Below are 284,402 nucleotides of genomic sequence, written 5' to 3' on the forward strand. Positions count from 1 at the left end.
CATCGTGCATATAAGCAAGTGCATGTGCAGAATTTACAAGAAAATAAATGGGGAAATACGACACAGTTTAGGGTCCCATACCCATAACCTTATTTGTTTGTAATAATATATATTTGTGTATATATAAATATACATACGTATACATATACATCTATAGATACACGTCCATTTACACATGCACATATTTAAAAGAAGAAAATTGCAAAGCTTGAGCGCAGACTTATTTTATCATATTTTGCTTTGCTTCCTTTTTTTTTTTTTTACTTTAATTTTATTTTTTTGTCAAAAAGAAAACTTTTCCGAAAAGTGTACCAAGCGCACGCATCAAAAACTTCAAAAACTTCAAAAACTTCAAAAACTTCAAAAACTTCAAACACTTCAAAAACTTCAAACACTTCAAACACTTCAAAAACTTCAAACACTTCAAACACTTCAAAAACTTCAAACACTTCAAACACTTCAAACACTTCAAACACTTCAAACACTTCAAACACTTCAAAAACTTGAAAATTTTTAACGAATATATTTTTATTATTTTTTTTTTTATGTAGCTATTTTTTCGCATGTAGGATGGGTCATGTACGTGCAAATTAGCTTTACTACAAAAGAATGACGAAACGGATTAAACTTGGGAAAAAAAGAAAAAAAAAAAAAAAAGGCAAAACGAAAGAAAAAGAAAGTACCATCCCATCTGAAAAAGGCTTGACAAAAATTGCCAACGTCAACACACGTGATAAGCCAACTTTTTAGATATCCATTTTTTTTCCTTTGTGTAATTTGTTTGGACTTACATATACATATTACGACATCCCACACACCAGGGACATGTCTATATCCGAAGGCTTGTAACATTCTTGTGTAAATGTGTGTATAAGCATATATATGTACATATGCCATAGACACACACACACGCACATGTTCGTATGAATATAAAGTTGTAAAAAGAGACGAGTGCTTGTAGTGAAAATTGGAACCTCCCCCCCTTAGATATGTACGCTGTAAGGTATTTGAAATGTACAGAAATTGGGAGAGTCAAACGGAAGAAATACTTCTTGCTAGAAATATTCTTAACCATTTTGACACGTGACACATTTTTTTTTTTTTTTTTATACCTCCAAGTGAGGGGGTTTCGAAAATCTACCGGTGAAGGTGGTAATGCAAATGAAACAGGAAAAAAAAAAAAAAAAAAAAAAAAAAAAGGAAAAGAAAAGAAATACCATTTATATGGAACAATAATAACCATTCATATGGAACAATAATAACCATTCATATGGTCGAGGTGGGGGGGTTAGGGAAACGACGTTCATTCATGGAGCTTACGTGTATACATCTCATGAAAAAAGTTGATCTGAAATATTTCTACTATCGTACACTCAACACATGTAAATATGTACATATGTGAATCGAAGGAGTGTGAAAAAAAAAAAGACATATTTTTTATGTACTTTATGAAAGAAGCGAAACTGCCTAATGACAACTTGTGGATATAACTGTCTAGACAATTCAACATGGAGTTAACGATAACCTTCACGGGTTCATCTCTGACACGTGTGTGTTCCTGCATTTTGTATATGTTAAGTTTGCTTCATAATGCTCTTTCTTTTTTTTTTTTTTTTTACGCTTCTGCGTGTGTGCATACATAAAGAGATAGACACGTACATAGGTACACAGATAGACACGTACATAGGTACACAGATAGACACGTACATAGGTACACAGATAGACACGTACATAGGTACACAGATAGACACGTACATAGGTACACAGATAGACACGTACATAGGTACACAGATAGACACGTACATAGGTACACAGATAGACACGTACATAGGTACACAGATAGACACGTACATAGGTACACAGATAGACACGTACATAGGTACACAGATAGACACATACATAGGTTGATACTTTTTCTTTTTTTGAATACTCATCACATGCTCATCCCCCTCATATATGTGCACACCTTCACTTTATTCACTTTACTCCCATTCGAATGTTTAATAAATGAAAATACCCTTAGAAATTGGAACGAATGCGTGAATACATTTCTCTGACAAGCAGACAGATCCATATGTGGTGCATACATTTGGTTCGTCTGCTGACGAGGTCTGCTCCTGCTCATGAAAAGGAGGCAAGGTGGTATCGCGAATGAACAAGCCGTTGCGTGGGGAAGATACACAGTATATAAATATATATATATATATATATATATATATATATATATATATATATATATGGAAAAAAAAAAAAAAAATTTTAAATTAGATAATTGGACAGTTGGATCACTGCAAAATTGCCCTACTTCAAAACTGTCCCACTTCAAAACTGCCCAACTGCAAAATTAAAAAATTTCATTTAAGTACTCAATCCTGAAAGTGACAACCCCATGCGTATACACCCCAAAATTTGCAAAGGTTATTAGATTCACATTGAGATTCAGTTTATTTATGCGTAAGTTTTATACATGCACATGTAGTTCTTTCTCAAATGAGTGTGCCCTATGTTGTCATAACGGTTTACACATATATTCAGGCTGCTGGTGGTGCATAAAAAATAGGAACAGTTATTTAAATATGTTTAATTACAATTTCACTTGTTCTATATTCTCTTTGTGTGTAATCGAACAGATATATTGTGTTATGGATACGTGGATTTCGTGTGTAATGCTTTCTCTCAGGAGGTGCATGTGAACGTCCGAATAAATCCCACCTTGTTCATTCATATGTAATATAATATAATCATGTATGACGAGCTGAATCGTGAATCAATTCCTCCCACCTTGCATACACCCCAAAATAAATAGCCCCTTGTATATTTGTACAATTATGGAAAACTAAAAGGAGAACAACCAATTTTATATGGGCCATTTGTTTGAAACTCTATATGGAAGCCCCACAGGTGGATTTAATTTCTAATGCAAAAATTAATGAAGAAACATTCCAGATATATGCTCTAAGTTGTGTGTGTAGAAGATGATACACAGCGCGTGTGTGTATTCCTTCACAAGTAATATCCCTTTGCATATATATATATATATATATATATATATATATTTTTTTTTTTTTTTTTTTTTTTGATGCGTGGAAGTGACGAGTTATAGTTTCATTTGCATACATTGCTTAACCCATTTTTGGTTTCATAAACCGAGGAAAGCAAATGTTGGCAATACATGCCAGAGGGGTAATTGAAAAAAAAAAAAAAAAAAAAAATCACAGTAGAGCTTGATTGCATTGAATGCGTAGATAAATAAATAGTGAGTGTGTATTGGCACTGGTGGCACTGTTATTCACTTTTCCGGAGTTTTTTTTTTTTTTTTTTTTTTTTTTTTTCTCCCTTGTATCATTTCCCACTTTCCCTAATTTTTAGTAGATGGGGAAAAAATATCTAAGGAGAAGAAAACTTCAAAAGTTAACATTTTCAACCGCAAGTTGGTAAAAAAAAAAAAAAAAAATAGAAGCATGGAAGTGCAATATATGTACTCAAGAGAAAATGCCTGAACGGATGCACAAAAAAGAGGAATATGCATAAAGAGCAACGAACATGCATAAAGAGGAACAAACATACATGAAGAGGAACAAACATGCATGAAGAGGAACCAACATACATGAAGAGGAACAAACATGTATGAAGAGGAACCAACATACATGAAGAGGAACAAACATGTATGAAGAGGAACCAACATGCATGAAGAGGAACAAACATGTATGAAGAGGAAAAAACATGTATGAAGAGGAAACAACATGTATGAAGAGGAAACAACATGTATGAAGAGGAAACAACATGTATGAAGATATGTAAATGTGTCAAGAAAGGGTCTGTCAGCAAGCAACCTTAGGATAAGCACTTCTGAGGGTAAACACTCCTACGATATATTTTTTTTGTGGAGAAAAACGTCGAAACGAAAAAAAAAGAAGCCATAACCAAAGAGGGAGGTCTGGCACTGTCCCTCAAAAAAAAAAAAAAAAAAAAAAACGAAAAGGAGAAAATTCAAAACATCACCATCTGTTAACTAGGAAGTCTCTTCTAGTCCACAAACATTCTATCAAATAGTCTGCTAAACAAATTTAACTGTACGCATCAAAGGTCATTAAAATTCCCCTAACTTGAGTGCACAGACTATAGGAAAGGGTGGGGGAGGAAGAGATCATAAAGAATTGGACATCCCAGGAAAATAGTCTGCAGCACATATAGAAGCACACCTTCCTGGTTTATTCATTCCAACCATGAGCAGCATCATCATAAGACTGAGGTGCCAAATCGGTGTGTATCGCATCGAAATTGATAAGAACAAAAAGTTGGAGGATTTGAAAAAGAAAATCCAAGAGCTATTAAATGTCCCTATAGAAAAGCAAGACCTTTTTTTGCAAGACGAAGCGTGTATACCCCTACTGGAAAATTCAGCATCTTTAGAGAAATGCAAAATTAATCATGGATCTATGCTTCATTTGAAGAGTGAAGTGAAACCATCGACCTGTGGGAGGAAACAAACAGATGGAGGAAAACAAATGGAGAGTGGAGACCTAACAAACGGAAGCAACAAAAGAAACGATAAGGTCGGGAGAGATGGTTTCCTTAACGCAATAGATATTGACAAAAATAAAGGGTTAGGAAAGGGAGAGGAAAGTAAATACAATGATAATGGTCTGAAGAAGAATGAGTTTTTATGTTCTGAAAAAGATAAAGAAATAGAAAAGAAAGGAAAGAATGAGGTAAAAAATGAATCAAATTTTAAATCGTTCGATTATTTTTTAAAAATGAGAGAATACAATACAACAGATCTTCCCATGAATATGGAATACAAATCAATATTTTTAACAAAAGGAAAATTTATTAAGATTCCTCTTAGTATCACATTGAAACATCAGGAATATAGACATGTAGATCATCTAGAATTAATGAATGTAGAAGAAGTAAAAAATTTTGTACAATATTGGTATACGAATGGTAGTATGTATGAACAGAGAGTTGGTTGGATGTATGGTTATTATAAAGAGGATTGTCATTACAACTTAGGAATAAGAGCTGTATGTGAATGTATTTATGAACCCCCTCAGATAAATGAAAAAGATAATGTTAAACTTCTCCCCGATAATTTTTTAGATACTGTTGATTTAATTGCAAACAGATTAGGTCTCGAAAGAATTGGTTGGATATTTACACATTTACCTAGAAAAGAATATTTGACATCAAATGAAGTTGTACAAATAGCTAGACTTCAGCTTGATAATTTAAAAAAAAACATACACTATACAAATTATAGCATATCAAATTTTATTACCTGTACCATTTCACCTGACCCTATGTTGAGTAACGAACCTGTAACGAATGCTTTTATGATATCCGATTTGGGTATGGCATTAATAAAAGCTAATTTAATAGAACCCATTCAAACGGATTCATCACATATACATTTAAGAAAACCTCTTCAAAATGAATTACTTCCACTCATTTTAGAAGGAGGAAAGGAAACAAACAAATTTGATGCTGATTGGTTTATTGTTCGTGTTAATGAATCGGCTCCAAAAGTTGTACGATCCATTTTTAAAAATTTCCATTTCCCAAGAGAAAATAGATATCATTCACCAACTGCATATGATGTAAAGGAATATTTTGCAAGTACCAAATTGGAAAGGGGTACTAATGGAATCTACAGATGCTCTGATTTTCACTTGATTCTCTTCGTTTCCAGGGTCCTTGACATCGAAACTGCACTGGCATTGTGTGATGCCACGTTGAATAAAAAGGAAATAGACCCCATAATGGAGGAAATTCTCACGTCAGTTAAGATCTAGCCTGGGGCCCCTCGTTCATGCGATTAGCGTCCACAACTCGCTGCCATATTTTGCAGTTTTTGCTTTGCTTCCACGGTTCGTAGTTGTGCTTTACTTCCAAGGTTCGTAGTTGTGCTTTACTTCCACGGTTCGTAGTTGTGCTTTACTTCCAAGGTTCGTAGTTGTGCTTTACTTCCACGGTTCGTAGTTGTGCTTTACTTCCATGGTTCGTAGTTGTGCTTTACTTCCATGGTTCGTAGTTATTCCTTGCTGCCATGTTTTGTAATTGTACTTTTCTGCCATGATTCTCTCTCGTGCATCACTGCTATACTTTGTAACCACACATAGGTAGCCGTTTTTTTTTCTTTTCTCTTTTTCCCCTCTGTATCGTGCACTTTAATGAGCAGAGATGTGACTGTGGGTACACCATCTGTTTATTTTATTTTATTTTTTTTTTTTTTTCAAACATTTTCTTATTTTTCTTATTACTTTTTATTTTTTTTTTTTTATGGGAGTTTTTCCGTCTACTCACCCCGAAACATTTGCACATTTGGCCCCAACAACATTTCAACATCTTGTAGAATAATAATCTAATAGAGCTTCATTTTTGATTATTTTGTTATCCTATGTTATGCTATGTTTTGTTCTGTTCTGCTCTATTTTATTAATTTCTCTTTTTTTTTTTTTTTTTGAATGCGTGGGAGACATAAAATAGGGGTTAAAATTTAAAAAAAAAAAAAAAAAGGAGCATAAAGGAAAACAGATCAAGGTTCATATCAATTATGTATTCTATTCTATTTTGGATGTTCCCGATTTATATATTCTATATGGGGTAAAAAGGGGACCAAATTGGAAACGATAAAAAGGTGTTAAAAAAAAAAGAAGTAAAAAAATAGATAAAAAAAAATAGGTAAAAAAAAAAAGGTAAAAAAGAAAAGGTAAAAAAAAAAAGGTAAAAAAAAAAAAAAAAAAAAAAAAAATAAAAAAAAAAAAGTAAAAAAAAAAAGGTAAAAAAAAAAAGGTAAAAAAAAAAAAAAAAGGTAAATAAGAATAAGGTAACATATAGGGAAATATATAGACGGACATTCCACGTAAGACGAAACAATGAAAACGAAAAAATTAAAAGTGATTAAAAAAAAAAAAAAAAAAAAAAGGAGAAAAAATAATAACGTGTAGGAGGTCTCTTTTGCATGCACGCACATATATCCATGGTCAAAAAAAAAAAAAAAAAAAAAAAAAAAAATATATATATATATATATATATATATATATATATATATATTATCTCTCTTTCCTTTCAAAGATTTTTCCCTTCCATTTGAAGAAGGGAATTTTTCCTTAAGACCACTAGGTTTTTCATTTGACTCTCTCTCTCGATATATATGTATGTATATCTGCTTCTTTCGTGTGTTCTAGGTAATATTGGACATTCACTTGTTATTCTCACTTGTCCCATTATTTGCAGCATTTACAGCATTTACAGCATTTACAGCATTTGCATCATTTGCATCATTTACAGCATTTGCATCATTTGCATCATTTACAGCACTTCCATCATTTACAGCACTTCCATCATTTGCAGCACTTACAACATTAGGGACCACCACCCCTCGCCCCTTAATATTTGAACCACCGTTCCCGCTACTGATATTATTTCTCGGGGTCATATTGGTCTCTCTCTTGGGAGTACTACTGCTAGTTCCATTCGGCATAGTCTTTACACTGCTACCTTTGCTGTTCATCTTGTTAGAATTATTATTACCATTTGGGTTGTTGGTCATATTGTTCATATTTATTTTATTCTTAAATGAGTTTCCACTACTGCTGCTGCTGTTGGCTTGGTGACCACTACCAATTTGGTTACCAGCAGAGTTCTCACTCGCGGAGGCATTCATCCCTGCATGGCCAGTTTTGGGAGGAGCTCCATTGTACATGTTTTGTCTAATGTTATTGAATCCACCTGCAATGCTAGCACCACTATTGGCATTTCCAATGTTACTAGATGCATATGATCCAACGCTAGGGGTTGCAGTAGTATGCATAACATCTTCAGAATTAATATTGTATAAAAGTTGCAAGAGCCATTTTTTTGTATATGGATCCTCCTTTAGACAAGGGATAAATGCTTTATGAACATTCCTCAAAGATTCTGGTAAACATTCTCTAAGTGCTTTTAAAGCTTTTGGATTTTCAGATAATCTTAAATAGCATCTAACAATATGTTTTAACAATCTTGAAGATGGATTTTCTACAAGTGCATTAACCATATTCGACAGTACTGTGGACACTGCATAAAATCTTACAGGAGTGGCACAGATATAATTTAACCCTAATTCATCAATTAGAATTTTCTGCACAATAAATGTTGCAACTGTTTTGGATAGCTCACTACCAGTTTCCATTATTCGCAAACATAAAGGAATAATTTCTGTTTGTAATAAAAAATTAATTACATCTGGGTTGTCGACCTTAACTAATGCACCAATTACACCCAAAGATGTTAACCTTAAATATTCAAATGGTCTATTTTTAGATTCTGCATTTAAAAATGGATATAAAAATAATGGAATATGAGCATTCAAAAAGTGCTGTTTCGTTTCTGGATGGGATGCAACACATTGTAGAAGTGCTAATGAATTACAAACTCGATTGGAAGATGATGTTGTTAATAATGGAGGAGATAACTGGGGATATATGGAGACAATTTCTTGTAGTAATGTTGTTATGGTTCCAAATGAATTCCATAAAACTGGTGCAATATCATGATATGTTTCTCTTTTTCGAGACAACTCAAGTAATGCACTTTCTCTCTTTTCTGAATAACATAGGTCAAATAACAGTTGATAAACTTTTCTTTTCTCCTCATCATCCGTTTGTGGAATATTCCTTCCACTAATGGAATTACGTGTGTTGTTATTATTATTACTATTCGTTATGTTAGCATTCCCTCCAATAGTATCATTTGACATATGTTCATTGTGATGTTGCATATTTCTATTACTCCCCATGCTCATGTTCACGTTAACATTCATGTTGCTGTTCTTCATACCAATATTTAATGTGCTGTTGTTTATATTAACTCCTCCAACCATGCTATGCGTGTTGGCCCCTTGTTTTTGTTGGGAATTCTGACATCCGTTTATGCTATTATTACTTGCACTACTTTGTGAATTTCCATGCGATAGCATGTTCGATGCAATTCCTACTCCACTAATATGAGGGGTTCCTCCTCCATTACTGTTTTCACTACTTTGATTTGTCATGCTCATATTTGGGTTCTTCTGATTTTGGTTGTTTCGACTTACGTTGATTTTATTCGCACAGGATCGATTACCACTAGTCTCAATTGTTCTATGTTGATATGCAGTACTTATTCCCGCTGGATTATTTCCATTTTCTATACTTCCACCACCGTTGCTTACTGCGCTTGAAGAAGCGACAGCAGTGGTAGACGCTGTAGAAGTGACAGAATTGGTGACCTCGGAGGGAGTGACTAAAGTGGTGGGTTCAGTAGGAGTGGTAGAAGTGGTGGGTTCAGTAGGTGTCAGAGAAGTAGTAGCGATGGTAGACGGGCCAACAATAGCAGTGGTGGTGGTGGTAATGACAGAATTTATGCTGCTAACATTGTTCATCTTGTATCCATTAGGGAAACCATCATTATTCATCATGTTTTTAAAAACTCGAATTCTCTATTCTGGATGTGGAATACAAGCAAGAGATGGTGAGCTTGCCACGCGGGAAAAAGCAGTAGGGCCAAATGGGTACAAAATAAGAGGAAAATAGGGAGAAAATATGGGGAAAATAAGGGGAAAATAGGGGGAATATATGGAGAAAATACGGAGAAAATGAGGACAAAATGAGGACAAAATGAGGCGAAAATAACCTTAATAGTAATAATAGTGATAAACCCAGTGGATCGTTCAACAACAACTTATTAGCCTTGAAGCTAATGCAAAAAAACAAAAAAACATTTCCCCAGGATTCGGGGATTCCATATGGGAGAAAGTGAATGTGTTTTATTATTTTATTTTTTTTTTTTTTCTTTACATTATTATTACTTTTTTTTTCATTACTTTGTTATTACTTTTTTTTTTTTTTTTTTCATTACTTTGTTATTACTTTTTTTTTTCCATTACATTATTATTACTTTTTTTTTTTTTTTCATTACATTGTTATTACTTTTTATTTGTTTTACTTTTTTGTTTTACATTTTTTGCTTTGCATTTTTTGCTTTGCATTTTTTGCTTTGCATTCTTTTTTTTTTTTTTATATATATATTTTTTTTTTTCATACGCGGCTCTTTGAATGTGAGTTCTTTTTACAGGAACGCTTGGAGGGGTGGAGGAGCAGCTGGATGATGGGGAACCTATAAGAACAGATTATAAGGGCAGCATTTTGACGAATAATGTAAAAGGTAACATTATTTGCAAGCATTGTTATAGATGGAGCTAGGGATGTTTGGTTCATTCCCCCATGTTGTCACATTTCATATGCATATATTTTTTTTTTTTTTTTTTTTTTTTTTTTTTTTTTTTTTTTTCTTTGGTGAGAGAACATATATATTTCCCTATTTCTTGAAATCATAAGAAAAAAAATTTTTATGCCGTTGTCACTTCACCTCTGGGGGCATTTTCTATGCCTCTACCGTCATACCCCTGAGCATTATATATATATATATATATATATATATATATATATATATTGTGCTGCATATATATGTTGTACATATATATATTTGTATCTATAAATAGATATAAGTATTCTATCTGTATGTATTCACCTGCCGATGTACCCATTTGTATATTGTGTTTTTCTTCCATTCCATTTTCTTTTGTATTTTACTCCTTTAATTTTAATTTTTCCTTTTTTTTTTTTTCACCCGCGCGTTTGCACTTTTCCTTTTCCCGTCCACTTTATCTTTCTCTTTGACTCCCCCACGTCGACTTTTCCCAAGTGCTGAAAAAGTCTTAATTATGAAAAAGAGTTAAAGTGCTCCAGGCCTTTTTATTTATATCCCTTGCTGAATTATATGATAATATATACCGTTTATACATACCATGAACTTATATATATATTTGTAAATATATGTAAATATATAACACATTAGAGCGGTGAAAGAACTAACAGAGTGGCAGGGAGACGAATTCAATTTCAGTCCTATATGAACTTTCTTGTACAAAAAAAATGCTACACATGAGTTTTATATATATTCTCCTCTCTCCCCACTTCTTTGGGTACCCCATTTGAGGAAAAAAAAAAAAAAAAAAAAAAATAGGTTGAATTAAATTTACAACATTCTTATGTGACATACATTTGTTATATATTACGCCGATTTTCGTGTTAAAAAATTTTATTCAATCCAAATATTTGTTCAAACATAGAAATGAACTTATTTCTCCAGAAATGGAATGAAATAAAATAACAAAAAAAAAAGAAGGAATCCCTATATTCCTACTATTTTTGAAAATAATCACATATTAATGACAAGGACATTTCTTTTTATATGTTTTTTCCCGTCTTTTGTGTCTCCTCGAAAATTTCACATTTCATACCCATTCATTAATTTTCCATACGCAACCCCACCACCTCTCTACCTCTACAGTGTATACCACACAGTGAATAATAAACAATAAAGAAAAGAAGAAAATAAAAAAGAATGTTGTTTCTTCACACGCCCTTTTTTTTTTTTTTTTGTCTTCCTTTTTTTTTTTTTTTTTTTTTTTTTTTGCAATGTGGAAAAATGCTGATCACCACCCGATGTGTCGCTCGAGCATGCATTGCATTTGTTCATATACATGTACAGGTAAAAATATGTACAGGTAAAAATTTGTACAGGAAAGTAACTATTTTCATTTCTGCGTGATCTGGTCTGTTGAAAGGGCTATGAAAAGGCCGAAAGTTAATTTTTTTTTTTTTTTTTTTTTTGACACACACAGTGTCAATCCCTAAGAGGAAAATCAAAGCTGCCACAAAAATATAATTCCTCTTTATCTATCCACATTAGAGGAACCAAATAATATTATACAATATTAACGAAAAGGAAATAGAATTAATAGTATTATTCACTCATTTTTCAATTTTCTTTTCCATTTGGTTAAAAAGAGAAAGGCCATAATTTCAATGGAGTACAGCTTTTGGGTCACCCCAGTTTTGTTTTCTTTTTTTCCCAAATTTTTATAAACGAAAATATGTTCCCTCCCATATTGGGGTGCAACTTAAAAGTGTGCAAAAACTGTTCTGTTCATATTTTCACCTGTTCGAAATTTTTTTCTAATTTTGTTTTCACCTTTTCGATTTTTTTTCTAATTTTGTTTTCACCTTTTCGATTTTTTTTCTAATTTTGTTTTCACCTATTTGACAATTTTTTCACGCCTTTTTTACACATAATTTCGGAGATCCCTTTGTTGCTTCATTCAAAATTGCAATGTCGCAACCTTGGCAATGAACATAAACAGGAGACAACACCAAAGATAAATACATAAACAGACAAAAATGGGGAAAACATTATAGCACCATCGTTCTTATACTAAATTTTTTTTTTTTTTTTTTTTTTTTGCTAACATTAGGATTTTAAATTGGCACTCTATACTATGTGAACAAAGAAAAAAAAAAAAAGAAAGAAAAATGAAAAATGAAAAATGAAAAATGAAAAAGAGGGTGGTTTATGTGGAGAATAAAATAACGTTACTCGCTTCCTTCACACGCGCTGCTGTTACATTTTATCACTTAGGAAGTTTTAGTTAGCGTGTTACACTTTTAAAATTCTTAATCCCCTTTCAATGAAATGATTTTTCATTCGGGAAAAATTGTGAAACATGGAAAGGAGTTCATTTAAAATTAAAACATGTCTTAATATTTGAAAAGTACACCGAAAAGGAGAAACGTTCACTCAAGCAATTTACTTATTATTTTTTTTTTTTTAAAAGGTTACGATTTTTTTAAAGGTTACGATTTTTTAAAGGTTACGATTTTTTTAAAGGTTACGATTTTTTTAAAGGTTACGATTTTTTTTTTTTTTGCTACTTGGTGAGAAAGTTTTCTTGCAGTGCAATTTGCCTCCCTGCTTACACATTACATAACGGAGAGACAAAACAATTTTTTTACGAAATTTGAGCGAACCGAAATGAAAAAAGGGAGAGGTTCAAAAATGCGTAAAATTTTGTGAGTGAATTTCCTATTTTCCTTTTGCGTTAAAAAATGTTGAAATTGGTAAAAAAAAAAAAAATTCTCCGTTTTTTTTTTTTTTGTGGAAAATTGCACCTCCACTGTGACACACGCTTTATATTTTGTGCAAAATAAATTAAATCTCCTTAAAATGGAAAAGTGGAATTAGGAAATTTTCAGAGGAGAAAAAAAAAAAAAAAAAATCCCAAAAGTGCATGCGCTTGCCAGCTTTGCTCATTTCATTAGAATGTAAATCGTCGACGCTAGGGCTCCAGTACCAAATTATGGACGTTAAACTGTCTTATGCAACCTCTTTTTTTTTTTTTTTTTTTTCAGAAATTGTTATTTTATGTGGTGTCTAGATATTTATGCACAAGCTAAAATGCACTCATCTTTTAAGAAGCAATTTTGAGAATTAAAAAAAAAAAAAAAAAAAAAAAAATAGATGCAATGTTCTATGCGTTAATAAGATGTGTAATAAAATGAAAAGTGTCTAAACTTTTAAAATTTTGTTTATGGAAAATTATTTTAATAACTGTTTCAAATTTTGGTAAATCAACATCTAATTTGATTGAAAAAGAAAAAAAAAAAAACTATTTTCTGTTTAATTAATTTATTTTTATTTAATTTATTTTTATTTAATTTATTTTTAATTAATTTATTTTTAATTAATTTATTTTTACTTAATTTATTTTCAATTAATTTATTTTCAATTAATTTATTTTCAATTAATTTATTTTCAATTAATTTATTTTCAATTAATTTATTTTTAATTAACTTCTTTTCGATTAATTTCTTTAAATTTGATTTCTTTTCATTTGATTTCATTTTATTGAATTAATTTTTAATAACTTCTAACTACTGCCAAACCATTTAGAGTGACTCAAAAATCAATTGTTCACACATAAACCAACTTAGACATAACCTTTTTCCAGATAAAGAAAAAAGAAACGAAAAAAAAAAAAAAAAAAAAGTCTTATAGATGCATATACATTTCAACCATAATTGGCATTGATCTTTACCTACTGTTTAATAGAACTTAATTTTTAATAGGACACTCATTTTTAATAGAAATATATATTCTTTTAAAAAGAAGAAAAAAAAAAAAAAAAAAAACTTAGAAGTTACGAAACTGAAGAACCGTAAAACATCAAAAATTCTTGTCTTTTTTTCTTTCTACTTTTTTTTTTTTATTTATTTTCGATGATTCTACTCTAAACACAAAATTAGAGGTGAGAATTTAAGCACACGATGTATTTCGTGTCAATTTATCTACACATTAGTCTCGTTTATTTGTTTATCCTTACACACATATAAGAGAAGAGGTTCTACACATAGCAACTTTATATTTTTCACACGTTGGGTTAGATATTCCTCTTGATAAATATTTGCATGTTTGTTTATATAATAAGTGGAATACTTCTTACCCCCACACACCCACCAAAAAGACTCAAAGCATGTAAAATTTTTTCGATTCCCATTTTTTAGTGCATACATGTTCATTTCTGATCCGTTTTGTTTATCCTATATATGATTTTAACCACGTTTGGTCCACTTGGCCACTCCCATATGTTTTTTCGTGTGTTTTTATGTCATTTTTTCTGTGTGCATTTATCCATTTAACACCTTTTTTTAAATTTTCAATAAAAAAACAAATCAAACTGAAGAAAAGCTAAGTGCAAAGCTGAACAAAGCAAGGAAAAAAGAAACTTCCATTTTTTAGTAATAATTATGCATTTTTGAAGGCCCACTTCCCGAATTCATAAATCGTGGGAATTACTGCTCGTACCTTGTGTGTAGAACGAAGTGTATTTACACTCATTTCTGCCTCGCTTTGCGTCGTGTCATTTTGTTCAGCACAATTTTTCATTCATTCTTTCATTCTTTCTTTTAATAAATTACCTTCATTGAAGTTTTTTTTTTATTTTTTACTTTTTGGACCACTTAATACAATTTAGCTTTGAATAAAGAGGCTTCACTAACTGGGTTTTTTCCCCCATTTGAACAAATATTAACTTTTTGCCTGAACGTTCATAACATTTTTGTACCGAAATCAAGGAAAGACATTAGAATAATCTTGCTTGTTCATATTTTTTTTTTTTTTTTTTTTTTTTTTTTTTTCCCCCCCTTCACACGTATACATTTACGAAATGATTCTATCATCTGGAGCGAAACTGTTTTTGTACCACTGCATTATCCAGTTTCTGCTGAAAGGAACTTCCGGAAATGACAATTTGTTAAATGGGGAGAAAAACCCACAAGATGATGTACACAAAATTATAAACGAATTGCGGTTCCTAGAAAAGGTAGAGACAATTTTAGAAAATACAAACATTGGTGTTTCAGATATAGATGCAGATGCTAATGCATATAACCCTGATAAAGATGCCCCTAAAGAAGAACTAGATAAACTTATGGACCAAAATGAAGAAAAGGAAAAAGTAAATCCGAATTTAAGAAAACATGGTCACCTAGTAGAAGAAAAAGAATTAACAAAGAACAAGAAAAAATCTCTGCGTTTATTAGTTAGCGAGAATCATAAAACAAGTCCTTCATTTTTTGAAGAATCTTTACTTCAAGAAGATGTACTAAGTTTTATCCAAAGCAAAGGAACATTGTCTAATTTGAAAAATATAAAATCGGTAATAATCGAATTAAATACTGATACGACAGATGAGGAATTAGAGGAATACATTAAGACGCTGGAAAATAAAGGGGCTCTAATAGAATCTGATAAATTGGTGGGAGCTGACGATATCAGCGTCTCAGCTATCAGAGATGCAGTGAAAAGAGGTGCGAACAGCATAGATTTGAAAGAACTTCACAATAATATGCTGGAAATGAAGGAAATGAAGGAAAACCAGTATGAACAAGATTATACTGAGAAAGATAGCGATGAGGACTATGACGATGTATCTCCAGATTCTTCTGCACAAATGGGTTCATACCTTAGTAGAAAAAATAAGTCTTCAAATTACAAATTTAACGACGAATATAGAAATTTGCAATGGGGACTAGACTTGGCCAGATTAGATGAAACACAAGATTTAATAAACCTGAACAGAGTTAGTGAAACAAAAATCTGTGTAATTGATAGTGGAATAGATTACAATCATCCAGATTTAAAAAATAACATAGATGTAAATTTAAAAGAATTACATGGTAGAGATGGTGTAGATGATGACAATAATGGAATCATTGATGATATATATGGAGCAAATTTTGTAAATAATAGTGGTGATCCCATGGATGACAATTATCATGGTACACATGTATCTGGAATCATTTCAGCCATAGGAAATAATGATATAGGTATAGTTGGGGTAGATACAAATTCTAAATTAATCATATGTAAAGCTTTAGATCAACATAAATTAGGAAGATTAGGAGATATGTTTAAATGTATTGATTATTGTATAAGCAGAAAAGCACATATGATTAATGGTAGTTTTTCATTTGATGAATATAGTAGTATTTTTAATGCATCTGTTGAATATTTAAGATCCTTAGGAATTTTATTTTTCGCTTCAGCTAGTAATTGTTCTCATAGTAAATATGCGAAACCTGATATTACCAAATGTGATCTATCCGTTAATTCCAGATATCCTCCAATGTTATCTAAAACACACGATAATGTTATAGCTGTTGCAAATTTAAAAAAAGACGTGGGTAACAATTATTCCTTATCTATTAATTCTTTTTATAGTAATATTTATTGTCAGATTGCCGCACCTGGTACTAATATATATTCTACCACACCTTTGAACAGTTATAGAAAATTGAACGGTACTTCTATGGCATCTCCTCATGTAGCTGCAATTGCTTCTATCATTCGTTCAATCAACCCGAATCTTACTTATAAGCAAATCATAGAAATATTAAAAAAAGCCATAGTCAAGCTTTCATCTGTTACTACAAAAGTTGCATGGGGAGGTTACGTTGACATAATGAAGGCAGTTAAGCTAGCTATCGATTCTAAGTCTTCTCCCTACATCAAGAAACAATCGTGGTTCAGGTGGAAGCACACGAGATGAGAGGGAAAAATACTAAATTATGCGAATTGCCAATTCGAGAATATGAATACAAATTTTGATTCTTTTTACCCATTGACACGAATAGTTATAACGGGTTATACTTATCATGACTTTCAATTAGGTATGAAGTAAACATTTTGCAAAGTTTGACGAATAAAAAAAAAAAAAAAAAAAAAAAAAAAAAAAAATCAGGCCAAATGGGGATGAAAACATATGTTTTACAGTGTTTCTCTCTCTCTCCCCTTCGTTAAATTCAGACATTTGTGTATTTTTTCAGGCTTCGATGAAGTAATCATACAAGTGTACAAGTCTTGTGTGCATCTGCATCTTCGTCTATGCTTATGTATGTCTATGTCTATATCTATGCGTGTGCTTTTTTTTTTTTTTTTTTTTTTCTTCTCTTTAAAAGATTTTGTGCACATTCGTCTAATCTACCTTATGCAATATTTTTCTCAAGGTGCACAATTTTGCGTAAATGTTGTATACGGACAGGGTAATCTATAATTAATGGCGATTTTTTGGTCTTTACTCGCTGGCCTGTTATTAACTTTTTTACCCTTTTACTTTTTCACTCTTTTGCCTTTTCACTCTTTTGCTTTTTCACTCTTTTGCTTTTCCACTCTTTTGCTTTTTCACTCTTTTGCATTTTTCCTTTTTTCCTTTTTTTTTTTCTTTTTTCCTGAAACAAGTTCATGGAAAAACTGATAAGGTTTGTTAACTAATTTCTGAAAAAAGTGATATTTTCGGAATGTAGGATAAGCACGCGTCACGTATCACAAACACATGTGTGCATATGTGCATGTGTGCATATATACATATGTACAAGTGCTACTTTTCTCAAACGCTACTCTCCCATTGTCCTCATGAATGAGAGATCATTCCAACACATTCAGCGTTTTACATCTTTCTCAAGAAATTCGAGAGTGTGTACTTATATTTCACAACTTTTTGCCATTTTACTTTTGTGATCTTATTATTCGTGGTAAGATCGTGATCTTAACGAATGTCCAACACTGTCTGTCATGAAAAAAATTCTTTAGAAAAAATATTAATTTCTGTTCTCTCAGTGAGGTACATCACTTTAAATCATATAAATTTCTGTATGTGTAAAAAGGGGAATATGAAAGTGGATAGACTTGCATTTTTTTTTTTTTTTTTTTTTTTTTTTTTTGAAGCAGAAAAAAATTGTAAAATGTCAGTGCATAAATGAAAAGTACAGCTTTGATTGAATTGAGAATTTTTTCTTTTGTGTACATTTTTAAAATTAATGGGAAAGTCCATAAGTGAAACGTGTATGGTGACAAACTATAATGACGTGCTCCCTTTTGTCATGGGGGCAATTTTTAGTAGCGTCGTGAGTATGCAGTATGAACACAAGTGCAAATATAAAAGTAAATTAAGCGCAAATATAGAGGTAAATTAAGCGCAAATATAGAGGTAAATTAAGCGCAAATATAGAGGTAAATTAAGCGCAAATGTAAATGCACATATATACAAATGTATACATGTGTAAATTCCCATGTGCACTTTTTTTTTTTTTTTTTTTTTCTTTTTTTTCTTTTCTTTTTTTTTTTTTTTTTTTTTTTTTTTTTTTTTTTTTTTTTTTTTTTTTTTTTTTTTTTTTTTTTTTTTTTTTTTTTTTTTTTTTTTTTTTTTTTTTTTTTTTTTTTTTTTTTTTTTTTTTTCTTTTTTTTTTTTTTTTTAACCAAATGTGCATTCAGCAAAAGCGCTATAACATAATCACCATCCCTGAAGAAAAGACATCCGTGCGATAACTTTGCCAACTGTGACATAAACCAAATTAGGATAAAACGTTTTGCAAAAATTACAAAAAGGAAAAATAAAGATACAAAAAAAAAAAAAAAAAAACGATCGAAAAAAACGGGAAGAAAGACGATAGAAAAAACGATCGAAAAAGAGATCAAAAATCGATCGAAAAAACTGCCGCAAAAACGACCGAAAAAACTGCCGAAAAAATTACCGAAAAAACTACCGCAAGAACGAGCAGACAATAAAACAATTTCAAAGGATAAATGTAGGTACACACTTCTTACTTTCCCACCCCTTCGCATCAATTGCAAACACACAGTAGCCGACCTCTTACCTTTAGCATGAACACCCTCCTCTGCAACATTTTTGTAATATTGGCATCCTTTCTTTTCATGACTCTTCAAGGATTTAATTTAACCACAACAAATTTACTTCCCAATGGACAGATTAAATTGGAAAGGGGAGAAAAAAATCACAACGGATGCAATAACCAACTGTTGTTGAAAATAATTAAAAATGAGATGAGTCATGAGAAACTGCCTTCACATAGTCTACTCATGACTTCAAAGATCTATGACATAAAAGAACTGTTTCAAAATTTTTTTGAAGATAAGGAACTATCTAAAATTGTTAAAGAATGTGGAGAGTACACTTATTTGAAGCATCTAAAAATGGTTATCTTCACAATTAATGAAAATGTGAATATTCAACATTTGCAAAGGTTTTTTGGAATCCTTATAAATAATGACATATGTGTTGAGTTCAACCAGAGTGCAGGGATACAGTAGAAGCGATAGTAGATGGTGGTCGTAGGGAGGAGGGGGATAGCAAAAAGTAAGATGTTAACACACAACCGCATGAATATGCACGATATTTATTTGTTTGTTTGTTTGTTTGATTGATTGTTTGATTGATTGTTTGATTGATTGTTTGATTGATTGTTTGATTGATTGTTTGATTGATTGTTTGATTGATTGTTTGATTGATTGTTTTTGTGCATGTAAGCGTTTCCAAGGGATGGAAAAACATTACATAGATGACATAAACAACCAGTTCCTGTAACATTTAAAGTTTATACCCGAGAAAGCATAATCTGAATGAGTAACACCAAATGAACACAGCCACAAAGAGGAAATATTTGATCGAATGAGACTCACTTATTCAACTGTAGAATATACATGTCAATTCCATGGTACGAATATTTTTGTTCCGTTCTTCCAGAACCTTCTAGAAGCACAAGGAGCACACACATATGTGCATAAGGATAGGTGGATTCTTACTTGTACACGTCTGTGATGCAGTCGTCCATGATGCACTCACTCATGTTTATCTAATCATCTTCTTCAAAACGGTACTTTACAGTTATGACGTTTTATATGTATGCTTGTGCTTATTCGTGCGTGTATCCGTGTCTACCTCTTTAAGTTTCTCAAAAGGAGGGACATTATTTATTACACCCCTCCCCCTCTTCAATTTATTTCCACAAAATAAATCGTAATTGATCAATTTTTTATTCCTTTTTTTTTTTTTTTTTTTTTTTTTTTAAAATGAAACATATCTTCATTCATATAAGCATAAAAATTTGCGCACATTTTTATTTCTCTGTGGGAGAACTGTATGTAGAATAATCGTTACAATGATTATCCATGCCAGTTTAACAAACTTGAGTCTTTTTTTATGTCCTTTATTTTTTAGTGAATTTTTGGAGTAGCAATGGGGTGAAATTTCTTCTTCGTAAGAGTGCTGCTAATGCTGCTAATGCTTCTAATGCTTCTAATGCTGCACATATATGAATATATACTCCTGCATATCTATATTTATCTTTACATTTGCTTATTTATTTTTACACATTTTAGCTGTATTTACGAAAATAACAGTGATCTATAAATCAATAATATATGCACACCATCAAAAGGGCCAAATGGGATACACAACCAAACTGCTGAATTTATTTTCCCCTTAAAGTTAGCATAATTAGCTGTTCATTTGCATGAAAATTTGCGAAATTTTTTAGATTCATATATATATGCTCAAATATAAAAAAAAAAAAAAAAAAAAAAAAAAAAAACAGACCTAAAGACAACACCACTGTTGTTCATCTGATTATGTGTAACACGTTAAAAAATATGATGAGTCCGCAAATTTGTTACCTTCAACATGCTTATTCACCCTTTTACCTATAAAGCATACACCTTTGATAAAAATATTATAACAGATGAATGATATAATTAAACAATTGAATGGACTAATATGTTTATGTTGGAGTAGAGCTGATAAGTGGGCTTCTCCTCGGAATAGGAAAATTAATGATGTATGCATCGTTTTTGCGCTCTTCTGATTACTTACTAATCTTTGATTAGTTGACGATTCATTGATAATTCGTTAGTAACTGGCTAGCTATTGGCTAGCTGTTGAGTTTTTTTTTTTTTTTTTTCAGCATTTTTCTGGACATATAAAAAAAAAAAAAAAAGCTAGCCAGAATAGTGCATATGTCCCACGAGGGAGAACAATAACTCTGTTGTAATGTCATATCTTGAGTTGTAAAATGTAACATCAGAAATTCTGTCAGTAAAGATTGTTTCTATAACTAAAAAATGCTTGTAAATTATTTCAACACTGACATTACATAGGTATATTAAAAAAAAAAAAAAAAAAAAAGTCTCAAAAATATACAACAGACAGGATTGTTCGTCTATTTGTTTTTATTTTTTTACCTGCACAGTCATATATATATATATTGAAGTGAATTTTTTTTTTTTTTGACGCCTGCCGTGCTAATACAGTGGCAAGAATTTGCTTTGATGGTGTTGCCATTTTGAAAAAATAAAAATAAAAGAAAACCTAATAAAAAGCACATATCTCATAATGTTTTTTTCAAAGGAAAGACATCAGTGTGTGTTGTTTGCAACAATTTTTTTTATTATCATTTCATTATTACAATTTTGTGATGATGTGGTAGTGCATTGGGAGGGAAGTAAATGTGTTTCGCGAAATGTTAACGGAAGAATCCTATATGAGGGTAAAAGTAGCACGCTAGCAAAGGAAATACCCAATTACAGTAGTAGAAGTTTTAATATTCCAAGTTTCGCTGAAATAAAAGTGAAAGACCATCAGGATAAGATTGAAGAAGATGAGGATCATGAGGCAAAATGGGGTAGTAGGGTATTTTCAAGTGGGGATGACTATTACCAGAATTGTGATGAAACGGGTAAGAACACAAATTTTTTTAAAAAATTATATAGGTCGATGAAAAATCTTTTAGGATTTGTTTCATATGACACGAATTGGTGTTTAGAATTTGAAGAATTAAAAAAATTCTATGGAGATTTGGCCTACATGATGCAAAACAATATGTCAGTTGACAAAACACAGGTTTGTCTGATTGACACGGGGATTGATGTAAAGGATAAGTTGATAAGACACTTTTTGAAAGCATACAATGTAGGTTATGAGGGAAGTGATGAACCTGCAAATCCAGATGAACTTATTGAGAATAGCGAGTGGAACAGATACATTCATGTGCAGGATATCTTGTCATCGTCATTTAGAAACGGAAAGGACATTCAGTACGACGCAATTAGCACAGAGATGTGTAACTCAAGGAATTATTCCAACTGTGAATCTAAGGATGTGGATGATATAGATAACCATGGAACTTTTTTAGCCAATACAGTAATTAGGGGCGATTTATTAAGAGAGAAGAAAGTGTATAGAAAAACTACAGAACTTTTTATATGCAAAGCGTTTGGAGATAAGAAAAAATTGAATTCACATTTGGTTCCACTCGTCAAATGTTTAGAATATTGTAGAGATAGAAATGTAAAAATAATTCACGTCAGTTACAATGTGCAGGTGAAAAGTGAAAAATTGATACAAGTGATGGAGGACTTAAGGAGGGCTAACATTATCGTGGTCTCTCCGTCTCAGCAGGTTTATGACACCCCCTCGATGAGACGTACAATGGGGGAGTCAGAAGTAGCGGAAAGTGGGAAATCAAACGTAGCGAAAAGTGGAAAATCAGACGTAGGGGAAAGTTCAAAATCAGACGTAGGGGAAAGTTCAAAATCAGACGTAGGGGAAAGTTCAAAATCAAACGTAGGGGAAAGTTCAAAATCAGACGTAGGGGAAAGTTCAAAATCAGACGTAGGGGAAAGTTCAAAATCAGACGTAGGGGAAAGTTCAAAATCAGACGTAGAGGAACACAGAGAAGAATTTGATGCAGGGAAATTGTACCCATCCTCGTTCGCTGGCAATTTTGAAAACGTCTTTTCCGTTGGAGCTTTAAAAAATCCTCCCAGGGGGGAAGGGCCAGTGGTAGAGATAAATACAAATTCGTTTGATAACCAGACAGAGCGAAAAATTAGTCGAACGACAGGAAATATAACACAGGTACAATCGTATAACAAAGAAAATACCACTTTGTTTAATTTTGGATATAATAAGAGAAGCATATTTCAGAAATATAGCTCACCGATGAGAAAGGACGAACGAGGCTATGCATCGGCTAACTTTGTTAACACCCTTGTGGTTATGCTTAATATAAATCCAAAATTATCTATGAGAGGAATAAGGAAAATTTTAAAAAAGTCCCTAGTTCAAAGAAGTGAACTAAAGGGATTATCTGCATGGGGTGGTTATGTTAATCTCTTCAAAGTAATTGAGGATACATTAAGAGAGAGGAAGAAAATTTATGAAACTTTTTTCCAAGAATTGAATACCGATGATGATGAAAACGGCAGTGATGAAGAAGAAGTAAAGACAAGTCATATAAAAGGAAGCGCACAGAAATCTGCGCTTCAGAGATTAGAGGATGTGGAAGTACATCTAGAGGACAGAACTGAAAGACAGCACATTCAAGAGGAACGCAGTTATGATAACCTCATAACGGAGAAGGTTATTCTAAATTTTGATGAGGAGTTTAATAAGGGGAAAAAAGAGACAGACGAAGAAGAGAAGGAGAGAATATTAGCTAGCACTTTGGAGGAACAAAAGTTCTTCACACCACTGGATGATGAAAAGGAAAAAATTCATACCGATTCTGGAAATAAACTGTTAAATTTTTCGTATGCAAACGAAGAGACAATAGAATTTGAAGGGGAAGAAGAACTGATGAACTATGACATGGATTCATTTTTTAAAGATGAGGAAGAAGTTGTTTTCCCTAAGGAGGATGACTATCCCAATGATATCACACATTATAGTGATTACAATGATGGAGAATATATTTATAACCTAGATCAGTTAAAAAAATATATTTATAAAGATGAGAGGGAAGGGATTATACAAGATGAGTGGTCTAGACATCGTCTTACTACCCCTTTGAGCTTCATCTCCCTTTTGGATACATCACATAATGATGAAACAAATTTAACATTTTCTATGAATGAAAATGAAAAAAGTAATAGGTTTGACGAGCATTTCCCCCACCCTAAGCGTAGAATCTATGAGAAAAGTAGGTTTACAGAAGCACAGGAACAACAAGATGTAAGAAAACTGAATGGAGAAACCAGTGATGATAGTGACTATGATCATACTGATGTAGTTACTACCCATAGGGAACATGACAACGAGAATGGAAAGGAAGATTATTACAAGAATGGTACTTTATACAACACTGATAGGTTATATCGGAATTTGTCAGAGGATGTTCCATCAGTGAATTTGTTACACACGTACGAAGATTTCCCACCTGCAGTGCTGCCCAGGTGGGAAAAAAGAGGTGAAGAATCCCCTTGGGGAAGTGAGGAAGGAATGCATGATTTTTTTACAACACTTGATTCTGACAGGAGGGGTAACTACCGTGCTAACAGAAAGGAAGACCGACCAAGAAGGCAGGAGGGAGGACATGAAATGCAAGGGAGACCGCGTCGATATGAAACGCGAAGGAGACCACGTAGAGATGTAATAGGGAGAAGACCACATGGTGATGTAATAGGGAAAAGACCACATGGTGATGTAATAGGGAAAAGACCACATGGTGATGTAATAGGGAAAAGACCACATAGTGATGTAATAGGGAGAAGACCACGTAGAGATGAACCCAAGAAGAAACAAGGACTAGATAAGCAAAGTGTAGAAATGCGAAAGAAATCCACATTGCCAAGTTCGAGGAGATTAGTGAGGAGAGAAAGTGAGAGAAGTCAAAACAATAGGGAAAATGAAAATTATCGGCTTAATAATATCATAAAAGGGGAGAGAAACAAAAGACATAGAAATATATCCACAAGTGGGAGACCCGTGAGAACTGTTATGCCAAGGATTCCAAGAAGAATCATAGGAAAAAAGACTTAAGGTACGAAACTTCATCTAGTAAAAGAAAAAAACGAAAAAAAAAAAATGTTTCCGCTTTTTCTTCTCTCCTAACGTGCAAAAAACATACCCCTGAGAATGAGAACGTGCCAAGTGGAATTTAAGTTATAAATAAACGATGGATTAGGGTGAATTATTTTGTCCATTCGTCTAAATATATATATATATATATATATATATATATATATTCATGAACTAATTGTGCTTATAACTTCACCCCTTATATACCTTTGATCATTTATTCGTGTATTTTCTGTTTTCATCTTTACATATTCATTAACTTTTGCGTTAACATAATATGTTTTGTTTTATTAACTTTTTTTTTTTTTTTTTTTTTTTGTCCTGTGCGAATTCATACAAACAATATTGTTTTGAAAATGCGAAATTTTTATGTCCTATACGTTTCTGTTTCATGGTAGTTGGAGAGTGTATAGAGTGTTCTGTTTTGGTCTGTTTTGCACGGTGTTTTGTTTTGATCTGTTTAGGTCTGTTCTGATATGTAGTGACATGTGCTGTGCCGCGCTATATTCTTTGCTCCTGTTTTTTTTCTTTCTTTTATTCCTTTTTCCAATGTCCTGCGAGCTCAATAAGCTCTTGAAATTAATTCTTCTTTTTCATTCCAAATTAGGGAAAAAAAAAAAAAAAAAAAAAAAAAAAAAATTGTTGCCTTCGTCTGAAGGAGGAAAAACGTTCTTTCCTTCATAAGAACATAAAATGATATAATGATGAGAAAAAATAAATAAGTTATTTTATTATTTTATTATTTTATTTTTTATTTTTTATTTTTTATTTTATTTTTTTATTTTTTATTTTTTATTTTATTTTTTTTATTTTTTATTTTTTATTTTTTTTTTTGTTTTTTTTTGTTTTTCTTTTTTTTTCAGTTATACTGTTCAAACGTATGCATATACACATAGTGTGACAATTTTGTATGCTTTGAGTTTTCACATTTTTTTCTCTCTTTATTGTAATGTAAGGTGGTCATTGGGAAGATGAGATGTGCTAGGTTTGTTTATGAATGACGAAGTGTTTGTGTGTGTGCATGTGACGAGATCAATAGAATTTCGGAGAATTATCCGACATGCACACTTATTTTTTTTTTCAAGATGGGGAATACTGAGTAATATTTGGACATACATGTTCTCTGGTTTATTTAGGTTGGGACGTTTTATATAATAGTTGTATTAGAACATTTTGTGAGATGCATTCAGATCAAGCGAGAAAGTTGTGTCTTCCCTTATTATTATTTCATTTTTCTCATTTCAACTTTTTTCAGGATGAAGCAAGATCCTAATTTGCGTTCGAAGGTTCGCGTGTATTAGGGTTATATTTTTCGAAATTATTGATTTTTGGTCTTATTGTTTTGGGGTTTTTTCGTTTTATTATTTTTTTGTTTTACTGTTTTTTTGTTTTTTCGTTTTATTGTTTTATTGTTTTGGGGTTTTTTCGTTTTATTGTTTTATTGTTTTATTGTTTTATTGTTTTATTATTTTTTTGTTTTACTGTTTTATTGTTTTACTGTTTTATTGTTTTACTGTTTTATTGTTTTACTGTTTTATTGTTTTACTGTTTTTATTTTTTTTTTTGTTTTTTTTTACAGTTTAGATTTTTCACTACTTTTAACTTCATGTGAAATGATATGGAGAGACTAAAAATGTGTTTCGTCCAGAATGGTGTGAAAGTTTGCAAATAATATTTTTTTTTTTTTTTTTTTTTAATTCACAAGAAAAGGAAAGAGAAAATAAAATTCCTTTATCAACGGTTGTTTTAGTAAAATTCTGACCGACGTACATTTTAGCAACTTGCTCAAGTTGGAAGTAAATCTGTGCCTCAGTTGTTGTGGTTACTTCTATTATTTCGATGATTGATATGGTTGCAATGGTTTGTGGCCACCTATACTGTGGCAACAGCTGCAATGTTGTAGGAGTTGGGAAGGATAAAATGTCAGCATAACCACGTGATCACAGTAGTTGTATTGGAACTTTACAGTATATTCTTCTTTTTTTTTTCTCTTTTTTTTTTCCTCTTTTTTTTTTTTCTCCCTTTTTTTTCTCCTTTTTTTTTCTCCCTTTTTTTTCTTCTTTTTTTTTTTTCTCTTTTCTTATTCTTCTTCTTTTTTTTTCTTGTGAAACCTGCATTTTCCACATACACGATGTGTGAAAGTGAAGCGACTACGTACAGAATGAAGCCTATGTGTATGCACCTGTATGTTTCCAAGGTTCCTTTCAAATGCATATTACACACGTAAACTCATACGCATGTGTGTGTGAGTTTATGTATGTCTATCTGTGTATGTATGCATGTATGTATGCCTGTGCGTGTGCTTTTCTCCTTCTGTGCCTTTCACAAGTCTCCCAAAATAAGAATGCGTGCATCCCCTTGATTATGAACACACACCTCTGTGATCAAAATGACGATTACACAATATTATTATTACACCATTGCTTGCTTTCTGATATGTAGAATTATACAGAAAGTGGAGAATAAGTATGGAACAAGCAACAGCGAGTGGGATGACTTAACTAAGAGAAAATATAAAACAATGGATCGGAAATTTAAAGAAGTACAAATTGGTGGAGTGTATTACAACAGTAGGATTTTACTTAGTGCTTCTTCTAATGTGACATTTAAAGGGAAATTATTTGCCAAAGGTGATGACTCTTCTTCTTATACTTGCTCGCATGAAGAAGGAAATACATCTGGGGTGCAGAATAAAGATAATGATAACTTCATAGAGGATTCAGAAGGAATATTATCTAAATTGAAAAAGAATAAATTAATTATACGTTTTAAAAAAGAGGAAAATATGTTAACTTCCACTTTTAGACATAATTTTGTGAATGTACTTGTCCATTGCGGGCGTGTGAAGAAATTAAGTTATATAAATTTTTATCTATTTGATATTTTTCCAAATGTAGATGACACTCTTCTAAAAATTTGTCTTCTGTCATTATTTAATAGTAAGAATGTGTTGGTCGAGTTGGATTTTCAAATTCTTCCGATTGAGAAGAAATCCATTAAAATGAAATTTAAGGAAGATCATCATATCGATATCAGTAATCAAAACAAAAGTAGGAAATCCAACTGTTGCAATAGAAACATGTTTCACCTGCACAGCAAGGTGGCTTTTAGAAAATTTCTACACAGACTTCAAAATAATTCCAAGGGAACGAATATTTTCAACGGATATGACAAAACAAAGATGAAGGAAGGAACCGAAATTTCAGCAGAATACGAGGTGCATGATGTAAATGTTTGTATTGTTGATACTGGAATTGATTACAATCACAGAGATTTGAAGGAAAATATTATTCATATAAGAAATAAAAGGAGGGAGGGGGAGGTGGAGGAGGATTCTGATAGAAATCAAAATGGAAATACAGATATGGAATGGAAAGTAAAAGAACGTAAGGGAAAGTACGAAGATGTGGAAGGATTTATGGATAATCATGGGCATGGAACATTCATAGCTGGAATCATTGCGGGTAATTCAGGAAAAAACAATCAAGGGATTAGAGGTATAAGTAAGAAGGCAAAATTGATAATCTGTAAAGCTTTGAACAGTAAAAATGCTGGATATATAAGTGATATATTAAAATGTTTTAATTTTTGTGCAGAAAAGAAAGCAAAGATAATTAACGCTAGTTTTGCAAGTTCAAAGAATTATCCTTCTTTGTTTGCAGCGTTAAAAGAATTAGAAGAAAAAAAAATTTTAGTAGTTTCATCATCTGGGAACTGTTGCCCGAATATGGATTTTTCTAACAATACATTTAATGAATGTGACTTAGATGTAACGAAAGTGTACCCAACTGCTTATTCGCTACATCTAACTAATCTCATTACAGTTTCGAATATGATTCAAGAATCAAATGGGAATATAATTTTATCCCCAGATTCATGTTACAGTAAAAATTATGTTCACTTAGCTGCACCTGGGAATGATATCATTTCTACCTTTCCTCAAAATAAATATGCAATAAGTAGCGGTTCCTCATTTTCTGCTGCTGTCATTACTGGCCTCGCTTCTCTAGTACTTTCCATAAATGACAAGTTGACATATGAAGACGTCATTCATCTCTTCCAACAATCCATTGTCCAAACCAAATCCCTTCAGGGTAGGGTGAAATGGGGAGGATTCCTCAATGTGCATCAGCTGATCAAGTCTACCATTGAGAATTAACACTCTGGTTAATGATTCAACTTGGCTCCAGCTTCATATCCCTTTTTTTCGTTTTCATTTTCGCACTCAATTCCGTTTTTCTTTCCTTTTTTTTTCTTTTCTTTCCTTTTCTTTTTTTAAGTTGTGTGTCTCTCTCGTACTGCCCCGTTTGTTTCCTCTCACTTCCAATCTCTTCCCCTCTCATTTCACCCCTTTTTTTCAAAATTCACACGGATATATTTCATCTCCTCCATGCGTGCACATGACAATGGGAATTCTCTAAATTTCCCTCGCTGCCATTTCGTTAGAACTTTCCACCATTAGGGTTTTTATATTTGCCATTTTGCATTGTTCATTTTATTCATTTTTTATATAGTGTCTGTTTTTTCATGTTTGAAATGAAAAAAAAAAAAAAAAAAAAATTAGCTAATGGTAATTTGCATAATTAAGTGTCCATTTTTTAAGTGTCATGCATTTTTGCTTTGATTGGCAAAGACGAGAATAAAAACAGACACTTAATTATGCAAATTCCCATTAGCTAATTTTTTTTTTTTTTTTTTCTTTTTTAAACGAAAATTTTTATAAAATTGTTTTGAAATAAATTAAAAATAGCAATTGATGTGTAAAATAAGTTTTCTTAACATAGAATTCCAACCCCTGTGGATTTTTGCAAACTCTGAAATTTCTTTATCATTTCCACTTAATTTTTTTTTTTTTTTTTTTTTTATATTGTGTGTTTTTCAAAAAAAAAATTGAGAGGTAAAAAAAAAAATTAACTTTTTTTTTTTAATTCATTTCTTACAGCTGATATTAGAACTTATTAACAAATACCATCTCCCTAAAGACACAAACACTCTATTTTTCTTTTCCCAATTTTGTGCATTTTTCTTTTTCTTCATAGAAAACAAAAAAAAAAAAATTGGAACATTCTAAAAATTTGAAACGCTTTTCAAATAGTTATAAATATCTGTTGTAAAATCTACACATAGGTATTTCATTTTTATCATTTAATTACTTTCCTGTTTTGTTACTTTGCTAATTCATTTTATTTTTTTGAGAATTGTTTGTAACAGGGTTCAGGGTTTAAGGTTTAGGTTTTAGGGGTAATATATATTTTGCACTAGTGGCAGAACTGCGAAAAAACTTGCACTTTTTCTTCTAATTAAATCAAAAAAGGGTTAAAGAAGAAAAAAAAAAAAATTTACTGGTACTTATGTTACATATATAAAATGAGCATATCAAGGTGAGAGAAATTGCATATACATATATATATATATATATATATATATATGTATATATGTATATATGTATATATGTATATACCTATGTTCATATCATATATAGCTATTATAGCAGAAGGGAATGAAAAAGCAAGGATGCGAAAGTTTATTAACGGAGTGAAATTACAATGCAAAGCACTGCCACTACACTGTGGAATCGTATAAAATAATTTTCTTCCCCTTCCTTTTTTTCTCGTTGTTTAACCTGAGTGCTTAAAAAGAATGTAAAAAAAAAGAAAGGAAAAATTTCAGCAAGTTGAATTCATCCCCCTAAGGAACTAAAAAATGCCACACATATGTGATATATGTATATCATATATATGCATACATATATATATACATATATGTGGTGCTTTTATTTTTTATGTCTGCACAGCACAAGGGCGAAAACAATAGGTGCGATAATAAAAAAAAAAAAAAGAAGCTTAAATTAAAAATAAAAAAACTTGGATGCTAAATTCCTCACATACTTGCTTTGTTACCCGTTACCGTTATAGTCGTGTGTTCAAGTTGAAGGATTCATAAGTTACAGAAAAAGGAAAATCACAAAAAAAGAGTACCCAAGGGAGGCGTAGAAGTACATGCATATATATATATATATATATATATATGATATAATATGTATACAATACATACGTATGTGATATATATGTATGCATAATATTCATATGCACCTATCTATGTAGTATGGTACATATATTGTAAATCTCCCACGCATCGCTGCGCGTGATTCTCTTTTTTTTCCCCATTCACCTTTATCACGTTGAGGAAGCACAAAGTGAGGAAAGGAAATAAATAAAAAAAATATTCCGAAGAAGGGGGAAAAAAAGAATAAAAAAAATGAGGGAATCGCTTAAACTCATAAAAAATACCATAGATTATACATACTATACTACATAATAAATGTTACATATTACGGATTAGTTAAATTTTTATTTTCATTTTGTTTCGTTTATTTTCTTTTCTTTTATTCTCTTTTCCTTTTTTTTTTTTTTTTTTTTTTTTTTTTTTTATTTTATAAAAAAAATAAAAATAATAAAAAATTTATTTTTCTTTTTTTTTTTTTTTTTTTTTTTTTTTTTTTTTTTTTTTTTTTTTTTTTTTTTTTTTTTTTTTTTTTTTTTAATTTATAAAAGAATACAAATAATAAAACATTAGTTTTCCTTTTTTTTTTTTTTTTTTACTTCCTTGTGTAGTAAATGATTAATACTGACACTTTCGTCAAATCTTGAAAAAACCAGGATTGAATTTCCTAGCTTTACTGATTATAACACGTGTTCCCCTTTTTAGAAACACCAAAAACAAAAAAAAAAAAAAACAAAAAAAAAAACCTTTTAGGCCCTGCGAGGTAAAAATCATAAATATGAACATGAACATGAATAATGAATTTTGGCCAAGTGCTGCTGCCATTCCATGAGCGTACTGTACCAAAAGTGAAAAAAAAAAAAAAAGAGGAAAGGGCTTTCCCTTACATAATAACGTATTTTAGCGTATGCTTACATGTATATGTATATATATATATATGTATACATATATGCTGGACTGGCACGTGTTTTTCCGTTGATTGTTTGGGTGTGAATAACCATTTATGCATACGCATTATGGTTCTCCCAACTGCTTTCCTCCAATAACGGAGCTGAAATGTGTGGTTATATATTTTTGTACATTTCCATTTCTCTTTGCAAATTCGTGAAATATCCATAGTGCAGTGTAAACAATATCCATATACGTGTGTTTATTTATATGTGATACACATGCCTGTGACTCACCTCCACATTATGAAACATGTACTAGGAATTATTTTTTAAACTTTAGCACAAGTTATTTACATTTGCTGTGCATATACGTTTATTATGATTGCCTCTATACATTCAGCATTTACGTTTGTGCTGTCCTAGAAGCAAACAACACTCTTGTATAATATACGCTTTTTTTTTTCTTTTTTATTTTTATGTAACATGTAAATGATATTGCGATTTCAGGGAAGAAAAAAAAAAATAAAAAAAGCAGAAAAGAAAAGGAACGAAACAGACCCGAGCAATTTCCATCCTGTGTTTTATTTGACGTGACATGCTTTTTTTTTTTCTTTTTTTTTTTTTTATATTGTTTATATATGTTGAGTGAATCGTTGTGATAGGGAGGTTTTTTCAGCCACCACTATATATACGTTCTTTCCCAGGCGAATTATTTTATTTTTTTATTTTATTTTTTTATTTTATTTCTTTTTTGTGTTGTTCAGAAAGGTTTACTCTATTGAGAGTGACATGTTCATATTTTTCTGACTTGTTAAGCACGTTTTTCTCGTCTTGTCATGTCACCACTTCACAGTGACACCACTTCACAGCGACACCACTTCACAGCGACACCACTTCACCACTTCCATAGGCTTTTCACCCCACGTGAAATCACAAAATGGCGACCGTTAGACCCGTTGCGAATGTATACAGTACGAGCGGAAAGCAAGTAGTTGGGGAGGTGGAAATTCCAGTTGTGTTTCAAACCCCAATTAGAAACGATTTAATACAGGATGTATTTAAGAATATGTCTAAGAATAGAAGACATCCATATGCTGTGAAATTAGGAGCAGGATATGAAACATCAGCTGAATCATGGGGAACAGGAAGAGCTGTTGCAAGAATTCCAAGAGTACCGGGTGGAGGTACACATAGAGCTGGTCAAGGTGCATTTGGTAATATGTGTAGAGGTGGTGGAATGTTCAACCCTACGAAGATATGGAGAAGATGGGGAAGGAAAGTGAACTTAAAGGAAAAAAGATATGCAGTTTGTTCATCCATTGCTGCTAGTGGTGTAACATCCTTAGTTTTGGCTAGAGGACATCGTATTTCTAATATTAAAGAAGTTCCACTAGTGGTTAGTAATGATATTGAATCAATTGGGAAAACAAAAGATGCTCTAAAATTTTTAATTACATTAGGGTTGAAGGAAGAAGTAAATCGATTAATTAAATCTAAAAAAATAAGAGCAGGAAAGGGAAAAATGAGAAATAGAAAGTATCGTATGAGAAATGGCCCCCTCATTATATATGACAAAGACGCTGGTGTGAAGAAAGCATTTAGAAATATTCCAGGAGTTGATTTATGCAAAGTTACCAAGTTGAACTTATTAAAATTAGCACCTGGTGGATCTATAGGTAGATTATGCATATGGAGTGAAAGTGCTTTTAAAAAATTGGATGTTATATATGGAAAGATATATAAGAAAAAAATTACCAAGAAGAATTATATATTACCCAAATCGATTATGACAAATCCAGATATTTATAGAATTATTAGCAGCGAACAGGTACAAGCAACATTACTATCCAAAAAAAGACCATGCAAGAAGAGAGTACAAAACAAGAACGCACTCACTAACTTTGCAGTTAGATGTAGACTTAACCCTGCATATAAATTACTTAGATCATTGGCCATTAGAAGAATCAAAAAGAGTATGGAAGCCAAGAAGAAAAATAAAAAAGAAATGAGAATTAAAAAGAAAATTCAGAAAAAAGAATTGCAAAAAGTAAACCATGCTTACTACAATGGAATAGCCAAATCTGTTAAGAAGAAGAAAAAGAAAGAAGAAAAAAAAGCAAAGACTAAGAAGGATGAAAATAAAGCTCTCCTTGGAACTGCTGCGGATGAATAATGTATTCGTTGTATATAAATGGAAAAAAAAAAAAAAAAAAAAAAAAAAAAAAAATGTGGAGACCGGGGAGAGGAAAACAACACAAAATAGGCATATTGCACAACAAACATATTTGAAAAAAAAAAAAAAAAATATATATATATATAAAATATATAAAATAAAATAATAAATTACTACTATGAACAAGCTCTTCTTATAGAAAGCATTGAATAGAAGAGAAAGGAAAAAGTCCATACCCTTTAAAAATAATAGAAAGTGTGTGTAACCACAGTTCTTCCAGCTGCATTACCCGATAGCCATGTTTAAGTTTAACACCACCATCCCCCGTCCTCTCCACATTTCACCCCATGCAGCTTGCATAAAAAAGTATACATACATATATATACGCATGTATATATTATTTTGCACACATGTACAAATACGTAATATGTGTTTTTGTATATATATATATATTCCCCCATTTTATCTCTTCACTTTGCACGTATTTTATACATATATATATACGTTCACCTTTTTATATGTTGAATTTTTTTTTTTTTTTTTTTTTTTCCTTTTTCACATAATGTTGTACACCTTTTTAAAAATTTTAATAAACTGAAAAATGAAATTTTATCAGATAGAATGAAATTGCTTATAATTCATAAAGCATTACGACTATTTTGATCATCTGGTCTTATGGCAATAATTAATAATGGGAGGTGTATATAAAACACTATGCCTTACCCCCTTTCCTATACACACATAATAATTCTTTTTCGGTTGTAAAAGGGGAGGGGAAAGATGGTGTGATTTTGTACATACATGTTTTGGTAAGCATAATCGGATATGCAGTAAATGTTTCAAATGGGTGGTGGTGGTGGGGGAATACAAAGGAATTTGTTAATTTTATCATTATTCCTTGAGAAAAAATCAATTCAATTAACACGTTTGGAGAGTATCGAAAGTGTGTACCTTTTATATGAACATGGTATGTACAATTTTTTCTTTTTAATAAATTTGAAGGGAGTTTCTCTGTAGACATGTTAACTGTTGTTGTTGAGATGACTGTGTTAATGGCTCATTCCTGTGTGCCAAAATGGGAGAACGAATAAGGAAAAGAGAGAAAGAGAAAGAGAAAAAGGTACGTGGGTAGGAGGATAGTTAAACGGATAGATAACGAAGGAGAGAAAAAAAAAAAAAAAAAAAAAAAAAAAAGATTCGTATTTCTTTCATAAACGTTTAATATTAAGAGAACTAGTTCAAGGATTGATTTTTTTTTTTTTTTTTTTTTTTTTTTTTTACAGACATAAAAAATAGCACGAAACATATATTTTTGTATGAACATTCATGTCAATTGATTATTTACAACGTACACAGCATTGAAAAAGTAACTAACAGTTTCTACAAATTATTCAACATAACCCTATCCTCTTATCCACGATATTATCTTTCCTTTTTCATTATTTTATGATATAAAATAGGTTAAAACGTAGCTTTATGTGATCTTACAGGTTTCACCCCCACGTCCCTGTATTATATTACGTTCATTAAAAAAAAAAAAGAGGGGAGGGGGAGAATTCCGTGGAAAAAAAATAAAATAAAAATTAAAAACGTAAAAACGTAAAAACGTAAAAACGTAAAAAAATAAGAAAATTATAAAATTATAATATAAGAAAATATTAATAATAGCCCCCTAACTGTTCGTTACCAACTTTTGAAATGTGTGCAAAAAAAAAAAAAGGTGTAACAACAAAGAGAGAGAAGGTTGTGTGTTTTTCTGTGTACATGACATATCCTAAAGGCTGTAAAACCTCATCTTTTATATCTTCAAATTTGCATGTATGCATTACATTCGTTATTTAAATAAGTGTGTAAAATGACCTTGCGGTTTATGTGTTACCAACTGTTTTAGCCGGTTCACCAGAAAAATGAGTATTAACAGAATAAATAAAATTTTATTCTCTTCAAAAATTGAGCTCATGTCTATACAAAAAATGGAGTTTTATGCAAGCACGTCTAACGCAGTTGTAAAGTAATATAATGCATGTAATTTTTCTTTGCTATGAAAATTCTAACACTCTAGTCATAATATAATATGCAAACGTGACGAGTTTTTCTTTGCACGTTCATGTATATGTACCTGTGCTTACGTGTAGAAATACACCATTACGAGAAAAAGTAGCATCATTAACACATATGTATGGAATGGTGCAACCGCTCAATAGCTCAATCGTGTGAATTATTACGTCGTTGCCTCCCTTTACCCCTTCTCAGAGACTTCTGCACCTTCTTTTTGCCCGTTTTAAAATACAACAATTTCAATGTTGAATATATGTTCCATCAAATAGATGGAAAAGAGGAGAAGGTGATCTTGTGGCCAAGTAAAAAAAACTGCATAAATTTGAGTGAATTCGTGAGCACGCCTATCTAGCGATAAGTGATATTTTTGATATGACACACCATATACGTCTGTCCATCTTGACCTATCTGGGTAGACACATTCAACAAGAATAATATGCATTGAAGAAGATAGTATGCGCGCTGCATTTTTTTTTTTTTTTTTTTTTTTCCAGGGAATAAAGACACACACATTATCAACTTGGGGTTATACAAATATAGTCAACAGTTATATGACAGAATAATATTTCTAGACAGGAAATTTTCAGAGTACCATCGTTAAAAATGTTCGTCCAATGAATACAAATGTGTTTAAATTATGTATGTTTATACATCCGCTCACACACATCGACATATATTTATCCCAGTTTGTTATATATACAACATAACTATAAAACATGATGTAACTCTCCACAAATAAGAGGCCAAATAAATTGCCTGTTTCTTTTTTTTTTTTTTTTTTTTTTTTTTCAGACCACTTATGAACATAGTTAATCTACGTGTGCATACGTTTTGTTTTATGATTTTATAAGGACATGCAAAAAATGAAGAATTATTGATAAATGTGTATCAGTGGATAGCACCAGAAGGAGTTACATTTGCCAGAATATGTACATTATGATATATTTACATTTTACTCCACTCTGTATTCATCACATGTGCCGTGTTATGTGTCAATTTGGTACATTAGCAGGGTAATATATATATATATATATATATATGTACATAATTATGCATTATGAAATGGAAAATGTTTTACCCTTTTGAAATCTGTTCACATGGGATAAGGAATAACATCCCATACGGTCTTCCTTGAGAAAATGAAGCCACAAGGAAAGTTGCGTATGTAAACGTGCAATTTGTAGTTGTCACGTTTGTGAGAACATGCGTTAACCTTAACTTCCCTCAATATGCAACAGTTTTTTTTCGACCAGGGGAAAGAAATAAGAAAGAAGGGAAAATATATTACGCGTTATTTTATTTGTTCTCTTTTTTGTTCTCTTTTTTGTTCTCTTTTTTGTTCTCTTTTTATTGTTCTCTTTTTTGTTCTCTTTTTTTTTTTTTCTTTTTTGTTAAAAAACCAAACCTTTAAATTCCCCACACACACCTGTTCTCAAATTACACTAACAATTTCCTACCTGACATAAGGGGGTGTACATATACCTATGGTGCACAATTTGCGAAGGGTAAAACACACAAAAAAAAGAACAGAGAAGGAACAGGGGAAAAGCAAAGGAAGAAAAGAGGAAGAACAGAAGAAGAAGAACAGAGCAAGAAAAGAGGAAGAATAGAAGAACAGAGGAAGAAAAAATATTGCGCACATTCTCGTATTCATTGTTTTCCTAATGAGCTTGTATTTTCAAGTATGCAAATATTTCGCAATATAACACATGCACATTTAAGCAATTAACATTCATTGATGCCTATTTATCCAATATTGTCTTTTATTTATTATCACTTGTTTGTTTTTTTGTTTTTTTTTTCTTCTTCTTTTTAACTGTTTTTTTTTTTTTTTTTTTCCTCTTCTTTTTAATTGTTTTTTTTTTTTTTTTTTTTTTACATTTTCCCCGTTCACTGTATATAAATTTGTGTGTACTACATTTTATGAATACCCACCCCATCAAACTATTTTGCATATAGTAATTTTTTTTTTGACACAAAATTCAGATTTGTATAATTAATTTTTGTATGTCCATGTCATAAGCATATAAGTATTTATATGCGTGTAACCCATGTGAATATTTGCTATGAGTTTTAGTTTTTTTTTTTTTTTTTTTTTTTTTTTTCATTGTTTTTCCAAAATTTTTGCTAACTTATTAATTTTTCTATTTCAACCTAATTATAAAATAGTTACATTTGCGTATCAAACCGTTTTGATAAAATAAATATCAATGGCGTCTCACAAAATATATAGTCTTAACAAGTAACTGATTTATTATATGCACAGGGGGAGAATATTCGGATGTGGCAAAATGGTTGAAACGTTAATACGTTTTTTTTCTTTTTTTGTGTCTACATATTAGGAAATTTTGGTCTTTTTTTTTGTGTCCTTTTTTGTGCCACTCTTTTGTGCCACTTTTTTGTTTCTTTTTTTTGTGTTATTTTTTTTTTTCCCTCCCACCAAGCTCGAGCTGTCCATAATTATTTACCCACGTCCCGAACTCTCTTTGCAATATACTTGCTGCAAATAGTGCGAGAGCTAATCGTGAAGCAAATATTTTTTAGTACCCATTTTGTTTTTCCGTTTTGTGTTGACATTTACATGGTGCTTCTTTGCATAATGGCCTGTGTAGGTAACATTGCGCTTCATGCATATTTGTAAATATTAACACCACTGTGGTAGAATATAGTCGACTAGTTCTTATAACTGTGGAGACACATAGAGAATATACAAGGGCACGCAGAGAATACATATATAGACATGGTAACACAAGAAGGAACCACCTCCCCCAAGCAGGTGGGAGACATCAAAGTAAATAATATGAAAAATGAAGAGAGTGCTAAAAATGACTTGGTTACAAATAAAAAAGATGTTTTGCCAAACAAGAGGGGAGTTGCCCAAATGAATAATCTCAAAAATGAAGAGAATGGGAAGAGTAACTTAGTTACAAATAAAAACGCCGTTTTACCTTACAAGATGAGAATGGTCAAAATGAATAATCACAAAAATGAAGAGACAGGCAAAAGTGATGCGGTCAATCAATTTGTAGCCCCAGTGAAAAAAAACGGGGATATATCTCCCAAGAAAGACGAATTAAAAAAAGCAGAACCAAAAGTAAACCTTCTAGGTAATTTTAAAAATAGAAATAAATTGTTCATTTCGAAAGAGAAATTAGCGAAAATTTCTGATTCGTCAGATGGAGAGAACGCAAGAAGTGAAGAGCACTATGGAAGGGATAATGAAAAAGATAATGAAAGCAATAATGAAAAAGATAATGAAAGTGCTAATGAGAGAGATAAAAAGGGTTACATAGTAGGCTATGAAAGCAGCGACAGAAGCAGCTACCAAAAGGGTTTCCAAAAGAATGAGCAAAACAGCGATGCTACAAGTGGAGGAAAAAGAGACTGTAAGAAAAATAGAAAGAAAAATGGAGATGATATAAAAATATTAGTAACAAGTGAGGAACCTTTGCACACACTGCCATCGGGAGCCGTAGGAAGAAGAGCACCACTAAATCCATTTTCTTCTCCAATCCTTGGAAAGTATAGAAGAAAAAATAAGAATGCAAAGGTAAAAGTAAAAGATCCACGACTGAATAATAATCCATTGATAGGAAGATTAGTTGTATGTATATCAACAACTTCTATTCTGTTTTGGGTATTTTTTGCAGAAATGATATTCAACTATAACACATTTAATGGGAGGTGTATATCCAAAGTGTTATATCCGATATATACCGAATCTGTAGTAGAGAAAAGAGAACCATTTTATGTGTTTCTTGGATATGGTGCTTGTGAATATAATTTAGAAGAAACAGCAGCTGGTAGATATTTTATTGGAAGCAAAGCATCGGATAAAGGTTGGCCTTCAAATAAAGTTGAACATAACTCAGATGCAAGAGGAGAATCTAGTTGGGATAGTGTAAACTCACGTGTATACAACCAATTAGGAGGATTAAACACAAATTATATTAGAAATTATGGAGAATTGTATCGATTATTTTGGTCTATCTATTTACATGGTGGATTTATGCATATTATATTTAATGTCATATGTCAAATTCAAATTCTTTGGATGATAGAACCAGATTGGGGATTCATTAGAACTTTATTATTATTTTTCATATCTGGAGTAACTGGTAACTTACTCTCAGCTGTTTGTGATCCATGTGGTGTAACAATTGGTTCTTCTGGTTCTTTATATGGATTAATAGGTGCATTATTTACCTATTATATAGAATATTGGAAAACAATTCCTAGGCCTTGTTGTGTTTTAATTTTCATGATTCTAGTTATAATATTTGGTATATTTGTTGGCATGTTTGGATATACCGATAATTATGCACATATGGGTGGTTGCCTTGGTGGTATATTATATGGTTTTGCTACTATTACAACTGTATCTGCTGCAGACAAATGCACGCTGGGAGAGCGTATGTTGACATCTCCTCCCTTTTCTTGGTTCCTTTCAAATGAAACAAAAGAATTAATTCATGCCAAAGCAAAGGAGAAGAAAATAAAAGGAGAAATTTATCGTAAGAAACAGATAGCAAATAAAGTGCACAAACAAAATGCTTTTCATACTATTATGTCTCTAATGAAAAATCGAATTAATGAAGAAGGGAGACCACCATGTAGAATGAAACTACGAGAGTGGATCGTCCGAATTACTGCTGCTTCTGCTTTAATTATTCTTTGGATTGTATTGTTTATATATCTACTGAATGAAAGTGCATACAAATCATATAAACCTATGGGGCAGATCAAATTTTCAGGTGTTCACACCTGTTTCTGCTGTGAGGTCAACAAGCAAAGATTCCCCTTCATAAGTACGGGTAGTTTTTATTGGTGTTTCACGAATGAGGCCGCGTCCGATTATTACTGCAAGCCGTGATTGCGCATGGGGGTCCGAAAAGGTGCGAAATGATTCGAAAAAATTGGAAAAAATGGGAAGACAATCCGAGGAAGTGCGAAATAATTCGAAAAAATGGGAAGACAATCCGAAAAGGTGCGAAATATTCGAAAAAATGGGAAGACAATCGGAGGGAGTGCGAAATAAAATGTATAGACCAAATATAGGTAGGCGAAGCTTCATCATTAAGCATATCTTTTTACCCTCTATGCAAAAATCGAAACGTAGAAAAAGGGCATGTGTATATGTATGCGTGGGAAAAGTGGTGATAAAATAAATGAGTCATCGGGACGATGACCCCTCTTTTTTGAGGGAATGGCATCTTAAGAATAGAAGTGAGATGGAGAGAAATGAAGGACACAAATGGGGAACAACCTTTCTCCTTTTTCTGTGTGCATCCTTTTCATGATTTCATAAATGTTTTTTGTACATGTAATCTTTGGTCATCGGTGCAGCCTAATTCAGTCGCTCTCTATCTCGATCACTATCCCTATTCCTATCTCTTTTGTTTGTGTTTGTTTTTTTCCTCTCTTTTATGTTTCCTTTTTCATCTCTTATATGTTTTTTTTTTTTTTTTTTTTTTTTTTTTTTTTTTTCCCTCATTTTGTCACGTGTTGTACACCCGTAGGTGACGTTGTAATATTCATGTAAATGAAAAAGTTAATCAGTTGTATATGTCCCCTCCCCTCACCCCCTCTCATGATGACACTCTTCTACTTCTCTACATATTATAACTTGGCACGAATTGTTTTTATAGCCTCTTATTACCTCCCCTCCACCCCAAACAAATAACCCATATCTCACTCTCTCTCCATCTTTCCTCCTATCTCTGTCCATACCTATAGTCAACAGTATTATTGCAAAGTACATTGCAAAATAAAATGGCAGGTATAATCATGCAAAAGCATGCAGATATATGTTTTTACTTAGCATATACCTGCTTGTATGTGTACATACAGACTTGTGCATATTATACAAACACATGTGTGTGGATATGAAGCTACGCATGTAAAAATTAGAATTCTTATTGAAAATTTTTATTGAAAATTATTATTGAAAATTACTATTGAAAATTTTTATTGAAAACTACTATTGAAAATTTTTATTGAAAATTACTATTGAAAATTTTTATTGCAAATTAAAAAGACGTCTGGTTTCGCTGATAACATTTCTTAAAAGTGTTGAAAAGTAGACAGGCCTTGAATGCGTGCCTGCATTGAGGAAAATGGAATTAAATAAATCCATGTGAAAGAAAACACGTTGGGATAATTATGGATTGGCTTGAAAAATGAATATGAACACAAAAAAACGTAACATAACGTATAAAGAAGTAAAAGACGTGAAAGACGTGAAAGACGTAAAAGACGTGAAAAACGTAAAAGACGTGAAAGACGTAAAAGACGTAAAAGAAAATAAATAAAAATATGTGAAGTGCAGTGGGGGCACCAAGTGAAGCGCATATCTTATTACGCAATGCGGAAAGGAACAAAATAAAACAAATTTTCCTCACATGCGCATATGTTTCACTCGAGCATGTCGTAACAGAATTCACGAAAAAGAAACGTTACAAAGGTGGGACGAAAAAAGAATGGGGAAAAAAAAAAAAAAAAAAAAAAAAACACATTTTCATATTTGCACGTTTGCAAATTCGCACATTTTCACATCATTCATTTTGATAACCATAGTAGTCTACTTGATACCACGGGAGTAAACTTTGGAAAAATGTTATAATCAAGTTGCTGTTCAAAGACACATAATAATTCGAGGTCACATTGGGTATGTTGGGTGAGTATGTTCTGTTCTTTTCCATCATGAAATCTGGTAAGAGATAATTATTTGACTTGAATTCTCCAACACGCACGTCTTTGTATTTGTTTATGTCCAAAACAGGTGTCTTTCTGCTCCAGTGGAATCGCACGTTTTCCAAAGCTTCTGCCACTGGTTGAGGAGGTGAAGTAGTACATAAAGTGAAGCAGTAAACGAAGTTATGCAGCACACGTGGTGATGTATCACACTAGATAAAATTGAGTGATAAAGTTGAGATGAGCGGTAAAATGTTCATGTGCATATGTAAAGAAGACAAGGTCGTAGTAAAATGAGGAAGATAATAAAAGAGGGAGATTTCATTTAATTGCCTTCAGGCATCCTGTGACACTTACCCAATTGGTCTTTGTACATTTCGTGCAGAAAAGCACTACACACGTGAAACCACGTGATAATTTTCTCAGACTTGTAATATATATTGTTCTTTTCCAAATAGCAAGAAATTAGTTTTTGTACCGTTTCATTATCTTTCTTATCAAAGAAACTAGTTGTGGAGAATGGGGGAGAGGACAATATGTCTTTGAAGGAAATTTCGTAAATGGTTTTTTTCACTACTTTCGTTGTTTTGAAGTTATTATAATTTAAAAATGTAGATAAGAAGTTGGGAAAACATAACAATGCTCTTAATAATGTCAGGTGTGCAGTAAAAGAGAGAGATGGGTTCTTTTTCTTTTCTTCAAGATTTCCACTGTAGCTGCATTTTTCATTTTCAATCCGCTCATCATCCGTTGTAGTAGGGCTACTTTTGCCATTTTTCCCCTTTCCCTCAGTGTAACAATCAAAATGAATAGCAAAATGAGGTATCAAAAATTTACATTCTTCATAAGAAAAGGCACTTATTATGTCTTCCACAGTAATTGCCCTTATTTCATTGTAATCAATCGAGTTATTATTCTTCAGGTACATACACAATGGTATGGAAAAGGCAAAGTTGGGGAGAATAAAATGCAATCTGATTTCGAAATTATCAAACAGTTGATTTTTTTCTATGCAATTCGCTTGACCATGTACACTGGCTTTATATTGCATGTCATCATGGTATCCAACTGATTGTTCTGATTCTATGAAAGAAGTGGAATTTTGCTGATTCGACGTTTCCTCTATATGTTCCCGTTTTTCATTTCGGGACGCATTTTTATCTCCATCATTTGAGGATGCCACATTCGTGCGGTTAATTTGCATGCTATTCTTTTCGGTTAGATCATGCTCGGTTGGATCCTCATCTTTTAGGTTCTCGCCCGTTCGTGCCTCATCTGCTAGGTTCTCTCCGGTTATCCCCATTTCGCTATCCCTTTTTGCAGGAAATGAGGTGACACCATGACTGCTTGAGGGACCAACACAACTGTTTGGATTATTGTCCAAATTGGAAATTTGTGCTGCATGTTTTTGCTTTAAATCTTCACCTCCCATTAGATGATGAGTTGTTGAATGTCTCCCCTCGGATGGGATAAAGTTGGAGAGAATTTCATCCATTCGAGATTGAGGTAAGACATACTGCACATTTTGAATAACAAAATTGAAGGAAAAGTATAGCAGAAAATCAAAAAAATTACATTTTAAAATTAAACTATCAATTCGAAGTAGAATGCTGCATAAATCATTTTGCAAATCCATCTTGCATAACAATTTTGAAATTTCTAATGCAGTGATTGTGCAGGCTTCATTTTCTAACGACAACATATGCATGTATAACGATTTATATAATGCCTTGTTATCATATAAATAAGGATTAACAAAAATGTTTCTGTTTTTATTTAAATAATTGGGATGAAAATCTATGTGGAAAATATTTTGTAAAAGAAGAAGAGACAATTTTATAAATTTATTTGCCATTTCATAATTATTGGATTCGTTATAATACTCTGACAAGACTAGTAATGTGTCAATATGAAATGGAAACTTTCTTAATAAATTATGCATTGCTTCTATATCATAACTATCTAATAACAGATAAAATAAATTCTCTGCCTCCAAATATAATTTATATTTTTCTATTCTAAACTCATTTTCATATCTTTTCATTCCTAGAGGTGGTTGTACAGTTTTAGTTGTATAATCTTGTATTAGCCAATTTTTTAAATATTTTATTTTACTTTTCTGTATAAACTTTTTTTCTTTTACAAAATCTTTTCCAAATATTCTTTTCAGTTCAACATTTACATCGAAATTACTTTTTTCTAACTTTAAGCAGTAGTTATATTTATCATGTGTGCACGCAGACAATTGTAAAAGTTCTAATGAACCATTATTCTTCTCCTCTTCTCCCCGGTCCCCTGTTTCGTTGGTTCCTCTTCCTTCTTTTTTTCCATCTTTTTTTTCCACATCCTGTGCATTTATTGAGTGTAATATATTGTCAATTTCTTCGTCAATATCCTTTTTCTTTTTGCGCTTCATCTTAGCCTGTGCACGATTTGAAAGTCCTTGATTCTGTTTCTTATCATGCACAATTGTGTTCTGTGACTCTTTCATTTTACCCTTTCTTTTTGTCTCTTCTCTCTTTCCTTGCACATTTTTTTGGGGACTCTCAGCAGGATCTCCATCATCATCATGATGACGATCATTACTATGATTATTGGTTAGATTGTCCTCACTGTCATCGGTTTCATCTCTATTCTTACTATCTTCAGAATCTTCCAAAAGTACAAAAACACTTTTCTTCTTATGCTTAAATGCTACAGTTTTCTCCTCCACAGTTTTACTTATTTTATTTATCTCATCCCGGCTTTTCTCTTTCAAGAACTTTTTTAATAATCGACTAGACATGCTTTTTTTTTTTTCTTTTTTTTTTTTTTTTTTTTATTTCGACAGTATTCAGAAATGAAACGCAAAGTGGGAGGCGAGGTCGACACACACACACACCCCTGATAGGTAATGAAAACGATATGGGGAAGAGGATAAAAAAAAAAAAAAAAAAAAAAAAAAAACTAAGCTGAGAAATTCCACACCATGAAAGCATAGGAAACAAAGTTGATTATAAAATATGTTCCATAAGTTTTTTATGAACAGTTATAGGGTGGAGGAGGGGAGGAGGATAGATGTATACTTGTTTTCACTTTTCCGTTCAGCTGATAAAATTGTCTTCCAATTAAGCAATCAGTAATGAGTAAATTAATATGAGCTTAAGGCTTACACGTTGCAGTGATGATAAATGCGTTTTACTACTCCATTGTACTGATGAAAATTTTAATGGCAAATGTTTCAAAAGTCATTTGCCCACTTTTTGAGGGGCTCCTTTTTTTTTTTTTTTTTTTCCCTATTTTTTTACTTTATTTATTTATTTTTTTTTTTTTTTTCTTGATTCAACCTGAAAAGTGATAATCATATTTAGCTAGTTCTCTTGCAAGGACACTCGCTTTGTATGTGATCAGTGCAGCATAGAAAAAAAAAAAAATAAAAAAAATAAATACCATTAAAGAAGTACTCAATATGTAACAAAATAAAATAGTTAATGCATCAAAAATGTATAACTAGAACAGGTTCGCAACAAATAAGGTGAAAAAAAAAAAAAAAAAAAAAAAAACCTAGCAAAATTTCTACGTGTTGCACAATGCCAAATTTGTTTCGCACGAGAGGGTACTTAAAAATCACGAATTTATTTTTATACTACTCGTAAAGAGGTATGTGTACGAGAGAATAAAATGGTATGCTCCAGTGTGGGAGAGAGGGAATAATTAAAATAGTCGTCCAAATTTTACGTAAAAAATTAAGTGCAATTTAATAAAATTTATGGAGAACTTTGGTAAAATTTAATAAAATTTATGGAGAACTTTGGTAAAATTTAATAAAATTTATGGAGAACGTTGGTAAAATTTAATAAAATTTATGGACAACTTTGGTAAAATTTAATAAAATTTATTTTAAGAATATATCAAAAAGGTATTAAAAATATGTTAGATATTATAAAAAAAAAGAAAAAATTGCGGGAAATACATACAAAGAATGAGCGTCTTATAATATACACATATGCAAAGTCCATCATGTAGGAGTGTTACCATGTGGTGTCACGTGAGAGAAACAAAATAACAACGTACGAAGTACGTGTGTATATATTTGCTATGAAAATAGCTGAAAAAAAAAAAAAAAAAAAAAAAAAAAAAACAGACACAGACACAGACACACAAACAAGCGTACACATGCAAACATTTAACATGAATATTTGTATACGCCACCTCCATCACCCTGGTATACAAACACACATAAAGAGCGTGCTAATATGGAAGAAGAAAAAACATATATATGTGAGAGTAAACTACCAGAATGGCCCCTTCGATTCTACCATAAGAAAATGAACACGTGGCGAAGGTGTGCTTCCAGGAATAGACGTGAGTGTATCTTACCATCTCAAAAGTGTCTCCCACACCCCTTCTCGGCATGGTACGCTATTCATTTGAATGCTTTTGTAAGATTGAAGGCGTAGTAAATATTCTTATTTGCATGCATATCCAAGTCTTCCTCTGCGTCATCATTAGGATCAGTATAAACATCTTGCCTTGTACTTTCAGTACCACGTAAAATATTATCTCTCTCGTTTGTTTTTCCATCATTAATGATACACTCTCCAGGATTATACTTGCTTCGATCGGTTATCCCACATAACATGGTTCTGTTTATGTCGAGAGAGAGGCATTGACTTTCCATAGTAACAGCATTAGAGTAGCTAGGATTGAAGAAGAAGTTAGAACAGTTCATAGAGCGTCTTCCACGTTGAGTGGATGCCTGAGTGCCATTCTGAGCATCATTCTGAGTGTAAATATCCATTTTGTGAATCCTAGCATTTCTTCTTCTGTCGAAACCATCGGTAAGCATTCCAATGAAACGACGCATCAGATTGTTTATCTGTGGATCATTCTGCTGGTCAATTGATTCTGGTCGATGTGAAGAATACACCCTTCTACCATTTTCTTCACGCAAAACAAGGGAACATCTGATGTGGTTCCCATGAAGGGTGTCTTTTTTTACAAGAATTTCAAAATTGTTACGACTTTTTTTAAGTAGAATAATTTGTCTTAGTATCCTGTTAGTAACTTTAAATTTTTTCAAATATGTAAAAAAATTATTTTCTTCAAAAAGATAATTGGTAAAGGAAGATTTTGTCATAGATTTGAGAAATGTTAAAGCTTGATCGTATGACAAGGTGAGTATTTTTTTTTGAAAATGATGTAAAAAAATCAAACTTAATTTAATTAAAATTTTTAAGCCAAATAGAAAAAAAATATCCCACAATTTCTGTGTGTGTTCAAAAGTTAAATCTTGTGAAAATAATGTCATGAACCAATTTATGCAAAAGAAATCGATTTTAATTTTTTTTTTTTTGAAATAGGAAAATAATTTCGGAATATATGCTTTTATTAATATATTCAATTGATAAATAATTTTTTTTAATTGAGGAAAGTTATATATGTATATTCCTTTTAAATTAAAATTTTTTAACAATGCTATAAAACATCTGATTGTGTCTAACTTATTTTTAAAAACTAAGAAAAATATAGCAGCAACGTAATTCATACCTTGACAATAGCCTACATTTTTAAAATAGAGCGAGCATATTTTTAGTACTTCAAATAATTCTTCCTGCATTTTTCTATTTTCACATCCATTTTGCAAAAAAAAACGATTTGGAAATGTTCTTGGTACATCCTTTTCAATTATTTTTTCGTAAGTACTATTTCTTTTTTTTAATTCATAAAATAAACTATCACTCATGTAGGTATTTTCTGCAAGTAGAATCATCTTCCAGATCATGCTCCTTTTTTCACTTCGAATAAATTTATTCTTATATATATTTTTTAAATTACTTAAGGAATATATTTCAAAAAACAGTAGTTTACATGTCATAGAACAGTTGTGCCTTTCCTTTTCATTTAAAAAAGAAATTACCTTGGTCCCTATGCACGCTTTCAAACTAGGGTTGTTAACCACGGCATTTTTCAGCAAACTTCTTAAATACCCGTCTTCACAGTATGTTGAATATTTTTCCATTTCGGTCTTATCGGGTGTGTGTTCTCCTGTGGGAACATTTTCATCACCATGAGGATAAGCATGAGCACTAGCATGAGCACCAGCATGGGCACCATCATGCGGATAAGCAGGAAGATGATCATCATTGTTATAATCTTTACGAGTTATCATTCCGTTTCTAGTTTGTCCCATCCACCCATTTATTTCTTTTCCCTGATTTGCACAATCCTCTTCTAACTCTTTTACAAATTCATCTTGTGTAACTATCCCAATCGTATCTCTCTCTGCGTCTCTCTTAAGATTAAAAAATTCACCCTCTTCATTTGAGTGATGGCGATTATTTCTATTGTGCAAATTATGAGTTGGCATTATTCCTCGAAGAATTATATTTTTTCTATCTTCTCCCCATTGATTTTGTGAAATACCTTTTATACCGTGTAATATAAATTTTTTTTTCTTTTCATTATTATTCATTTCGTGGAAGCAGAAGAAGGGAACAGAAAAAAGCAGAAATGTACCGTAGTTGCCTTTTTTTTTTTTTTTTTTATTTTATTTTTTTTGGCTTAAACTGAGCGCTGATATTTTCTTTTCGTGCTGATTCATTTTGGGGTGCACACAACGATAATTGTATAATATATATTTATATATATATACATATATATATATGTGTTCTTAGTGTACATAATGATTATTTTTAATTAAACCATGGAAACTACTGAGAATATATTTTTTTTTTTTTTCCTCCAAATTGGCCACTGGGAAGCTATTTTGAAAATGGAGATTCGTACATGTACGAATTCGGAAAAAAAAAAAAACGTCGGTGTTTATGTTAAATTTGGTAAAGGAGAGAAAAAAAAAAATCGCATATGAAAAAATGACTCAATCGTGTACAAAAGGAACAATCTGATAACGCAGAATAAAAAAAAGGTAAGAAAAATGGTAAAAATAAATACTTATATCTATCGAAATTTTTATAAAGGAAAAGGAAAAACATAAACGGTCATATACACATTTGGCATTATCCCCACCCCATCCACCAAAAGGTAGAGAGAAACATGAAATATATTAAAAAATCCTTTCTTGCGTGTTCTATTTTCCCGTTTATCCCTCTTATCCTTGGATCAGTGTGAAACCACCTTTTTTTTTTCTTTCATTTCAACCTTTTTCTTCTTCTACACCTTTGGTAATACACAAAAATTGTACGAATAGTAAATGTCCAATTTGGGAACAAGAACAAAAAAGAAAGAATGAAATAAAATAGAATGAAATAAAATAGAATGAAATAAAATAGAATGAAATAAAATAGAATGAAATAAAATAGAATGAAATAAAATGAAATGAAAAAAAACGACACACTAGACGAAAAATTTTATCCCTTTTTTTTTTTTTTTTTTTTTTTCCTTCTTTTCTACGATATTATACAAAAATCACTCCTTAAATGAATATATACAAAAAGAAAGATCAAAAGATGAGACATTCCTTATGTATGATTAAAATACATTTGTAAAAAAGATAGAAAAATCAAAACTTCAGAAAAATGAAGCAATCATCCACTACACACACAAGAAAAATATTTATGTGAATTCCTCACTGTAATTATTTTCTCTCCTTCAAGTTGTCTTCCAAAAGTGAAACTGTAAAAAAAAAAAAAAAAAAAAAATGTTATGTTATTTTACTTAATTTTATTTTACCTAATTTTTCTCTGTTTTGCTTAATTTTTTTACAACATTTAAAATAATCATTTTGCCATTTTTGAATCAATTAAGTATGTTCCGTTGGGAGTATAACAGGGAATGTGACGCATATATACCAGCCCCTACAATTTTGAAGCACAAGAAAATGCTGTACTATTATATTTACCTTCTCATATCACTTTGAATAAATCTTCTTCATGTTTCATTGGTTTCAAAATCATTCGAAAATATATTTTACTCATCCACCCCCACGTGATTTTGTCCCCATTTGGGGTTTGATCTATCGAACGGGTATTAATTTACTGACTTGAAGGGTACTAAAAAATGATGAAATTAAATGAGAAAAAAATTTTTTTTTTTTTTTTTTTCTTCAACTTTTAGTATATAAGGACACGTTGTTATGTGTGACTCGAAATATAGCACTCTTACTACTATGGTACATGCAATCGTTAATTTCCTTCTATTCATTCCAATTCTCATTCGTACACTATATAAATGTAAACATTTCCTACATGAAAACAATTCACCCATAGTGTTAGACCCTCTACGCTACTCAAGATGTATGTGGAAAAAGGGATACGAAAAAATGATCAAAGGGAGGGGAACACCTGTGTGTGCATTGTCATACCTTGGGATGCAAAAGGGGAAAAACTGTGTGATAAAAAAAAATTATGTACATAAAATGGAATTTTACAAAAATAAAACCGAATTGTCTAAAAATAAAACCGAATTGTCTAAAAATAAAACCGAATTGTCTAAAAATAAAACCGAATTGTCTAAAAATAAAACCGGATTGCCTAAAAATAAAACCGGATTGCCTAAAAATAAAACCGGATTGCCTAAAAATAAAACCGAATTGCCTAAAAATAAAACCGGATTGTCTAAAAATAAAATCGGATTTCCTAAAAATAAAACCGAATTGCCTAAAAAAAAAATCGAATTGCTCATTGATAAATTCGTACATGAGTGTGACAAAAATCGCACAAATTTGTCTGAAAAAACATTTGTGAAAAATCATGACATCCTTGTAAATTTTGAACGTATACAGAATGAAGTAAATAAAATGTCGCAATTAGCCCTTTTGCGTAAGGAAAAATTAGGCAATCTGCAAACAAGACAGAAGAAATATTCCATCCTTTCCCAAAATCCTCCGTATGTATTTCACCCCATATATTCAAGTGTGTCTATGAAGGATAAACACCATCGATTTAAAATAAAAAAATATGAAAATATATTTACTCAACTGAATGAGAAAGGGATTTACAATTCGGATTACTTTATCCCAACTTGTGACATCAACGATATGATTATTCCTTTGTTTAAAGTGCATGATGAAAAGTTTATTAGTGAAATGCTAGCAATAGTAGTAAATAATGAACAAATCGAAAAATTTGAGTTAGCCCTATGTCCAGATTTGTTGTGTAGGTTTCTAATCGAAATTAATGGCACTATTTTAAGCTCCTTATTGGCGCTAAAATATTTTATGTGCATGCACATAGGAGGGGGAAATCATCATTCGAAAAAAAGTGGAGGAAACGGATTTTGCATTTTTAATGATGTTGCCATAGCAGTTCATTTTTTATTGTCAAATGGACTCATTGATAAGGCAATTATTCTGGATGTTGATGTCCATCAAGGTGATGGAACAGCTGAAATATTTCGAAATTATACCAATGTGAAAACGATCAGTTTGCACTGTAAAGAGAACTTCCCTCCAGTAAAAGAAAATTCAACAGTAGATGTCGAATTTGATTCCTTTATAAAGGATGATGCTTATTTAGAAGCATATAAAAATGTTTTGGACAATATACAAAGTGAACAAAACTGTATTATTTTTTACCTGTCTGGTGTTGATATCAGCGAGGATGATAACCTTGGCTTGCTTTCAATATCTGACAATGGAATATACAAAAGGGACCATATGACATACGAGATGACCATTCAGAAGAAAATTCCCGTTGTAACGGTTCTTTCAGGTGGGTACAATGAGTGTGAAAGGACTCTAGCAAGTAAGCATCTTTTAACTTTTAGGTAAGGACAGTTCCAACTGAGATTCCACCATTCCATGTACTTCATGTGTGAGTACCTTAACACGTGCCTGCAAAGTTGTTCTTATCATTGCTACTGCTGATGCTGGTACTACTGCTACTCCTATTGTTATATTATATTTTTTATTTTTTTACAGGGCTGCAAAAGAATCTTGGATTTCCCGCAAAAAATGAACAAGAAAAGGATGAGCCCCCCCCCCGTTCCTACTATTTTCCATTCTACATTGTAATTTTTTTTTTTTTTAAAAAAAAGAAAAACCCTTTCAGCACACACATATTATGATGTGAGATGTATTTGAATTAACAACTCGTGAAAAAATAAGGAAAAAAGTGTATGACACAAAAAAAAAAAAAAAAAAAAAAAAAAAAAAAAAAATATAAATATAATGGCTAGCTCATAATGCGAACATGTTTAAAACATAAAACAATGTCGCTTGTCATTACAAAAAGAAAAATAAGGATGAAATAAAACTCATGATATAGTATTATGGAAATGTATAATACCATTAGGTACGAATAAAAAAAAAAAAAAAAAAGAGGGACAAACGGCTACTAACTATATGAAACACGATAATCCTTCAAGATGGGGAAGAACACTAGCACATGGGAAGACATACATCGACAGACACAAATCGGCAGACATACGTCCACAGACACACATGGACAGACATGCAAACAAGAGATGCACCCCCACCCCCACCCCCTACTGTGCCAATTTGTTTCTGTTCTTTATCCTGGCACTCTGCCTACAACTGAACTGGAGAGATGGTATTTTTTCCTTTTTCTTATGTCTGATTACTTTCTTCAAAATATGTGTTCCCTTTTCAGGGCTCATATTTAAAGTCAAATTTTTCGGTGGGATATACACATTTTCATACTTTTTCAGATCGAAAAAAGACGTGGATTCTTTTTTTTGGTCTTTTATTGCACATATTTTTATTTTCCTCTTATATTTTGATATGATTCGTTTGTGAATATTTTCCGTTTCATTTATCACACGCTTACCATTTTTTTTATTCATAGGAATGAATATATTTTCTTTGCTATTTTCGATTCTGTTTTCAAGCAATATTTCATTAAGTGGCTGTTCCTTAATTTGAAGGCTTTCTTCGTATAGGAGACAAGGAAATGGAACTGATTGCTGCTCATTCTTCTCGGTGGGAGTGTTATCAATACTAAATAAGGACGATAAAAGTTCATTCAGACTATCAATTCGAGATGGGTTATCTATTTTAATATTTTCATTTATGTTCTTGCGTTCATGATTTGTTGATACTAGATAAAATTCTGCTTCAGAATGTTTACTTAATTCGTCTTGATTTTTCATATTTGCAAATTCAACATGATTACTTGGAGTTCCCTCCATTTGGCTATGAATTTGTACTACTACCTTTTCATCATTTCTCAGTTCCTCTCCATAATTTCTAAACGATGGTACGATATTTTCTTCATGTATATGATCATGGGCCCAGTTCTTATATTCGATATTTTTTTCTGTACATGTATTCGAGTTATCACTACTTTTTTCTGCTCCTTTATCATTTGATAATATTACATGGTCTAGATCGGGGGGAATAATGCCTTTACTATAATCTCCATTTATATTATTCTGACTTAAGGAATATTTACCTTTTTGTTCTTCCTCTTCTTCTTCTTCTTCTTCTTCTTCTTCCTGTTTTTTGTTTTTTCTTCTTTCGGATATTTTCCATTCCACATTATTTATTAGTAGTCTCTTTAAATCGTCTTCCTTTTGCTTTTCCATTTCTGCAATCAAAATAATGTCTTCCTTACTGTCATTACCATGATGATGTCCTTCTACTAAGTGTATATGTGTGATGCCATTTTCCAGGCATTCATCTTCTTTCATAGGAAGAATTTCATTTGTATACCCTTTATTCCAAAAGCATTTTTCTTTGATTTGATTCTGTGTTTTTTCATTACCTGATGGAACTTTCTCCTTACTGGTCGTGACTTTATTATTTGTATTTTCCTCTAAACGCGATGCAATTCTTGTTATCATTTTGCTTTCACTTAACATGCCATTTTTGCTGTTCTTCTCAGCTTCATCAAGTACTACTTCTGCGGGTTCATTTCTTGCCACTTCTGCGGGTTCTTCCTCCTTTTCCTCCGTAAATACAGGACCAATACTAGCGCCAAATTTCTCAATTCTTGACAACTCAATGTCGTACTCCCTCACCTGAATTTCATCACAAAATATTACCTTACTCGTTCTTCTATGCTTTGCCTTTTTATTCTTTTCATTATTATGATTGCTGCTTTTTTGCAATCCCACAGATTCGGTAGCACTCACGGGAAGGTGCAAAGGGGATCTGTGACATGTAGAATCTCCATTGATGTTGCCTGCTGAATCTGCATCTATGTGACATTTATTTTCCGATATTATGTTAATATTTTGTTCTGACCCGAATTTCTTCAATGCACAATAGTAATCATTGCTATTTGTAAAAGGCGTATGAACAACATCTGATGGAAGTGTTCTTTTTGGATCTGCAGCGGAAGATTTATGTAATTTGATGCAGTGTTCAGTTAGTAAAGTATATTCAGGAAAGTGAATATTTATGCATATGGGACAGTGATAATGTGGATCTATAAAAAGTTTTTTTTTCTTTTTTTTTTTTTTTTGCATTTTTTTGCTAATTCTTGAATACTCATTGTTTGTTTCTTCTCCTTCAACACCGTTATGAATTAATTTGCATGGGAATATAATATATCCACCTAAAATTTTTCTATTTTTCCAATGCTCATTTAGATAATGTTTGTAATTTTTTATGTAGCTATTTGGTGGATAATACATTTTATCACACAATGGGCATAAAAATTTTTGCCATTCTGGTCTTCCATACATTAATCTTTGATCTTCTAAAGAATGAAAAGCTTCAATTCGTAATGGCATAACTGGAGATCTGTGCATTTCTTTATATATATTAGTAATATATGGTATATCCCTATTAAGTTTTTCTGCCTCTACACGATGATTTGCATAAACAGACAATCTATCATTTTCATCTTTTTCTTTAATTGATATGTCATTTTTTGTAATAGCATTTCCTTTTCTATTCTTGTCTTTCTCATTTTTTACAATTACTATTGTTATTTTTTCATCTTTCATTGGATTATCTTTGTTATCATTTTCTTCCCATTTCTCCTCCTTCTCTAGTGTGGCATCTTCTAATATCCAGTTACAACTTAATTCCTCGTCATCTAGTTTATTATCCTGTCTAATATCTTCAGCATTTGAAGACCTTTGTTTACTTTTTCTTACCTCTCCTCCCGACCCGAGCTTAGCACTTAGAGCAGGTGCAGTAAAAGATTCATTCCCTTTTGTCTCTTCACTTTTACTCCTATTAGTTGAAGTATCATCCTTCTGGTGCCCTTCCATCACACGGTTTTGGCTGCATTTGTTACTTCTGCTTGTTGAAGATGTAGTACTACATATGTAATCTCCCCCTCCAACACCAATGACATTATCCCCACCATTATCATCATCACCACCATTATCATCATCACCACCATTATCATCATCACCACCATTATCATCATCACCACCATTATCATCATCACCACCATTATCATCATCACCACCATTATCATCATCACCACATCTACTTCTGCTTTCATCTAACGCTTCATGTACAGATAATATTTCACAATATTCTCCATGCGCTCCAGGCCAGTTCAGAACATATCCTTTGGTATTGTTTTCTTTTACAACCTTTTGACCAATTGAGGTAAATTTGCTAAATTCTGAAAATGCAGTTCCTCCTTTTACCCTTCCTGTGGGGTTCTTTCCTCTTCCTGTTAAATAATTTGCAGAAAAATTTGAGTTATCCCTCTTATCTCCTTTTTCATTTTCTAAAATTATTTCTTCTCTTTGATTGTAATCCCCGTTCTCATACTCACCATTTTGTCGCTTATCTTCCGGGACACTTGTTATTGCTTCATTCATTTGTTGGATGGAGGATACTGAATCTTTTTGATTATCATCCTTTGTGCTATCATTCTGTGTAACAAAAACTTGCACATTACACATATGAGTTGATTTATCCTCTTCTATAATATTATCCAACTTATCAGAATCCATTTTTTCATTCATTCCTAAAATGCTTTCATTTGATATATCATGACTAATAAAATCGAATAAACTTCCATTCGGGAATACATCAGGCTGATTGTCTAAAAGGAGAAATTCTGATTCAACCTTCTGCTCACGAATCTGGGATGGGAGATTTGCCATTTCGGTTCTTCCATCAGTGGTGCTAATACTGCTGCTTCGGTTTGTTATTCTATCTTGTGAATCTGAAAACAAAAAAAAAAAAAAAAAAAAAAAAAAAAAAAATCACATCAAAATTAGCATAAAAATGGTAATTTTACAAATATGACATAGTCTACGCGTATCAGTAAAAGTGCACATATGGACAAATGAGGGGGTAAGAATCTATTTTATATTTTCTCCTGTCCCCTTTTCACACACCCCTTATTGCTAAATGGGAACACATATCCTGTGTTATTTTTTTTTTTTGTCTTTGCTATGGATTTCTCGCTTAAATATATTAGACAAGTTGACCAAAGCGATAACCAATGTAATGCCAATCGTTTTTTTTTTTTTTTTTTTTTTTTTTTTTTTGAATTACCATCAGAGTGTGGAAAAGAAGCACATACGGATAATCCATTTTCCGGAATGGTTAGATCATTCCCTTGACACATTTTTTCTACACCAATTTTTTTATCTTCATTTTTCAAATTCTTTTCATCTCCCTTTTTTTCAGTAAAAACAGATACACATGATTCCTTGTGATTGTTCTTGTCTATTGGGTCTATACTCTCCTCCAAGTTAGTCCCTGCGTTTTTTGTATGAATCATCTGAACTTGATTCCTTGAGGCTTCTAAATCCTTTAGCAATTGAGAAATTGTGGTGTTCATAAATGCAATGTCCAAATTTTGCTTCTTTGAGATGTGTCTTGTGTCTGAATTTACATGATCCTTGAATGTTTTATTGTTGCCAAGCAATAGTCCCTTTCGAGTAGGACTTTGCAAAGAAGTGGAAGGAATATCTGTCACAGTGACATGATTATCGGTGTTCATCTCTGAGTCAAGCATACTTCTATCATGTCTACATGTATGGATTTGTTTATCTTCCATTTTGTTAATAAAACATTCATCTAAATTATTATTCTGTTCAACGCTGTGTAAGCCATTTTGCTCATCACACAGTTGACCATTTTGAAGAAGATTTTCTTTTTTTCTATAAGACATGGAACTATCGTTAATTGTTGGAATTATCTCTATATTTTCCACGTGTTTGTGCGGATGAGTGTTAAGAGCTACTCTGTCATTACATGATGAAGATTTTTTATCTGTATGGTTACTCGTTATACACTGTATGTTGCAATTATATATGTCGCGAATGCAACCGTTGCATACTTTTGGATTTTTTTTATTTCCCTGGTATGAAACATCTATCTGTTCATAAATTTTAGGACCATTAATTTGATTGTCATATGTTTTTTTTACTAATTCGTTATCATTAACTAATGGTGAATCTATTGCAACATTTAATTTATTCCTAATGACATATTCCATGTATCTGTTTTTTATGTTTTCTTCAATACAAAATATACTTTCATGAGGGTTGTCTATCAAATGGTTATTTCTTCTATTCGCATTTGTGTAATCACTTGATGCACATCCAAGAATGCGGTACTCATTAGCATAGTGGGAGGAGATGTCACTATGAATGTGGTTTGTACCCAAATTGATAAAATAGTTCCGTTCATAATGTTTGTGATTACTTTGATTTCCTTCATTTCTGTATTCACATAATTTATTATTAGGAGAAGCAACCACATCATCTTGGTCAGCTTGGTCAGCTTGGTCAGCTTGGCTAGCTTGATCATCAATATTATCAATAATATCAAGATTATCTTCATCTGTTTTACACTTTTCCTTTTCGTTTTCCTCTCCTCTATGATAATCTTCAATTTTGGAATTCAACAATTTCATTATATTTTCCTTAGAATTGTATAGATTCGATTGGAAATTATTTTTATATTTTTCCAATTCGCTATAAATATGTGTATCCTTGTAACTTTGGCTTACATCATATCTTGGGTCGTTCAAAAGAAGAGATTCTGTACGTATTTCCACGTTTCGTGTACTTTGAACCTCGTTCCCTCCCATGATTAAGACGTCTTTGGTTCTTCCATCTGATACTATTGGATTATTTATCTCCTCCTCTTGTCTATTATTGTAGTGGAGGAGGTCTTTTTCAAAAAAATTCATTTTATTCTGCCCATGAAATCCTTTGCATCCATTTACTGCTACCTGGTCTCCCTTCTCAAATAAGTCGTTGTTATTCAATGAAAAGGAAATTTCGCCACTCAAATTTAGTAGCTGATTATTATTTCCATTTTCGTCGTAATTCTTTTTATCGTCTTGGTAAATTATATTTGAATTGTAGCAAAGAGGTAAGTTGTATGTTGTACCCGTTTCCCCCTTTAGATTATTATCCTGCATTAAATTTCTATCTGATGAAAGGGAGATTAAAAAGGAACTCCTTTTAACTGCTTCTTCTGCTCTTTCAGCATCAGCATCAGCGTCATCTTCTTCCTCCCCTACTTCTTGTCCTTCCCCTTGTTCCTTTTCTTCTTCCTGCCTGTTTTTAATATTTCCCAAGTATTCCCTTTTTTGTGCATTTTTTTTTTTTTTTTTTTCCTCTACATTACACGATTTTTCAACTGATAAAATGAATTTTTTTATTTCTTCTTTGTTTGGCAAGATGCGTCCAGACGTGCTTCTTACCAATGGTCCATGAATATCAAGCATGTCTGTTTCCATGTTGCTCGAATTTCTGTTTTGTTTATTTTTTTCTTCCAGATTTTTTTTTTTAACTGTTGAAAAAGTATTTATTATTTGTTCCGGATTTTGGGTATCCATATTTTGAGGCGGACAAATGTCTCCAAATAAGGAATTTCCTCCATACGAAGAACACTTTTCCTTACAGATTTCCCTACTTGAAGAATCACTGGTTGTAACAAGTACCTTCTGTGTGGGAAATTCATCCAATATTTTTCTTTTTTTGTAAGACGACGATTCTACCATTGTATTTTTTTCCGATTTTTGTAAATTTTCTTTCTTATCATTAGATTTTGGATTTAACAATGTAGTTTCATTTTTTTTGTGAATGTTATTATTTTTGCTTTGCTTATATGCATAATTTTCAATATCATCAACGCCTTCCTCATGCATGGCATATTTTTCTATATTTTTTTCGTTTATATTTTTATTTTTTTTATCGATTTGGTACTCCTCCTTAAGATCTTTTTTTTTTGGTCTCGAAAAATTCTTTCCTCGAAGTGTTATAGTGTCATTAATCAAATTGTGTATAGATTTTCCACGTGAATTTTTTTCTTCTATTTTATCACATTGTTGGTTGGAATTTGTAAAAATGCTACATTTTATTTCATCCTCATTTGTATTTGTTTTACAAGGATGAAATGATGAAATATTATTGTTTTTTTTTTTTTTTACAATATTACGACGAATGCATGCAGACGAATTATTATCAGAGAATTTAAATAAATTTTCGTTTGTTTCATTTATGCTCTTCAGCTCTTCCATAACGTTTTCATTTTCATTCCCTTTTTTTTCTGAAAGGGAAAAATAATTTTTGCCTTCGGGTGCATCATGGGATTTCTTTTTTCCGCAACAATCACTGTTCTGTGTTTTTTGTGGTTCCCCAAAATGTTCAATTTTTTTTTCGTCCACTTTGTCCGATTTGGGGATTTTTTTTGCGTCCACTTCGTCCGATTTGAGGACTTTTTTTTCGTTTTCCCTTTCCTGTCCATCTTTTTTTTTTAATTGTGCACTTGACACATTTTTCTCATTTACACCTACTGACGTGGTGTCTATTTGTCTCCTACCCTTCATTCCTGTAAAAGGATTCTTTCTAATTTTGTCTTGACACAGATCACCTTTTTTACACTTTTCATTGCGCACTTTCTCCTTGTTAATTAGAATGTTTGCCCTTGCACGTCCATGTTCATGCACAATTGCGTCTTTATGAACTGTCTGCGCTATGTTCATATGTTCATCTGTATTATTTGTCTGTGTTATACTTCCAGGTCTATCTTTATTATCTGTTTTCTTCCTGTCACAAGAGCTGGTAAGATTTTTTTTATAATCCATTTGCACGATACTGTCTATCACTTGGTCGCAATCATTATGAGGTGGAAAACATTTATTTTCTTCTTTCGTATCATCCGGTTGGTTATTTTTCTTTGTGAATTTATTAAAACCTTCTTCTACATTCTTTGCGTAGTCAATTTTCTGTGCACATGGAGCATATTCCTCTTCACGCAATGTACCCTTTGATGTAATACATTCTTCGTTCATCTCTTTATCTGTCCTTCCAAGATTTGTTAATGAGCTCATGATAACTTCCTTACTTAATAATGCATGTGACATATCATGGTCTGATTGATTCTTTTCCTTATGTACTTCCTCATGCATGGTTATTTCATTTGCACTACTCACACAGTTAGCCTTGCTATTACTGTAAACTTTATCAGCAGCACCCATGTGTGTTATGTCATGTTTACCACTAAATTCATTTGAAGTTCCACCATTCTGGTTCCTGGAAATAAATGCACCTTCCCTTTTTGTTTCCATCAACTGTTTTGTCATTTTACAGTTGTGTTCCTGTATTGGATATGTTTTCATAAACGTTTCTTTCTCAACATTTTCTTCTTTATCCGTGGCTCTTTTAATAGGGGTGGTTCTGTTTACCGCAAACGTGTCATTGCATTGATTGGATGCGTATGCAAAGGTGGCTGTACAAGGGGGAAAAAAAAAAGTTGAATGGCTAGCTATGTCAGGTGAAATGCACAAAGCAAATAAAAAAAAAAAAAAAAAAAAAAAAAAAGTTGAATGGCTAGCTATGTCAGGTGAAATGCACAAAGCAAATAAAAAAAAAAAAAAAAAAAAAAAAAAGTTGAATGGCTAGCTAAGTCATGTTTAACATATGCAAAGAATGAAAAAGAAAAAGAAACAACACTTGTGACTATAGTAATGTATGCATGAATTACCCTCCATTATGCCACCTCGTGATATGTCTTTCTCTTCTTTCTTCTCATTTGACAACACACTTAACTCTAGATTGTCGCGACGTGTTCCACTTTTTTCTTCTTCGAGAAAAGATCCATTTATAACACCGTCGTATATTTTCCCCCTAGGTGGAGCATCGTCTATGGACATTTGACAGATTTCTGGCATATATGTATTAATACTGCGTATATTAGAAGTTGTGCTACCAATATATGTGCCCTTTTTGGAGGCATTATTTCTTATATTATTTTTATCATTCATTTGTGGCTCATTAGAATTGGTACTACCGGGCTTAGGGTTCAGGGTTTTATGGCCTTCTTCTATGGGCATATGGCTCAGTTCATTTGTTGATTTTTCTTTGTTGAATTTTTCGTCATAAGTGCCATTTTGATTTTTCTCGGGGGTAATTGTATTGTTCATCCCAATTTCTTTGCGCTTCATGACCTTAGTTAATGCAGCACTGTTGTGGAAGGGGATTCTATCGGTCCTTCCGCTTTTTTCTTCGTATTTACTATTTCCAATGGCATTAAATTTTTTGTTAAAATTTTTAATTAGTGTGGGTGCTATCGCGAAGTTTTTTTTCAAAACAGGAGGGGCACACTTTTGAAAATTGCCTGAACAAATATTCATTGCATTTTTATTGTTAAAATAATTTTTTTTTTTTGAAAATCTGTTAATGTAATTTTCTTTCTTATTTTCCCCACTATATAAAATATTTTCTTTTATCAATTTTGGAATATAACATATGTTTTTTTTTTCATTACTCTTACTTGTGAATTGCATTGAATTCCTTTTTTCCTGCCCTGCATGAATAGTACACATTGGATTATGGTTTCTGTTTTGTTCAGAACAACATTTGTGGTAATTCATATGAGTATCATCACTTCTCAGATTCATTCTTTTCTGTTCTATCGTGCTATTAGGGGGAATAACGCTTTTTTTATTCTTTACATCATTATCCTCATTTAGTTTTCTCTTTTTGAATAATAAATTTCTTTCTAATGATTCATTTGATTGGGTTATGCTTTGCCGAGGGTTCTTTTTATTTTTCTCAACTTTTTCTTGAATAGAACAATTAGAAAAATTCTGTGAATCGTTCTTTGAATCCTTTAAATTGAAATTCGTGAGTTCACTTATTTGAAGGGTTTCGAAACTTTTTCTCCTCATTGCGTCGAACGTTAGACCCTTTCTTACTTTTTCACGTGTGACGTGAAGTATATTCTTGTTCTTTTGGCATCCAGTTGAAAGACTATTATTCCAATTTGAGGAATTCACCATATTGGCCATATTTGATGCGAGAACTAAGTTAGTAGCTATTGCATCATTTGCAGCGTTGGATACAATGGTTTCGAAGGAATTATCAATGTCCCCCCCTACATAAGACGTGTCAATGGTAATGGACATTTCTCCTTTGTGATTTCCAATTCTTGCAAAGTTGTTATCTATATTAAGTGGATGTTCCTTCTTCCTGTCACTGGTGGGTGTTTTGAAGTCTCTCTTGATTTTTTCAGAACTAAAGGGACATTCCTCATGGTCATGCATATGAAGCATGTTATGTTCATTACATTTTGTATGCCTCTTCTCGTGAACAAGTTCATGTGATAGGTGTGCATATATATGTTTGACACTCTTACGTGCGTTCTTATTTCTGTTTCTTAAGTTAAAATTAGGGTTATTGTTTTCCACTCTTGAGGGAACTTTATCTTTGTGCTTGTTAAATTCATCTTCTATTACTGAAGATGGACGAGGTGGGCGTGAAGGATGAGATGGGTCCAATGTATAAGATTGATGTGATGGATGAGATGGGTGTGATGGATGAATTTTGAGAGATTCATACGTGGTGTTGCTAGTCTTAGAGCTACTGAAACGATTTGATGAGTCAAAAAGGTCCTTATGGTGCACATTTTTTAACGATATATAGCTTTTAGTTTGAGTAATTTTATGTGGGTCTTTCAAAGAGAAAATAGAAAGTGCTGCATTGGGCATTAAATGAGAGTTCTGAAATAAGAGGATTCTTTCCGGATTAAGACCATAAGTAACATTGGCACTAATAGAACAGTTCGAATCACTTGAATCGATAGAACCGTTTGTTGTTATATCGGATGATATGCCCATTCTAAGTTTTCTCCCAGTTTTATTCCTATATAAATGTTCAAAATGGTTTATTTTTTTTCCATTTATTGAGGGATGTGTTTTGTTCATGTCCCGTGGGTTCCTAGATATACTACGCAAAGACCGATGGTGATTATTAATGCCAATTATTCTGTTTGTGCATTCCTCCGAAAGGGTATTGCTATTGTTTATTATACTTTTCCTGTCATATATTCTATTGAGACTTTTCGCATTTATGTCTTTTCTATCAGATAGGTTCAATTTACCCCTTTGATGATGATGTCCCTGTATAATATTCCTGTAACTCAAATATTGACATTGCTTTTGTTCATAATTGTTTACACTTTTGGAAAATTCCAAATGTTTTGATATGCCCCTACTTTTCATGCCTGCAACATGAATTTGATTTTCTACCATTTTATTTATATATTGTTCGTCTAAAGGGGTGCTGTGTTTGTCTCTTTTTCTCGTCTCCATCTTCGTCTCCGTGTTGATAAAGTTTTGTATTTTTTTATTTTGTTCCCCAAATTTTTCTGCTCTCATACAGTCATTAGTAGAACCACTATGACTACGCGAAGATTTGCAGTTCCTTGTATCAAATGTTAAAATGGGGTTTTGACAGATATTATCTTCTTCATTATGAAACACCTTGTTTGATATGGTCTTTTTTTTAACACTTTCCTGAAAGGAGATCCTATCATTTGAATGATTCTGTGACGGATTTAAGAGTTTTCCTTCTGACATTTTTAACAAATCGATTAGAATTTTCTCTCTATGCATAATCTCATTATGCTTTCTAGGAATGATATTTTTGGTGATTTCGCTTTTTTTATAGTGCCTGAAGTTACTTACTTTACTTTGGTAAGTGCCTGGATGCGCACAGATGTGTGTCATTTCATGCTTTATTTGATTTGTTTTTAAATGTGCTATCTGTTTTGTGTTATGCAAGTTGTTTATCCGGGTTTTGCATGGCCCGATTTTGCATGGCCCGATTTTGCATGGCCCCATTTTGCATAACCCCATTTTGCTTGGCCCCATTTTGCATGACCCCATTTTGCTTGATCCACTTTTGACCTCTCTACTGAAGTTTTCCCCTTCGGTTGATCCCCTTTCCATCATACTAAACATTTCTTCATTCATTCCATTATTGTTATGTTGATTCTCTAATTTTTTTTTCGAATTAGTTGAAGGGTTACAATTGAGAGGGTAAGATGACTTACTTTTGAATGTTTCATTATCTTGGATTTTTGAACGTGCCCACTTTTCCGTTGATTTATTTCTCAAGCTGTATTTATTCTCCTTAGCTTCGACAACTTGATGTTTGTTGTCTCCCTCTGTTTTCATCTGGTTGTAATTACTAGTTCGTCTGTTCATTTGTTTGCCTTAAGATTTTTGTTTTTCGTCCTTATTTAGACTCTCTACCGTCCTTATTTCGACGCTTTATCACCCTTAGTTTCCCACCTTTTCCTCTGGAGTCGTTTTCACTTTGGTTACTCCACGAATAGGAGTCGAAAATTGGATCAAAAAAAAAAAAAAAAAAAAAAAAAAAAAAGGATAAAAAAATTGGACAAGAGTAGTCAAAACATGTGTAGAATATATGCAGCAAATTTATGGTCAAACAAAGAGACCTGTCTCTCTCCACCTCCCCCCCCTTTAACTACACTATGTTTCGATACCAAGGACACAATGGTATTTTCATTATCTCATTGAAAATATTAGTAAAAGCGCCATTTACATACTTTGGGCACCTTTATTTGAAAATAAAAAGAGAAAAGAGTTGATAGACAGGGGTTCTTATCAGATTCACCATGTTCGATTTGACAAAATCTTAAATACACATAATGTTTTAGAAAATCCAATATATTAAAAAATTTCGATAATAAAATTTGATAATCAAATTTTGGATAATAAGATATTTTCCAAAAAATTTTCAATAAGATAATATTCTTAAAATTTTCGAAAATGAGAATAAGGTGTGTAAGAATGATCCCCTACTTTCTCAACCTTTTTTCTTGCAATTTGCATACACTGGTACAATGTAAACAAAGGCAGGAAAAAAAAAAAAAAAAAAAAAAAAAAAAAAGAGAGTTTTGCTATCAAGGGATAGAAAATCTTAATAAGCCTATATACATATGCGAAAAGGTTAATGCAAAAATTTATAGTGTAGAGTGTATTTTCTCAATGTAGAAAACTCGTTTTAGTGGTTTTACATTTATTTATTTATTATTATTATTATATTTTTTTTTTTTTTATTTTCCTTTTTATTTGCTGGATAAATATGTGTGCACGTGGTTCACTTTGCGGTGAAAATGAGAAATTTTTGCTCCAATTTTTTTGCGATAATTTTTTTTTTTTTTTTTTTTTTTTTTTTTTTTTTTTTCCCCCCTTTACACTTTTATAGAAGTTCCCTTCGTATCGTTGTTTTTCGTTGCATCAATTTTCAAGAAAAAGAAAGAAAAAACAAAAAAGAAATTTTGTGGAATAGTACCATAAGATGGACAGAGTGATGGAGAAAAAGAAGTGATACACCGTGGAATCGCAAGATGGTTGCGCTAAGTATGGTCGAAATATTGGCATAAAGTATTTCCACAAATGCTGCCACAGATGCTGCCACAGATGCTGCCACAAATGCTGCCACGAATGCTGCCAAAGATGCTACTAAAATATTAGGCCACAAAATGAAAGAGATAGACCCCTCGACACCTTCCTATCCAGATCAAAATCAAAGCTCTAGATTTAGCGAAATTGAAAAAAAAAATTCCTTTAACAAAATACACATTTTCTCATGTGGACTTCTTTCTATTTGACCTTATTCAAGTACATCAGAAAAAAAAAAAAAAAAAAAGTCAAAGCAAAGCAAGGCAAGGAAAAGCAAATAAAACCAAAGAACAAAACAAAATAATCCCCCTTTGCAAAGCAGGAAGTGAGAATGCATTTTCCTTCATAGCGGTGTAAATACAGATGACATGCATCCATTTTCTTTTGAAATGCATTTGTATGTGTGAAAAAGTGTAAACATGAATCGAAATTCCTAAATGTGCACAAACATTATGTGGAACTAAATGGTCTCATTGTTTTTATCTTTTTCTGAACATTTTTTTCCATTTTACGCCCCCTACAGTTCCAACGTCGTTGCACCTTAGATTTTTTTTTTTTTTTTTTTTTTCCTTTTCTTTCTCCCCCCCCACCCCCTCTTGTTCATATAGATTAAATTTTTTTTTTGTGTCACTTATTCTTTGCATAATTTTTCATTCTCATGTGGATTATTTATTAATTCGTCAAATTCCGTGTGCACGTGTGCATATATATATATATACCGCGTTTTTGTAATCAATAGTGTTGAGTGAGAATCGCAGCAATTTCAAGGATCCACACATTTTGAGTTTTATTTGCATTTCCCCTTGAGCTGTGCTTTGTTTTGTTTTTCCTGGTTTTTTTTTTTTTTTTTTTTTTTTTCCTTTTCTTTCTCCCCCTTTTTTGCCACCCCCCCAATCCCACACACACTCAGTTTCGAAACGATTGAAAATCCAATCATCAAAATGTGCATGTTTAAGTATTTTTTCGCATTCTTTGTTCTTTTGCTTTCCCTGATGAAGCGGTATAGGTCAATCAAATATATCCGGGGAATGGTTCCAAAGGAGAGGCCTTTTGTTTTTCTTGAATCCAAGGTGTAAAATGAAAAATAAAAAATAAAAAAGGGGCAAGGAATGGCTTAGCTAGTCAACCGTTGGTACATAGAACAAAACGAAAAAAAAAAAAAAAAAATCTCCAAAAAAAAAAGTCCCAAAAAAAGAAAACTTCTGCGTATCCCTTTAAGATGCACTAAAAGAGGAAATCCCTTTCAATTCACCTATCGACTAATCCTCATTTTCATAAATATGTGATGCACTTGAAATAATTTCCTAGACATTTCTTCCATAGGCACGTTTCATCATCCGTTTATCCTCTCTTTTTACTATTATTTTATTTTTTTTTTTTTATTATTATTTGATCCCCTTGCAGCTGGCCGAATTGGAAATCACTGACCCCCCTTACACAGTTTTCAATTTCGCTACAGAGGCTGCAAACACCGTTGATGTCATAGAGGGTTAATCTGAAAAATGCATAAACCTTGTGAATGCGTAAAAACGAACTGTCAAAAAAAGAGCAAAAATGGAAAGATGGAAAGATGCAAAAAATATCAAAAGCAATGTATACTGTTGGGTGATACAAAATGAGTGTTATCAGTATGTACCCCACACCTAGTCCCCTTCCCGTGCATGCCCTTATCATTCCATTCGATATGAGCGAAAGTTGTATAAACGTATGATGAATGTGTGAAAATATATTCCCTCTTTAATGAGATTCATGCCGTTTCATCAAATACCCTATCCAGCCCTCATAAGATTTTCCCTTCTACATTCCCACCTTATCACTTATATAGATGAATTGAAAAAGAAGGATGTAAGCAGATCGAAAATGTTATTTTTATTTTATTTTTTTTTTTTATGTCTTTCCATTGTCAAACATTTGCGAAAAATATATATATGCACATCGGACATTGAAACAGTGTGCACATATATATAATAGATGACTTATTCGTTGGTGCAATACTCAAAAAAAAAAAAAAAAAAAAATGAACGGATGAACGGATGAACGGATGAACGAACGAGAAGTTCATGAGGGAAATACAATTGAGGGACATGTGAATAACTCCGTTATGTACATAGAGCTTCCTTTATAAGATTTTACGTATTCCCAACCCACAAATTTTCGCGACAATTTTGCATCACAATTTGTCACTATACCCTTTTACCATAAATTTGCTTCCACATGAATGCATTCTGCTTGCCCTCTCCCACCCCCATTCACCTCAGAACAAAGCCATGCGAAGATTCAAACACGACTTAGTATGGAAAAAAAATTATTAAATGAGAAAGCTTGTGGCAAAAGAGAGGGATATCACAACTCCACCCCATGTTCTACATTTTTTTTTTTTTTTTTTTTTTTTTTTTTTTTTTTGCTTTACCTTGTTTTGCCTTTCATTATTTTACATTAATTTTTTTTTTTGCATTTACTTTTTTTCCTTTTCCCAATTCGCTGTCCGCCCCTTCCTCCTCCTCTCAGAGCGAAAAGAAGGAGAGGACCGCAGACATTCTAGTCACACTTTTAAAAGACGCTTTACAGTTTTTCGATTATGAAAGAAGTTGATACATTGATGAACATATGGCATGGTTAAAAGGATAAACTAATTAGCACCTTGAGAGACTTTTCTGCTCTTTGTTTTTTCTGTTTTATTACCTGGTTCCATACTGATGTTACCTCCTTTCTTGCTAGCATTATCCCTTTTTTTTTTTTTTTTTTTTTTTTGTTTTTTCTCTGAATAATTACCAACTGATTGAACAGTCCCCACTTTTCTGTATTTTAAAAATACTTCCACGCAAAGCACAAATTCAGTCAAGTGAAAACTTCATCCAAAGTTGTTACACAACTCGCATGGATCAACATGCACACATTATAACGAAGAGAAAAAAAATGAACAGCTGTACAAATACTGTGTATATACGAGAGTTTGTTGGGTCTCCTCTTGTAATGAGAAGAACTTTTGCAAGGAAAGTAGAAGAGAGGATGAAACCCTCGGATATAAGAATAAAAAGTGACAAACCTAACTTTAACGATATAATTGTTAAGTACTTTCCAAATGCCAAACTAAAAAAAAAGAATGGGGGGGCGCTACATGGTGATAGCCAAACTTGTCGTAGTACTGATGAGGTAAAATATTACTTATCTTCAAAAATGAAAAGAAAAATGGAATTATTGAGCACTGAGACAAAAAAACATCATGGGTTAGAAGAATCCAGAAGAAGAAATTGTTTACCAATAAACAGTGTGAATAATAATAAGACAAGTCCTGAAAATATTTCGAAAAATATACCTGTAGCTAATGGAGAAAGTGATGTTTTATCACCATGTATGAATAATGAAAGCGATGGAGAAATACTTGAAATATCGAAAGAGGATTATGAAATTCAAAAGTATAAAAACAAATTGCACAAAAGAATATGGATTACACTTAAACGAAATAATGAAAAAGATTTTGAAAAGCTTTATGAAGAATTGAAAATGTACCATTTAAAAGATGAAGTGTCATATAGTATTTTATTACATGGGAAATTGATAATTTCGAAAGGGGACAAAATAAAAGATTGTTTTCAATTGATTGATGAAATGAAATTAAAAAAAGTTCATCACTCATTAATACGATTTAATGAAAGGTTACTTTACAGTTATTATGAATTATCAAAATTAAATGCAAGACCAAGTACAAAACAATGGGTAAAAATTTTAAGGACAGTTTGGTTCACCTCTGCATTGATCAAAGCTAGGAGACAAAAATTTATTTTACGTAATTTGAGTAAAATTAAAAAAATAAAAGGCGACAATAACTCTACTTCTCTCGCTAATTTCAACAACATTTTTAACATTCACAATTTGCACGCTCTTTATGCACAGCATAGGGATCCCTTGCTTGGGGGAGGTGCAAGACACATGTTCTTTTAGCGGTCTGGTTCGCCCGTGCATATGCCAAATTTTCAAATTAATCCATATTGTGGCCCTCTTTCATTCACACAAAAAAAAAAAAAAAGAGGCAAAAAAAGGACAAAAAAAGGAAAAAAGTTTAAAAAAAAAAAAAAAATATAGTGTAAAACACTGTAAAGTAAAACAAATGGGAGAAGAGGTCGAGTGAAATTTCAAATATTTAATGATAATAATGACCCCCACAAGAGCGGTACCTCCCCTATAAATATATGTACGTATGTATATACATATATATATATATATATATATATATATATATATATATATATATATGTATACAATAGGGGGAAAGGCAAATGTCTGTGGAACATAAAAAGAGTTACATTTATTTTCATATGCAGAAGAAACGGAAATTATATTATCTTTTGCAGGGGAGCTAGAAATGAGAAATCAACTTCTGTACTGATAGAGGACGTTGTAAATGTCCTGAAAAACTGTGTAGAGTTTCTGAACTGATTTACAACCAGTGATGATAATTTTCCCTGAGACGAAAATCAAAATGACAGATTTCAACTTAGATGTAGGTTTATACCTGTACACCAAGCCAGCAAATAACTCAGGTTCATAATTGCAATATTCCTTATGATCATGTGCCAGCATTTCTAGTCGTATTGGCATGTTACAATCAGCGCTAGCAATAATGTTTTCAATTTTGAATCCTTCCAATTTTACATATTCATTTGTTACAATTTTAATTATTTTTCCAATTTTTTTGCATCCATGTATCGCTTCACCTTTTGTCTTTGTTCCTGTCAACATGATTCTGCCATTTTTAAAAATTAAAGCTGTACATTTTGGTTTGTTCAATCGAACAATCAGTGTATTTATTTTACTTGGGTTATATTCTGCATTTCGTATAGAAATAGCTATTAGCCTTAAATCAACTTCTGTACACACGTTGGCTGATGCTATTATGTTATGTATGTTTAATGTTATATTTTTATGCACTAGTTTATTCTTTGATTGCTTTTCTGATGCAACTTCATCTATTTCTAAATTTGCGCCTTTCTCACACCCCAGATTGTACCTTTCTAATATGTCATTCCCCTGACAGTGCCCTTCGAATATGTCATTCTCATCTAAAAATTCCTTCATACTCTTTTCACTCACCTCGTCATCCCGGAGAAGTGTACTTGGATCACCCAAATCACAACTGATGTTGATGTTCATTTGGTCTGGATCAGTCATTTCAAAGTGGAGATCAAATGGGAGTCATCAGGAAAAAAGTAAAAAAAAAAAAAAAAAAAAAAAAAAAACAACAACAATGTAATAAGTTATTCTTGTCGCTATGGTTATTCTCAACACCCTGATTATTTTTGTCACGCAGGTTACTCTCGTTTTAGGACGATCCAAGGGGATTTTCTTTGAACATGATTCAAAAAAAGAAATATATCAAATGGCCCGTCCCTGCTTTGAATATACATCCAGATGGCTTGATAAAATTCTGTTGGTTGATTTACTACTTGAGCAAAGTTTTATAGGGGTGCTTTCCCGTTCTTCGAATTTTTAAAGGGATTTGGACTAACAAGTGTAGGTAGGTTAGGGAGAAGGATATTTACTATATATTTTTTGATGGCTTATCCAATATTCACATTTTTACAAAATGCATAAACTTAAAGCAAATTTCTGCACATTTTTTTACTTCTTTTGGATGCAGAAATGATAAGATATCACTCCTCGAATAAAGGTGTGTTTTTAAAGGTCACAAATGGTCATTTTATAGTAAAGAGATATTGTTTTCTTTTCTCAACCTTTGACAAAAATTGCTTCAAATTGCTTCATATTGCTTCAGTTGCAAACGCTGGACATAAAAAATATAGAGCAAAACGGGGAAAAAATTGGCCACAAAAATAGAGAGCAAAATTGAGAAAAAAAAAAAAAAAAAAACTAAAAGCAGCGTTCATACATTACATATACCTAAAAAAAAAAAAAATAAAATAAAATAATTTTAATTTTCCTGACTTGTTCACTTAATTTATTCTCTATCCAAATTGTATTTGTAGTTTCCAAAGTTGCGCAGCTTTTTTTTTTTTTTTTTTTTTTTTTTTTTTTTTTTTTTTTTTCACTAAAAAACACAAAGGGAGAAGCATTTTAAGGATTTAAAAAAAAAAAAAAAAAAAAAAAAATAGTGATAATAATAAATTAAAAATAAAATAAATTAAAAAAAATAACGACACATAGGCGGTATTCACGGTTACGTGAACAAAGAAGAATTTCAGTACTCATTGGTACATAGTTAAATGGAAAAGAAAAGAAAAGAAAACATAACCATTTAAGTTAACACAAAGGGACGATCAAAATCAATCATTGAACAGCTATAGGGCAGGTGACCAACAGAGTAATGAGCCCAGGTTGTGTCCAAGATTTGATCACAGAATGATTAAAAAATAAAATAAATAAATAAATGAAAAAATAAACATTAAAAATTAAAAAAAAAAAAAAACTCAAGAGTGAAATTACTAAAACGACCTTGCCAATGGATATTATGTATCTATAACAATTAACGATGACCCTTGTAGTAATCGTACTCTACACGAATTACTCCCTAGATAAGAAGCAGGAGCAACCTGAACTTAAACAGTGCTTGTTGTATAACTGATGACTGACCAACCCATTTTAGAGAAACTCCTTGTTTTTCACATCTATAAAAATACTCTTTGAAAATCCGTTAATGGCCAATAACTTTCCTAGACTATCAGAATAATTTTTTTTTTTTTTTTTTTTTTTAATAGTTTAATTTTTCTTTATTTCCAGACCTCAGAATGAGAATAGAGAAATGTTGGTACTGCTCGGGAAACATTTACCCAGGTAATAAAAAATGAGATAACCTTTTTCATGCACGAACTTTTTTCAATATTGTGTGTATACAGAGTTCAACCATATAAATGAGGGAAAGATGATTTCCATATCATGTCCACACCACTACTACAACAGTATCGATACTTATATTTTTTTTTTTTTTTTTTTTTTTTTTTCACCCCAGGGCACGGCATATTCTTCATACGAAACGATGCAAACATCTTCCGCTTTTGTCGCAGCAAGTGCCACAAGCATTTCAAGGCTAAACATAATCCACGTAAAGTGAAGTGGACAAAAGTATACAGAAAAGAAAGAAATAAGGAACTAATTGCTGACAAAACATTTGAATTTGAAAAGATTAGAAGCGAACCAGTAAAATATGATCGAAATTTATATATTAAAACAATTAATGCTATAAAAAAAATTGATGAAATTAAAGAAAAAAGAAAAATGAGATTTTATAAAAATAGAATAAAACAAGTCTCAGAAAAAAAAATCAACTTATCTTTGAATTATATTAAAAAAAATCCAGCTCTTTTAAAAAATACGCAATATGAAAATGTGCTTAACGAACTTATTTCTGAACACAAAAATAAGAATATCGATTTTAGTTTAGTCAAGGATACATTTGAACAAGCAAATCTCATTGTTAATGATATAGAGCAGACCGGTCATAAATTTTCTGCGGATATCAACTCTATTAGGGATTCACAAGTAAGGCCAACAAGAGGGGAAAAAAAAAAAAAAAAAAAAAAAAAAAAAAAAAGTTCTATGCATAATTCTTGTATATTGTGCATATATATATATGCACATTGAGAGTATACAAAATTATTTGATTCATTCTATTTCATCACCGGTGTTCTGCAATTCCTAAGTTAACACATTCGTAATTGCACCGAATGTAGTGTGGCCAAATTTTCAGTATTCACATATATATATGTATGTATCTATATACACATTTTACTGCTCATATATTTACGAATATGTTGTACTCATATTTGTTCGATACACTTTTTTTTTCCACAATTGCAGAGATCCGAATACCACAAAGAAAACAGAAATTTGGAATTAGCCACCATCATGTGACTTTTATCAACAAATTAGATCAAAATTTTATGTATGTTGTTTATTATTTTTATTCCCCTTCTGTGGGGAGAAGTTTAGGGGATTCAAGTGCATGTGTGTGTTTTTTTTTTTTTTTTTTTAAGGGGAGTTAAATTCACCAAAAAAAAAAAAAAAATCAAAAAATCAGAAAGTTTACCAAAGTGTGCAAATAGACGAATGAGGAAGGAACTGAGTAAGAAATCACAAACGATCCCCACAAAAATGTGCATATATATATGTGTACTCCCTTCTTATTGGCCATTTTTGTTTAATTAATTTTTTTTTTTTTTTTACCAACATACCATATATACATATGTGTATAACTTGTATATATATGCCCAAACTAGGGGAACTCTAAAAATAATTATACTGTTTTCATCTTAACTTCTGATTTGATAAACAAATTGGAAACGTTCTGCTTGAGCGTGAGAAAAACCACGTGCGCTGTGTTGTATCCATACAATAAATTAATCAGGTTATTCGCCCAAGGTTCTACAGATAGGAAATCAATAAAAAAAAAAAAAAAAAAAAAAAAAAGGGGAGTGAGGGAAGTGGGGAAGCATGATTTATTGATGAATAAATGATTATTATGTAACAATGGTAAAACGTTTTTCCTCCACTTGATGCATCATTGGAGATTATTAGAATTCGCTTCTTTTTTTTCATCTTCTTCTTCTTCTTCTTCTTCTTCTTCTTCTTCTCCTCCTTTTTTCCCCCCCATCTCCATGGGATGATGCCAAAACATGAATTGGAAAAAAAAACAAAAAAAAAAAGTGTGATTTACCTGTGGAAATTATCTTAAAATGTTTCCCAAACCATATGTCCATTTCGGTTGACACGTGAGACAATTTTGCGTTTTGACAGGAGAGGTATTTCAGGTACAGGAACAGAAAGGTTACCTGAAAAAAAATAAGTAAATAAAATAAAAAAAATATATAAACTTAAAAAAATAAATAAATGGAATAATATAGGATATACTCATGAAAAAAAGTTTGTAGCGTGTTAACGTGTTTATTAAGCTCTTTTGTCATATGTCCATATATATGTAACGGTCAATGAACATAGACAACACAAAAGTTTGTAGCAACGGAAATATTTTCCCTCGCTTTCCTCCAATGGAATGAATTACCAACTTGTTCATAATAAATATGTTGAGTGCACGAGATACAAAAGTGTGTTTACTCTCTCTACTGGAACACTCCCTCTTTCTCCTTATGGGAATGTTCCCTCTCAATGTATCACACCAGTATAGCACTTGTTGTGTTGCATTTAATGCATCGAACTCATGGCATGTCATACGGTTATTTGGGTGCGAAGGACGTTAGCAAGCACACTGTTCGAGGTCACCAAAGATGAAAGAATATCACAAGCGTGGAATAAATAATCTCCCTGATTTTCCTGTTCAAGTAAGTTATTCAAATCGTTTAAATTTTTTTCTTCCTTTAAAAGCTTCCTGGTAAACTTCCCATTTAATATTAACAAATCATATTCATTCATATGCTTGTTCGATTTTTTATTTTCTTCTATAAGTTTAGTGTATTTTTTTATTTTTTTCTTTAAATGTTCTATTTTGTTACTAATATCTTGATACTCACTCGATTTCGTGTACTGGCAGTAGGTCTTTTTAATTTTTTTCTGGTATTTGAAAAAGTAAGTTTGAATTACTTTATTATTGTAAAGAATGTGAAAAATGTATTGACTTATCTGAACAGCTGCGTATAGAAGGAAGTATAGAGTGGAGTTATGCAAAACATACATAACATCATTGGGTTGAAAATCGTTCATCCTGTCGATATGTTAGAGGTGAAGAAGCTGCTAATTAGCAGAGAGATGGGGGCCGTTGGGTACTGGCTCAAAAGCGAAGCGCAGAGGGAAAATCTATTCAAACTTCCAAATGTTACTTCCAAAGGTCAATTCCAAATGTCAATTCCAAATGTCACTTCCAATGGTCAATTCCAAATGTCACTTCCAATGGTCAATTCCAAATGTCAATTCCAAATGTCACTTCCAATGGTCAATTCCAAATGTCAATTCCAAATGTCACTTCCAATGGTCAATTCCAAATGTCAATTCCAAATGTCACATCCAGGTATCAATCCCAAATGTCACTTCCAATGGCCAATTAACAAATTCTACGTAAAAGGAGGCTCAAGTTTGGAAATACAAATATACTCGTGCATTTGGTATCATCTTGTCAGGAATTAGGTAAATTATGATACACCCTGAAAAGGCGTTGTGAAAAGCGAATGAACTATCGAATGCACGGGAAAAAAACAAAAAAAAAAATAAAATAAAATAATAAAATAAAATAAACAAATTATATTTTACTTTTTCATCGTTTACTTTTTTTTTTTTTTTTTTTTTTTTTTCGTTGCATAACAATCAAGGGAGGAATGAAAAAATTCACTTTACATCCTAAAATAATGCCCCATTAAGTACACAAAAATAAGTCTCAAATTAGGAACTTCTTTTTTTCCCAATTTTTCCCTCTCTTTTTTTTTTTTTTTTTTTTTTTAAAACGATAAAATGGCATCAATGAGTGAAAATCACCTGAATTTGCTAAAACGGGTAGGTGGAAAAAGTATACATAAAAAAAAGGAGGGAACCTTGAACATACATACATATATATGTATGCCCACATGTGTGTAAGCAACCCTTGTGGAAAGATACCACCTGTGTATTTATATGCGGCCTATTATTACACCTTTTTTTTTTTTTTTTTTTTGCTCGTTCTAATGTGAATACTTCAACATTTTATCATTCACACAAATCCCCATCCCCTTTCACCTCATATTTTGTCTCTTCTCCCAAGTTAAAAGAAATATCCAAGCTGATTGAAATTACTTTGCAACAGAACAATAGATTGAAGGCCATCTTAGGTAGTGAACAGTATTTTAGGAAAAAATGCGAAGCGGCTATAGAAACGGTGAGGCAAATAGATATACAACCCTTGTGCACTTAGTTGTGCATACACAGAACTGGATGTACAAAATCGAAAACGCACAATTGGATGTCTATTACACTCATAAATTTGTCGCTACAAAGAATTTCCCTTTCCCCTTTTATCCCCTCCCCCTCCCTTCTCACCATTCCGCTTGAAAGATTGAAAACACCACAGATCAGCAGGAGTGCTTCAGAAAGGTGTCCAAAATGTAAGTTGAGGGAAATGGAGAAAAAATTCAGTATGAATTTATTTCATTAATGGATGAAGAGAATTATATATGGCTTCTCTTTCTGTTGTGTTGTAACCACCGTCATGTTGTTATATAGGTATGTAGTTATACTGTTGTATATGTTTATTGGGGAAAATTCCCCGCGACCCCTTTTTTGCAGCTTTATCAAAAAACCACGAGAAGACCTGAGAAACGAACTTAAAGAGGAAATGGCCCAATACGACAAGCATACCCCGCATTTAGTGGTAAAATTTATGGGAAAAAAAAAAAAAAAAAAAAAAAAGGGGGGATGAACGAAAATGGAATACCTATGTTCATACTATTCTTGTGAAAATATTAGAGAATGAAACAATTATGTATGTATACACAGACATTCTCATATGTATTAATTCAAAGGCCTCTTTATTTTTCTTAATTAGGAACTCCGAAAAAAGCTAATAGACAAGTTGTCCAACTTGAAGGATCAATATATGCAGACCCATGAAAGTGTAACATTTTTTTTTATTTTTTTTTTTATAAATATGTTTTTCTTAGCGATACAAACAATGATATGCATTTGTTTTTCTTAGCTGTCCAAACACTGACGTGCATTTGTTTTTCTTAGCTGTCCAAACACTGACGTGCATTTGTTTTTCTTAGCTGTCCAAACACTGACGTGCATTTGTTTTTCTTAGCTGTCCAAACACTGACGTGCATTTGTTTTTCCACATACCCTTTCCCCTTTTTTATTTTTTTCTTACAGATTGAGAGAGAAGCAAACCAAACTGCTTAAAAGGATTACGTGGCTTAAGCCGTTATGAATCTGCAGTGCGCAGTTGGAGTAGTTCGCCGTCTCTAATGATCATGTGGATATATTCCTAGGGGTTCATATATATGTGCATATATAACAATCTGTACATGTCAAATATGGGTAAAAACGTGTTGTTGTTTTTGTGTGTATTTATTTGTTCATGTTTGTATTTGTGTGATTTTGGTAGATGAGTATGATGATATTTTCCTAAAAAAAAAAGTTACACTATTTATTGAAGGCACACAAATGTGTAAACGTACATATGACAATTTCGAAGAAAAGAATACCGTCCCAAGGGAATTGAAACTAAATTAAATAGCAATCTAGTTATGTTAGAAATTAAATACATAAAATATTCCTAGTGTACTATTATTTATTCCATTTATTTTATTTTTTTTTTTTTTTGCCCCTCCATAATTATAATAATACAATACTAAGTTCACCAATATGGTGTGTTTCTGTGTGTAGCTATAAATGCGACTAGTTGTGAATGCTTGGCACAAACAGGACAGAGGAGTTGACGGTTCCTCGTTAAGTCTGGTGTATCACCTTTTTGTATTTTCACGTATGGTGCCATTTCGTTTGCGTTCTGTCAGTATTAGGTCAGCATTAGGTCAGTATTAGGTCAGTATTATATCAGTATTAGGTTAGTATTATATCGATATTATTTCTGGGTTCTTGTTTCCCCTCATACATTATACTTGGCGCAAATTCATTTTGGTATATGTGCAGAAACGGCCAAAAATAAAAGATAAGAAAAAAGGAATGACACGCACACACACAATACCTCTGAATGAACTGTTGAAGAGGTGAAACGTATCAAAAGGAGGGAAACTTTTCTACGTACTGAAAAATTGTTATGGGTACACAATCCTACAGGTCACCTTATTAACTCTTTTTCCAATTTCCTTTCCTCACACTATTTTGAATATTCAGAGTGAAAAAAAGAAGGAATTACTTTTTCTCGTTTGACGAAGAAGATTTATAAGAAAAAACGGTTAAAACGCAAAGAAAGAAAATAAAAAAAAAAAGGAACTTATGCGAAGGTGATAAGATTGTGTGTAGTACAACAATGTGCTGGTATTCTCATTTATGACAATGAGGAATGAGAAAAATATAATTCGAACTGGCGTTGAGGGTATAGGTACACGTGTGGTGACTTGTGGGAATATATATATATATTTTTTTGTTTCCTTTCCTTTTTTTTTTCTTTTCTTTTTTTTTTTTTACCTTGGCAAGCGTTTTAGCTGGAAATAAAATGGAAATAATTCATTGACATGTACATATCTTTACATATATATATATGTGTTTTTCTTCTTTTCTGTTTTGCTGTTTTCTTTCCTCCCTCCCCGTTTTTTTGTATTTTGTTTTTTGTTTTTTTTTGCTTTTCCTTTTTTCTTTTCCCATTTATCATATCCCACATTCTGTTTTCCCCCAAGCACTTGCACATACATTGGCAAAATTTCGCATTAATCGCTTTTTCAACTTTATATTTTTTTATATTTTTGCTTTCGTCTCGTGTGTTTTTAATATATTTTTCCTTTCCACTTAAATTCCATGTACTCCACCCTCAACATTTGGTTTTCCTCCCCATCCTTTCCTGCACTAACTTCCACTGTCACTTTATATTCCAAAATTAAAGACTTTTTATTATTTTTTTTCTTTTTATCATTTTACTGTGCATTCCTTAATTCCCAAACGTTTGTTCAAGATTTTTTTTATTTTAATGGAATTATGAATAAAAAATAAATTATTACATACCGAAGCTTTTCTTCTTTTCTTCTTTTTTTTTCTCCTTTTTTTCGTGTTTCTGAAATTTGTATATAACCATTTTAAGCCAAAAAAAAAGAAAAAAAAAAAAAAAAAAAAAAAAAAAAAAGAAAAAATATTTAAAAATATTAGAAAAGATGGCAGACGAACCCTCAGCAGCAAACAATGCCAGTGGAACAGCCAACAACCAAGGAGAACACATTCAGGTTAAAGTACGATCACCTGATGGAGCTGAAGTATTTTTTAAAATAAAAAGAAAAACCAAATTAGAGAAACTGATGGAGGTTTATTGCAATCGCCTTGGGCAATCCATGGAAGCAGGTGAGTAAAAAAACATTCATGATTGTGAACTTATGTATATATGTCAGCACATTTGTATGGATAATTATAAGCCTTTATATATGCACAGTATCGCATGTCAATTTTGCATCCTTAATATCCTTCTGTATACACTTTTATGAATCCTTGCTGTGCCAACTCACACACACACACAGTGTGGCATATTTTTCACGCATGTTACATAATAACCACTTGTTTCCTTTCCGTAGTTCGATTTTTATATGACGGAGACAGGATTCATGGGGAAAATACACCAGATCAATTGGGTATTGAAGATGGAGATGTCATTGACGCGATGGTGCAACAAACAGGAGGATATTTTTAATTTTTTTATTTTTTTTCACATATTTGGAATGTATATATATATATATATATACAAATTGGAAAATAGAAGATAAAGCCGCACGTAGAGCTCCATACGGAAAGAACATTGTTGAGATAATATTATTTATCACCTTTTGATAACCTTGTAACAACTTTCTAAAAATTGTAAAATATAAAAGAACATCCTCACCGTTAAGTCTCATACTGTGTTGTGCATTGAGAGAAGAAATCATTTTTCATTTGTGACACAATAATATGTTTTGTAGACAGTTAACAAGGAAAAAAAAAAAAAAAAAAAAAAAAAAAATGTGTACAAAAATGAGAAATAATGAAATATGCACTAAATAAACATTAGTTACATAAAGGAGAAATACATATATACACACATATATGTGCACCACTAGTGAAACATACAAAAAATCCCTTTTCTTTTTTTTTTTTTTCTTTTTTTTTTTCCTTCTCTATTTTTCCATCAACTATTCCCATATTCTTCATATTTTAAATCTAATATTATATTGTTATATATATCGCTTCATACACCGCCACTTACAGTTGCTGCATAATTTTAAAAACCTTTTCAATTTTTATAAGTTATATTATTCCTCTTTGGAGTATATTTCCTTTCCTTTTTTTATTTTTTTTAATTTTAATTTGATTTCAACAATATCGCACATGCTTTTTACTATTACTACTATGATAAAATATGTATACAATATATGTATGTATATATATATATATATATATATATATATATGGTAAAAGCTATGTGTAGATCCAATCGATTGAGACACTTGAACCAAGTCAATGTAGGTGTGTAAAGCTGAAAAAGAATAGCATTTTGTAACTGCATTCGAATGAGCAACATTTAAATCTTCTTCTGCTTATATTATTGACCTACCCGACATTTGAAATGTAAAAAACGGGCTTACAAAATTGTCACGAATAACGCCTGGTTGATGTTGTTGCTTTGTTAAATTTTATCGCATCCGATTTAATTCCACCTAGTTTTATTTATCTTATTTTTGCATTATTTTTACCATATTTTTACTTCATTTTTTCCCTGTTTTATTTTTTTGTGTGTGTGTTTGAAAAGCGAGAGATTTGCTCATTTGTCCAAACTCCCGTAGCGTTCATTGTTGCATGTGAACGAATTGCAGTTTTTCTTTTTCTTCTCCAATGCACGGCTTCATTTTGTCAGAACATAAATGGTCTGTCTAATGATTTACTACTACGACATTCATTAATCGTACATGTAATTATGTCCCAATGGTAGTAATGGAAAAAGGGAATTCCTTCACCATGTGCTTATATAATTAAGCGTTGCGCTATTTTCCTCATTTAAGAAGAATAGAAGTTTTCATTTTATTTTATTCTATTTGGTTTTATTTTTTAACTTACGGGGAATAGCTTGTTAAAATATAATGTACACGGGAAATTGTCTACACCCCGAACCACACTTTCCCTATATATATACACACACACACACACCATTCTACACTCACACAGATAAACAAACTCCCAACACACATTTTTTCTCATCTATAAGAAATAATTATTCTGGTAGGAAGTTGTCGAACTGGAAAAATAAAAAGGAAAATATGACCAACCCAATGTGTCTATATATATAACTATCCATATGTTTACTTGTACATATCTCCATTTGGGCACATACACACACTATATGAAATCTTTTTTTTTTTTTTTTTTTTTTTTTTTTTTGAACCCCCTCCATCACGTTACACTCCTTGACTTCAGTTGTTAATTTATTCCATTTTGATATTCTTTTTCAATTGGGAATCATGGCAGGGAAATAGAAAATGGTAAAATAACTTATCAAACGTGAAAAAAAAAAAAAAAAAAAAAAAGTTCTTTCTCCTTGTCCCATTACCATAAAAAAAAAAAAAATAAATAAGTTGAAAATGTAAAGAAAAATTTCGAACGTTCTTACCTTGTGCTTACATGAAAATTTCCCCCTTTATAAGTATAATGTATATATTACTTATCTTAAGTGGGACGAGAATATAAAGTATATATATATATTTTTTTTTTTTCCCCCCCTTGCAATCCTATATATGGTTCCTCATTTACAGACATGTATACAAAATCTACATGTGTATTTTCCTAAGACTTTTCAAGTATTCATTTGTGTATCTTATCTACACACTCTTACTTATGCACGAATGCGCATGTATACAAGCCAGAGGGAAAAAAAAAAAAAAAAAAAAAAAAAAAAAAAAAACAGTAAGAACAATAAGAACTTTTTTTTTGTCTATCTCACGCAATCGAGCTTATTGTACATAGTAAATTTATAATTACCACCACCTGTCAAGGAAGTATATATACATGTGGAAATAATGTTCCTTCCTTTTGAGAACCTAATTTTTCCTTTTCTCGTTTTGTAGACTATGTGAAGATGCGAATGAAACACACATACGCATAGGCAAACAAAAGAAGGAAAAAAAAAAAAAAAAAAAAAAAAAAAGGGGAAAGAAAAGTGAAGAAAAAATAAAATAAGAAACAGGGAAAAAAAAAAAAAAAAAAAAATATTATATATACGTACATTTACACTTAGGGTGATATACACATGCGCAGACGGAGGGTTGTTGCCACATGGTGTCTAAGGGACAGCAAAATTGCAAAGAATTTTTTGGTGGAGCGTTTTGCATGAGTCCTTGCAGAAAAGAAAAAATCGAAGGATTTAGAGCAGAAAAAAAGGGGAAATTGGGGGAAAAAGCAAAAATAGGGAAAATAAGGATAAGAAAAAAAAAGAAACAATAGCAAATTATTCAAAATAGCGAATTATCCAAAATAGCGAATTATCCAAAATAGCAAATTATCCAAAGCATCGAATTATCCAAATTAACCAAATTGGGGAAAAGGAAAAAATAAACAACCCAAACAAACCAATCCAATCGAACATAACGGACTTAACGAAAAGGCACAAAGAGCAAACTTCGCGCATACAAAAGCCAACCACTTAAGCTTGACTATACGATAAAAAAAAAAAAAAAAAAAAAAAAAAAAATCGAGCAAAAGGTTCGAAAAAGTTGCAAGCTTATTGCAATATAGTAAGAGCTACAGAGGTAGATATTAACATAATTTAAAATGAAATTATGTGCTTTTTTTTTTTTCCTTTTCGTAACATGTGCCTCTGATTTATTCACGTATCCTGCGGAGGGAAGTGAAGACATCACTGATGTTGGAGTGGTGGAGAGTAACAGAAGTTTTCCAGGGGGAGAGATCACAAATGAAGAGACTACAAGTGAAGAGACTACAAGTGAAGAGACCACAAATGAAGAGACAACAAGTGAAGAGACTACAAGTGAAGAGACCACAAATGAAGAGACAACAAGTGAAGAGACCACAAATGAAGAGACAACAAGTGAAGAGACCACAAATGAGGACAAACAACACGAACAACTGAATAATATTCATAGACTGATTAGGGAACAGGAAGAGACTCTGCATAGAGAAAATAAAGAGACGGAAGGAGGGGAAGTGAAGTTAGGTGGTTATGCGGAAAGAAAAAGAAAGGAGGAATCAAAAAGTTGGAATGAATTAGTAAAGAAATGTGAAGACGAAAAAAAAATTATTCTTGAGGAATTCCAAGTTGCTCAGAAAAATCTAGAGAAATGCACTGAGAACAATGGAAAAAATCTAAGTGAATGCAAAGAACAATTGAAGGAGATCCAAAAACACTTGAATGTGTGCAGGGAAAATGAAGATAAATGCTATGGACGGATAGAAGACATAAATATGCAATGTCATGAAAACATAAGTAAGAAGGGAAAAGAAGGAGAAGAGTTAAGGGAAAAAATTCTTACACTAGAAAAAAAAATAGAAGAGGCAGAATTAAAATTAAAGAATTATGCAAAAAGTAGAAGGAACTCCAACAAGGAGGATAAAGATGATAAAGATGGTAAAGTTGATAAAGATAATAATGATTATTTAATCTCTTATAGTATGGTTAAAAGTTATTTTATAAAAATTTTCAAAATATACAAAACGCTTTATATAATCATATTTGAAAAAACGTTTCTGTCTAATATGCTCATCCAGATTTGTTACCTCAAAGATGTCATAATGAAATATATTAAGCTGTATGCAATTATTACCATGGAAAGGTTGCAATTGTATGTGAAAATAGTTTATGAAAGCAGTTCTATAGCAAAACTTTTGGACTTTTATGAACATTCTTTACTTAAGCAGTATATAATGTTGCTCAAAAATAAAACTCCAAATTTTATCTCAAGGGCGGAGAAATTGTATTACAAAATGATGCACACAATGAGATATGACATTTTTTTCAAAATGTTTGAATCATTAAACAATAAATATAGGAACATCAACTTGGACAATTTCGTGCATAAATTACACAAAAATTCGAAATTTTTAATGAATAAAATTAATTCCATAAATCCAGAATTGAATGGGATAATCCCACCAAAATTGGAAGATCAGCTCATTCTACTAATATTTTTCACGGCAGTCAATACTATCCATTTGTATATATTTTTTTATTTATTATTTCTATTTTTCAAGCTGATAAAAAAAATATCCTCTTGTTTATTTATGTGCATCCTTATCTCCATTGTGTTCATATATAGATGCACAATTTTTATACTTACAATCCCTATTAGACCGTTTATGAAGAAGAAATGCAACAGAAGCAGAAAAGTGTATAGAAGACATAATGAAACAGTATGCACGAACCCCGAGCGTACCTCCTATCAGCACCAGGAGTTTAAAAAAATGCACAAGGGCCAAAATGTTCACCACAGGAAGGGATGAAGTGGGGAGAGGAATGAGGAAAGAACTGGGAGTACAGGATCAGAATTGTGAAGCCAATTGTGAAGCCAATTTTGAAGCCAATTTTGAAGCCAATTGTGAAGGCAATTTTGAAGGCAATTGTGAAGGCAATTGTGAAGGCAATTTTGAAGCCAATTGTGAAGCCAATTTTGAAGGCAATTGTGAAGGCAATTGTGAAGACAATTGTGAGGTGAATCTATTTTGAACTCTACCTCTTTTTTTGCTAATTGTGCATATACAGACTAGTACATTAAACAGCTCTAACCATGAATGAAAAAATAAAAAAAAGGAAATGATGAAACATGGAACTCGATTATTCCCACACCTCCCACCCCCTCGACAATTGAATTTTGGCTAGGTGAATACTGGCAAAGTGAATTTTTTTTTTTTTCTTTTTTTTTTTCTTTTTTGAATATAACCCCAGGGAAGAGGGTACGGCATAAATAGAACTAACTGCAGGCACCCATATTGAGTCCAACCACACCTCTTATATTGTTGATGTTCATTTCTCTGTTGTTCAATTTAGTGTGATCCAATGAATATAAATTATCTATTCTTATAAATTTGTAATAAGTCTCGCATATACACAAAGCAGTCTATTTTGTTTATAATATTGAAGAGAGATGGGGTGAGAAGAAGTAATCAATCCCTTCGTTTATTTTATACGCCTCATGCGTGCGTCCATATATATATATATATATATATATATATATATACATACATACACATACACATACATATGTATATGTCCTCACCACACACTTGTTATCAACCATAAGTAACATTTTTCGCGTTTTATATATATTTACTATTTTTTACTTTTTTGTTTTTAAGTTTAAACGGGTTATATCAGAATTAAGCCTCCCCCGAGATATACTTGTATGGAAATACAGCAAAAAAGGTTAGAAAAAAAAAATTAATGGGTTCCCTTTGCTTAATTTATTACAACATTGTCCACAGTTCTGTCAGAATAGTAGCTTCTTTACCCCGATTTACGAGGATCAATGTGCACTTCACCTTGCAAATTATGAATAATTTTTATTTTAATCTGTTTATTTTGATCTGTTTATTTTTCCTTCTTTTGTATAAATTGTCCTTTCCAATTTTGTTTCCTTATAAAACTGAACGAATGGGGGAGTAGGGGGTGGGCTAAAAGTGTATATCGAATTGTTCAGTGAATATGAATTTCCGAGAAATTTCAAAATGTTCACATTTGATCATGGGTAATTATGGTCCCTATAAGTCTCAAAAGACAAAACTAAATTTAGGTGCAGACCCTCTGCAGATAGTTCCTACGATGGAAGTTAAGAAAAAACGGAAACAAAAATAAACGGTGGCAATATGGGGAAAAAAAAAAGAAGACGTAAAACAAAGCAAACATGGATCTAATGTTTCGTGGGTAAGCCCTGTTTCACAATACCCTATTGTTAAATTATGACAATGCGCGCTTGTATTTTCATCAAATGAGAATGTGGACGGCTGGGGGAAAAAAAAGGACCACGATGTGGGAATTCACAAGGAAGTTCTTCATTCCCAATTTCACAAAAAAAAAAGTGAAAAAACATGAAAAAAAAGAGAAAAAAAAGAGAAAAAAAAGAGAAAAAAACGTGAAAAAAAAGAGAAAAAAACGTGAAAAAAAAGAGAAAAAAAGGAGAAAAAAACGTGAAAAAAACGTGAAAAAAACGTGAAAAAAACGTGAAAAAAACGTGAAACAAATGAACAACAAAACACACGCTGCATCAGCGTGAACACTGTAGAAACGCTTGCACGGAATGCTGTCGAAGCAATTTCAACTTTGCTGTCTTCTGGTCATCTGTTAGGAGGTATTCTTTTTAATTTTATTTTCGTACAATTTCCGTTCTACATTTTCGCTAAAAAATTTATTTTCCAAATAATTTTGATTTGCCTTTAGCTTTTCATCATCTATCGAATTCGCCATTTTGTAATAAGCCCAATCTTCCGTTGATTTGTCGACAGTATTGATTTGTTTATTTTCTTGTATATTTTGAACAAGTTGATCAATATTTGCAAAATTGCCACCTATGTTCATTTTGTCCTTCATCTTGAGGTAACGCTTGTAAGAGGAAGAAGTTTTGTCGATTTTTTTTTTGACAGTGTAGATTTTCCCTGCATACATATATTTCTTTTCTATATGTACTGAATTATTTTCATAAAAGCTTTCCAAAGCTGTCTTTACAACATTTGAAATATCGTTAGAATTATTCTCGTTTCGACATTTCTGCTTAAATGTTTTGATGCTCATCTCAGTTTCATTTTTATCTTCCACTGTGTGCGAATGAGGTGATACTTGCATGGCTGAGTATTTATTCAAATGATTATACAATTTTTCTATCGTGTTGTAATTTTTCTCTTCTTGTGGATATTTTTTATGAAATTGGAGAAGGAAATCTTCATCACTAACTGATTTTTCATGTGTATATAATTGTTCATATTCTTTGTTAATTTCGTTGAATGTTTTTTCTATTTTTTCTTTAATAATGGAGTTCTTTATGGCATTTTTTATCTTTCTTGGAGTTCCTTCATTTCTCCTTTTATTTCTTTTGCCCTTTCCGAATTCCTCCCTGAGTAGTTTTGCTTCACCCTCTAACTCTTCCTTCAAATCATCTGATAGGTCATCTCCACATAACTCCTTTTTCAGGCTTTCTTCGACATCATAATTTTCGTCATCCTCATCGGACGATGGGAATTCCATATTCAGGATCGTTGCCATCTTCCCTACTTGGTGGAGCGTCCTGGATGTTCATCAGTTTGGTGATTTGTTTTTCCCCTTTTGGCCTTATCTACATCTATATAAGATGCACGTATATATATATATATATATATATATATGTATCGGTTAAGAGAAATGCCATTCCTTGGTTTTAATCTTTTGTAGAAAAATGAAAAGATGTAACAACACGGGGACTAATAATGGACATTAGAGATGTTGGTGAGATGTGCATATACAAGGATGTTGTTATCATTCCAGGAGTATAAAATATGCACATTCTTTTTCATAAAATAAGTATAAACACATGTGAAAAAAAAAAAAAAAAAAAAAAAAAAAAAAAAAAAACGAATGGCTTCTTCAAACCCGTTTGTTGCTAACACTAATTTGATTAATGACCTACGAATACAGAATTGGAGAAGAATTAAGCAAAAGAAATTTACTTTCCCTATATTTATAAAAATAAACATGAGAAATTTATATTTTCAACAGAAGGGTACAGTAATGATAATTGTGTTTTGTAGCATTCACGAACGAACAACGTGAAGGAGAGAGTGTATCATCCACACGTGAGAGAAGAAAATGTTTTAAAAAGAAGTAGATGAATATATATATATATATATATATATATATATATATATACATATCCTTAATTCGTTTAACCCCCATGTACTATTTGTGCGAATTCTTTTTTTCCTTTTTTTTTTTGTGGAACCCCTTGTATATTTGAAAAAAATAAAATGCTACTTATTTTACTGATATTTCTCACCACTTTTGGGGGGGGTTACTAAAGTTTCTACAAATATGTATATATTATATAGAAGCATATTATATATATAGGTATATGTATAAATGTACTACAGTTCAGTTGAGGAAAATAAGGAGAGGCATGATATGTTTTTTCTCCAACCCCAGGTTTCCCATGAATGTTTCTCTTTTGTTAGATGTTTATCTGTGTGGGTTTACGGGTGTGTAATATGGCACAATAAATATGCGAAGTTTATCATTTTTTTTTTCCTTTTTTTTTTTTTTCCTTTTTTTTTTTTTTTCCTTTTTTTTTTTTTTTTCCTATTTTTTTTTCCCCTATCTTTTTTTTCTCTATTTTTTTTTTCTCTATTTTTTTTTCTTGTTTGTTATCACAACGCATGATTCGAGGCGGAAAAATACAAAATGGGAAGAATGGGAACAATCGATTTGCCTATGAAAAAAAAAAAAAAAAAAACACACAATTTTACTTTTCCATCTCCTTTTTCTCGAATTCTTTTAAACAAGTCATTTGTTGAACTTAAGTCTAGAAAAAAGATGTCACACATAAAAAAAAAAAAAAAAAAAAAAAAAAATGGGGAATATATGAACATATATTAATGTGAAGTCAACAAATTTTGAATTTGTATAATTAAACCAGATTGATATTGTAAGGATTATGAAGGAAAAAAAAAAATATAAAGAGTGAAAAAATGAAAGAGCGATGTTTTATGTATACACTCTCCCCCCCACTCCCAAAGGATGGTAATCGTGACAGTGGTTAAATTAATAATTAAAATAAAATTGTAGATTTAATTGGATTTATTTCCATTATTATATAATATACATTTGGTTTCATGTGGAGACTTTTTTATTGTTTTTTTTATTTTTTCCTTATTTTTAGCATTTTTGAACAGTTCCCCTTTTAATGAATTTTAAACCGTTATGAATTTCACAACACATTCCAACATGGGTTTTCTCTCTTTTGAGTCACCCTTTGGAAGAATACTTACTGTGCACGCATGTGTACATTTGTGTATGTGCACAAATTTGAACATTTAAAATGTTTTAGGCGGAATGAAATTACTGCGCACTCTTCATCTTCGCACGTTAAACATTTAAGAAGAAAGTCCAAGGGAAAACTACCCAAGAGCTGTTGGTAACAAAAGTCTCAAAGGACTCATTTGGATATTAAATATATGTGTACATATGTATTGCATGTATATATATATATATATATATACATATAATATATTTTTTTTATACCTTAAGAACACCGAATTTATCAACCTCAAAAATAAATTACATAACTAGAGAATTCATCATCCGGAATTAAGCATTGTCACATGATAACACATGGAAATTTAACTCCTCTCACATTTGTTGGTATATTTAAAAAGAGCAGAAAAGTATTCTAGTAGCTCACATACCTCTTTAACAAGTTAGCATAAGTGTATATATAACAAGCCGAGGCAAGGAATACATTTATGTTTATACTTTATTCGTGAAGGGAAAAAAAAAAAAAAAAAAAAAAAAAAAAAAACGAAAGAATTATTTTTACATGGCTATAAATAAGCACTATATGTGTTTACGAGTGTAATCACATGGTTTACTGCTAGACACGTTGATTTGCACACTCCCCCCCTTACCCCTTCAAAAAAAAAAAAAAAATATAAATAAAAAAGTTCACACTTGTACATATATATACACATACTACACATAGTACATATATATATATATATAAGCTCCAATGAGAGGAAACAAACTTGCTCAAAATAAGGACTCCCCATGAGTACACGATGAATGTAATGACCATATTATTTGTCAAACTCTTTTAAATAATTAGCTATTAACTTTATGATCATTTGAATATACGTGTGTATACTATGTGTTATAGAGAAATGTAATTATCTCAATTAGGGAACACATTGGCATTTTATAAACAATAATGACATTTTTTTTTTTTTTTCTCCTTTTTAATGCAAGAGTGATTAAAATTGCTTGATTAATTCGCCGATTAATTGATTGATTAATTCGCTGATTAATTGATTGATGAGGTTTTTTCCCATTTTCAATTTGAAAGCTTTTTTGGCTCTTTACACCTCATCCTATATCTGTACTTCGCGAGGATTAGGTAGAGAAATATTCTATTTACTTTTACTCAAGTATTTCCTGAGTGAGCAGGTGTGTACCTCTCCATATGTGATGCGCGTACACTTTATTTTGTGTGTAGAGTAATTTATATACTTGCTAGAAGTGACCAGATAGCTTAATGTGCAATCCTTTACTGTTGGTGAGAATAGAGATTGAAATGGAGAAACCCTTTTTTAAATATTTAATCATCGAAAAATTTAACAATCCAATTCAAATGTCTTCATTTTTTTTTTTTTTTTAACCCCTTCCAGACCAAGTCATATATACAGCTCATTAAGTATCAGAAATATACAGAAAGAAAAGAGAATCATTACAACCATTTGGTCACGCAAATAGAAGCACGTAGAATCAACAAATTGTCGTTCTCTCCTTCTCTCTCTTTCTCCATATTTTACTCTCTTTTTTTTTTTTTTTTTTTTTTTTTTTTGTTGAATCACATATGGCCGATTTCAGCAAATCCAACTCCTCGGGAGCGTCGAATAAAAAACAGGCATCTATTTTAAGCTTCTTTAAAACGCAAGATGTTAAGATAAAGAGAACAAACAGTTCAGGAGATACAAATGGGAATAAATTGCAAGGGATGACAGATCTGAAAAAAACGGGAGAGAAGAAGATGGGGGAGGAAGGCGAAAGCAGTTTGGTAGTTAATCGTGACAGTGCTGAGACAAGTGTAGTGATGAAGATGATGAATAGTTATGCAGCTAATAAAAAAGAGGAAAATAAAGATAACATGTGTGAAAAAGGAGGAGGAATGGGAGGAGTGGGATATCTAAATGTAAAAAATGATTCAACGATGATGAAAAATGAAAATGAAGATATTGATGCAGGCTTCGCAACAACTGCACACGTAAATTTATTCTCTGATGACAGTCAAGATGCAAATAGTAAGCTTATTAAAAATTCTTTGGAGAAAACAGTAAATCATATGAAAGAAAATTATGATAAGGATGACTCAGACAATGCAGAATTGAGTACAGATGAAGGAATAATTGTTAGGAAAAAGAGAAAGGTTATAATAGATTCATCCAGTGAAGATGTACACGATGATGGAATTAATGATAAAGGAAGAGGAAATGAAAAGAACTCCAAGAGGAATGTAATAATAAATCGTGAAGGATTGGGTGTAGATGGTAAGTTAAACAATTTGGTTTATGAACCAAGTAAAAATAACACAACAGAAGAAACATTATTCACAAATGATAACAGTAATAAAGAAATTATGAAGATTCACAAACGAAAGGGAGAAGACAGTAAGAAATCGCAAGAATTAGATACGTTAAGAAATAAATTTTTAAGTATTCCCATAAGCTTAACAAATGATAAATTTCGATTATACATAGAACAATATTTCCTTTATTGCAACACATTTGAATTTCCCAAATGGGTTCAACCACAATATATTCGGGATCTAAATTTGAGGACCCCTGAAGATGCAGATTATGACAGTTCGACTATATGGACACCTCCACCAGATCACCCATGGGCAATTGAATACAAACAAGCTCATTATACGCCAGGAATGCAACAATTTTGGAAAATAAAATCTAAAAATTTTGATAAAATAATATTTTTTAAAATGGGAAGATTTTATGAAATATTTTACATAGATGCATGTTTAATGCATACGATTTGTGGATTAAATTGGATGGGCGGAGAACACAAACCTCATTTGGGTTTTCCTGAACAGTCATTACATTTTTATGCAAAAAAAGTTATTAACAGTGGTCATAAAGTGGTTGTAATAGAACAGATGGAAACACCAAAAGAGTTAGAACAACGAAATAAGGAATCATCAGGACCTAAAGATAAAGCCATAAAGAGAGAAATTAATGAAATATATACAAAAGGTACCATACTGCATGATAATATGCTAAGTTCTGAGACCAAATATTTAGTCTGTTTTCACTTTGATGACATAGAAGATTTTGATCCTACAGGCGCTGATATTAACAATGGTAATTCAGGTGGTTCTACTGATTGTGCTTCATCTACCGAACGAACAATAAAAAGCAAATGTAACTTTGGATTTGTTGTTAGTGACATAGCTACATCTTACATTGCAGTTGGGTATTGCAATGACGATGAATCTAGAATCGAATTAAGGACAATTCTAGCACAGTTATGTCCAGCAGAAATTTTATATGCATCTAAGAATATAAACAAAGAGGTTCTATCTATTTTTAAAAATATTCCAGCAGAACCTGAATTAACAGCTGTGAGTACATTTCCAAACATAATTGCATCCCTAGATGAGATAAGAAAATATTTTGAGAACATTCCTCCAAGTTTAGAAATGTATAAAGAACAGAATAGTGTCATTTGTGCATTTGGTGGGTTCATTGTTTATCTTCGATCCCTTTTATTAGATAAAAAAATTTTTCGATTCTGCAAAATTGAGCATTATGATTTGTTTAAGAAGGAAAATTATATGGTATTAGATGCAACAGCGTTGAAGCATTTAGAAATATTAGAAACCCAATCTGGAGAAACGAAAAATTCTTTATACGATTATGTAAACAAAACATGTACAAATTTCGGAGCAAGAAATATGAGAAGATGGATTTGTAGTCCCCTACTTGATTGTAACAAAATTAATGAACGATTAAATGTTGTCGAATTTTTAAAAAAAAATGAACATATCTTATCTCTAATCAGGCTAAAATTGAAAAAATTACCTGACATTGAAAGATTGCTAAACAAAATATGTATTCAAGCCTCACAAAGTGAAAGAGGAGCTGTTTTTTTTGATAATATTGTAAATACAAAATTGAAGGAATTTATGACCTTTCTAAATGCCTTTAAAGAAATTGGGAGTATGTTAATCGAAATAAATAGTATAGAAAAAGATGAAGAGGAATTACCAAAACGATTATTTGAAATTAGCAATACTTCTGATAGGAAAAGTTTAGTTAGTAATATACAAGGAAGTTATCCACATATTGAACAAATTACAAATGAATTTTTGAAAAAAATAGACTTCGATGGAGATAAGGAATACAAACCTGCTGAAGGTTGTGATGAAACCATTGATTTGATTAATAAAAAAGAAAGGGAGGTAGAAAATGAACTGAATTGCATTTTAACAAATATGAAAAAAAATTTGAAAATTTCAAGTCTTAAATATGTTCATGCAAAGTATAAGTATGAAATCGAGTGTCCAGATAATGTACCCAAATCTTTTTTAAAGCATGTTGAAATAACATCAGCTAAGAAAGGCTTTATCCGATTTCATAATGAAGAAATAAAAAATTGTGTCGACATGTTAGAAGATATTGAGCAAGAAAAGAAGGATGCAATTTACCCTTTTTTTAAAAAAATGTTTCACTTGTTTTATGTCCATTATGAGAAGTACATCTCTGCATGCAGACTTATGTCCGAACTGGACTGTTTGCAAGCCTTTGCCTTCGTTGCTTTGAACACCTCCTTTACCTTAACACGTCCGATTTTGCATCCTATAAGGAGAGGCCCCTCAGAAGAAGCACAAGAAGCAGAAGAAGGAGAAGCGGAGCAGGAACCGAACCCCCAGGCCGGAGCTGCATCTATTGCTACCGCTGCCTCATCTGCCACATCTGCTACATCTGCTACATCTACTACTGTTTCCACTGCTGGATGGGGCATGCATGGAAGAACCCAAGCTCCAAGCGATGCACGAGAACCGCTGCTAATACTAGAAAATAACATTCACCCAGTTGTAGCAACTCTGATGCCAAACTTCATATCGAACAATATATACATGGGGTGCCAGCAGGAGAATCAAACCACCTTACTTTTAACGGGGCCAAATATGGGAGGAAAAAGCACACTACTACGTCAGATAGCCATATCTGTTATTCTAGCACAGATAGGAGCATTTGTTCCATGCTCTTATTGTGAATTGACTGTAGTTGACAAAATATTTACAAGACTAGGTTCCAGTGATAATTTATTTGAAGGCAAAAGTACGTTTCTTGTAGAATTGGAAGATATTTCAAACATGTTGAAGCAGAGTACAAAATATAGTTTAACAATTTTGGATGAATTGGGTAGAGGAACATCATCCTTTGACGGTACAGCTATCGCCTTGTCAACACTTGAACAGATATCAGATGTTGTAAAATGTAGATGTATATTTTCAACACATTACCATTTATTAGTTGAAGAAGTTAAATATAATAAAAATATATCGAACTATCATATGAGCTTAAGTATAGATGATCATCAAGAAAAAATTATCTTTTTATATAAATTCATAAAAGGAGTTTGTCCTAAATCCTTTGGTATCCATGTTGCTAAATTGGCTGGACTTCCAAAAGAAATTATTGATTTGGCACGAGAAAAATCGACTCTATTTGAAAATGTAACTGATGAATTCTGCAAAATTATCAAGTACAAAAGTATTATTCGCTCCTTGTTGAATGCATATGATGATCAGAGTTTGGGTTCTCTCTTCTGCAAGTATCGACAAGAATTCTCTTCCTGAGATAAGTTAGTTTAAGAGAGAAGACCACCCACTTAGACTATTTAAATTGGTTAGGCCACTTAGCCTTTTTTTTTTTTTTTTCAAATTTGTTCAACGTCCAATTTGTTTAGATCTGCTTAAATTGATTATACGACCACAGATGTGATAAAGGGGGGATGGGGCCCCCCCCCCCTCCCCCCTTCCAATATCACCAAAGAGGAGACGATGGTTTTGTCGTTAGTAGTGGTTTTCCTCTCCCTACAATGGCATATTAGGAAGTACTAAAAGGATGTTGTACACATAAATGCATAATAGATGCATACATATGTGCATAATCCATGAGTACATACGCACATGCACATACACATGCACATACACATGCACACACACATACACGCATGCACCTCTTTGTCAAAAAGGAATTATTTTTCATTCTACTAAATGCTAGCGTTTTTTCTCCCATAACATTTTTCGCATTACTGGGGTGTGACCTTGATGGAATATTTTATATTCTTTCACTCCTAAATTTTAAAAGCTTTAATAATTTTTTTTTTTTTTTTTTTAAATAAAAATGCAACAGCGCATATAACATTTTTTGAAGAATTTGCGCTTTTTTAAAAATAAAATGTGACAGAACGTTTTACATTTTTGAAGGATATGTTTTTTTTTTTTTTTTTTTTTTTTTTAAACCTCTTTGCCATAAAGCCATTTTAGAACTATATTTAAGAGTTTATATTTAAACAAGAAATGAAAGATTTCAATTCTGCCTCTTTTCTTTTAGTATAGAACCGAGATTGAGTGTAATAATTGTCATGATACATAACGCGTTCACATAATATGGCCCTAATCTTGTTTTAGAAGGTTTTCTTTTTTTTATATAAGGAGGTTTAAATGTATACTTGAAGAGAGAAAGTCAAACAATGATGTGTATTCTGCTCGCGAAGAACCACAATGAAGTTAAGATTTTTTTTTTTTTTTTTTTTTGCATAAGATTATAACTTGAGATATTTCATTTATGTTTTTTTCGTGCTTTTTTTTTTTTTTTTTTTTTTTTTTTTTTTTGTTTCTCCCCGTTGAATGATCTGAAATTTTCCGCCCCTACAGATGACCAACGGGATGATCAAATTTGTCACAAAATCGAGTGAGCAGCATAATCGGGTAAACTGCATCCCCTAGTGAGCATCCATACCCGAGTGAACTTCATAACCATATTAAATTTGCCCACATTTGAACAAAATCACAAACACACTAGGAGCAGTCGATTTGGGGAAGGGGGCGGGAGAGTAACATTTCATATTTTCTTAATGGGATGAAAAAAGGTAAATAAAAGGAATGTTTATAGAAAAAGATCCCACATATGAAATCCAAAAAAAATGTGAATATCATATTGAATCGAATAACATTGTATATATGTAGTAATCTTGCACAGGTGTGCAATCCCTATGAAGCGACGGAGAAAAAAAAAAAAAAAAAAAAAAAAAAAATTCTGGTCACTGAGAAGGAGATTAAAGTAATATATAGCAGAAAATACACATCTATTCACATGGACCATTCTGTGAAACCGCGACCTGCACTCCAATTATTTATGAAATCCACTTATTACCTCATGGTCCCAGAGTGAAGAGAATATGAAACGCTGAAAGAAAAAAATATATCTTTGGAACATATTGCTCTCCTCAATAGGTGTACATATATGTGCATACACATATATATATATATATATATATATATATATATATATATATATATATATAAAGAGATAAAGAGAGGGAGAAGGAAAAACGCTCACTCCGGATGAGCATATGCAACTATGTTCATCTGTTTATGTATACAGCGTCTTTTTGACAAGACGCGCTGGGGAGGAAATTGCTTAGACGTGTAGATGCGTTCCTATGCAAAAACCTTTGCTGGATTTAGTTATTCTCGTTTGTGGCACTCAAAAATAGGGACTCCTGTGTGATAGAACTAGAAAGGAACAGATAAAACTCGACAGAACCAGAGAGAACCACGCAGAACCTCACGTAATCATAGTATGAAAAGTGGTAGAGTGTTTTTCCTGCTGCTGTGCTGTATGTACGAAGTTTGGCTAGCGCACAAATTTGTTAATGGAAAATACATATCGTCAAAAGGAAATAAATTAAAGATGGAGAAAATTTTCAAAAGGGGTTCTCATTCACCATTCCTTATTGACAAGACCCAAGAAGGGTTCATCAAACACTCTGTGTTTCAAAATAGGAATAAAAAAAATATTCCCAACACATTATTACACTTTACTGATGGGACAAATATTACCACGCTTTGTAAGATATCCATTTTACTTAACAAAGAACAAAATGGATTAACTCCGTTTTCTATTTTGCTTTATAAACAGGAAAGTACTAAATCAAAGGAATTTTTAAAAAAAGACAATAATATAAATAAAAGAAATAGAAAAAAAACATTTTTTAAACTGTGTGCAAAAATGCCAGTTGTTACTATTAACAAGAAGTTATATCCGAAGGAATATAGCACAGATTATGAAAATGTGTTGAGGAAATTCGATGTTACATATATCAATTACAAAACGAGATTGAGAAGCAAAAAAGAGATTGACATAAAATCAATTGATGACTTGTATGGGCAAATTTACGACAGAGATATATTGAAAAAGCAATTTTATTTTTTCCTATACCATGATGATATTAACACATGTTACAGAGTTTTAAATGAAAATAGAAATGTATTAACTAGGGAAGAATCTTTTAAAATATTAAATAGCTTACCTTACATTTTTGTTAATCATTTGAATTATGTCTATCCAACCAAAGAAAATGTCGACATAGTTCTAAGCAAATTGTTAAAAACGTACATTTTCCAATATGCGAATGATAAAAACATTGACTTTTTGAACTTCAAGTATAAGTACAATGAGTTAAATGAATACTGTCAGCAATTGGAGCGAGATTTCCAGAAAGAACAGACACAGGTTCATGATAAAGAGGAACTCTCGAAGGAAAATATGTTAAATCCAAATGAGAAAAATCAAAAGGGCATTGATCGAACCGATGAACGCGCCATATATGACGATGGAAGTAACACAAACTATGAGCAGAAATATCAGCACATGTCATATGATTACAGAATTATCGAATCTACAAACAAGTACAAGGAACTAATGGAAAGATTTAGAAAGTATCCAGAGAACATAAAACTGCAAAAGGTGCAATTGCTATACACAAAGATATTAAGCATGAAGGGTAATAAAATATTCGAAGCGTTTAGAAAACATGAAAGTGTAAAAAAAAACGAGGCGAGAAAAATTTACAGGAATGCCAAATTGTCTATTGATGTAAATAAACTTACTCCATATGTAAATGAACCAATAAAATATGATAAAGAGGAAAAAAAAAAAATCAATGAATTATTTCACAAATATGTAGAAGAAAAAGATTTAATAAATGCAGCTCTAATAATAAGAAAATATACAAACTTAATTGACACAAGGGATGAAAAAAGCCAAGAAATTATGAAAAAATTTTTACGATTACATGAATATATATACAAATGTAACAAGTATAATGAAAAGGAATTGGCTCATTTGAGAATGATTTATTATTCTACTGTTCAAAAATCTAGAGTCATACGGAAAATTTGTGAAGTAGGTATGTGGCAACAAGGAGAAAATGTTACACATAAAGAAGTTTATGAAAAACAATTAAATAGATATCTACAGCAAAGAGAAGCATTACGTGATGAAAGAATGGAACAAAAAAATATTGACATGGATGAAATAAGAGATTTTAGTTCTGCATATCCAATGGAATGGCTACCTGTCCTTTACAAAGATTTATTTGAGCAAATCGAAAAAGAAAAAACTTTAAAAGATTCTGAAAAAAAAAATACCCTCAGTAGGAAAAGAGATTCTATTAAAAAACTATTTTCCACCTCTATTGCTGAGAAGGGTACTAATAACGACACGTCTTCTGATTTTCCACTAAACGAAAAAGGTAACAATAAAGGAATTCCACATGACCTTTTAAATGTAAAAAATGAACTTAAAATTGGTAAGAATATTTTAAATTATAAAAAAAAAAAATTAGGAAAAAATAGACGAAAGAAGGAGGGAGGAAAGGCCTCCAAGAGGAGCCAAGAAGCAAAATCTTCCAACAGCTCTGATGACACAAAGGAAGAGGATGCATAATATTGACAAAAATGGACTCTTCTGAATGTAACATTTTAGGTTAATCAAGCAAAAGCATAGATGCATTCTGCGGGATGCAGTATATACCCGCACGTGTATATATATATATATATATATTATATGATTCTTTTTCTTTTTCTTTTTCTTTTTCTTTTTCTTTTTCTTTTTTTTTTTTTTTTTTTTTTTTTTCTGTGTCTGTGTGTACATAATTGTGAAAAAAAAAGTCACACACATATTTTCTCAATAAAATTTCTGCAAATTTTTCCGCATTTTTCCATGTATCAAAATATGGAGAAATGGAGGTAGAGAACTATTACTTCCCTTGAGAAACATCTTTCCGTATTATTCTACCTTACGTTTTTGCTCTTCCTCATTCTTGTCTTTAACAAAAAAGAGAGAAAAAATTAAAATGTTTAATTCATAAGTTAATTAAAAATATACGTAAAAAATGTAAATTATCCTACGGGCATGAGCAGAAGTCACATATATTAACTGGAGCCATATACATTTTAGTAAAAAAAAAAAGGGAAAAAAGGAAAAAAAAAAATTTGGAGATGCACACATAAGAGGGGAAAGTGGAATGTTAGGGGTCTCGATTCAGATGTATTTCCAAATGCGTGTATTTGTGACGTGTGTCATGCTAGAGGAGGTGAGTCCAGGGTTTAGGAATCATACACACAGGTGAGTACATATACATATGAACATGCTCACGTATGAACATGCTCACGTATGAACATGCTCACGTATGAACATGCTCATGTATGAACGTGTTCATGCATGCAGGTTATCGTGAGGAGGTAGGGCAACAAATTACAGGCGCCCCTTGAAGTAAAAATACAAAGCAAACGAGACAAATACAAGCGAAATGAAATAATTAAAGGTAAAATCAAAATCCCTGAAATAAATGGAAGATATGTATATATTAAACAACAAACTAATGGGGGTAACAAAAAAGCGAGAGAAACTTCCTACATGCTTTATAAAAATAGGAGTTATAATTCCGCCAAAGGTGTTGAGGATAACTAACAGCAATATGTATAGGAACTCATTAAAAGAGTTGAAATATTTTGAAAAAAAAAAAAAAAAGTTCACTTTATATAGTAGAGGCTGTGGATCTAGGTGTTTCTGTTTCCACTTTTGTTGCACTGAACATTTCTGATGATCCCGTTGTTCGTGCTGCACAAACTCTATTTCATGATTTTCCTTTTTGGAAATGTTTTTAAAAATCGCTGATATGTTCAAATTATTTGTGCATAGACTTAAAATAATGGTAAAGAATGCCAAGCACATATTTTGAAACCAAATGGAGAATCTATAATTGATGTAGAGATATTCTAAAAAAACGCTTGAAAATCCACTAGTTAAGGTAGCTAATAATGTTGTTAGAACACCTATTATTATGTTATTATTCCATGAATTATTCTTTAAGATGACAAAATTAGTAGAGTTATCATCATGTTTGTTTTTCTCAATCACATTATTCTCTTGAATCCTATGTAAATAATTATCCCAAGTTGGTGTTCTAACCTTTGAAGCTTCAACATTGTCTGTGATATTTCTAATGGAGCAATAATCTATTATTGTTCCATAATAATAATAGTAATGATTCCTTTCTGAATTTTGTAAGATATGCACACAATTAATATTGTTAAGTATATTTGAAAGAACATTTCTTTTATTTATTTTTTTCGACAAACGAGAAAAAACAAATAGAGTACTAGTCAATGATTTCCCTTTCATATTATACAATGAAGTATTGTTATTATTCATCATTTTAACATTTCCAATATGAATATCCCTATTTTCCATTACATCTGTTATGTCGACACTTGGAGAATTATAATTCATGTTGTAATCCTTTAGACATATCAATGAAAAGAGTAGAAATATGATAGAAATTAACTGCGTTTTTTTTATTTTCCTTTTTAAAATTATAAAGGTAAATATTACCACTATTAATATTCTGAACTGATACAATAACTGGAATAACGGAGTGGGGATATTTGACATGGAAATGTAAAAAAAGATATTTTGAAAATAATATAAAACGCTAGGCACAATTAGAGATAATACATATACCCTTTTTTCCTTTATAATATCACTCATATATTCTCGTACTAATTTTAAATCAAATTTATTTTCATTCAAATAGAAAACTGTAGAAATCAAAAATTTCATTATTTCTGAAATGAATATGATATTTTCTTCCTTCAGTTTGTGATTTATATTTTTAATTTTCTTAATTCTTATAGTCAATTGAATCAGCAGTGTGTGTGTTATGAGTACCATGAACAAGATTATTCTAACGAGGGTGTCACTCCTCTGTTTTTTCTTTGCCTCTTCTGAGGTTTGGTCATGCTTTGTCTCTGCTGAGGTTCGATCTTTCTTTGTGTCTACTGAAGTCCTACCTTGCTTTGTCTCTGCTAAGTTTCGGTCTTGCTTTTTGTCTACTGAAGTCCTACCTTGCTTTGTATCTGCTGAAGTCCAATCTGGCTCCTTCCCTTCTCTCAAACATTCGGGCAAAGATGAGTCCCTAATTTTCTCCATTTCAATTTACATATCTACATTGGGTTCTACTCTTCACTTCTCATTTCATGTCATCCATTTGCGTTCCTTTTTATATGGAAAAATGAGTACAAATAGAAGTTTATATATTTATAATTTTTCATTGAGTTCAGTCTTATTTTATTATTATTTATTTATTTTTTTTTTTTTTTCGTGTGTGTCTACTTTAGTGCTTCCAGTGTTCTTCCTTTGATCCCTGTTTTAGAAAGGGATTTGGTGATTAAATGCCTTTTTTAAGTGCTCATTTGCTTTCTCGAAAAAAAAAAAAAAAAAAAAAATATATTTACATGTGAGAGACAACAGTGGAAAGACTTATAAATTTTATTTAATATACTCCTTGGTCATGTCCTCGATTCGTCACTTGATTGCACTATCAAATGTTTACTTCCTTTTTATATACATCTATATACTCATGTGCTGGTGGTGCCTTAGACACATTTACAAAAAAATAGGAACCACAAAGGGCCCAAGTGAATGAATCGCGAAATATCAAAATTCTCAAGTGGCGTACAAATCTAGCTCCTTCTGCTCTTTCTTATTTCTAATACTGTGTTGGGTATACGAATGAGCAATCAAACATACAGCATAATAAAATACTATGGTTTAAAAAGAGAAAAAAAGCATCTATCAAAAAAGTGTGTTGCCTGCTTTATCGCATGACACACGGACTTGCAATATAAGAAAGAGTACGTTGGAATGTATATTAAAAATGGTTCATCTTGCAACATGAGAGTAGAATCAAATGTAGATTATTTTCTTTCATCCAACTTGTTAAAAAAGTAAAAACATGAAAATAAATAAATAAATAAATAAATAAAATAAAATAAAATAAAATAAAATAAAATAAAATAAAATAAAATAAAAGTAATATTACTGTGATATATACTTATACGTTCAGCAGAAAAAAAAAAAAAAAAAAAAAAAAAAAAAACATAAAAAAAAAAAAAAAAAAAAAAAAAAAAAAAAAAAAAAAAAAAAAAAAAAAAAAATTACTGTGATATATACTTATACGTTCAGCAAAAAAAAAAAAAAAAAAAAAAAAAAAAAAATCCGTTAAATCGGGAAATCTTTGCTTTGGAAATTCTTATATTTATTATAAGCAATCTCTTCGTTTCGACAGAAAAACATACGACAAAAGAAGATTACATGAACGACCCCTTTTTTTTAAAGAATATTTAAAGATGTAAAGAAACAAAACTTTGTAATTTTCACATATGAGTCTTTCTTCCCACAATCTCCAAGGGCCCATACATGGTGTTGTATTTATCTATATAATTTGCTTCTCTCTCTTTGCATCTCTTCAGACATTTGTGCACAAGCATGCACATATTATTATGTGTATACATGATCCATTTGGGAATTTTTACTAATGTTCCATTTTTCACGAACACTTAAGTACATGCGTATTTTAACTTGTTCGTGTGTTTATTTTTTTTTGCTTCACTGTGTATTTTTCCTCATTTTTTGTTTCACCATATGTTTTCTCTCATTTTTTGCCACAATATATTTTCCCTTATTTTTGTCACCATATTGTCTTCATTTTAAAAAAATGCATAAAAAATATATTCATTAGAAAATTCACTAACTGGTGAAAAGAAAAAAGAGATAGTTCAAAATTGAAGACAGAAAAAGGATGTAATAATGTAATCGTGAAAAAATGAAGTGCGGGTATTTATTATTTTTATTGTGGAAAGGAAAGAGAAAATAAAAAAAATAAAATACCACCCAAGTGAAAAATGTACATGTATATGGGCTTTATATTTTGCTGCTGTATGTATTTTGCGTTGGCAAATGCCGATTGGAACATGTAATAAATACATATATCACGAGAAAAAAGTTTCGTTCCCATAAATAGATTCTTGTATATGTATATGTTAGAATCTGTGTACATATGTATTTTCCTGCGTAAGTATTATCCCTAAACACATGTTTAATTTATTATATTTTTGTAATATTTTCAGCTGTTTGAGCTTTACGTATGAACGAATATTCCGCCCTCTGCATCAACAGTCACAAAAAAAAGAGCATAAATGTGTATGTATATATATATATATATATAACGAATAAAAATGGAATATGAAAAAAAGAAAAAAAAGGGAGATATCAACAAAGATGGAACCACAACAAAGGACGTCATAAAAAATGGTTGTTTAAAAAATGGTTGCTTAAAAAATGGTTGCTTAAAAAGTGACTGCTTACAAATGGCGTCAAAACAAATTTCATTTTATCAAATTTTTAACAAACTGCTTTGTAACAAGATGCACATCTCCACTTAAACATACATCACTAATTAGAAAAACGTATAAAATGTTAAACGAAAAAAAAAAAAAAAAAAACACATAACATATACATAACATATACATAATATATACATAACATATACATAATATATACATAATACATACATATATATGTGTATATTTTCTACATACATTATTCTTATTTTTCACACACATGTGTGCAGCGAAAGCCTTGCCGAAAAAGATGAGTATGCAGCAATTCATGTATACTACATGTACTACACAACTACTTTGTGCTTAAGGCTGATGACATGCGGAAACATACACACACCTTAACATTTTCGGGTGACTATGTCTAAGCCAAATTCTTCATACTCCCGTCGAGTAACAAAAAATGAATTGAAATTTTTAAAGGATGATAGGATACTACCTCCTTTCCAGGAAGAATACTGTTTATCATATTTCCCATTACTTAACACTTGAAAATTTTGAAAATTGGAGTTATGAATCATGTCTAATTGATTAAATTCTTTTATAAATCTCTGATCGAAATTCTCAAATAGGGTTGAAGAGCCTGTCAAAATAACATTGTTTAACAACTCTTCTTTATGTTTCACTGATTTCATATTATTTAGCATATTAAATAATGTAGCATGAACGCCTTCAAATTTATCTTCTTTAATAAATAAACTATTTATATGATAATTTAGTTTTGTATTACTTAACAAAGAAGGAGTAAAAAATATTTCACAAGCAATATTATTAAATTTAGAGATATTTATATTTTGCCCATCTGGCAAAATGTATATATCCATACTTTCATTAAAATTCATATTTTTGGCATCATGAATTTTATTTTCGCTGTTAGCTACTTCACATAAATAACTTTTTAAATCTTTCAGAGGAAAATATTTGGCTTTATTGTAATAATCTTTATGAACTTTTTCTTTATTATAACTTGAAAATTTCCCATTTTTTTTATAAAATTCATAATATGGAACACAATATTCTTTATTATATTTTTCCAACAATTCTTCGAGAAAGAAATCCACAGTTGAACCACCTATATTATAAATTTTATAATTTTTATCATCAATTATTCCATCATTGCAAAGAGAAAAGTCTGTGTAACATGACCCTATATCAACCACGGAACACACATTTTTGTTATATGCAAATCCGGTTAGAACTGATTTGGAATTAAAATATAAGGCTGGTACTTTATATTTTTCAAATAATAACTCTGATATTTTTTCTTTTATTTGTTTATTCCTTTTGTTTGGTAATGAAAATAAATAGGGAATATTTCCCATTTTTTCATTTAAACCGCAACTAATATCGTTGTGCTTATTTATCATATTCTTTATCCCATTAACATCAATAAGTTTATTATCAATTAGATTTATATCAAAATAATTATTCTCTGCTGCCCATTCTTGGAGGGGGGTTATTTTGTTCGATTGGACTGATTCGTTTTTTTCTTTTTCATCGCCAAAATCTTTTTCATCACCAAAATTTTTTTCATCACTAAAATCCTTTTCATCATTAAAATCTTTTTCATCTAATTCACCTTCTTTTGCTTCGTTTAGAGGGGGTTGCGAATCGTTGTTTGATTTGTTTTCCCCATTCTTTTGAACACTTTCTATGGCACCGTTCGTATCTCTGTCCATTGCATCCGCATCAGTATCAACAAACTCGACTGATAAATCGGTCTGCTTATGTAGTTTATTCCCTATAAATTCTTTTACCCTTCCTTCCAATAATTTGTATACAGATCTCCCCCCATTTACATTCATAAAGAGAATTTTTTCCAAAACATCTTCGTTTATATTAAAATGGTTTTTACTGTCCAGGTATAAACACGGTTTAATTTTGATATCTTCCAGGGCCTCCAAATAGCTTAGAGGGTATATCAGGTTGAACTGATAAAATTCTCCTTTTGTGCACAAGCATTTTTTATAAATTTCATTTTTTATATTTATCTCCAAATCGAGGGGTACGCCAACATTCGAGTTGAAGATGCTTATTGGATTTTCATCCCCTGCATATCCAATTTTTGTATTTTCAAATCCCAAATCAACTACTATGCTTAAAATATCGTTGTATGTATCCATTTATGTGCATGTATGCGCGTGTACAACTGTGTGTATAAATGCAGGAGTGCATCAGTATACTCGCATATGTGTAAGTGAAACGAAGGAAAAAAAATGAAAATATCGGAAATAAAGAAAAGAAAGAAAAGGAAGGAAATAAGGAAAAGGAAAAGAAAACAAGCAAAAAATCTAATAAGCTATTAAGCTTATTCATCAATTTACACTTAAAAAAAATTGGAAGAAATGGAAAATAGCAGAAAACGAATTGTCAATAAAGTGTGCGTGCTAACATGATCAGTACCACGAATAGTGCATATAAATATATGTAATATGTATTAAAAATGTTTCAAAAGCATTAAGCTTGTACTACACACACAAAAAAAAAACAAAAAAAAACACAAAAAAAAAAAAAAAAGCATAAAAAATATAGCTAAGTGTATGAATTGTTCATAAAAAAAAACTACAATAAAGCTTATATGAAAAAAATGTACTGCGGAAAAGGTGGAAAAAAATTAAAATATGAACTGTTCATAAAAAAAAAAAAAAAAAAAAACTCACTATTTTTATCTCCGCGCTGCAAACCCGTTTTTAATCGCTTTTCCTTAAAGTAGGAATAAAGTAATTAAAAAGGGGTACATATATCACACAAAATAAACATGTATAGAATATGTACATATCATAAACACTCATGTGAATATACATGTAAACATATACATATTCACACATTTGATTATATGAATATATTTGTATATACTTGTGTGCTTTTTTTTTTTTTTTTTTTTTTCCTATCAGTCCTTGTTAAATAGAAAAATTCTTTCGACACATAACACAGTTTGATACTTAATTACACGGGAAGTAGGAATATGTAACATTTAAGCATCTATATGTATGCCTAATTAATCATGTACTCACTTCAAATGGGATATCTATAAGGGATACATTATATATGCATATACCAGTTGCAATCCGCTCATATGTTGCAAATCACTTGATGCAGGACATATGCATGAGGAATATGGCTTATCCCATGTGTGTAGTAATGTGAAATATATGTCTCTTTTCAATTAAAAACCTGAAACTTTAAAAATTCTCTCATTAAAAGGCAAAATGAAACAAATGCGTTTTCGCACACAAAAACATGAATATTTTTATATGCACACTCGCATTTTCATAACTCACGAGGGCATAATAAAATGGTTTCAACTACCTTGTGTAAATAAGAATTCTGTTTAATAATGTGAAATTAGACGTGGGAAAGGGTAATAGAAAAAAAAAAATAAATAAGTAAAAAAAATAAAGCAAATAAAAAATGAGTAAATAAATAAATAAATAAAAAATGAATAAATAAAATAATCAGCCCCCAGTTAAAGAAGCCAAAGTCCAGTATAAAGCACGGGAAAGAATAACACTTTAAAAAAAAAAAAAAAAAAAAAAAAGAACTTTCACAGTTCTGTTACGACAATTTCGATGTTTTCATGGATGAACCTGCACGATTAACTGGTTAAGTGGTTTTACTATGAACATTTGATTATGCATTTCGAAAATGATGTGGAATTTATTTATGTTGTAAATTCCCTCCCTCGTAAAGAGAATATTAAAATATAATTTTATGCTTTTACGTTTTTTTAATTTTTTTACATATTTTTGAACAATTCCCATGTAGAGAAAACCGCTTAACAAAACGGCCCCTTCCGTAGCTTTGCTTTTTTTACTACTTGCAGATAGAAAGTTATTTAGAGGAGTACATATGTTGGAATCACTGCTGTTGTTGTAGTGGACATAAGTGTTATCCCTAACAATTTGATGAAACTTTTTTGTCTCTTTGTTAATAGGAAGAATTACTTTTTCCATCGAACTAAATGATTCCAAATTTTCTTTCACATCGTTCATCTTTTCGTCTACTCTTTCGCCCGCTTTTTGGATATCATCAGGGATATGATTGGGATAATCAAATAAATTCTTTGACATGGTTACTTGGAAATTTTTATCACACTGATAACTTGCACTTATAGGATTATAATGAGATAAATTAATCTTCTGTGTCAGATTATTTTGCGAAATATTAATTTCATCGTTAAGCTCGGACAGGTAAGAAAAATGTGAGATATTCATTATCATCTCCTTTTCTTCTGCAGTCTTTCCACATTTGCAGAATTTTCCACATTTCGAGCAATCCCCATCACATATGAAGTTGTCGTGTGTCAACATCTGAACCGTTTGATCAGTATCTAACGGATTTTTGGTATTATTTGATATTTCCATATCGTATCCAGGATAAGCATTCATTTCTGCGTTTCTTATCACATGATGTTTGTCTTCCCCTGTTGGAATATAATTCTTCTGTAAAAATTCTCCCTGTTCAAGCACTTTTTCAACATGAAAAATTGCATCTTCTTCTCTTTTATCCTTGTCGAACTCAGTAACTTTGAAGCCATTCTGTTGAACCTCATTTATGTTATAATCAATAGAGAATGAGGAATTCATAGCATCCATTTCTTTGACTTGTACATAAAAATTTTTAAGATCCTCGTCTGAATTGTTCTGAATGTTGATTCCAATTTTTAAATATTTTTCCTTTTCGTTATTCAAATAAATGTCCTTGCTGATTTCGTCAACTGATAGGACTATTATGTCGTTCAAGATATTGACTTGTTTTTTTATGTATCCCTTTCGGGTTTGTAGTTCTCCCTTTACCTCCCAATTCATATGAACACAGATGTTTGAAAAGTTTTTAGGTGAAATCAGGGAATCCTTTTGCCATACCTCCCTCTTTGCGTAGAGAAGTGAAGTCAACTTTTCATTTTTCCTTAGATATATACAATCGGATGAGTATACATTATACAATTTAACGAAACACGGATTGGATGGTATTTCTCCTCTTTTTCTTTTGTGACATTTTTCATTTTGCAAAATCTGAGGCCACTTTTTTTTATTATGCTCAAGAAGTATATTACGCAAATAAATATCATTCCTACACATGTTTTTAAAGAAAAAATACATGAATGTGTCTGTACCATTGTAGGTACTGAGGGGATATGTTCTTAGCTTAATCAAAGGGATGACGTGCATTAACCTTAGAAATAAAAAGCATTTTTCCTTTTTTTCTGTAAACATTTCAGGATATTTGACACAATTTTCTTTTTTTTTTTGCTTTTCCCCGTTTGATTTTATTGAATCATCTTTGTGTTTACACAAAGCTGTTATAAGACATTTATGCAAACCTGTGCAATTGGAGTTTACCTTAATGTTCAGGTAAAAAGTATCATTTTTGTAAATATCTCCACTGATTTTTATATGCTGAATTTGTTTGTACTTAAACTTTTGTTTAAACACATTGGTTTCTTTACCTAATGATTCCTCATTGTAAAGATCACTAACTATGCTGAATTTTTTTTTTTGCGATTTGCATTCATTTGGTGGATGCTTCCCTCCTTCTCCTGCTCCTTCTTCTTTAGCTCCTGCTTGTTTATTTCTATCATTAAAAAAATCGCCACAAAGGTAGTTAACATTTCTCTCATGAGAACTGGTCTTAACATATTCATTTGGTGATTCGTGTAATATGTATTCTTCCTCATTATGCACTAACTTATAGCAATTAAAAAAAGCGGTAGGAGTTATACATAGACTCAAATAATTAAGTGGGATGGATGAGTGATTAACTATTTTTAGGATCATTTCGAATTGTTCACCTTCTAATAATTCAATAAAATCTATTTCATAATTACTTACACTTTTTACTCCTCCTGATTTGATATTTTCAAATTCGAAGGAAAGTAAATATGTGTTATCATAAACATACAATACTAATCTGTTGTCTACATCATAATCTTTGATTCTTTCAAAAATTTTCTCCTCTGGTACTCCTATATTGCTAGACCATGTATATGAATTCATTTCTTTGTTTAATTTTTTCATATTTTCTTTTTTACCCATTTGGTCATCACAGTTGTATATGTCATCATATTTGATGGTGTGTATCCTGTCGAACTTTTTGCTCAGCTTTTTCATTCCATGTGTGAAGAAGTTCTGGTAAACCTTTACTAGTCCGAAGAGGTGCCACGTGATTCCTGCGACGGGGTGAAGTGAGTTCATGTGGGTGGGTGCACACAATTGTGAATGCAGCTGTGCATGTAACTTAGCATGCAACTGTGCATGTAACTTTGTATACAACTGTGCGTTATACTTTGCATATGACTTTGCACATGACCCTGCATGAGTGCGAGTGTGTTATTATTATCGGGTTGCATTGTAAGGAAGCCATTCCCCTCCCCCACCACCCAGTTGGTGTTTTCACATCACTTGTAACAAGTTTGTTTACCTGCTATGAATAACAAGCCTTTTTTATAAGGACGAATGAACAGAGTGAATATTTTGGTCTCCCTAGACTCCAAAATAATAATCCTTTTTTCGACCTCAATATGATTATTCATGTCTTCATTAAGATAGTATGCACATATGTGTGTTCCCTGACATTCAACCTTCGTATGAATGGGATTGACTAATTTAAATGTGATAAATATATATTCTCCTTTGGAAGCATACTGAATGAATTTGGTATTTATATTTGTTTCTTCCTCTGCCGTGTGCTTTTGATAAATGTTCTTAACTTGTGTGTTGTTGATGAATGTAAGACAACTGGTGAATTTTTTTTTGAATTCTTGAACATACGCGAGAAAGCATCTCTTGCTACTCGGGTTTACGAATGGTGACGTGCTGATAGATTTTATGGGAGAGTCTAGTTGGAGAAACGTGGGCTTTCCGTTCTCTAGCCTTTTAACATCTCCCCCTGCATCTGCCTCAATCGTGGCCTCAGCATATTTAGCAACCTCAGCATATTTAGCAGCCTCTGCATATTTAGCAGCCTCTGCATATTTAGCAGCCTCTGCAGATTTAGCAACCTCTGCAGATTTATCAACCTGAGCAAGAATCGACGTGTCGGCCTGCGCCCCCTCGGTGTCTTCACTATTGAGAACATCGAGCGCCTCTTGAAAATGAGGCAAATCTACTGAATGGTAAAAAAAGCAATCGTTACACATACAATTTATGAATTTCTTGCATGCAACATAGATATAATTCAACTCGTGAAGATTGGTTTGAGATAAATTTTTGAAATCCTTCGTCATAATGGTGTATAAGTCGTGTATGGTTGTGTCATATTTGGAGATTTTAAACAAACTATCATTTAAAATGTTAAAATAATTAGTTTCAACTCTGTTTTCATATGTATATATATTCGTTTTACACACATAAACAGAGTTCATAAAATGTCCTTCATCATTTCTTATGTGAACCATAGGAATTCTTAGGCTAAGAGGTTTTATGATATTCTCTTTGTTGTCCTCATTGAAATATAACATTCGATTTATTTTTTCATTCATCTTGTTTGGTCTTTCCTTCTCGTTATTTCTTTCCCCGCTCGTTTTATTATTTATGCATGTCTGTTCCTTATTATGGCAGGCTTGGTCTTCACCAATATTTTCCTTACCTTCTGCAGAAACGGCTCCTTTTTGTGCTGACACAATATCTTCTTTTTCGCCTTTTCCAACAGACCTTTGCACACTTTTGAAGAATTTGTTTAAAACCTTGTCGACATAAATTTTATACACATAGGCAAACTCCCTAATGAAATTTATTTCCTTGTCGGGAGAGGCGCAATAGATATCAACATTTTTATTCAGAACGTATGACTGTTCATAATTTTTTGAGATTGAATTTAAAATACAAATGTAATGATTGAGTGCTTCATAATATAAATTAATACTAAAAGCTTGACGAGCCATCATAAAGTGGAGATGCTCATAAATATGCTTCATTTTTATTTTTTCATATTTTCTTAACACTTTTGAATAGCAAAATAAAGCTAACCTCTTGAAACCACATTTGTTGAATGTGTGTCCCGCTAATGTCATTTCGAACAAATATTTTCTGCATTTATAGTCATTCTTTTTTAGCATATTTTGATCCTCTAGTTCGTCTTGTGTGAAATCGTTATATGTGATGTGGTTACTTCTAGTTATGTGTTTGTATTTCTCTTCTTCTTGTTTGGATATTCCAAATGTTTTATTCTTGTCTACTTGTTGGTTGAAGTTGCCATGTTGATCCTCCTGGTTTGTGTTCATATGGATAGGCATCCCATTGTCATGGTTATATATGTTCGTTTCTTCAAGAGATGGTGAAGGAGAAGATTGCTTATCCTTTGAAGTGGTGATCCTACTTAGGGAAGAATATCCAACATGCATATCATTCCCCATTTGTACATTTTGACAAGGACTTTTATTAATGCTAGATAAATGTGGAAGTACATGTTCATCTTGCCTGTTCAGGTGATTTTCTTCCATCATTGCTTTGTTAAATTCATTATTATAATTTTTGGATGTTTTCGTCGTAGTACCCTCCTGTTTAGAATTTTTGAAAATTACATTTTCATTTTGATGAAAAGAATTTGTGACGGAAGTATTTCCTACCATGATATTGTCAAACATGGGGAGTGGAGAATCATTTTTTTTTTTTTTTTTTTTTTTTTTTTTATAACTATAAGTTATCTGTTCTAATAGGAGTGCTGATCTTAAGTTGTTAATTTGGAATGATAATTTATTGGGTACGTTGTTATCTTCTATGGGTCTGTTTTCCCCAATGTGTTTTTCTTCCATGTAAGTAAAGTCCATATTTGCATTTATTAATATATTGACAGATGCCTCATTTTGTTCTTCATATAGAAGAGACAAATAGTAGTTGAGAATTGAACAAATAAACATATAATTCAAGTACTGGCATTTTGAATACATTTGATAACTTAGATCTAGATAATATAAGGAATCTTTTTTGTTCACTTGAGTATCCATATTGAAAATGCAAAGACTTATAAGTTCATATATATTCCCTAAATAGAAATATATCTTTTCATGCTTAAATTCATTAATGCATATTTTTAAAATGTTATATGACAGCTCATACTCTCCAAGGATGAAGTAAACATCACTAAGGGTTTTGTACAAGCGTTCTAGTGGTTCCTTGCTGTAGTTCTTCATATCAATAGGAAGGAATGGATTATTCACACCGGTTGTGATGGTCAGATTGGCTCCATTAGCAGCGTTGACCTTAGAGAGGGTTTCTGAATCTGTAGCGTCACCTATGCCCGTTCTGGCCATACGAGTTGAGTCGTTACTTGCATTTCTTTGCACATTCAAACTCTCACCAGATTCATTTGGAAGCATTTCTGTTCTATGATTCACCCAAGAGGAAGCTTTTTCTTCTTGTTGAATGTCTTTATTAGTAAGAATACTGTTCATACTTGATGAGTCATTGTTTGGTGCTAAAATATTTTGTGCAACATTAAGAAAAACATTGCTTGTATGTTCAGTAACAAAAAAAGCTGCATCTGAGGAGGTAAAATTTAATTTTGTTTTTTTCCACATAAATTTTAATTGATTCCTTAAGCTTTTTTTATTGTTCAAAATTAAATTGTTAATATCATGGGTAATAGTAGTAATGTAAGGAATAACACACGTTCTAACAAAATTGTGGATGAACATTTTGAGCGATATAATATCTACATAATCTAAACAACAACAAAAATAGGTTTCATCAATATATAATGGATCTTTTTTACTAATATAAATTATCTCGTCTGACATAATGTATTCATAAATTAAATTCATTTCTCTTGATAAATTATTTTTTATTCTTTTTGTTTCTTCAATGTCATTTATGCTTGTGGCTGTTTTTATACTATCTCTGGAAAGGTCACTAAAATGGATACTAAGATTATTAGCATACAGTTTCTGTATGCTGTTCAGTTTCAAACTGTAGTAGTTATTCCTTTGTGTAGCGTATTTTTTTTTATTTTCCTTCATGCAATTAATTTCTGTATATGATAATAACTGTTCATCGCTCAGTAAGCCTTCTTTACAATGCACTTGTTTATAAGATGAATTATTAGTTGAATTCTTTTCGTCTTCTTCAAATGTATGAATGTTTGATTGAAACAAATTTTTTTTTCCCTTTTCCTCTGTTTTATCTTGTGAATCATTTTCTTTGCTTGTCTTTTCATCATCTGAATGGTACAATTCCATAGGGGTGCTAACAGAATCATTCATTCGTTTATCCTGCCATTTTTTTTCATCACCTTCTGGATTATTCACCCCGTTAGACTGTCGCTTCTTCTGATGATTATTAGAATCGTCACATTTTTGTTTTACGTCACAATTGTTAAAAAATTGATGTGCTTTAATAATAAGCAAATGACATTTGAAGCTTAAAAATGTGGATTGAATTTTCACAAACAATTTCTGTACATCTGTTTCTATATCTTCATCATGGTTATTTGAAATGTGAAGTAGTATGATACATTTTGGAATATGTGGACTTAGGTTAAAATTAATTTTTCTTAAATCATTCTGCATCATGTTTTTATATATATCAATTACATTTTCATCTCTTGTACTACAAATGTAAATGATTCCTAGTGGTGTACATGAGCTGTCATTAAACATGTGTGTGTATTTCCATGCTGTTGTAAAGTATGTTCTAAACCAAGGTAGGAAAAATGCATTATATTTATTCACATTTTTTAAGTGTTCTTTTCGTTCTGCATTACTTTTAGGATCTTCCTTATGCCTTCCTGTGTAATTGCAGTAGTGACTGTCTGTCCATTGTCCATAACTGGGGATATGATAAACCTGATTTTCTCCCTTTTCATATATACCATTTGGAGTGAAATCTGAGTAAGAATTTCCTACTCGAGTGCTTTCTATGTGTGCACTTTTCTCTGATTCGTTTTCATTATAAAGACTATGAGAAGGAACGTAATTTTCTTTTTTTTTGAAAATACTTTTTTTTATATCTGTTGCCAATGCATTTGAATTGGCACATATGTAGTTAAAATATTCTTTGCTTTTCAGAAAACTGTCTTGATTGTTTTTTTCAAAATATGTATTTAAATTTCGATCATTGTATATATCGCTATATTCAGGTTCATTATGTGAAATGGTATCTATTAGTATCCTATCTATAGAATCCAATTTCACATCTATGTATTCTTCTAGATTGACAAAACGTAATTTAAATTTTTGGTTATGTATTGTCTTTTCACAAATTGTATTGTTTTTATTTAAGTAATTTATACTGACATTTCCACTTAATGTTAAGTCGATATTTTCATTTTTCTCATTCACTAAATGATCACCTAAGCCAAACGGTTGGAATAAGTCATTTATGCTGATTCCTATGAATACTGATACTTCTCTTTTCACAATTCTGCTGCTACTGATTAGGATTGTGGACACGTAGATGTCGTCTATTATGTTTTTTATTTCTTCCTCAATGCGTTTGGCCATGCTTACATGTCGAGGAGAAAGTCACATTTGAAGCCCTTCCGGAGAAGAAATAGATATGGAAGATCCAATATGGAAGACGTGGGAAGACTCGATGTGGAATAATCTTTTTGCAGGGTTTACGACCAGCTTACATATCTCGGATTGGTTTTTTTTTTTTTTCCGTTTCTCAAAAAAAAATACATTTACAGTCTATCAGCAGACACTAGTGGCAAGTTCATGGAAAAAAAACTTATTCCTTCGATAAGGTACACATGCATCTAGCATGGAATATGAAAGAGGTTCATGGATTTTACTACCAAAGATCTCTTCAGAAGAATCGCTGTACCTAAGTGGGTGAATGTTTCGAATAAGTTAAAAAAAAAAAAAAAAAAAAATAAGAAAAAGTGGTGAAATCAAAAGTGAAAAGCATGTAAAAGAAGGAAGATAAAATAGTCTTCTACGTACCATGTAAAGTTTGGAATAAACGGAGCTCTTTAGATACATAAGAGAGAGAAAAAAAAAAAAAAAAAAAAAAAAAAAAAAAGTCTCAATTTTGTACCCTACATTTGGATATACACAATATTTAATACATTGGGTGGTAGTTTTGAACGATGAGGAAAAACAACCATGGGGTCTCTATGCATAAGGAGATTGTTATTCGGGGTGATCCTCTTTAAATTGGAGAAAATTGGACTACTTTGGATTGGGTGAATGGACGAGTAGACGATTGGACTAGTGGATTACTAAATGATCAGATGCTTGAATGAATGCTATGGGGAAAGTAGCATGGAACATGTGCTAGGAGTTTAAAAAAAAAAAAAAAAAAAGAGAGAGAGAGAACTCTATTTTTTGTAATACCTTTTTTGCTATCATTAGAGACAAAAAAACACTTCCAAAAAGAGTAATTACAAAAAAACGAGGTAGATATATTTATTCAGTGCAGAAAAACAGGTTACACAGAATGATGAATATGGAATTGTGGGCGGAAAAATACATTTGAAGCATAGTTATATAATCTAGGAAAGAAGTCCAAGAACAATGAATAAATATAAATAAGAAATAAAAAAAAAAAAAAAAAAAAAAAAAAAACCGAGAGGAGAAGAGCCTCTTTTTCCCTCTTTGTGCAATTTTTAATTTGCATACTCTTCATAGAAATTTTTTAAGGGAAGGAAATTGTACCTTCTTAATTTTTAACTAATTATATGACGTTGGTTAGCATCGTATAATATATAATACACATATATGAGTATTTTGTTGATGTATATATGGGTAACCATGACAAATCTCACTTGGTAGTTGAATAGGGGTGAAGAGAAAAAAAAAAAAAATTGGTCTACCGCTAAACACAGGTGACAAATTTGAAATAGAGTTACATTCATTTTCTAGTTTTGTATTTTACATGGGGTAAGCTCATCCATCCCCATGACCTAACATTTTCTTCACATTTGTGCAGTTTTTCACGGGCTTTACATAAATATTTTATATACTTATATATATATATATATATATATTGCATGTATGTGTATATGTATTGTATGTGCACTTGTGGTGAAAACAGATTTTTCTCTTCCTCTCAGAAATGTAAAACACGACCTCATTTTTGCCCCAGTCACCACACAAAAAAAAAAAAAAAAAAAAAAAAAGGTAATATAGAAATAGATATAGAGATAGAGATAAAGAGAGAGTCAGAAAGAATAGCACAGAGAATGGATATAATACATGTGAAATATGTGTCCAAGTAAATTTTGTTACTTTATTTACAACCCTTTTTTCAATCGTTAATTTAAAAAATTTCCTTTTTTTTTTGATCACTCTACATGTCGTTAACCCATCTGTATTGTTATTGTATATATCCATATGTGGGAGAACATTGAGATAGGAAAAAGGTAACAGAATCTTTAAACACTTCTCTACCAGTGAAATTTTTCAAATTCTGAAACAAATGAAACATTTTTAGTAGTTTTATAGAGAGAAGAAACAACAATTCAGCATTTTCCTTTTTTATTAAGAACTCACAAAAAGTGCTTTTGTCCCATTTCTGCTCCGTGTATATGGATATATACACCTAAGAGGAGTAATTAAACGTTATTTTTGCTAGATAGAGGGGATCCATTGCATATGCGTGTGCACATGTGTATGATTATATAAATACATATATACATAGTGTTCTTTTAATGGCACCTTTGTTTACGTGTCATGTATATGTAGCCTGTTGCTATCCAACTTTTAACTACATCCGTGACATCATTTAAATTTTCCTCTTATCGCAGAAAAGAGTCCCTTTTTTTGTGAGGCTTGAAAATGGAAGAAAGAAATAGAATGTTGGAAACACTCATAGAGGAGTACATTTCTCCTGAACAAGTAATGTTTCGCTATGGCAGAGAGAAGAAGGTGGAACTGATGTACGAAAAAAACAAGGGAAAGGAAGAAAACAGAATTCGGAGAGAAATAGTGAAGAAGTTGGTTTGTTTCGTTCAGTCTGAGGGAGGAAACGCAGAAAATAGTGAGAAATCACAAACGAGTGAGAAATCACAAACGAGTGAGAAATCACAAATGAGTGAGAAATCACAAATGAGTGAGAAATCACAAATGAGTGAGATATCACAAACGAGTGAGAAATCACAAACAAGTGAGAAACCACAAACAAGTGAGAAATCACAAAAGAGGGTGAAATCTGCAAGGAGAGGGAAGTCTGGGGAAACATCTAGGAACAAACATGAGGGAATAGTACAAATAATAAGAATTCTAAAGAAGTATCTATTTTGCAACGAAAATATGAAAAGAGGATCAGCAGTAGATCTAATCGCAAATATGTTTGAAGAAATAAATATGGTAGAACTAGATAATGAATACTTCAGATGTGTCATACATTTTTTTATTACAAAAATTGAAGATTGGCACTGTGTCAGTGGTGTAACAAGATTTATGTTAATTATGTTCGACAGATATCGAGACTTATTAAGAGAAATGAAATATTCTTCTGATGAGACAAAAATGTATAAGAAATTATTTGTTTGGAATACATCGAAAGGAAAGAAACACAGAAGAGGATTCTACACCTCTCACGAAGATGTAATTGGTGCAAGTGAACAAGGCAACAATAAAAATGAATTAATAGGATCAAATGAAGATGAAGAATCCGTGAATGAACATATTGAAGGGTACCACTATAACCAAATGGATAGTAGCGATGACGGAAGTGAGTATGATGGATATGATAATTTTAAAAGAGAAGAAAAATATTATTATAAAAACTTCTCTAAGGATGAAGCATATGATTATAATGATGCTGATGAAGATGATGCAGATGAGTCTGAGGAAGAAATAGAGAAAGAAAAAAATGCATGCATTGTGTATAAAATAATGAAGAACTTATTTAAACATGTACACGCGCCAAGTTATTTGCAAAACATAAGACTAAATTGCTACCGAATTATTTTGATCTGTTTGAGAGAGTTCAAAAATGAGATGGTAGCTATTCCCAATTTTATAGATAAGATTCAGGTGCAGCTGGAAAATGAATCAGACCCCAGAAATATTTTGGTTCTCTTCGACATCATACACATGATTTGCAGCGGGTACATAACGCATGAGGGGGAGAAGGTGGAGAAGCTGGAAAAGAATGCTAGATCAGACTCTGAAACGCAATCTAGAACTACTCCAGTGGAAGCCAATTTTCCTGAAGGAAATTCAGATGAAAGGGTGAACGAGAAGCAGCACAGATCCCTGTTTACACATGATAGAGAAATGGAGTATCTAAAATCAGTTATCGACATTGCATTTTACTACTTCCCTATAGAATTCATCAATAGTGAATGTAGGTATGATGGAATAACTGAAGAAAGTCTACAGCTAGCTTTTTACAAATGTCTGAAGTCAAATAAAAGGTTAGGTAATTATGTGATAACAAATATTTTAGACGAACTTTACAACGCCCAAGATGATGAAGTAAATGAACATAATTTGAAAAATATAAAAAATACATTAGAAGTATGTGTTCCATATTATGGTAGTATCTGTTGTTCAGATTTTATCCCAACTATTATTGGACTCACTGAATTGGAGTGCATTGAAAATGATATATCTGACAAAATGGTGAACTATTTTGTTGAAATTCTTTTAATTTTTTTCCAAAATTTAAATAAAGAAGAGGATGAAAAGTTGAAACATTCCCTATTTAGCATGCACCTCTCGGGCATGTTCAGAAAATTTCAAAAGCATCTTATTCTGCACAAACGCTTGTGTGATTCGTCACTGCTGTTGGATGATTCTGATGTGCCAGCATCAACCAGTGATAGCTGTTTTCAGCAGCTTCCTCAGTCAAGCGATGTAACCAAGAGGGAAGATAAAAGCAGGTTGTCTCAGTTGAGAAACGTGGGAGAAGTGGGAGAAGCTGGAGAAGTGGGCGAAGTGGGAAAAGTGGGAAAAGTGAGAGAAGTGGGAGAAGCGGGAGAAGCGACAGACGTGGGAGAAGCGGGAGAAGCGACAGACGTGGGAGAAGTGAGGGAAGAGATGTTGGACAAAGGAACAAGAAAGTCGATCAAGATGGGTGGTTCCAATTTGAGACAACTGTTCAACTTGGAGGGCATCGAAAATTTGTCTGAACCCCCACTGTCGCAAAGTGCATCACAGGGTGAAGTGAATGAAACGGATGAAAGTGTAAGAAGTGATGGAAGCAATCGACAGGATCAAAGTGAACGTGGGAGTGAACTTGGGAGTGAAAGTGATAGAAACATTCTGACCATTATAAGGGAAAAGAAGCACATTGAAAAAATGAAGGAAAAGAAAGAGAGGAAAAAAAAACATAACAAAATAAAACTAAGCAAATTTCCAGTTATTGAAAAAATACTTATATGCATATCGAAAGGAAGCACGCATATGTTCTTGTATATAATCGAAACTATAATTAAGCCAATGCTTAGTGAGTGTTACTATTTTGTAAATTCATTGACGAGAGAAACGGGAAAATGGAGTGAGGATATGATCCCTCAGGGAAATGCCAACGAACCAGATGAAAACCAAGAAGGTGATACACAACATGTACGAGATGAGAAGGTTAAAAGAAAATGGAATATTGTAACAACCTACATAAGATTTATAAACAATGTATTGAATAAAAGTGCAAACGTTGATGAAATAGTACAGAGAGGAATTAATTTTTTGAAAGAAATTTACATAATCGAAAGGATAATGATGATGAAAGGACGGGAGGAATTTTTTTACACCTACCACGAATCAGGTTTACACCTTTTTAACATTCTGGCTAATTTTTTATGTATGCATGTGGATGTTTCTGCAGGGGATAGAGGCACTCAAATGGACACTCAGAACGACACTCAGAACGACACTCAGAACGGCACTCAGAACGACACTCAGAACGGCACTCAGAACGGCACTCAGAAGGACACTCATAACGACACTCAGAACGACACTCATAACAACACGCAGGACTGTCGAACAAACCGAAGCAGCTTGTTCCATGAAACAATAATTTTATTTTTCTACATGATAGGATTGCACCCTGGGAAAAACATAAAGCTTCGTATGTTAAGCGGAGGTGGACCCAACAGTGTTATAAAATTAGAAGAGAATAACTTAATTTTTGTGGATGCATGGAGAAAGAGCATCCTCGAGAATCAAGATAAATTTTTAAGAGATCTAAAAGTGAACAATGAAAATGTTATGCGTGAAAGTAAGGAATATAAAGAGAACGACACTTTTTTTTTTCTTGGGTTAGTAAATAAAATCATAAAATACAAATATGAACATGTTCAGAATTATTTAAACATTCTTTTAATTAATATGTGCTTCTTAGTCTTGAAACTATATTTTTGTCCGAGTAAAGATTTTCATCTGTATGTATCGTTATTAACTAATATTTATCGAATGCATTTACCTTACCTTGTCTTTATATCAACCAATGTGGCATCATTTGTTTTGAAACATTTTTATTACAATAACGTTGAAAAGTTCAAAGATAATTTTCTCTCACTGGAGAAGGAGGAGGTAGATATAACATGCGCAATGTATGAGAAGATTGGAAATATCTATAACCATGAAAGAAAAAGATTAGACAAATATCCAGCGTTATCACAACAGTGCACGCATCCTCACTTAGGTAAGTCAAACACTGGTACCACCATCTGTGAACTTCTGAGCTTTGTTGAAGAAACAAACCCGATAAGAGGAAATTCAAATGAGGAGGAGATTCTAAAATGGAGGCACACTCAGGTAGAAAGTTTTTTTTACCATTACATGGATGAGAATCTGACAAAGAGGTTGTATGTAACGGAATGTGATTCAATACGCGATGATAAGAAGGCAGAAGGAAGAAGCAAAGACGAGGAAAAAGAGCAAGAGGTCAAACGTCAGGGGAAAAATAAAACGTGTGAATTTGACATTAGTGCACAGACAAATAGAGAAGATATCATATCGTTTTACCTCTCCTTTATCGTAAGTATGGCCTACGTACATATTTACCACGCATGTGAGAGGACAATGCTGAACTTGGGAAATGAACCAAATTTAGCACAACAAAATGCTCGTCGTGAACGAGACCCATCAGGGTTATACTTCTTGAAGAAGCAGAATGAAACAAGGAGTGCACTATACGAACCATACATACTAGTAAACAACATGGAAGTGTTGGAATTGTGCATAAATTATATCTATGAAGAAGCAATCATGAAAAATTTTCTCGCATGTGAAGTTGATTCCTTTCCGAATTCGATGGTTGGAGGGGAAACGATAAATGTAATTATAAAAATAGACAACTTAAAATGCATAAAAATAATAAACAGTAATGAAGAGTTAGGCTATTATGGTAGCTATTTGAATAGACTCGGTGGGTTCATTAAGATGAATGAAATAAAAAAATTACGCAGAAGTGGGCAGTGTACCGAAAGGTTAGAAGCAGATCCAAATGGCCATTTGGCAAGCAATTTGGAGAGAAATTTGGCCAGCAATTTGGAAAGCAATTTGGAGAGCAATTTGAAGACATATCTTATCAGTAGAAACATATTCACAAATGTGGAGATATTCGAAATAGACAGATTGATACACATTTTAAAAACATTCATAAGAGTTCATGTTATTTATGAAAGTATTGAGCAAAAAGCATGTCAAAATAGAGAGAAGGAAAAATGGATCAAATTTGAGTATCTACATAAGAAATTGAAAAAGAACATAAATCATATTTTTATTTCCATGAATAAAATAAAAAAAAAGAATTTTCTTGAAAGGATGATTGATTGCTGTTTATGTAGTAACCTTCCATGTGTGCATTTACCTGATAAGAATGAAACATTTTATAACATCACTGAAGAGAGTTCTCAATCTGTCTACCCAAATAGCTCAATGTTTGTGTCACATAGAATGAACATTCTTCTCTTGTTATTCATGCCTTCCCTTATGTCTATTCACTTACAAATAGGGATCGAACATGTTCATAAACTGCTAAAATTGTGCATGTATATATATATATATATTTTTAACTTGCATCTCTTGAGGAATGTTCCAAAAGATGAAATTTGTTTAAATGGCATCATTTGCACTTGTGAGGAGGACCCTAGCACATCCATATGGAGGAACGAAGACGGTACTTTTATGAGTGGCGAAAGTATCTACACGTCATATAAATCCGTTTTTAAGTTTTTAAATGAAAAAAGTAAAGTATACTTGAAAAATAATGGTGATACATTTGAACATGGGGAAGTAGTAATACAAGATTGCTTTAGTCATGTGAATGCCATGACTTTGAAAAATGTTTTTAAATGTATTCTTCAGATAATTGCAATTATAACTCACAATTGGGATGGCATACAAGAAATGGTAAATTTCATTTTTACTCCATTCGATTTGGTTAGTCAAGTTAGAATAACAGTAAGCAGTGCCTTATTGTTTAAGATTATTATGAAACTCTTTACTGTGGTGTATGAAGCATTTATACGCAGGAAGGAGAAATGGTCTCGTGGAGAGAAATGTAAATTTGAAAGTAGTGAAATAAATATGTTTTCATTATCCAACCTTGTCAGGACCTTTATTGAAATCCCTTTTGGTAATGAAGCAAATAAATTTTTTTTTTTCCTGGATTATATATATTTTTGTGAAGACGACCCGGAGTTTTCTCCAATTATGCACGGGAGCAACAGAAATGTAATTCACTCGAAGGGTGAGCGAAGCAAGAGTCGAATGGACGTACTGATACTGGATAAAAGGTACTTGAAAGGAAGGCCCTGGGGAAAGCACATGGAGCCTTGTACAGCGGATTATACAGCGGATTGTACAGCAGATTGTGCATCAGATTATGCAGCAGATTATATCTCAAGGGAGACAAAGAGGGTGGCATTTTTCCCTGACACCGAAGGTATAATAAATTTGGTAAACCCGAAAAGTATAATATGTATAGATAGGAAATATATGCTTGAAGGTGTGAAAAAGGACGACAATGGAGATGAGTGTGATTCTTTTCTTTATTGCTATTTTTTTCATTTCTTGCTTCAGTGTTTCTCAATTAACTATGATTTAACTTTTGAAATGTTGAAGAATGCAAGTAATGAAGTAGTAGAGGAAAATTTGGAGTTTGTATTTGACTCTATAAAGGACCCATCAAATGAAGAGATGTTTAGGAACGTTCTAATTGATTACTATTATATGTATATGTCTAAGATATATAGCTACATATATTCAGTTATACACAACATAGATACCAAGTTCTTTTTCGATAAAGAGAATCATAATAATATTACTTTTGAATCAGGTACAGAATTTCTAATTTCATGTAAAAACATTTTGATGAATTTTCTTTATACAATGTGGAACTATGTGTACTTTATCGACGTGGCTAATAAGTTCATTTCGATGTCAGAGTTTGTTTTGCTTATGAAAAGAGAGAAGTTTATCTCCCAGTATTCACTACCCTTTGACATTATAAGAAAAAATAAAAAGACGTTACAGTTTTTGGACAAGTGTTTACATAATCCTTTGTGCACATATGGGAATGACAGAGAAGGCAGTATGAATTCTTCCTCATCCTCTTCTTCTGTCAAAGCAGGAGAAAAATATCTCCCCTCAATAACTAATGAAGAGACTAACCATAATGTGGAAAAGGACAAAAAAGACATATGCAAAGGAGAAATAAATTCTAATTGTGTTATGTTAGAAAAAATCGTGAACATGGATGAAAATTTTCAAAAGGAAGTAAAAAATGCAGACATGCAAAGAGATGATTATTTGGAAAATAAAAATGAAAGGGAAAATGAGATACTAGATTGCATTAATTTTCTCTCATTTTTAAAAAAACGAAAGGAAAAAGTTACTAATAAATACAACTGCAGATATTTGTGGTTAATCCATCTGATGTCTATTATTCTGCTAAGCATGCCAATTAGGGATATCTTAAATGAACATTATAAAGTTATGGAAATATGTATACTCAAGGGGCTTAATAAAGTTTCGAATTTTTTCATAAGCAAATATGAATATAAACATAACAACAAGAAGTATATCAACAATTTGTTGAAAAATAACACGATGAAAGTTCAGTGTATTTTTTCAGATAATGAGAAATTCCCAAATGATCAAGTGAAAGATTGGAAACTTAGGGATAAAAAAATCGTGGTGAGAGAAGTTATATCGCTTCGTTTGCTGTTATGTTTACGTCTTCTATACCTCATAATTAATCTTTTGAATTTTGTCGTAGAACATGATGGGGAATTTTCTTATGGGATCATAGCAAATAAACACATGGAACCTTATACCACGTTGAAAGCAGATCCTTCTAATTTTTCCATTAAAAAAGACATTAATTTTTTATTATCATATAAATGTAGACTTGTAAAAAGTCTGCTCAAGGTAATTGTATCGGTTCCATTTCCATTGGCTAGATATGTATGTGCATGTATTTTTTACTTGATTTCCTTTTTGGATTATCAGTCCTTTCTTCCCTACGACGTGGTTCAAGATGTAAGTTTTTTTTTTTTTCTATCCACCTCCGTCTTCTCCACATGGCATGAGAAGCAGTTCTCAGCACAACTGTGTGTCTGTGTGTGTGCATATTCTATGATATGTCCAATCAGACAACATCCCACTCATAACACAACTCCTTTTCCACTTCATAGATTAAATGGTACCTGTCTATAGCATCCGTTGACCCCCACAAAAAAGTTAGGAAAATTGTTGTACTTTGCAGATCCAGATGGATGTAATTTGGTTTTGAAAATTTTTTTTTTTTTTTTTTTTTTTTTTTTGTCAATCAATCAATTAATCAATCAATCAATTATTGGAACATGATATATTGGAACTTAAAAAAAGATATTTAATTTTAAAATAGTTGGATCCGGTGTTATCTTAAATATTTTGTGGCATCCACTATTGTTTATTCCTCGTTTTCGTCTTATTCGCTGCTTTCACCTTTTTCTCATCTGCTCATGCATGCATACTCCTTTTCCTTGTGGAAAACAATTAAAAACAAAAAGGAAACGTTTGCAGAGGTGCTCGTTAACCATTGCATACCCATGCAAATAAAAGAAAAATAAATGAAATAATAGTTGCAGTAGTGACCATAGTGGTAATAATAATAATAATAATATCTCATAAGTTGCAAACAGACCGACAAAAGTGTGTCGTTACAAATATGTAAATATAGGAAAGGGGGCGAGGGTGAAGAGTAGCACGCATGTAAATTACATAATAAAACAAAGAATGAAATAAAAGCTGAAATGTGAATTCAAAGTCAGGTAACACCAAACAGACTAGTGGGAAATGATGTAAAATCAGTTTTCTCCAATTTTTGCATTACACTATTGTGTATGAATCTTGTACGCATGAATCTCGTATGTATGAATGGCATCTACGTATGCGCGGAACCAAGGTGCTTTGATGTACTTAGCTGGTGTGAGAAACTTAAGGAGATGCCTTCTCTTCCCCTTTACTGTGCTTCGTTACAAATATGTTAAGATCGTGAGGTAAGTATATAAGAATATGCACATGTGCATATGTGCATGGGGGTTTGGGTGGGCACAATCCATACATGTGTGTACGATTGTAAAATGGATAGCTTCTTCTGTTCACGTGTACGAGGCGTATGACTGTAAAGGTGTAAAACCATTTTCTTATTTTTTCTTTTTTTCTTCCACTTTTTGTTCCTTTACTTTCTTTTCTTTATTTCCGTTTTTTTTCTTCCACTTTTTCTTCCTTTTCTTTCTTTTCCTTATTGTCTAATTTTATCTGGCTCATATGAGCTAAAATGTTGTTGCGAGGAAGACAAGGAGAAAAAGGATAAACAGAAAGGGTGCATATAATACGAAAACGTATTTCCACCTGAACATGTGCATTTGAAAATGGGGAAAAATTGTGTACGCGCAATTATGAGGTATGTGGGGAAGTGAATAACAAAAATGGGAAAGGAAAAGAGAGCAAAAATTGGGTTCTCATTCTTGGAGTCCCCTTTAGTGACGTTTCGACTAAACTTCAATTGATCGATTTGAAAACTTACGAAACAAAATGGCCATAGATCATCAGATTTAAAAACACCTTGAATGGGGTCCTACAAAGTGGGAAGGGAACATTATGCAGATATGAAATGTTTTAATCATATGAACCATAAGTGGAGAGATGAAATTCCCTGGAGGAGGAACAGATGTAAGTAGATGGAAGGGTAATCCCTCGTAATGTCACTCGAGGTGGTGGTGGTGGAGCAATCCCTCTATCATCTATTGTATGTACTTAACCATGTATATATGCATATGTATTGTATATAGACATTTATGTAATTGTAGAATTTAAAAATAAATGAGCTTCTAATCATTTGTGCAACCTACCAATCGGATTTCCCCTTATATTTTATTTTATTTAGGACCATAGCAACGTGGTGATGGCAGTTATTTCTGCAAAGGAAAGGAAGTTCATTTTTCAAAAAAAAGCAAATTTTTTTTTTTTTTTTTTTTTTGTTTCTTAACAATGCTAGATATTTTTATAAGTTATATGAAAAGATTGTATTTTTATTTTATTATTTTATTTTTTTTTATTTTCTTTATCTTACGTGAATAGGTTATGCTGCGTTTGAAAAGTATAAAAGAAATAAATTGTGTGCATTGAATGATAGGGATTTTTATGAATACAAGAATGGAGACAAGAACGAAAGCTCATGTTGTAGCACATTAAAAAAAAAAAAAAAAAATTCATGGAACTCCTAATGAAGGAGAAAGTGTTCATATCATTTATACCCTTCTTTTAGAAAATGTATCGTCTGATTGGTAAATGGCATCATCATAAAACTGTGATGAGACAAGAGGTGAGAGATAAAATATTGGACAATCCTTTGATAAGAGATGAGATAATAATAACCTCGATTACAAAAGTGGAATGGAATACAAGTATGAAATGCCTCAAAAAAAAAAAAAAAAGATGCATAAATTTTAGGAAAGCGTCATTCCCCATATATGCATTTCTTTTAACTTTATCTGTTATAGACAATGGGAGTTTGTTCTTGTCTAATTTCCAGTATTTCATAGGATCACTAAATTCCATGTTATCTGATGTTGGAAAAATGTGCAGTTTGTGTAGTGAATGAAATGTCTTTCTCCATGACCTGATGTGTTCAAGTATCCACATGGTAAAATAAAATATACAGCAAAAAGGAACAAAAAAAAAAAAAAAAAAAAAAAAAATTAAAAAAAGTTTGACTTTATATGTGTACACATAGGTGTAAAAATGTTACCAACTGAAATGTTGTAGGATCCTGAGAAGTCATGGATTACTCCAGAGGATGTTCCGATTCCTAAAAGGGAGGAGCGATGGAAAATATAACAAAATAGTAGTAATAAAATAGTAATAGTAATCATAATAGAAAAATTCCAACTTACCAACATGCCCGATCACTGGGATGAATGTTGATATACATGGTAGATAAGCAAATACAACGCAATAAGGAAACTGTGATGAGGGAAAAAAGAGACAAGCAGACTGTCGGTGCAAATTCTCCTAGGTGCATATATGTGAGCGGCTGTATGTGCACAAAAGGGAGAGAAATCGAGAGGGAGAATTACTTTTTGAATTCGCGTTTGAAACCCTGCACTCATTCTCATCCTCATACGCATACTCATACATTCCATTTGTTTGTTACACCAATATGAGTGTTTACCTTGTTGTCTTTTATACTGATATCCGTATTTTTCATAAAGTCATTTGGCATGTTGGTGTATGAAACGCGGAATGAGCAAAAGGAGGGGAAAGAAAATTCTTCAAGTGGAGACCATAAAAAAATAGGTAAGAGCCTTATATCTGCGTGGTTGAGTAGCTGCTTAAAGGATGGTTCGTGACCAGGTAATCGAACAAGAAGGAAAAAAAATAAAAAATAAAATGAAATAAAAATAGAGATAAGAACAAAGCGCTTCACGCATTAAAACGCTTGTATTAATATTTAAGCAAAAAAAAAAAAAAAAAAAAAAAAAAAAAAAAACATATACATTTGCATATACATATATATGTGCATGTACCTATGAATGTGTGTGATTATATTAGCCCTTTTTTGAAATGATATTTTAATTCTCTCACTGTGGTGAAATGTTCGGTGTAATTGTGCACGCGAAAGGTTTATGTGCGGGCACATGTATTGTTAATGTATTTATTCGTTTCACGTTATTCTGATTTGATTTTTTTCTTTTTACACGTCTATGCACAAAGTGTTTCATCCTTTCAAAATATGTTTTTGATAACAGGAAAAAGGGAGGAAAAAAAAAGAAAAAATTTCATACCACATGGCAAGTGTAAGCTTATGTACACGTGGCTTGGAAGAAACGGCTTTTTTATACTTTTTTTTTTTTTTTTTTTCCTTTTTAATTTCACGATTAGTAAACATGAATAAATGAAAAAACTTACACAAATGATTTCATTTCTTTTTTTTGTGCATTTTTTTGTGTTCTTATTTGTGCCCTTTTTTGTGCCTTTTTTGTGCCTTTTTTGTGCACCTGAGTTTTTCAAGTTTATCTCTCATAATGAAACAATAGACTTTTTTTTTTTTTTTTTTTTTTTTTTTCCCTTCTTTCTCCCCCTTTGCATGAGCATACAAGTGCGATGGGAAAACATAAGGAAATAAGAGACCTTATCAAAGAACGAATTAACGTGCAGGTGCAAACATGTACAACCTGTAAACCAAGACTTACATATACCTTTTTTTTTTTTTTTTTTTTTTTTTTTCTCTCTCTTTTTTAACAACACATTGATACATGATAATAGCAAACTTTTTAAACAAATTTTCATCCTATATTATTTCACTTATTTTGTTATTCTCATGGAAATTATGATATATATTTTCCATTTCCTTTCTTTTTTTGTTCGATCATTGTTGTAAAAGGTTGGTATACCAGTTTGCCCTGTCGCTATATACCCATTTTCGAAACATTTTTTTTTTTTTTTTATTTTCCATCCACCTTAAAGTATTTTCCTGTTTGTTTCTTCACTTTTTGCGTTTCTATATAAAATTATATCTGAAGAACTTGTCTTTTTTTTTTTTTTTTTTTTTTTTTTCTTTTTCTGATAACGTCCATTTGATAAGAAAGATATTTGTGCTATATGTATTCGGAGAGTTTGTTGAAACCTTGTCTATTCGTTACACAACCACTTAACTGTGTAATTTTATATTATATTTATTACCATTTTTAGTACCATTTTTAGCACCATTTTTAGTACCATTTTTAGCACCATTTTTAGCACCATTTTTAGCACCATTTTTAGCACCATTTTTAGCACCATTTTTAGCACCATTTTTAGCACCATTTTTAGTACCATTTTTATTATTATATTTTTTTTTTTTGTTATTGATTTACTTTTTATTCGTCAGAAAGGAAGTTTAGGAGGTAAGCACTCGCCTCTCTTTGGCTTCACACATGCGTGTGCACCGCTGAACTAATAGAGACAATAACTTTTCTCAAATCAAATGAATGATAAACAATGTGAAAGTGTGGGTTCATCCATCGATAGTACCCTGTTCAATGTCCTGGCCATAGGTAGGGATAAAAGTAAACAGACATTAGAAGAGATAAAGGAGCTGCAAGAAAAAAATAAAGAACTTATGCAAAATGAATTGAAAGAGTACGAAATTATTAATCAGTTAATTAGTGACAATCCGGGAATCCTCCCGGAATTAGTAAGCAGTTTTAGTGATTCTGCAAGGGGTGGATTTATAGATGCTCATGTGGGTGGTTCATCTGTACAAGATGGAGGATTCCAAGGTGATGAGTCTTCCAGGTTAAGCGACTTACTCAGGCGGGAAGGAGCAGAGACAGGTGAATCTATGTATGATGACCATGGCATAATGACCCGAAGAAATCATATCAAACCGAGCGAAAGTGGTAGACAAAAGGGAGAAATGAATCCATGCCATGCCAGTACCAATACCCATTTGGAAGAGAACCAAGTGAATGCAAAAAAAAAAGTTAATAAGGAAAGGTTCCAACATTTAAGCATAAATAAACAGATAAAGAAAGAAGCAAAAGTTTCAGAAACAGTAGCAGAGAAAGAAAATAGAAAAATGTGTAAACATGAAGAGATTATTCCACTTGAAATTGTTTATGATAAATGGCCCCATCGGATGAATATATTACATCTAAAAAAGAAAATAGAAAAACAGAGAATGGCTTTATCAGATCCAAAGGAATATCGCACAAATTCTATTTTACTTAACGAGATGAAGAAAATAAGAGAGTTATCTTTAAGTGATGGAATCATTTTGAAAAATAAGAAAATGAGTTTATTACATGAACGAAGGAGCCAAGTAGAAAAACAAAACTGTGATGTGAAAAATGTTGAAAAAAAGGGAACAACAATTCTCTCCTTACCGTTTGAAGAAATTAAAAATAAATGTAACAAAGAAGGAGGAATTACTGAAAATGTTTTGATGAGTAATAAGTTCCACAGTTCATTCAGTTCTAAAGATGAGGACGAGTATATATTGGGAGATTCATTCATTACAGCGTTGAGGAATGAATATAATAACGATAAATCAAAGAAAAGAAACAGTAACCATTGTAAGGTTAACATAGGAATGGAAGAAATGGAAAATGAGAAAGAGAAAGAATGGAAAATATTTTCCATTTTAGCAGATAGGAGAAATGCAAATAATGATAGTAAAATGCAAATGAGTTATGAAGCGAGCTATGAAATGAAAGAACATGAATGTGTAAATGGTTTAAAAAGTGATCATTACGTAGATCGTTCAATTGGTGATAAAGAGATTTCATCCAGTGATGAAGACATCGTTAGTGATAATGCACGAATAGGTACTCATGGAGGATCATGTATAGATTCCTGTGAAGACAGAATTCTAAATAGAATAGATGCACACTACTTCATAGAGGAGGGGGAGGAAGATAATAGTAATCGGAGGAACGATTCATTTTTTCTGAACAGAATAGACACAGAAATGTCTAAGGAGGATGAATTCTTAGATACACGATACACAATTGCAAAAAGGTATTCAAGTGATACTGGAAAAGAGAAAGATTGGACAGAAGTTATAATACATTTTTCAAGATTAAAGGTAGAGGAATTTTTTAAAGAGAAATTGGAAAATTATGAAGATTTCTACCTATCTATTTGTGTGCCAATTTCTTATAAAAGTGAGTCTAATCGAATGGGTACAGAAAAACGTGGAAGATGCAAAAGTGAAAACGATTTAAATAGATACAAGTTAAGAACAAAGGGTGAAGAATTTGTTTTGTTTAATATGGGAAGAGAACAAGAAAGAAAAGAAGTGAACGAAGAAGGAGCAAAAAAACAAAAAGGTAGAAGAAAAAATAACAACAGTAGTTTTGTTCAAATTGGAAAGGGGGAGGTAGTAGTGCATGACGAAAAGATGCTCGAGAATAATAATTCCATAATCTATGATAAATTTCTTTTAAAAAGTAAACACGTGAGTGAAAATTACATCGAGATTTGTGAAGATTTACATTATAAGGTGGATAGACAAATTTTTTATAACATGGAAAAGTTACCCCTTTTGTTATGCGCCACTGTAAATGAAAAAGAAGAAAAGGAAAAAAAAAAAAAAAAAAAAAAAAGTTCATCAAATATGAACATATTAGAAGAAAAAAATAGGAATATTGTTAAGATGCTTAATCATCCATTCATTATTCCTTATTGTTGTGAAATTCTTGGATATGCAGAAATTCCATTTATGTCACAAATTAGTGTGGAAATACCATTAAAGCAGATATACCTCCAGGAAAAATGCTTAACCAGTTTCGTCAAGCGATCAAGTATCATCACTTTTTTACACATTGTCATTCAGATAATATTAAACAAGGAAGAAAAATTATTTTATAAGAGTGAAAAGAAATCAAAGGGACGTTCCTTAACGGAACCTGTAATAAGTGGAAAAGTTTGTCATTTGTCAGAACAGATGTTCCGTTTGAATGGGATACCTTTCTTCTCACCTGAGGATGACATTCATCAGGGTTGTAAGATGAGTAAGTCCAATCAGTGTGTACCTGGGATAAGAAATGAAAGCAGAACCCGAATGAGTGATGAAGAGAAGTGGGAATCATTGAATAAATGGCCCCAAATGAAATTCGCTGCACAGAAAGAACATGTAGATGAGAGAAAAGCAGACGAAGTCATGTCAGCACAGAGGGGTGAAGCAGAAATTGGAGATGCACATGATTACAAAGCAGAAAAAGACGATGCAGAAGAAGATGTAATAGCATTTTCTGAAGCGAACGAAATTTCAGCAGAAAAAACTTGCAGTGCAGAGGATGTGCTCTACATCTATATACACAAAATGATGAATCTGTCAAAGAGGAACTTTGAGAAATTATCTATATGCTTGAGGTTTCACAAAGATGAAAAGTATGAATACAAAAGTTTCAGTTTGGTGGATGAGAAAATATTCAACATCTTGCTGTGTTCCAAAAGGAAGTTAATTGAGCTAAGGGAGGTGATACTGGAGGTTTGGAGGAATGATCCCCAAGACAGAAAATCAGGAGATTTTGAAAGATCTGGAGATTTTGAAAGATCTGGAGAGTTTGAAAAATCTGGAGAAAGCAACCATGACAAGCTTAACCTCGTTAAGGATGCGAGTGAAAATTTGTACTCTAGCGAAAATCAGAAAGATTGCATTGGAATTATAAAAATTCCAATCAAAGAGATTAACCATAATACAGACATCATGTGTCTTGAAAAATATTTCGAAATGAGTTTTCGCTTCTACGAAGATATCAATTTTATGTTTCGAATTATTTTGATGAGAGGGAAAAAAAGCACACACAAAAAAATTCATCAATTTTGTGAAAAGTATATTGAAAATTATGATAATGAAACGACGAGATATTCCTTGTTATATGAAGATAATCATATGAAAGAATCTGCAATCAGTTCTGCTTTAATACAACGGGATGATGATGAGTTAGGTGTAGAAAAGTCCTCTACTTCTACTGATGATCCTGTGGATGATGTGAGATCCTCTCTTTCCATTAATGAGCAATATTTTATTTATGATTCTGATAGTTTGAACAATAATGAATATTATATGTATGAAATTCAAAGAGAAATTTTACACAGAGACGCTAATAGTACTAATGTAATTGCTAGTGTGATTAGGAAAAGTAAAACAGCACGTGGAGTAAACAATGTATTGGAAATGCCAAATTATTTGGTTAAAAAGACCAATAGTGAAGACATATCAGCCGCTTGTAGATACATCCTTGAAAGTGATGAAAATGAGAAAGAAGAAATGTACTTATCAGATAAATTTAAAAAAGACAGCAGATATATAGAAGGAATGAAAGATGAAAATTCAGAAATTTATCTAGAAATAGAACTAATCAAGGATGAGCTGCTGTTAAGAGGAATAAAAGAATATACAGTTGATCATATGATAGCAGATTTGAAAAAAAAATCAATTGTAAATAATGATAAATACATTTTGAAAACACAATTGGAAGAATACATCGATAAAATATTTAACAAGTGGGAAAAGTTAACAGGTAAATTATTCATTCGAAATAAGAAGAAAATGTTCCTAAATGATGTGTGTGAATATTTAGATAATTTATATATTGATGATGATAGATATATAAGCAAGGAAGAATTTTTTATATTCTTTCAAGATGTAGGAATTGTATTCGTAGACTCAACTGTGTTTGATGAATTATGTTTATTATTTTATGACAAACAGAGGGGTGAAATTTATTTTTCTGCATTTTCTTCTTTAATTATAAAAAAGGGTGTTGAAGAACTGAAAAATATGGTTTATGGCTACGATATTTTATTGAAATTATTCTCTTATTTTTACATGCACAAGGTAACTCTGGAATCGTTAGAAAATGAGTTAGTAAAAATTAGTTTACAAACGAAGAATTATTATTCAATGAAAATTAAAAAATACTTCTCCTCTGAGAAGTTAACAAGTTCTACTATTCACCATGAAGGAAGAAGTAGAAGAAGAGGAAGAAGAAGAAGAAGAACTCCGTCCCCCACCAATAATGAAAATTTAGAATTTTTTTTAAAAAACGACCAAAATCTCTGTTCATGCACATCTCTACTATTTTTACATTCCATCAAATTTATGCTCTCTAGATATAGCAATAATGATTTTACAACATACGACTTGTTCTTTCTTGTTAAATATATATTGCAAACACAATGCAAATATTCAGGGGAGGATACTCAAATCCTCGTGAGTGTTATCAAAGGTATCGAATCTGTTAATTTGACGTTCTTCCTAACCCTTTACCATATGTATGTGTGCCAGCACAAGGTTGATGAAAATGAACCTGATAATAGAACCCATAAACAAATGAAGCATGATCAACGGGATCAAATGGAAGAGATCACGCACCCAAGTATACCAAACTTCACAGATGATGAACAAGAACAAAAGGAACATATCCCACTAAGAAAAGAAAATCAAAATAGTTATAATAAAAAAAAAGAGACACAGATTTGTGAAAGTGTTCTCATATCATCTTGTAATGAAAGCAGCGTTTCTTGGTGTCACACAGGTAATATGAATGAAAAGATACTGGTAGAAAGTAATATGCATGAATATAAAATTGAAACAAAAAACCAAACAGAGGGTGAAGTAAAATCAAAGAGTAGCGATGTAGATATACAAATGGACAAAAGTGAAAAAAGAATTATGACTTTTTTTACGCTGAAAAATAATGGTAAGGAAGATATATCTCCACTGAAAGTGAATCCAGAAAAATTCATTGCAAACACATTTCAAAGGAACTGCTCCTTAGAAGAGAAGAAAAATGGAATGGTTAATCTGGATTTGACAAATGAAGATTTTCAAAACGAATTATTGAAAAGATCTCTTATCTGTATGGAAGAGACAAATAGTAATTACAACCGACTTGACAATTCTAACGATTCAGAAAAGAAAAATGAAAAAATTTTTCACATCCATGCTAAAAGTCTAGCTGATTATGATACACCTTTGAATGTACATGGGAAGAAACACTTGTATGTAATGAACACGAGAAAATGGTGTAATAATAATACAGTTGAGAGGAAAAATATAAATATGCATGGAGGAGGTATAAAGAAAGCTTATAAAAATGGACTCATTATTTTGTATTGTAGAATTGTAAGCGGATTTATAACAGTGGAATATATATCCCAGTGTTTATTTCACTATTTTGGAAAAAGAAATGATGATAGGAAAAGACAGAATGATAAAGTTTCCATACTGAAACTATTCGATCAGATGGGTATTTACACATCATACGACATTGCTACGTGTATGTTGAATTGGTATGTACGTGAGGTAATTCTGAATATGGAAGATGATAAGGAGTGTACATCTGGTAGATGTTATGTTGGAGGGGCTAAGGACGTAATGGAAGCGAACAGATGGGAGACGAAAGAATTTGAACCACATCTGTGTGGAGTGAATCGTCTGCAAAATGGGGATTCCTCGAATCGGCTGAAAAATCTAACTGCAATCAACCACGCACACAACATAAAGAGAATCATCGAAAGACACATACTAAAAGAAGAAGTAGGAGGAAATATGTTTTCAGGTAGCACACTGGAAGATTTTTTTTCCCTACTAAAAGAAAGAAACATAGGCATAGATATATTTTCGAAAAAGAACATTTTCACTTATAGCGATTTTTATGAAGAAATTGAAAAACTGAATTTAAACTTTTCAAAAAGTTACATACGTTTGTTATTTTCAAATTTATTAACATATGATTTGACTTCTTTTACTAGCGTAAATAACAAGTTAATTTTTTACGATTGTATAGAGGCATATTGGTTAAACTGGAATAAAATTAATTTTGAGTTTTATTCTGCACAGACAGATGTAAAGGAGGATTCTAAAATGATTCTAAATAGTGTTAAACAGAGGAGAAAAGAGTTAGACATTTTTAAGAAGACACATCATGTAAGAAGTGGTAACAGAGTCAGCAATATTTCCTCTAAATGTAGATTAATTTGTGTTAGTGGAAATACTTCCATTTCGAAAGAGAAAAGTTTGGGCGAAAGTGGAGAAATACAAAAATTTTCTTCTCTACCATTGTATAGCTTATTCTTTTATTTTTCCAAGAAAGGTATACTGAAAGGTGGGCAACTTGTGAAGTATTTTTTTTTTGTCGACATTTTGAAGCACGAAATTAACACTTTGAATATGGATGATTACATGAACAATACTTATAGCTTTTATGATTTTTGCCAATTTTGCAAGACTAAGGATTTGTATCAGTATGAACATAACGATGACTATTCCTTTAGGGAAGATTTCTTAAGGTTGATAATTATCATAAATGGATCGTTCTTGAATAAAAATGTGTCCAAATTGAAGTATAAAAATGAAGATCCTGAGGAAAGGGCTCGTTCACTGCAAACAGATGCAGACTGTAAGGAGAAGAAGATTTTGACACTGAAGCGTTTTCTGCAGGAAAAGGCACATTTGTTTTCTAAAAATTTCAAAAATAATTTGTGCATCATTAGAAGTGAAGTAGCAAATATAAGGAAGATCATTTTGCGTGGTTCCGATTTTCCCTTCGTCAGAAGTTGCAGCGCGAGAAGTTACAGTTTGAGAAATTCCAACATGAGAAGTTACAGCTTGAGAAATTCCAACATGAGAAATTCCAACATGAGAAATTCCAGCATGAGAAGTTACAGCTTGAGAAGTTACAATTTAAATGGCAATTGCAACCGAAGAGGGGTCTGCTCAGCAGGCCAAAGTAGAGAAAGTACAGAAAATGAACAGAAGGAAGAAGAATCACTTGTCGAATTTTTCAAAAGAATCAAATATGTTGTAACATACATCAGAGAATATTTTTATCTGTTTGTTTTCTGTTGTAAGGTAGCAAAGAATGAATTGACTGACGTGTGTTTTCACGAAAGGGAGTGGATATTCTACAGGAAAAAGCTGAAGGAGCATTATTTAGAGAAGATGGAAAAAAACGAAAAACACCGTGAGTTGAAAAAATCGAGAAAGAAGAATTCACAAGCGAATGTGCATGCGAATATACATGCGAACGTTCGCATGAATTTGAGTGATGATGGAGATAAGAAGGACCAAGGCAAGGGGTATGGTTTCCCATTTGTGTATAAAGAAGTGTGTATATCATATGAAGTTACAAAATTTACAAATAAGGAATGCAAAGATATGGTGTACCCATATCTACTTCTTCTGTGTGATTTTTTAAAAAAGGTAGTGCATATTTATAAAGATGAATATATTCATTATGTAAAAAATGTATTTCCATTTGATTATAAAAAGAATAATGCAAGAACGATTTTTTTGCATCATGTAGAGAATATTATGACCAGGTCAGGTAGTTTTGACTCGAAGGAGTGGAACAAAATATATACCATATTTGAAACATTGGACATAAGAGTAAATGATTTTTTTTTAAATTTATGGAATTTTTTAGAGGGAAATAATTATATCATAAGGAAAAAAAATGGGGTTATTATTTTTAATGATTATCATAATAGGATATGGGACCTGATGAATCCGAAAAAGATTCATCACGCAGATGTAGTAGGGGCTCAACTGAGTGCATGTAAAAAGAGAAAAAATTCACCAGAAAAAAAGAATGTACCCTTGGATAGGAATATTCCTCTTTGTAAAAAAGAAAACTTGGATAATCAAGAATGGAATGAACTTTATGTAAAAACTGTTAAATATATCATGGCATTTAACAAAATGGTGTTATCTGATGTGAGTGGATTTAATCATAAGTTTATAGAATGTCATATTGTAAAGGATAAAATATTTACAAAGTTCATGTGTAATATGTACACAAGAATATTATTCAATGAATGTATTTTAACAGGACTTAATGTTAATCGATTGTTTTCACATATAAATAAAAAAGATTGTTTTATTAACATACTTTCCAAAAATTTTAATCATATATTTTCTAAACTAGACATGGAAATATATGTTAGAAGATACGCCTTCATAGTAGACATGACATCTCTCCATTTGAGAAATTCATGTCATAATTTTTTTAACATAAAAAATTTCCTAAATGACCTGTACAAGCAAGGTAAATATTATAATGCACATTTGAGGGAAAAATTATTTAGTTTTTTTCGAAAAAATGAGAACATATTTACAAAGAATCAGCACATTATTCATAACAACTTCGAATCAATGGATAAGCAACATTTAATATCTTGTGATAAACTCAAAAACATATTGTCTTACCATGGACTTTTTCTTTCATGGGCTGAATTGTACGATTTTTTTCAGCCCTTAAACAAGTTCTGTGTTATTTATGATTGTAAAAAATTTGAGGTATATGAAACTGGAAAACCAGGTCCTTACATCTTGAAAGCTTATATCAACCTCCCTAATTTGTTAAGAATAGCTCATAGGGAAATGCATCACAAATCGAGTAATAAACAAGGGGCCAACCTGAGCTATTCCATCAATAGCCTTAACGAAATAAAATATCCAAACAAAGGGAGTGTCAAACTGGAGCGATCCAAAATGGAACAATCCAGATGGAAGAAGACAAATGAAATGGAAGAGAAAGGTGAAGAAAGTAGTAAGTTATATGAAAATAAGAAGAACGACAAGGGAGATATGCACACAAATGGATTGACCAAGTTAAAATATGGATTCTCAAGAAGTTGTAACAGATCAAGAGAAGAAGAAGCATGTGGATTCATAGAGTCAGAGGATGTAAATGCGAAGGAAGAAAAAAAAAGAGAACTTTTTTACCTGAATAATAAACTCTCATGTGGAAATTGTGCAAGTGTAAAAAATTCATCTGCGGGATACTTATTCAATTTCCAATTTAACAGATTAACCATGGGAAGAATATTATTTTTTTTCTTTATCAAGCTAGCTAATTTGCAATTGATAAGCCATTTGACACCTGAACAAATGTTTTATGGAATCAAACGAGTAAACAAACAGGATATCGCAAAAAGAGAAATGCAAAGTGCATGTCATCTGCTTCTAAACATCGAAGAAAAGCAACTAGACCATCTCATACCAGAGGATTTTATTTTGAATAAAGAAGATTTCACAAATGGGGTTCATTTAAATTTATTTCTCTTGAATGAAAAACTTTGCACCCTATTCAGCAGGGAATATTCTGCATCGATTCATGTAAATCAATTTGTTAATTTTTTCGAGAATGAAAAGGGTAAAATTTCCTTTTCGAATTACAATTATGTATATAACTTTGCCTACGAATGGGTAAATTCCATGGCCTTGCACGATGGATTTGTAAGCAGGAATCAGTGTGAGGCATTGCTTAGGAAGTTTGGGTTGTCAGACTTTAAGAATGAGAAGGTGGAGAAGGTGGAGAAGATGGAAAAGGTGGAAAAGATGGAAAAGATGGAAAAACTGGAAAAGATGGAAAAGATGGAGAAGGTGGAAAAGATGGAAAAGATGGAAAAGATGGAAAAGATGGAAAAGATGGAGAAGGTGGAAAAGATGGAAAAGATGGAAAAACTGGAAAAACTGAAGAATCTAGAAATGATGGAGGGAAGAAGAGAACCTGCAGAAAGAAACAAAATTTCGAAAGAGGAAATTGTAAAGATGTTCAGAAATTATATAAAAGGAAAATGGGAAAAAATACTGATGCCAATTTTTAATCGAAGCAAATTTTACACACATAATTTTAGGATCTTGATACAGGAATTTACAGGGATGAGAAACTTCTTACATAAAATGAAAGACATAAACTGTGCAGAGAAAGAAAAAGAGGAAAGAAAGGAGAATAATTCGAATCAGTTGAAAGAGTGCGTTGATCCAAGTGTAATTATATCTCTTAGCTATTTTTGCTGCTTTGCAATGAAAGAAATTATAATAGAAAATATTTACACAGAAAATAGCATGTCGTTAGATGGAGAAGTAAAAAAAGGTAATGATTCATTACATATGAATTACCTCTTTGAGCACACATTTTCAACTATAAGAGAAAAAGACATAATTGAACTTTTCGAAAATAATAAAGAAATTTTCAAATTAAAGTTGCTTCATAACAATAAAAGCATAGCTGAAGCCGATTTGCATATTTTGGAAATGTTTTCAATTATGAACAACAAAGAAAAGAAAAGTCATAAAATTTTATGTTTCATTCCATTAGATAGGAGTAATAAAAATATGCTTTTTTTAGATGTACAGTTTTATTATCAACGGAAGAAAATGTTTTCCACGGAACCCATATTTGAAACAAGGCATAGAGAAGTTAATCGAAAATTTTGCATTGAACAATTGGCTGAGGCAAACTCTCATCCAGTGGAAATAGTAAGATTAAATTCTTCTATCATGCACGTATCTGAAAATTGCCATAATAAGAAAGAGTTAACTAAAAGTATCTCTTTACAAATGAACACTAATTGTGGAAATGGAAAATCGGTTCATTATGGTGCATGTGAAAACAGTAACAGTATGGTAAAGAAAAATTGTAATGCCACAAGGTTTGATGATAGGAAGCGAACAGATGGATTGATTGCTTCACAAGTTTCTCATACGTTAAGCAGAAATGGAACGAATTGTATGAATCGAAATCTGAGCGGTGAATACATTTTGTTAAAAAATGACAAAGAGGTTCTTACTTTGGCTAGTCAGCGAACAAAGCATGGTAGATGTAATAACGAGAATGAATGCACTGAAACGAAATCCGTAACTCTGAGAGATGACACAAAAGGAGAAGAAGGAGAAAAAAACGAATACATACAGAACCCAAAGGGGCAATACACCAAGAAAAGAAAATACAAAATCAAAGATAAAGACAGAAATATGAACACATCTAGGGATATCTCCACTCACATGTACATAAGAATTAACCGACTGTTTCTGTCAATGTGCCTCCTTAAGAATTTGCTTCAGAAACTGAGAGGAGGAGGAGAAGAAGGAAAAAATTTAGACACTTGGAGAAGAAAGGATGTGTTCATAGCTGTTTATGTAGAGGTGTATGAAAAGGTGTCCCATGCAGATCCTGATAGATGTAGTGATGGTTGTAGTGGTGGTGGTAACCACAATGAATGGGATCCTGACAGTTATCATGAACATGGGTATGGATGTTGCACAAATGATAAGAATTGCTACATAGATGGAACTATGCGGAGTGCTGCCCAACCTGAGGGTTCCGTAGAAAGATACACTCTGCTCTCAAGATCCATTCCACAAATGATTAGTTGGGAAGAAATAAATCTCTCCCATGACAGTATCTTTCAAAAAGGTGAAAATGGTGGAAATGATGGAAATGATGAAAATGGTGGAAATGATGGAAATGATGAAAATAGACAAGCAGACTGTGCAGTTGTGACAAAAGGGATACACGGGAGTGAACCATGTGAGGGCAGACAAGAAGAGAAATACAAAGGGAAGGTCGAACAATCATTACAGAAATTGGGTGAAGAGACAGACGCATCAAGGGAAGAAAAAAAGGGAAGGGACATCCAGCTAGCCAAGGAAGAGAAAAAAGTAAACCCCAAAAGTTCAACAAGCGAGAAAAAAAAAAAAAAAAAAAAAAAAAAAAAACATATATTGGATAGATACCTAAATGTATACAATTTAAAAATAAAACACAAGGAACTTATCCAAGCAGAGAACTGTTCATATATTGAAGGGAAAATAATTGTAAGGGCTCTAATATCGTTGAGTCATATATCAGAAGATGTTACGATTGGTGAACACATCTTTAAAATCAAAAATGTTTTATATGAAAATGAAGATATAATATTTTGTTCTGAGAACCTCTTTCAACCTGTTTATGGAAAATCCATATTTTTTGAAAATGAAAAAAAAGACAAAAAATATATTCTAGACGGTGTATGTGAAATGAAGAAGGGTTCTTCTTCTTCTGATGATGATGAAGTTACAAGGGGTTATAAAAATCAAACGGATGTTTATCCCGAGGAAGAAGTTGAACAGATGGCACTTGTACCACATCTAGATGATAATAATTATGAAAAAGTTAAAATAAATGAGAATATTTCTAGAAAAAATGCGGAGGAAAAAAAACAAAACGAAGAAGCAATTATATGTTTCTATGACAAAAATGACAATGAAAAAGAGGAAAGCCAAGAAAGACAAGTCATTGGATATGTCTCATATGAATATGTAATAAATAAGAATGAAGATGAAAGATATTATAAAAAGAATGGTTTTTTTTTTCCTATACCCAATTTTGTAAAAATATATTTTTTGAAAAAAAATAAAAATAATCAACATGTGTTAAATGAGAAAATTGGGATGCTACACAAATCTGTTAATGATAAACTTTTTGGTGATGTGTTGAAAAAAGTAAACTATAGGAAATATGTAAATGTAGATATTTTGATTAATGCTTTGAATAATTCCATTTATGCTACTTATGTAGCCTACATTATTCGATTGTTAAATCATTTTATAGGTTCAGATAGTTCTTTATACTTTCCTGTGAAAAATATTTTATTAATTATAGGGTTAAGAAAATTATCATCACACTTTGCAAAATCAATGAAACATCTGTTTCTGGAAATTGAACATTATCTCAATAATAACATGCACAAACTGGGAATGGTTGAATGGTCTAACTTTGTGAAATGTATGCTAAAGGCTCAGAGTGAATCCTCTAAAATTGCTTTTACATCTCCGGTTGGTAGAACTGCATTAGACAGAAACGATAGATGTAGAACCCGAAGCAGGAATATAGAATCATGCAATCCAGGGATAAGGGATCAAGTTTCCCATAGATGCTCAAAACTTCACAGACAAATGTCATACCTTTTTTCATCAACATCTTCTTGCACTTCTTTTTCTGCTTTCACAAGAGTATGTACAGGAAATAACACAAACTCTTCTTATGAGAATTATAAGGACGAGAGAAAATTTAAGCAAAAAATGAAAGACAAAATGAAGCAAATAAATCCAGTGAATCAAAGGGATTGGTTTTTACTAAACAATTGGGAAAAGTGGCATACGCACAAAAATGGAAAAAGTTTCTTTTTTATATTCCTTTTTCTACATGATATGAACATTTTTTATAAAGAAAATAAATACACAATGAGGAATGAAAAACAGAAGAACAGATCTCCTTTACATATTTATAGTCCCTTTAGTTCATACAAAATGTATCACGTGAATGAATTTGCAAATAGATTAAATAATGGTAAAAAGCGATTACCTGTTCTTCCCTATATAGAGAGTGCAAAATTGGAATACAAAAAATTAGAAGGGATGAATACTAGTAGACGTCATTTCTCCAATAGGAGCACAAAAGAAATAGACAGATGTGTCTCTTGTGGAGTTAGAGTAATGAGAATGTGTTCTCATCATTTGCACCTTCACAAAAGAGAGCTAAAAAAAAAATATGAACAGTTAGATAATCGTTACACATACAAGAGGGGAAAAAAGTACTTGGAATATGACCCTAGAAAGTCTCAAGAAGGTGATATAATGGCCCTGAAAAATGAAAAACATGACAGTGATGTAGCAACATCTGAAATGTATAGAAGTAAAACTACTGATATGGATATGGCAAAACGTGTACAAAATAAGAAAAAGAGGACATCCATATATCAGTATAATTTATTAAAAAACGAATCTTATACAGATCCGATAGTGAATAAAAAGTATGAACAGAAAATGAACAAATTTATGATGCGTGGAAAAAAAAATGATAAAAAGGAATATAAATCAGAGCAGCTGGATCTGGAAAAATATACATTTAAAAAAGAGTTAATGGAAATAGATCAAAGTAAACTAGTTGATAATAATAATTTTACATACAAACTTTATGTTAAAGTGAAGAAACTACTCAATCCAATATGTTTAATTAAAAAAAGGAAATTTTCAATGTCTTTTCAAATTATGTTGAGTAATAATTACAATATTTTCAACACATATAATAATATTACATTCCAGAATTTTATAAGTCCAAAATATGGGTATACAATAAACAAAATTCAAGCTATGAGTAAACCACTTGGCATTGATAATTATTCAAATATAAACACTGCAGTTGTTTTGTCTCTTCCAAGAAGGGAAGAAATAAATCGTTTTGTGAACACTCATGATATATCTACCTCTTCTGATTTTTTGCAATTCTGCTTAGAAAATTTGTCTCTTCAGATATGTTTTCATGATGTTTCATTTTGGAACATTTCCTCAGAAGAAGAATCGAAAAAGCAAGATGCAAAGTACATTGGTAGGGATGACATTCGATATAACCATTTCTCCTCCACCATGGAACAACATGTATGGAAAACGCAGAAAGAAGGCCTCATTGCAAGTGCATTAATTCCGCTAAATATTCTTTTGAAAAAGCATAAGATAAAGGTTAAAATTCCTTTAACTAATTCTACATCTTTGAAAAATGGAGAAAACATGAATAAAGTAGAAGTTCTTCTTATGTATGAAAAGGTGAATGTGAAAAGTCATTTCGTGGAAAATAAAATAAAACGAAATTACACAAACGTGGGGATTACAAAAGAAGAAGAAAAAAAAAAAAAAATAGTTAAAGAGAACAAGCACATTCATGGAACACACATGGATGAAAAGAAGAGGATTATACCCTCCTCCCATTTTTCACGTATAATTCATGATTATAAGATGATGATTCCATTTGAAAACGGCACCCTGGCAGGTGAAGGAAGAAAAGGTGAATTTCCTAATGATAAGAGACAATTAGGATTCAAATTAAATGATTCTGATTGTGCGGAGAAATATGATTTCATTGATCTCGCAAATATTCCTTTGTTAACTCTTCCCAAAATACCACCACCGATATCGTAGGTGGGGGTTGCTGAAAATGTGTTATTTTCACGCGTACTACTTTATCACTATACCACTTTATCGTTTTACCATTTTATCATTTTATCATTTTATCGTTTTATCATTTTATCGTTTTATCATTTTATCATTTTATCGTTTTATCATTTTATCATTTTATCGTTTTATCATTTTATCATTTTATCGTTTTATCATTTTATCATTTTATCACTTTTTTTTTTTTTGTGTATTGCATTTTTCTGAGTGCGTGTGTTGCCTGCACAGTCGAATTCATGGTATTTTCTTGGAGTACCTTTTTGTTCACATCTTCTTATTCCATCTTCTTCTTCTTCAACTTCTTAAAATGTATTTTTTTTTTTTTATGCTTGAGTCATTATTCCAGAAGTGTGCAACTCTGCATATGCGCCTCCTGTTGGGTGCGTGTGGAGAGACCCTGAAGGATCATCGATTGTACACGGGTTCGGGGTTCATGTGTATCTGCATTCCGGAACCCTCTTCCCTCTTTTTTTGTCCCATTTTTTGTCCTTTTTTTGCCCCATTTTGTTAATTTTTTAAATTCTCGTGAAGTCATCTGAATACACACAATTTGTTAGACTGCTGGGGTCATGTCGTTTTCAGGTGGTTCTCCTCCAAATAGTGTTGTGCTACGTTCAGATTTGTGAATTTCTCTCTCCCCAATTTAATATAACACTACAGATGAACATTTCGATGATTTTGTCGATTTTGTCGATTTTGTCAATTTTGTCGATTTTGTCAATTTTGTCAATTTTGTCGATTTTGTCAATTTTGTCGATTTTGTCAATTTCGCTGGTTTTGTCAATTTTGTTGATTTGATTTTTTTTTTTTTTTTTGTCCCTGATGCGTACGCGACTGATTCGATCGAAGATGCATTTCTAGGTGAGAATTAATCTGTGCAACTGGAGACAGCTCTAGAGTTGTGAACTTTTTTTTTAGCTTCATTTGCAAGCGTTTAAACTGCCTCCAAATGACTTAATTCATGTTTTTTTTTTTTTTTTACTCCCTCGGCTATATGCATATATGTATGCATGTCCACTGATTCGTTGAACGATTTGGTTATCCCTTGCAAGGGGACTTCCCCTCCCCCCGGGGTTTAAACCCAAACGGAGTTCTCCATCTAAACAAGTGATGTAATGGAAGCCAATTAATCAAATCTCTCTCATAAATCATAGATAAAAAAAAAAAAAAATAAAAAAAAAAAAAATAAAAAAAAAAAGGTGTACGTTATGACAATTGATCCTTGGAGACAAGTGACTCATTATGGTAATTCCTTTTTTGTATCCTTATTTTTTTTCAGCAACTGAATCTATATCATTTTTCTTATTTATCCATTTCTACTTTTCGGAGAGATGTTCCTCATTATGGCAATAGATACATTCATAAGAATTGCGTCTGCATGTTCCTTTCATGTTTCCCACGCAAGGGTAACATATTCCTTTGTAATGTAGCAGTTTGGACGGATGGCTAGAGGAGTGAATATCTGCATGATCTTTGTTGTGACAATTTGGACATCTTCTACCCCTTTTCATACATCCATTATTTCCTGAGAAGAAGAAGGTACACGGGTGACACACACCCATATCATGTGCATCTATGTCTCTGTACCCAACTTGTTTCACGTAGATAAATTTTTTCATCTTTTCCTCTGGGCTGTGGGGTGCATCTGCATTGTGTGTGTGATTTGTTTGATCTTCTTTTGTGCGATCTGCTTCTGTTTGGTCTGACTTTGCCTCATCCCTCTTTTCTTTCTCCCCATTTACTTCTCCATCTTTTACTTCTCCATCCTTTACTTCTCCATCTTTTACTTCTCCATCTTTTACTTCTCCATCCTTTACTTCTCCTTCTTTTACTTCTCCATCTTGTACTTCTCCATCTTGTACTTTTCCATCCTTTACTTCTCCATCTTGTACTTCTCCATCTTGTACTTCTCCATCTTTTACTTCTCCATCCTTTACTTCTCCTTCTTTTACTTCTCCAACCTTTGCTTCCCCTTCCCTTTGTTTATCTATTCTTCCCCATTTTGCACCAATTGCATGGGAATCATGATGGCAATACACACATGTATGCATCGGTCTGTTGCACTTTCCCTTAAAATAATTATCACACGGTATACACAAACTCTTAACGTGTAAAAGTCGCGAGGGATGAAATAACGAATGAGGGTTCCTGTGATCTTCATGGTGACAATTTAAGCATTTCTTACCATTTGAACATCCATAAAAACCAACAAAATAATATACGCATGGGTGACAAGCTCCTCTCTCATGTCGACTCAATTGATTTCGAAAGAAGGGTAAATCTTTAGTACTTTCATTTGTATGCTTATATCTTCTTCTCAACTCGTTGTATCTTTTTTTTTCGTTATTTCCTGCTCTTTTTGATGATTCATCTGAATATTGGATATCATCACAGTTACTCTTTTGCTTTTGTCTCTCCCATTGTTTTCTTCTACCTCTATTAGAAGCCAATTCATTTTCTGCATTCCTCTTAAAATGCAAATATGAGTTGCGCCTCTGGAACCACTTCATGAAGTGTCCTCGTCGGTTTCCACGTCTACTGTCACGTCTACTGTCACTTCTGCTGCCACGTCTACTGTCACTTCTACTGTCACTTCTGCTGCCACTTCTACTGCCACTTCTATTTCCACTTCTGCTGCCACTTCTGCTGCCACTTCTACTGCCACTTCTACTGCCACTTCTAACATTGATATGGTTCCGACTGTGGTTCACGCTGTGATCCAGAAGTAATTGTTTGTCACTGGAAGGAGTGTTTCTCACTTCTCTCATCCCATGAGGATGCATGTATTTCCTATCGGTCCTCACCTCTCCATAAGTACTATCATTTTTACATTTTTTCTCAAAAGTTATATCTTTAATCAAAGAATCAGTATGATCATTTTCCTTGTGCTCTGTTGATATTCTCACATGATCTTTGTGTGTTTTTTTTTTTTCTTGCCAATCGACTTTCTGTCTTCTCCATGTTGAATTGTATTCACTTGAATATACCCCTCCTCCTGAGCGAGATGAAGAAAGGGTGGTTTTTGGTTTTTCCTTTGGATTTTCTTTACTTTCTCTGTTTCTTGAGTTACATACATTCTTCTTAATCGGTTGTTCACTTGTGTTATGTGCCCTGTCGAACCGGTCTAATAAAGCGCTCTTGTCTCGTTTCCTGGAAATTAATTTTTTGTATGTGCCCAAGGAGAGATTGCACACATAACTACTATGATCTTTGTGTTCAGATGCAAGCGTGGATAAGCTTGAAATGCTTAACTGATGATTCGACTCCATTGTGAATTGGCTTGATCTACTTAATTGATGTTTCGATTCCATGGTGAATTTATTGGAACCGTTTCCTTTTCGATCCTTCCTCGATTTTGCAAATATGTTTATTTGTCCTTTGTGTGATTGATCGTGGCAATATGCACATTCATGCATTTTTCTTGGGTGCATGTTTTTATTATGTTGACACATGCCATTAAAATAATCAACACAAGGTTTACATCTCTTTGTTCTGTGTAACATTTGGTAATAGCACATGGAACTAGAAGAATTTCGATGTTCTTCATGATGGCAATTTCGACAATGGATTGAGTAATTGCATCCACTTGAAAAATAAAACGAACACGGGACGCACTTGTATGTATTGTGTTCTTCTAGTGAATATAATCCCGTTAATTCACCACTTATGACTTTTGTTTTTCTCCACGTTTTTTCCATAATCTTGTTCCTGCTGAGGTTCCAGATTGTGTGCCTCTCAAAGGGTCTGTCGAAATGACCATTCCTGTGCTTCTCAAAAGATCTGTCGAAATGGCCATTCCTGTGCTTCTCAAAAGATCTATCGAAATGGCCATTCCTGTGCTTCTCAAAAGATCTGCTCCTGACCCTATCGTTCCCCAAGGTGCTTCTCGTTCGATATGCATTATGTATTGGCACATTTTGAATAATTTTTACCTTTTTATTTGATTCTTCTATTTTGACGTCCTTCTCCCCCTGTTCTTGCACTCCTCCTCCTTCACCATCATCACTATGGCCATTACCATAACTAAAAAAATTATGAACATCATTAAGAGATAATTTAGTAACATTTTCTATGTCTTTCATGTAAAATTTTTCTTCCTGAGAATCCAAAGGATTTACTTTTTTGCTGTTCTGACTTGTGGATGTAAATGAACATTTTTCGAAGTAATTAACTTCATTCTCATTATTGATAGACTTATCCATATTTGTGGAGACGTTACTTCCTCTGAAATTGCCTTCATTTTTGTTTTTATGAATAATGGTATATCCGTTCTGTTGTATCCTCATTTCAAGATCATTTGGACTGAGTGATTTTTTTTCATTTGTTCCATTATTGTAATTCATGTTGTCACTTGATTCCTCTCTTCCTCTGTTATTCCTAGTGGTATGATTATAATTCGTGTATGATTCATTGGCAATTCTATTTTTATTTACATATTTTGAATCGTTATCTTTATATGTTACAAATTTTGTCGTGATGTTTTTTGCTTTATAGGAAAAATATGTATCTACATTTTCTTCTGTGCCTCTTTTTGAAAAATTGGGTTCATTATACTGTTTTAGAATCCTTTTACTACTATGTTTTATATTTTCATTTATCTGAATTGAGCCAACATTGATAAGTTCGTTTCCATATTCCCTGAAAATTAACTGATCATTTCTTTCTTCTTCATCTTTCTTGTCAGTCAATAATGTACTTTCATCAACTGATTTATTTTTTAAGTGATGCATATAATACCTGTTTACGTAATGTGTATTATAACTTCTGTGTGTTCTTATTTTTCTTTCACTATTGTTTTTATTCTCTGTATGATCAATTTTCTCTATTTTTCTTTTCCCTCTCTTTATATTTACACTATGACTACTTGAGTGTGCAGATCTTTTAGCAGATTCATTCTGGAATATACTTCTTCCCTTGTTCTTCTGTGGGCTCCTTTTCCTTACACTTCTCAGGAGATCATCATATGTTAACTGCTTATACCTTCTCATGCTGCTGTGGTTTGGTTGACTCCATCTGTGATCTCTCCTTGAGGTGGTTCGATAAGAGTATGAAGTGTCATTGGTGGAAGTGGGATCCTTGACTATAGGATCGTGATTATCATTTGTAGGATCAGGGTTACCCATTGTAGGATCGTGATTATCAGTTGTAGGATCAGGGTTACCCGATGTAGGATCAGGATCTGCTTTGAAGAAAGGCACAGCAGCAACTGATGCTACCCCATGAACCATCTCAAGGGTAACCAGTTTGTCATCCGAAAATTCGCCAAGCAAAGATGATGCACATACACTTAGAGCATTTTTCATTTTGATATGATAAGATATATGATCAGTATGGTGGCAATAAATACTACGCTCATCACAAGGGCAACTCTCCTCATTTATGTATAAACATACTTGGCACATGTTTCTATCATGCAGATATGTTCTAAAGTACATGTTTGAATTCTTTTTTTCGTGAATTTCATTGTGACAATCATGGCAGTTGTTATTGTTTATCCTGCAGAAGGAACTGTCATTCCTATGGATGAAATAAGTTTTACATGGTTTTTTGTTTTCTTCATTGCACTCATGACATGTTTCTTCCACTGTGTTTCTTGACCTTTCAGAAACACTTCTACCCTCTTTTACATTACCTTCCATCTGAAAAGTGTTACATGTGTGCATGAGTTCATTATAAATAATGGGAGAAAGACGACGATCGCTAATATTACTCTTTACCTGTTGGAGATTATAAAGAAGTTCTTTGGAAATGATATCTACATGTTTTTTTTTTGCATATAAATCATATAAAATAAAAAAATATTTTTGTCGTATTTTTGATGACAAGTGATCAATGGCGTGACAAAATTGACATTGATTTAGATGTGGACAGAACCCATTTTTTGCTAAATGTGTACACACTTTACATTTATTTTTTAGATGTAACATTTTACATGGATGTAATGAAGAATTCTTATTTATATGAGTATAATGATGACACCATTTACATTTAATTTTATGTGTACATGAATTGGTGCTTCTACTAAATTTATAGCAAGGAACGCATAGCCCATATATATGTAAATATTTTTGTGTAATAAACAAAATAATTTCGTCTTCTGGATTTATGTTAAATATTTCAATTAAAGATTTTGTTATGCTACATCCTTTAGCAGCATATAATTCATTAAAATTTTTTAACGCTTTTTTTCTGTTTTCACCTAGTTGTGAAATTTCTTTCACTTCACACAATTTAGATATTTCATTTCTGTCCTTTATTCCTTGACATGGGGAATTATTGGGATGGATTTTTCCCCCGTGTGTTTGTCCATCAGAAAGAGATGGTTTCTCATAAAGAGTGGGCCTCTCATAAAGGGTTCGTCTCTTGTATAAACTTGCCCTATGATAAAGGGTTCTTTGTTCTCCATTCTTTCCATTCATTCTATTTTTCAATTTGGAAGATTCCCCTTTCCCAATCTCGTATTCCTCACCGATTGCATTATTTTTCATCTGATCACCTTTATTGTTTCTATGTAAATGTTTTGTGAACCCATCCATATATTTCCATTGACCATTTAAATTTGTCGTGTCTTCAGCGTGTTTTTTTTTTTTAGCACCTTTTATCATTTTGACTTCATTGTCGGAGCCATTTTCACATTTCCAAAATTCGTTCGAGCAAATTGATTCCTCCATAGTTCGTTTCGTGTCCTATTTGCAAATGGTGTGTGTATGTGTATGTGCACTTGTCAGGGTTAAAAAGTAAGGGAAAAAAAAAAAAAAAAAAAAAAACATATAAATTCTGACTGTTCATAAAAGTTCTAAAAACTGCTAAAAAAGGCTATAATCTGACTGTTCATAAAATTTCTAAAAACTGCTAAAAAAGGCTATATTCTGACTGTTCATAAAATTTCTAAAAACTGCTAAAAAAGGCTATAATCTGACTGTTCATAAAATTTCTAAAAACTGCTAAAAAAGGCTATATTCTGACTGTTCATAAAAGTTCTAAAAACTGCTAAAAAAGGCTATAATCTGACTGTTCATAAAATTTCTAAAAACTGCTAAAAAAGGCTATATTCTGACTGTTCATAAAATTTCTAAAAACTGCTAAATAAAAAATGTTCTGCCTATTCATAAACTTTGGAACAACTGCTTTTTAAATAAAAAGGGGGCCCACTTTGAAATGAACGACAGTGGATTGTATTCACTTAAGCGTTTAGACATACTCAAGTGCATACCACAGAAACAAGAATGCAAAGCTGGTGTGTAGTAAAGGTAAGTGTTTGCATGCCAGCTTTCGCTAGCTGTGTCCTAAGGGTTATATGTGCAAAGGTACTCCTTTGGGACGGTTCTTCCCATTTGTAACGACAGTCGAAATGCTGTACAGTTTTACTTTGATGTGCATTATTTTTTCTGCTCTATGATCTTTTATTTCCTTTCCGTTTGACATGGAATACTGTTCACACTTGGTTTACCCCCTATGTGTTTCGTTTATTTGAAAAATATAAATGTGGTAGAAAAATAAAAACCCTTTGGCTTTGCTGTCACGTTTATGATACGCACAATAATTATGCTTTTTCTCTGTTTCGAAATGTAGATGTAACAAATAGGGTATGTAAAACTAAGAAATTTGTATGGGTAAAATAATTTCCATTTCACAAGAATATTATGCATATTAAGCTGTTGGACGTGAAATGAAAATTCTTTATAAGTTCTTCAATCTTTTTTGTTCTTATAGAAATTAACTTAAAAATGGAAAATAAGAAGTGGGAAATATGAAGCGCAAAATAAGAAGCGAAAATAAAAAGTGGGAAATATGAAGCGCAAAATAAGAAGCGAAAATAAAAAGTGGGAAATATGAAGCGCAAAATAAGAAGCGAAAATAAAAAGTGGGAAAAAAGAAATGCAAATATATACTTATACACGTACTTGCAGATGAATATGCATGTGAATATTTTTGGTTGAATGTTATTTTTACTCCAAAAATTTTCAACTGCAATTTTTGCAGAACTTCGAAAGTTGTTGCAAAGTGGAATTTCCATTTTTTGTATCCGTTTCCATTTTCTCTTGCGCACTTGCGCAAAAAAAAAAAAAAAAAATTAAAGTAAAACAAAACAAAATAAAATTAAGTAAAATGTATGTTCGAAAGACCTTTGCAGAGACCCTTTCAATGCATGCTTAAAAATAAGTCCCAACGGAAATATATACGTATATGTATGTATATATATATATATATATATATTTATATGTGTGTGTTTTTTTTTTTTTTTTTACACCCCCATGAATACTCTTTTCCTGTTTATAAAAATTGCCAGGCGCAAATAAATTGATAATCCGTAGGACGAGGGGGGGACCCTAGGTACGATATGTCGTTTTGTTTAAGGTTTTTTTTTTTTTTTTTTTTTTTTTTTTTTTCCACTTTTTCCTTTGGTGTTTTGTGTTGCCTTTTTAAAAAAGAAAGAAAAAAAAAATGGGTTGTTTGAAAAAGTTAAAGTTTTGCAAGGGTTTTAAAAAAAAAAGAAAAAAACTGTATATAATTTCTCACTGGAGTGTGATATATTTTCCCCTACACTTTTTTGACTGGCATGCCACAGAATTGCCCATTGCTATATTATTTTTACACCACCAAAATAGATACAAAATTTTTCTATGTATTTAAAACCCCCATCTTTTAAAATTAGTAACATTATCACTAAACGATATTTCCAGTTGTGATTTAAAAGAGCACTTGTACATACTTTTGCCCATGCATATATATATATATATATATATGCATACTTGTTTGTAATTATTTGAATTACATTGACAGAAAATAAATACAAGGAATGTAAATTAGAAGGAAACTTAATGAAAAAAAAAAAAATTTACTCCATATGCACATATGAAAAAAGGTGCTACTTCCAATTTAGCAAATTGGATTATATATCTTTTTTTTCATTCTCATATGTACATGAGAGGTTATTAAAATTTTTTGGAATTTTGTTTTCAGCATTTGTCTACTTTTGTATACCATTTTTTGGAAATTTACTTATTTTTTAGCTGAAAAATTGTGATAAACACATGGTAGAACCGCGTCGGAACATGGAATTTTTTTGTGGGACGAGGGCACGATAAAAAAGAAAAAAAAAGAGAAAAGAAAAGCACATACAAATGTGTGTACGGATGAATACTCATTCTGCATGTTATACTTTGTGATGCACAATAGTACATATTTATGTACCTAGCTTTAGGGGCATTCATAAAAACAACGGCCTCGAAAGGTTTCTATATCTGAAGACATGAACCTTCACAATGCTGCGGAATGTTCGTCGTCTTCCACCATCGTTTCTTGTCTCGTTGATTCAGCTTGTTTTATTGGTTGTATTATTATTTTTTTTATTATTATTATTTTCTTCTTTTTATGGTTGTGCAGAGTGTAGAAATAATGTCCTAATTGGCCATCATTTTTTTTGCCTCATAAACAACTTTATGCTCGTCCGGCATGTAAAAGGGCTCGTACACATGAGGAAATGGTGTGTCATAACCACATACTCTTTTAATTGGTGTGTGCAAATTATAAAAACATCTTTCCTGAATTTTTGCAGCAATTTCGGCACCGAATCCGTTGGTTACTTGAGCTTCATGTGTTATTAGAAGTCTTCCTGTTTTTTCTACCGATTTTTGAACTGTTTCTATATCCCATGGAATAATAGTTTGTAGATCGATAATTTCACAATCAATTTTGTGTTTTTTTAATAATGTATCTGCTGCTATTTTCATTTTATGAACTAATGAACCCCATGTTACAATAGTTAAATCAGTTCCTTCTTTTACTACATCTGCTTTCCCTAATTCTAATTCATATGATTCAACTGGAACTTCACAAACTGATGATCTGTAGAGAATTTTGGGTTCAAAAAACAAACAAGGATTAGGATCCTTAATAGCAGAAAGTAACAATCCCTTAGCTTTATATGCATCACTAGGTACAATAATTTTAATTCCAGCAGCATGTGCAAAAAATGCTTCTGGACTTTGGGAATGATATAGTCCTCCATGACCTACGGCACCCCATGTAGATCTAATAGTTAATTTTCCAACATCGAAACTATTTCCTGATCTGTATCTATACTTAGCTACATCATTTACTATTTGATCAAATGCTGGGAAGATATAATCCCCGAATTGTATTTCAGCAATGGTTGTAAATCCATTTTCTGCTAATCCAATTGCAAATCCTATTATGCCTTGTTCACACAGTGGGGTATTGAATACTCTTTTGTCTCCGTATTTTTTTTGTAAATCTAGAGAACATCTGAAAACTCCTCCAAAAGCCACATCTTCCCCTAGTAGTATAGCAGTGGGGTCTTTTTCAAATACATTATGCATAGCTGAATTTATTGCTGTAAACATGTTCATTTTTTTTTTTTCAACATTGTTTGTGGTGGAAAAATATCTGAATGTATTTGTCATCCTGCTGCAGTATACAGGAGATTTTTTTACTCCACCCATGATCTCATTATTGTGTAAACCAATTTTTAAAAGATTTGCTACATTACATAATTTCCCCTTCATTTTTTGGAAAATGTTGAAAAGATGTACCTAGAAAAAATTATGTACCTCTTGATGGTGTAAAAGGGCGCATTTATGTTTTGTTCGTTTGTTTTTAATACCTTTAAGATGTGTTTTTTTTTTTTTTTTTCTTTTTTTTGGGGTGGGTAGAGGTAGATTTTCGCGTTTAAGGAATTACATGGAGTTAACTTTGTTTTTTAGGAATTACATGGAGTTAACTTTGTTTTTTAGGAATTACATGGAGTTAACTTTGTTTTTTAGGAATTACATGGAGTTAACTTTGTTTTTTAGGAATTACATGGAGTTAACTTTGTTTTTTAGGAATTACATAGAGTTAACTTTGTTTTTAATTACATATAATAAATTTCCCTTTCAGGTTTTTTTTAAAAATAATTAGATTCCTACACAATGAACTCCTTTTCCAAGTGTATATGTGTGCACGTTTTTTTTTTTTTTTTTTTTTTTTTTTTTTTTTTTTTTTTTTTTTTTTTTTTTTTTTTTTTTTTTCATATATTTTTTTTGGTGTTTTTTTTTTTTTATTTTTTTTTTTTTTTTTTTTTTTTTTTTTTTTTTTATTTTTTTTTTTTTTTTTTAAATTATTTTATAATAAATTTTTTAAAAAAGGAAAATATTTGTTATTAAAATGTTTTTTTTTTTAAAAAAATAAAAAAAAAAAAAAAAAAAAAAAAAAAAAAAAAAAAAAAAAAAAAAAAGACCATTTTTTCTTTAATTTAAATGTGTACAATTTGCTCTTTGTCGAAATGTGTAACAGTGCTATTGAATATATATCTCTCTCTCCTTTTCTCACTATTTCGCTTCTATTATTATTTTTTTTTTTTACCGAAAAATTACATTGTTTGATCATTTTGCATACAAGTAAGAGGTTGAATGATCATTGGGAAATTTATATAAAAAAAAAAAACTCAACAATTATTTAGGACTGTTTAATCTCTTAAAAGAAGGGCAACATGATGAGGATCGATAGATGGAGATACAATTTGGATCTTGTTTATCGATCACACTTTTGCATATGTAACAGTGGCTATATATATTATAATAACAGACACAACATAGAGAAAAATTAGGAACAAAAACATTTTCCCTGTCTTCGTCAACTCTGCAAAAGGGTGTGTGGAGGGGAAAGAAAAAAAAAAAAAAAAAAAAAAAAAATTAAAATTAGTAATTATCGCAAAGAATGGCAGTAGCAATAACAGTGAGAAGCAAAATAATTAAAAGTGCGTGGGCTGGTGAAATTAACGTGGATACACCCATCCACCCCTTTTTTCCAAATAAGACGGGAAAACATGTAGATCCAGCAGCAAGAGTGTGTGTGTGTGTGCAACAAGACATGGTAGCACATCCAGTGAAAAAAGCGTAATCCGAATGTGCAATCTTGGTGCACGCAACGCTTGCACAAGCTTGCTCAAACGCACACACGAGTACATGCATGTGAATGAATAATTATGCATAGGTCATTCGATGGCGAGTGTGATAATGCTGACATGTGATTCTCCTTACCTTGTGGCTTCGAAGGTAACTTTTTGTTAATAAGCATCAAGGCCTCAATTAACCCTTTGCCAACTGAACCTGTGGCAAAATAAGTGAACATAAACTGTTCTGTTATTTCCTTTTCGTTTATGTATTTTTCCTCTACCCCTTCCCTTTTAGCTACAACAAAGCGTCCCAATTGTTTTACATACACTAACAGAATACCATCATGACACTCCTTGTTTCCTATACCCCATTTACGTAATAATTTTTGTGAAAAATATTCTACCGATTTTTCATTCAAAGTGTTTTTGCTGATGCTGATTTCAGGAACTAATGCAACAGAAACCTGAGAGCGTGGTTGTAGAGGTGGAACATTAGTGCAATTGTGTGTACATACTTGCTAAGAAGTTATATTTTCCAAATGTAGAGAGACTGGCATAACGGTGGCCATTCAAGTTGGGCTATCAAAGCTTCATGTAAATGTAAATAAAAGAAGGGGATATGGGGAAGGGGAACCCTTCCCCGTTCGATGATCACTAATTCAGGAGAGGGCATTAAATCGAGGACACATGCATGTTACAACGCTACTATGTATGCATCTACATATATGTCTACACACACACGCGTACATGCGTACATACATACATGTACGCGTGTACACATGTTTATGTGTTCTGATTTATGGTCCCACTTGGTAGTAGTAGATCCCCTTGTTTGCACAGTTGTGAAAATTAGTGTCTCGTATTTTGAGCAATATTGCTTCAACTTCCAATTGTTCACTCAAGCTTAAAAGGTGAGATGGGTCACATAACCATGTATGGCTTATCCTGAAAAGTGTGCATAAAGGAGAATTGGTGAATAAACATGAGTATTATACATGTATATATTCTATGTTACCCATAAGTACTTAATGTATACTTTTTAAGATAAAAAAAAAAAAAATATATTAAAGTCAACATTAAAGCTTTTCCATATTGTTTATAAATTTAGGAGTTAACTATTACCCTAAGGATAAGACACACTCTTCAGGATTAACAAAAGGGTTTGGGAAGGTGTGTTCGTCATAAGGTTCACCTGCGGGGGCGTAATTGCTTTTGGAGAAAATGTAGATTTAGGAGAGGATGTATCTCGAGAGTCCAAAATACTGAGAAGTGACTATTCTAAGGTGTAAAATAGTTGTGACTTTTAAAGAGAAGCGAATGTATTTGCTTCATTACAAAAGCAAACTCTACAATCGTAGGATTTCATTTCATCTTAACTTGTCTTCCTCTGCCAGATCTTGTATCAATGGATACAGCATCTTCTCACTAGGAGTTCTGCAAGGAGAGGAAAAGTGAGAAATTATTTTTTTATAAAAAAAAAAAAAGAAAAGAAATGAGATCAGGAATTAATTTCTTTATGGGATAAAAAAAAATTATCTTTGTCACATCTTTCTTTTTATAAGCAGTTACACATATATGTTCATACGTGCATTTATTTTTGCATTTTTTTACATGTCTCGGTTTTTTCCTAGGGTGTCCTTAAAGTAAAATTTACCAAGCAAATCCAACTTTTCACATGATGCATATTTTTGCATAGAAAGAAAAAACAAAAATAGGAAGATTGTAGGGAAGGCAACTTTCATTTTGTCCCCACGCGCTGGTAACTCCAAAGAAGGATTTCACAACAAGGAAAGAGATAAATGATAAATGGTAGCAAGAAAAAGGGAACGCAAAAATTGACGAGTCACAATGGTTAGATTGCAAAGATAATTCACTCTTTTAGTCTTACATCAAGACCTAGACACAATAATACATGACCGGCTAGTGTCCGCAGAAACATACAACATCATTTATTAAGTCAAGGAACATATATTTGTTATCTCTAATTGAAATTCCCTGTTTTAATATGAATTTTGATGGGTTCCCCAAAAAAAAAAAAAAAAAAAAAAAAAAAAAAAAAAAAATTTTTAATCAATTTGAGCAGCTTAGAACAATGCACATAGAAATGCACTAAACAAAGCGGAAAAATATTTAAGATATATTCTGCTTGCACATTGGTCATATGGTAATTATGCCGTTGTCCATCCTGTTGAGTATATCTACAGATTGAGGTAGATGAATATATCTCTAAGGGAATATGCGAACTGTGCCTTTTTTTTTTTGTTTTCTTTCTTTTTCACATGAGCATATTTGAAAAGGCGTTATTACGCAGCTAAAATGCTGTTTTTTTTTTTTTTTTTTTTTTTTTTTTTTTTTTTTTTTTTTTCATTCTTTTTTTTTAAATTTAATTGGACACACACAAATTAATTGAAAAGGTTTTTTTTTGTTTCTAAAATGTTTTTTTTTTTTTTTTTTTTTTTTTTTTTTTTTTTTTTTTTCTTTGCAATCCTTTTTATGAAATGTAATTACACACACACGAAAAAAAAAAAATATAATAAATTCTTGCACTCATACAAGTACGGCTGTGCGAAGATTTTGATGATGATAGATAACGAAAAAAGAAAGAAAAAAAAAAAAAAAAAAAAAAATATACATATACATATTTATATATTTATATGTATACACCACTTCTATCCATGTCCAGAATTGTGTGCACACACACACACACACAGACAGCATTATGCATATATGCGTGTGTATATAAGTGTAAACCTTGGAACGTCCGAATGTAGGCTCTCCTTCATAGAAGTACGTTTCAGAAAAAGTGTTTGAGTTACTTCGGATATGTACAATTTTCATAGTGCAGATGGGGTTGATGACAAATGAGGAACAAATATTAGAAAAAAAACAAATCCACTAATAGGGGAAAACATAACACACTAAAGGTGCCACTTCTCAAACAGATGTTACTTCTCTAACTGCGAGGATGCGTGGAGAAAATTGAGGCGAAACTCCTCAGTAGTAGGTATACCTCCTGGGAGAGTACCTCTTCCTCTGGTGATACTTGTTGTTGGAGAGGAAATCTGATGATAAGTCAACATGTTTTGGAATACTGTGAGCAACAGACAAATCGAACATGTTCCTATGGTCTATCTTGGACATGTTGTTAAAATTTTCAATAAATAATTGTGCTAAGTTTTCATTCATATCAAAGTAGGATGAAAATCTATCTTTTGTATCAATTTTGATTTGTAAGATTTTGTTAAAGGTGTTAATATTCAAATCGTTTGATATTTTATTTACCCAGTAAATAATATCATCTTCGTTTTTCCATTTTCTATTTTTATTTATAAAACTTAGGGTAAGGGTTTCTGAGAGTCCATTAATTAGAGATCTTTTTTTGACATGTTCCTTTTTGGAAATAAGGGCTAGACATCTAGCTACTAATTCTGTATGGTCTATATGTAAATTATTATATTTTTCTACCAATTCATTTGCAGTTTTATGAAAAAAAGGTAATACATCTTCATTCACATTTTGAATTTTTTTAGATGCAATGTTTGAAGCACAAGTAAAAACATCTTCATTGTTTGGTAACTGTTCAATGGAAAATTTTATTCCACAATTTTTTTCAATTTTAATTAAATCTTGCTTATCTTCATTTGAAAATAATACAACAGATACTCCTTTCTTATTTGCTCTTCCAGTTCTTCCTGATCTATGAATATAAATTTCAGCATAATTCGGTGGGAAACATTGAACAACCAAATCGACATTGCTTATATCTAACCCTCTGGCAGCAATATCTGTAGCAATCAAAATTTGAAACATTCCTTGTCGAAATCTTTGCATTGTATGTTCTCTAGTAGTTTGGGCTATATTACCATGTAGTACTGAAAAAGAAAGAGATTTAAAAGATCCCTCAGAACATAAAATATCCGCTTCTAACTTGGTTCTTGTAAAAATAATTACTTGACCTCCATTCGATTTAACTAATATAATGTCCTCCAGTAGTAATGCCTTTTCTTTTATATCATATGGAGTTTTTATTGCAATGTGTTTAATATTTTTAGAAGTCTTATTAGTCGAATCAACAACATCAATAAAAAAGGGGTTCTTCATGTATTTTGATGAAATATCTTTAATCCACGAAGGAGTAGTTGCAGAGTAGAGTAATATTTGAGCATCTTTTAAATTTATATAACCTAATATTCTTTCTAAATCGTGGGTAAACCCCAAATTTAACATTTCATCAGCTTCATCTAAAACTAAAAATTTTATATTTTTAAGGGATAAATTTTTTTTTTCTAAATGATCTATTATACGACCAGGTGTTCCTGTTAATATTTCAATTCCTTTTCTTAATTTATTTTCTTGATATACATAACTCTCTCCTCCATATATGGACATAATATTAAAATTATAAAATTGACTTATTTCTTTAAACGTGTTTTCTACTTGTTTCGACAATTCTCTTGTTGGTTCTAGTACTAATATGGATGGATCCTTATTTTCATCTCCTTCATAGGAATTACTACTAAATGATCTATTTGTTAAGTGGGTATTTGAACTGGTAGTACTTCCCATGTTTTTCATTTTTAATTTATGTAATTTCTCCACTAACGGTATGGCAAAAGCTAGCGTTTTTCCAGAACCCGTTTCGGATCTTCCTATTATGTCTCTCCCATCATATATGGGCCTAAAGCTCTGCATCTGAATTTTCGTCATGTGCTTTATGCCTTTGCTAGATAAGAAGTTTACAATTTTCTCATTTATTTCTGGAATATCTGCGAATTTGTTCTTGTCTTGTGTGTTGTTCCTATCTGATTCACAACTGTTTTTATCATCATCACTACTACTCATTATAGGCATGGGTTCTTTAACTTCTACATTAGGAAAAAAAGTTTCGCTTGAAAGGTTTACATCCCCTACATGGTGTTCTATTTTTTCTCCATTTTTTGCACTTCTGAAGAAAAATCTTTTTTTCGTAACTTTTGGATGTATTCCATTTGGACCTATAAAAAAGTTCTTCTTCACAGAATATCCTACCACTACATTATGTATCCTCTGTTGGATTACATTAACACATAAAACTAGCAAACACAAAGTTATATGAATTTTTAATCTTGTACCAACATGTTTCAGTATACTTCTAGGTGATGATCTCATGCTTTGTTTGTGTCTTTGAGGATTTGCCTTCACTTCACAAACGGGTTCAGAGGAATGGTCCAAAACTGAGCATCACAGATAGAATAAGGCAAACGGAACTCCGAAAGTAGAAATAGGGAAATTAAAAAAAAGTGGCTACTATGGAGGGGAAGGGTGGAAAAAAAAAAAACAAAAAAAAAAAAAAAAAACATAGTCCTAAAATTTCGCATGTTTTTCTTTTTTCATGACATGTACAATAATGTACTGCTACTCTGCAAGTGCCTCCTCATCCGAAGTTATGATAAGTCATGTTCAATCATATTTTACCATGTTCAAGGGAGGAAAAAAGGAACCCCCAAGGGATTGAATATAAAATGCATATTTAGCACCACATATATACTCGCTTAATATGCAAGTATAAAAATTATTCCTTAAAATGGATCGTAAAAAAATATAATAAGCTTAAAAAAATGAGTATTTTTCAGAAAAGGAGAAGAAACAAAAAAAAAAAAAAAAAAAAAAAAAAAAAAAAGATCACAAAACTGCTTTAGTTCAAGGATGCTTTGGTGTTTTTCTTAAAATAGAAAAAAGTGTGAACTATCATAAGGCACAGTGCAAACATGTATAATGATAACTATACATATACATCTTTTTATTGTATGTTATATAATTGCAACTGTGTACACTCATGTATGTAGTTAATATATACATAATATATTATATGCACATCCATTATGTATGACGTGGCAGTATGCTCCTTTATGATCCTTAGAATCCTCAACATTGTAATGTTAAAAAAAAAAAAAAAAAAGAAAAGAAAAAAAGAGAGAACATCGAGGTGTAGAAGTGTGCCTTTTTCTCATGCGTGCCATTCCGTTGAAATTATTTTTGAATTTCCCATAAAACGGAGGTACTGTATTATATCGATTTTTCGCTTTACCTTTTTGCAATATGATGTTACATGGCATAGTTTGAAACAAATATAATTTTTCAAAATTTATTTGGAATATACATAAACTACATCACAATGACAATTTTTTTTTTTTTTTTTTTTTTTTAATAACACAAAGTTTGACGCTACCATTTATGAAAAACTTCTTTAAAGTTTCATCACATTTTTTTCATGTAACATTGGTGTCAATTTGGTTTTTTTACCTCCTCCCTCCATCCTTACGATTCCCCCAAGAGGTATGTGTTACTATATTTTTTGCATGATCCTTTTGGGGCAATTTGTTCTGTTTGGTTGTGAATTGATGGCTCACCTTTTTAAACCCACGTCGATAGGGGATTGTCATTATTTGAAAAAAAGAAAAAAAAGAAAATAGCCGAATGACGTGTATTTCCATGAAAATAATGGAATCTGAACTTCTTTCTGTTAGTCTACGTGGCGAAGAGGTCCTACCGAACATTACAAGGAAAAATGTCTGCCACAAGAGTCAGAGTGTGTTTCCCTCTCTCGATCTTTATCTCTCTCTCTGTCTGTCTCGCTCGGTCTCTTTTTTTTTTTTTTTTTTTTTTAGTGTTCAAGTATAACCACAACGATTGCCGTTTCACGAATATATATAGAGCTCTCATTTTACCATTACATGTCGCGCTCTTATTTCGTATTAAGTCCACCCGTGTGTTAAATATAAAATGAAAGGAACTACCAACGGTGATGATCTTGCACAAGGTCAAACATGTTTTCTCGTTAATCTTTTTCATTGTACCACATGTGAATGTTGCAAAGGTTTTTCTCTTTTTTATGACAAAAACGGGGGAAACGGCAAAAGCAGCAAAAGCAGCAAAAGCAGTCAAAACAGCCAAAATAGCCAAAAAAAGTCTCAAATGGCACAAAAATTATAGAAAAATTATGAACGTGGAATTTAAAAAAAAAAAAAAAAAAAAAAAAAAAAAGTCTAATATGACACTCAAATTATGGAAAAAATTATGAACATGGAATTAAAAAAAAAAAAAAAAAAAAGCTCTAATATGCAATAATAAATGGTCACAAGAATACACATATTTTTATATGCTGATTAGAATATGTTATCCTTAGTACTAGTCAAAAAAAGGGGATAAAAAAGGTATATATTGTCATTTAGTATATGTCTTTAAGAATATATTTAATCAATGAATTTGCAACATTTAATTGTTTTACATGTAATATATACAGTGGTATGTTTTACCCTTGTAGGGATTTTTTTTTTTTTTTTTGTATAAAGTATGTGATTTTTTCTGCATTTCAATCAGATAGATATTTCTTGTCTACACGATATTATTGAATACCTTTTTTTTTTATTTTGTTTTGTTCCGTGCACTTAATATACTACCCTGTTTCCCAAAATGGACGAGAATAAAAAAGTGTTTTACAACTATGTTGACAATATGCACACGAAAAATGAGGAAATACATAAAATACTGGAAATGAAGGAGAAAATAAAAAAGGAAGAAGAAAAAAAAATAGAAGAATCACAGAGAATTATAAAAAATAACCAAGTCTCTATAAATACCGTTGAAAATGCACACAAAAATAAGGAACTAATTTGTATAAATTTAAAAAAAGAAATATCAATTCAGAAAAAAAAATTGCAAAATATGAACGCCCTTTTAAGTGAATTACCTACTGTTATACAGGGGGAGGAGGACAAATACAACGAATTTAAGTATTCCCTAAAATGATGAGAAAACAAAAAAAAAATTAACATATTTTTATATTTTTTTTTTTATGAATGAATAAATGATTGGAGGTGGTTCACCTTCCAGATATCTTGGAACTTAGATGACATCGTGTAATAAAAGTACTTGTCGTGCACTACGGCACAGGTGTACAGTACACATATCCATGTTGCAAAAAACTTTTCTTTTATTTTCGATCAATTTTGATCAATCCTCGAAGGAACAAATCTCTCAGGGAAATAGACGAACTAAAGAACAACCTGGAGTCTCCTTTTTACATTAGAAACAATGATGATATTTGGGACAAAATAAAAAAATGCCAAATGAATATCGATCAGTTGAATAATGAAATACAAGAGACATATAACGAATTGAACCTTCTCAATACAGAATATAACACTTCTAAAGAGAAATTCCAAGTAACGGAAAAAATATATACATATATATATATTTTCCTCAAGGAGACGTATAGATAGTATAGTTATACTTGCACCTCCATTCGACCTCAACTATAAAAGTATAGCTTTATCAATTTTTTTTTTTTTTTTTTTTTTTTTTCTGAGTGCAGGACCTTGTTGAATTAGAGCGTAATAAAAATAAAAAATTAAAAAAGATATCAGTGGCATTACAGGTATAGTCCACACTTCGCTCTCGAAACCATAGCACATATGTCGTCTTTAATGTTCTCATTCTCATTGCAACAAATATTCATTCATATAGACAATTGCATGGATATATAAAAAAAAAAAAAAAAAATTCATCTCACTGAACATTTGAAATGTTTCACTATCACCATGATCAGTAAAAGTTTTACATTTTTTTTTTCCTTTTTTTGTGTAAAAAAAATACAGTTCATTCAAAATTTTAAAAAAGGAACAAATGGAAAAGAAAACGATGAAGATGATTTAAAAAAAAAAATGGAAGAAATAAATGACTTGTATAAGTAAAATTTTTATGAATACCCAATCATTTCATCAAATGATAAGTGTGTAACTCTTCTTTCAGGGGTGTGTGGGTATTTTTCTCTCCCATCTACTCTCCTTCATCTTTCTTCGATTTTTTTTTTTAAGTCCCTTTTATAATTTTTTCGTAAAGACCTTTTTCGACTAAATATGTCTTCAAATTTCACATTATTTTTGTGAAGTTGGTAAATTTTATTCGTCACTAAGTTCTCAGAATTGTTAAAAAGGTAAATGTTCCCTCCTGTGCTAGCTCCTCTGGATATTCTTCCGTTTCTGCGAAGGGCGAATCGTGTGGTTGTGTAATGCCTACGCATATGTGCAAGGGATGGCACACGCAGGGACGTAGTGGCTTAAAGAACAAGATATAAAAAACACAGACGAGTAGGTAGACAGACGAACAGATGGACAGATGCACGTTTGTATGATGCACTGGTTTGTGCGTAAAAAACTGGATAGACACATGCCCTTGCATAATTCGAATAAAAATAGTAATTTACACTATAGTGGGTGCTATCTCTTTATCTATTTACAATAATGTCTCATTTGTAGCAATTAATTTTGTGCTTTATTTTGATGAAGTGTGTGTATTCACTTTTACGTTGTGATGCAACCACAGTTCCGGTGTGCACATTCTAGTGGTACATGGGTTCAGTTGAACACATTTGAGGTTCACTAAAAACCATGGAAGTGGTGCATCTATGCATTTGCGTAAGAATAGATCCCCATTTTGTGTATTCTTATTTCGGTGTCGATTTAAAGGTCTATTCGTGTGGCCATTCTGATCTATCACTCGCGCTCGTCCTTACCTATGCGTATAAATGACAGCATTTGTAGGTGCATCAAAATGGAATAGATGAGTAATTCCTTTTACATCTACTCCTCTATGGATTATGTCGGTTGATACAAGTATTGACTTTTCTGAGTTCTTAAAATGATCCAAAATGATAAACTGGTCCTCTTTTTTTAAAGAAGAATTAAATGAGAAAATATCATCGAAATGAGATTTTAGTAAACTAAATGCATTATTGCAATTGCTAACCGTGTTACAAAAAATGAGAACTTTTTTGTGATTTTCTTTCGAAAGGATATTTTTTATAGCTTTTACTTTTTCTTTAATATTGTACACGGGTAAGTTTATAAAATTATAATTAATGAATGGATGAATATTGTGGAGATAATTCGTTTTTATAAAAACTGCATCTTTCACGTATTTTTTTATGTTTTGATATACTGATTTTTTCCCCTTATTACATAACGTGGATGACGTTAGAATTGAAACACATTTAGTATTTTTTAATTTATTCATTTGCTCATAAAGTCTTTTCATATATTTTATGATTGGGTTATCGAACATAATATCTACTTCGTCCATTATGAAAAAATTTAAGCTTTGCAAAAATGTTGCTACAGCTTCCTGGTTTTCTTTCATATGAGTGACAAACCGTTCGGGAGATGTAATCAGGATCAGGTTCTTGTTTTTGTTTAAGTCTATCGGGTCTTCCTTGTTCAAAATGTTGATTTTTACTTTAACATTTCTACGAAGGAGGCAAGGTGGGAGAAAAGTGTTCGTACATATATATATATTTTCTTTTTTAAGGGTAGACTTATGATAATTAGATTGAGATGCCTGTAATGTGGAGAACTCTCCGTTGAGCATGTAAACATATTTTACCGTGAGAGACGTCGAACAACATCGTGGCATTGCCTTCTTAGTAATCCACTGTACTGAAAAATTAAGACAGAAATTTTATCGTCCTTTGGGCGTTGCTTAAGGATGTGGTTTAGAACTAAAATTATGTACGATAAGGTTTTTCCTATTCCATTTTCTGCTCCTATGATTACATTTTTCATATTTTGAGAATTTTTATTATAATATTGCAATAAGTCAAACTGAATTACTGATGGTGTGATAATATTATTTTTGTTTAATTCTTCAACTAGGGTTGGGTGAACAAGTAGTTTCGAAAATGTTTGATCTTTTTTAAAAAAAATTCCTCCATCTTTGTCATTTTGTATTTCATTTTTACATGGAAAATATTCAACTGGTGGAGGAGAGAAATGATTGTAATGTCTTTGCAGATTTTTTGAAAAAATTATTTTACCCTCCCCAGTTCTTACATTTTGAAGTATACCTTTGTTAAACGAAAAAGAAGCATTCACTAATTTGTTAATGTTAAAAGTATTTATTAATTTTAAAAAAGAAAAAAAAAAAAAAAAAAAACTCAAAACAGGCGCAAAAAACATAATAATTCTTGACTCTTAATATTTTTTTCTTCTATTTTGTCCCTAAATTCTAATAAGATATAAAAGAGAAAAAAAAACATACAAAAGAAATGAAGAGAAATATAGAGAGACATGAAGAAGGAGAAGAGGAGCAACAAAAGGTAGAGGGTAAAGAAACAAAAGAAAAATATATACATAAAAACGACACTAATGGGGAACATAATAATAAAAAAAAAAAAAAAAAAAAAAAAAAACGGAAAAAGTTATAATACTTGGAAGTGCATGTAAATCTATATATGGTGTCACAGTTGTTAACAAAATGATGTAACATGGGGTGTTATATTTATGTGTCACTTTGTGGTGCTTCGTTTTCTCTTCTGTCCAATTTTTTTTTTTTTTTTTTTTTTTAACACTAGTTGTATATGATACTGGGTACACTTTTGCCAATTGTCAAAAATTCTACAATTGTTTTGTGCCTCTGTATGTTAGTAATATGCACTTATGTAAATATTTTACGTTTCGTTATGTGTACATATGTGTATATTGGTATACGAATATGAGAAATCGGAGAGTGTTCATGAGTAGTTGTGCATACCATCCATATCATGTAAATGGAAAATGAAGGAGAGTGTTTATTTATTTATTTTATTTTTTTTTTTTTTAGAACAGTTTTAAATGGTTGGATGTGGACACAAAATATGTCAATACAAAATGGTGAATGAGTGAAGACGTGGAAAGGTGAAAAAGTACAAAAATAAAATGTGATTCAAAAGTGACAAATGTTTTGTTTTTAAAATTTCATCCATTGTGAACAAAAATGAAAAAAAAAAAAAAAATTCTGAACGTGTGCATAAAAAAATGTGACAAAAAAATAATAATAGAATATATGATGATGATGATGCAAATGAATGTGTGCTATTATATATATATTTTCAATTCTGTCCAAAAATTAATCTTCGTGCACAATCTATTTCTTGTTCATTTTCTTACCATGCACTAATTTATTCCTCTTATCCCTTATAATTAGTAAAATCCATTTGTTCTTTTGAAAAAAAAAAAAAAAAATTGCCAATGAGTTGACACAAATGTGAAGTATTTTTGGATAGAACAGCAAAATCAGTGCTATTTTTTTTTTCCTTTTTGGTAATTGGACATACGAAGGTAATATACACAATGCTGTCTTAGTCTTAGTACTTTCGCGAAACAGTTTCGTGGTGGATGAAATTTCTGATAAGTAATAACATTGTGTCTATGTGCAATAAACACACGTGCGTATGTTCACAAATTGGGAGCACAGTGCAGAGTGGAAAATGAAGCGAAATATAACAAAGTGATGCAGCGTCAAACAAAATAAAGCGAAATATAACAAAGTGATGCAGCGTCAAACAAAATAAAGCGAAATATAACAAAGTGATGCAGAGTGAAGCAAAATAATGCAAAGTAAAAAAAAAAAAAAAAAATTCATCAAAATGGAGTAAACGTTTATCTATCTGAGGCTGAGGCAGTATGGGAATAATTACGAAAAATAACAACTGTACAAATTTACATATATATCGGTGAAAGAATATAAACATTCATATAAAATTTATCTTACACAGAAACTAAAAAAAATATGTGAATTTATCAACAGATCAAGAGAAAAAATAATTCAAACGAACGAGTTTAATATAATTACCAAATTCCAGTGTTATAGAGAGACCTTCACTTTTGAAGGCATGATATTTTTATCCAAAAGTGTTCATAGTGAACTAGAATTTTTTTTCTTTCACTTTTGGCACATTAAAGGTAGTGTAGTAAAAAAAAAAAAAAAAAGTTATTCAGCTGTTTATGGCACACATTTGTGGGTAAAAACACGAATAAGGGAAAATCCACTATTTCTTTAGCTTTTTTTTTTTTTTTTTTTTTTTTTTTCATGTTCATAATTCTTCAAAAATATCCATTTTTTATATTAAAATAAATAAAAAAAAAATATGAACAAGCAATGTGAAAAATGTACAGGTGAAAAGTTAGATATAAAAAGAAATGAAAAAAATGTGTGCACATATTGAGATGAGGCTGAACAAAGTTTGAAACAAGCAACGAGTAGGTAGTAGTGAGTACAGCAAAAATAATCTATACAGGAGAAGAACAAAATGCCAGAAAATATACCAAGTTTGGCGAAAAACGAAAAAAAAAAACTAATATGGCATATTTTTCTGACTTTGCTAAGAAATGTGATCTAGACGGATGCAGGAATCATGATTTTCTTCCATTCAAGTGTGAATACTGTGGTTTAAGTGTACTAATGCAAAAATTTAGAAAATGCATTTTCTATTTTCAACACGCGAATGTTGCTTGCAATATATATATACCATACTTATGAAGGGTTTGCAAGAATCATTCGATATATGATTTGTGCCTTTCAAGATGAATGTGCTTACATATATGTGTATCACCACATTTTAACGTAATTTTTGAACATATGCACCAGCATGGTATTTCACACGATTCTACATTTGTCGTCTCACACTCCTCTTCCCAAATTCCTCGTCCCACATTCCTTTTATTCCCCTCAGTTTTGTGAGTTGCACAGAAAAATTCAGGAGCACGCTTGCGCGAATTTAAAAAATGCAGATTTAAAAAAAGTTGTTTTATGCAAATATTGCAATGGTGTTCTTCCAGATGTAAGTCAAAGAGTGCATACAGAGCAGATTTCACAATTGTGTCTATATCCCACTTGCGTGTGTTCATGCCTACACTTAGTAAGAACCTGCATGAGATGATAATACACACATTTGCACGTATCAAATACATTGAGGCTTGTAGACCTTGGAATGCATAAAGGTTTTATCCCCCTCACTTCACAAACGCAAGCACAAATAGATATTTTACTTTATTTTATTCTTTACAAAATTGCAGAAAATGGAGGAAATAGAAAAACACTTAATTTACAAGTGCACCTTTAAGAAAAAGAAAAACTCAATAATGATATGCTACAAGAAAGACTGCAAAACGGTAATGAGACAACATTCGTATAACATGTAATTAAATGGGGTAAAGTGACTAAAAGAGAGTCTATTAAATTCCATTGAAAGGGCACATAAATGTAATGATAAGACATGAACCCCCCTCCACTACCCAGAAAAAAGAAAAAAAAGAAAAAAAGGAAAAAAAGGAAAAAAAGGAAAAAAAGGAAAAAAAGGAAAAAAAGGAAAAAAAGGAAAAAAGGAAAAAATTCGAATATGAAAAAGCACACGCATATATCTGTACATATATATATGTATATACATTTCCACGCTTCTCTTTTCCAAATAAAACTGAAAATTCGCCAGGTTTTGAATGGTATCAATAATTATACCTGTAAGAAATGTAAAAAGAATTTCTGTTTGCCTCATCGTTATTCTGATGCACACGGGTGTGTTAAGGAGAATTCTGAGAAAAGCTTTTTCAAAAGTGAGAAACTTGCGTAAAAGCAAAAATGGATTAACAAAAAAAAAAAAATGTAACTGTGTTGTATGACCATTTTTTTTTTTTTTTTTTTTTTTTTTTTTTCTCACGTTTCTATATGTGTAGGTCCATTCGATTTAAGTTTGGCTCAAACATATTCATCCTTATTTTTATTTTTTGAAAATAGAATATTTTTTTTTCTTTTAGGAATCCGTCAAAAAATGTGGCACCCTAAGATTACAAATGCAGAAAAGTGAGCGAAAAAAGTAATGTTCAATATAATAACTTCGTCTTCTTATGTTATTCCCAAATGTACTCAATTCAGTATTATCTCGCTAGCATGGACGTATGACATATTTTTACAAATCCATATTCGAGCATGGCATTTGTTAGTTTTTTTTTTTTTTTTTCTTTTTTTGTATATCCCCATTTTTTTATCATATATATATATACATACATACACAAATACAGTTTCATTTTTTTTCACATTATTCCGAATTTGTTTTTATGGCTAGAGAATTTTTTTTGCATTTGCTCCATTTTGCTGAACATGCAGACTTACACCTTACCAACTTTATTCATTAAATTAGAATTAAGGAATGAATGACATAATAACATACATTCACTTGGTAGTGCAAGGTACGTAAGAGTTGTATGGTAGGAGAGAAAAAAAAAAAAAAATTATAGTAACAGTTTTGAAATATCAAAGTGGTGTAAAAAAGGCTAGCTGAGATTTTATGGGGATTGCAAAAAATGATATCATAAAAATGAGACAAAACTGTGAAACGTGAGAAATGCAACACAATGTTTATATGTAGTCTTGAAAAGATGGTATTGGTGACAAGGAATGGGTGCTAATTTGGAGTGAATCCGAGCACGTTGACTTTTATATAGTCATCGCACATGCACACATATTCATACACATGTTCATACCCATACACATACCCATACAAACCAGACGCTGAAAATATCTTGAACGCGAGAGAAGGGCTATATGGGGACCTTCCTATTTTGGAAGTTGAAAAATCGCCTGACCATGTTGTAAAGTGGTTCACACAAAACATATTTGGATATACAAATATTAACAGCTATGTTTAGAAAATTTAAAAAAAGGAATTTTATTTTGTGTCTCGTGCTGAGAATGTTATTTCCATTGGGGCCATAAAAGCTCAAGCCGCTAGCTGAGTACGAGAACAAATCGAGAATTCTGAATTTTGTCGCTTTGGAAACTTCATCATTGCAATTCATTCGAAATAAACATGTCAATTTATTTGGACCTGCAACTGTCAGATACAGCAGGAAGCTGTTTATCAGGGTATAGTACCTACAAAGTGGGTAATGGGTGGTGATGGTAGGTCATTTGGGGGCTGGCTAGCTGGGTCAAGTAGTGGATTGCAATGAACTCCACAGATGGGCAGACATACAGATGTGCAGATGTGCAGATGTGCAGATGTGCCTGTACACAGTTCTGCACAATGCTGCACAAGGAGGAGGGGGTGGGTGGTGGACTTACGTCATGAAGGTATAATTGGAAAATATGGGTTTCCTGTACTTTCCACCAAAGGTAAAAATAAAAGCACTATTGACAATTTGGAAACAAAACCAGATGCAGGTCAGAAAACTCTCGTAATTATCACTCATAAGCCACCAAGAGGATTTTGGGGCTGCGGTATTCATTTCGTAAGATGATGGCAATTCATAAACATAAAAAAATTGGAAAATAATTATGTAGAGAAAGAAAAAATTAATAATCAAATTTGAAAGTAAAGAAATGATAGTTTGGGCTCCGACGATACTAGAGGTTGGTGTTTGTGTTTTTAATTTTCGAGCTGGTTTGGATAATGTCATTGATTTTGCTAATAGTAACAATATCACATTGTCAAAAAATAAGTATCCATATTCTGACATAACAGCATGAGCATTCATAAAAAGTACAATTTTAACTATTGAGATCATGAATCCGTAGAGGAGCATATACTTATAGCAATTTATAGATGTCACTAAACAAGCTCTTCCTTCTCTTAATATATCAATAACACTTTTTAAGTTTTCATTTCTAGTACTAAAAGGCGATACAACAGATGTGTCAGCATTGGAAAGAGCTAAACCTGCATGGGAAATTTTCAAAGCACCACAATCGTTGCTACCATCTCCACACATACCTGAAATGTAATCATATTTTATAAAATCCTTAATCACCTGCATTTTATTATTTGGGGTTAGTCTCGAAAAAATTCGTACACGTAATAAAAAATCTTTATATTCTTCTGATTTTTCAAAATTGTATGTATTGAAATCTTCTTCTTCATTCTGAATTTGAAAAATGTTATGTCTTATGTATATGTACGCCTCACCTGTTAGAATTATTTCTTTATACATGTTTCTGAACAGCACATCTTCTTTGCATACTTCTTTATCATTTTGTATGTTTACAAATATTATATCTTTTTCTTCCTCTCGTACGTATCCATACACAATCACATTTTCTTTGGGTTCATTATTTTCATCGTTCGTGTACTGAGAATTTTTGCTATGTGTCAGGTTTATTTGGCTCATGGATTCTAAGAAAGGTGTCTCTTCTCCCACGTCATCTAAGTTATTCCCCTCTTCGTCATGTCTACCTACAGTGTGGTCGCACTTGTTGTGGAGGTTGTTGCTTCTGCATCTACTGCATCTACTGCAGCCATTCCGTGCGCTTCTTGCATTATTGCTCATGTTAATATTCGAGGCATAAGCAAGATTTGCCTTACTCCCTGGAAGAGACCTGTCCTCCTCCTCCTCCTCCTCCTGTCCTTTTAACATCACATTCTTGTGATTTCCACTCGTTTTATTCTCTATCTTCTCACGTGGAAGAAGCAACTCGTTTTCTCCCATCTCGTAGTTGCCACTAATGTCGTGATAGAACTGGGGGATTGCATTTGCATTGTGCATATCATTGTAGGCGTGTTCCATTTCTTGCATCTGTTCCTGTTTCTCTTTCTCCTTAATAGATGTTGAGACGAAGGATTTCTGTTGGAGATCCATTTTTTTTGTGGTACCTCCATTTCGAGTTGCTTCCTCTAATTGGTTTGCATTGCTCCGTTGATTTGATTCTAACAGATCTTTAGCACGAGTGTGGTGGTGAATGTTTTGGGATGGATCCAAATAAATGAAATTGTTTCTAGAACCCACTGGTTGTGTAACGGGATCTGCCCCAGATGCAGGACCCGCTTTTTCACCCCACTGCGTGTTCGATTTGATAAAATTTTCAAAAGACAAGAATTTGGTACCAGTAGAAAAAAAAATATTTTCCTTGTCATTTGATGAACACTCCTCAGAAATGTTATTCGAATTCATGTTAAGAGATAAAAAGGATTCATAAAAATTAATGTTATTAAATAGGCCAATTTTGTTTCCAACGTATAGACAATTGTAAGCATTGTCACCAGTTAATATGACAGGTCTGATAGATGAATTTTTCAATGTTTGAATGACTTCTTGAGCATCTTTTTTAATGTAATTATTAAACATAATAAGAGATAAGAAGTTCATATTTTCTTCTAATTCCTGTCTTGATAATTGTAATATTTCATGAATAGACATATTGTGTATAATTTTGAAAGCTAGTCCAATTACATAGAACCCGTTTTTACTATATTCTTGTTCTTTTTTTTTAAAAAAATAAACTTCTTCATTTTTTATACATTTCTGATAAATTTTATCAAAAGATCCTTTTGAAAAAACAACAAATGATTTCTCTCGAAAATTGAAGGAACCATAAGCTAAAGTAGTTGATATTTTTGTGAAATAATCAAATTCGTACGTTTTTAAAATGTCGAAATTTTTTAAATTATAATTAATTCTTAAGGAAACTTTTTTTACATTCATGTTATATTTATTAACATAGTTACTTATTTTCATTTCTGTGGCTTCGAATAATCTTTTATCTATTTCATTTCCATATACATTGTTAATATTTGTATCATTATAAACACAAGCACAACCAGCTAATGCATATATTACTAGATGGTAGTTATGCGGAGTGTTTTTCAATGTTGCCTTATTAGTCCACATTAATTTGCTGTTATAAAGAAGAGATGTCACAGAATTCATCGAAGAATTAGATTCGTTAAAAAGACAGTTTCGAATAGGGAGTGGAGCTTCTTCTGTTTCGTCTACTTGTTCATCATCAGATTCTATTGACATGTCACAAACATTTTCACGTCCTACAATGGGTGCATTCATTTTTTTTTTTTTTTTTTTTTTTTTTTTCCCATCTTGATTTGTCGATTCATGCACTTGGTCAACATTACAAGTGTCCACGTCAATGAGGAAATTTTGCTCCTCCACTGCGTCTCCTTTCCCTTCCTGCAGAAACATTTCTGAGTCCAGTTTTGCACTCTCGCCATTTGGAACGGTCGTAAATACGTTCCCATTGTAGTTGCCACGTCTACTGTCACTTCTGCTGCCACGTCTACTGCCACGTCTACTGCCACGTCTACTGCCACTTCTACGGTCACTTCTATTTCCACTTCTGCTGCCACTTCGATTTTCACCCCGATTATAATTGTGATGATCTTCTTCTTCTCCTTTTACATTGTCGTTTCCTCTCCTACGCTGTGCACTATTATTCACGACCCTCTCCTCATGTGCATATTCTCCCTGGGAATGTTGAAAAAGTACCTGTTCATCTGTTTCATCATAACTTTGAAAAACATCTTCGCTGGAGGATTGGACATTTCGTTGAACATTCTCTTGGGTTCCATGGACCTCGTGTTCGTGCAGATTGTTGTGATTTGGAACATGCTTATTACCATGGTTCTCATTTGAATCGTTTAAATTTAGATCACTTCCATTGATATCTTCATTTGCATCGCATCTATCTTTGATCTCTGTCCTATCGTTCGAAGATGATATATTATGGATTTCCTTTCCCTTGACATTTTCTCCATGGGAGAGTGCAGAAACCATGTTAGATGCACCCCTTGTACCTTTTATGCTTGAATATTGAGAAGGTCTCGATGAAACATCTGCCTTGTCGGGACTTCGGATCCCCTCTTGCATATTTCCTCTGCTCCTGCTCATGCCTCTGCTTCTTCTTCTTTTTTGGTTCTGATAAGTAGTACCATTTTGAGAAGTACCGTTGAAAGAAGACGTCCTGTCCCGACCAGTAGCATTCTGAATCTGATTAAGATGCGTTACTTTTTTATGGGAAGAATTTTCTTCAATTGGTGTAAAGTTTGAGTTAATTATAGAATGATAATTTTTATACTTAACATCATAAATGTCGTTTGATGTACTCTTGTTATGATTATCTGGCCAGGTTAGTTGATTCTTCTTATATTCATTCAAAATATTATTGCTAAAATGGACACCTGAAAATTCAATTTTATGACCTGTTAAGGTACCAGTTTTATCAAAAAAGAAAATTCGGATTTTTCCACATATAGGTATTCTAGATGGAGCGATACAACAAATATTTTTTTCATTTTTCAATCTATTTGTTGAGATATTTAATCCTATATTCAAAACAACAGGTGTCCATACTGGTAGTATTTGAGACAGCGTTCCAATTGTATAAAATATGGATGTCATGTTAAGTCCTAAGGTATGTATTTGAAAATACATGCATATAAGAGAGAAAAAAATAGTAAATGCGAATACTATGGGTAGCTGAGAATCATATTTGAATAAGAGAGGGTTTGGAAATAGAACATTTTGCATATATTTTCCTTTGTATGTGTATATACTAACGTTTATAACTACTGCGTATATATTTTCTGTTGTATTGAGAGTTGATATCACATCAGTGCCAGAGTAGAGGATATTGTTTTCATTGAACTTTTGTTTATTTCGCTCGTTCGAACCCATGGGAGATGCACTCATAATGCTATTTTTTTGTAGGGATGAAATATTTTTCCATTTTTCCTTGTTGTTGTTATGATTCGATGATTCCAATCGATTAATGGAATCATTGTTAGAGGAGGAATAAGTTCCATCGTGATGATAAGCGTTGTTGAAAGATGTTAACTTTGATATGCAGGTTTTTTTCATTGGTCTTGATTCACCTGTGAGCAAACTTTCATCCATTAGAAGTTGCCCATTAAGAAGTAAACAATCACACGGGATGGTCATATTCGAATTCACAATTATGATATCTCCAATAGTTAATTTACTGGATGGTATATGTTGCACAACTGAATTTCTGTAAACATCGACAAAAATGTTATTACTTGATTGGATGTTATCATAAATTTCTTTTTTATTTTTTTGATTTTTCATAATTTTATTAACAACACTTAGTAGTGATATGGCTAGCCAAATGAGAGATGTTATGACTTCTTTCCAGAAGAAATTCTTATACGTTATAAATAACTGAAACATGTAGATACCGTCTAGTAGTTCTCGTTTTATATTTTTAAAAAATGAATAAAATTCAAGATAGATATTGTTATACCCGTATTCATTTATATTGTTAATAATTTCCTTATTATTTAACCCTCCTTTTTTTAATATATAATGAAAATCTAGATTCTTCACTTTCTCTTCTATGCTGTGAGCAATGTTATAAAATGCATCTTTTTCGTCATTATACACATACTTCATACTTCTAAAAAAAAAGTATCTAATATTTTTTTCGCTTGTTAGAACTCTTATTTTGTGTACTGTCAATGTTGGATGAAAAGAACATTCAGTTCTCCAAGTAGATAAGCCATCTTTTCTTCTCGTCTCGAATCGAGAACCAAATTTATTTTCATTTATTTTTTCTCCTAATCCGTTGCATTTGTCTTTCATGAAGTGTTCATCTAAGGAATGTTTCGTGTCTAAAATGTCTTCATACTTTTTGTTTTTGTAATATGTCCCATGTTCCACATTCCACTTTTGTTCATTTCGATGTGGTTCATTTGGCCATTCTCCAGTATTTACAAAATTTTGCTCCTTCAAGTATCCCCATTTGACTATTTCAGAAACAAATGTACGTTTTATTTTAGCTTGGTATCGTAAGTATAGATTTATATATTGTTTAAAACAGGTTCTACATCTGTGATGAAATTTATGAATCCAAGTTGTTAGATGCAAGTACGTTTTTTTAAAGGATGTTTTGTATGAGTTCGAATATTCATCACTCTTGGTGTATATAAGTACGTAATTACTTTCTTTCAGTAATGCGGGTTCGAGAAAAAAGCTGTGCATATGCTTTCTTACAGTTAAAATTCCATAAGTAATGGAAAAACATAGTAAGAGAAAAATAAAGAAAACACAAGCGCGGTCATTCCATAATACTTCACCGTTTTCATGTATACAATATTCATTTGCAATTAAAAAAATGATAATAATATGTGTACATAAATAAAGTATAATAGATGCATTTTTCAATGCAAATCCTATAAGACTACTTTTATATCCTTCTTGTCTAACCACAATATCATCAGAATCATCTGGCTCGTAAATGTAATTAAAGAATTCTGAATTTTCATTTTTTCCATATGATTCATTATTTTTATATTTGTGTTTTTCATTTATTAAATTCTTAAATCGATTCTTACGTATGCACCATATCAAAAAGCTTATTAACAGGAAAAAGTAAAAAAAACAAATGTATTTCAATTCAGAATATGTAATTGGTAGTTTATCTGATCTGCAAATTTCACCCATCTTTTTTCTTCCTCCTCATGTGAAGGAATTAAAAAAAGAAAAAGAAGGAGGAGGAGGAAGGAAGGGCGCAACGAAAGATGGAAGGATATACAGATGGATAGAAGCACAGATGTGTTTTCACGATACCTTTTTAAACAGTTGCACACAAAATACAGTGTTTCTCGCCTTGTGTCTCATAAAAGCAGAATCATAAGCTACGTTGTGTGTTATGCATCTATTTCATGGTGCGAAATGGGTTCTCCTTATGGAGAAAAAAATACGTAGATGTGAAGATGTGAAGATGTGAAGATGTGAAGATGTGAAGATGTGACGATGTGATGATGTGACGATATGAAGATGTGAAAATATGGAAATGCGAACCAAATGGCAGTGTTACAAAAATAAAATCTATTACAAACAGGAGTCTGATGGGATTCTTCCCCTGTTAATCTGGTTCATTGGATTATGCATGAACACACACTATTACATTTTTTACATGCGTAAGTTGTTCAACTTTGTTTGTTGAGGTACAATGGGAACCCCTGTTCGCTTGACAGAAGTAGGGGCTTCTTCATCATCCTGAACTTATGAAACTACAACTTCACGTTAGTATGAAAACTCCCCAACGGCTAAAATAATCAGAACAACTTTTCAAAGTGCTTGTGTAATGAGCTATTAAAACTGGTAGATATTATAAGTAAATGTGTTAATATGAAGAAAAAAAAAAAAAAAAAAAAAAAAAAAAAAAGGGGCTCCTTTTATATATATATATATATATATATATATATACATACATATGTATAAAATATAATATAGTTGTGCAGGTATTTCACCCCTTAAGATATGAGATTAATGCAAATTGTGGTTAAATTTTTTTTTTTTTTTTTTTTTTTTTTCTGTGCATTCGATGCGACTTTCCCATGTGGGAGGATCTAAAACTTTTCTCGAAAAAATGTTTGTGCGATTTTATTTTCCTATTCGTTTTTCGATTCTCTAAAGCGAACAGGTCACGTGAAACGACGTGCAATTTTATTCTGTGTCGAAAAACTATACATTTGCTTTTTCTCATTCGCTTCGTCCTGCTTCTTTTTCTACTATTGTTACCTTGTTACGTGGTTACATTGTTACGTTGTCACATTGCTACTTCACTTCTTCGCCACTTTACTTTTTTTTTTGTTTTTTTTGAATTTGTAACCGTGATGAGAATGCAGCTTCTAGTTTCTTCTTCGCTACCCGTGTTTGAAGCATGCAGCGGTTGGGGTGACTAACAAAATTGTGGATATTAGAGATATGTGATTATTCTTCAAAGATCTTTCAAATGTTTCTTCTGCAAAGTTTTTCCATTAAAATAGGGATCTCCTAAGATACACGCCTAATAACATTAACACATTACACGTTGAAAAATATTCTTTTTTTTTTTTTTTTTTTTTTTTTTTTTTTTTTGGTTAATAAAGTAATTCTTGTACCATCTTGCTATAAAAAAATAAGGTTAAAAAATATAAAGATTCACCGTGTGAAGAAAAAAAAAAAAAAAAAAAAAAAGAAACAAGCAATCATGATGATAATCCATTAATCTCATGCATTGAAAGAAAATGAAAAAAAAATGAACCCAAAGAGACAATCGGTACAACAAAATGTGCATGCACATGTTTATATATGGTATATATATATATATATATATATATATATATATATATATATATATATGTGTTTGTTTGTATGTATATGCATGTGTGTAGCTCCTTTTCGACACTAGTAGTCGATTTGTTTATTTAGAATGATTAAACGAGGAAAAACTTTGAGAACCAAGTTTGAATACAAGTACCTGTTTTACACACTGTCGTGTGTGTCCATCAATATTGGTGAGTGAATAAGAGAGAAGGGATATGTCTGAGTTACATGATACTTTTTTTTTTTTTTTTTTTTTCTTTTCTTTTGTATCTCGTGAAGGGAAGTCTTTTTCGAAGTTGTCTCTCGTGCAGATACCGCTTGACTAGTTTTTAATTCGCACAATGGCTGATTTATATCTATTGGAGAATCGAAATGATACATGCTTTTCCTTGTCAGCATTTTAAGCAAGTCGATGTGCATACAAACTTTCAAGATACAAGCACACACTCATTCATTCATTCACTCACACGCACGCATGCATATATGCATGTATATATATATATATATATATATATATATATATATATATATATACACATATGTGCATCTGACCCCTGGTTCCCCTCATTTTACAAGTCCAAATTTGTACCCACATTTTCACAGGAATTTGCAATGAATACATTAAAAGGAAAAGAGAGAAATACAAAGATGAGGAGCATAAAATTTACTTCCACTTGACGGAGAAGAACTTTGAATATATTGATAAAAAAAAATATGAAAGAAGAATTGAGAAAATATGTAAAAATTTCAATTTACCACTTGTGACCATTTCAAGGGCAGCAAATAATTACTACCCCATAGATTATCATTTACAGTACTTGAATGATCTTTTTGAAAAAAAAAAAAAAAAAATTTTTAAAAGTTTTATAGAAAATGAGAAAAAAACAAATTTAACAATAGAGAAACAAATAGATGCATTAATAGAAGATTTAATTAAACATGTTGAGGAAGAGTTTGCAGTTGAGGAGACAGATTTGGAATGTTCTCCTTCTTCACTATTTTTGAGAAACCTAGATTGGAGTTATTTGAAGGAATTCATTTGGGAACGCAAAAAGGTTAAGACTAAATCAGTAGGAGAATTTTTAGATACATTTATAGATGAGTTGTATGTTTATGTATACATCTATCTACTATGCAACTATCACAGAAACAATTTTTTCGATTTTGTAAAAAAGAGAAGGTCGTATAGACACTGCAGTGAGAATGTTGGAAAGGACATTGGTTTGGAATTAAATAGCTACTTGGGGATAAACAAGAAAGAAGCGATATCAGACAGTAAGGAAATGGATGCTGCAGATGGAACTACAATAGTAGAACCTGTCATCGAACCGGTGAATTATGTTCTAAATATTGATACATTGCGAGAAATACAAAAGAGCTTATCTACCTATGGAGTAGTCGTTTTGAAAAATTTTTTGAAAAAAGAAGATATAGAAAAAATAAAAAAAGAATTATTTCTTGACAAAAAAGAAATAAATAATATATCATCACTTTTGATGCATAAGGATAATAACATTTTCTGCATAAGACCAACACGGGGAAGACAATATTGCATACTACGTAATAGCAAAGTTAGTGACTTGTTTACAAACATACAACAATATTGGATGAACATAATATATTCATACTTACCTATTGGTGGGTATGTAAATGTATATGATTTATTTCACAAAAATGTAATTTTTAAATTAAAGGATTTTAAAGACATAAGCATGAAAATTGAACAGAATGACAAATTATTTTTATCTGAATTGCAATTAGTTAACAATGAACCATTGAGTGAAATTCAATCACATCATGTAGACAATGGACTAAGTGGCATAAGTGTCATTTTGCCATTAAACAAGATAAACGATGATTCTGGAAATTTCGAATTTTTTCTTGGAACTCATTTATTCTCATCCGTAAAAATAAAAAAAAAAAAAAAAATTCATAATTTTAAAAAATTTATGGAGGTATATTACAAAACAGGATCATCATTTATTCCTGATATAAATCCACAAGACATCATCATATACGATTCCAAAATTTTGCATAGAGGTTTATCAAACAATTTATGGGTCAAAAATTCTTCCTTAATTTATCGATATGATTATAAAAAATATCCTCCACCTGGTCAGGATTTTATTGACATTTGTTCTTACAACTTTATTGGCAAATGCATTTCGTTTTTTAATTTTTTGACAAAATATTTTTAGCAGTTTTGTATTTAACTTTTATAGTGGGTTGTCGTAACATAGAAGAACAGGCGATAAGCAGGGGTGCAAATCTGCATGTCCTGTTTTTTTTTTTTTTTTTTTTTTTTTTTTTGTGATTGCACAACTCATGTATCTGGATGTGCAAACGCGAATATCGTGTGCATGTCGAATACTTATGATATACCCACATTTATAACCATTTTGCATTTCCAGAATTTATGCGCACCTTTGGTACTTTTTCATTCTCTTGCAAATGAGTCCCCTCCACCCCCACAAATCTCAAATTCCACACATTTCATTTATTTCCCAACAGCATTAGAAGTGATAAGATTGCTTAATTTTTATGTTTTATTTTACCTCATTTTGTTTTCCTTTATTCTTTTACATTTTTTTTCCATTTTGGAAATACACAAAGTGGGAACATATATATCTGTCCCTTGAATAATCTTCTTTTTCACGACACAAATGTGTCGAATAAACACATTAGAACATTTCAAAATTATAGATCAGTGACAATAATTTTGCGTATAAGTTTTTCTCGTTCTCGTTCTCGTTCTCGTTCTCTTTCTCTTTCTCTTTCTCTTTTTCTTTCTCTTTTTAATTTTTTTTTTTTTTTTTTTTTTTTTTGTTTTCTTTAAATGAGGTAAAAAATAGTTAATAATTTTTAAAAGAAAAAAAAAAAAAAAAAAAAAAGGTGATTGGGACTAAGGGGAGGCAGCAAAAGGCACTGAAAATTTTTATTGAAAGAAGAAAACCCCACCTGGTGTTTTTTTTTCCCTCTGCTTTACATTCCACAAAAAGGGGGTAAGAAAAGGAGGCAGAGATTTTTCTTTTTTTAATATTTGTTAGAAAAAGAAATATCAATTTCTTCTCTTTTCTTTTCCATTTTAAACAAAAGCATAAATGTGAGATAATGTGAAAAATAGAAAAGTGGGTAAAATGAAACAAAATGTATATTCGCATTTTTATGTATGTTTACGGGGTGAAAAAAAAAAAAAAAAAAAAAAAAGCTACATTATTTTGTTTTACCGCGCTCTGTTTTGCCATGCCTTTGTTGTTCCCAACTTTGCTTTCTTTTTTCTTCCCCTTTTCACATATAATCCCAATCGGGAACAACGCATTTATTACATGTAAATAACAAATAGGCATGTGCATCAATACATATGTGAGCACTAAATTCAAGAGATAAATTACTAGTTAAAAAAAAAAAAAAAATATATCAACATTGTGTATAAAATATGAACCCCCGGCCACACGTTGTTATGAAGTTTACCGACCCTCCCCTGTGTATATATATACTAATCCGAATGGCTTTTAACAAATTGACGCAAGGAAAAGAAAGGATGATAAATCCATTCATAATAATACATAATTCAGTGCATATGAATGATACACGACTCAGTGCATATGAATGATGATACACGACTCAATACATATGGAACTCTCAGAAAAAGGTAGAATATACATTATATATATGTTTATCCACACAAACGTGGGATGGAAAAAAGAAAAAAAATTAATCTAAAAATAAAAAAATTTTAAAAGGTTACAATACTAACAAAATAAATAAAATCGGAATGTACTATTTTGTAATAGTTTATACAGTTTTGAGGATATACATATATATATATTTTTTTTTTTTAACATTAAAAAGAAGGAATTTTTTTTTTGAATATTTCATATAAGTTACATTTCAACAATTGCGTGGAATTTTAGTTGACAAAATTTAAGTTCCTTTTTTTCTTTTTTTTCTTACCCACCTATTAAGGGCAACACAAAATGGCGAAAGGTAATGAAAAGAGAGGAAAACAGGGTATATATACTTTAACATATTCAGTTAGGGCCTATTTACCGCTAAAATGAAAAATGAGGCTTTTAAAAAATAGGGGAAATAAGAAAAAAAAAAAAAAAAAAATGTATATACTTTACGTTCTTTCAAAACAGTACGCTTTTAACATTTTAGAAACGAACTCTGAGTTTGAAAATTACACCATGAGAGTAAGCATATACTCAGTGGAGCTACCTACTGAAAGATGGAAATAAAAAAGGTGTGATGGATCAGTGAAGGAGTAGTCATAACAATGCGCAATATAATATATTAAAATATCCATTCTTTTTTTTTTTTTTTTTTTTTTTTTTCGTACCCATTTCTCACAGCTGTTAAGAAGCAGAAAAAAACTCTTAAACCAGTGACGAAAGTCATCACCATAAATTTGAGCAAGTTGACACACGATGTGTGCTATAAAAGAAAGGCTCCAAGAGCTATCAAGGAGATAAGAAAGATCGCAGGAAAGCTAATGCACACAAAGGTACATGCATTCGTAATTTGAAATTATCTTCTGCATCGTATTTTCCAATTTTTATGTTTTTTGTGCATGTAAATGAGTGAGGGTTTTTTCCGACAAATGTTATAATGTATGTCCATATAATGTATGCACATATATGAGCACATATGAGTGATGTCTACTCCGAGCATCATGAATAGAGACACATTGATCTTTTATTTTTATTCAGGACGTACGCTTGGATGTAAAACTTAACAAGTTCATATGGGGCAAGGGTATTAGGAATCCACCCAAAAGGGTTCGAGTAAAAATAGAGAGAAAAAGAAACGAAGATGAAGACTCCAAGGAGAAAATGTACACCATTGTTCAGCATGTCATGGTTGACTCTTACAAAGGATTACTCAACGAATGTGAAGTGAACGAGTGAATATACACGATTGCTTGAATGGGGAAAATGGATGCAATGAGTTAGACATAGCCGAATTAGAAATTGTGTTGCGCAAGATGTTATATATAGATAAGTATATTTGTGTGGACACGTGAATTTGTTTACGTTTTTCATCTCGCATCTGTACATCACTCCCTCAGTATTGTTGTATAAGTTTATGACTTTATATATATATTTTTTTAATTTTTCATTTTTTTTTTTTTTTTTTTTTTTTATTAACACGTAAAAGGAATTAAATATATACGTTAGCCTTATGCTTTTTAACATATATCATAACGACAGCATTAATTTAAAAGTATTAAGAAAATGTTCTCGAATGATTATTAACTGGAACAAATTTCCAAAATGATTTCCTTCTTCTCACACCCCCCCCCACAAAAAAAAAAAAAAAAAAAAAAAAAAAATATGGTGATCCTAGGACAAGTTATATTTGATTTGGTCATTTTCAGGAAAATCTATGGTGTATACTTTTATCTGTTTTTATTTGTTCTTATGTGTTCCTATCTGTTCTTATCTTTTTTTTTCATTTTTTTTTTTTTGTCATCCGAGTAGCAGTAAATACGATGCGAGCATATTTTTTACTCTCCAAATTTGTGTTTCTTTGTAGTTGCGTAAAAAAATAAATTTGTTCATCCTCTGCGTGAATTGAGATTTTTTTTTTTTCATTTTTATTCTGAACAGGTTCATACAAAAAAAAGAAATAAAACAAAAAATAAAGATAAAAAAAAAAAAAATAAAATAAAATAAATATGTAAATAAATTAAGTAGAAGAGAAAATTGAGGCTTTTCTTACAGCACAAATGGCTAGCTTTTTTTTTTTTTTTTTTTTTTTTTTTTTTTTTTTTAAAATATTTTTTAACGGGGTTTTTTTTTCCGAACATTATTTCACACCAAATGTTGTTTGTTATGGAAAAATATATTGACTCATTAGAAATGCATTACTAATCTTAAAATGTAGATAATACACACGTTATCATATGTAACAACAAATTCCAGCACCTTATGTAATAATATGAAAAAGGCATGTATGAGAGAAAACAAATTTAATCACCGTTGGTATACATTAACCATGCTATTTGTAAATTCTTATAAACTTTTTTTAAAACGTTTACAGAACAAACAAACAAAAAAAAAAAAAAAAAAAAAAAATGCAACTCTTCTAGCTGCTTAAAAACACTACCTTAAATTTTTAGAAAAAAATAACTTACACAGTTTTTATGTATCTATTTACACACATTTTATAGGATGATTTAAAAAAAAGAAAAAAAAAAAAAAAGTAAAAAACAAGTAAAAAGTTAGACTAAAAAAGGAAAACTGCAAAGGTATAGAATGCTTCGCTTTAAAGCCCACAACTATGAATAAAGCCAGTGAACTAAGTAACTACTTCAGGGTAAATAGCGAATTTGTGAATAAAATTGATAATGAAATAGAAAAGTTTTATGTATGGACATACAAAAGCCCAAATGTTGATCTCTATCCTGATGTTGTATTTTTTAAGTGCTTAGTTCTTGGGATAGATGGAGACAATTACAAAGTAAAGGAAGTTTCTCCCGAGACAAACAGCGAGTATGTAGTGAAAAAAGAACATTTGTTTAACTGTAACAATGTGGTAAATGTAAATAGTCATAGATTAAATGACATGCTGCACCAGAATTCGGCCGAGGTTTTAAATACCTTGGCACTGAGGTATGAAAAGAATTTTATATATACTATAGCCGAGCCAATGTTAATTTCGATAAATCCGTATCAAGTTATTGATGTCAATATGGATGATTACAAAACTAAGAATTTGGATGAACTTCCGCCGCATGTCTACAGCTATGCAAAAGATGCAATGATGGATTTTATAAATACGAAGAATTGTCAGTCGATTATTATAAGTGGAGAAAGTGGGTCAGGAAAAACAGAAGCCTCTAAATTAGTTATTAAGTTTTACCTGTCCGGTGTCAAAGAAGACAACAAGATTTCGAAAACTTTATGGGACTCCAACTTTATTCTAGAGGTCCCTTACCTGAGTTTTAAGAGAAATGCGAAAAGGCTGAAATGGGGGAGGAAAACGAAAAGGAAAAGTGGAAAAAATGGAAAGGAGAAGTAGAAAAAATGGAAAGGAGAAGTAGAAAAAATGGAAAAAATGAAAGCTGCACATATGCACAAGTGCAGATAAAATATGTATATGTGTGTATATGTATGCACACATTTAGCAAAAGATGGTGATTATGGGGTAATTGCTAGCCGTTGCAATCGTCCCCAATTGTGTTTACTTGCTGGTTCTCCCCTTAAGCTGCATGTTAGCCCATGTATGAGCAATTCTGTTATCTATGAGAGATGCTACTAGGGGTGTTATGATTTAGTGCACCACTTGCTACCATGACACACATATGTTAAGCATAATTTTCTTATTTCATCACCCCATGATCGTTCATATATAGGCCTTTGGAAATGCAAAAACTATAAAGAACAACAATTCCAGCAGATATGGAAAGTACATTAAGATACAGTTAGATGAAAATCAGAATATAGTGTCCTCCTGTATTGAGATTTTTCTCCTGGAAAAGATAAGAGTTGTGTCACAGGTAAGATTTTTGTAGTTATGAAAAGAGGCCTTACGGCAGGGACGCTTGTCGAGGGAAATTTCTGAAGATACACAGTTTTGCGTATTTATTTGTTTAGTTAGTGCATTTATACGTTTGAGTGTATGTGTTTATACATGAGTTTCACGTACGTACACAGATTACTGCGTGTTTGTTCTCATTTTTAATTTGTTAAGGAGGATCAGGAGAGGTGCTACCACGTCTTTTATCAAATTCTCCAAGGCATGAGTAATGAAATGAAAAAAAAGTACAACATCAAGTCGGAATTCGAGTACAAGTATATTTCTAATAAGTCGGTCACCATTCCTGGTAGGTGCAAAAGCGAAACGGGAAAGAAATGAAATGGAAGAATAAGTAAAAATATTTAAACAATATGTGTAAAGAAAAATAGGAAAGTAAAAATGATCACAACAGATGCACAGTTTCCTAGCTCATCCCTAAGTATGCTAACTGCACTACTACATACAATATGTTATTTTTACAGAAATAGATGATGCTAAGGATTTTGAGGCGTTAATAACATCCATGGATAAAATGAATATGTCTAATTTGAAAGATGACATTTTTCTGACATTGTCTGGTAAAAAATAAAATATACGTCACATTGCATAACCTTGTTGCTTTTTAGATCTGACAAATATTTTCGTGTTTTTTCTCTATTACTCCGCTTCTTTCTCTATTACTCCGCTTCTTTATCTATTACTCCGCTTTTTTCTCTATTACTCCGCTTCTTTCTCTATTACTCTGCTTCTTTCTCTATTACTCTGCTTCTTTCTCTATTACTCTGCTTCTTTCTCTATTACTCCGCTTCTTTCTCTATTACTCCGCTTCTTTATCTATTACTCCGCTTTTTTCTCTATTACTCCGCTTCTTTCTCTATTACTCTGCTTCTTTCTCTATTACTCTGCTTCTTTCCCTATTACTCTGCTTCTTTCTCTATTACTCCGCTTCTTTCTCTATTACTCCGCTTCTTTCTCTATTACGCCGCTTCTTTCTCTATTATTCCGCTTCTTTCTCTATTACTCCGCTTCTCTCTCTATTACTCCGCTTCTCTCTATTACTGCGCTTCTCTCTCTACTGCTTCGTTTGATCCACTTATTTGCTCCTCCTCACTATACCTACTTGAAAGGAATAATGCTATTAGGAAACATAGAATTTAATGAAATTGAGAAAGGTGGGAAAACAAATTGTAGCGAATTAAGAGAAGAAAATTTAAAAGAAGTTCAAGAGGCAAGTGATTTGTTAGGTATAGATTATGTCAGTTTAAGCAATAGTTTAACATTTACAGAAAAAAATATAGCTAATCAGAAAATAGAAATTCCTTTGTCTGTTGATGAATCTTTGTCAATATGTAGATCCATTTCGAAAGATATATACAGTAAAATGTTTGAATATATTACAAAAAAAATAAATGAATTCTTAAATAATAATAAAGAATTAGATAATTATATAGGTATACTTGACATTTTTGGATTTGAAATTTTTACTAAAAATTCTTTAGAACAGCTGCTCATAAACATAGCAAATGAAGAGATACATAACATATACCTCTTTGTGGTTTATGAAAAAGAATCCAACCTTTACAAGAATGAGGGAATCTTAGCAGAGTCTGTTAAGTACACAACGAATGAGAGTATTATAGATTTGCTTCGGGGAAAGACTAGTGTAATATCAATTTTGGAGGATTCTTGTCTAGCCCCAGGAAAGAAGGACGAGGTATGGGCAGTGAAGAGCAGCGGTCTGTGAGGGATCGAAAGTTAACCATTTTGTCTATGTACGTGTATGTTTATGTGTATATGTGTATATTTGTGTGGGTATGCATTTGTGCAGGCATGTATGTCACGTACATCTGTTTTGACAGTTCTCCCAAGCTCTCCATACATTCACGTTTGCATATGTTTATTCCCTTTCCTCCTGAACCGTTCTTCAGTCCATCGTGGGTGTCTTCACAAACAAGTTCTCAAAACATCCACAGTACGGTACTTGTAAACGGGATATGAATGGAAGCTTTATAATCAAGCACACAGTTAGTGATGTTACCTACAGTATCACTAATTTCATTTCAAAAAATAAAGATATTCTTTCTCCCAATATTTTGAGATTGTTAAAGGTTTGCATTTTTATTTTGGAAAAAGGACGAGGCGATGAATTCGGGAACTTCAAAAAAAAAAAAAAAAAAAAAAAAAAAAAAAATTAAACAATATTGGACAGTATTAGACAAAATTAGACAATATTAGACAGTGTTGTTTTTACTATACATATATGAAAGCATCACAAATTGTGCGTTTTATAGTTCACCTTTTTTACGTGCTGAAATAACGAATGAGCATAATTTCATAGTTACTTTTTATATATGTGTAAAACATTTATGGTTCCCCCTTTGTATTATAGGATTCCAAAAACCAATTAGTTAAAAGTATGTATGAAGACATAGAAGTGACAGAGTCTTTAGGGCGTAAAAATTTAATTACATTTAAGTATTTAGAGAATTTAAAAAAAATAAGTTCTTATTTAAAAAGCACAAATATATACTTTATAAAATGTATCAAACCTAATGAAAATAAACAAAAAAATTATTTTAATCCAAAAAAAGTTTTTCCACAACTTTTCTCCTTGTCCATTGTTGAAACGTTAAACATCAAATATTTTTTTCAGTATAAGTACACCTTTGCTTCTTTTTTAAGTTATTACCAATATTTAGATTTTACCATTTCGAATGATAACAATTTGGATGACAAGAGTAAGGTCTCTAAGATGTTACAGGCGAACTTCAGCGACGATTCCTACAAGGTACACTTACTCTCAATGTGTGACAAGTTCTAGAATGGATATTGTGTGTCTCTGTTTTAGAGCTACTTATATATTTATATGTATAAAGGAATCTTTGTGTTCTTCATCTGTCACAAGTGCTTTCACTTGTGTTGTGTATATAAAAATGAAACATTTTGTGCACACATGTGGGGTGGCCAAACCAAAGCAGAATAATGTCAATTTGTTTTTTTTTATTTTTTATTTTCAAATATAGCAATGGAGCTGGATGTGTTCTCATGTCACGTTCACTGCTTTTGCCGCCTTCATTGGTTTTGCCGCCTTCATTGGTTTTGCCGCCTTCATTGGTTTTTATACCTTCACTGCTTGCACCGATTCCACCACCCACAGATAGGAAAGACGATGGTTTTTTTGAAAAAAGAAGCAATTTATAGCATTCGGGAAATTATTAATAACAACTTGAAGAGCTACAAAAACTTGTGCAATATTACTAGTGCATTGATTAAAAAAATTAAGAAGAAAAAAATTGTAGAGGAAAATATACAGAATTTGCAGCTAACTCAAGCGTACTTTAGGAAATATAAATACATTGATATGTTGAAGTAGGAGAGCATTATGTGTACTCGCTTTTAATTTGGTGTCCGTAATGGTTGTTAGGAGAATTGTTCAGGCGACCAGTATTTCATGGCTTGTAATTTTTTACCCTTTTTTGCTATAACAGTGATAGATACTTGAGGCATTTGCAAATATTGGAAATTTTTTTGCACGCAAGAAAACTATATATATATATATATATTTTTTAACTTCTTGACTCACTACCTATCATGTGACAGATAAAGCTGAACTTTTTTTTTTTTTTTTTTAAATTGATCAACGGGTTTGTTATTTTTTTATATGTACATTACACTTTGATACTTTTCGTTTCTATTCCTCTGTGTCTTTTTAACGGTTTTATTATTATTGTTTTTTGTTTTTTTTTTTTTTTTGTGTGTGTGATACTTTAATGTTACTAATAACAAGGGAGAAAATATACAAGTCACACTGTATATATATAATTTTTGTGTATACATATTTATCATTTTGTCTTTCCCAAAAAAAAAAATAAAAAAAAAACGTCTTCAATTTTTTTTTTCTTTTTAAAAACTTCATATGTTACCCCATAAATATACTTATTTATTAATATATGAAAGCATTTAAGTAGGTTTAAATGTTTTTTTTTTTTTTTTTTTTTTTTTTTTTTTCATAATATTGAACATACCCATAAAACTCACGATGGCTCAGTGTAACATCATCTATATGAATATGTTTATGTGTTGTATACATATCCACATGAACAGTCAGACGTTTTTCTTTTAATACATGTTTTATTATTTTATATGAAGTATAGGGCTTAGGGATAAAGTCATTCCTTTAAATATGATATTGTGTGCAGATGTGTAAACAATACACTTGTGTTTGTAAATAGATTGCAAAGATATTGCATAGGATTCTTCTACATTCAAACTTTTCCTGAGGAGAGAGCGTTTTAACACTTTCCCCATAGGAACAAAAATCAGTATTTATATTTAGACAAATTTGGAAATACCATTAATACAGTTTTTGTTCCATATGCAACATTTTTTTTTTTTCATGATAAACATAGTGTTCAAATATGTTTTTTTTTTTTTTTTTTTTTTTTCTTCTTCCCTTTGCCGTTTTGAAAAAATTTGTACGGTAAGATGCTAATATTACGAAATAAATAAGGCATAGATATAAACATAAATATGATCGATGGTATAACTTAAGATAATTTTTTGGTATGTCAAATGAAACACATGCAAAGTTATGCTTCTTATTGATGAAAATAAGTGATTAATTTTTTAACTAATTTGGTATTTTTTAACCTGCAGTATTGTATATTGTGAGGACTCGTCAAAACTTGATTCGTAATATGCAAAAAGTGTAACATCCGAAATAAAAATCTCTAAAATAGGGATACGAATAAAACATAAGTACTGGTCACGTGAAAATGATACTTTGCTAAGGAAGTTGTAATTTTTCTCTGCATGCAGGAAAATTGTATATAATATAATTAACAACTCTAAAGGGAAATGATAAAATTTTGCAACATTTTCGAGATCCGAGCGACATGTGCTCTCTTTAGCTTTTTCGTGGCACCCTTTTTTTTTTTTTTATCTCGCTTATTCGTTTGTTCCTTCATTTGTATATCATTATTTTTTAGCAATTCCGTTCTTCATTTTTTTTGCCATTTTTTTCGTCTTTTTATCGTCACTTTTTCGTCATTTTTTCGTCATTTTTTCGTCACTTTTTCGTCATTTTTTTTGCCATTTTTTCGCCATTATTTTTTGCCATTATTTTTTGCCATTATTTTTTGCCATACTCCAGAACCGTATTTACCTTTTTAAAAAGAATAAAAGGTGAATGAACTACTGGGGAGAGAGGAAACTATAACAGAGGTTAAAGAAAGGCATTGAAAATCTGATTTTTATTCACCCCGTATGCATGTAAGACCTGTAGAAGTATTATATGCATGTGCTTCAGTGTATTAATAAGATTTTCACATTAATCTGGTGAATTAGTAATTTTAGCACAGTGATAAGTGTAAACAGGAGATTACAAACTGGTATATATATATACCTTATGGATGCTATTGCTAGCATATTATAGTGATGAAAAAGTGATACATTTTTTTTTGAATGTAAGTTTTATGTAATTACATAACGTGACAAAAAAATTTTTAAGGGAATGGTGTAAAGAAATGGACTTACAAGTGGACAGGGAAAAAAACTGGACAAAATTTCGAGGCATCGAAAAATACACCATCAGGTTTTGTGTGAAGAAATTTTTTACGCATCCCGAATTGGGAAGAAGAAATATCTTCTCCCGTCTTTACCACGACTGTTATTGGTTGATTGAATAAGTGGTTGACTGAATGGTTGGTTGACTGAATGGTTGGTTAACTGAATGATTGGTTGATTGAAGGATTGGTTGACTGAAGGATTTGTTGGAGAGATCGTCTAATTTGTGCATTGGGTCCCGAATGGAGGTTTTTAAGAAGGCTATAGAAAAATTTGTAAGGAAAAAAAATAGAACAAGGATAGCACACGGGCAGTGAAAAGAAGAATGAGGTAATGGCGACTATGCTGCAGTACTTCGTTGATAAGCTTTTTGGAGATCTACCTGCGAACTTCAATTTTGTAATTCGGAAAAAATTAGAGTTTAACAATCCGAAAAAGTGGTATTATGAGATTTATGAAGGACTAAACAAGAACAATGAAGAAGTGTGTATTTTCATTTATGAAAAGAAATACAAAGAAATGAACAGTGAGAAAAGATACACAAATAATCATCTCACATATTCGAAAAAGCTAATTCATCCGAATATTTTAAAGGTTTTACATACTCACGAAAATGAAAAGAGGATATATATAGTAACAGAAAAATGTATTCCCTTACATTTTGAGGGGATAAGGAGTGATCCAATTTGGGGAATATATGAAATATTTAGTGCAGTTCATTTTATTAATTTATGTAATTATGTACACTGTTTGGTGGGTCCCTTATCTGTATATGTCAACGAAAGAGGGAGATGGAAATTGTCTTTATTTGATTGTATTCATGAAAAAAATTCAAGTATCCATGCCATTTTGAATGACATAAGTGATCACATAATTTGTAATTATGGTTACAATCTAAATATTCCAAATGGGGTTCATGCAACATGGATAGATGCCCATGGGCTAGCTCTTCTGATGACATGGTGTTATAAAAATTATCTCTCACGAACTAGTCATTTGGAAGATTATTATGACGAAGTTATTCCAATTCGAAAGGATGATGAAGGAGGTAATAAAAGTATTGATAAAAATGAGAATTTTTTGAAAACACCGATTCTGAATGTATCTGAAATGCACAATTATTATGACACGAATATATGGAGTATGGATATTTTGAAGGGATCAGATGAGTGCATACCAAAATTATTAACCCCTTTGCATAGTATGCTACTAAAATTAAGCAACAAAGAAGTAAATTTTCTTACATTTTTAAATGATGAAAGTCTGAAAGGAGATAAGACTATAAGCATAATGCTGTTTTTAACAGAAATGCACATGAAGACAAAGATTGAAAAAACAGAATTTTTAGATAACCTTTTTAATAATTTAGAGAATATATCTGTACATGTAAGAATTGAAAAAATATTACCTGAACTTGCTCAGAATATTGAAATATCGGAAAATAGGGTGACATGTCTGAAAATTATTTTAATTATTTGTAAAGATATATCAACAAATTATTTTGAGAAAATTATATATCCAATTGTCTCAAAATATTTTTCACTAAACGATAGAGCAGTAAGGTATGTATTACTGGAAAATTTTCATCTGATTGAAAAACATCTATCTAGTAATCATATAAACGAAATTTATAATTCTTATATGTATGGGTTTCTAGATAATAATGCATATATAAAAAATGAAACTATAAAAAATTTCATTCATGTATTTCCAAAATTGAAATCAAATTTTAAATCTGCATCATTATCTGTTTTGCTAGATAATTTAAGAGAAAAAGATTTTTGTGTTAAAACAAATACAATCATCTGTATAGCCAAAATTGCGAAGCATATTTTGGATGATAAACAGAATATACTTGAAAATGTTTACAGAGTTGGATTACAGGATTCAATCATTCAAACCAGATTGGCAACTATACATTCTATCAAATTTACCTACGACCAATTTAGTCCAACCAAGTATGTCTCGAATATATTGCCTCTTCTTGTTAAATCCCTTATTGATGATTCTTCTGAGGTTCGTCTATCAGCATTTGACACGTTGGAATCTGTGTGTTCCTACTTGAGAAAAGATTTACTATGTTCAAGTGAAGTTACAAAAGTAGATATTAGTAATGTATCACGAGAGCATGCCATTTTAAATGATTCTTCTTTGCCATCACCAGAAGTGGAATCCCCTACGAGTTACAATTTTTTAAACAAAATAAAGGGTATGATCACTTCCAAGAGTGAGATATATGTAGGAGGAACCTCCGGTTCTTCACATATCCAGCGTGAGAGATGTTTCAATATCGATGGCTTATCAAGTCGTGTAGAAATGGATCGGATGGGGGGAGAAATCCCTACCCCGTTTGTGCACAACATGAACAATGTACGATGTGGACAATATGAGAACGTGTCGGGGCATAATGTAGGGGTGCATAACGAGGGGGTGCATAACGTGGGGGTTCATAACGTGTCGGGGCATAACGTGTCGGGGCATAACGTGGAATCTACAAATAATAACCGGATCAGTGGAACTGCAAGAAGTAATAATACAAACATCTGTTTTGATTCGTTGGTGGGGGTGACAAATAATAAGGGAAATAATCACACGTCTACATATCGACATGTTGTTCAAAAAAATGATTTGCTATTTAAGGAAGAAATGAATAATAATAGTTACGACATGAAGAGAAAAAATAGTGATAAAGTGAAAAATGCTTATGGCAATGATGAGACTGCTAGTAAAGAGGACAAATGCATCTTATACGAACAGGGAAATTATGAAGATCAGAGTTGGAGTTCAGTAAATATGAATAGATCATACGAAGACAATAAACGAGACAACCTTTTTAGTGGCGATTTTAAGCTTAGAGATTCAGTTAGAAAAACATCCCAAAAAATTGATATAGACATAGATGATTTTTTTAATGAATTTGATTTAAAGGAGGAGAGAAGTGCCAAGGTGAAGTTGAATTTGTTGTAAGGTTGGGAGGGGGAGTTGCGAGTATGGTTAAAATTGGGTAATGACCTCTTTATTCTTTTACTTTTTATGATGTTTTGTGGCTGAGAAGAGATGACTTATTTTCTCTCCTTTTTTTTTTTTCTTTCCTTCTTTTCTTTACCTATTTTGCTATTGTGTTGATCCATATTTGTTAATGCTCCCCTCCCCATTTGAACCCTTGCATTGACAGTGTACCTTTTTTTTCTTTTTTTCGTTTCACTACATGGTATAAAACATTTCAAAAAAAAAAAAAAAAAAAAAGAGAATATTTAAGTATTATTATCTGAACATTGTTGTTGCTAATGATAAGGTTAACTGTTCTTCCCTTTTGTGTAGTTACTCAATTTTAGCTATCAGTAGGAGAAAATAAGGAAAAATCAAAGGCTTTCTTAGTGAATTGATAAAAGGGCAGCACTGCCTCATATGAGTTGAAGAATCTGAAAACATAACAATGTTCCATTCAAATAGTCCCCCAAAAGAAACCACAAAAAAATAAATAAACAAGGAAGAAAGGATGACGCAGATGTAAGTTCATCAAGATAAATTATAGGGAGATAAATTTGGCACTGTTTTTGTCACATCCCACTTTAGGATAGTCCAAATTTTTGATTGATCAAAAGTACAAAATTTGTTTCATAACAATATTTTACTGATTTTAACGTTTTAACTCTTTTAATATTTATGAAAATTTGAAAGGGATAGAAAAACACATGCTTACATCATATTTTATAATTCAATTTAGTTTGATGGAAAAAAGAAAACAGTAGAGAAATATGGGAAAAAAAAAAAAAAAAAATAGGAGGAAAATATGGAGAAAAAATGGTAAGAAATGAATGTGGAAAAAAGATGAAAGGAAAAAAAATTTTGCTAGACACGTGGCACATGGTATAATGGATAAAATAAAACAATTCGTTTGGGGGTATTTCAATTCTTTAAAAAATCTCTTCCGTAGGTATGTGTATGTTTGTTTTTTGGGTGAGTATATATTTGTATATATTTGGGTGCTGGTATATGCTCTCTCATGGATTTATAACTAGATGCATATGCATGAACGCGTAAGGGGAGATAAGATGACAGTTCGTAGTTATATGAACAAGGTAAATCGAAAATGTAATTTTTCATTTTCATATATTTTTTATGCATTAAAAATGTTGAGTATATAGGGTTGGATTATATTTATGGAGTAACATGCTTTCAGTGCGTGTGTTTGTATATGGTGTTAGTACAGTTGTGAAATTAATGTTTCACATGTCATGTTCTTGTGTTATTTCTTGGTATCATCTGATTAGTTTCCTAATGTATATATTTATATGAGGTTGTGTGCATATAAGCATGTTCCTACATGCACTAGACAAAGACGTGCTTTGTTTTTTCCCCAATATCAAAAGCTTGATGTTTTTTTTTTTTTTTTTGTTCACTTTTTGTCTTTTTTTTCCCCCTACTTTGTGCCGTCCGCTTGGACCCATTTGCTTTTATTTCAAGTAATATTTTACATTTGAATAATTTTACCATTTTTAAAATGTGTAATAATCGTGGTTGATCACCTCGGTATGTGCACACACACATGGGTACAAACACAGATGCACGCACAGATATACACATGTATAAATTTATATATATATATATGTACACACGTTTTGGTTGTGTTGTCTGGAAGAAGAGTTTATTGGATTTTATTTAAATATGCACATATGGGACGCACGTTTTTGTGCATCTTTTCATCTGCTTATAAATGCGATGACATTTTGTTTAAAAAAAAAAAAAAAAAAAAAAAAAAAATTTATTTAAAATCAGGTACATCTTGAACACTTTCAATAACTGATGTTAGAACATTTACTCCTTCAATTTTTTTCAATAATGCTTGTTTGCTTGAGGCATATGTCATTCTATCTCTAGAGTTTGATGATTCCCTTGCATACATGAAGAAATGAATCTTGTTGACTGTAAAGATGCGTGTTTGTAAAGGGAGTGGTTTCCCATTTGGTGTGTCATAATGAATATATTAACGATATACACAAGTTATTATAATATGCATTTATGAACGAATACAGATGTACATACAACAGAATATATAATCATGGTGGAAAGATTCTTTACCTGCATCAAAAACAACATATGCACACTGGATTTTATCATTTTGATCAATAGATTCTACTAACTCCTTCAAAGTGGTTGTGGCTCCTTTCGAATGTATAATTATTTCACATTTCTCTATAACAAAAATTATCCATCGACAAGTCTTCCTTATCTTCATGTTATTAAATTCAGTAACACAAGTATCATTTACTCTAATGCCGCTTATCATTTTGGACACACAAAGGGAATGGGAGTCAAAAGTAATATAGTGGAAAATATGGGGGGAAAAACCAAAAAAAAAAAAAAAAAAAAGTTGAAGGAAACAGGGGAAATAAAGAAAAAGAGAGAAAAACAAATAAAAAGGGTGGAAAGATGGTGGAGAAGGCAAAAAAAAAAAAAAAAAAAAAAAAAAAAAAAAAAAAAAAAAAGGGGAAAAAAAAAAAAAAAAAAAAAAAAAAAAAAAAAAGGGGGAAAAAAGGGGGGAAAAAGAAAAAAAAAAAAAAAAAAAAAAAAAAAAAAAAAAAAAAATGACGAGGAAAGAGCTAATAGAAGGGGGATGGATATCCTGGAAATTTTCAAAAATTTAAAATAGTTCAAATTTTTATTTAGGTTTCCAATCTGGTTATTCTTGTCAGACTTTATAAAATATCAAGAATTCAAAATTTTAAGGTTTCATGAATGTAAAAAATCAAGATTTGATTTTTCAAGAATTCAAAAATTGATGATTTAAAAATTTCACAATTTATGATTTTTTAAAAATACAAGAATGATAAATGTAAATGTGAAGGGGGGAAAAAAAAAAAAAAAAAAAAAAAAAAAATTAATTAGCATTGGCTAACGCGATTGTAGCTATTTCTTTTTTCGTTTTGTTTATCCCGTTTTCAAATCTCGTTTTGCATATCTATTTTTGCATATCTATTTTTGCATATCTATTTTTGCATATCTATTTTTGCATATCTATTTTTGCATATATAGTTTAGCATATATAGTTTTGTTTATCTAGTTTTGAATATATAGTTTTGATATCTCATTTTGCTTGTTTCTTTTTAAATTTAATGAGTGAACAGCAATCAAATAAAAAAAAAAAATTATGACTTGACCGGTATATATGTGTGAAGAAGAATATTTGCCGTGTTGTGTTTTCCCGGGTGTAATATGGAGTATGTACGTATGGGTGAATTTAATTAATCTGATTTTTCTTAGTATGTGTTTTGTTCACACCAATTTGGCAACACCAATTTATTCACACATGTGTGAGTATTTAAGTGCCAGTCCCTGCGACTCGTAGCATTTACAGAATATTCTAATTTGTGATATGTATCCGGATGAATGCACATTTTTAGTTAACTTTTCTTTTATGTATATATGGGGATGTATACATATTTATGCACATGTGTTTTAACACGCGCATACATTTGTAACACGCAGAAAAAAAAAAAAAAAAAAAAAAAAAAAGTAATATGCCATTTACAATACACAAATATGTGTAAGGAAAGTGATCAAACTACTGGTTTAAACAAATACATATACTATATATATTTACAAGTCGAATTTTGAATGTGTAAGATTTAACCACCCTCCCCCTCCATACACACACACACTCTGGAACGTGTAAAAAATTTGGGCAATTTTTTTTTCTTTTTCCTTTTTTTTTTTTGCACATGGTCAGCTAATTTTTTCTATTAATTTTTTTGGAAAACTTTTCTTTAGGATGAAAAGTTTGGTTGTATTGGGATTTCGAATATTCATTTTTTGCACAAATGTTTGCTTAATCTTTTACACAATATTTTACTCTTCCTCCCAAGGGAGGACAATCCACAAGTTTATACAACAAGTGTATTGATAAGAAAAAGTTAAAAAAAAGGAGGAAAAACAGCTTTCGACATGTTCCTCATTATCATTTGTACATGCTAACAGCTCTGTCCATAAAAAACAAAATTTGCCCATTTGGGACGAGACAGTATAAAACTTCTATTCCTTAAACAAGATTATGTCAAACAGTTTGTCATTAATAATTTGTTATGTGTTTGATTATGTATTGATATAAAAGGAAAAAAAAAAAAAAAAAAAAAAAAAAAAGCCAAATTAAAAAATTTTGAATGCTTTTATTCTTAGGGCTTTTCGCCAAAGTTGGCTATGAAAAGTGCGTGCGTAAATATATATACACGTGTGTAAAAACATGCGTGTGTGTAAATATATACGTGTGTGTAATATATATGCACATATATATATATATATAAGGCTTCAAGTGAAGTGTGGCACAATTTTCGTTTTCTTTAGATTTTTCTTACGCATTTATGGGGTAAACATTTCTCCCATGCAGAACTTACCACCTCCAAAATAACAATTTTTTGGAAAAGCTATCTTTAAGAAAATAGAATTATAAAATAAAAAATCCCTATACATATATTTCACGTGTGCATACATATTCTGTTATAACTTTTAAAGATATCTGTTTCATTAACCAGAAGATCACTTTTTTTTTTTTTTTTTTTTTTTTTTATAAAGAAAAGAAGTAGTTCCGTTTGTCTTTATATGTTAAATTGCTTTCTGGTGTGTTATCGAAGGCAAGTGATGAGAGAATTGAGAAATTTGCCTTAACACGAATGGAATTTTTCAACTTTTTCAATTTGGGATCATATCCTTTGTTGATCATTATATATTGCTGGTCTAACTTCGTCACATCTGCTTCGTCAAACCGTTTATCATTCTTGCACTTCTACTGAGTCTATTCCCTCCATCCTGGTGTTATTATACCAGTTCAAATCAATTCATTTTAGGTAAAGTTTAGGGATGTTAGTCCAAACTGAAGGGAGAAGAATGACGAAATAAATGTTTACATCTTAGAAGCGTACCAGAAATTTTTCTAAAAGTATTTAATCCGTAATGTGTTATCATTCTGAGTAAGCCATTTAGGGGTATTAGAAGATTGTGGGTCGGAGTAGCAGTGGTGAAAAAAAAAAAAAAAAAAAAAAAAATGTGAATCTGAATGTGCGTAAAATAAGCACTCTTAGATTTCTCTATAATGGAAAGCAAAAATGATCAATGTTATATTTTCCTCGGATGTGTTACAGGATGGTGTATATGTTTTGTCTATATTCAGCATAAAAAAGATGTGAAAAAGTTAATATTTTTCTCAAATTCTGGGGGAAATAAAAAATGAAAAAAAAAAAAATACGAGCATATATACATGCATATCTCTTCTTATGAAATTGGAAAGAGGCCCATTTATATCAACAAAACGGAAAATATGGAAATTGGTTCTGTTCCCCTGTTTCATCCAAGAATATAGATTTTTATTTCATTCATTTTTCACTACCTCTCCTTAATCGTGAGTAGGTGTGTTTATTTGTAGAACCATTTGTGTGATGTTGTGTTAATGCGCTTGTTACTTATTTGGAGCAGGATATTTCTCACACTTGTTTTTTTTCTTTTTTTTTCCATATCATACTTGCTTACCCCCTTAAAGTGAAAAGTGTGCATAAAAGGATTTGCTAAGTTTTGTATGGTTTAACCCCTTCACTGTCAGTCGAAAAAAAAAAAAAAAAGCATTGACATTTTGCAGGAAATATGTGTGTTTGAAAATATCGATGTAGAGAATATTGATGTTTGAGAATATCGATGCAGGGAATATTGATGTTTGAGAATATCGATGTAGAGAATATTGATGTTTGAGAATATCGATGTAGAGAATATTGATGTTTGAGAATATCGATGAAGAGAATATTGATGTTTGAGATTGTAGCTAGTCGAATGTATACAAATAAGACGAGTACACAAATGGTTTGAGGAAATAATTCAATTTCATTTTTTTGTGAAATTCTTTTCGATAATTGGCCCTGGCATCGAACACATGAGCCAAAATTGGCACTAATACACCCCATCCTATCGCAGCAATAGCATCATATATATATACATACATATATACATACATTTAGTGTTTCTGATGACCATACTTATATCTACCACTTTGAAGATATATTCACAAAACTAGATGTCGTAAAAATGTAGCATGATAAAATGCATATTGGTGTCTATGTAGAGGAATAGATTAATTATTAAAACTTTGGACATACCTTTTTCCCTATAAAAATATATTTCCTTGTTAATATAAGGAGGGTTATACGGATACAAAAATGCATATGGATGTAGTTATAAATTTGTATGTCTAATTAAAGAACGGAAAAGAATTGTTTCCCTTGAGTATTATTTGCTATAACATTTTTGTAATTTATTTTATTTTTTTTTTTTAAACATATTTTTAATGAATCGTTATGGAATAAATAACATATTTATATTTTTTGACAAATGAACAAAAAAAGCTATGTTTATTATGTAATACATGGATATTTGGTTTTCCTCGTTTGTGGTGAACAAAAAAAAAAATTTGTAGCGTTTTGTACATAAAACAGTTAATCATTATGAATGTTATATGCTATAAATGGGTGAGTACATAGAACGTAATATAAAGTATTGGAGAAATATTAAACATTTTTCTTTGTCAACAAAAAATAAGGTACGAATATAAGTATATCCTCCGTTGTGCTGGTGTGACGTTATTTTAAAAATTCAACATTCTGTGGTGAAAGCTTATTCAAATTGATGTACCGCTACGTGTGTTTTTACTTTTTATGGAAATATTTATACAATCGTGCTATTAAGGGATGAAAAAAAAAAAAAAAAAAAAAAAAAGTATTACCTTCTATGCATCAACTGAGAACAAAACATTTTCTCAAACTTTCCTTAAGCTTTTTTTGAAATTAAATATTTGATAATTAAAAAAAAATAAATAAATAAATAATGTGTGAGGTAATTTTTTGTGATGATTATGAGAAATATCACATTTTACTAGCATATAAGTGTGGCCAAGTATGGATAAGGGGACATGTTTCTTGTTCCTCTCTTCCTATAACACCTCTCCAATTTTATATAATCACATTTCGCACATTTGATTTGTATTACATGGAAAATTATTTACTAGTTTTGTTTCATAACTTCGCATACATTTTCCATTTTGTTATACGTAACGATAATACGTGAGTAAGGGGTACAGAGATGACCGAAATGGAACTATTATATTTATATATTTTTATGCACTTCCAAAGGTTGGTATATTATTATTTTTTTTTATTATGTTTTTAATTATTTTTTTTATTATTTTTTTTAGCATTTTTTTTAGAATTTTTTTTTATTATTTTATTTCTTTTGCATACACGAAGGGGAAGGAAACAAGCAGAAATTACACGTGTTTTAAACATATTTGATTCGTAAGACAAGTAAATAATTGTATACACATGCTCAGATATGAGAGGAAGAATATAAAATACTTATTTTATAAATACTGATGAGATAGGGACATTGTATACAGTAAGAAAATTATAAAAATGAAATAAAGTAAAAAAAGACTTCTCCATTTTTATAATTTTCTTCTGATATTTCAATTTCTTTTTAACATAATAAATAAAAATGGACGGGAAATGAGTACTCATAAACGTATGAAATTTTTTTTTTGACAAAAACGAACGGGTGATATATAAATGTTATATGTTGTGTTGTCCTGTTCTTATGGATGAACACGTTACCTCACTGTTAGTCTAGAAAAAGAAATTGGAGGGATGGTATAAAATGTGTGTAAAAGTAAATTCAATTGACGTCGAAATGATGTTGAATATGTTACTTCACTGGAAATTTTTAAATGGAAAATAACTGGGATTAAGAAAAAAAAAAAAAATAAAATACTAGTAAAGTTTATTACTTTATGTTACACGGGGTTGTTTATTTGATTACACTTTGGAGCGTATTTTTTTTCTTTTATTTTCAGTCCATGCAGGTCTTTCACAAATATAAAATGGTATATTTATAAAAACGCCAAAAAAAAAATTAACGCATTGAATTTTTGCTTTTTCCTCTTCTCCAATGTATATTTTAATTTATAAGATTTTCTCTTACTTTTTTTTTCTTTTTTTTATAAATAATTCAACGGTTAAACACATGTTTAGTATATATATGTATATATAAATGTCGAAACCTATTTTTTGTGATTCCACAACAGGAGGGAGGGGTGAGGTAAAATTATATTTTAGAATAAGTTATATATAAGCACTATTTTCTTATCGTATATATATATATATATATACATCTATAATTTTAAAGATTCTACACCATATGGAGGGGAGGGGAAATTTTTCTTTGGTCCGTCCCCTTTTTTTTTTTTTTCTTTTTTTTTTTTTCTTTTTTTTTTATTTATTTTTTTCCAAACTTGGCTTTTTACAAATTTTACCTCTTCCTCCCCTCGCCCCCCGTTCTACCCTGTTTTTAGCGTGCCTTACACTAATTTCATACTTTTTAGGCCCTTCTTTTTTTCTGCATATTTTCACGTAAAACATGTATATGTTATATATACTCTCTATACATATATTTTATTATTTTTTTTTGCCTTCTTTTGAGTACCCTCAACACCATTTGAAGTTCATTTATTTAGATATGAAAAGAAAAAAATAAATTTCATTTCCCGCCCCAGGACCCACACAATCCAAATCCAGTGCTTATTATTAATTGTGTCATTTAATTGTGAATGTTAAAAAAAAAAAAAAAAACACATCGTATACAATTTATGGAAAGGTCAAATGCTATTACTTATATATATAAATCGTGTATAAGGTTGGTATTACACAGTTTCATTTGATGCTACCTTGAGCGTTTCACTTTCCTTAATAAATTTCTTCTCACATTGGCTCCAATTTACGCCACTTTTTTTTGCCTCAATTTTTTTTTTTTTTACTTTTTTCTTCGTTTTTTTCCCAGTAATTACCATTTTGCTTTATATTTTTTTTTTTCTTCTTTATGATTTTGTTCAGTTTTAAACCTCAAGCGTGTTGCAAAATTAATTTATGTTGACTTGTCGACTTTGTTTTTTGCGTGTTCATTTTATATTATATAGTTACGTAACACCATCTATAAAAAAAATCTCCAAAAAATTGAAGAAACAATGTGAAAAATAAAAAAAAAAAAAGAGAAAAAAAAAAAAAGAGGATTTTGTAAAATATAGAGTTTTTAATTTTCTTTTTCTTTTTCTTTTTCTTTTTTTTTTTCAAATTATAAAAATCATTTCCCCACATCAAATCAGAATTCATATTTATACCTCTGTATATATATATACCTACATTCCCCTACGTATATAGATAGTTTATACCTCGAAAATGTTTACATGTATATACGCTTATATACATAAAAGTATTTATATATATTTATTTATGTAAAATTCAGAGAATGTGAATATACGCTCAAGTATATAAATTTATGTGTATATTTTTTACAAATGTTTTTTTATATGCATTTTATGTTCGTTATGCATGCCTTATTCATTTGTTAAATATATTCTTCTACAGGAACGTTTGTTACATGGATTCTGTTATATGTAGCATGTTAAATGTATGTTGTTCCCCAAACCTCAACTGTTTCATTTTTTTAATTTAAATCGTCAAGTTATTTTTAAATGTTTGTATTTTTCCCTATGTATTAGATGTTTTTCTGTACGGACAACGTAGCCCTTTTTGCCGGTACCGATTGTGTACGCATAGGAAATTGTTAATTGTTGCATATATAAAAGCTTCTTATATGTGTGTGTGTGTGTTGTGTTCTAAGAGATTAGAGAAAAGGAAGACAAAGCTATAAAGTGATAAAATCACAGAGCTATGATTTGATAAAGTGGGAAGAGCTGCAACCCGATAAAGTGGAAGAGCTACGGTCCAATTAACCGGCAGGACTATAAAACGTCATTTATATTCAATAGAAAAACAAGAAGTAGTTGCACATTTTTCTCGAATTGCTCCATTGATTGTTATTGCTGTACAAGATATTAAATCTATGAACCTCTGCCTAACCTTAAATTTGGACGTCTTTGTGCACGTGTGAAGAGAGAGAGAGTGGTTGAACAGAGTGTTCCATTTATTCTACGTTCCAATGCTGAATGGCTGCTGACATTGTGATGTTATGATATATTAGTTATATGTATTATGTTAGAGAGTAATACAGCACTTAGAGGTGAAATGCATATCAGTGAAGCATATTGCCACATAACATCGTTTGCCTAAGTCCACGCCATTCATCAGAGCACAGTGCAGACTTTACTTAATTTGTCTTAAAATACTGATTGTAACGTTGAGGAACTTTTTAAATGCCAAAAGTGTTGTCAATTTTGTGTAATTAATCCTGTGAAGAAATTTAAAAAATTTGGAAAGTGTTTACAAAAAAAAAGGAATACACTCGTCAAGAGGCTTGATTAGGCCTAGGTGAAGGAATATATATATATATGTATATGTATATATATATGTGTATATACTTCCTGTACTACCCAACATTAAGGAAATATACTGAATAATTAAGACTAGACACGATGGGTCCATATATGCACCAAAGAAACCAACCAATGTCCCTCCTTATAAGGAAACTGAAATATGATACATCACCATCCATGGTTCGAGAGAAATTTAAAAAATTCGGAGCCATCAAGGATGTGTACTTACCAATAGATTATTACACGAAAGAACCAAGAGGTTTTGGTTTTGTGGAATTTTATGATCCCAAAGATGCTGAACAAGCATTAAAAGAAATGAACGGATCAGAAATAGATGGAAATAGAATAGAAGTATTTGTAGCACAAAAAGGAAGATCAGATCCAAGACTTATGAGATATAAAGAAAAGGGAGGAGGAATACCACCAGGACCTTATCCTTATAGGAAATATTCAGATTATAGAATAAGGAAAAGATATATTTCAAAATCTCACTCAAGATACAGATCCTATTCGAGAGATAAAATTAGAAGAAGAGATGATAGATCAAGAGAAAGATTTAGATACAGAAATAGTTACGATAGAAAAATGGAAGGATATAGAGACAAAAAAAACTATTACCCAAAAAGTAGTTATAATAAATATCGAAATAAAGATTATGATCGAAGTGTAAGCAGAAGTAGAAGATCTAGAGATTATAGAAATGATAGCCCAAGATATAAAGAAAAACGAAGATATGACAAATATTACAGAAGTACTAGTAGAAGAATGAGCAGAGGAGGAGGAGGAGGGGGAGATGATAAATATGAACGAAGAAGTCGACATGATAGAAAAGATAATTATAAATCCAAATATAATAATAGTAATGATGATGAATACAGTGATGAAACTAGAAATTCTAGTAAACATTCCAAAAAACAAAATGTTTCGAAATCTATTTCTTTTAACACAGAAAAAGATGATACAAGAAAAAAAAATGACAATGTTAATGAAAAGGATAATTCCAAAGATTGGCGTGAGAGCGAAGAGAGGAATGATGATCAGAGCAACAGAAGGGAATCTGTGAACAGTCAAGACGAGGAATCTAGTTAACTTTTCGTGTCCATTATTTAGACACACATTAAGTCATGGTAAGTGTGTGCAAACTGATACATTTGATAAGAGGGATATAAATCAAGGGTATATTGGTTAAGAAGCTAGAGTAGTGACATGGGGTGGAAAATGCGTATTCAAAGATGCATCCTTTGTATTTGTTTCTTTTTCGGGACCCTCTATTTTACCAGCCTTTCGAAAATGTATATTATATATTTGTATTTCCAGGTGCATATTCAAACAAGGCCCTTCCAGCTTATATATATATATATATATATATATATATATATATATATATATATATATATATGCATATATTCATATAAATTAGCATGTTGACTCTTTCCATTCCTTCGTCCTCACATGAAAGATATCCCACCTTTAACAGAACTAACAAGAAAAAGGTGTTTTCTTTATTTATTTAAAGGGGTATTTTTTTTTCTTTTTTTTTTTTTTAAAAACGTCATTTTAATTTTCAAGGATATATACAAATGAATACATAACTGCTAAAAGTACAGAAAAAAAAAAAAAAAAAAAAATACCCAATCTTCATTTACATGTTTTTTTTTTTTTTTTTTTTTTTTTTTGCACTTTGTGTGTGTGTGCTAGTAGCATTTTTGTCATTATGTTTTGTTAATCACGTTTTTGCTAATTGTGTCTTACTATCCCATCTTTTTTCTTTTGTACTTTTTTTTTTTTTTTTATTTATTTTTTATTTATTTAAAATATTTTGCTTATTACAGGATTTCATATATAATTAATAAAAAAAATTTAATCAGTAAAGCTTTTTTTATTTTCCTCTATCATTTTATTTTTATTTATCTTTTTTTTTTCCCTTTTCTCTTCCTTTTTTCCATTACTACGCCACCCCGAAAGATTTATTTAGCATTATGTTGTTGGATTTTAATTATAAATATTTCAAAAAAAAAAAAAAATAAAAAAAAAAGGAGGTTTCAAGGGATGGTTTAAAGGAAGGTTAATAAGAAGGTTAAAAAAGAAGGTTAAAATGAAGGTAAAAAAGAAGGTTAAAAAAGAAGGTTAAAATGAAGGTAAAAAAGAAGGTTAAAAAAGAGGTCTAAAAAGAGGGCTAAATAGAGGTCTAAAAAGAGGACTAAAAGGAAGGTTAAAAAAGAGGTCTAAAAAGGAGGGTTACAAAATAAGCCTCTTTTAAAATATCAAACGAATGTGAAAGAAAAAAGAAAGACAATAAATAAATAAAATAAAACCAAGTATTACCTAGCTAAGCAAACGACTTTGTAAAGATATGAAACCAATTATTCCGATCAAGGTATAATTTGGTTAATGAAGAAAAATCTAGGAATTCTAAAGTGTCGAATGAAAAAGATAACGGAGCAGTGTGCTACCAAAATTATACATTTTTATCCCCTTTTTATGTGTGTTGTATTTGTTTTTAAAGCTAGTTTTTTTTTTTTTTTTTTTTTTTACCCCCTTTTGGTTATAATTACTGTTGCACAACAACAGAAAGAAAACATGATAAGACCTCGAATGGACATTTTGAGAAATCATGAAAAGTCTATGCAAATAGTAGATTTTAATATACTAGTATGTGAAGGTGTGTGTTGTACATAAATATTTTTTAAGAAGTATACATTTGAACATCCATGATGGTATGATATATATAACATATTTGTTCTTGTGAAATATAATTAATTTTAGAAGACTTCCAACTTCATTTCGATGTGATGAAACTTAGACTATACACAATCTTTTCAAGTTTTAAAAGGTACACACAATTTTAGAGATGGTATACTTGTAACATTTGGTTGATGTCATATGAGAATGCACTTTTTTAACATAACTTCTTTAACATGCTGTTATTGCCACATTTTTTTTTTTAAATTGGGCTACCTCTTTTTTGAAGTTTTAATTCGAAGTTTACAAAGTTTTTTTTTTTTTTTTTTTTGTTTTCATTCCCCCTGTAGTTATACAATTAGAATGGAAATATTTTTCCATCCATTTTTTTTTTGTAATTCTGTTTTCATTTTTTCTTGTCTCCATTTAGTCATTATTTCTTTTCCATTTTTCTTTTGCTACTGTTTTGAGTAGATTTCCCAAGTCCACCCATGTTAAAGAGTTATTTCCCCATTGTCTTATGTATACTAAAGTTTTCTCATTTTCAAAAATATTATTCGATTCAACTTTTATATTTATCTGTTTAAAAATGTTTGATGTAATAAAGTTCTATTGATGGAACAATTTTTTTTTTTTTTTTTTTTTGTGCTGAAGTTTATGCAAAATACTTTTATTTTTTACCCATATGTAAAATTGCATTTTTGGGTAATAACTTTTTTTTAAATTATTATATTATTTTATTATTTTACTTTATTTTATTTATTTATTTTTTTTTTTCTTACACATTATTTATTGCAAACTGATACATAACCCCGGCCAAATCATTAAGAGTATGCGAAACGTCCATATCATTATTAAATAAATTAAACATGGTTTTCATAAAAACATCAGACATCCTTTTAGTGTTATGTGCATCACTGTAATCATCTATTAATGATTTGTGAGCTATCTCGTCATTTGTAGATGTGTTATCTTTTCCAATGCTCTGTTCTGTCTTCGCTTCATCACCACCTTCTTTATTTGTGGCATTTTTATCTTCTCCATCTTTTCCATTTTCTTCAATTTCCTCTTTGTCTCCTTTTTCATCTTTTTCATCGTCACTATCATCCTCTATATCATATGTTACATCTCCCTCTTCATTAAATTCTTCATTTGGGTCTCCATGAAAATCCATATTACTTCCTTCCTCCAGGCTTTCTTCCCTTTCCAAGTCATATTCTTCCGTTTCTTCACTCATTTCTTCTTCATCTTCTAATATGTGCGCTGATTTCTCGGTAGATATATCTACCAATCCTGGGGAGTTTGCTTTTTCTGTATCCTCTGATTTCTTTTCAAGTTCCTTTTTCATCTGTTCCTGTCTTTCTTTTTCCATTTCATCGTGTATTTTTCTTAATTCTTCTTCTGCTTTTTGTAAGGCTTCTTCGCCTAATTGCAGTTCTACTTTAGCTGTCTTTAATGCTTCATCTGCTGTTTTTTCTGCTTCTTCTGCTTTTTTTCTTGCTTCGTCTGCTTCCTGTTTTGCTCTCGTCGCTTTATCTTTTTCTTCTCGTGCTTTTTGTTGTGCATCTAATTCTTTTTCCTTTTCAGCTTGTGCTACTTTTCGTGCTTCCTCTGATTTTATTCGTATATTTTTTACTTCTTCCTGTAATTGAACTTGCTTTTGCTTTTCATCTTCTAGTTGTTTTACTTCATCTACTTCGGTTATTGTCTTATTTTCTCCAGTGCCTTTTCCGCTGGTTTCTTCTTCCGTTACCCCTAGTTTTTCTTTCAGTATATCCAGATCCTTGATTGCCTTTTCTTTCTTTTCCCCTAATTCGGCAAGTGCTTTAGCTTCAGCATCTAATTTCTGTTTGGCTTCATCCATTAACCCCTTTGCATCGTGCAATTTTTTTTTTAAATCTTCAATTTCTGAGCGTATTTTTTCTGTCTCTTGTTTTGCAGATGTGACTTGCTCTTCAGCGGTTTGTATTTTTTTTTTTATTTCATCAGATGCATTTTGCTCTTGTGCTTGCTTTTCTTGTAATGTGTTTTTATCCTTTGCTGTTTCTTCTCCATCGCTTCTATCTGTGGATGATACTTCTTTAGCACTATCTTCTGTGCCTTTGGGTTCTTCCACGTTTATTTTTGCTTCTTCTGAATCTGTTGTTACTTCGGGTTCATCGACTTTCGATACAGCTGTTTCGACGTCTGGTAGTTTATCTTCTTGGTGTGAAGCACTTTCTTCCTTTCTGTCTTGTTCTCGTTCTGCTTCTCCCTCTTCTGCTTTGCTACCATCTGGATTTTCATTTGCTTCTTTTTCGTCTGCTTTTTCCTGTGCTTTTTCTTTTGCTTTTTCTTCTACTTTTTGATCTCCTTTTTCTTCTGCGTCTTTTTTGTGTCCATCATTCTCGTGTCCTTCTTTTTGGTCTTCTTCTTCTTCTTCTTCTTCTTTTGCTTCTTTTTTGTCTGTTTTTTCGTCCCCTTTTTCTAATTCTTGTTGTGCATCATTCGAAGCATTTTCTACATCCTCTACCGGTTTATCATCACTACCCACGGTCACTATCGTTTCATCACTGTGACTTGATTGACTTTCCCTACTACTTGCATCAACACCGGCTGGATTTTCCTGCGTTACCTTTTCAGATATGTCCCCATCTGATCCTTCTGCTTTACTCAATTTTTTTTTTTCCTCTTCCCTTTTTAATTCCTCTAGTTTAGCATTTTTTTGGGATAAATCTTCTTCTTTTTTCTTTAATTCAGCTTGTTTTTGTTCTATTTGACTTTCAAGTTGCTTACAGGTTGCTTCTTTTTCTTTTAAATCCTTATTTAGCTCTTCAAGTTTTCTCTTTTTTTCCTCTTCTTCGTTATTAAGTCGTTTTATATCTTCTTTATTTTGGATTAATTTATTTTTTAATTGTTGTTTTTCTTTTTCTGTTACTATTATGGCATGTTTATTTGCTTCTGCTTCTTTTTCAGCGAGTTGTTGCTCAAGTTGTACAGCCTCTTCTTCTTCTTTTCTTGCTTTTTCTTTTTGCTGTTCTGCTATTTTTTCCTTTTCCTTTGCTTCCACTTCTATTTTTTTTGCATTTGCATCTTTTTCTTGAGCATCTAATTTTAGTTTATCTACCTCTGTGCCTAATTGTGTTGCTTTTTCTTCCTTTTGTTTTGCTGCTAGTATTTGTTCCTTTGCATCTGCCTTTTTTTTTTCACCCAATATTAATTTTTGTTCTGTTGATAGTGTAGGAGCTTCTTCAGTTTCCTTTTCTGCTCCTTCGATAAATATATCACTGTTAGATGTGGTTTCTCTTTCGTTTAAGTCTTTGTTAGAACTGGCCAAATTGTCTACCCTCGATTGGGGGAGATTCGTGACATTTATTTGTGGTTCTAGTTCTAATAGTGAATTGGAACTATTTTGATTATTCTCATTCATTAATTTTGGTTCTATATGTACAGCAGTCTGTAGAACCATTTCATCATCCATAAACTCATCACATTGATCTCCCTCTCTTGTAACATTATTCGTTAAGGGCATTGAGGTTTCTACAACATTAAGATTATTTTCAAGTGTGTCACTTTGGACAGGTTCCTCATTATCTTTATTTATTAAAGGAATTTTGTTTTTTCCAGTATTAATTCTTAAATTATGCTTTTTCTCATTTGTAACAACAAAATTTTTAACATCATTTGTTGCATATACATTGTGTGTATATACACACAGATATAGAAGAAGTATACATAAACTTGAACGACAATGTTGCTTCATTTTGAGGAAAATATGGAAATGTATTTGAAGTATATATCAAAAATAGAAAGAAAAAAAAAAAAATGATAGAACTAATGATATATATTATAAAAGAATAAATTATATTTAGAACAGTTTTACAACTTGTTCATTCTTCTCCACTTTTGTATTTACCATTTTTTTTTTTTTTTTTATTTTTACAAAAAATTTTCATATTCTAATAACAGTCTAACTAAATATAACTCAACTAAATTGAATATGTTCAAATTTGAAAAAAATATATTTTATTCTAAAAATTAAAAAGAAAAAATGATGTATCCACATGTGCGAAAAATTGAGAATTGCTCTGAAATAAATGTGAAAAAAAAAAAAAGTCTATAAAAAAAAAATTATGCTTTTCTCGTACAAAAATTATATTCATCCTAAATTTTATTTAAAAATTTTTTTTTAAATAACACATTTTTTTTTTTTTTTGCTATTTTTTATTTTATTTATTCTTTCCTTTTAACATTAAATAGTAAGTAAATATCTATCCTTTGAAGTTTCTTAGACATTCTTGCAAGCATCCATCTATGAGCCGTGTGCATGTGTAAAAACTGTCTGCTCTCGAGGGTGCAAATTAGCAAGAATTCTGTCCTTACATTTTGTCGCGTAGATTCCTTATTTAATTGTGTTAGATTGTTGCTATTTATTTCTATTATTATATTATTACATTGTTGTATTATTTCACCATTTCATCATTTCATTTTTTCATTATTTCGTTAATTCATTATTTTACTTTTTTTTTTCTTTTTTGTCGAACAGTTCTGTTGAAATGATAAGTTCCATAGGGTTTAGGATTTACGAAAGAATGAGCCTATTTTTTCATTGTAACATATCATATTATAGCGAAATTGAAATTGTCATGCGCATTAAGTGCGCAACACTCGAAGTGACACGAGACAGGGACATTCTAGTCGATATTGACTATTTGGGGCGTTTCTAATAATGATAAAATTGAAAATTATCGAGGATGTTAGAATGTCTTCAAAAAAAAAAAAAAAAAAAATGAAAAAAAAAAATATAATGAATATTAATTCTCACATTTCCAATGACAAAAGGAAAAAAATGCAGAATTATATGTGATATTTAAAAAGACAGCTGCAAAAATCGAAAAACCGTTTCTATTTTTAATGGACATATTTATTAGTGCTCGATTATTCACAAAAAAATTAACATAAATATGAGGAGAAAAAAAAAAAAAAAATGAGGAGAATATTTTTTCTTTCTAAGGACGACGAAAAATCATTGGCACTTTCCTTTCTCTACGATTTCGCATGATTTTCGTGAAGGCTAATTTTCCACATTGCTGCGCTGTGTCCAATTAATTAATCGGTTTTGTTATGAGTCCGATTAAAATGGCCGAAAATTCCTTAATACATACATGCATACAATATGTGTCTATATATATATATATATATATATATATATTCATTTTTCACCGCCTACTTTTTTTATGTTGCATTTCATGACTTTCCTTAAAATTATCATTACTCCTTTGTGAATAATAACTAGTGTAATTGCAAAAAAAAAATCAAGTAAATTTTGGAGCCCCCAATGAGAGTATGCACAAAAGCTGCTTTGCAAAATTTTAAATGTCCAAGAGGAAGTTATTGATATCTTTCTCGAAATTCTTGAGAATATCTCGTACCGCAGGATTATCAGCAACTAGGGGTGACATAGCTTTTACTAGACCCTCAGCTACCTTTTTAACATTGTTATATTTACTGTAATCATCATTAAATGACACATTAGAATTCTTGTCATTCACTTTTCCAGTTTTTTTTTTTTTTTCTTTTTTCTCTTGAGATTTACTTTTTATTTTAGCCTTTTCATTTTTTTTTACATTTTTCCCACCAGCAGTTTCTCCCCCAGGTACACCTCCGTTATGGTCTCCATCGTCATCATCATCATCATTGTCATCCTCATCATCGTCATTACCATCATCATTGTCATCCTCATCATCGTCATTACCATCATCATTGTCATCCTCATCATCGTCATTACCATCATCATCGTCATCATCATATTCATCATCATCACTATACTCATCATATTCTTCCTCATCATAATCTTTTTCCTCAAAATCCTCTTCCCCTCTTGTGGTAATGTCTCATCTATCGATTCCTCAGTACCTATTTCCACAGCTTCCTCATTCACTTGTTCATCTTTATCCATTAAATTGTCACCCAACTCTTCAGATATTTCCAATGGTTCTAGCACATCTTGATTTATTGCCTTCAAGAGTTCGTAACCTACTTTATTTCTTGCTTTCTTTGCTTCTTCCGCTGCCTTCATAGCCTTGTCAGCTTTCTCCCTTGCAACAGAAACTGTGGTGGCTTGCTGGGCCTCGTTGGCTAAAGTCTCTACTTGCTTTGCAAAATTTTCTGCCTTTTGTGCTTCTTCCATTGCTACCTTTGCGGCATTTTCTGCTTTGGATTTTTCTTCTCCCATTTTTGCAATTTTTGCTACTTCTTGAGCTACAGCTGCTTCTGTGCTTGCTTCCTGTGCTGCCTTTTTCGCTTCTTCCACAGCTCCATTTGCTTTTGCAACTTCCTCGGATTTTGCTATTTCCTGGGCTTTATCTTCTTCTGTTTTTGTTGCATCTGTTTCTTTTGCCCCTTCTGTGGTTTCTACACTTGCTTTAGGTGGTTCTTCTTTTTTCAATGGTTCGCTCGCTGGTACCTCTACCTGATTATCTTTATTTGATACTTGGTTTTCTGGACTTGCCGCCTTCACTTCACCATTTTGAGACACCTCTGGAGACGAATTTGTCGAAGCATCAGGTCCTTTCCCTTGTGCGTCTTTTTCAGTTATTCCCTTTTCGGCTTCTTTACCTGTGTCTTTTCCTGAATCAGATTTAGAATCATCCTTTTCCTCCTCTTTTGATTCAGCCTTTTCTTGGTCATTAGTCTGTGGATTGCTTCCCTTTTCTTGCGCATTCGTACCCTTTGCACCACCTTCGCTAGTAGAGACTGCATCACCTTGGCTAGTAGAGACTGCATCACCTTGGCTAGAAGAGGCTCCATTACCTGGGCTTGAAGGAGCTTTCTCGTCTTGTGAGGGTTCGCTATCTCCTGATAATACATTTCTCAAGTTTGGTTTTTTCAAATCTCCATTTTCGCTTCTTATAACATTATTTCGGTGCATGTATAAATTTAAGAGGAAAAGAAAAAGGGTTACACCACGAAGTTGTTTCATTTTCAATTTGTATGCTGAAATAGTGGAAATATTTACAAATATTTTTAAAAAAATAATAAGAGACTAAAATGTTACAGTTATTATTATACTACACTTTGAAGTTAATTTTTTTTTTTATAAAAAGGCTGTAAATCTTTGACACAGGTGTAAAAACATTAGGTATTCGAGAAATTAGAATCGCACACAGGAGGAAGGGGAAAAAAAAAAGAAAAAGGGAAAATATGCACGTGTGTAAATATTCAAAAAAATGTAAGAATTAACAACTTGATATATTATGAAAAAAAAAAAAAGAGAAGAAAAATATACACATAGAAAAAATCTATGTAAAGAAAAAAAAAAAAAATTCTATTGTATTAAAAAAAAATATATGATTTAATGAAATTCTGTAATGCTTCTTTGGATGTATCTAGGGGCATAAACATGTGTGTGCATCATGCACATTTTTTTTTTTTTTTTTTTTTTTTCTCCATGTTCCCTTAACATATTTGTATTATTTTTACATTTAAAAAGGCATAATTTAGAACTGTGTGTTTAAGCAAAAAAAAAAAAAAAGAAAGAAAAGATAAGATAAGATAAAAAAGTGTTCCTTGAAGAAAAGATCATTGAATTTGAGGTTTAATAAATTTACATCTTAAGTCTTTTGTAATGGATCATGTGAAACACATTTATATCTAATATACCAAGTCAAGTGGAAAAATGATCTCCCAGATTTTAATAATATTCTTAACTATTATCAAATATTTTCGCTCACATTATTTAATGTACTTTTTAATTAGCATGTTAATTAACAAGCCGAATATTCTTTAGCATAAAATTTCATTCGTGTGTTTTTACTATTTTCCATGTTATATAATATATTTATGTAAATTTAAAGGAAATTAAAATTTCTCCCCCTTCTTTATTCAGTAATTCTGATAAAAAGGGAACTCACAAGTATACATTCATTTTTTCTTATTTTTTATTTCTCTTCATTATTATTAGCACCTGTATCTGCTACTCAGATAGAACTTAATGCATTCTGTTTTGGTACATGCAATCTAGAAAGTAATTGTAATTCTAATTAAGATGGTTAAAATATGCACTTCACCAATTTACCAACCCAGAAGTACCTGATTAATATCTGATAAGAAATCTTTTACAGTCTCACCAACCTCGAAATCTTCAGAAATTAATGCTGTCATAGATTTTACTAAATCATCTGTGACTTTTTTAATGTCTTCATATTTTTTGTAATTCCCCTGATAAGATTCATGAATACTACTGTCATCTAATGTGTCTTCATTTTTACCTTCTTCACTTTGATGTGTTTTTCCTGGTTCCTTTTCATCATCCTCTTCCTTATCCCCATCATCCTGATCATTCTCCTTAAAAATTTTCTGAAATTCATCATCCCCTTCTTCCATTTCTTCCATTTCTTCCTCTTCGTCATCTTCTTCGGTTTCTTCATCTTGAGTACTTTCCTGTTCAGGAACTTCCTCTTTTACCTGTTCATCATTATCCATTAAATTATTGTCTGTCTGTTCAGATATTTCCAATGGTTCTAATATATCTTGATTTTTCGATTTCAAATATTGGAATGCTGCTTTATTCCTTGCTTTTTTTGCCTTGTCCGCTGCAGCGATTGCTTTGTTTGCTTCAGTTCTTGCATCATCTGCTGTAGTTGCATCATTCGCCTTCTTGGCAGATTCTTTAGCTTCATTTGCAGCTTTTTCTGCTTCTGCGGATTCACTAACTGCTGCTTCTGACGCTTCTTTGGATGTTTCTACTTTTGTTGCTTCTTTCTTTGCTTCCTCCGCTAACTTTTTCGCCTCTTCGGCTGCTTTTACTGCTTCTGCTTCTGCATTTTTTGCTTCAGCTTTGGCTACCTTTAATGCTTCTGCTTTTGCTGCGGCTACTTTTACCTTTTCTAAAGCTCCTTGTGCTTCTTCCTTTTTTGCTTTCACAATATCTGCTTCAGTTATTGCTAATCTCGCCCTTTCACGAGCGGAATCTGTTACCAATATTATTTTCTTTTTTTGTGTTTCTAATTTATCCTTGTCAGTTGCTCCTTCGGTTAATTTTTCTGCCTCTTGGGCTGATTTTCCTACCTCTTGGGCTGATTTTTCTGCCTCTTTGGCCAATTGTAGCTGTATTCCCGCTGCATCAGCTTCTTCTGCTGCGGCTGCTTCTGCATTTTCTGCTTGCACTTCTATCTTTTTTGCCTCTTCTAAAGCTTTCGTTGCTTCTTCCTTATGTGTTTTTATCGACGCATCTACCTTTTCTTCTACTTTCTTTGCTTCTTCCACTATATCCTTTACCTCCTTTAAATACTGTTTTGCATCATTGGCTGCCTTTTTTGCATATTCATTGAACTTTTCAGCATATGTTACCTCTTCTTTTATTTCTGTCATTATTTTTTTTTTTTCTTCTTCTGTTTTGGCGTCTGGTTTTCCTTCTTGCTGTTTAGGATTGCTTGTTTCACTTCCTTGGGCTTGCACATCCGATGAAGCCGACACACGTGTCTGATCTGTTTCACTATTTTGTGCATCTTGCGCTTTAACACTTGGATTTTCTACCGTTTTATTTTCACCATCTGTTACTTCGGTATGTCTTTCAGCTGTAGAACTTTCTTTCTTATTATGTGCCTCTACGTGTGCCTCTGTCTGTGCTTGTGCCGGTTCCTGTTCCTTTTCCTTTTTCTGTTCTTCTTTCTGTTTCTGTTCCTCTTTCTGTTCTGCTTGTGGCTGTGCCTGCGATAGATTTGAACCAGCTTGGGGTACAGAAACAGTTGGTTGTGATCCGGCTCTTAAGTTAAATTTAGCTGAATTTACAACTTCATTACTTTGGACATTGTTTATAACTTGTGCATTATTTACATATGCGTGAAGATTTAATAAGAATACATATACAGTGGTGCTAAAGAGGACTTTCATTTTTTAAAGCATTTAAAATAAATTTAAAAGTGAAATTAAATGGGTGACGAGTTAGGAAAAATAAATTAAGAAAGCTAAGCCATACGCATACATCATTCACACCCTTTTGTATTATTATTCTTCCTTATTTTGCAATAAAAATGGGAAGGCAGAAATTTAGAACAAAATGTGTAAATTGCAATAGCAGTGTTGCACCAATAGAAGCGCGAAATTTTGGAAATTGAAAACAGAAAAATTCTATCAAAATGTGTATAATTGGATGCGTGAATATTATCGAAAGGGTAAAAAAAAAAAAAAAAATTAGATAAATAAAATTTTTTTTTTTTTTAAAAAAGAATACAACATATACATCAATGCGCATATTATGATGTGACATATTTGATTAAAATGTGATACGTCTCACTGGAATTATTTACCCATTTGGAAATGCATACTGGAAATTATGGGTGCGAGGAAAAAGAAAAAATGAAAATCAAACATGCACACGTAACAATGTCTCAACATTGAGTAATATGTGGAAATATTCAAGGATATTATTGTATTCACAAGTGTGTCCATTCAGTTTACGTATATAATTTTGTTTAACGTTATTTTTGTTTTATTTTTTGAATCATTTAAAAAAGGTAAAAACTTTTTTAAATATTGTAAAAAAAAAAAAGGATAAGTATGATTGTATCATTTTGTGTAACCAAAGTTGTGGTATTTTTTTTCCCTTTAGCCTTTTTTAAATTTTACATATATTTAAATAAAATGATTCATGGTAATATATGATAAAAAGGAAAGAGAATTCTACTCTGTTCATTTATTAAACATGGTGGAAGATCACTTATGATTATTTTTGTTTCTAAAAAAATTGGTGTATGCAAGTGATTCCCACTATGCTTTTTCAATGTTGCACTTTTTAATAGAATATAATGTGTAGTTAAAACATGTAATCCTTCTTTGTTGAATTAAAACAGTTTGAAGAAGAGAAGCATTGTCTTTTACGAGAAAAGCTAGAAGCCATTCATATGATTTTATCACAAAAAAAGGTAAATATACGTGCATACATATATACATTGCTGCAACGTTTTTGTTATGAATTTATTCAAAATTGAGTATAACGTATTTATTTATTATTATTACTATTTTGTTGTTGTTCACCAAACAATGTGATAACAACCATCGGTGACATTGCCGTTATGAGTGAAAGACAGCAAATAGTCACACATACTTTTATAGGTCTACAATGATAATCATTTTTCAGAAAAAAAAAAAAAAAAAAAAAAAATCAACGCAAAAATTATATTTGAAAAAATTGTTCCCCCCTTATAAAATGGACAACGGAATAAGCAAAAAAAAAAAAAATTTTTTTTGGAGTATTAATGAGGTTTCCCTTTTATATATTTTTTACTTCAATTTGATAATCACGATGGGTTACAATATGTAAACTACTAAATCTCGTTTTTTCTAGTACGTGAGCTAAAATAATAAATATTTGAAAAAACTAAAAAACGCCTTAATTTTATTTAATATACCTTTCCCCACCCTATAAAAAATATTTCCTTGTGTTGATTCGCTTTGAGATACAGGTTCATCTTTCTTTTCTTGATTACTTTTTGTGTTATATAGATCACTTGTTATGTTTTTTTCTTCATGGAGTAATTCTGTTTTATTTTTTGAATCCTGGTTTTTTACGTCTGTCGCACTTTTGTTTTCTGTTGGTTTATTTGCTTTAGCAGGTTCAGAGGCAGCGGGAGTAACTTTTGTTTTTACATTATCTTGTGTTGTTACAGCCGATTTTTGAGGAGGTGCTGGTGACTCTTTCACTTCTACTTGTTTTGTTATAGATGATGGTTGTTTTGGAATTATCGGTCTTTTTACCACTGCTGTTTTAGGTTTCTCATTATCTGGAATTGGTATTTTTATTTTTTCTAATTCTGACACTTCATTTGTTTTTCCTGATAATGTTAGTGCTGTTTTTGCTTCCTCTTTTGCTATTCCTGCGGATCTTTCTGCTAAATATTTTGCTCTTTCAGCATCTTCCTTTGCTTCCATTGCTTCTGCTACTGTTGTTGCTACCCTTGCTCTTTCTGCTGCTGCTGCTGCGTCTTTACTTGCTCTTATTGTGTCTTCTTTTGCGAAACCAGATTCCATTTCTGATAAGTCTGCATCTATTATTTGCGTATTTTTAATAAAATATCTCTTTACCTGTTCTACTGCCTGGGATGCCAACTCCACTAACATTTTTGTTTCCATCGACAGTAGTTCCGCTTCCTCAGCTAATTTTTGTATCTGATTTTCATCGTTTGCACTTGCGCTTGCAATTGAACTTGAACTTGCAGATTTGTTATCAGATGTTACATTATTCCTAGCACCAGAATTTCTAAGATTAATTATTTCGTTATTTACAACATTATATTCGAGTGCAAAAATGTTTAAGAAGAATATAAAAAATATAGTGCTCCAAATTTGTTTCATTTTACTATATCTTTTACTTTTAGAATAAGGAACGGAAAATATATTGATGCATGCAAGAGGTAATAAAAGCTAAAAAGAGTTTAGGTGTAATTTTACAGGATGCATTTCGCTCACTTTTGGTTCTTTTTCTCTGCTCGCAGAACAGAACAAAATTTTTAGAATATTCAAATCGGACTAGCACATATTGGGGTATAATGCTAAATGGATTAACTGGAATTTTCCAGTTATTGTGGCAAACATAGAAAATATAAATTAAAAAATTTTAATTATATATTGTGAGTTTTTCAAACTGTGGTTGTAAAAAACTAGATAAATTTTTGAATCAGAGGTAGGAAATATAGACAGAGGATAACAGCATAGTTATTATATCATTTTATGAAAGGAAACGTCTCACCACCTGGGGAAATGAAAAATTGATAAAAGAAAACACAAAAAAAAAAAAAAAAAAAATTTTGCTAAATTTTGACGAAATTATTTTTTCTTCTAACACTTTTAATACACATTTTTTCTTACACATATCAGATATTTATTTTTAACGCATTCGAATAGTGTCCACATTTAGGTATCTGTGTCTGTATGTGTGTGTGTGCGTTACGGTGGTTTTCTGGGGAAGTGGTGCATATGCATTCTGATCTGAAAAAAAAAAGAGATTTTTACCATTTTTTTTTTTTTTTTTTTTACTCTATTTAATTTTTTTAATAGAATATTATTACAATGATTTTCATAATTTTATTGTTTTTATGTATTTTTTATTTATAACGTATAATATTTGGAGAATCCACACCATGTTGTGTTCCCCTATGAGTTGCATGTAATCCCTTGGCACATTTCGTCGAGCTTGTTTTTTTCCTAAATTTTTACAACAAATTACCATTCGTCTATTAACTATTCTGTTTAAATGAAATTATTTAAGTAAAAATAGGAAAAAAATATATAAAAAAATAATTTAATAAAAAGAAAAAGAAATAAAAATTTATATTTTGTTTTTCCATTTTGCGGCTTTGGCGGTAAAATCCAAGTGTGAAATTCTCCTACAGTTGTCCTTTATCAGGATAAACTAAAGCAGATGCGCGTGTGATATATTAAATCGCGCAAAGATAAATTTTATTAAATATATATATATATACATACATGTATGTTCGTATAACGTGCTTATGTGTGTAACAACAGATACGCATTAATTAATTAACTTAATTCATTCTTTTTAGTGCAACGGCATTTGACAAATAATCCAATAAATGAGTTGCTATTCTTCCTATATGTTTATACCAACATACTTTACAATTAGCAACTGAGAGCAATTTAGATGAATGAAATTTTTTTTTTCATCTGACTTGGAGAAGTATGTTTTCTTTTCATTTTACTATTTTTAATACATTCTTTCTTATGAACAACTAAATGTGTAAGCAATTTCTTCTCTGTCATGTTCTTCATATGAGTATGCACCAGTAAATCCTTTTTTCTTAGCCCTCACGTATTACACCTTCTCTTTCCGTATTTTATTTTATTTTTTTTATTTTCCCCACTTCAAATTAGATAATTCATTTTGACAATAACCTTATGTCGTCATATGGAACTGAAAACGTATTGATACTCTCGACAAATGCGTCAAATAAAGATTTTTTCCAATTTTCACATGTTCAACAGAAATTGATTCAGATCTTGCGCAAAATCTTTTAAAGAATCTGTAACTCCACTATCATCATTTATTGTGTTAATTACACTTTTTGTTAATTCATCAGCTAGCTTTTTAACCTCGACTATATTTTTGTAGTTATCTTCAAGTATCGTGTGGGCATTACTATCATTAATTGGTTCGTTAATTCGTTCTTCGGATAGATTATTTTCATTTTCGATTTTGTTTTCAGTGGGTTTATGTATCGTTTCAACTTGTTTTCCTTCGTCTTTTTCTTCTTTTCCTTTCTCTTCTTCTTCCCCCTCCTCGTCTTCGTCTTGCTCACTCTCTTCCTCTTCATCTGGGTTCGTTTCTACCTCCTCTTGTGATATATCCGCTTCTTCTACTTCTTCCTCTTCTTCCGTCTGTTCTTTTTCTTGTTCTTCTGTTTCTCCAAGTTCCTTTTCATCACTGTCTACTGCATTGTAACTTTTCCGTGAATATTTTTTTACAATATCTAGTACTCCTAGATTTTTCTTCCTCAACGATTCTTCCGCTTCCTTTTTTGCTCTCTCTGCAGCTTCTCTCGCTTTATTCGCCTTGTCTGCTGCGTCTTTCGATGCCATCTCTGCTGCTTGTGCTTTCAAAACTGCTTTTTCTACAGTTATAAGAACTTTATTTTTTGCATTTTCTAATGTTTCTGCGTTTGGGGCTTCTATTGCATTCTTCAGTTCTTTTTCTGCTACTAACAGTTCAGCTTGTACTATTGCTGCTGCGTCTAATGCTTCTTTTGCCTTCCCTATTGCTTCTTGTTCTTTTTCTTTAGCCATATGCGCGTCTTTCTCTGCTGACTCTTCTTTCGTTTTTGCTTCCTCTGCTTCTGCAGCCGATCTGTTTGCAGCATTTGTTGCTTCTTCTGCTGCAGTAGCAGCTTTCCTTGCTTTATCATTTTCCACTTCTACTTTTGCAACCAGTTCTGTTATTTGGGCTATTTCTTTTTGCTTCTTTGCATCTTCTGCTGCTTCTATAACTTCTAACGTTTTTTCTTTTATATAACTAATTTTCGATAATATATCTGCCTTTTTATCTTCACTATGTCCATTCGTCTCTACCTCTTTTTTTGCTTCTTTCGCTTTTTCTGATACTTCCTTTGACAAATTCTCCGCTATTTCTGCTTTTTTTTTTGCTATATCCACAGCTTTTTCCGCTTCAACTTTTGCCTTCACTTCAGTTTCTACCCCTTTGGTCACTTCTTCAGTTTGCTTCATCACTATTTCGGTTGCCACATGTGCATTTTTGGCTTCTTCCTTTGCCGATTCTGCTTTAGCCACTTCTGCTGCTATCTGTGTTTGTATTTGCGCTTTTTTAGCTTCTTTTGCGTGTTTTGATGCATTTTCTGCTTTTTTTTTAAGTTCATCTAATTTTTTCTCCACTTCTGCTTCTGTTTCTTCAGTGTTTATTATACTCTTTGCATTGTCAGCAATAGAGTTGGCTTCTTTTGCATTGTTTGATGCAGATTCTGCATTGTCTTTTGCTAAATCTGCGGCTTTGTCTACTTCTTTTTTTTGTCTCTGTACTTCTTCTGATTTTGTTGCATTTGTTACCCTTTCTGTTTCTTTTCTCCCTTCTTCAGCTGCAATTAGCGCTCTGTTAGCTTCTTCTTTTGCTGCTTCTGCTTTTGCCACTTCTGCTTCTATTTGTGCCTCTGTTTTGGCTTTCTTAGCTTCACCAGCCAATTCTGCTACTTTGTTTGTCTTCTGTTTTATCGAATCTGCTTTATCTGTTATATCATCTATACCAGTTGTTGCTTCTTGTACTGCATCTAATGCTTCTTTTTCTGCTTCATCTGCTTTTTCTGAAGCTCTGTTTGAAGCATTCGCTGCCTTAGTTGCTGCTTCTACTGCTTTTGCGGCTTTTGATTCATCTGCGAATTTGGAAGCTTCACTTTTTGCCCCCACTGCGTCTTCTTTCGCTTTTTGTGCTTCTCCTTTTGCGTTTTCTGCTTTTTCTAAATATTCTGCTACCTCTGCTGCTATTACCGCTAGTTCTCTTTCTTTCCTTGTTTTTTCTGCTTCTTTTACTGCTTCTAATACTTTATTTTTTGCTTCACTTATATTTTCTTCATTTCCTGCCTTTTCTAAAGCTTTTACTTCATCTGCTAATTCTTGTGTTTTAGTTGCATGTTTTTCAGCATCTTCTTTTGCCTTTTCAGCCTTTTTTCTAGCTATATCTGCTGTTTTTGCTTTTTTTACTGCTTCCTCTGCTCGCGCATTTGCTTTTTTCGCCTCTTCCATTTCACTTTTTGCATCTTCTTTTGCTGCTTCTGCTTTTACAACTTGGGTGGCAAGTTCTGCTTTTACCCTCTCTTTCTTCGCTTCACTTGACGCATCTTGTGCTTTTTTTGATTCTCTTTCAGCATCGTTTAATTTTACTGCTTTTTGAGCATTAGATGCTGCTGTAGTAGCAGTGTCTGTGTGTTCTTTTGCTTTTCTTGTCGCATCTTGTGCTCTCTGTTTTGCCTCACTAATTACATTTGATTCCTTTGCTTCACTAATTGCACTATTTGCTGCTGTTTCTGCAGATACGGCTTCCTTTTCTGCTAATACCTTTGACACTTCAGCTTTTGTTACTTCTAATGCTATTTTTGCATTTTCGCTTGCGGTTTGTACTTTTTTTAACTCTTCCTTTGCCATTTTCACAGACTCCGTTGCTTCGGCTGCTTTTGCTTTTATTGCTTCTACTTTTGCACTATTTACATTTACTGTTTTTCCATCTTCTTTTGTGTCTATTTTTCCGTCTTGTTTTGCCTTTTCCGCTTCACCTCTTGCCTTTTCTGCTCCAACTCTTGCTTTTTCTGTTTGCTGTTTTACCTTTTCCTGTGCTGTTAATGCACTTTTTGCTTCTACCTCTGCTTTCTTTACTGCCTCTTTTGCAGCTTCATCTTTCGAACCTTCAACTTTAGCTGCCTCTTTTTGCGCTTCATTGAATGCATTTTGTGCTTCTGTCTTTGCCTGTTCTGCATCCTTTGCTGTCTTATCCGCTTCTGCTATTGCCACTCCTGCTTTTATAATATTTTCTTCTATTTCGGACAATTCTCTTGCCTTCTTAGCATCTTCTGCTGCTTTTATTGCTTTTAATGTTTTTTCTTTTATAGCATTTATCTTTTCTTGTGTATCTGCTTTATCTGCTTCCTCTGATACTTCCTTTGCATTTTTTTCAGCGATTTGTACATTTTTCTTTGCTTCATCTACTGCTTTTATTACTTCTTGTATCGCATTTTCTTCTAATTTTCCTTCCTCTTTTATTTTTTGTGATCTTGTTTTTGCTTCCTCAGCTGCGTTTTCCTCTTTCTTAGCTTCTTCTTTTGCAGCTTCTGCTTTCACTACTTCAGCTGATACTTCTGTTCTTGCTAGTGCCTTCTTTATTTCTTCTGATGCTTTTGTTGCATCTGCTTCTGCCTTTTTTGCCAATTTTAATGCTTCTTGTAACTTTGTTTTTGCTTCATTTAGTGCATTTTCATCGTTTTTATCATTTATTGACACTTCTACTTCTTTTGCATCGTTTGCTGATTTTTCTGCAAGCTCCTTCGCCTTATCTGATTCGTTCGTTTGAGTCAACACTTGATTTTTCGCATCTTTTACTTTTTCTGATTTTGATACATCATTTATTTTTATTTTTTCAATTTCTGTTGCTATTTGCATAGCTTTAGTTTTTGCTTCATTAGCACTGTTGGAAATTTTGTTCACTTTTTCCTTTTCTATTTCTATTTTTGCTACTTCAGCTGCAATTTCAGCTTTCTTTTGTGCCACCTTTGTTGCACCTGTTGCTTGTGATATAGTTGTGAAATTTTCTTTTAAGGCACTTATTTCTGTTTGTGCATCTTCATTTTTGCTTACTTTACTTAATGCCAATATTGCTTTTTCTGCTGTTTCTTGTACCGCCTTTTTTGTCTCTTCCTCCTTTGCTACGGCTGTTTCAACGTGTTCTTGCACTTTTTTAAGTGCTGCTTCTACGTTTTCTGTATTGGGTTTTGATGTATCCTTTGAAAGATTTTCGTTTGTTTCTTTTGCTTCTATCACTGATTTTTTTGCTTGATCCTCCAACTCTTTTACTTTTACTACCTCCGCTGCTATTTCTGCTGCGAGTTCTGCTTTCTTTTTTGATGCCTTCGCTATATTGGCTGCTTTCTCTGCCTCATTTTTGTGCTCTTTTACTTGTTCCAGTTTGTTGGAAATTTCGCCCCCATCATTGCTTTCTTGTTGTAATGCTTTTTCTGCTTCTTCCTGTGCTTTTTTTTCTTGTTCCAGTTTGTTGGAATTTTCTCCTTCACCATTTATCTCTACTCCTACGGCTGTGCCTTCTTTCTGTGATTTTTTTTCTGGTTCCTTTGATGTTTCCACTCCTTCCTGTGATATTGTTTTTGCTTCACTCAGTGCTTCTTCCATTTTTCCTTCCTCTTGTACCTTCCTTTCTGCTTCTTGTACATTTTTTAATGCCGTTTCAGCATCAGTTATTGCATTTGTGGCTTCTTCTTTTGCTTTGCTTTCTTCTTCCTGTGCTTTTTTTTCTTGCTCCTTTGCTGTTTTCACTGCATCGTCTGCTATTTTTACTGCTTCACTCAGTGCTTCTTTCATTTTTCCTTCCTCTTGTACCTTCCCTTTTGCTTCTTGTGCCTTTTTTAATGCCGTTTCAGCATCAGTTTTTGCATTTGTGGCTTCTTCTTTTGCCTTTTTGATGTTCTCTATATGTGTTCTTATTTCTTCTTTTGCTTTTTTATTTTCATCTCCTTTATCCTCCTGATGTTCACCATCACTTTTGTTTTTTCCCTCTTTTCCTGTGTTGGCATCTGTATCGTCATCTGTCTCCTTATCTTTCTCTCTATCTGCCTTCTCATCATTCTTGCTATTTCTGTCGTCATCATTATTGCCATCTGTCTGGTCATCTTTCTTTCCATCTGTATGACTACCTGTGTTGTCATCTTCGTGGTCAACTGTATCGCCATCTGATTTTTCCGCTTTTGGTTCAGGTGATAATTTTTCTGTCTCACTAATTGAGACGTCTGTATCCCTCAATTCTGCTTCTGAATTATTATCTTCTGCCTTTATTGAAATTTCTGTTCTTGGAGACCCACTTCTTAAATTGGGCATTCTATAATTTACAATTTCTTTACTTACAACATTTTTTTCGTTTTTGTGTAAATTTAAAAATAAGATACAAAAAGTTATTTTAAAAAAATGGTTCATTTTTAATTTGTGTGCTAAAAGAATTGCAATAATTTAAAATACAAGAACATGTTATATAACAATTAAAAGAAAAAATCTAATTAGTTGAATGCATTACAAATTATCGGACATATTTTACATGCAGTGCAAGAGTAATATATTTAACAATTGTCTTGTAGTAGTACATACTGAAAAATGCCTAAAAAAGGAGAATACACAAAGTCTATAAAAAAAAAAAAAAAAATACATTTTCAGTTGTCTCAAATATTTCATTTATGAGTGCCACATTTGATAATTATTATTTCTACATGTATATGTACATGCTTTTTTTTTTGAAAGTAGAAAATCATTTATTAATTTTCGAAATACTCGAGTTGTTTACCAATTATAAATTCATAAATGTGAACTATTGTGTGAAAACAGAAATTTGTTTTTTACAAAAACAAAGTAAACTATGATTATCTGAATTTTCAAACTACTTTATTTATGTTATCCCAAATGATAACATAAAAACGAGAGTCATTTTTGTTTAATAATTAGCAAAAGTGTAAGGAATGTCACATACAAAGAATATGCCTTATGCGAAATCTGTCTGAAATGTATGCATACACATGTGTATACTTATATACTTGCATGTGTGTATTTTTTTTTTTTTTTTTCATATAGATTTACAAAAAGTTAACGCTATTATTTATTAATAGTTAAATATGCTTCACACTTCTCGTCGAAACGGAGAAAAATGTTACGAATAATGGTTTTTAATTCATTAAAATGATAAAAAAAAAAATTAAACAAAAAAGAAAGTATTCAATCAATCAAATGTTAAAAAAGCAAAAACAAGAAAAAATAAAAAACAAAAAAAAACAGTGGAATAACTTTCATTTTAGAACAAGTACAAGATTGGTGGTAAATTAAAAATTTAAAAATGAACAAGATGCAATTTAATAGTGTGCAATTTGTTCTTTTATATAACATAGTAGAAAATATATTTTTTTTATTTTCCTATTTATATTTCTTTCTTTTGTTGTTTTTCTTTTTTTATATTTTTTTTGGAGCATTTAAATTTGGCGCAAATTTTCCCTCTGTTGGAATGTAGGTTATATATATAATTAATTAGATTTCTTATGACTTGGATTAATTTGTATGAAATTATTCCCATTAGTGTGTTCATTTTTTTTTAGTACTTTTCTTCTCTTAAATAACAGTTTGTAATTTTCTTCAAAACTAACATAGTTAACCTTTAAAATCCTTCCCTATCACCAGAAAAGGATCAGGTGAGTATAGGAAGCACTAAACACATGCATCAAATATATCTTTTTGCAATTTTTCTTATGTTCATATGTTCAACAGATACTGGTTCATGTATTGCGAGAAATCATTTAGACCGTCTGTGGCTCCAATATCATTATTAATTGTGCTAATTGTATTTTTTGTTATATCATGAGCTAACTTTTTAACACCCGCTAAACTTTTATAGTTAGGATCAAGGATCATGTAAGCATCATGGTCACTTAAAGGTTTGTTAATTTGTTCTTGGGATTGTTTATTTTCATTTTTTACCTTAGTTTCTACGCCACTATTTTGGGGTTCTCTATATTCTGCTTCTTTTTCTTCTACTTCACCTTTTTTTTTCATTTCTTCTGTCTCTTCCACTTCTTCTGTCTCTTCCACTTCTTCTGTCTCTTCCACGTCTTCTGCCTCTTCTACTTCTTCATCTTCTTCCACTTCTTCTGCCTCTTCTGTTTCTTCGGCTTCTTCCACTTCATCGGTTTCTTCCTCTTCGTCCTTCTCTTCCTTTTCTTGTTCTTCTGTTTCTCCAAGTTCCTTTTCATCGCTATCTACTGCATTGTAACTTTCCCGTGAATATTTTTTTACAATTTCTAGTACTCCCAGATTTTTCTTCCTCAACGATTCTTCTGCTTCCTTCTTTGCTCTCTCAGCAGCTTCTCCCGCTTTCTTCGCTTTGTCTATTGCGTCCTTCGATGCCACTTCTGCTGCTTGTGCTTTTTTTTCAGCCTCCTTTACTGCTTCAAGCACTTTTGCTTTAGCTTCTTTCAATGATTCCATTGTTGTTGCGTCTTTAGCTTTCTTTAATTCTTCTTCTGCTATTAATAATTGAGCTTGCACTCCATCTGCTTCGTCCGATACTTCTTTTGCCTTCTTAATTGCTTCTTGTTCTTCATCTTTCGCCATATGTGCGTCTTTCTCTGCTGATTCTGCTTTCTTCTTTTCCTTCTCTGCTTCCTCAGCTGCTTTGATTGCAGCATTTTTTGCCTCTTCTGCTGCAGTAACTGCTTTCTTTGCTTTATCATTTGCCACTTCTATTTTTGCAAACAGTTCTGCTATTTCTGCTACTTCTTTTGCCCTCTTTGCATCTTCGGCTGCTTTTATTGCCTCTAATGTTTTTTCCTTTATAGAACTCATTTTCGATGATATACTTTCCTTTTTCTCTTCATTATCTCCATGCGTCTCTACTTCTTCTTTTACTTCTTTCGCTTCTTTTGACACTTCCTTTGATAATTTCTCGGTTATTTCTGCGTTTTTTTTTGCTATATCCGCAGCATTTTCCGCTTCAACCTTTGCTTTTATTCCTGATTCAACCTTTTTTTCCATATCGTATGTTTGCATTTTTGCTTTCTCAGCTGCCACATGTGCTTCTTTGGCTTCCTCCTGTGCTACATATGCTTTAGCTACTTCTGCTGCCATCTCTGCTTTTTTTTGAGCCTTTTTAGTTTCTTTCGCTGCCTCTAACGCATTTTTTGCCTTTTCTTTAAGTTCATCTAATTTTTTGGACACATCTGCTTCTTCTACTTTCTGTTTCAAATCATCTAATATTCTTACCGCCATTTTTTCTGCTTCTTTTGCTTGTGACGATGCCGTTTCAGCCTTCTGCTTAGCTATATCGGCCTCATTTTCTGCCTTTCCTTTTTCGTCCATTACCTCTTTTAATGGATTATTTTCTGCTGTCTTTTCTGCCTGTTTTCTCGCTTCTTCAGCTGCAATGTGCGCTCTGTTAGCTTCTTCTTTTGCTGCTTCTGCTTTTGCTACTTCTGCTTCTAGTTGTGCCTCTGTTTTGGCTTTTTTAGCTTCACCAGCCAGTTCTGCTACTTTGTTTGTCTTCTGTTTTATGGAATCTGCTTTATCTGTTATATCATCTATACCAGTTGTTGCTTCTTGTACTGCATCTAATGCTTCTTTTTTCGCTTCATCTGCTTTTTCTGAAGCTGTATTTGAAGCTTTTTCTGACTTAGATGCTGCTTCTACTGCTTTTACGGCTTTTGATTCATTTGCGAATTTGGAAGCTTCATTTTTTGCCCTCAGTGCATCTTCTTTCGCTTTTTGTGCTTCTTCTTTTGCGGTTTCTGCTTTTTCTAAATATTCTGCTACTTCCGCTGCTATTACCGCTAGTTCTCTTGCTTTCTTTGCATGTTTGGCGGCTTCCACTGCTTGTTTCGCTTCTTCTATTGCTTTTAATAACTTATCCATACTTACATCAATTGATTCATCTTTCAAATCCGTTTCTGCATCTTTCACCTTTTTTGTGAATGCTTCTACTGCAGCTGATTGTTCTTCTGCCTTTTTTACTTCCTTTTCAAGTTTTTTTATTGCATTTTTAGCTGCCTCTTTCGCTTTCACCACTTTTTTTGCCTGTTCTTTTGCTTTTTGTGCTTACTCCACTTCTTTTTTTGCTTCTTCTTGTGCTTCTTCTGCTTTTACAACTTGGGCTGCTAGTTCTGCTTTTACTCTTTCTTTCTTTGCTTTATTCAATGCGTCTTGTGCCTTTTCTGATTCTTCTTCGGTACTGCTTAATGTATTCGCACTTTGGGCAGCAACTGCTGCTGTGTGTGCTAAGTTTGCATATTCTCTTGCCTTTTTTGCGGCCTCTTCTGCTCTCTTTTTTGCATTATTCGCTTCATTAGAATTCTTAGCTTCACTTATTGCATTTTCCTTTGCCTTTTCTGCATTGAGCGCTTCCATCTCTGCTAGTACTTTTGACACTTCAGCTTTTGTTACTTCTAATGCTATTTTTGCATTATCCCTTGCTTTTTGAGCTTTTTCTGTTGCCGTCTTTGCATGTTTTGCATATTGTACTGATTTTTCTGTATATTCTTTTACAGTATCTAAGTTTTCGTCTTTTTCCTTCTTTGCTTCGTTTTCTTCTTCCCCTTTTGCTTTTCGTGCTTCGCCTTTTGCCTTTCGTGCTTCTTCTACTGCCTTTTCTTCTTCTGAATCTGCATTTTTTGACTCCGTTTCTACTTTTCCTACTGCCGTTTTTACAGCTTCGTATTTTGAAATTTCAACTTTAGCTGCTTCTGTTTTCGCTTGTTCGTATGCGCTTTGTGCCTCCATTTTTGCTACCCCTGCATCTTTTATGGCTTTTTCAGCATCTGCAATTGCACCTTCTGCTTTTGTTCTTTCTAACTCTATTTTTGCCTTTTCGTTTTCCTTTTTAGCATTTGTTGCTGCTTCTTTTGCTTTCTCTAAAGCTTCTTCAGCTTCTTTTTTTCTCGACTCTACATTTTTTGCTGCTTCTTTTGTATCCTCTAAAACTGCGTTTGCAATCTTTAAAGCTACGTTTGCTTTTTCCTTTGCATCTTTAGAATTTTTTGCAGCTTCCGTTGATAAATTTAACGCCCCTGTTTCTTCTTTTGATTTTTTAGCATTTTCTGCTTTTTCCTTCGCGTCCTCTAAAGCCTTTTGTGCCTCATCCCTCCTTGATTTATAATTTGTTTGCTCACTTGTTTTACCGGATATTTCAACTCCAGCCAGCAATGCACTGCCTTCTTTTGCTTTTTTAACTGCATCTTGAGCGTCTTCAGATGCCGCTTTTGCTTCTTCAGCTGCCGCTTTTGCTTTTTCAGCTGCCTTTTCTGATTTTTTTGCTGCCATTTGTACATCACTGGTTTCTGATTCTGCATGTGTAGCTCCTGCTTTTTCTGCAGTACCTGCTGCTTTTTTTGCTTCATCTGCTGCTTTTGTTGCATCATCGGCTTCTTTTTTTGCCTCATCTGCTGCTCTCTTTGCACCTTCTTCTACTTTTTTCGCTGCTTCCAAGTGCTCTTCTTCCTTTTTTATTGTTTCCTCAAACCCTTTTAATGCTTTTTCAGCGTCTCCTATTGCTTTTAACGCCTTTACTATTTCTAATTCTATGTTTACCTTTTCATTTTCTTTTTTAGCATTTTCTGCTGCTTCTTTTGCTTTCTTTAAAGCTTCTTCAGCTTCTTTTTTTTTCGACTCTACATTTTTTGCTGCATTTTCTGCGCAACATAAAGCCTTCTGTTCCATTTCTTTATTGGGTACTTTATCTGGTTTAGTGGAATCCTTCACTTCCTGTACTATCTTTTCATATTCTGTCTTCACTGCAGCGCTAATTTCCTCATTTTTTTGGAGGGCTTCCTTTGTTTCTTTAACAATATTTTTAGCATTCTGCACAGTTTCCTTTGCTTCTTTTAATGGGTCATTATTTTCTCGCAATGATTTTGTTACTTCTTGTTTTGATAAGTCTGAAGCTGCTTGTTCTACAATTTTGGCTACATTTGTTGCTGCTTTTTCTAGTAAAACTGCTACTTCCTTTGCTTTTTCGAACTTTTCTCCTTTTTTTATGGATTCTTCAGCTTCTTTTAAAGCCTGTTCAATTTTTTCTTTTGCTTCCCTTTCTTCCCTTTCTTTTGCTTCCCTTTCTTTTGCTTCCCTTTCTTCCTTTTCTAAAACTTTTTCGTCTTGTTTTTTCCCATGTTCTTCCTTAGTATTTGAATTTTCAGGTGGTGATTCCTCTTTAATCTTTGTTCCTTGTTCACCATTTCTGTTTAATTCAAGTAATTTTTTTAAAACTTCTGGATCTATATCAGCAGGGTAATATGGTTCCTCTAAATCTGTTTTTCCGAATACAACACTAACACTACCAAGACGATTTTTATGTGCCCCCTTTAAACTGTTTTGACTATTTTTAAAAATTTTTTTTTTTTTTTGTGAGTCATTTCTTAAATTATATTTTTCATGATTTGGAATTGTAGAGTTTTTATTAGAATTGTTTGTGAGTTTTGCATGATTAATGTACACATAATAATTTAAAAAAAATATGCAAAATATAATTTTGAATTTGTTCTTCATGTTATACAATGCATAAATTATATCACTTCAAATTTTATTAAAAAAATAAAACAAATGTAAAGACTCCAGGTCATACTTTTCCCCCCCTTCTATGCGCCTTTCATATTAACATTTTTTATTCTGAAAATTACATGAATCATTGTACATATTATTAACTAAAAAATATAAATAAGGGAGGGAAAAAAAAAAAAAAAATAATAATACTTTATCTTTCAATTTGTAAAATGCAACACTATAGTAACTGTAGAAATGAGAAGACGCGCATGTTAGTTGAGTAGAACCAATCTGCTAAAAGTGTGTATATGTGTATGTATATATATATATATATGTATTTTTTTAGGACAAAAAATGTAAAGTGTTCGTGAAATTATTTTTTTTTAATGTTTTATTCAATTTTTTTTTTTTTTTTCTAGAAATGTTAAAAAAAAATTACATGACTTGTCTAAATTATTTTAATATTTTTTAATTTGAATAATACACATTGTGTGTGCAAAAAAAAAAAAAAAAAAAAAAATGTACCATTTTTCCATGGAGACTTTCAAATTAATTTAATAAACCTTGAAATCCTAAATGGCAAATGCTTTAAAACGAATGAATATGTTGAAACACTTGATTTGAAACAATTATCGAATATTTTTCTTTATAGACTCAATAAATAGTAATATTAAATTGCTTTTTCTATAATGTTTATGCTCTGTTATTTAAAATAGGTAATAAAAATTCAAAATAAAATAATAATTAATATAAACAAAAATAAATTGTTGTATTATATTGTATACACAGAAAAGAAGGGAGGAGTAAATTTTTTTTTTTTTTTTTTTTTTTCATATATAACACGTGGATTCCTAATTTTAAAATTGACCTAAAAATATTAACACATTTATTCATTAAAATGATTTAACATTTTCTAAGTTGATATATATTTATTCTCCAAGCATGCATTTGATAAATTCATTTTTCTCATTGGAAAAATTTACCTTACGAAATAACACTAACTATAAAATCACTACATAAATTTTTTTCTATATTACTATTAGAAATTATATACTAAATTTATGTAAAAATATAATTATATTTTAAAGCATACTAATTAATTATCTAAATGATCTTATATAAGTATTTTATTAACATGCATTCATTAATTTCGCTATTTTATATTACATTTATTTAAATTTAAAGGAAATTAAAATTTCTCCTCCTTTACTCAGTAATTATGATAAAAAGGGAACTCACGATTGTAGATTCATTTTTTCTTATTTTTTATTTCGCTTCATTATTATTAGCACCTGTATCTGCTACTCAGATAGAACTTAATGCATTCTGTTTTGGTACATGCAATCTAGAAAGTAATTGTAATTTTTATTAAGATGATTAAAATATGCACTTCACCATTTTACCAACCCAGAAGTACCTGATTAATATCTGATAGGAAATCTTTTACAGTCTCACCAACCTCGAAATCTTCAGAAATTAATGCTGTCATAGATTTTACTAAATCATCTGTGACTTTTTTAATGTCTTCATATTTTTTGTAATCCCCTTGATAAGATTCATGAATACTACTGTCATCTAATGTGTCTTTATTTTTACCTTCTTTACTTTGATCTGTTTTTCCTGGTTCCTTTTCATCATCCCCTTCCTCATCCTCATCATCCTGATCATTCTCCTTAAAAATTTTCTGAAATTCATCATCCCCTTCTTCCATTTCTTCCATTTCTTCCTCTTCGTCATCTTCTTCGGTTTCTTCATCTTGAGTACTTTCCTGTTCAGGAACTTCCTCTTTTACCTGTTCATCATTATCCATTAAATTATTGTCTGTCTGTTCAGATATTTCCAATGGTTCCAATAAATCTTGATTTTTCGATTTCAAGTATTGGAATGCTGCTTTATCCTTTGCTTTTTTCGCCTTATCCGCTGCAGCGATTGCTTTGTTAGCTTCTGCTCTTGCTTTGTCTGCTGTGCTTGCATTTTTTGCATTTTCCGTTGCAGTGGTAGCATTTTGAGCTTCTGCTGCTGCCTTATTCGCTTGAACTTCAGTTTCTTTCGCTGCTTCCTCCGATTTGTTTTTCTCTTCTTGTGATGCTTTTGTATTTTTTGCTGATTCAGCTGCTTTGTCTGCGAGTGCTTTTGCTTCTTTTGCTGCATTTTCTGCTTCTGCTTTTGCCAACTTCGCCTTTGCTACTTCTACAGCTTTCTTCACTTTTTCTGCTTCATTAATTGCATTTTGTGCTTCTGCTTCTGCCTTTGCTGTTATTACTTTTACTTCTTCTTCTATATTTTTAGCTTTTTGTGCTATATTTTCTGCGTCTTTTTTTTCTTGTTCTAATTTGCTCATCTCTTTATTCTGTGTTGTTGTTTGTTCTTCTTTTAAAGCAGCTTTTAATTGTATATTCAATGAATATGTTTTTTCTAAAGCTTCAGTTGAAAGGTCTTCTGCCTTGTAATATGCTTCTGCCGCTAACTTTTCAGCTTCAGTTGCTGTTTGTACTTCTTCTTTTGCTACTTCACCTGCTTTGGCTGCTTCTTCTGTTCGTACCTTTGCTTCTTTCGCTTGTTCTGATGCTTGTTTTGCTTTTTTATTTGCTTCCTCGGCTTTCTTTACTTCATTTTCAGCATTCGTGTGACACTGTTTTGCTTCCGTTACTAGTTTTGCTATTTCGTTTGACAATTGTTCTTTTTTTTCAGTTTCATTAGGAGTTCTTGGTTCGCTTATTTCTTCCTTTGCTTTTTCATTTCCTGACGATGCTCCATTCTCTGTCTGATGATTTGTGCCAGGTGAAGATTCTTCTGCTTCTGCGCTTTTTCCTTCAGCTACCACTCTTGCCTTTTGTGAATCTTCCGATTCACTTGGTTCTGCATTATCTTGACCTTCCGCTTGAAGTGTAACTTCCTTTGGTCCTTCTGACACTTCACTAAGGTCTGCATTTTGAATAGCTTTATCTTCATCTTGTAATGAAACATTTTTTATTGAAGACCCATTTCTCAAATTTGGATTTTTCTCTTTTTCAAGTTCGCTAGTCACAACAACATTTTCACATGCATATAAATTTAAAAATAATATGAAAAATGTGATGCCACAAAAATGCTTCATTTTCAATTTTTGTATTATAACGCCTACTATGTTCTTAGGCGTGTAATCATAAATTGAAAAAACTTAGAGCATTAATCTAATTTATGCTATATTAATTGCAAGTTGTTGAACATAACAACGAATAAGAAAATAAACATAATTCCAAATTGTGTTGAAAATAGCAATGTGGATTATTCAAAAATGGTTAAACATCAGAAACTGTAAATAAAAAAAAAAGGTCCATAAAGGGAAAAATAAAAATACATTTTTAGTTGCATTGAATATTTCGTTCATTATTGAAATATAATTTGTTCAAAAACTTTTCGACTTACATATTTCCTTTTTTGAAGTAGCCAAATCATTAATTAATTTTTTAATTTGCTCAGATTATTTCACCAATTAAAAATTCGTAAATGTGAAACATTGTGTGCAACCAAATATTTCCTCTTTTTAGAAATAAAGAAAAACATTCTTACCCAAATTTTAAAATTTATTCAATCATGTTAGCATAATGGTTATCTAAAAATGGAAATTATTTTAGATTAATAATTACAGAAATAAAGGAAATAGCGCAAGCAAAGAATAAGTCGAGGATGATACAGCCCGTCTGAGAGATATATACATCTGTGCATATATACATGAATATATATATATATATATGTACATTTTTTAATTTTATGGATTTAGAAAAAATTAACATTAGCACTTGTTAATAATAAAATATGCAACACTCTATTAAAGCGAAAAAAAAAAAAAAGTTACGAATATTAGTCTCTAATTTATTAAAATGATTAAAAAAAAAAAAATAATAATAAAATTAAATAAAACCAAATGAAATAAAATAAAAGTAAACAAACAAATATAAGACTAAGCGGGAAAAAATAAAACAGTGCTATTCCGTTTTATATCAAATGCACGATTGGGGATAAATTAAAAATATGAAATGAACACGATGTAATTTAACAACACATAATTTGTCTTTTTATCCAAAAATACTAAGAAACGTTATCTTATTTTCCTCTTTTTATTTTGTATTTACGTGTTTTCATGATTTCTTATGTTTTACGCAATTCTCTGTTCCATTATTGAATGGTAGTTTTATCATTTTTTTTTTTTTTTTGAACTAAGATTATTATTACTATTAAAGAGGTAGAGGGGTTCTTTTTTTTTTTTTTTTTTGTATGCCCAGTATTTATTAGCTTTCCTTCTAAAGGATGTTTTATAGTTAGCCTTAATACTAACATGATGATTCACTGAATCAATTTTTATCGCTACCATGTGCTACTTTCGTCGTGCCTCGAAAAATAAAAGTGCCAAATATAGACTTTTTCTAATTTTCAGATGTTCAATAGAAATTGATTCACATCTTGAGCGAAGTTTTTTAAGGCATCTGTAACTTCAGTATCTCCATTCATTGTGCTAATTATATTTTTTGTTAATTCATCAGCTAGCTTTTTAACATTCACTAAATTTTTATGGTTGTTGTCCAGGATCGTGTGGGCATTGGTATCATTTATTGTTTTGGTAATTTGTTCTTGGGATTGTTTATGTTCATTTTCTGCCCCAGTTTTTACCCCAGTTTTTACCCCAGTTTCTACCTCAGTTTCTACCCCAGTTTCTACCCCAGTTTCTAGGTCACTATTTTGCCTTTCTTCTTTTCTTTCCGCCTCTGGCTCCTCCTCATCTTCATCTTCGTCCGCTTCTTCTTCCTCTTCCCCTTCTTCTGCTTCTTCTTCTACTTCTTCCTCTTCTACTTCTTCCTCTTCCTCTTCTTCCTTCTCTTCCTTTTCTTGTTCTTCTGTTTCTCCATGTTCCTTTTCATCACTGTCTACTGCATTGTAACTTTCCCGTGAATATTTTTTTACAATATCTAGTACTCCTAGATTTTTCTTCCTCAACGATTCTTCCGCTTCCTTTTTTGCTCTCTCTGCAGCCTCTCCCACTTTCTTTGCCTTTTCTTTTGCGTACTTCGATGCCTCTTCTGCTGCTTGTGCTTTTTTTTCAGCCTCCTTTACTGCTTCAAGAGATTTTGCTTTAGCTTCTTTCAATGATTCCATTGTTGTTGCGTCTTTAGCTTTCTTTAATTCTTCTTCTGCTATTAATAATTGAGCTTGCACTGTAACTGCTTCGTCCGATGCCTCTTTTGCCTTCTTAATTGCTTCTTGTTCTTCTTCTTTTGCCATATGTGCGTCTTTCTCTGCTGATTCTGCTTTCTTCTTTTCCTTCTCTGCTTCCTCAGCTGCTTTGATTGCAGCATTCTTTGCCTCTTCTGCTGCAGTAACTGCTTTCTTTGCTTTATCATTTGCCACTTCTGCTTTTCCCACGAGTTCTGCTATTTCTGCTACTTCGTTTTGCTTTTTTGCATCCTCGGCTGCTTTTATCGCTTCTAATGTTTTTTCTTTTATAGAACTCATTTTCGATGATATATCTGCCTTTTTCTCTTCCTTATCTCCATTTTTCTCTGCTTCTTCTTTTGCTTCTTTCGCCTTTTCTGATACTTCCTTTGCCAATTCCTCAGCTCTTTTTGCTTTACTTTTTGCTGTATCCGCAGCATTTTTCGCTTCAACTTTCGCTTTCACTTTAGTTTCTACCCTTTTTGCAATTTCTTCAGTTTGTTTCATTGCTGTTTCGGCTTCTGCCTTTGCTGCTTCTGATTTGGTTACTTCTGTTTCTATTTCTGCAACTATTTTTGCTTTTATTGCTTTTCGTGCCGCTTCTACTGCTTTGTTAGCCCGTTCTTCTACTGCCTTTACTGCATCTTCTGTCATTTCAATTGTTTCATCTGTTACTTTTTTTTCTGCTTCTTGTTCCTTTTGGTCTGCTAAATTAGCTTCTGTTTTTGCTTCTTCTGCTGCCTTTTCTGCTTCTTTTGCCGCCTTTTCTGCTTCTTCTGCTGCCTTTTTAGCTTCTGCTGATTTAGATTCTTCTGCTACTTTCTGTGCTTCCTTTTTTGCCTTATCTGCTGCTAAATTTGCATCATCAGCTTCTGTTTTTGCTGCTTGTGCTTTTGCTATCTCTGCTGATATTTCCGCTCGTATTCTAGCATCTTGAGCGTCAATTGCTGCTCTTAACGCATTTTGTGCCTTGTCTCTTATTTTTTGTAATATTTCTTCACTTACAGTGTTTTCAGATTCTGCTTCTTTTACTGCATTGTCTGCATTTTCTTTTGCTTTCAGAGCTATTTCTTCTTGTTTTTTTGCATTACTTGCTGCTTCCTGTGCCTTTGTGTTTGTTTTTACCTTTTGTGCGGCATCCTCTGCCCGTTTTCTTGCTTCTCCAGCTTTTAATGCATCTTTGATTGCTTTTTCTTTTGATGCTTCTGCTTTTACTATTTCTGCTGCTATTTGAGTTTCTAGGAGTGCTTTCTTCGCTTCTTCTGCAGCTTGTGATGCTTCTTTTTGTGCTGCTTCCGCATCTTGTGATGCTTGTTGTGCCTTAGACTTTGCATCCTTTAGCATTTCTTCTCCTTTTCCTTTTGCTTCAGCATCTTTTTCTGCTTCTTTAGCATCTTTTGCTGCTTTTTCTGCTTTATCCTTTGCTTCATCCGCTTTTTTTGAGTAATTTTCTACTGATATTTTTGCCGTTTCTACCTTTTCAGCTTTTGATTTGTCTGATATTTCTACTTGCTTCGATTCTAACGCTAATTCTACAGCTTCAGTTTTTGCTTTATTTGCTGCACTTACAGATTCATTTGCTTTTTCTTTTGCTCTTTCTGCTTTTACTACTTCGGCTGCTATTTCTGCTTTCATTTGAGCATACTTCGCCGCTACTGCTGTTTGTGACACGCTTTCTGCCTTTGTCTTCACATCTTGTACTTTCGTTTTTGCTTCATCCAAATTTTGTTTTATCGACTCAACTGCTGTTAATGCTGTATTTGCTGTATCATCTGCTTCTTTTTCTGCCTTTTCCTTTTCATCAAGTGCAGTTTTGGCCTCTTTCTCGACCGTGTTTTTTGCTTCTATCACGCCCTGTGCTTTAGAATCTGATGCTGCAGTTAATGCTCCTTCTTTTGCTTTACCTGCTGCAGTAGCTGAAATTTTTGCTTCTTCTTTTGAGTTTTCTACTTTTACCATTTGTTCTGCTACTTCAGCTGCCAATTCGACGCGTGCTCTTGCCTTTTCTGCATTATCGGCTGCTTGTTCCGCTGCTTTAGTCGAAGTTTTTATTTCTTCTAATTTTTTAGATATTTCCTCTTTTTTTGCCTCACTTGGTCCTGCTGTATCACCTTGTTCCTTTGCATTATCCTCTTTTTCTTCTTCCTTTTGTGGTTCTGCTGTATTTTCTTCATTTCTTGTTGAAGCCTCTGTCTCTTCTTCACTGTTTCCTTTTACTACTGATTCTTTTGCTTCTTCTGATGTTTTCTCCTCTTCTGTCGCTTCCCGTTCTTGATTTTTTGTCTCCTTATCTAATTTGTTTGCATCCTCTTCTGATTTGTTCTCCTCTTCTATCACGTCCTGTTCTTGGTTTTCTACCTCCTCTCCTAATTGTTTTATCTTCTCTTCTGATCTTTTTGCCTCCTCTTCTAACTTTTTTACATCCTCTTCTAATTTTTTTACACCCTCTTCTAATTTTTTTACTTCCTCTTCTAATTTTTTGGCCTCCTCTTTTGATTTTTTTGCCTGTTCTAAAGCCTTTTGCGCCGCCTCTTTTGTTTTCCCCTTCGCTTTTATTTTTTCTGCTGCCTCTGTTGCCCTTTTTTCTAATTCATCCGCTGCCTGTAGTGCTGTCTCCGCTTTTTTTTTTGCTGTTTCTGCTTTTAAGGCTTCATTTTTTACCCCCTCTTCTAATTTTTTTGCCTGTTCTAAAGCATTTTGTGCCTCCTGTTTTTCTTTTTCCTCTTCTCCTATTTTTTCTGCTGCCTCAGTTTCCTGTAGTGCTGTTTCTGTTTTTAAGGGCTCTTTTTTTATTTCTTCTGTATTTTTCTTATTTTCTTCTTCTGTATTTTGTGATAATGCAGTGGATGCTACATCTGTATTCGGATCACCTTCATTTCCTGCAATCACACTGTCTTCTTCATCTTGTAATGAAACATATTTTATTTGTGATTCATTTCTCAAATTAGTTTTTTTCAGGTTTACAACTTGGTTGATGACAGCATTATTTTCATAAATGTATAAATTTAAAAATAATAAGAAAAATGATATTCTATGAAACTGGTTCATTTTTTTTATTTTTGCACACAACGTAATAATTAAGTAATTATACTTTTACATATTTACAAAGAATGGAAAATATACATAAATAATTTATAAACACCTGATGGCTATAATTGGAAAACATTTTTATTATTCCTCAAAAAAATGATTAAAAAATTGGCAACTATTTATTTTACACATATTTATCATACTTTACCTGATGAAATGGGAAATTTAAAATACCGCAAATCAAAATAATCTGGATACATGGGCCAAAGAGGAACAACACTAGTTATGTCAATTGGAAAAGTTGGAAAATGAAAGCAGAAAAAATCTGTGATGTGCATACGGTCTTAGTGCACGAATAAATCAAGGTTATCGTCCATATGCATGCATATATATATATACACTTTTTAATATATTTTTTTTCATTTCTTCTAAGGAATATGCGTGCAATCTATTATAATTATTTTCGTGATTTCATTTCTCGTGAGCGGTGAATTGTGCGTAAGAAGTAAAAAAAAAAACATTCAAAATTTAAATAAAAGGGAAAATTGCTATGACATTTTCATCTCTTTTTTTTTTTTTTTTTTTTTAATTTTTTATTTAGTACGATCCTAAAGACGTAGTAATAATAATTTGTTATAGTAGGAAGTTTTGTGGTAATATTATTCAAGTAAAAATTGAAAGAAGTGAAAAGTTAAATATAGCTTGCTTTACCTAAAAAGCACATATGGATGAGAAAGGAATTTACTTGACTATGCAACTTTCGAGTTATTCTGATTCCCAAGTGGAACTCATGTAACAATTTGCACTATTAAAAATATATGTAAGGTTTTACCTCATAACGATAAAAATGAGACAATATGATGTTAACATAATGCAGGAAAAATATTCATACCTATGAATGCAGATCATGAATTATACATATGTTAAATAACTAATTGGGTTTCTCTTACTCTGATTTTTTTTCCACTCAGTAGCACTCAGTAGTATTCTGTGCAAATAAATTTGCATTTCATGTTTAGTCTTTAATTATACTAAGATGGATTTCCTTTTGATGATTTTAAAATGTAAGTTTAATGCTACAAAAATTATTTCTTCAGCTAATGTCACAAGTATATCTCTATATTTATTCTTATGCACTGATTCTTTGTATACACAGACGGATATATTTGTATTTGTTGGTGGTGGTGGATGGGTTGTTATTTACTGTATGTATTATGGTAATTTATAAAACATGGATGTGACAAGCCTGCTAGCTTTATTTGCATTCCATAATTAATAAAGCATAAATAATTATTATCTTTTAATAGTAAATAAAATTTTGTATTTACCTATTTATTCAAATTTGAAACAGATAATTCATGTCTCTTGATAAGTATTTCAGTGTGTCCAGAATTGCAGTATTGTTGCCAATGAGATTAATCATCTCTTTCACCTTTTCATCAGCTATTTTTTTAATATCTTTAACATTTTGATAATTGTTTTCAATTGATTTATGAGCATTATTATCATTTAATGGGTCTTCATTCTTTTCTTTTTCCTTTAGGTCTTCATTGTCTCCATCAGAGTTTTCCATCACTTGGTTTTCTTCTTCCCGCTCGGTTTTTTCCTCTTCCTCCTCGTCTTCAACTTCCCCTTCTTCGTCTTCTTCATCTCCCTCTTCCTCATCTTCGGCTGGTGGTAATTCATCTTCTTCGTCTTGCTCATTCATTTCAAGTTCTTCTTCTTCTTTTTCGTCTTCTACTTCTTCTTCTAATTCTATTATTTTATCATTTCTTGGTGTAGTTATATCCACTAGTCCTAGTCTGGTATTACCGATATTCTTAGCATGTTCCTGTGCTTTTTTCTTTTCTTCTGCTTCTACTTCTCGTGCTTTTCTTTTCGTTTTTTCCTCTTCTTCTCTTGCTTTTTTTTTTGCCTTCTCTTCTGCTTCCTTAGCTTTTTCTACCTCACCTTTTTCCTCTTCCTCTGCTTTTTTCTTTTCTTCTGCTTCTACTTCTCGTGCTTTTCTTTTCGTTTTTTCCTCTTCTTCTCTTGCTTTTTTTTTGGCCTCCTCTTCTACTTCCTTAGCTTTTTCTACTTTTTCTGCCTTGTCTTTCTCTGATTCTTCTTCTTTTTTAGCCTTTTCTATTTCGGCTTTTTCCTCTTCTGCTGCTTTCGATTTTTCTAATGCTTCTTCTTGTTTAGTTTTTTCTGCTGATGTTTCAACTGATTGCGCTGCTGTTTTTGCTTCTTTATCGCTTTCTGTTTCTGGTTCTTTTACATTCTGTGAATCAGTGACCGGTTCTGATGTCGATTCCTTTGTTTCTTCCTCTGCCTCCTCCTTTGTTTCCTTCTCTGCTTTCTCCTCTGCTGCTTCTACTACTTTATTATATGCTGTGTTCGCTCCTTCAACTTCTTTTTTTTCCTCTTCATTCGCTTCTGCTGTTATTCGTTTTACTTCCGCTTCAGCTTCTTTTCCTTTTCGATTAGCTTTTGCTTCTGCTTCACTTTTTTTTCTCTTGGATTCTGCTTTTTCCTCTGCTATTTTTCGTTTTACTTCTGCTTTTGCCTCCACTTTTTTTCTCTCACATTCGGCCTTAGCCTCTTCTTCTATCCGTTTTGCTTCTGCCTTTGCTTCTACTTCTACTCGTTTTGCTTCAGCTTCTGCTTCTTCTATTATCCGTATTGCATCAGCTACAACTTTACTAATTTCTTTTTCATTTGTTTCATTTTCTATTTTTAAATATTCTTCTTCTGTTATGCGCACTGTTTTTGCTTTGGCTTCTGCTGTTATACTTTTTTCCTTCATTTGTGCTTCATCTGCTACACGTTTGGCTTCTGCATCTGCTTCTTGTATTTTTCTCTCCCCTTCTAATTTAATCTCTGCTTCTTTTTGTTTTTCTTTAGCTTCAGCTTCTTCTATTTCTTTATTTTTTTCATTGTTGGCATCCTCTACTTTTTTATTTTTTTCAGTGTTTGCATCCTCTATCTTTTTATTTTTTTTGGCCTCAGCGTCTTTTATCTTTTTATCTTTTTCAGTGTTAGCATCATCTGGCGTTTTTTGTTCGGTTTTGTTATTAGGAGTACTAACCCCTTGTTCTTTTTTCTCGTCTACTATTTCCACTTCTTCTTTGTCCCCTTGTGATTGATTTTCGTTTTTCTCTGGTTGTTGTGATTCACTCACTAGTTCTTCCCTTTCTCGTTGTTCTTCTCCTGAACCTGCGTCTAAATTATTATGATTTGTGTGTCCTCCTGCATCTGTTGATACTTCTTTGGGAGCTTCGGGAACTGCCCGCATAACTGGTTGATCTTGTACCGATTGTTCCCTTTCTACTGAACTATCTACTGGATGTGCTTCTACTTGTGCTGCATCTTGTGTAATTTGTTCATCTTGTTGAGTGCTTCTTCCATTATCATTTTCACTTGCTTTTTGATCTTCGACAGTTTCACTTACCTCTGTCCCTTCACCTCCATCTACTCTTGTACCTTGTTCTGCGGCATCTTCTGCTTTTATATTTTGGACATCACTATGTTCTTGTCCAATATTTGGATTTGTTTCCTCATTTAATTTATCTGTTAGTTGCTTAGGGTCTTCACTTGGTTTGACTACTACATCACTTGAGTCTGTGCTGACTCCTTCATCCTGCAATGTAACATAATTTATTTGTGATCCTTTTCTGAAGTTAGATTTTTTAAAGTTTACACTTTCGTTTCTAACAATATTATTTTCAAAAGTGCATAAATTTAAAAATAAGACAAAAAGGATGGTTCCACGAAATTTATTATTCATTTTAGGTAAGAGCAACAAATATGTTACAATATTTTTAAAGTGTTTAAAGGGTAGAAAAAAAACAAAAGATACAAAATAAACATTGCTTAATTCTAATCATTCAGTTAATTCTAAATCGGTGAGTGTAATTATTGAATAAATTTTTTTTTTTTTTTTTATTATGTATTTTTATCCATTTTTGGTTAAAAATAAACACATCTTGGAGTAAAACATAGAAGTTATGAAAGCGGCGCAGAAGTCTATAAAAGAAACAAAAAATTTTATCAAAAAAAAAAAAAAAAGAGTGAAATAAAATTGCTGAAATGAATATATATTTTATTAATTATTTTTTCTGCATACTTCCAAATTTTACAACATTAAACGTTGTATTTTTTGTTCTAACTTGTTCATATTTTTTTGCCAACATTGAAATGTGAAAAGATGAACCGTGTGCGCAATAGAGGATGGTAAAATATTACTCGAATTGTTTTAAAAAATAAAAATAATATTATATTTATTTTCTAAATTTACGAATTTTATATATAACTAACATGTCTAAAATTATACCATTTTGAATATTTATTTATAGAAAAGATTTTCAATTCACAAAATGTTCTAATTGGAAATTACATGCACAAATAAGCATGTCTGATATGACGCAATATTGATTATAAAACTTCTCCAAAATAAATTTTTTGTAAACTTACAAAAAAATTAAAATGTGTTAATAATTACTAATTGTTCATTTTGTAAAAAAAAAAAAAATAGAAGACTATTTATTTGTATTACAATAGCAAAAAAAAAAAAAAAAAAAAAAAATTAAACATGCAAAGTGCTATTACATCGCATACATCACATAACAAATGAATGTAGTGAAATGGTTTCATTATATGATTGACAATCCTATCCATAAACATCAAGTAAACAAATATGCATACTATTCTTTGGGTAAATATAATGTAATTACTAAAAACAAATTGTACACATTTTTATCATTTTTTCAAACGTTTTATTTTATTTCTCTTATCAAATTTTGTGTACACGCAGGACTCGTCACGTGGTTTGCATTTTTACGCCTAATTAATTTTTGACATTTTAAAAATAGCACAAAAGTAGGGAAATATAACATAGCCCATTGCCCGAGATAATAATTTTTATTCTTTCATCGTTCTTTCTTCAGAATGGGTCGCACATATGTATGTGTATATATATACATACATATGTGCATGCACATTTGTGTAATCTACTGCTTGTGTTGTCGCCCTCTACACCGCAAAGGTTTAACACTGGAGCTCTAATTTAGACAAATATCATATGAGATAAATTCTTATTAGGACTCACTACTAAATAAGGCGAAAATTGTCTTTCATTAAGCTTAGTTACTTTTAAAATATTGGTGCACATCTTGTTGTAAACTTTTTATACTTTCCTCTCCAACGTCGCTAATTAAACTTTTTAAATGTTCAACCTTTTCTTTATTGGCAGCTGTATCATTATTACAGTGGTCACTAAGTGATTTATAAGCTTCTTTGTCATCCAATATGTTTTTGCTATTTACTTCTTCCTCTTTGGCCTCTTTTACTGGAGTGCTTTTTTCATTCTCATCCACCGCCCCAGGTTCTTTCACTTCCCTTGCTTCTTCTTCTTCTTCTTCTTCTTCTTCCTCTTTTTCTTCCTCTTCCTCATGTTCTTCTAAAAATACACTATCTTCACTTCCCTCTCCCTCCCGCTCTTGTTCTACCTGCTCCAATTCCTCTTCTTGCACATCCTCTTTATCTTCCTGTTCTTCGATTTCTTCCCATACTTGTTCGTTCGTGTCCATTAGATTATCTCCTTTTTCTGTAGATATCTCCAATGATTCTAGTACATCTTGATTCTTCGTTTTCAATAATTCGTATGCTGCTTTTTCTTTTGCTTTCTTCGCTTCGTTAGCCGCCTTTAATGTCTTTTCTGCCTTTTCCTGTGCTAACCTTAGTGTTTCTGCTTCAGCTGTTTCTTTTGCTGCAGTTTCTGCTTCTTTTGCAAAGGTTTTAGCTTTTTCCGCTTCATTTGCTGTTGCCATCGCAGCTGTTTCTACATATTTTTTTTCGTCTTCTGTTATTTCCAATTTTTTTATCTCTTCTGCTATCTTGACTGCTTCTGCTTTTATCGCTTCTGCTTCTGTTGCCAACTTCTCTGCTTCTTTCTTTGCCGCCTCCGCTTTTGCAACTTCGGCTTCTGTTGCCTCCTTCTCTGCTTCTTTTTTTGCTTCCTCTTTTGCAGCCTCTTCTTGTTTTTGTGGTATCTCTTTTACAGCTTCTTCTTCTTTTGCTACTACTTCTGCTGCATCAGCTTGTTCTTGGAGTGCTTCTCTATGAGGTTGTTGTACTTGTTGCTGTTGTTGTTGTTGCTGCTGCTGCTGTTGTTGTTGTTGCTGCTGCTGCTGTTGTTGTTGTTGCTGCTGCTGCTGTTGTTGTTGTTGCTGCTGCTGCTGTTGTTGTTGTTGCTGCTGCTGTTGTTGTTGCTCCTCCTGCAATTTTTGTTCTTGTTCATGTTGATTTTTATCATGCTGTTGTTTTCCTACATCTTTCGCTTCAGTTGATTCTACTTTAGATTCATTAGACTTCGTACTGTCTTCTAATTGTTTTAATGGCTCATCTGCGTCTTTACCTTGTGCCTGTATCTCTTCTTCACGTGGCTGATTTAATGATCCATTATCTCCTTCTGTTACATCACTATTTCCTTCAATCGTAACATTTTCATTATTATCATCTAGGTATGAAAAATTATCTTCATTTTGTAAGGATATATTTTTCAATGACGATCCATTTCTTAAATTTGCTTTTTTAAGGTTTACTATTTCTCCCCTTATAGTACCATTATCATATAAATATAAGTTTAAAAGGAAGACAAGAAAAGTTATACAACAAAACTGTTTCATTTTAAATGAGCATGCTAAAAAACAATTACTATATTTTAAGATACTTATGAGGAAAAAAAAGAAGCTAGCAGGTAGTTTTTCGAGTGTGCAAAAAAGTTAAAGAAAATTATCTATAAAAGAATCGAAAAATATATCTTGTATATACACATATATGTTATTAATTTCAAATTAGAAAAAAAAATTGTAACCAAATATCTTGTTACTCATTCATAGTTTTTGCATTTTACACATCCGTAGTAATGAGAAGCATTGGAAATACAGAGAACAAATCTGTCAAAAAAAAAAAAAAAGATATACCATATATTTACATTTTTTACATTTTTAGGGCACTAAAAAAAAAATGAGGATCTTAGATAATGCAAATTTTATTTAATTTTTTTTTATAAAAAAAAATATTTATTTTTTTTGACACAGTTTATTATATCTAAAACTTGGATTTTTATTATACATATATATACATATATTTTTTTGAGATTTAAATTTGTTCAAATGTGCGTTATATGTGTGGTTACTGGCAGGTTTAGTATATATGTCTTTTCTTGGCAAAAGAATTTTTTTAAAATATTCATTTCGCATGAAATTTTTTTTAATAAAATACCTTTGTAACAGTTAAGAGATAATTAAGTCATTTTTTATGAATTCAAATGAAAGAAATTAATTTGCATAGTTGGATTTTTTTCTCTGATTGTTTCATTTAAATAGCTAATAAGAAGAAGAAAAAAAAAAAAAAAAAATATGTATGAAATGAAACAAATTATATAGCATTAATGCAAATGTATGGAAACATTACAACCATTTGTTTTTTTAGATAAAACATAGCAAAATATCTCGATTATTGTTAAATTAAGTGTATATATTTTTCTCTCATGCATTTGCCTTTTTAATGAATTTCCCCATACGGGTATTCATTTATTTAAGTTTTACACACAAATGGTGCTAGCATGCACACATGGATTATTAAATTTAAATTCTAGATTATCATAAAAATGTAACTAATTTTTGACAAGTATACTTTGTAATGAAAAAAAAAAAAAAATTTATTAACCAAAGTAATAATCCTTTTTCTACTTCTCACATCCAGATTGGTTACGTATCCTTTTATTTATATTTTTTAATTTTTTATATGAGATATTACTAACGTTATGACCCATGGCAACGAAGGGTATAATGGCATAATAGCATAAACTTAATTTCTAATATTACATAAGTGGAGTGAAATCCTCAGAAAGTGTTATTAATAAAAAATATATGATCTCTTTATTATATTAATTTACTTTTAAAATATTGATCCACGTCTTTCTTTAAATTTTGAAGAGTATCATCACCAACATCACTAATCACTGTTTTGAAAAGTACATCATCTGTCATTTTGGAATGATTAGCACTATTATGCTTCTCTGCAAGTAATTTATGCGCGCCCTCATCACCTAATATGTCCACGCTTTTTTCCTTTTCGTCTTTATCCTTCATTTCTTGGCTTGCTTCTTGTTGCTGTTCTTGTTCTTTTTCTTCTTTTTGTTCTTTTTCATCTGCTTCTTCTTCATCTTCTTCTTCTTCTGCCTCATCCGTAACATCTGCGTCATCTTCCAACTCTCCTCCCTGCTCTTCTTGAACTTCTGATGATAATGCATCTTCGCTTTCGTTGTCCCCTTCTTTTTCCTCGTCTTCTACTTCTTCATTTACAGGTTCTTCTTTATCTGTCATAATATCACAGTCCTTTTCAGATATTTCCAATGGTTCTAGTAAATCCTGATTCTTCGTTATCAAAAATGCATGTACTGCTTTATCTCTTGCCTTTCTTGCCTCTGTGGCTGCGGTTACAGCTTTTATTGCTTCTAGTTTTACTACTTCATCTGCCTCTTCTCCTGCTTCTGTTGCTAACTTTGCTGCATCTGTGGCCTTTTTTGATTCTTCTGCTGCTTTCTGTGCATGAACTTTTGCTTCTTTCGCTGCTTCATGAATTTTTGTATTTTTTTCTTCATCAGTATTTGCTGCACTTGCTAGATTACCTGCATTAGTTGCTGCACTTAGTGCTTCGTCTGCTGCTTTTTGTGCTTCCACCTTTGCTGCATTCGCTTTGGCTATATTTGCATCTCTTTGTTCCTTTTTAGCTGCTTCTGCTTTTTCTGCTTTTCCTTTAGCTATATTTGCTGCTGTTAATGCCTTTTTAGCTGCTTCTATAGCTTCTTCTGCTTTTGTTTTTGTATCTTGTGCTGATGCAATCACTTTTGGTTCTATGGAAATCGCAATTTCTGTTGCTTCGTCTGCATGCTGTTTTACTTCCCTTAATTTTTGGGCTGATGTTTCTCTTCTTGCTGTTTCGTGTGATGTAATTGCTATTCCTAATTGTACTTCTATTGCATATGCATATTCCACTGTCTCAGCCGCTTTGTCGTCTGCTTCTTTCGTTGCATCTATAGCTTTCTTTTCTTCACGGTCTGCTTCTTCTACTTCTTCTTTTGCCGATTCTCCCATATTGGCCTTCTCAGTTCGGTTAGCAGCTTTTACTGCTTCATCCTTTGCTGTTTTGGCTTTTTTTTCTGCTTCTTCTGCTTTTTTCTTTGCTGCTTCAGCTTCTTCTACTGCATTTTTTGCTTTATCCTTTGTAATTTCTATCTTTGCAATTTTTGCTGCTATTTCTGCTTGTGTTTTTGCTTGGATAGATTCCTCTGAAGCTACTACTGCGCCTAATGCTGCCTCTTTTACTAATTCAACTTTTTTGTCTATTTCGTTGTCATTTATATTTTCATTTTCTAACTCCTTTTTAACCTCGTCCAAAGCTTTTTCTGTTTCTTTTACCTTTTTTGATGCTTCATCTGCCTTTTCCTTTGCTCTTGTTGCTGCGTCTGTAGCATCATCCTTTGCTTTCATTGCTGCTGCACTAGTTGTTTGTGCTGTTTTTGTTGTTTCTTCTGCTTGAGTCTTTGCTTGCTGAGCTCCAAGTTCTGCTTTTTTTGCTTCTTCATTGGCTACTTTTGCTTTTTCTAATAATACATTTATTTTTTCATTTGTCTTCGTCTTTTTATCTTCTTTTTTTTCATCAGATACAGAGTTTTTTTCTTTAGTGTTCTGTTCCACCTTTATTTGTGTATTTGATGCTTCCGTTTCTCCAGTTCTTTCTACTACTTCCTTTACGTCAGTTTCGCTAGTCGCATCAGTTGCGCTGTTTGTGCCAGCTGACTCGACTGCGTCGCTTGAGTGGGTTGTACCAGCTGAGTCGGTTGAGTTAGTTACCGCCTTTTCTTCCTCCACTTCCTTTTGTTCATTTACAACTCCGTTTTTTGGTGCTTCTGATTTAGGGGTCTTATGATCTCCCTCTTCTCCTCCAGTTTTTTCTTCATTTTTATTTTCTTTTTCTTCTTCTTCTTCATCTTCATCATCATCTTCTTCATCTTCATCATCATCTTCTTCTTCTTCTTCTCCTTCTTCTTTTTTTTCTGTTCCTCCTACCCCAGCTCCTCCTTCTCCTGCACCTTCTCTCACTTGTGCTACCCCTTCTACTGTTGCTTCTGCATTTTCTTTATTCTCCTGCGCTTGTGTTTTGAGTTCAGATTCTTTTGATTTTTCCTGTAGTGCATTGTTACCTTGAACTGGATTCATTACGGGTTCATTCTCCGTGTCTACACCATTTGAATCATCTTGTAAGGAGACATTCTTTATTGTACATCCGTTTCTTAAATTTGGCTTTTTCACATTTACAATTTCGTTCCTCACTACATTATTTTCATAAATGTGTAAATTTAGAAATAATAAAAAAAGAGGAATACCACAGATTTTCTTCATTTTAAATAATACATGTTAGGAAGATAGTATTTTTTAAATATTAATAAATATTAAAAATAATTTATAAATAGGTTTATTAGTATTACAGTTCTTTGACTAAAAAAAAAAAAAAAAAAAAATTTATATCATTGATGAGGAAATGTGTTAATACCTATTTTTTGCAATTCTGCATAATTTGACTTACAAAAAAGATAAATTTAAAAAAAATGTAAAAGCAAAAAAATTATCATGAAATGATGGCAAGAAATATGATAATTCTTGCGGAAATGAAAAATATATTTTTAAATAAACTTAGAAAAAGTCTAAAAAAAAAAAAAAAAAAAAAACACATGTGCATATTTATGTTTATATATTCAGGGCACGATATAAAATGCTGCTCATTGAGTCTATTAATTTATCCAAATTTTCTTTTTAAGATTATATTTATTTTTAGTATTCCATAAAAAGTGTAATAACCTATTTATGCTAATTTCACGCATGACAATGCATGCAAGTAAATTATTCTAACAGTAAACAAATATATAAATGCCTCATAAGCATGAAATTATTGTGATTCTTTTTTTTCATATTTATTTAGTAAAAAATACCAGCCTAATGAATACACATCACAATACGGTTTTTTGAAAAAAAATGCAAAAAATATCGACAAACTGCAATTGTCGCATACAGTTATGTGCAGCTTAAACTGTGTGTAATTACTTTTTTTTAGGTTTTTGAATTGCTTCATTCATTTGTTCATAATCCTCATTGTCTGTTCTCTGTAACACATAGTTTATAGTAATTAACAATCTATGGAAAAAACGAAAGTAAAAGGGTTAGTAATAGTTTATAAATTAACCAAGTAAGAAAAAAAAAAAAAAAAAATTAGACATTCAAGCATGCCCAATAATCTCACTTCGTGCATAAAATGTAAGAATAGCATATTTCATTAAAAGAATCATAAAATTTATGCTATGTATGAAATTATACTTGTTTGAATATACCGACAACTCTTAATAATGTTATGCTACAATTATCCTTTGCTAATTTTGCATTTTGTACCTAGTTCATTTTATTATTCACTTCGCTGAACCCCGATTGGAGCTATATTTATCACACAATGTAATTATTCATGTTATTTTTTATCATAGGTACCATTAATTTAGAATTCTTAAATAGTACTAAAATGCGTATAAAAACATGACTTGGACAAATATGCATAATATAAGGAAATAAATCATAGTGTAACAAAAGGAATTGCAATTCCTGTTCTTTTATCATACTCACCTTTGGGTTAGGCATATATATACACACATACATACTTACATATTTACATAATTACATATATATATTATTATATTATACACTGTTCTATATAATAGCAAAAATGTAATCCACTTTGTTGCAATCGTTTGAGAATACTCTTGCCACTCTTACCATTTGATAAATAACACATGCGAATTATTAATTATTAAATAAATTAAAGAGCTATCTTTTGATAGGACTTATTTATTTTTAAAGAATAGATTAACATCTTGTTTTAAATTTTTAATAGTTTCATCACCCAGATCGCTAATTACTGTTTTGAAAAGTACATCATCTGCTGTTGAGGCATGGTTAGAGCTATTATGCTTCTCTGCAAGTAACTTATGTGCATCCTTGTCATCTACTATGTCATCACTTTTTTGTGTTTCTTGTGTAATTCCTTCTTCTTGTGGGGTTTCTCCTTCCTCTTCTTCTTCTTCTTCTTCTTCTTCTTCTTCTTTCTCTTCTTCTTCTTCTTTTTCTTCATCATCTTCTTCATGTTCTTCTCCCACTTCTTGCGATAATTGATCTTCTTCAGTATCTTCGTTTTCCTCAGTTTCCGGTTCATCAACTTCCTCTCTCACTTGTTCATCCTTATCGTTTACATCATCAATCCCTGATGTTGATAATTCCATTGGTTCTAGTACATCTTGATTCTTTGTTTTCAGGTATGCATGTATTGCTTTCTCTTTGGCTTTTTTTGCTTCTATTGCTGCTGTTACTGCTTTGTTTGCCTCGCTTTTGACCTGTTCTAATTCTGCTCCTCCTTCTTCCGCTTTAGTTGCCGCTTCTCCTGCTTTAGTTGCGGCTTCTTCTGCTTCCTTTGCCAAACTTGCTGCCTTATCTGCATGAAGAGCTGCCTCCTTAGCTGCTTCACCTGCATTTTTTTTTTCTTCTTCTCTTGCATTTGAATTTTTTATATGTTCTGCTATTTTTTGTGCTTCGTTTTTTGCCTTATCTGCTTCTACTTTTGCATTCTCTGCTTCCGATTTTGCTGCTTGTGCTTTTGCTACCTCTGCTTTTATTTCTTCTGCTGATTTACTTGTTTCAGATAGAGCTGATGGATCTTCTCCTACTGCTGTAGCTCCTTCATTTTCTCCTTGTTTTTCATCCACTACTGGACTTTTTGCATTTTCACTTGTTTTTAGATCCTCTGTTTCACTTTTTGGGGGGACATTTTTAACTTCTTCTTGAACCCCATCTGTAGTTACATTTACTTCTGTTGTATCTGCTTGATGGGTGTTACCTTCTTGTTGTTCTTGTTGTTGTTTTTGTTGTCGTTCTTGTTCTCCTTTTTTTTCTTCTTCTTCTTTTTTTTCTTCTTCTTTTTCTTCTTCTTTTTCTTTTTCTTCTTCATCATCATCTTCTTCTCCTTCTTCTTCTTCTTCTTCTTCATCATCATCTCCTTCTGTTGCTTCTTCTCCCTCTGCTGCTTCTACTTCTTCTTTTTTTTCTACTCCCACTGCATCTCCTGCCCCTTCTGTTACTTCTGCATTTTCCTTATTTTCTTGCGCTTCTGTTTTGAGGTCTGATTCTTTTGATTTTCCCTGTACTTCATTGTTTCCTTGAACTGGCTTCATTACGGGATCATTCTCCGTGTTTACATCAGTTGGTTCATCTTGTAAGGAGACATTTTTTATTGACGAGCCATTTCTCAAATTTGTTTTTTTCACATTTACAATTTCGTTACTCACAATATTTTTTTCGTAAATGTGTATATTTAGAAATAATAAAAAAAGGGTAATGCCACAGAATTGCTTCATTTTGAGTATCACTTAAGAATAAAATATTTCTTAAATTCTTACAAAAAGTGGAAAATATAAGAAAATATATTTGATGGTTGTTATAATTGAAATTATTTTTTTTTAATGACGACTAAAAATATTAAAAAAGTTGCAGTTACAGTTTCTTTGTTTAAACAAATATAAATAAAATAGTGATTACAATTAGAAAAAATCATTAGATAAATTAAAGACAAATTGTTTTTTTTTTGAAATTTGTGAATTATGGTAGCATCACATATTACTTAATGGGACATGAAGAAAAAAAAAAAAAAAAAAAAATGGCAGAAAAGATAACACGTGAAATAAATAAGATATATTATATTAATAAACAAAGAAAAGACTAATTCAGTGATGCAAGTTTTTAGCTTAATTACTTTATTTATTTTTCTTTCTTTTTTTTTTTTTTTTTTTTTGCTAAATATCATTCTTATTTTTGGAGAACAAACATAAAATATGAGAATGAGAAAATTATTTTCAAATGTGGAATGGGGTACACTTTTGTCCTTTGCGCAAAAGAGGAAGTAGCATATAAGACATTTTCGCAAAGAGAATTGTTCTTTTTTTTTTTTTTTTTTTTTTCAAATAAAATCATTACATAAAATCTAATGTGTTGCTCTCATTTAATTACAACCATTGAAATGCTACATTTATTCCTGTCTAGAACAAATTGCAGCATATTTTGTATTATTTTCATTATGTAATTTGAAGTCGAAAAAAAAATATGAAAAAGTGTCCCCTTTTTCTTGTAAAAACAGTGTTACATTGGTGCATATCAGTTTATGTAGTAAATTTATTAAAACATTTTTTTTAATTTCTTAAAAATGCAAAGCATACATGAATTTTCAACATTTGGAATAATTCTTTTTATTGTCTTTTTAAATTAAGTCGATTAAAATAATTGGAATATATTTTTTTGAGAATGTGTAACATTTTTGTCATATATTTTTGAGAGGGAAATAAAATTGTTTTTTCAATTTATTTTGGCTAAATATACAAACAAACTATTTAATGATAATAGCTTTTAACCTAATCATTACATTTTCGAAAATTCAAATACGCCTTTCAATTACTACAAAATGGAATTGCTAATTTGAATGAAAGCAATTGGGAAATAAAATATACATTCTTACAATATTGTGAAAGAAAAATGCATCTCATGCAACTGGCTTATTTTTCCATTTGTGCTGCTTAGCAAGGTGCGTTACCTGCGTGTTGATTTTTGTGAATTCTTTTTTGATTGTAATGTGTAAGGATTATAGTATATTAATCCCCTTTTCAGTTAGTTCAAAATTTGAAGAATTTCAATTCTGTTTGAATTGCTTATTATATGAAACTTTTGTTCAATGTGCAACAGTGAATGTTGCTTTTTATGGTGCAATGATTGCTGTGATTTTCATTGTCTGTAGTTAAGTGTTTTTTTTTTTTTTAAAATCATTTTTGTATCCCACGCCGCTTATTTGTTTTTTATATACTTTTTAATTACCATTCCTTATTCTCTAAATATTTTTCCTATCTTGGTATTACTTGAAACATATTCATAAGAATAAACCGAATTTGTATCACTTGCGAGAGTTTTGGTTTTTATTGAAATTCCCATGTCATATATTGTAGTATCAACGCAATGGTACTACTAACGAGAGTAATAATTTTATCTTGCTTAAACATTTATAAATTGATTCACTGAACTTTTCCTTAGCTTATAGTAGCATACACATAGAGGGATGAGGCACTTCTATTAATGTGTATATGTTTAGTGTAGCATGTGAATTCAAGACATCATAATTTTGTTGTGTTATATTTTACACATACTGTTATGTAGATTTAATTAGAAGAGATTTACCACATTAAATTTTGCTTTAGCGATAAATGTTTATGTGCATAATATCGTAGAACTATGCGCAAAGTTTATCAGTCCAATTGGTGATATATTTTTGCCTAAGAGAAATTCTTTGAAATTAACTGAATGAATATTGTCTATACATGAACATCATATTTTTGGAAAATTTCATTTAAGAAGGTACTAGCTCACAGAGTGCATATGCGTGTGAGTTATCAACTTAATGCAGATTTAATTTAGTAAGAATATATGCTAAAATATGGAGGATATAAAAGGAGAAATAAATTTGGACAGTGAACCGCTATTAATAACTCATCAGAGTAATCCTTACATTTCATCATCTTCATATAATGAAGAAGAGATACATAAAAGTTATACGAATATTGTATCTTCAGTCTCGTAGTAGACATAAATTCACATAACTCTATGAGATCTTTCTATTACGCATTTTTTTGTGAAGACAGTTTTGCAAACTATCAATTTACTGTCCTTTCCACGTATGCCAAATTACACTATTTAAAATATTCCGTAAATGTTTAAAAACTTTTTTAAAAATGTGCATACAAAAAAAATAAAATAAAAAATATATATAATATAAAATATAAAGTAATATGTGTCAGAAAAAAAAAAAAATACTAAAAACAATAAACAAAAAAAAAAAAAAAAAAAAAAAAAAAAAAAGACACATAAAATTAAATTCGTTTTACATATAGTAGAAATTCAACAGAAATGAGTAATAACATAAAACAGAATGAATAAATTGCTTCAATTTGCATATATCTATTACCACTATTTCGTGACACACTGATTTTCCCTTCTTTGTGGAGAGAATTCAATTCGCGTGCGTCTGCTTATATCCACAAAAATGGAAATATCACTTGGGCATATCATTCAAAAGTTAAATACATATATATATGCATACCATACATACTATACATAGTGTTGTTTACTCTTCGATACATGCACATGATGCTATTTTGCTTTTTTTTATTTTTTCTATTTCTCTCCTTAATAAATCAAGGGGACAATTCGATTTTTTCAAACCGGGTAAGAAACAGAACGAAAATTTTTCTTTGCCTGATCTCTTTCATGTTTAATTCAGAGCAGCAGTACGACTTCTTCCCCTAAAAATAGTGAATCAAAACTGCACATTCTTGCTTAAATTGAGAATTTCCATCAAAATTGTGCATTTCCGTCAAAACTTGAAAGTATGGATGAAATTTCCTTCAACGTTTGCTTAATTACACAGACGGGGAGATTAAAATAGTATAGGGTATTCATTTTATTTTGTGTAGAAAAATTTTTGCTATTTTTCATGTTGGCAAATCTGGGTGTTAAACCCTTTGGGACCTTTACGACACTTCTTCTTTCCTTAAATTTTTGATTTTTTTTACAATTTGTTAATATTCCAAGTTCTTCGAAATGTTCAATGGCCTGGTCTATGGTATTTCCTTCTAGTATATCTTTTATGTAAGACGTTTCTGATAGATTACTACACAAATTTCTAAACCCTTTTTGTATATCAGCATAGGTGATTTCAATGAACTGACTTTGCTTTTTTTCTTTACTTTCATCTTGTTCGTCTTCCGAATTTAAATGTGTATCATTTACTACATTACAGGATGCGTATAGATATATTTTTTGAATTAATGGAAGACTTTTAATTTTGAAAAGAATATCTTTATGTTCTTCCAAGGGTATTTTATCCGTAATTTTTTTTATATCTGAAATCATTACTGTGTTACAATTTGCAGTAGTGGCAAAATCGTTATATTTTTTTTCGATAGATTTTATTTGATTATCAATTATAGCATCAAATGATTGTAATTTATCCATATTTAAATTTTTTAATATTTCCTTTTTATCTTTAAAATGATGCATTTCTTTGTCTATTTCATTTTTATATAATATTTTAAATGGACTTTCATAATACTCTTTTGGCGTATATTGACTGAAATTGTAAAAAGATTCATTATCATTTACATGAAAATTTTTTCTTATCAATATTTCACTTAGTGTTTCATTATTGTTTTGTATTTTTATAACCTCTTTTTTTAGTGTTTCATATCCAATTGAAAATTCATTTTTCTGATCAGTAAACTTTAAATTTTTTGCATTATCAATGAATTTACTAGCTAATTCGTAGTCTCGAAAGTTTGGTAATGGTGTTACATTTTGTTCAAGAAAAAAATTGTCATCATCAGAGCAGTCTTCCTTGGGTTGATTTTTCAAATTCGAGCTATTCTTTACATCTACCTTTTGTTTTTTCTTTGTTATAGCTGTTGGATCATCGGTGCTAGGAGGGTCGTTTCCTATCTCTGTGTTCTCGTTTTTCCTTTTCCTTTTCCATTTTTGGCGTCTCTCTAAATCGGTCTCACTTTCGCTTTCGCTTGATTCGATTTCGCTTGAATTGCTCTCGTTTTCCCTTAGTGCCTCTACAGAATCATCTTCCTCTTGATCATTTAGTAGCAGCAATAAATTTTTCTTTTCCTGTCTATTAAAAATTTTATTCATCATGATTTCCTCTTTTAATTTAATTAAATTTTTTTTTCTTTCTTCAAGATCCGATTTTTTATCCGAGAAAACTCTTAATATTGCATCAAAACATGATCTGATATCTCCATTTCGATTAGAAATTTGCCTAACATGTATATTTAGAGATACTCCTTTGAAAATTTTAGTAACAAACTCATCTTCCAGTGTGTTTAATTTATTTCGTATAATATTCATAAACTGTTTTTCATTATAAGGTTTGTAAATAATTTGGTTAATTTTCATATGTGTGTAATCTTTTATTAAATCTAAGCTGTTAGCAATTCCTACTAGTATTACTTTACTTTTAGCACTTTGAACACATTCAAATAGAGCCTTAACTACATCTTCATTTGAACTTTTACTCAAATTTTTTGTTTTTAATTCTGTACGTACATTTTTGGTAGCAATAAAATCTAATTCGTCTACAATTATTATCTTTAAGTTGTTTAACTTATTGGTATAATTAATGAATAACTTTTTAACCTCCTCTAATCCATTTAAATTATACTTTTGTTTCACGTTATTTAGGATGGAATTTTTATCCTTGTTTATTATCTGTTGTAATATATCTACAAAAATGTCATATGGTTTTTGACTATTTGAACAAGAAACGTAGAAATAAGAAGCATCAATGTTTTTGTAATTTGCTGGTGTTACGTTTTCTTTTTTCCTTTTTTTATCCTCCTTTTCTTTTTTTTTTTCCTTTTCTATTTCTTTAATGATGTAAAATATGCTGTAGGTTTTTCCTTGGCCACTAGGTCCTGTAAGAAAAATTCCTTCTCCATCTAGATTTTTTGAGCACCTTTTCAGAATGTTTCTAATTTCTTCAATTTCGACTTCCCTACCTACATCACTGTCACAATCTTTCGAGTCCAAAAGTGTTTTTGATTTTTCATAAAATTCAATATATTTGTCACATTCGTAAATATCATCAATGATTTTTTTTTCTATTTCTTCTAATTTGTTCATTGAGTTTTCAATTTTTTTTATATTTTCTTCTACTGTAATAATGTCTATGGAATTTCCTCCATACTTGATTATTCCATTTTTGTTTAAAGTTTTGTTCTTAATTTCTGGATTATTGTCTGTGTTTTTTTTTCCTACCTTAACTAAAGTTGCAATTTTTTTAATCTCCTTTTCTTTTGTATCATTTAATTTCGTACTTAACTTAGTTTTATTTTTATTTTCCTCCAACTTACTTTTGTTCAAATTTATGGATGTGGAATTGTTCACTTTCATTTTGACATAACCTTTTTTCTGCACACATGCGCATAGGAATTTGTGAATAAAGTAAATCAATTAATGGACGAGATATCGGAGGCAAATAAATGAACAATTGAATTGATTGAATAAAAAGCGAAAGAAAAAAAAAAAAAAAAGAACCAATTGGAAGACAGGGGTGGTAAACACACATAATCATATTAATAAGGTCAAATGAAAAAAGGGAAAAAAAAAAAAAAAAATGTCGCCAACTTTTATTACATCAAAAAATTTGCACGAATTCAAAATAAAATTTATTTAAAAATAGAGTTTTTAAAAATCAACATGGTCATATAAGTGTATGGACGCGTGTGTCGCTATATGTTTGTATATATATGTATATTCTCACGGGTGAGGAGAATAAAGACGTATTTTTATTTTCTTCATAGCTTTTCATAATTTTAGGGATTTTCAAAATATAAGCGCAATAGTCTTGTGCATGAGTGATAATAGACCATTATGTGCTTATGCAACCCTTTGTTGTTTATCTTACAACTGATTAGCATAATAACACTTTTGGAAATTATTACTGGTGTATGTTAGGCCAATATATATATATATATATATATAAAAGAGGAGTTTTTTCTCTCATATGGGTCAAAAGTAGCCATGTGCATGGAAGTACAACCATGTATGTAAAAAATACATTAAAATATTTGGAAGCATGTAATAATATTCCGTATATTTCCAAATTTGCCAATTTGTAATGATATTAAAAAAAAAAAATAAATAAAATAAGTTTCTGTACAATCGAATTATTAATACGGTTTTCAAATAAGCATGATAACTGGACTTAATTTTTCTTTTTCGTAGCATAAAACATGTAACACTAAAGAAGAAAAACAAATCAACTGTGCCATTGTATCACTCAATACCTACTTTTTTGCAGAATTGAGAATTTATGCACACACATTATAATGTGCAGTATGTATATTTAAATACATACAATACGAACAAATGTTCTTATATTTGTAAATTCATAAAAAAAAAGAGAAAAAAAAAGCCATGCAAACTAAAACGAAACACCATATACATTTGCCAGTAAAGGGTGGGATGAGAATGCCTATACATATGAAATTACAGAAAATGCAAACTGTAATTTTTTTATTTTTCGAAAAAGATGGACAAATTTAAAAAAAGATTTTCCTGTGGAAAAATACTTTTTATATGCACACATATTATATGCACGTGACGGGAAAAAGAAAAAAAAATTATGGTTCTGTATGCGTTGAAAAAGATGGAAAAAAGACACAAATGTTTTTATTTAATTAATTAATTAATTATTTGTTTGTTTGTTTATTTATTCATTGGCTTTTTTATTTATTTATTCCTTTTTCCAAGGAGCATGCACAATAATTAAAAAAATAAAATAATGCAATAAGGTATTATGTAAACACATTTACGCGAAATGCTTACATGAAATCACGAATACACACAAACTGCATATGTTTAAATGATTTTTAAACTAATGGGAAAAAATGAGCTTCCATAGCTTTAAGGGCCAAGATATATATATATTCGCAAATCCTTCCGCAGGAAAATGGAACTGTAATATTTATGGTCGAAAGAACAAATTAAAAGCATATATATGACACAATGATAAAGCAAATAGAAGACTGCTTTAAAATAAAGTAACTGTTTTGAGAAATGGTGTTATAAAAATGTTTCACATATGTTGGTGATGAATGGACTTTGATTTTCTTATAAATTTTTAAGCAATACAAAAACATAACGTTATATATGCCATATTTATACGTTTTAAAATTTTTTTTCTTGAAAGTCATTCAGACATTTAATAATTACACGGGCTCATGAAAAAATAAAAAAAATATACACCATTAAAAATGAAAAAAATAAAAGGTTTATTTATTTATTTTTTTTTTTTATGTGTGTGCACTCACATAATATATGTCAATACAATTTTTATACTAGTCCCGCAATTATCATAAGTATATGAGGAGAATAATTATGAGTCATCAAAAACGTTTCTCTGGTATTTCCTTTGTGCTCATTTGGCTATAATTATAATTAAACACGTTTGTGAGTGATAAAGAAAAAGGTTCTATAGGCTCATTCGGGGCTATGTATCAAATTAGAAAAAAAAAAAAAAAATGGAAGCAATATTTAAGGGGTTAATGGGATATGTAAGCGACAAAGGAAACATCGAAAACTTGTAAAGTGAAAATATATTAAAGCCCCTTATTGAAGCATTGGGCGAAAAAAAAATAAATATGTATACATGTATATATATATCCATGCACGTGACATGACGGTCTAGAAACGGGATTTAAAATTACCTCTAAATAGCAACATGAAAGATTGCATACCAATATGCACGAAAATATAGTAGCCTAATTTTTTTTTTTTTATTTTGGTATCAAAAGAAGAGTAGCGAAAGGTGCCGCATGGAGTAGTTCACCGCTGGAACACAGGAATATGAAAATTTGTTTAAAAATAAAAAGGGTTCTACTTCTATGTTTTTTTCTGGCTTTCACAAATGTAGTCTCAAAAAATGCTTCTAATAATTATAGCAAATTTGGGCGAGATAAATATGATCGTTTGAAGGGTGTAACATTACATTTCTCCCATGTCTTGCCTCATAACAATGGTGTTAAGAATAAACATATTCTAAGGAAGGATTGGATGTTCATTAGTTTGAGCAATCATGAAAAGTGTAGAACGAAAACAAAAAAAAGAAAATACACCAGTTTTGATGGAATTACAAGTGAACATAATGCAGGAACATTTCAGAGGGGTAATATTTTATGTAATAAGAAAATGAAATTAATAATTCAGTTGCTAAATAGAACCAAGTGGTACGATTTCAAATTTTTTTCCCCAGCAAAAATTAATTTGTTTTTACGACTAAAGGAACGAAAAGAAACACACAATGAAATATCAACATTAATGCATTCGATAAATTTAGGTGATGATATTTTTATTACATCTTTAAGCAGAGAAGATCAAAGAAAATTAGAAAAATTGTTATTTCCATGCCAATCTGGTGATTTCTTAACTATAAAAAAAACGAAAGAGCATGATGTATTACATGAAAATAAAATAAAATGTCTATGGGACAAAGAAAAAGACGAGCATTATTTTTACAATAATTATCCATTAAATGATGATAATATAATTGCAAAAATTTTAAAACGATATAGAGAAGAATTAAATATAAATGATGATATAAAATTTTTAGTTCATATTAATAAAAGGAGTCCCATATTTAGTGGAATTGGCGGAGGTTCCTCTAATGGAGCCTCTGTTTTTTATTTCTTAGAAAATTATTTCTATAAATTTTTAAAAACAGATCAGTTACGAAACGAATTTTTAAAAAAAATAGGTAGTGATATATCTTTTTTTAGTAGTTCAGGTTTTGCATATTGTACTGACAAGGGAAATTATGTTATCGATTTAATTGATGCCCAGGCAACAATATCAGATCGGAGAATATATATTTTTCAAATAAATGAGGGATTATCATCTAAGTTAGTTTATCAAAATGTTAATTATAACAACATAGTGCAATATAACCCTGTTAGTTTGTTAAAACATTTTATAATTAATCCGGTGGGGTGTAATATTATTAACCATATTGAAGAGAAGGAGTTCAATTATTTGAAGCATTTTGTGTCGTTTGACCATACAGAACTGAAGAATATGTTTATAAATGACTTAGAACATTCTGCGTTTCTTTTACTTAAGAAGGTGAAATATTTAAAGGACTTTTTAATGAATCAAAATATTTTTGACGCTGTAGCGATGAGTGGTAGTGGTTCATCATTATTTGCACTAACAAAAAAGAATATGAGTTTACATAAGGAGAAAAGACACATGAAAAATTTGATTAAGGACGTACAAAGAAAGTTACATTTAAATATAAAGGCTTATCTGTGCAGTTTTTTACGAAAGCCGAAACACCTCTGGTATAAGCCAAGTCAAGTCGCAGAAATGATGGCCTAATGAAGCCCCTTCATTTCGGTCATGCTTTGTGCGTATATGCATGCATCCACCAATCCATCTATCTATCCATACATACATCTGCCATGCTTAAAATATATGTACATATATATAAGTATATATATATATATATATGCACACGTGTGCCCATGTTTAATGGTACACACATTCCCATTTATTAATTTTTTTTTTAATGTTGAAATGTGTTTCGTTGGACAGGTTAAAAATAACTTCCAGAAATTGTGGCATGTAATTTCCCACTACGTATCCCTATTTAAAATTATTTGTTAGCATAATAGGATATACGACTAACATTTTTTTTCTGAACAATTTTTAAATGCACTTTTTTTTTTTTTTTTGTCCTTACCTCGTTAAAATCATACAAGCATGAACGTACATATATATACATCATTTTTATGCTAATTTTTTTTTTTTTTTTTGTCCATCATTTTGGTGCTTACCCCCATTTCCACAGATTTTAAACGAATTTGTCTTTCACTTTGTTACAACTGTTTTTGCGATTCTTTCTTAAATTAACATATCAAAGAAGGTTAGAAATTAAATATTCTTCAATTTCGTCAACACTCACAGGCTAATGTTTATTAGTAATTTTTTTTTTTTTGTGTATGTGTATCAAAACATATACTTTATATATTTTTTTTTTTTCTGTAGAGTCTTATGGAATAACTATGTTTTTCAGTTGAATTACTGTGAATAATTTTATTATGGCGATTTCTATTCTTTTTTCATCTTGTCAAGGTTTAGATTTTTCAACATTTCATTCGCATCTTCGTATACCTGAAGTGGTTTCTGATTTAGTGCATCATTTTGTGCAGAGGAAAATTCATCACTTTTTTTTTTTCTTCTCCTTGGGGAATATCCAGCATCATATTTTTTTTTACTTAGGTCTATGTTAAATTTTTTACAACAATAGCCTAAGCCATATTTTTTTATTGTCTTCAATCCTCTTGTACTGACTCTCATTTTTACAAATCTATCTTCTTCCTCAAAATAAATTCTTTTTCTTCGTAAATTTACTCTCTGTTTTCTGTGAGTTTTTACTCCAGACTTGGAAATTTTACGAGCATTCCAGTTGTCCATTTTACCCAATATTAAACATCTTTATATTTGAAAATGGGAAATAAAAAGAAGGGAAAAAAAAAAAAAAAAAAAAAAAAAAATAGGTAAGGACCAGACTAATGAAACAGTAAATTATTTACAATATTTTTTTAAAACAGATCAAAGAGAATATATATATATATATATATATTTTTTTGTTTTGTTATTTTCTTTCATTGTTTTTTTGTTAAAATTTATAATCCACTAACCTCCTTACTGGAAGTTTAATTTCTTTATGAGGTAACATCGTGACTTTGTTAATTCGTTTCCTGCCATCTAATCCATGGTGCCTTCTGGCTGTGGATGGCCCAGTCATTCTATATTTTCGGATCTACATAATGTAAATATCACAAAAAAAAAAAAAAAAAAAAAAAAGTTTTTTGCAAAATGGAGAATAAATAATGGGTATTTCTTGAAACTATGTAAAAATTTACAGACACATAAAATAAACACTTAGGAAAAATATACATTTGAGGGGGGGGGGGCATTTACACAAATGTAGCACCATGGAATGAAAATATTTTTACTTACGGCTAACGCTTCTTTATGTCTTTTTTTAGTAAATAGGGAAAATTTCGAAACATGTAACTTTTTGTTAAATACGGAATTTTTAAATATATCACTTTTTTTTATTAAAGATCTCACTGTTAAATTGGTGTGGAAAAAAAGAAGAAAAAAAAAAAAAAAAAATTGCGTATAAATGTATTATATTAAAAAATGTGTACGGAATAATTTATATTTACGCTTGAAATTCCTTGTGCCTATAATTTTTGTTTTCCCCCTTTTTTATTGCATACCATAAAATGTTTTTTGGGAATTTATTCTGTTTTCATCATTTTTTTGAATCTGTAAAAGAAAAAAAAAAAAAAGAAGAAGAGACATTTAAACTGCTCATGTTATAATTAAGCCTTGTTTGTGTTGTTGCATTTTCTTCTGGCACAGGAAAATTTTAGACAAATATCTGTTCGGGATTCATCCCTCATGTATTTTTTAGTTTGGTTAACATTATTTATACATAGAACGCATACAGATTGATACACTTATTCACATGTGTATGCACCATCATCACCCCTTTATTATGGTGCTATAGTGCAAGTGGACAAACTTACAACTGTTGAAACGCCCAAGAGGAAAAGAGAATTCAAGTTTATTATTGCATAAAAAAATAAATACACATTTTTTGTTAAGTTGTATATTTTATTTTTATATTTCCTTTGCATTATTTTATTTTTTAACAAATTAATGATATTCCTTATAACATTTAAAGGAGTAAAGAGTTAGTAAAAAAGCACACACAACAACAAAAAAAAAAAAGTGGTTATACGATAATCTTCTAATTTTGAAAGATCAACATCATTGTGTAAGTGCTCCATCCAATAAAAAGGTAAAAGGATGAAAATGTAAAAATTTCTAGTATATTTACATACTAGGCTGTCTTTAAGTTTTCTAAGTTTCCATTTATTAAGGTTCCCAAAATTGCAGGTATTTGCGAACTATGCATCTTCCATGTTCTCATTTTTAATAAGAGTGTTAATGGCTTGCTTCATGGTTTAAAAATTAACACCAAAACGAAGAAAATGTATAATAAAATAAGAAAAAAAATAAAATAGCAAAAAAAAGAGGAATAAAATATGATTTAAAAAAAAAAAAAAAAAAAAAAAGGCCTTAATGGAGTTAGTAAACAAAATTATCGTAAGCAAACAAGAAACATGAATGTCGTAAATGCTGGAAAACACACTTTTCCCATTTATTCATTTTTTATTTTTCCTTATAAGCTATATTCACATTGTCACTTGTATTTTACTTGCTATTTGACGTGATCTTATATGTGTTACATTTGTGCATTACAATTACCTTTTTTATTTTAAGCCTTCTGAATGAACACATTTAATTCAAATTGATGATTCCTCTTTGGATCATATTTTTCCTTTTGCTTATTATCCTCTGCTTCCTGCTAACATTTGTAGTTGTTATTTCCGTTTATTTTTCTTTGAACTGCTATTGCTAGCCTTTTTTTTTTTTTTTTTTTTTATGATGTACATTACCTATGCTGCATAAATCGAGTATGGAAATTGTTACGAATATGTAGTACATGTATGTAGGGTATCACAATTTTTATCAATGCACTTTTTCTTAAAATAATATTTTTATTTTTCAGTTTCTTCACCTTGTGTTCATACTTAAATAGTTTTGTGTTTACTGAAAGAAACAGTATTTGTTGCTGACTTTAGAATATTCCACCTGCTGCCGCGACACAAATGACTCTCTTTACATTTTATCAGAAAAGATATTTGTCAAATTAAATATCCTCTGATTATAACATCCTGAATATTTAATGAAGAATTATACGACATTAAAAAATATATATTTTTTTAATACTTTTTTTATAGCATTTTTTACGTTTTAATGCATAATATTTTTTCCTTTTTTTTAATACCACACTTTTTACATAAATTTTGAGGACCGAACATTAGAGGAAAAATGGATAATCAACCAAGCATGGAAGACGCCCAAAATGCCTTAGGGATGATGATATATCAAATATTGAACAATGTAATTCTTTTATTTTTCTCCTACTCGAAGTGAACTTTTTTTTTTTTTTTTCAACGATTTTGTTCAAAAGTGTATGTATTGTGTCTTCTTTTTTTTTTTTTTTCCATTTATCCCTCCATATTTATGATGACGTGGATATCATGAAAAGAGCCTTTTTTATTTTTATTTACCCATTCATATATTACTATAAAACGGATATCATATAAAAGCGTCTTTTTTTTTTTTTTTTTTTATAGCAAGTGAGAAAAACATGCTTTGAAAAATGTTTTGGTCAGAAATTTTCGGAACAGATGGGGAAGAATGAGCAAATCTGTTTAGCCAAGTGCATGGACAGAATGTTAATACAGTTTTATACATTATGCTCATACGAACATATGTTGTTTCGTAGTTTTAACATTTGCTTTATAGCTACATCATTTTGTATGCACTTATATTGAGAAGCCACTTGAAAATCAATCGAAATTGCGTCGAATTAAGTGAACTTATAAGTGTATATATATATATATTTCTTTTCTATAATCATATTTTTCACTTTTTACGCTTAGGTACGAAGCTCACACTATTGTAACGAAGGCATCTACAGAAATGGCACAAAATTTAAACATTGACTCAAATTATTAAGTTCTAATTAAAAATTAAATGTGTGAATGTTTTTTCAAATTTTTTATGTATCATAATTTGAATTGTTTTTTCCTTTTTTTAAAATAGACTTTTTAAAAACAGAATATTTTGTTAGAAAGATAAAAATTGAAAAAGTGTAACTAAACATAGTAGTGACTGATGAATAACCAAAAATGAACAAAAAAAAAAAAAAAAAAAGGAATACAATAGTTTATTCCTATTTTAATGATTCCTCAGTTTGTAACACTGAAAAGTCATGAATAATTGTTATACTATTAAATATGGTTTGAAAAAAGAAAATTCCTACTCTTAGTTACACGAAACGTTGGGGTATGCTAAATTATAATAACATATAGATTGAACAAATTTTTTTTATTATGATATTAAAAATTTTCTTGTTTCCAATTCTTGACAAAATATTTTGATCATTTTAGTACGTACCCCTTTTGGTTCATATGAAATGTTATGTCTTGAGTATATTTGAAAGGGTTAGGGAATAACATAAACCGAGCATGAACAACTTTGGCATTCATAAATAATGTAATATTCGCAATATAAATTTTCCGAAAAAAGAAAAAAATCTCCACAACGACAAAAATAAATATAAGAATTTTCCTCATTAATATATTGCAAGTCTACCTTTTTTATATTCAGTGCATTTTCATATTTTTCGGATTTGTTGCTATGTTCAATGTCTTTCAAAATTTGTTCATACGCCCATACTAGGGTTACAAAATCGATTACATTTTCTTTCTCCTGTTTGTTTTGTTCATTTATTGGGACACTTCCCGAGGTACAATTTTTTGTATTATCCCTATTGTCTGTATATTTTTCCATGCATTTCCGTTCTCTATTTAAATGATGCTTCAACTTATCTGGATGGTAAATTAAGGCTAACTTTTTAAATTGTTTTTTTGCAGTTTCTATGTCACAATCTGTTCCTACATTTAAAATGGAATATGGGTTTCTAGTTTGGTTATTTAACATTTTGTTTTCACCTAAATATTCATTTTTTTTTTTTTTTTCCGTGCTACATTGGGGATAAACTTTGTTCATATATTTAAGTGAACAAAAATCTTAGTTTTGGTTTTATTAATTTATGTAATAGTTTTTTTTTTTTTTTTTTTTTTATTCCAAATTTTTTAGCCTAGTGTGTCACCTCATTTTTACGCACTTTAATTTGTTCCCAAGGGAAGTATTTGTGGCAATGGTTACAGGGTTTTTAATTTATCGACCTACTCCATACTCCTTTAGCTGAAGTATTTATTCCTTTTATATTTCAATATGTTTATGCCAAACTTTTTAGCTCTTGCTTTCGTGGATTTTTTCACTATATTATACATGCATAACAGTTGCTGTTATATTTGACACATTTCACCAAATTAGCAACAGCATGAACGATCAGTGCAAACGTATGCCAGTAATTTTCTCACCCATGACCTTTAGCCATTTTTAATTATACATATGTATATAAATATATTGCCTTTTGTTTTTGAAGCATATATGCATGTATGCTAAAATGTGTGTACATATATAGGCATATATATTTTTTTATAATTTTTTTTTTGTTGTCCCTAATCAACAAATTTGCCTCAGTAAGAGGTAACAATTTTTTAGGGTTGCGTATCTCAAGAAAAAATAATTTTCCCCTTTTTTGTAAGGGATAAAATGGGATCTCAAAATATGTTATAGGTATTACACAAACACATAGGTGAAAGTCTATATACATATATGATTTAGCGAACGTGTAGATGTATTCGTTTAAACGTAGGGTGTTAAGCATAAGATGGAGAAGAGTTTAATTTCTCCATACTGTTAATGAACGACAGGAGGGGTACCTTCACCTGTTGATTGTGTATTTTATAACCCCTTATTATACACGCACACATTTTTAGAACTAATCACAATTCATATATTTTAGTAAATAGAAGAGAAACTTATGATATGGTTTAGTGGTAAAAAATTGGGTGGTGGGGTTGGAAGACGATTGTGTATGCCCATTTACAGTGGTAGTAGCGATAGTGCTTTTAAGGATAAACAATTTGTTTTAAAAAAAATAAATCATAAGTACGAAAATGTTTTACTATTTGGAGATGTAAATAAATTAAGATCCACAGCAATGGAACTCATAAGAAATATATCATCCTCAGATGAAAACATGAAGGAGGGGTATGCTAATTTGAAAATAAAAAAATATATAAGCACTGAGGAAAAGAAAGCCAAAGAATTAGAAGATGAGAGCGAAGTGGATCATATGGTTGCAGCGGATAATGATGACACAGGATACAGTAATACAGCTGTATCAAAAAGACCACATTCAAAAGATAATAACTCTGATATGTCAAAGAAGTTATCCTTTTGGCAGATATACAGCATGAGAGTTAAAAAAAGTCTTCATTTGCTAGGCCCTCAAGATTTCGCTTTAATTCTTCAGTCTTTTCATTTGCATAACAAGGACACAGGTAAAATTTTTCACGCACAAATTGTTAATGTGGATATACATTTTTTATTCAGTTGAGTGTGGGTTTTACACGTGTATAAGATATTTCTTCCATTTTTCACTATCTTTTTATTTCTTTTATTTATTTATTTTTTTATTTTTTTTTTTTTTTTATTGTTACATTATTTTATTCCCCAATAACACCGTGTAGGAATCTACGTGTCAAGCGTGAAACATATCGAGAATCAAATTCCATCGATGAATGGAGTTTCCTTTGTGATAATTTTAAACATTTTAAGTGCAAGGTTGAAAAAAAATAACTATAACGATTTCTTCCAAAAAATGTTGAATTATTTGCCAAATGTTTTATACGAATTGAACATACGAGACATGAACAACATTATGAGCTGCTTCCACAATTTAGAATTAAGTGACACAAAAATATGCGATATTTTTTATTTGAAAATTTTATCAAATTTGAATAAAATAGAAGATAGTTTTACGTTATCATCCTTGTGTTATATTTTCTACAAGTATAATTTTGAAAATTTACATTTTTATGAATGCTTAAAAAGAAGAGGGTTGCATTTACTAAATAATTTTGACGCGAAGCAGCTTTATAAATTTGTTTTTTCTTTGTATAAAAAGAATATTTGTTTAAAAGAAATAATTGAGAAAAAGAAAAATGACGTATTCTCCTTTTTGCCACATTATAATGATGAGCAGAGATTGTTCATGTGTGATTTTTTTGGGATAAAATGAAACGTATTTTCATTTTGTAGTTTCGCGTAATATGTGCGTCGCAGTATTTTTTAAGCTGCTTTTTTTTTTTTTTTTTTTTTTTTTTTTCATACCATTTTCCAAAATTTTTCAGCATTATGTGGAATTATTCACATACATATATATATATATATATATATATATATATATATATATATATATATATATATTTTTAACACTTTCTTTGTCTATTTTGGGGTCCAAAAGGGGGATGAAAATTTAGAACTTAAACGAAAGAATAACAATTGTGGGTGGAATGAATCATTAGAAATATTGCTCCACGTAAAGTGCTTGAATATACTTGAAATATACCAATAATGAGGAAATGTACACATGTGTAAGTGCTTCTATATGCAGAGAAGTTTACCCGATTTTGCACTTTTGTTATCGTTTCATCGTTTTAATATTTTCCTTTTTGCTGCTTTATTAAGGAAGTGCTTCAGTTAAGTCTCATTATGGATAAAAAAAACAAAAAAAAACATATACACACACATGCATGTCTATTTGCATATACGCGAAAGAGAACCATTGGGGCTTATTTCCCATGAGTATACCTTAGAAATGAGCTCAGGGGAAGACGAACTTTATGCTGATACAACTTGCTATGCCAAGATTTTTCCATTTCTCAATAAAATTATTAATTAATTTCTCATGCATTTTTTATGCCGTTCATTCCTTGCTGTCTTATTATTTTCTATCATCACTGAAATTTAAGCAAAATAAGAGTAAGCCTTGAATAACGCTCATAAACAAAGGGAAAAAAAAATGGTTCACAAAATAGATAGTTTCTTACACATTTGTAAAGCTGAAAAGGAGACACAAGTTAAGAAAGATGTCATAAAGAGACTCGTGCCGACAAAACGAAAATTCACAAAAGGTGTGACAATCAAGTATGTTTTACATAATTGTAAAACGAAAAGTAATTTAATAAAAAAAAAGTGGAATATAAATTTTATCTTAAATAAGACAAAGAGTAAGCGCAAAAAAAGGAAGAAGAGGGAGAATGATGCAAAAAATATGTCTGATAAAATTATTGTCCAAAATAGTGATATTACAGAAGAACATAAAATTGGAATTTCTTCTGAAAAGGGTTCTAGCAATTTTGTATCACAAAAAAGTTTTGATATGAAAAATTTCGGTTCTTATAAAAAACTGCTTAATAAAATAGTTCAAAATGTGAAACGTGGTCAAAATTCAACCATAATAAATACAGGTAATCACAACGGGGGGGGGATGATTAAATCTTTGCGTACTTGTATATATACAGAAGTGTATAGTATGAAAAAGGAAAAAGCTGTGCTTGCATATGTACACCAAAAATATGCCATGTGTATATATGTGCAAAAAATATTACCCCCTCATAATATGCCATTATTGGAAAAAAATGGAATATGTATTTTAACTATTCTACTTTGTGCAATTAATTTTTGTATAATGCTACGCTATTGTATGTATGTGGATTTATGTGTAGTTTTTTTTTTTTTTTTTTTTTTCCTCTCCCTTTCGAATTTCTTTTCATTTACAACGGGTTGTTTTAATTTTTCTAAGGGGTAGACACACAGAAGAGAGAGAAGAATATATTTTTTTATGGATACTTGTATAGGACATATTTAAGGGGTAAAATGATTCATATATATAATTTTTGATTGTACAGAGATGTATGCATATATGTATGTATATATATGTGCTTCTTCCTAAGCCCGTGCTTCTTTTGCAAAAACGTGAAATTGTGCTAAATTTATGTCAAGCATAGAGGGAAAAAAAAAAAAAAAAAAATTAAAAAAGTTACCATTTTTAGACAAAGAAAATGTGGAAAAAGACACGGACATGATCAAATATTTTACAAACGAGCTAGATAAAGAGACAACATCAGAAGGAGAAATAAAGAAAAAGAAAGAATCACATGAAGGTTTTATTTCCTCATGCTGCAATGGGAAGAGAATAAGGGAAAACTACACACAAAATAGGAACTTGGAAGAATGTTTAAGAAAAAAAAAGGGTCTAATTTTCGACATATATGATCGTATTGTTAACATGAATAGTGAAGGTTATATGATAAAAAAAAAAAAAAAAAAAGAAAAAAAAAAAAAAAAAAAAAAAAATAGAAAAAAATAATTTGTATTTACGAATTCGTTTTATGTATGAATGTTGTTTTTTTTGTCTGCCTTTTTTTTTTTTTTTTTTCCAGCACATAGAAAAATATCAATTTCTTCATGGGTATATAAAAATTGCAAAATAATTGACATGCTAAAAAAAAAGTCCCCTGCGGATAAAACTTCCAGAGATGGAAAAAATAGAAGAGATAGAAAAGGTAATGAGAAAAATCCTTTTTGTCACAGGTGTTTTATAAAAAAAAGTTTTGACAGATTGTGTTTTGGTTATCCCCATTGTTGTAAAGAATTGCCCATAAATAAGGTAATAAAGAATGGTGAAATATTAGAGAACTCTTTGAAACGTATAATTAAAAAGTGCATAAAAATTGTTGAAAGACGAAAGAAGAAAATCATTAACGTGTGCTTTGTTTTTAAATATAAAATTAGAATGGACAGACAAGACATTTGCATATATTTGGTTAATTTCCCCCTTTGCAATATACAAAAGAATAAAATTTTTAATAATAGTAATAACGAAAAATCCTTGCTGTTTTTGTTCAATAAAAAGATTTTAAAATCTGTAAGAAATGTGAATGATTACTCCAGTTTTATCTTTCCATTCAATAATGCGAAGGGATGCCAGAGAGTCCACAATTTGAAGAAAAAAATGATTAACTTTGTAAGTCAGGAGGGAGGTTTGCCTCGGTTGCAACACAATGTTGAGGTGACACGGGAAAGTGCAAATTATATGAAATTGTCAAACACGAAAGAAGAACGTGAAAGCATTCCCACTCCAACAAAACCAGTGCAAGAAGAAGACAACATTTCTCCAAACGCATGTAAAAATGAAGAAACAAAGAAGAGAGGAGGGATTGTTCTAATTAGGAAGTATAATAAAAAGGATATAATATTCCATATACATCTTTTCGAATTACTTATTAGGCTCATATTTGAAAACTCGAAAACTTATTTTACATTTTTCATTACCGACCTTACATGCAATTATGAATTGTACAAGAATGTGTATTACTTAAATTTAAGTAAAATTGTTAATATAAGAATGAATATTAAAAAGACAAGACATAAAATAGGAAATGGAAAGACAGAAATGGATGATAGTACAAGAAGAACAATACATACCCTGATGAAACAAAACGATGAGTGCAAAAATATAATAAATGAAAAAGACAAAGTTATACTGATCTTGCAAAATGAGGTCAGAGAAAAAAATAGCACCATGTCACAATTAGAAAATCAAGTCTTAAAATATAAAAACGACCAATCTGATATGCTAAAAACTGTAGAAAATCTTAAAAATAAAATATCAAAAAAGGAGACAAATAAGAAGGAAAACAATGTGGATGAACAATTAGTGAAAAATACTAATTATATAAAAAAATTGTATAATGAAAATAATTTATTAAAAGAAAAAATTAAAAAATTAAATGAACTGACTAAGAAAGGTGGTACTTCGTCCAATTCGGTTGGAAAATTACCTGACTCGAAGGAAAGTGATAAGACCTGCATACCGGCAAATAGCGAGGTAAATAGATAATCTATACACAACAAGCATTTTAAAATAATATAGCACAGTATAATGCAGTACAGTGTAATATAGTACAGTATAATATAGCACAGAATAATTCAATACACTATAATATAGTACAGTATAATGCAGTACAGTATAATATAACAATTGAACATAAAACAAAATGATCTATTCTATTTTTATACTCCTACTTGGAATATCCCCGTCCCCCATATCCCTCGCTATTCAGGCCACAAAGGAAGAAGAGAAAAATGAAAAATTGAATTTTTTTAAGAAGGCCTTTCTAGACACTGAACAAAAGTTATATGTAAGTTGTTTCTAATAAATGGGACGAGTTATATACATATGTTACTCCATGTATATATGCATGCGCTTATACCACGCATATTGTATGCAAATTCAAAAAGACATGCATACATGCGTGCATCCCGTTTCACCTTAACAGACAGCTGATATAGTAATAAACACTCAGAAGGAAATTATTTCAAAAATTAAAAATGAGAAGAATAGTTATTTTGAACAAGTTGAAAGGAATAAAATTATTTTTGTAAATATGAATTGTGACAAAATTTAAAGAAACAAAAATAGTACAACGATATGTGTGTGTGCAATGTCGCATAAATGTGCAGGCAAAAAAAACCTGCGTAAGAATGTAAATACCGTTATGTACATATATATTGTGTAACAAGACAATGGTTATATACATATGGTTTATTCCTTTTCACAGAAACGAGAAGTGGAAAAGTCATTAGATTTTATGCATTCCATTTGTGAAGATATAAAAACGAAGAAGGAGAAAATCTGTCTGACGAATAGGATTAACAAATTACATGATTGCATAAATGTAAAATGAGAAAAAAAAGTGGAGAAGTGAACCGTGAACGCTCTCGCTTATGTGTTTACCTAACGTGCGTGTGCATGCATTGTGTATGTATATACGTGTGTATACGTGTGTATATGTGTGTGTATGTGTGTATAATTTTTTCTTAACCCGTTCAGGACTTCTTGAGCAAATTTGAAAAGGACTCATAAATCTTCGGATAGGGGATTCACCCAGATGTGTATGTCAAGGCAAAATGCATTTCGTAGGAAGTTACACCTTTTTAGTAATAACATGTAGTTATTTCGCAAGGATGAGAAAGCATAAATATAAATTCTAGATATAGGGATGAATGCAAACAAATTCCTCTCACTCTGACTCTGAGTCTGCCTCTGCCTGTTGTCATCCCTGTCCAGAGCTGCATGCCCGTATCAAATTTTAAAAAGCAGTACACTTATCATTATACGGATAAAATTTGCACCAATAGATAGCAGCAATAAATGAAAAAAGAACTACTAGTGCAAGTAATGGAAGAATTAAAAAGGGGAAAATGAATGTATTTTTTTTTTTAAATTTAAGTTTTACTACTTTTTTATCATAATATGTTTCAAGATATAGATATATATTTGTCGAATAGTGTATAGATCCATTTAAAACTTTATCAATAAATCTATAAATCATGTTTTGATTATCTACCTTTACAAAGGAAAATAATTTATTACTTATATCTGAATATAGAGAAATATTTTTGTTAAAATTATTGCAAAAATATTCTCTAATATGTTTTGTATTTTTTTTATTATCCAAAAGGCATGTATTCCCATATGTAAGGTTGTACATATAATTTGGAATTTTTATGGTGACATGATAAAATATATTAAAAAAGTAGAATTTTCTGAAAATTTTATTAATCTGAAAATTTTCTTTTTTATTAGGTTTATAATATAATTCATTAGAATTAGTAATTCTTTTTTTATATACACTGTCTTGATGAGGAGGATTATTTTTGTCGTCCTTTTTATATGAACTCTGTTTGTCAAGGAATTTGTGATGATTTCTTATTAAGTTGTCTAAAAATGGAATTTCTTTGTACCATTTTTGGCTGTTACGTAGAATGCTTTCTTGAAATTTTCGTTTTATAAAATTTTCTGAAATGTTATTTTTTTTTTTATTTATCAGTTGGGTTTTTTCGAGAACTTGTTGGTGTCTACATTCGATCACCAAAATGTTGTTATACACATTTGGATTCAAAGGAAAAACAAAACTTTTGTTTTTAATTAAATTATTGTTTATGTATGTTTCACTATTATAGCATTTTGCTTGAACATTTAATTCTTCCTCATTTTCCTGTACATTCGTAGTGTAAATATAAATGTAATTTTTGAACTCTTTATCAAGTATTAGATTTGTGTCAGATAATCGTCCAGTTATATTAACATCATTTAAGTAGTAACTGGTATATTTGTTATTATTTCTTATTTTTATTTCATATGTCTTATTATTTTCATAAAAAATGGATATTTGTTTTTCTCCCATATCCATAAGTTGTATATTATAAGGCAAATCAGAAAAATACACCTTTTTCTTATTAATATAAATGTGATATTTTTTTAGATATAATTCTTCAACTCTTACATTTTGCATACTATCTAGGTACTGTACTGTGTTTTCATTAAAGAACATTTCATCTTCTAATGAAATTTTTTTATATATGTAATTTTCCCAAATATTTAATAATGGGCTAACACTAATTTCAGTTATATATTTATTTGCTTCTAATTCGTAATGGTACCGATCTTTGTCGAATGTAAAATACACATTATTTATTAATATATTGCTAATAAAAATGTGATATTCGTGTTTCTGCTCATTTTTGTAGTCATTGATACAACTCTTTCCTTTAACAAGTAAAATGATGAACATGGAAAATATCGTAAAAATATATTTCATTCTGTTAACATGCAGAACGATTTTTTTTTTTTTTTTTTTTTTTTTTTGAAGGAGAATTATTTGGATGGAACCACGTACATAGAATAAGGACATGGAAAATTGTACTGTTGAAGGAAATATGTACAAGTAGTTTCTTTTTTTAAAAACATCTACATATGATTCAGATAATTGTTTAAAGGTGTACAGGTGTGAATACCCAAATTATGAAGTTTTTCCTTTTTTTAGTGCTCACTATTCAAATGGTTCAAAAGGGGTAAACACACACAAGTGTGAACGATATGATTTTGGGGACAGATAAATATATAGACATATATGCCGCTTGGTATAAATTTATAAAATTTTTGATTAAAAAAAAATAAAATACCTTTTTAATGCACGCGTAATCCGACCTAGTGATAAATAAGCTATACATTATCTTTACTATATGCACATTCCTTTTTTAGCTTATTATAAATGAAAAAATACAGTTATTATTAAAAGGCTTTGAAAAGCTCTTCAAAAGTGGGTAATAAAATGATGAACATGTTCAGTTGAAGAGTTGAAATGCTGATAAGAAAAGAAGTTGAAAGTGTATATAATATGCACATTGTGTGTGTGCATGCATACAGACATACAAATGTGACATTTATCACGCACACTAACCTTTAAATTTAAACCTATCCTACGTCTTTTTTACTATTTAAATTATACATATTTTACGATTAATGTAAAGCGAAACTCTACTACATATTTCAGCTTAAAATGAGTAGAAGAAAAAGTAATGGCTTCTTATACGTTTTTTTCCATATATATGCATAATATAATTGTGGAGAATAACTCAAAAATAATTCACCTTCGCTGGAAATTGAATAAGTGCATGTGTATGGAGTACGAAAAAAAAAAAAAAAAAAAAAAAATTTCTTTAAAATATTAATTAGCCATGATTTAAAAAAAAAAAAAAAAAATGTAGAATACGCTTTATGTAGTAAATGATATACTCTATATGTTGCGATAACGGCAGCGACCGCGCAAGGTGTCATATTATTCCACCCTCATTCACTTCCCGTTCTGATGCACAAATGAGTAAAACGGGTAAACGATTTGGTTTCCTTTTCACAATTTTTATTTCCAGTTGGCATGATGCGATAGAAGAATCAAGCTACATATATATTTTACCTTCATAGGGGAATGGTATTTTAACGTGCACAAGTTTTTTTTCAAACGAGATGCATAAAACTTACACATTCTATAGACAGAAAGGAGAAAATGGCAAAAAAAAAATGATAATTTTATCATAATACCATATATAACTGCAAGAGAAAAAAAAAAAAAAATTATTACGTATGTATGTTTTTTCCCTACTTTAATTAGCAAGTTTGGGGGTATGTTCACAAGTACAATAACTTCATTCATATATATATCAGTGGAGTGTTTTAAATTATAGAATATTGATCTTAAAAAATTATTCAGCATTATTTGCTTAATTGTTTTTCTGCGGGGATATTCTCATTCATGTAATTTTTCAAAAAGAAAAAATGTAAACTAAATATTTTGTAGTTCATAACTATAATTTATTTTAACGTTTAGAAGTTTTTTTTTTTTTTTCTAAACTGGTGATGGTGGAGATAATAGTGATGGTAGTGGCGCCCGCTTTTCATCATTTCACAAGAATGTGAAACATGTTTATGAAAAAATATAAAGCATCTCTCATATCACGTTTTCTTCCCTTATGAATATAAAAAAAAAAAAGGAACAGAAATCTCATATTTGATGTTGATACTAACATTTTCTCGTGACAATTTTTCACATGCTCTTTTCAGATTTTATATAATATAATTAAAATTATTTATTGCCTTAATTCCTTGTTTTTTAAAATTCGTGTGTTTTCTTTAACAATTAAATGGGATGGTGTAAAAAAAAAAAAAAAAAAAAAATATTCGCAACAAAGAGCTAGAGGTATTTTGTGGAAAAAAAAAAAAAATAGCATAACAAACTGGCGTAACTAAATGGCATAACAAACTGGCGTAACTAAATGGCATAACAAAATGGCATAACAAAATGAGAATCGTGCAACATGTAAGAAAAAAATAAAACTAACCGTTTCATGATTTCCCCTTATTTCGCATTTCTGCTTCTTTTTATTTTATTTTTCTTTTTTTTTCAAGTTTATAGTTACGTTTCCACAAAAATTTTTTTTTTTTACCTGAAACTTGGAATAGAAAATATTTATGCTAGGGGGTGTTGTAAATAAACCCAGATGAGTTTAATTAATAGTTCAGTACGTGTGCATAATATATATATATTATATGTGTATGTAGGGTACCATAGAGATATACATACGCAAGTGAATATTTTTTTTGTTGCATGCGAGCTAGTTAAGCACCTGTAAGAAGAAAACTAGGTTCCTACAAGAGACGAAAAAGGCACTTCACAACGACGATAAAATATAATAGTACATGTATCCACTATGTGTTTTAATATACATGAGTATATATTAATACATGATCATATAAATATATATAAAAGTATGCGTATATATATATATATATATCATATAATTATTTATTTATTCATTCATTTACGTATATTTTATACCACATCTTTAAGTCTACAATTCACATGCAGTAGTATGGGTTTCTTTTTACTGCCACGAACATTCCCCTCCACATTTTCATACTGAAAAAAAAAAAAAAAATAAATAAATAAAATAAAACAAAACAAAACAAGCAAACTATATTTATAAATCTTTATCCTTTTTTTTATTAAACTCAAGTGGTGTTTTTTTTTTTTTTTTTTTCCATATTAAAAAAATAATTAAAATTTTTAAAGGAAACCTTTTTGTTATATGATTTATAATTAATGTTACTCCGACATTTTGACTAACTTGTGCGTCGTAAATATATATAATATATATATATATATATATATATTTATTTATTTACCTCCTATATTTACAT

General features: G+C 31.3%; 63 protein-coding genes across 63 annotated transcripts, besides 1 other annotated feature; 30 read left to right on the plus strand and 33 right to left on the minus strand.

The window, feature by feature from the left end:
• Positions 1-4,226: 4,226 nt before the first annotated feature.
• Positions 4,227-5,795, plus strand: PGO_102360 (hypothetical protein, conserved; the record flags this gene model as incomplete). Its single annotated transcript, XM_028688266.1, has 1 exon — positions 4,227-5,795. One exon carries the CDS (start codon positions 4,227-4,229, stop codon positions 5,793-5,795), a length of 1,569 nt encoding a protein of 522 aa, XP_028544067.1.
• A 1,409-nt stretch (positions 5,796-7,204) lies between these two features.
• PGO_102370 (cell differentiation protein rcd1) lies at positions 7,205-9,442 on the minus strand (the record flags this gene model as incomplete). Its single annotated transcript, XM_028688267.1, has 1 exon — positions 7,205-9,442. One exon carries the CDS (start codon positions 9,440-9,442, stop codon positions 7,205-7,207), a length of 2,238 nt encoding a protein of 745 aa, XP_028544068.1.
• Positions 9,443-15,088: 5,646 nt separating this feature from the next.
• Positions 15,089-16,972, plus strand: PGO_102380 (subtilisin-like protease 1; the record flags this gene model as incomplete). The annotated part of the gene is made up of 1 exon (XM_028688268.1): positions 15,089-16,972. One exon carries the CDS (start codon positions 15,089-15,091, stop codon positions 16,970-16,972), a length of 1,884 nt encoding a protein of 627 aa, XP_028544069.1.
• Positions 16,973-19,083: 2,111 nt separating this feature from the next.
• PGO_102390 (hypothetical protein, conserved) lies at positions 19,084-19,530 on the plus strand (the record flags this gene model as incomplete). Its single annotated transcript, XM_028688269.1, has 1 exon — positions 19,084-19,530. One exon carries the CDS (start codon positions 19,084-19,086, stop codon positions 19,528-19,530), a length of 447 nt encoding a protein of 148 aa, XP_028544070.1.
• A 2,077-nt stretch (positions 19,531-21,607) lies between these two features.
• PGO_102400 (hypothetical protein, conserved) lies at positions 21,608-25,033 on the plus strand (the record flags this gene model as incomplete). The annotated part of the gene is made up of 1 exon (XM_028688270.1): positions 21,608-25,033. The coding sequence occupies one exon, from the start codon at positions 21,608-21,610 to the stop codon at positions 25,031-25,033; it is 3,426 nt and encodes a 1,141-aa protein (XP_028544071.1).
• A 2,428-nt stretch (positions 25,034-27,461) lies between these two features.
• PGO_102410 (subtilisin-like serine protease) lies at positions 27,462-29,231 on the plus strand (the record flags this gene model as incomplete). The annotated part of the gene is made up of 1 exon (XM_028688271.1): positions 27,462-29,231. The coding sequence occupies one exon, from the start codon at positions 27,462-27,464 to the stop codon at positions 29,229-29,231; it is 1,770 nt and encodes a 589-aa protein (XP_028544072.1).
• Positions 29,232-32,902: 3,671 nt separating this feature from the next.
• On the plus strand, positions 32,903-34,138 carry PGO_102420 (60S ribosomal protein L4; the record flags this gene model as incomplete). The annotated part of the gene is made up of 1 exon (XM_028688272.1): positions 32,903-34,138. The coding sequence occupies one exon, from the start codon at positions 32,903-32,905 to the stop codon at positions 34,136-34,138; it is 1,236 nt and encodes a 411-aa protein (XP_028544073.1).
• Positions 34,139-36,045: 1,907 nt separating this feature from the next.
• PGO_102430 (hypothetical protein, conserved) lies at positions 36,046-36,797 on the plus strand (the record flags this gene model as incomplete). The annotated part of the gene is made up of 3 exons (XM_028688273.1): positions 36,046-36,149; positions 36,392-36,498; positions 36,691-36,797. 3 exons carry the CDS (start codon positions 36,046-36,048, stop codon positions 36,795-36,797), a joined length of 318 nt encoding a protein of 105 aa, XP_028544074.1.
• Positions 36,798-39,152: 2,355 nt separating this feature from the next.
• Positions 39,153-41,069, plus strand: PGO_102440 (rhomboid protease ROM4; the record flags this gene model as incomplete). The annotated part of the gene is made up of 1 exon (XM_028688274.1): positions 39,153-41,069. The coding sequence occupies one exon, from the start codon at positions 39,153-39,155 to the stop codon at positions 41,067-41,069; it is 1,917 nt and encodes a 638-aa protein (XP_028544075.1).
• Positions 41,070-42,215: 1,146 nt separating this feature from the next.
• On the minus strand, positions 42,216-45,674 carry PGO_102450 (transcription factor 25; the record flags this gene model as incomplete). Its single annotated transcript, XM_028688275.1, has 3 exons — positions 42,216-42,298; positions 42,768-43,025; positions 43,247-45,674. 3 exons carry the CDS (start codon positions 45,672-45,674, stop codon positions 42,216-42,218), a joined length of 2,769 nt encoding a protein of 922 aa, XP_028544076.1.
• Positions 45,675-47,294: 1,620 nt separating this feature from the next.
• PGO_102460 (TBC domain containing protein) lies at positions 47,295-49,343 on the minus strand (the record flags this gene model as incomplete). Its single annotated transcript, XM_028688276.1, has 1 exon — positions 47,295-49,343. One exon carries the CDS (start codon positions 49,341-49,343, stop codon positions 47,295-47,297), a length of 2,049 nt encoding a protein of 682 aa, XP_028544077.1.
• Positions 49,344-50,963: 1,620 nt separating this feature from the next.
• On the plus strand, positions 50,964-52,785 carry PGO_102470 (histone deacetylase; the record flags this gene model as incomplete). Its single annotated transcript, XM_028688277.1, has 2 exons — positions 50,964-52,594; positions 52,749-52,785. 2 exons carry the CDS (start codon positions 50,964-50,966, stop codon positions 52,783-52,785), a joined length of 1,668 nt encoding a protein of 555 aa, XP_028544078.1.
• Positions 52,786-53,314: 529 nt separating this feature from the next.
• Positions 53,315-61,062, minus strand: PGO_102480 (hypothetical protein, conserved; the record flags this gene model as incomplete). The annotated part of the gene is made up of 2 exons (XM_028688278.1): positions 53,315-56,928; positions 57,264-61,062. The coding sequence occupies 2 exons, from the start codon at positions 61,060-61,062 to the stop codon at positions 53,315-53,317; spliced, it is 7,413 nt and encodes a 2,470-aa protein (XP_028544079.1).
• A 6,302-nt stretch (positions 61,063-67,364) lies between these two features.
• PGO_102490 (hypothetical protein, conserved) lies at positions 67,365-69,036 on the plus strand (the record flags this gene model as incomplete). Its single annotated transcript, XM_028688279.1, has 5 exons — positions 67,365-67,514; positions 67,849-67,933; positions 68,270-68,289; positions 68,703-68,735; positions 68,953-69,036. Coding segments are annotated over 5 exons (372 nt in total), but the record flags the coding sequence as incomplete, so codon positions are not given.
• A 324-nt stretch (positions 69,037-69,360) lies between these two features.
• On the plus strand, positions 69,361-70,386 carry PGO_102500 (hypothetical protein, conserved; the record flags this gene model as incomplete). Its single annotated transcript, XM_028688280.1, has 1 exon — positions 69,361-70,386. One exon carries the CDS (start codon positions 69,361-69,363, stop codon positions 70,384-70,386), a length of 1,026 nt encoding a protein of 341 aa, XP_028544081.1.
• A 429-nt stretch (positions 70,387-70,815) lies between these two features.
• Positions 70,816-71,595, minus strand: PGO_102510 (TATA-box binding protein; the record flags this gene model as incomplete). The annotated part of the gene is made up of 1 exon (XM_028688281.1): positions 70,816-71,595. One exon carries the CDS (start codon positions 71,593-71,595, stop codon positions 70,816-70,818), a length of 780 nt encoding a protein of 259 aa, XP_028544082.1.
• A 1,592-nt stretch (positions 71,596-73,187) lies between these two features.
• On the plus strand, positions 73,188-74,310 carry PGO_102520 (60S ribosomal subunit protein L24; the record flags this gene model as incomplete). Its single annotated transcript, XM_028688282.1, has 3 exons — positions 73,188-73,233; positions 73,409-73,938; positions 74,257-74,310. 3 exons carry the CDS (start codon positions 73,188-73,190, stop codon positions 74,308-74,310), a joined length of 630 nt encoding a protein of 209 aa, XP_028544083.1.
• A 382-nt stretch (positions 74,311-74,692) lies between these two features.
• On the minus strand, positions 74,693-76,113 carry PGO_102530 (hypothetical protein, conserved; the record flags this gene model as incomplete). Its single annotated transcript, XM_028688283.1, has 3 exons — positions 74,693-74,820; positions 75,113-75,227; positions 75,628-76,113. The coding sequence occupies 3 exons, from the start codon at positions 76,111-76,113 to the stop codon at positions 74,693-74,695; spliced, it is 729 nt and encodes a 242-aa protein (XP_028544084.1).
• A 741-nt stretch (positions 76,114-76,854) lies between these two features.
• Positions 76,855-78,273, plus strand: PGO_102540 (conserved Plasmodium protein, unknown function; the record flags this gene model as incomplete). The annotated part of the gene is made up of 6 exons (XM_028688284.1): positions 76,855-76,896; positions 77,141-77,254; positions 77,431-77,480; positions 77,662-77,746; positions 77,921-77,989; positions 78,244-78,273. The coding sequence occupies 6 exons, from the start codon at positions 76,855-76,857 to the stop codon at positions 78,271-78,273; spliced, it is 390 nt and encodes a 129-aa protein (XP_028544085.1).
• Positions 78,274-80,198: 1,925 nt separating this feature from the next.
• On the plus strand, positions 80,199-80,725 carry PGO_102550 (small ubiquitin-related modifier; the record flags this gene model as incomplete). The annotated part of the gene is made up of 2 exons (XM_028688285.1): positions 80,199-80,382; positions 80,610-80,725. 2 exons carry the CDS (start codon positions 80,199-80,201, stop codon positions 80,723-80,725), a joined length of 300 nt encoding a protein of 99 aa, XP_028544086.1.
• Positions 80,726-83,829: 3,104 nt separating this feature from the next.
• Positions 83,830-85,515, plus strand: PGO_102560 (hypothetical protein, conserved; the record flags this gene model as incomplete). The annotated part of the gene is made up of 1 exon (XM_028688286.1): positions 83,830-85,515. One exon carries the CDS (start codon positions 83,830-83,832, stop codon positions 85,513-85,515), a length of 1,686 nt encoding a protein of 561 aa, XP_028544087.1.
• Positions 85,516-87,349: 1,834 nt separating this feature from the next.
• PGO_102570 (hypothetical protein, conserved) lies at positions 87,350-88,264 on the minus strand (the record flags this gene model as incomplete). Its single annotated transcript, XM_028688287.1, has 1 exon — positions 87,350-88,264. One exon carries the CDS (start codon positions 88,262-88,264, stop codon positions 87,350-87,352), a length of 915 nt encoding a protein of 304 aa, XP_028544088.1.
• A 3,334-nt stretch (positions 88,265-91,598) lies between these two features.
• Positions 91,599-95,618, plus strand: PGO_102580 (DNA mismatch repair protein MSH6; the record flags this gene model as incomplete). Its single annotated transcript, XM_028688288.1, has 1 exon — positions 91,599-95,618. One exon carries the CDS (start codon positions 91,599-91,601, stop codon positions 95,616-95,618), a length of 4,020 nt encoding a protein of 1,339 aa, XP_028544089.1.
• A 2,011-nt stretch (positions 95,619-97,629) lies between these two features.
• On the plus strand, positions 97,630-99,777 carry PGO_102590 (hypothetical protein, conserved; the record flags this gene model as incomplete). The annotated part of the gene is made up of 1 exon (XM_028688289.1): positions 97,630-99,777. The coding sequence occupies one exon, from the start codon at positions 97,630-97,632 to the stop codon at positions 99,775-99,777; it is 2,148 nt and encodes a 715-aa protein (XP_028544090.1).
• An 810-nt stretch (positions 99,778-100,587) lies between these two features.
• PGO_102600 (hypothetical protein, conserved) lies at positions 100,588-102,324 on the minus strand (the record flags this gene model as incomplete). Its single annotated transcript, XM_028688290.1, has 1 exon — positions 100,588-102,324. One exon carries the CDS (start codon positions 102,322-102,324, stop codon positions 100,588-100,590), a length of 1,737 nt encoding a protein of 578 aa, XP_028544091.1.
• A 2,590-nt stretch (positions 102,325-104,914) lies between these two features.
• On the minus strand, positions 104,915-106,696 carry PGO_102610 (actin-related protein; the record flags this gene model as incomplete). The annotated part of the gene is made up of 1 exon (XM_028688291.1): positions 104,915-106,696. One exon carries the CDS (start codon positions 106,694-106,696, stop codon positions 104,915-104,917), a length of 1,782 nt encoding a protein of 593 aa, XP_028544092.1.
• Positions 106,697-108,148: 1,452 nt separating this feature from the next.
• Positions 108,149-116,010, minus strand: PGO_102620 (trafficking protein particle complex subunit 8; the record flags this gene model as incomplete). Its single annotated transcript, XM_028688292.1, has 2 exons — positions 108,149-110,742; positions 110,994-116,010. 2 exons carry the CDS (start codon positions 116,008-116,010, stop codon positions 108,149-108,151), a joined length of 7,611 nt encoding a protein of 2,536 aa, XP_028544093.1.
• A 2,280-nt stretch (positions 116,011-118,290) lies between these two features.
• On the plus strand, positions 118,291-126,194 carry PGO_102630 (hypothetical protein, conserved; the record flags this gene model as incomplete). Its single annotated transcript, XM_028688293.1, has 2 exons — positions 118,291-125,952; positions 126,108-126,194. The coding sequence occupies 2 exons, from the start codon at positions 118,291-118,293 to the stop codon at positions 126,192-126,194; spliced, it is 7,749 nt and encodes a 2,582-aa protein (XP_028544094.1).
• Positions 126,195-127,229: 1,035 nt separating this feature from the next.
• Positions 127,230-129,181, minus strand: PGO_102640 (hypothetical protein, conserved; the record flags this gene model as incomplete). The annotated part of the gene is made up of 9 exons (XM_028688294.1): positions 127,230-127,308; positions 127,484-127,534; positions 127,809-127,874; positions 128,030-128,043; positions 128,214-128,264; positions 128,446-128,522; positions 128,708-128,767; positions 128,853-128,922; positions 129,131-129,181. The coding sequence occupies 9 exons, from the start codon at positions 129,179-129,181 to the stop codon at positions 127,230-127,232; spliced, it is 519 nt and encodes a 172-aa protein (XP_028544095.1).
• Positions 129,182-130,924: 1,743 nt separating this feature from the next.
• Positions 130,925-146,194, plus strand: PGO_102650 (hypothetical protein, conserved; the record flags this gene model as incomplete). Its single annotated transcript, XM_028688295.1, has 1 exon — positions 130,925-146,194. The coding sequence occupies one exon, from the start codon at positions 130,925-130,927 to the stop codon at positions 146,192-146,194; it is 15,270 nt and encodes a 5,089-aa protein (XP_028544096.1).
• A 1,349-nt stretch (positions 146,195-147,543) lies between these two features.
• On the minus strand, positions 147,544-152,898 carry PGO_102660 (hypothetical protein; the record flags this gene model as incomplete). The annotated part of the gene is made up of 1 exon (XM_028688296.1): positions 147,544-152,898. One exon carries the CDS (start codon positions 152,896-152,898, stop codon positions 147,544-147,546), a length of 5,355 nt encoding a protein of 1,784 aa, XP_028544097.1.
• A 2,733-nt stretch (positions 152,899-155,631) lies between these two features.
• PGO_102670 (2-oxoisovalerate dehydrogenase subunit beta, mitochondrial) lies at positions 155,632-156,756 on the minus strand (the record flags this gene model as incomplete). The annotated part of the gene is made up of 1 exon (XM_028688297.1): positions 155,632-156,756. One exon carries the CDS (start codon positions 156,754-156,756, stop codon positions 155,632-155,634), a length of 1,125 nt encoding a protein of 374 aa, XP_028544098.1.
• Positions 156,757-157,769: 1,013 nt separating this feature from the next.
• On the minus strand, positions 157,770-159,868 carry PGO_102680 (conserved Plasmodium protein, unknown function; the record flags this gene model as incomplete). Its single annotated transcript, XM_028688298.1, has 6 exons — positions 157,770-157,870; positions 158,272-158,590; positions 158,936-159,071; positions 159,249-159,335; positions 159,504-159,560; positions 159,738-159,868. 6 exons carry the CDS (start codon positions 159,866-159,868, stop codon positions 157,770-157,772), a joined length of 831 nt encoding a protein of 276 aa, XP_028544099.1.
• Positions 159,869-161,120: 1,252 nt separating this feature from the next.
• On the minus strand, positions 161,121-163,274 carry PGO_102690 (ATP-dependent helicase; the record flags this gene model as incomplete). Its single annotated transcript, XM_028688299.1, has 1 exon — positions 161,121-163,274. One exon carries the CDS (start codon positions 163,272-163,274, stop codon positions 161,121-161,123), a length of 2,154 nt encoding a protein of 717 aa, XP_028544100.1.
• A 2,304-nt stretch (positions 163,275-165,578) lies between these two features.
• Positions 165,579-166,858, plus strand: PGO_102700 (hypothetical protein, conserved; the record flags this gene model as incomplete). The annotated part of the gene is made up of 4 exons (XM_028688300.1): positions 165,579-165,898; positions 166,132-166,330; positions 166,480-166,542; positions 166,763-166,858. 4 exons carry the CDS (start codon positions 165,579-165,581, stop codon positions 166,856-166,858), a joined length of 678 nt encoding a protein of 225 aa, XP_028544101.1.
• Positions 166,859-166,953: 95 nt separating this feature from the next.
• PGO_102710 (ATP-dependent helicase) lies at positions 166,954-169,117 on the minus strand (the record flags this gene model as incomplete). The annotated part of the gene is made up of 3 exons (XM_028688301.1): positions 166,954-167,146; positions 167,680-168,408; positions 168,546-169,117. The coding sequence occupies 3 exons, from the start codon at positions 169,115-169,117 to the stop codon at positions 166,954-166,956; spliced, it is 1,494 nt and encodes a 497-aa protein (XP_028544102.1).
• Positions 169,118-171,278: 2,161 nt separating this feature from the next.
• On the plus strand, positions 171,279-174,211 carry PGO_102720 (AN1-like zinc finger family protein; the record flags this gene model as incomplete). The annotated part of the gene is made up of 5 exons (XM_028688302.1): positions 171,279-171,374; positions 171,652-171,759; positions 171,995-172,090; positions 172,408-172,528; positions 173,949-174,211. The coding sequence occupies 5 exons, from the start codon at positions 171,279-171,281 to the stop codon at positions 174,209-174,211; spliced, it is 684 nt and encodes a 227-aa protein (XP_028544103.1).
• On the minus strand, positions 173,513-180,157 carry PGO_102730 (P-type ATPase; the record flags this gene model as incomplete). Its single annotated transcript, XM_028688303.1, has 2 exons — positions 173,513-173,846; positions 174,036-180,157. 2 exons carry the CDS (start codon positions 180,155-180,157, stop codon positions 173,513-173,515), a joined length of 6,456 nt encoding a protein of 2,151 aa, XP_028544104.1.
• Positions 180,158-181,913: 1,756 nt separating this feature from the next.
• On the plus strand, positions 181,914-184,005 carry PGO_102740 (hypothetical protein, conserved; the record flags this gene model as incomplete). The annotated part of the gene is made up of 2 exons (XM_028688304.1): positions 181,914-181,998; positions 182,411-184,005. The coding sequence occupies 2 exons, from the start codon at positions 181,914-181,916 to the stop codon at positions 184,003-184,005; spliced, it is 1,680 nt and encodes a 559-aa protein (XP_028544105.1).
• A 1,779-nt stretch (positions 184,006-185,784) lies between these two features.
• PGO_102750 (60S ribosomal protein L31) lies at positions 185,785-186,717 on the plus strand (the record flags this gene model as incomplete). Its single annotated transcript, XM_028688305.1, has 3 exons — positions 185,785-185,794; positions 186,163-186,314; positions 186,520-186,717. The coding sequence occupies 3 exons, from the start codon at positions 185,785-185,787 to the stop codon at positions 186,715-186,717; spliced, it is 360 nt and encodes a 119-aa protein (XP_028544106.1).
• A 1,375-nt stretch (positions 186,718-188,092) lies between these two features.
• Positions 188,093-192,704, plus strand: PGO_102760 (myosin B; the record flags this gene model as incomplete). Its single annotated transcript, XM_028688306.1, has 8 exons — positions 188,093-188,740; positions 189,168-189,311; positions 189,506-189,638; positions 189,814-189,909; positions 190,459-191,045; positions 191,260-191,439; positions 191,721-192,119; positions 192,489-192,704. 8 exons carry the CDS (start codon positions 188,093-188,095, stop codon positions 192,702-192,704), a joined length of 2,403 nt encoding a protein of 800 aa, XP_028544107.1.
• Positions 192,705-195,238: 2,534 nt separating this feature from the next.
• On the plus strand, positions 195,239-197,863 carry PGO_102770 (protein kinase; the record flags this gene model as incomplete). Its single annotated transcript, XM_028688307.1, has 1 exon — positions 195,239-197,863. The coding sequence occupies one exon, from the start codon at positions 195,239-195,241 to the stop codon at positions 197,861-197,863; it is 2,625 nt and encodes an 874-aa protein (XP_028544108.1).
• Positions 197,864-199,661: 1,798 nt separating this feature from the next.
• PGO_102780 (actin-depolymerizing factor 1) lies at positions 199,662-200,186 on the minus strand (the record flags this gene model as incomplete). Its single annotated transcript, XM_028688308.1, has 2 exons — positions 199,662-199,822; positions 199,979-200,186. The coding sequence occupies 2 exons, from the start codon at positions 200,184-200,186 to the stop codon at positions 199,662-199,664; spliced, it is 369 nt and encodes a 122-aa protein (XP_028544109.1).
• Positions 200,187-208,352: 8,166 nt separating this feature from the next.
• On the plus strand, positions 208,353-209,342 carry PGO_102790 (serine/arginine-rich splicing factor 12; the record flags this gene model as incomplete). The annotated part of the gene is made up of 1 exon (XM_028688309.1): positions 208,353-209,342. One exon carries the CDS (start codon positions 208,353-208,355, stop codon positions 209,340-209,342), a length of 990 nt encoding a protein of 329 aa, XP_028544110.1.
• Positions 209,343-211,713: 2,371 nt separating this feature from the next.
• On the minus strand, positions 211,714-214,677 carry PGO_102800 (merozoite surface protein 3; the record flags this gene model as incomplete). The annotated part of the gene is made up of 1 exon (XM_028688310.1): positions 211,714-214,677. One exon carries the CDS (start codon positions 214,675-214,677, stop codon positions 211,714-211,716), a length of 2,964 nt encoding a protein of 987 aa, XP_028544111.1.
• A 1,860-nt stretch (positions 214,678-216,537) lies between these two features.
• PGO_102810 (merozoite surface protein 3) lies at positions 216,538-217,896 on the minus strand (the record flags this gene model as incomplete). Its single annotated transcript, XM_028688311.1, has 1 exon — positions 216,538-217,896. One exon carries the CDS (start codon positions 217,894-217,896, stop codon positions 216,538-216,540), a length of 1,359 nt encoding a protein of 452 aa, XP_028544112.1.
• Positions 217,897-218,987: 1,091 nt separating this feature from the next.
• PGO_102820 (merozoite surface protein 3) lies at positions 218,988-220,286 on the minus strand (the record flags this gene model as incomplete). The annotated part of the gene is made up of 1 exon (XM_028688312.1): positions 218,988-220,286. The coding sequence occupies one exon, from the start codon at positions 220,284-220,286 to the stop codon at positions 218,988-218,990; it is 1,299 nt and encodes a 432-aa protein (XP_028544113.1).
• Positions 220,287-222,269: 1,983 nt separating this feature from the next.
• On the minus strand, positions 222,270-223,268 carry PGO_102830 (merozoite surface protein 3; the record flags this gene model as incomplete). The annotated part of the gene is made up of 1 exon (XM_028688313.1): positions 222,270-223,268. One exon carries the CDS (start codon positions 223,266-223,268, stop codon positions 222,270-222,272), a length of 999 nt encoding a protein of 332 aa, XP_028544114.1.
• Positions 223,269-224,900: 1,632 nt separating this feature from the next.
• On the minus strand, positions 224,901-230,126 carry PGO_102840 (merozoite surface protein 3; the record flags this gene model as incomplete). Its single annotated transcript, XM_028688314.1, has 1 exon — positions 224,901-230,126. One exon carries the CDS (start codon positions 230,124-230,126, stop codon positions 224,901-224,903), a length of 5,226 nt encoding a protein of 1,741 aa, XP_028544115.1.
• A 1,314-nt stretch (positions 230,127-231,440) lies between these two features.
• Positions 231,441-236,216: a sequence feature (merozoite surface protein 3 (MSP3.7);~nonsense mutation produce stop codon).
• Positions 236,217-237,609: 1,393 nt separating this feature from the next.
• Positions 237,610-239,307, minus strand: PGO_102860 (merozoite surface protein 3; the record flags this gene model as incomplete). Its single annotated transcript, XM_028688315.1, has 1 exon — positions 237,610-239,307. One exon carries the CDS (start codon positions 239,305-239,307, stop codon positions 237,610-237,612), a length of 1,698 nt encoding a protein of 565 aa, XP_028544116.1.
• Positions 239,308-240,623: 1,316 nt separating this feature from the next.
• Positions 240,624-244,448, minus strand: PGO_102870 (merozoite surface protein 3; the record flags this gene model as incomplete). The annotated part of the gene is made up of 1 exon (XM_028688316.1): positions 240,624-244,448. The coding sequence occupies one exon, from the start codon at positions 244,446-244,448 to the stop codon at positions 240,624-240,626; it is 3,825 nt and encodes a 1,274-aa protein (XP_028544117.1).
• A 1,318-nt stretch (positions 244,449-245,766) lies between these two features.
• Positions 245,767-248,199, minus strand: PGO_102880 (merozoite surface protein 3; the record flags this gene model as incomplete). Its single annotated transcript, XM_028688317.1, has 1 exon — positions 245,767-248,199. One exon carries the CDS (start codon positions 248,197-248,199, stop codon positions 245,767-245,769), a length of 2,433 nt encoding a protein of 810 aa, XP_028544118.1.
• A 1,354-nt stretch (positions 248,200-249,553) lies between these two features.
• Positions 249,554-251,098, minus strand: PGO_102890 (merozoite surface protein 3; the record flags this gene model as incomplete). Its single annotated transcript, XM_028688318.1, has 1 exon — positions 249,554-251,098. One exon carries the CDS (start codon positions 251,096-251,098, stop codon positions 249,554-249,556), a length of 1,545 nt encoding a protein of 514 aa, XP_028544119.1.
• Positions 251,099-252,358: 1,260 nt separating this feature from the next.
• On the minus strand, positions 252,359-254,881 carry PGO_102900 (merozoite surface protein 3; the record flags this gene model as incomplete). The annotated part of the gene is made up of 1 exon (XM_028688319.1): positions 252,359-254,881. One exon carries the CDS (start codon positions 254,879-254,881, stop codon positions 252,359-252,361), a length of 2,523 nt encoding a protein of 840 aa, XP_028544120.1.
• A 1,484-nt stretch (positions 254,882-256,365) lies between these two features.
• On the minus strand, positions 256,366-257,928 carry PGO_102910 (merozoite surface protein 3; the record flags this gene model as incomplete). Its single annotated transcript, XM_028688320.1, has 1 exon — positions 256,366-257,928. The coding sequence occupies one exon, from the start codon at positions 257,926-257,928 to the stop codon at positions 256,366-256,368; it is 1,563 nt and encodes a 520-aa protein (XP_028544121.1).
• Positions 257,929-260,962: 3,034 nt separating this feature from the next.
• PGO_102920 (hypothetical protein, conserved) lies at positions 260,963-263,560 on the minus strand (the record flags this gene model as incomplete). Its single annotated transcript, XM_028688321.1, has 1 exon — positions 260,963-263,560. One exon carries the CDS (start codon positions 263,558-263,560, stop codon positions 260,963-260,965), a length of 2,598 nt encoding a protein of 865 aa, XP_028544122.1.
• Positions 263,561-266,017: 2,457 nt separating this feature from the next.
• PGO_102930 (4-diphosphocytidyl-2-C-methyl-D-erythritol kinase) lies at positions 266,018-267,544 on the plus strand (the record flags this gene model as incomplete). The annotated part of the gene is made up of 1 exon (XM_028688322.1): positions 266,018-267,544. One exon carries the CDS (start codon positions 266,018-266,020, stop codon positions 267,542-267,544), a length of 1,527 nt encoding a protein of 508 aa, XP_028544123.1.
• A 732-nt stretch (positions 267,545-268,276) lies between these two features.
• On the minus strand, positions 268,277-269,880 carry PGO_102940 (50S ribosomal protein L28, apicoplast; the record flags this gene model as incomplete). Its single annotated transcript, XM_028688323.1, has 5 exons — positions 268,277-268,661; positions 268,870-268,991; positions 269,192-269,304; positions 269,458-269,506; positions 269,770-269,880. The coding sequence occupies 5 exons, from the start codon at positions 269,878-269,880 to the stop codon at positions 268,277-268,279; spliced, it is 780 nt and encodes a 259-aa protein (XP_028544124.1).
• Positions 269,881-271,141: 1,261 nt separating this feature from the next.
• PGO_102950 (hypothetical protein, conserved) lies at positions 271,142-271,834 on the plus strand (the record flags this gene model as incomplete). Its single annotated transcript, XM_028688324.1, has 3 exons — positions 271,142-271,213; positions 271,450-271,550; positions 271,759-271,834. The coding sequence occupies 3 exons, from the start codon at positions 271,142-271,144 to the stop codon at positions 271,832-271,834; spliced, it is 249 nt and encodes an 82-aa protein (XP_028544125.1).
• A 489-nt stretch (positions 271,835-272,323) lies between these two features.
• PGO_102960 (hypothetical protein, conserved) lies at positions 272,324-272,821 on the minus strand (the record flags this gene model as incomplete). Its single annotated transcript, XM_028688325.1, has 1 exon — positions 272,324-272,821. One exon carries the CDS (start codon positions 272,819-272,821, stop codon positions 272,324-272,326), a length of 498 nt encoding a protein of 165 aa, XP_028544126.1.
• A 952-nt stretch (positions 272,822-273,773) lies between these two features.
• Positions 273,774-275,036, plus strand: PGO_102970 (hypothetical protein, conserved; the record flags this gene model as incomplete). The annotated part of the gene is made up of 2 exons (XM_028688326.1): positions 273,774-274,296; positions 274,486-275,036. The coding sequence occupies 2 exons, from the start codon at positions 273,774-273,776 to the stop codon at positions 275,034-275,036; spliced, it is 1,074 nt and encodes a 357-aa protein (XP_028544127.1).
• Positions 275,037-275,819: 783 nt separating this feature from the next.
• PGO_102980 (hypothetical protein, conserved) lies at positions 275,820-279,728 on the plus strand (the record flags this gene model as incomplete). Its single annotated transcript, XM_028688327.1, has 8 exons — positions 275,820-276,267; positions 276,603-276,671; positions 276,853-277,101; positions 277,243-278,690; positions 278,926-279,003; positions 279,142-279,243; positions 279,424-279,540; positions 279,696-279,728. 8 exons carry the CDS (start codon positions 275,820-275,822, stop codon positions 279,726-279,728), a joined length of 2,544 nt encoding a protein of 847 aa, XP_028544128.1.
• A 226-nt stretch (positions 279,729-279,954) lies between these two features.
• PGO_102990 (hypothetical protein, conserved) lies at positions 279,955-281,466 on the minus strand (the record flags this gene model as incomplete). The annotated part of the gene is made up of 1 exon (XM_028688328.1): positions 279,955-281,466. One exon carries the CDS (start codon positions 281,464-281,466, stop codon positions 279,955-279,957), a length of 1,512 nt encoding a protein of 503 aa, XP_028544129.1.
• Positions 281,467-284,402: the final 2,936 nt, after the last annotated feature.

This window comes from Plasmodium gonderi (assembly GCF_002157705.1).
Source record: "Plasmodium gonderi DNA, contig: Chr10, whole genome shotgun sequence".
NCBI lineage: Eukaryota > Apicomplexa > Aconoidasida > Haemosporida > Plasmodiidae > Plasmodium > Plasmodium gonderi.